We start from the raw sequence: 254,973 nt of genomic DNA on the forward strand, positions 1-254,973 counted from the left end.
GACTCCTGAGAAGAAACAAGAAAATAACAACAACAAAAATCAAAGCCCCAGCCTATCCTTTAAATTGCAGCACTAGCACAGAGTTTACTGAAAATTTCAAATGTGTGGTCTTCATGTTTAAGAAGAGGTCTTTTGCTGAGTGAAAAACACAGGAGATGTTTTTCACATTTTGTAACGTACTCTTGACAGGAACAGAGATAGGATTATAAAACAGGAATCCAACACAAACCGTGGTCTCCAAAAAATCGAATCCCCATATATTGCACCATAGGCCTTTCCATTTTCCTGGCCAACAATCCGTTTAGATGGATTAGCTTCTGAATGCCCTTCATCTGGTAACAGAGATTCTGTCGGGTAAATCTCACTGAATAGCACAGACAGAGGTGCTTTTGACAGTTAAAAAAAGTGGGGTGTGGGGAAAATGGAGAAAAACGGTTTTTTGAAGGTTGGTAGAGGCAATCTGCTCCCTTCTGTAGACTACCGCTTTTCACCTCTGAGTCAGTACTGCTGCACAAGCAAGAAAGGTCAGGTTGGCAGAGCCTTAATTTTGTGATAAAGTGAGACACTGGTGTTTTTTTGCTGTTTTCTTTGGTTTCTTTGTTGAGAGGATGGGGATTTTTTTTGTTGCTCCTAGTCTGAGCTCCAGTGATCCATCCATCCCTAAATGTTGACATTTTAACCCTATACAAATCCCCCTACCTAGCTTTCTGTCTTTTCCATTTTCAATTCAGATTTCCCTTGTGGACTTGCTATTCACTCTCAGATCATTAATAACCTTTACTGGCAAATCCCTCTCAATGTATGGAGCAAGAGCGCATGCCGCCAACTGATCTTCCTTCACCTCTTGCTTCCAATGAGGAATGCAACCTCAGCTGCCTTTTGACATTTCTGGCTCCTATTTTTCTACCCATATCATTCATAGTTGCATAATGGCCACTTTACCTCAGTTATCAAGGCTCTTTCTTTGCTGATGTTTGCCTGTAACCTCACTTTTCTAAGAGGGTTGGCAGACAGGAGGCAAGACGGACTCAGGCAGCTGAGCACGGGCTTTTTCTGACTATCCAGGGTGTGGCATAAGCCAAGTTCCCCCTCCTGAAGAAATAAGGACGGGGGGAAAGGAGGAAAAAAAAGCAGCAGCAATCAAGCCTCAAGACCAATTTATGCAGAATGAATGGGTCTTTGTTCTTCAGGGCAGGGTTTGCATTTATATTTGCTGTGTTAGCCACGGTTGTGATTTAATTGCACATCTTAATGACTTTTGGTGTTTCCCTTAAAGACCCAGAAGCTGGAATCAAGGGAGTCAATAAGGCTCCGTGCATTCATTCAGAGTAAAAGGTAAACCTTTACTTTTGCAACAGAGGAAGTAAATTCTCCCCAAAAGGCTCCAAACCCCAAAGGAAAATAAAAGGAAATTGACACTTGTTGTTTTTAAGAAGTCTCGGGATCTTTAAGCCACTCTCAGTATTTTGGAAGGAGTGATGCTTTGACGCTCAAAATTGACAATGCCGCCTTTATGTTGAGTGTGCTACCATGCATGAGTTTGCTCAAAAACCTGAGAGTGAGGACTCCCTCCATCTGCTTGGTCAGCGCTCTCAGCTTCTTTTTCTCTTGGTTCAAGTGGAGTCAAAGAGAGAAGACACAGCTTGTCTCACCTTCGCTGCCTTTTGAGATTGCTCATCCTGCATGCCTTGGCCAGTTAGATACTCATCACATCTCAGCAGTTACAAGAAACCTGGTGTAAGTGCACGCTGTACAATGTGGAACATTTTTTGTTATTTAGATGGGAACACATGAGCACAGGGTTGGGATTCACAGGAGAAGGAGGCCAGTGGCTGATGTCTCATAGTCCTGGGGTGGGATCCTTCCCCACAAAAGAGCACAAGCAAAGGCCCTGCCCGTCTAGCAAAATCACCAGTAACATTGCCATAACTTCAGTGATGGTCACCGTGGCAGGAAGCAGTGTGAATAGATGATCTGTGTCTTCCACTTTCTGCTATCTGGTTTTGCACATTTGTAGCAAATTACTTTCTGTAGCCTTTTGTCCTCCTTTACCCATTTTATCCTCTAATAGATTCACCACTGACTGACTGGGTTGCTGGGGCTCCACACTCACTTTTTTCTAGGGAGCAAGCTCCATTCCCTGTCTCTGCCAGGGATTTGTGCAGGCAGCACGAGTTGCAGCTGGGATAAGCACCAGAGACTCAAGTTGAAGCTCTTCCATGGAACGTGTTGACTGGTCCACTGGGCTGCAGCTGAGCTAGCTGCGGACATGAGGAGCTTCACCCCATTCCTGGCTGTTCATTATCTGCCGTCTGCCAGAGCTGCCTCCAGAGTTACTTTTTGAGTGTTTATTAGTCGCTCTCTGTCAGCATGAGTGGGGTTAGCAATGATTGACTGCCTGAGCTCAGTTTTTCTTGGGAAAGGCTAGGGAACACTCACATTAGCAGTGAAGCAGCACACCAGGGTGGCAAGGGTTTGTGGTAGCCAGCAGCTGTGGACGCAGCTTGTTTAGTCAGGACTTGAGAGGAGATTGTGACCAAGCCTGGAATAAGAGTGAACTCCGATAAAGCCACTTAGCACCTCTGCTCTCCTTGCTGCCTTTGGCCTGCTTGTCTGCTTCCATTGTAAACTGTGCAGGCAAGGGACACACTCTTAGCTATGGGCTGGAAGACCAAAATGAATGGTAGCAAATTAATTTTGTCTCTGTTCTTTTAGGCCTTACTTTAAAAGATTCTGCTAAACCGTCAAGAGTATTTTTTTCCTCAGTGGCAAATATGATACTACTGGAGTTCCTCACTCCTACCCCCATGCACCATCATGTACTTACAAAGACCCAGATTTCAGACTTTTCTTAAAATTGGATTATTTCTACATTGCTCCCTTCCTACCTGTGGACACCTTCCTTCCCCTGACCCTCATAAACATGCCCTTCCCTGATTTATACCATATTTCCATAACAAGTCTCCTCTGCTGACCCTACTGGTTTGTTTGGAATTTAAGCTTTGCGTGAACAAATATGTAGCTCCAGCCACTGGTGGCTGGGGTGAAACCTTTGGGCTGACTTGAGACACTGCTGTCACACAGGGTCCTCTGCTAATAGAAAGCGAGAGAAAGCGAAGCCGCTCAGGGCAAACTGACATCATTTCTGGAGTCCAGCAACTGCCACCTGCATTATCAATGCTGTTAACCAGATGCCAAAGGAGCACAGGGCCCGCTTATTGGCTGGGAACTTCTGTCCTGGCCAGCAGTGAAAGCCAGGCACTGGGAACCTGCAGGTCATAGCTGAAATTCAGTGACCAGTGGGGCTAAAAGGGATCAAGAGCATGGAAAGAGGCAACTGGGAAATTAACAGGAAGGACCCTATGTTCCTGTTACACTTGACAGCTACTGTTGTGCTGCGTTGTATTACACTGCCTACAGTAATAAGAATGGCCACAGAAATCCCACATATACATACAAAAGAGACTCGTGGGAATGATTCAGACCTTTTGTGGTGAAAGAAATCAAAGAGCTACCCTGCTTATCATAAAAAGAAGGCAGGGAAGGGGCTTGGACAGACAGTTTAGAAGCACTTCTGTGGACAGATTTTGCTGGTAGAGGTTTGTTGAGCCTGGCAAATGTAAAGAGCCAATGGCTAGAAGGTGAACAACGTCAGACATGAGGTAAGATTATTTATTTTTTTTAATGTGCTATAGTTCAAAACAAAATTAATTGGATGAAGTCTTGTGTCATCTAAAGTACTGCAGACGAGGCAAGGCCATCACAGAGGTCTCCTTTGACCATGTAATTTCTGGTTCTATTTAATGAATAATCATTCAGATCTCATACGAATAGAGAAGATATATAGAACTTCAGACCTCCATTCATGTGCTTTCCCTCAGGACACCAACAGGACTTCTGTGCACAAAGCAAAGACAGAATAGGTATTTTAGTACACAAAGGACCAACCTTAGTAGTCGCTCAATGCTCTCACACCCCATTCAAGAGAGTAGAAGAGTTCTCATGATCTCACTTGATGGGTTTAACTTCTTACAGAATCTTTTTCTCAACACACAAACCATATGGTGTGGAGATTTCTATTTACAACAGAAATGTGCAAGTTTCTTCTATGCATGCCAGCAGATCTACATGCAAATCCCAAATCGCATTTGTTTTCTGTGTTCTGCAGAGGTCCTAAAGTACTGCTATTGCTAAAGTGAGAACGGCATACAGCAGTGAGAAGCACTCCCAGCTCCATTTCCCTGCATTCACCTTGGCCAGTCGCACATTGCACAAGCTCTCTGATCCTTTTCTGATATCATACTACAGGCCTTTCTCTTTGTCCTTCTACTTGGTGTGCTAAGAACAGGCTTGGGATGGGAGAGGTTAAAAGCTGGTTCTAGTGCAGTTTGTGCCTGGAAATTAGCAGTGTTATATTAGCCAGACATATTTTAAAGGCCACTTGTCTCCACATGCATGGGCTGGCAAGGTGGCTCTAACCGGCTTTTGGGAGCGCCACAGCACTACATATCCCAGCTGGCACTGGCAGTTCTGCATGCGCCTTGGCTTTCCGAAGCGGCTCCTCAACAGAGATGGAAGCGATCATCTTGTTAAGAAACAGCAATGCTGGCCTCTCGTGGCCATACTAGCCGTTTGCAGCAAGGTGCCAGAAGAGTCTCTTCGCACGTCAGCTGTACACAGCTGCCAGGCTCCGCCGGGTACCGGCAGAACTGGGGCTCCCCGGCCCTGGAGAGGCGGTGCAAAGGGAGCTGGCACCTGACCCACACACCGTCTCTTGAGATGCTCCTCAGAATGGGGGCGTCACCTTCCCATTGCTGTCAGGTCCGCCCCAGTGGTATTGACTGAATGACTGACTGCAAATTTTGGGCTGAGGAGGGCACCCATCCTGAGGCCAGCACCCAACGTGCTGCTATGGCACATAAGTCAAACTGGCTGCCCACATTTGCTTACCTGCTGAACAGTGACATATCTGGAGGAGAGCAATTAGGGAGCACTGAGCATGGCCAACTGCTGCTGAAGCTGAATGTGCAATTGCACTGCAACATTTGCTTTTAAACTTTGCCTTATTCTCTACATCCTAATGGCTGTGGGACTAAGTCTAACATTTCAGGCCCTCTGAACTCTTAGACAGCACTTCCACCCTCTTCCCTCCAAAAAAAAAAAATCTCCTACAATTAGAAAGCTTCTTCCAGTCACTGAAACATGGACATCTGCAGAGATTAAGAACAGAGTATATGGGAGCTCCTCACAATGAGTATTTGTACAAGTTTGTACTAGTGAACCATAACGAAATTTAAAGCTAAAAGCAAACTGAGGAAACTTAGCAATTGTCAGTGCCAGTTAAATAGCTACTTTCAGCACTCTGGTGGTATGGCTTGCTCAAGTGTTACCCATGAAATGAGCTTTGTCAGTGAGGGATCAGAAACCCATTACTAATCATCTGACAAAGCAGAGGAGTACCAAGTGGCAGGCAACACGTCGCTGCAGCAGGAATGCTCAGTTGCCACATTGAGGCCACCACATTTTAATGAGGCAAGGCTTTGTCACCTAAATCCTTTCTCACCCTGGAGATTGCACAGCCTGATACAGGGTTGATCCATTGAAGGTCCAGAGCAGGGTGTTTTGGTACCCTGTCTGTAAGAGCACTCATGTTTCTGGAGGACTGAGATCACCTTGTCACTTGTTTTCAATTACCTCTTTTCAGTGGTCAGACATCACACCTACATGTGTTATGGAGATAGCCAAGGAGAAGAGTTTATGAAACAGTTACTGGACACCTAAAGCAGAGAGAGGACGTGCGTTTAAATTAGCCAGTGAGGAGTAGGCAGCTCTGGAAAAAGGTGACTTTCTCTTCCTCTTCCTTATGTCTGCCATGGGCACAGACCTGTGTCCACAACAGACAACAGTATGTGGTGCTCTAGAAACAGTTTCACATCTGATTTGCTGGCGGCAGGAGTGAAGCTGTGACTTCACTAGACTGTGAGGGTAGTGAGGCACTGGAACAGGCTGCCCAAAGAAGCTGTGGCTATCCCATCCCTGGCAGTGTTCAAGGCCAAGTTGGACAGGGCTTGGAGCAACCTGGTTTAGTGGAAGGTGTCCCTGCTCATGGCAGGGGTTGGAACTGAGTGAGCTTTAAGATCCCTTCCAACCCAAACTGTTCTGTGATTGATTTTACATTTGTTGTTCATCCACTGCTGATGGGTGCAAGCTGTGAGCCTGAGGGTGGATGCGGCCAGGTCAACGCAGGAGCAGCACTGCTGGGGGTGATGGCCCTGCTCCTGCACCCAGTAGAGCCTGAAAAATGTGACTCATGGAGCAAACCCCCCAGCACTGCTTCCCTCTGCAGCTAGCCCCATCACCAGTGGTGGGGGCAGACCCCCACACGCTGTACTCCCTGCCAAGGCGTTCATTGATTTAGGACGCGGTCCAAAGAGGGTAAAGGTGCTCCTCGCTTTCTGCAAGCTTTATAGCAGGCCTTCAAATGGCATAGCCTGGAGCTGCAAGAGTGTGTTTCTACCTGTGGCCAGACACCCTCCTTCTCCCTGTGTTCAGAGCCAAGGGGGGTCTGGCCCCTCTCCCCGTTATACCACACCAACCAGTACTCTGAGTATAAGATGGCTTAGCTCCCTGGTGAAACACTGCTGTACGCAGGGGATGTGAGTCACCCCTGATGAAGTGATTTTTTGTTTTTCACCCTTTTTTTTGGATGAGGAGGCTTCAAGAAAGGAATTTGGAAATCTCCAGCCCCTTTCCAAAAGCTTTCATTAAAACAGCCCATAAAAGCAGCCTTTGGAAACTTTAGGAGGCCTTTAAGAAAAAAAAAAAGTAAAATTGAAATTCAGTTTTATTGAACAAATGGGCAGCACTGAAAATATTCAGAAAATTAAAATTAATTTGAAAATAATTAAAAATCAGAGAAGCTGAGTTTCCAAGTTTCCAAGTTCTGGGTAATATTAAAGTAACATTAAAAAATCGCAAAGGAAATTTACTGTGAGCAGGTGCTTGAAATAACTGGGGGAGAAAAAGGCTTGACTATTAATTAATGGAGAATTATGAATGTCCCTTGTTGGAATTTTTTCTTGTAGTCAACGTATTTTTAACCACATGAACTTAGCGAACACATTCTAAAAGTGTGGAGTTGCTTTACAGACACATACAGGGAGCTGAGTGTTATTTTATCCCCATTTATTTTTTTTTCACCAGTGGCATGCATTAGGCAGGAGCTGTTGAGAGGACTGAGGTACTATAGCAAAGTCTTCCCCACCAGCTATAAAGCACAAAGGCTAATATTTTCAGGACAAAACCTCTTATGCTAGGATCAGAAGCACTGAAAACTAGAACACAGTGACTGGCTTCAAGAAAGGCAGATGAAGAGCAAATGTGTAAGGCCTGGTTATGCATAGGAATTCACTCTGGGGTTTCAGCCGAACAGATTTTTGAATACCTACAGAACTCATTAGGGCCCTGTACAGACATGTACTGGGTCCTGATTACAAGCTCAAGATGTGGTCACAGTACCACGATGTTCCCAGCAGAGCAGTGTCGCTACCAACACTGATCACATTAGGCACCCCACTAGAAGGCATTTTTCAGAAGAAAGGAGATACAAAGCCTTTGTGTGAAGGCGATACAGCCCTGTAATTTGGAAGGCAAGTCTCTTGCCTACTTGCATAGGAAGGACACCAAGAAAGGGGCTTCGCCTCAGCTAACTGGCACAATGCTGTTGAAATGACTGATGGTCTCCGGGCTGTCTTGAGCGGGTGCAAAGGAGCAGCAGCCGAATGCCCTGTGCTTGGCTGCTGTAAAACTATTCTCTGGCCTCTTAACTTCCTCCCAGCTGGATTGCGATGGCTGTGCTCTATGTTGGCCAGGAGCACAGTGCTGCCTGGGGAGTGAGTGCAACTCTTTGGTCAATACAACTTATGGCTTAATCAAGGGGGTGTCCTGTTGCGTATGTAGATCTTACACCTGCAAAGCTCAGGCTTACCTGCAAAGCTCAGGCTTACCTGCAAAGCTCAGGCTTGTCAAATACAGGCTGATATAAATGGGAGCCTTCCAGTTTAAGAAGCTCCTCAAGCATGGTGAATGTCTCAAGTGCTGCAACCAGAGTTGTGGATAATCACGCAGAAAAAAAGTGCTACTTGCTGAATATAGGCCAGTGCCAGTCAGATTCTTTGCTGCTGTCTCACCCTGTAACTTTTTTCTCAGTTTTTTCCTTTGCTCTTCATTTTTTCACTAGCCAGCCCAGTTTAAGGTTGATTTAAAACTCTGCAAGAAAAAATCCTTCTGATTTCAGGCTGTTTTATTAGCATGAACTCCTAGATAGGGTAAGGTTAAAGCAAATTCCCCAGACAGCAGTATCGAGTAACAAGCCAATGTTCCAAGTGTGACAATTTTGGAAGAAAAGAGTGACACCAGGTTCCTTGAGTGACCGAGCACCAGAAATATCAGTAATCACTTCTTTCCTCCCAAGTGACCTGGCCTAAGGGCTTGCAGCACAATTGCAGCTGAGAGCACCTCAAGTCCTAGTTATTTGCAGAGCAAGCTGCTTTCTTACAGTGGGTGAGCACAAGGTGTGAGTCTGAGCAAACCTTTGGCTTAAGTATATTTGTTTCAGTGGAAATTACTCTTCTTTTATCTTCATGTATCTGGAGACAGCAGTTGGAGAAAAGGCCATGTTTCTTTCTATTACTTACTGAATATGATACTATTTATAATTCATACTATAAATGACAGGCACATTAAATACAGCAAACAAAAACCCTTGAGTAAACAAAATCAGCATTTATTCCTCAGTCATCTTTTTACAAGGTTGCTTCACGTTTTTCACAAAAGAATTCATATCAGAGATACATGAGTTAATCTACAAAACCAGATATGCAAGCCAAAGTGATATGGTACATGAATATTCACATGCTTCATAATTCTGTCTTCACATGCCTGTCACCTAAATTTAAGAGAAGTTGCTGTGGGGTACCCAAACCTTAGTTCTGCCACACCGAAATGTGATTACTAACTCTAAGCACAAAGCTAAACAACGTATTTACAAAGCATTATCTCTACCAGTCTTCCTCTAAGATTTGAAACAGGTAGGTAATTGTTCAGCTACCAAGCCTTCATGGAAGGTGAAATAGTCTAACGTCCCTAAATGGATTCATGCAGCGTTTAGTTTGATTCATGCACGACACAAGGACCAGTATCTATCAGTGATGACATAACTAATATCTGAAAATGAAGCATCCTACTGGAAGGAGTTTAGAGCATTGGCGCTCATTCATTCACCACTACTCTAGGTTTGACACTATGCAAAACTTCAATTGTTAACACATATTCAGAGTTCACAAGCTAGGAATTTCCCCACTCACCAGTGGGGCCAAAGGAAGGGGATGGGATGCTTTCAGGTCACCATCAGCAGAGAAGAGCTGACAAACACATACTTTTCTCACAACTCCAGCTGAACAAGGCTGTCAGTGATTTGTAATATCAGCATTAAATTGAAGATGCTAAAATACCCTGACTCCCACTGTAGCAGATTAACCACTGCAGAAAAACTGTATGTTGATCGAGATTCCTTAGCTGTTAAAAAAATTCAGGTTCTTTCTATTTTTACTGGTCAGGAAAGTAGATTTTTTGACAGGGAGAGTAGATTAAGCTGAGCTTTTGTACTACTCACATCACAAAAGCTAAACCAAGCACTTCAGTTATTTAATTCTGTGGAGCTACACTGTTATTTCTGTTTGGAATCAAGTTATAGCAGAATTTAGCTTAGGCTTTAACTTTATTCAGCTTCTGACATTAGAAGGAATATGAAAAACAAATTAAGAAGCAGCTTCTGTTGTAGTCTGCAGAGTGGATTACCACCGACTGCCAACTGCTTATGCTGTGAGGGTACTCAGGGAAGCAACTGGCTGCAGGTGCTCACAACCATGGACATGATAGTATGGATATCTTTCTGCAGTAAAGGTTTTTACCCATTTCAGAGCATCCGGTATATTCAATAAGTAAAAAGGTTGAAAAGCCACGAGTATCCCACCCTGAGCCAAATAAATTTGCTTCTAATCCAGATGCTAAAGTCAGACTACTGTAGCATACCTTGGGCAAAATTCTCTGAAGTTTCCCCTAGCTGAATCTCTCTGCTGCATCTATAGAAATGGAAATAACAGCATCCTAATCCTTATGAGCACCATGTGACACCTGTCTTTCAGTGACTGACAAGCTTTTCTGAATACAGTTACATCTGTGACTGGGAAAATCTGTCAGTCATACGGTGCCTTCAACTTCCAGTGACTTCCTGCAGGTTTTGCCTGCAGAACATCTTCCTTGTAACATTACTGCTAAAACTGCCTTTTCAAACAGAAAGCCCTCTCCTTTCTGCAGTTCAGCAGGTAGTCTGTATGGAAGCCTGGAGGTCAAATCACCACCTAATATAAATCACTATGTTCCCATGATATGGCTTTTAACTTTTACTTGTCAGGAAAAATACAGTGGTGTACACAGACCCAGTACCGCATCTTGACACTTTATCCCTTCCACAAGTGATATTTCTGTATCACTCTTGTACATGCAGCCATCTCTAACTGCATGCAGGTATACAGGTAAATGGAGTGATGACAGCTAGTGCAGTGCCTTTCACACCCAAATCTGCTCTCAAGCACAGTAATTCACAGTTTCCAAATGCAATTGCCTAAACTGATACACAACAAAATGATAATATGCAAACTCACATAGATGCATAGACTTATTAGAACCTAGGCAATTTATCGTTATTACTTAGTAGAAAATAAATAATTGTCTGTCAAAACAATAATTTAATGTAGCAATCTCTAGCTATTAGTCACTGTAGAACATATTTAAATCACAGAATCACTGACTGGTTTGGGCTGGAAGGGACCTTAAAGATCATTGAGTTCCAAACCCCATGCTACGGACAGGGGCGTCTTCCACTAGATCAGGCTGCTTAGAACCCCATCCAGCCTGGCCTTGAACACTTGAGGGATGGGACAAAGTAAAACAGAATCTAAAGCAAACTTCCACACACCAACAGACACACAAAACAGTATGCTGCTCAAAGTGCAATGAGACAGAATTAGAAGGCTACTAAAAAGAAGCTGTATCAAGTTATTATTTAGCTAAAATTACAACAGCCAGAAAAAATACAAACAAACATCTCTGGAAACATTTTTCTCAGTCACATTGCTATACATAGCAGTGATAATTACACAGCAGTATATTTTTTTTTCCTTACAGTGATAATGATATTGGTAATGCGCCTCCCTTTTGACTCAGTGCCACAAATCTAGTCTATGGGGCAGTAACAAGAAGTATGCTAGGGATTTTTAACTCCTCCAGTGGACACCTGAAGGCCTATGCTTATGCTTAACACTGGGCACCAAATGGCACCTTCAGTCACTGTAGAGACTCGTTCAGTCCAACCTCCTCCTACTGTCCCCACCTCAGCTTCATCCCCCACTCACAGGAGCTGTACCAAGGATGAAACAGTGGGACAACTTACAGATAAGACTCAAGAGTGTGAGCATCATTATCCATGTTAGCATGAAAGTTAAGTCCCTTCAGTACATTAGCACACCGCCCTGTTGCACAAGCAAGAGGCTAGTGAGGTGCCTTCTCCCCAACTCATGCCTTATAAAAGGGACTAACCTCTCAAGGTGTGTGAAGTATGCCAAGCTCTTCCACCATCCCTAGAAATTCACGTGTGTGTATTTCTGACAGAGCATTTTACGGATGAGCTCTGAATGTGCATAACAAGACCACATTCTCCTACAGCTCCTGGAATATTTGTGCTTGACTCAGAACAACACACTCTAGCACAGGGCTGACCTTTATAGCACTAAGCTCTTAATTACTACTCAGATGTATATATCCATAAATTATAAATCCTTTTAATTCAACTGAGCAACAAAGCAGATAAGACTGTAGTCACACTGTTATTTTAGTATAGTTAATAAGATTCAAAATTACATGCAATTTATTCATACCCATGTAAGATCTACCACAGGAAAAACAAAACCCCCAACCCAATCCTGCAATACTGCCATTAAAGTGCATAATGAGATCTTGTCATTCCAGAGTGGTTTGCTTCATTTCAATAGGATCACCAAATTGTTTACTGTTCAAAAAGCTACAGTATCTTGAGGGCAGTTAGAACAGGAGTGGGAACTCCAGCCCTGACAGAAAAGTAGCTTTTCTATTTATTTTGCACAGGCAAACATAAATGGCGACTAACAATAAGCAGCCCTTTTTCTATCTGAAAGTCATATGCTCATTTTCTTCCTTTCAGACTGCTTAGTCTTTTCGCAAAGAAACTTCCTGATAGTCAAAGTTTACTTTATTTAAGACTACAGATAAGCACTTGAAGGTGGCAGTGCTCTACATGGTATCAAAGTTACATGGTCAGTCATTGTGTGATAATAGTAATGGGTCTGATATATTTGCAACCACTAGTACAACACATCAGTATTTCTTAGATTCCACAGCTGTAAGAAGCCCTATTCATTTACAGGAGTAGTCTTAAGAGATCTACTACGATGGCTTGAAAACACTGGATCAAACTGGCTGTAGAGAATGTCATGGCCATGATGTCCCATTAATGGGCCCCTTTTATTTCAACATGAATACTATCCAGAAAGGACAAATCTATGGAAAACAATTCATTGGGTGACTATGAATAATACTGGTTTGTCTTTATGTTGATCCCCTTTAAAAAAAAATAGACATAATTTAAATATAAATACATATGAAATGCATAGATAAATATATAGAGATAGCTATGTTAATATGTAGTCTGATCAGAACTGGATTAATCAAAGAAAATCTAAAGGCACCACAATACATCAGCATCACTGAATAGAATACTCACTATAGTTTGCATTTATGTAGTTCTGAAACCAAGCAGTCAGAAAGCCATATACAGCAGGGAATATGTCTCATTATTTTAATCTCACAGCCTAGGCAACTAAGACTCAGATTCACCTAATGATGAGCCATACGCAGACAATCTCAGGTAAAGAATTCAGCTGTTTTGACTCCCATTTCTTTATCTAGTTAATAATCACAAAGTCTGGGAGCAAAATAAGAAAACTTTAGAAAAACTGAGGATTTTCATTTTGAGTTGTGTCCAGAGGTTATAATGAGCAGAGCACTGAATCTTCTCTTTGCCAATAGTCTTAATCAGTCCTATTAGCATTAAACAAATTAGCTGGTATAAAATCACCTTCTGTTAAAATAACTCTGAATTATACTTGCACATTGGAGAAGACAGTCTGCACAGGTACAAATGAATAGTGCCTTGTTCTCTTTCTTGTTTAATTAATCAAAAGGTATTTAAAGGAACAGTAATTCATCAGGCTAAAAAATCTTGAAGTGTATCATATCACGGCTGCAGCAAACTCGCCTATGTGCAAGGAAAGCCTCATTTCTCACTTCCACTGGTGTTACATTAACACAGCTTTAACTTTGGTTGAGCTAATCCTTAGCTCATTTTAGTGTGACAGGAAAAACAAACTTCAAATCCTCTACATAAGGCAGCTTTAAATTGGCTGCAATTTTTTTTTTTTTTTTTAATTATTTGACTCCAGTGTCAAATCAACCTTGGATACAGATATAACACAGTGACAGACTGCCTTCTGGGCTGACATGAGAAACAGTCAATTTAACCTTATAATTTGAACCGTAAGGAGCCTTCAATAAGTAAATGAGGATGTAAGGTAAGATAAAGAAAGGTTTGGTATGAATTCAAGCTAATGTAGTGCTCACAGACATGAAGAATATGGTGCTCCATAAGAAACACCTTCCTGCAACCTGGAGAAATACCTTCCTTCTTTCAACAGCTGAATAGAGAAGAAGCAGCTCAGCAATGTTCTGCGGCTAAAGTGCTGTTGGTCCATTTAGAAGTCTCGGTCACGGCAGTGGGGTAAAGCACCAAGACTGCTGATATTTTCAAATCTCCTAGCAGCAGTAACCACACAGCAGCTTTTCTGCAAAATAAACAAAACATGAATCCAGTTAATTCAGCAGTATACTTTTTCTATTTGGTTAAGCGTTCTAGGACAACCACATGGTGGTTTCTTTGTGCATAAGAAAAAAAAGCAGCACTGAAGCTTCTTGCTTACAAAGGGTTCTTGCAGCCACCTATTTGTGAGATGTTTTATACAATATTAAAAAAGACAAGGCCTCTTTGTTAAGTGAAGAAATGGTCCTGGAGGTCTCTCTTGAAATGCAGCTACTCTGCTTTTTTGCCTCTCTTGTCACACAGATCACAGCATGAAAAGGCATGCTGCAAACCTCTCCATTTATTTGTGTTACCACTGCAAGCATTTATAATGCCAGGTCTAAATCAACTGGCACTTGAGTGTATTATTTTGGGTTGAATGTGGTAACCATACTACTTGCCTGATAAAAATAGCTAAAGGGATTCTTTAAAAATAAAGCACTGCTATGACTTTAGATCCACTCATTAAGTAAACTCAAATAAACTCCAAAAAGAAAAACACATGCAGAGGAAATAACACTGGAAAAGCCAAAACCAGGTTTTCCTGCAAGTTAGATCATGGGTAGGTTACTATGTTACAAAGCTATAAAAAGTTTATTTAAAAATAATTTTGACTGCTGTTGGACGGTCAATTTATCTCAAAGTTGATTTTGGTTGTAATAGAAAATTGTGTAATACGGTGCTTTCTGCATTAGAGAGGGAGAATTTTCACCATTTGGTTGCTGGGCAGCTCATGGTTGAAATGGGAAATACAGATAAAAGCACTAGTCCTGTAACAGTCAGGAAAACCTGTTTAGAAAACTGCTACACAGAAGCACACAGGTGAGTGGACCAAAGCTTCACCTAACCTATCCCAGCACCAGTGAAGTGGGGATGAATGCTGAGCGTCACAGAGAAGTATTCATTCCCAATGGGTTCCCACTACAGAGGCTGATGCTCAGACAGTACCATATCAGGGATTTATGTGGCTTCAGAGAGCAAGCAGGATATAATAACGGCACCTTAACCCTCACTGAACTCCAGTGTACCACAGAAATGCAGTTTCAGGTCCCTGAGATAGCTCATTGAAAGATCAATAACTTCTGTGTAACTATACTACACTGTATAAAATCTGTTCTAATCTTACTTACTCAAAACAGAACTGAAATTTCATCCTCTCACAATACTTTTTTACGTTTCTGGACAAACCCTGTTGCAAACAAAACCCAGTACATCACTTGCCCTACAGAGCAGATGATGGATGGTGGCAGCATTAAAAACTCGCTTGTGGTGGAAAGTGGACTACTTTTATTTTGGCATCCTGGTTGTTACTCATGACGCACAACAAAAAGGAAATGGTTTTACAGTATGTGTGTTCTCAGCCTAATTCACATCTTGACCCTCCACTGAGTTTTGGCCAGAGATGCCCCCAGAAAGTCTGAGAGGTTCCCATGGTCCTTCAACAGAAGCACCAATTTCTGTGGTAGCTGGTAAAAGTGGCTGTGGGAATTAGTGTACTGGTTTATGGAGATACTGTACCGCCTGAGGCAGCCTGATTTCAAAGCAGCTGAGTGAGTATGCTTTGGTCAGAGACCAGAGTCAGAACATGAGAGCAGACTTGAGTGTCCCTGATCCCCAGGGGAGGCAACCAAGCCAGCCTGAGAACCACTAATGAAGTGTTTGTTAATGAAAGGGCAAAGACAGGGAGCCAGAAAAAAAGGACAGAGTGAGAGATGCTCTATCAAAATTGTTTGGGTTGCTACAGGCTCAAAGGACAGAGAAGTGCCCTGTTAGAACTGGGTCCTCAGAACTGTGGGGCAGCTTCTTTTACAGGACACCTTGCTTTCATTTTGCTATAGTTAGTGGAGCTGCCCTGAGGGTCTGGCTCGTGTCTCTGCTAAAAAGTAATTACTTTTCATATTTCTACCCTTTTTAAACCATACTCCTAACCACAGCATGAAAACTTGAAAGCTTTCAGCACTGAAAAATTATTGGGTGAAATCCTGCCTCATGAAAGCCAGTGGGAGCATAACCATTCCCTCTAAAATGGCCAGGGTTTGCAGCACACATGGCTTCATACATATGAAGTTTTTTGCACATTGCTGTAACTTGGTTTAAATAATAGGGCCAGTTTGTATTTTGAATACTTTCCAGATGACAGCAGGGATGGTGATGGTGAATACAGTTTGGATGGTGACTTTGTTTTCAGGTTTTCAGCTGCACACTGATCCCTTCTGCAGAGGATACAGTATTTACATCTGAAGAAACATCTGAGACCTGAAACAAACCTTCTGTTTGGCAGCTCTTTCAGAAAGGTTATTGAGCCGGAGGTGGTTGGGATGCAGAGTCACCTTTAGCCGCCTTCTAGGAGGCAAAAAAAAAAGAAAGATGCCATTGCTGCAGTATTAATTGAAGACCAATCACATTTAAGGTAATGTTGGAACACTGCAAAATCAGCAAGTTTAGCAAAGCTGTTTTTCAAGATGCACAAGAAATATGAGCAAAATATACCAAGGGAGGAGCTACAAAGAATACATGAGTTGTAAGGCTTCTATTAGGGCAGGGTTTCCCCGAGAAGAAAACTGGCGATTGGAAGAAGCATAGCAGGTAAGCAGCCTGTGTTCTTGCAGCATTTGGAAAAGATAGTTTCTTCTCCAGGTGGCAGGAATTGGCGCTTCACTAGAGTCCAACTAAAGGATTTGAACTGTACCTTATGAAACCCCCTGAAGAGATATGTAACCGTGACAAACTCTCTGATTTTTACTGTGCATGCACACTTATAGATCTTCTAATAATCTCGTGGGGCATAGCTGTTCTGGGAGATTTTAATGAAAACTAAATTTTAGTGAAAACTGTGATAACTTATTTGATTGTTGCTATTTCCCATTTTATGCTACTTTTTGTTATCCTTACTCTGTATAACAGGAACAACTTGCAAGGACAGAGCTGTCAGGGCACTACTCAGTCCATCCTGCCAGAACCCACACCACCTCATCAGTAGAGGTACTACTGCTTTATTGTCATCATAAACTTTGCTCTTATTTTTTTAATTAATAATATGATATCTTAATTCTTAATGATGGCTGCAGCTCAAAAGGCACCTTGATATATATCAGCAGCCTTCCAGTGTCTGAAGGGGGCCTATAAGGATGATGAGGATGGACTCTTCATTAGAGACTGTAATGGTAGGACTGTAATGGTAGGAATGTAATGGATTAAAACTTAAACAGGGGAAGTTTAAATTGGATATAAGGAAGAAGTTCTTTAATGTGAGGGTGGTGAGGCACTGGAATGGGTTGCCCAAGGAAGCTGTGAATGCTCCATCCCTGGCAGTGTTCAAGGCCAGGTTGGACAGAGCCTTGGGTGACATGGTTTAGTGTGAGGCGTCCCTGCCCATGGCAGGGGGGTTGGAACCAGATGATTTTAAGGTCCTTTCCAACCCTAACTATTCTGATTCTATAGATGTCCTAGGCAATACAGCAGGCATTTTATTTAACATAGGTGTGCTTTGTCTGCAACAAAGGAGGAAGTGAATATTGCACTTCAAATGCTGTAAAGATACTGGCACCTCGCTTAAACTGGGCTTACACCACAACACCTGTTTAAAACTATCTATCTCCTCATGAACCACTAAACCAGAGCGGACTCACTTAAAATCAGCCAACAGGAAGCTCATCAACAGTGTGGCTCTCCTGAACTCACTGACTACTTTTACAGAGGAATAATCAAAACAACTTAAAATCTTGTTGATCCTCCAGCTCAGCCCAAATGAATTGTTTGTGTGAACAAACAACTGCTTCTTTTGTGTTGGCCACTAAGCTGGCAACCCTCAAAGGGCAAGATGCTGCTTAGGTACAAAGATACATACGGGGTGAAGTCCCAAGCTCTGTTGGATAGGTATCCCTTGGGAAGAGGTAGGATGAAATCTAACAGCACTCATGGGGGACTTGAGGAGAGTCTGAAAGGATTTTCATAACAGGAACCAGAATCATTCCCAGCTGGAAAACTCTTTTTATATGGTAATGCAGTGCTTATTTTGTAAAAGGTCTAATTTTGCTAAGAAATGGATCCACTTGGTAATTGCATGATCTTATATTTCTTATCAGATGTGCAAGAACTGATGAGCAAGTATGAGCATGCAAATCATGACAAAAAAATAAAGCAAAGGGACACGTGTGGCTCACAGTGGCAAGAAATGCAGCAACAAGTAAGATTCAAAAACAGTTAAGAGAAACGTTAAAGCAAAGAGTGATGTGGCAACACAAGAAGGCAACAGCAGATCTACAATACACAAGGATATATAAATTTAGAGACCTGGAGTCTGCAGTGGAGCTTGTGGTCTGATAACCATGGGTGTTTTAAGGCAGCAGTTGCACTTAATCTCCAGCTAAAGAAAAACCAGAATTCTATTAAGAGTTTTCCCCAGAAACTTACAATTCAATTATCTTCCGCAGGTCATATGTTCTGCCATCATGCAATGCTGTCATTTCAGGATACTGTCAGATGGCAGGTAATCCATAAAGTAAGTAAATTTTGCTTCACAGCAAAAATGCATTCAGATAGCTTCAGAGCATTTTACGGACACAATAAACAACATGAATGAAGTGGCACTGTAATATTCTATGTGGACATAAAATAGTTAGGTCATAATAGTTCTGCAATAGGGCAGCACAAGTGACACAACCATGACATGATGGCATGGAACACACATTTCAAAGATACAGGGATTATATACCATTTATCCTTGATGAGAAGCTTTGAGATGAAATCTTTGGCCTGATCAGAAACACCTCGAAATTCCTCATCTTCAAAATCCCAGCTACAGGACAGGATGTTGTTGAGGGTCTCATTATCATCATCACCCAAAAAAGGAGACAATCCACTGAGGCTAAAGTAAAAAGAAATATGTTCAATCCTCCTATCTTTTCCCCTTCCTGTACATGACCTCCAATGTGACACTTACAACTGTTCTGCCATTCCTGGCCTATCTTGCAACATGTTATTGTCTAAAAAAGTCTCCAGACCATTCCCATTCTCTCTTCTATTTACTTGTTTAAATAACCACCTTTCTTCCCTGATAAACCAAGCATTACTGTCTTTCATGGTGGGTCATATTTTCTGGCCACTCTTGCACGTACCTATTGGGAACTTACCAAGCAGTCAACGTTATTCTGGAAGTGATGCTCAAACAGTCATGAGAGATGTACAATGAAACAAAGAAGAAAACTTAATGGTGATTAAAAAAGAGGAGAGAATACTGAATACAGAATTTGGAAAGAAGCCTGTGTTTTCTATTTTGGGCACAGATTTTGTCCATCTTCCAATATAACAACAAATTTGGACTACTGACTCAGTTCAGACTAGAAACAGCTTACAAAACAAATACTGAATCCTACTCACAGCATATAAGCAATGACTCCTAAACTCCACATGTCTGTAGGAAAGGAGACGCACTCATAATTCACAACTTCAGGAGCAAGAAATTCTGGAGTCCCAAAGTTAACTCGAAGTTTTTCCCTGGGTTGATATCTAGGAAATGGAAACATTAACAGAGGACATCAATTACAGATCTAATTAAAGTTGCATCTAGTAAGTTCTCTAGTACTTGGAGGGATTTCAGAAGCATACAGGAAATTCAGTAGGAAAACAAGGACAGACAGAGGTACACATTAAAAATAAATATACCCCTATATAGAATGAAAAATATTTGCAAGCTTCATAACATACTTTAAGTCAAACCCGAACTACTATAACAAAGGAAGAAATTCAAATTTCAATGATTCCTCAGAACAGCTGTTATCATCATTTTGGGACTTCTCCATATCATAGGCATGGAATTTTTCACCAGTAAATCCTTCACTGAAGTTATGGTTCCTAATTAAACTAGAAAGTGATATAGCATGGGATATGTTGTAACAGTCCTTCATGGTCTCTTACACTCTTTTTTGAAGAATCTCATAATATTGGAGACAGGAAACAAGATAAGATGTACCACTGATTTTGTCCATTTTAGGGGTTCCAAGATACTTATGTGCATGCTTAAAATCAGAATCAGCCCTCTTTCAACCTTCTACCTGAAAAAAAAGGCTTCAAACCAATCTTTTTTACTCCAAACAATCCTTACTAAAAGATAACTCTGGTTAAAAGAGACATGCTAAATCTGTCCTAAGAGCAGTAGGAGATCATTATGTACCAAATTCCATTGCAGAGATGCAAGACTTTTTTCATTATTTCCTAATTCACTCATGATTAGCAAGAACACATGCACATACCTTCTTGCCAATCCAAAATCAATAATTTTTATCTGATTTGCTGCTCTGTTCACACACAGGATATTCTCAGGCTGCAAAGAGAAAGTGAAAAATAATGAGAAACAAGTATCAAAAAATGGACTTAAAGAAAACTGTAGGGAGAAAAATACTACAAACACAGCAAACGTCTTATAAGCATTTTTTGCTTTCCTTCTTGTTCAGATTTTCCTGCATAGGGTACCCCCCCTGCTATCACACAACAGTTGGGGTCGTGTGTTCTGTGCCTGCAACTGCTTTTTCTTCCCCTTGTCTTTTCAATTTGACATAAGGCAGCAGTTCAGATAAAGAACTAAATAGGGGGAGGGAGATGGAGCCTGCAGACTTCCAAAGCGGCGTATCAGGATGCTGGCACTGTGGTTTTACAGACCTTAATAAGCTGACACTGATTAAAAAAAAAAATACAATAATTTCTTGGGCTTTGAAGTTTATCTTACAGCTTTAAGTTTCTGAGTTCACAAATGTTCTGGCAGTAATTGATTGAACACCGATATATTAAGCTAGTCGCGTCAACTTTATGCTTTTCTCAGATATTTTAGCAAAAGGTAGGATTCACAGGTTAAATCCCTCTGGGGATTTGCATAGGGTCAAATGTTGTTCTTCACTTCCCTGGCAGGAATCCATTAACTTCCTAGAATTATGCCAAATTCATAGAGAAGGGACTGAGAACAGAATTTAGCCAATTGTCTTTGAAAAGTAAATACCTAAAATACAGTCTCATATTCACTGCCAGCAGTTTTATAGCTACTCTGTCTTGTTGCTCACTGAATCCTCTTTGAAACAAAACAGGCCTCAACACTTAAAACATTAGTTAACCTTTGTCACCATTGCTAATTCATTTTATATGTAGGACTTTTAAACACTATAGGACTTTTAAACACCAGATGTCCATAGTTTCTGAGGTCTGGATGATTATGGTCAGGGTGATTTTCTTCCAATTTCAAGCTTTCTTTCCCAAACTCATTTGTTACTGACAGCAATCTATGAACAAGCAAAACAGAATGGAGAAGCTATAGCTGGCAAGCACACAAAAGGAGGTCACTGGGAAGAATTTCTTGGACTGTATATGAGTAGTTTGACCCCATATTAAAACTGTGCCATCTCCAAGGTCATACTTAATGTGTCCCAAAGAACCATGCAAACTTCTGCTTGACGGGTTTCTAGGTAACTGGATGTTTATGAAAAAAGAGAAAAGTGAGTCTGGTCATTGAACAGCAACCGAAGCAGGTCCCAGCAAGCATCTGCTCATTTGCTTAACCACTGCAATAATATATACGCTAATAACATTAAAGATGTACTATATTAACCCAGTAACTACAAGCCAAAGCCAGCAGCCGTAATAAAAATCTCACCAAAGAGAAAACCATCTAGTGCACTTTATGTTTCTTTTTGCTTTGTTGCAAAGCTCAGGGATCACTAAGAAGCTTTACAGCCAGTCATAAAACTAAAGACATCATCCCATTTTATTCCTGCACTGAACAGAGGTAAGAAACGAGCCTATTATTTGATATAAACTTGGGTTAAGGAAGAAAGAGACAACTTAAATATACAGCCTAATGAAAAATACCTTTACAACAAATGTTTTCTAAGGGGGGGCAGCTAACCATTAGCAGTCAACCAAAGTAAGAATTTGCAATTGGTGGATTGGTTTTTAAAAATAAATGAGGGGCCTTTTCGTGTATATAGTTGAATAGTTCTGTTAACTAAGCAAGTACATGGCAACCTGCCACCCTTCTCTGGGCTTTCAGCTACAGTAGCAATTATTGCCTAACCCAACATAGATGTTCTGCATTTATTACATCAGCCACTGACTACTGTTATTTATTTCTTTCATTTCAGCAAGTACATTTTAATGCATTTTCTCTTAAGCTGGCTACCTATTGCTGCCTTTTCATGACTACGACAGAATAGTGTAGTCCTCAGATACATGTGAGGACTTCTACTGATCCTGAATAACCCTTGAATTTAGTTCCACTCACTCATGCCTTGGTTTCTGCATGGTAAAAAATTGAAATAATTGCAACCCTATGGCCTACGTGTAAAACAGAGGTCTTGTGCAGTTGAAGTAAGTAAGATTTACATGCTATTTTGAGATCCAAATATCAAAATTGAAAATAGCAAGATACTTGTAGTCAGCTGCTAGCTTTCTGTAAAATCAGTCTGTGGAAAATTCTAGCACTATGAGGCTTGATGACGTATGACCATAATTCTTGTCTAATTTACTTACTCCTGTAGTAATTTAACTGATCTCAATGTGGTTAAAGTAAATACACATTGGTCTAAGGAAAGCAGAATAAGGCCCTTTGTAGTTTCTGCCATGGGAATCTGAGCAGTATGGCTTACCATTAAGAATAAGAATTTCCACAGCTGTCATTGCACAAAACATACATCTCAATTCTCTACCTTGAGATCCAAATGAAGAATGTACATTTGGTGCATGTACTGAATTCCCTCGCAGATGTGTTTTATGAACAAGATAGTATCCATCTCTGTCAAATTGCAGTTTTCATCAATAATTCGGTCAAATAACTCTCCTCCTTCCACACTGATGAGAGAAAGACAGTAAATTGGTAACCTAGTCCAAATCCAATCCCATACAGTTAGAGTAATATAGGGTTTATGCTACTATTTGAATAATTTACAGTCAAATTAAGTAAGGCAGGTATATAATATGAGTTTGTACTCTGACCTGAACTTTTCAAGCACTGGGTTCTACTGCGTACTGGCCTGAACTTCTTAAAGGTCTGAGAGTCCAGTCTCCCATCCACTGATACCCATAAATGTTTGGAAATCTGAACCTTATGCTACCTTGTGTCATCATTTTATACCAGTAAAATTAATGGAGTCACATGGAAAACCAAGATAATATGCTGGAGAATCTGCGTTTAAATAACTGTCAAAAATGTATTTAATTTGGCTTTAAATCCATCAGAGTTTAAGAAGGACATGGTCCAAAATTTCTATTTGAAACTATCTAAAGTCAACAAAAAATTACTTCTAATTTCTCATCACATTTCAGAATGCATCCAGCTTACCCATTCACAGCTACACAGGCATTTGCCTTTTGTGATATGTTAATCATTTAGACCAAATTCAGAGGACTATCTGAATGTCCCAAAGAGCCACATTCACAGAACTTTGAACTTTCTGACATGCTTTTCAATGTTTTAGTTATGACTTTTTTGGATTCCTTATGACAACATCTGCTTAACTTGACTTTAAGGCATCTATTTTGTGCCTAATTAGCTTGATAAGCCAACATGAAAAACAGGTTTATCCATTCTGGCACCCAGTATAAGGATTAAGCACAACTACGGCTGGCTCTTCTACAGTGTAAGACATCTTCTAGTTTGCTCCACAGAGCTGGAGATATTCTGACAAGTCCTTTTCTTAGCTGACTAAAGTTAAAATATGAAACTGAAGAGAAAATATATAACATAGCTCTATCATCAAATGGAGCAGTGGTTTTACAGCACCAGGAATGTAGCACATCACTGGAAAAAATGCATAAATTGCTGCTTTGGAAAAATTTTCCCTTTAATTTTGTTGTTGGTGTTGTTGTTGTTCCTGAGAACATCTTTCATATGTTCTTTCCACCTGTAAGAAGCTCTAATTTCTGGAGAAAGTAAGAAGGAAATTGATAACTCTACTAAAAATTGTTAAGACAGAATGGAAAACAAAAGAACACACTTACTATTCCATGACTAGTACAATATCATTTTTAGATTCAAAGGCATCATATAGCTGGATGAGGTTCACATGATTCAGCTGGTTCATGACATTGATTTCATTCTTTACTTCATCCTGTAAAGAGTCATGAGTATTGTTTCAGAAAGATTTTCTCTAAGAAAGCTGCATGAAACAGGACATAGTTTGAACCAGATATCTACATTATCTTCATGTTTTCACTCATGGCAACCAAACACATGGTTTTGCTTTGATCACTCCTGCAGTGGTAGATGTCAAGGCTATAGGAGCTACTAGGCCGAACTCAGAGCTCAAGTGGGGGACTGCTTCAGTAATAAGTTATCTGGGGGGAAAAGGAAGGGAGAGACCATATGCACAAGTGGTGGGTTCTCAGGGATGTGAAGAAAAGAGAGAAGCAGAATAGGACTTGGTTCAACCAGCTGTAGGAATACAAAATCAAGCTGGGTAGGAAAAGTCCAGAACAGTCCTCAAAACATCCCTTTGCAGTCAGAGGAGAGAGTCTGCTAACTCCATTCAGCCTAACTATTTTAGATGTGCAGCTTAGGATGGGCTGAATCATTCTCTGGTGTGTCAATCTCACTCCGTTGACAAGGGGATTCTTGGTGATCAGCTTTGCCCTAGGCAACCCCAGTTAGCTGAGACAAATCTCACCCTTGAGTGCCATTAGTGTCACTGCTGTCACACAGAGGATGCTATGAATGTTTTTCCTGTGAAAGCAAGCCCCAGATGGCTATGCAGTTTGCAAAACGGGCCAGATGAATTCTTCTCATCTGTATTTGTATTGATGTGAGGAACCCAGATCATGCCTGTTATCAGCATCTCTCTCAGTGACATCAAGTCTTTGCAGCAAAGGCTACAGTCTGCTTGGGAGGGAATAACACTATGTGATGTGACAGAGCTGACAGATGTTTTCATCATTAAGGAAAACTCTAATAGAATTAACAGCAGAAAGTGAAAAACGAAAGCCAAAATGACACAAAATGCTGAAAAGAAAGTTGGAAAATGTAAGACAGAAAATCCAAAAAGATGACTTTGATGAGTTACTAGATGTTCTGGAGAGGGGAAATAGAACTAGAGCCAATGGTAATCTAGCAGCTCCTATGAGTATGATGGCTTGTTAGCCACTTGTCCATGGTCTGTTGTGTAGAACACATGCATTGAAGATGTGGGATCCATTGGGGAACAAAAGACTAAAGTTACATTCTACCAACCTTCTGTTTAGGACCTTTTGCTTTTATAATTTTTGCTGCTAGCTTGAGACCTGTTGCTTTCTCTTCACATTTGTACACTTGACCAAATCGTCCTCTGGAAGCCGGGGGGGGGGGGGGGGGGGGGAGGAAAAAATAAATAAATAAGCCAGTGGTACTGTTGTTATCCCTGAATGTAAACTAGGTTATAAACATCAGAAATAATCCTCTCCCTACTAGGTTCCATTTCAATTGCTCTATTGCTATTTTGTTGTGTAGATTAGATTTGCTACTGCTCAATTACACACACCAAAATCACCCATTGTTCTAGCTGACATTATCCCACTTCTATGATTCACTTTACTCACGTCATAACACGCAATGACTAATCCTGAAGAAGTCAACATAATGCCAGGATAACAGCTCGTTTATGTGCGCAATCTGTGATCTTCTGATGAAACAAAAGCTTTACACAAGACCATACTGCCATCAGAAATGTCAATATTACTCTTTCCTAAACAATGTCAGCATGAGAGATAATGCAACTACATGGCCTGTCAGATTAGCCTGCTGATCTATCTGAAAACATGCATGTGTTTTCAGGGATGGGACACACTGAGAGAAAGAGGACTACAACATGTCTCTACGTCCTTCTGGCTGCAACATGAGGTAAAGCATTACAGCATCCTAGGAGCACTGTCATAAAGCCTGAGGGCAGCTGGCTGACCTAGAACAATACCCAATATAAACCAAGTCTGCTGATGCCAAAGCTTAAGCCAGAATTCACCCACACAGTAAAATCAGCCTCCTATTTTCACCCCTTTCTAAAGCACAGTTAGAGCTTAGACTTTGATTACTTTGGCTCTAGTGAGGCATGTTGTTTCCATTCACCTTCCAGCATGCTTGTCTGTAAATTTGTGCCCTGTTTTCTGTATTGATTGGTTTCACCTGACTTACCCTCCCAGGATTTCATTCTCACTGACGTTATAATAACTGCTGATCCCCACCCTTTTGGCTGAGACAATCCGGTGATCAAATGGTGCTGGTGGAGTAGGACTATTGTCTACAAAAGAAAAAACAGAGAGATGGCATAATAGTGGTCACATGTAGTACTTGTCTGTCTCATATTTTAGTCCCTCTTTTCCCCAGCTAAGCTCATTTAAGAACTGAATATACCTCCTGTAAATTTTACAGACAAGTCTTTTCCTGTTGTTGAAGAAGGGGCTTAATCCAAGAGCTCTGGCTCAGAAGGCAGGGTGTTGGTGTGGAGCTAGACTAAGACAAGGACTTTTTTATTAAGTTGCCATCTTCTGCATAACAGTAGCAAGAGGCAAAATGAAGACTGCTAGACTAAACCAATGTAATTTCATGTCCACAAATGGCCTCAGCAATTTGTTTGGAAGGAATTCAGCTTTTTCCCTGATTACCCCTCCATCCCCCCTCAGGGACTGTTAGTAGTTAACTGTGTACTGTAATTCTCCAGTCAGGTAAGAAGAGACCTGCTCTAGGCTAGCTAAAAGAGGCTACTTTCCAGGTTTTGCTTTTCATAGCGAAGAATCCCCTCCTCTACTGATTGAAACAACTTGTCATTTTCCACAGTATGGTCAAAACCTTTAAAAACACATCTATTGCTTGTGAACAGGAGGGAGTTTCACCCTGCAGGCAGCACCTGGGATGTCCAGTATGGCTCAGCACCCGGTATGGTAGGACACATGGTAACTGTCACATGCTGCTCTGAAGACTTTCTTTTGTTAAAAAAAGATGGCAGGTAAAAAGCTAAAAAGGGGCACAGAGAAGGGACAGGTTCCCAAGAACACATTGCAGCAGCTATGGAGTTTCGGCACAAATGCAGGTTTCTGGTATTATTGTCTGGACCTCCACATGCTGGACCATTCTGACTTCCTGATGTCAAAATCCCTGCTGGAGACCAGCCCTCCACGCCTAATTTCTCTTTGGATTTTTTGCAGGGTGTTGTGACTTCAATTTCATACCCACGTTGTTTTGCATTTGATTGATATCCCCGAGAGTGACCTCTGGCTGACCAAGGTGACAAATACTTCTTCAACTGGTTGGGAAGGCTAGAGCCCCAGTGTTTCAACATGAGCTCTCTGGTTTGGAATGCCGGCTCCCTTTTGTGCGAGGCTTGTTGAGCAATTTTAAAACCATTCATTACTCCAGTGAAAATGATTAAAAACACAAACAAATATAACCCATGACAGCATGTAGCTGGCAGGAACACTTTGGTCATTAATGTAGCAGTAGATTGTCCTTATTCACAGTGAATGACCATTTTTCAGGACACCAGCTGTGTACCTAGAATTTTTTTTGACAGTGTTAATAACTTACATGGTCAGGAAGTTAGTTCATGGTCAAGGAATTGTGAAAAGCTGGGGCTTCTGGAAGTTTGCCACTTACTTGGGATTCTGCACAGTTTGAACTGCACAACCTTAAGTATGGGCCATTGGGTATTACTGAGACCCACAAAATGCCAAGTAAACCTCTACCCTAAAGGCAGAATTTCACTCTAGCAACACAGACTCTAAGGGCCCTTGTAAGGGCATGTAAGTGACAGAAGAAAATGTCTCTCTGAAAGCTCAGCTCCCAAATTTTACCAAAATCTGAACAAGGATGTGCTCTTCTAAAGAGGCCAGAGTGCCTCTTTGAAATTATGTCTAAATTTTAAGCTTCAAGATTTTCTCAGTGACAGACCCGCTACTTTTTTTTCCTGCACACCAGAGAGGATTTCTCTCTATTCACGTATGAATTCCTATTACAGATTAAAGATGCTCCAAGAGAGACACTCTTAAACTTATAATGTGCCGGAGCTCGGGACAGGTTGTGGAGTTTAAATTTTAAGTACGCTATCTACTGTTTCCTGCTACAAGAGAATAGCACAAACATTTAAGAAATGTTTCCATTTCCTACTCTCCCCCCATTTCCAAAGCAAAGCAATTAATTTTCAGTCCTATGTATGCACATGCACACACATACAACTTCAAATCCTTCATGCCATCCTCTCATGTATCATCTCATATACAAATATAGGCAGTGAAATTCTCAAGCTGGAGGTCTAATAATAGGAATCTCTGCCTTATGCTGGTGAGCACTGCTTCAGAGTTTGGTGCACAAGCAACTTTTCTCTGACTGTTCAACAGCTTCAGTCGGGCTTCCACACAAAAGTGCATATTTCTTTATTTTATAGGCTGCAGTTGTTCTCACTTCAGATTGCAATAGAATGAATATGAGCAAGCTGCTTTGCAGGCTACACCCAGAGCATTGCAGATTCTGTGTTAACACATATTCTCAGCATTTTCCTGGGTCAACCAGTTTTGCTACAGATAACAAAATTTCTCCCACCAGTTTAAACTTAGGACTTTTAGCTCTATTGTTAAAAGAAGAGGGAAAGTGGATATATTAGCGGAGTAGTTGTGGCAGAACTGAATCCTCAAAGATGGTAGCAAACAGAACCACGCTATTTCCCATCAGCTTAGGATATGGCCCATGAACAATTGCTTCTACCATGCACACCTTTTCCCCCTACTAATTACAATCATAATATCATTCTCTTCTACAGATGTCTCTCTGATCATTATAGTGGAATCAAATGGCTTGCCTTTAGGAATACTTCCTATTAGAGGGTTGGGTTTTTTTTCATTTTACATGTGCCATCAGCACTTTCTGCATCTACCCTGCTCTTTTCATGGTCATCTTTGATTAGGCCTTCGTCATTCAATCCGATCTGTGCTTACTGCTACCACTATACTCAAATTGGAAGGTCTGATCAGTGACTCAACTATAATTTCCTGTACCTTTTTCGCAGCCTTTACACCTGCAAGGACAAAACACGGCATTAGTGCAGGGTTCATTTAAATCAGAGCAAATTTAGAAACATAGGTAAAAAATGCCTACAGTATACTGCATTCAAATAACATTAGGTTATTTCCCTTCATGGTATAAAATAAATTGTTTTAATACTCACTTTGAGTAATAAAAATTACCCCTAAGTTAACCATGACAGCAAAGTGTTTCTCCAGTACTGAAATCCTCACCTAAGCTCTTCTAAATTTAACATTTCACGATCAATCACATCTTTAAAGCATTGGGAGAGCATTGGAATTTCACTCTGTTCACATAGGTTTGTGAGAGCTTAAACTGGTTTATCAATGAAGGGTTATATATAAATGCAGCAAAGAATTACAGTAAAAAAAATTATCAGTTTAATTGCCTGAGCAAAGTTCCATGGTTTTATCTTATCATTTCAGTAACTGCATTTTGCAGTACCTTAATTCCCAATTGATACACAGCCTGATCTAACCTTGCTTTGCTCATAGGTTATATGATGCTGCAGTATACAAATACAACAATGGAGAATTCTCCTCAGAAATGACTAGTCCAACACAATTCCCATGTTCCTAACCTTTTTCCCAAGCAAACAACCAAAGCACACTGCTAGCACCATGTATGGTAGCTTGTTTTAAGAGTATAATTTCAGATTAGAGCTCAGACCGGAGAGATAAACTCATTTTACTCTTTTGCATTGGGCTGGATTTTCACTGGTATTTATATTAACCAGCCACTTTGACTTGAAACTTGAACTTCACTTTCTAAAGCATGGGTCTCTTAAGAATGTGCAGCCTGAGCTTCAGACCTTACCTTCCCTCTGGTACCTCTTCTTCATCGCTTTGTCCTGCCTCATCTTCATTTTGGGAAGGAGCTGGTGGTTCCTCAGCATCTTCTTCACTCTTGTCAGCATTTTGCTCCCCTTCTTTCTCTTTCTTCTCTTGTTTTTCAGCTCCAGACACCTGATGTCCCTCCTTCCTCTCCCAATCTGCTGGGGGCTCACTCTCTACCTCCTGCCCAGTTTTCCTTTCACAAGCATCAACAACATCTTCTTCTTTCTGCTTTTCTATAGTGAAGGATTGCTGAACAGAGCTTCTCCTACATTTGGAATAGCTTTCAAAGGCCAAACTTTCTCCTTTCTCCTCTGGCCCTTCATTATGACATTTGGAAGGATCCATTCGAAGCAGAACAGAACTTTCCCTCTTGGCATTTTCCTTGTTGAGCTTACAAACTTCTTCCTGAGAGCAGGACTGACTCTTCTGGATAGCTCCCTCTGTAAGTAAACAGATTACAAAGGAATCTGTCAGTAATTCTCTGATAGTCAGTAACAAAGTAGGGTTGCATACTTAGCATAACTTCTGCTGCATTTTGAACCAGGCACACTTGCTTTCCTCTCCCACTTTCAAGGTCAGTGTAAGTTCTCCTAAGCAAGAATAGACTACATCTTTAAAACAGAGATATCATGGATCATAAAGTCTTCCTTTTAGACACAGCATTGGAAAACATTTCTCGCACTCAAATTTATTGTCGGCCAAGTGAAGGTTGATAAACTCCTAAGGCAAAGCATTTTTTGAGCAGTTTACCACTGTGTGCACAGGGATGTGAAAAGTATGTTGATACTGCTTGAACAATTCTCATTCATGCTGATGGGCACACGCATAATCCAAAGAACTTCAGTGGAGTTGTTCAGAAGAGTAATGGCTATTTCTGTGCAGTTGTACCCTTAGGAACTACAAACTGATCAGAAACAAAAAATATTCTAACCTGTTGAATCTGGTGGCTTCTTCTCTTTTGTTCCCGTTTCATTAACATGTGCCTTTTTTTTGGTGACCTGTGGAGAAGGCAATTGATGTTAGTCCAAGTATACAGTGTTCATGTTGCACTGTTCCTCATGAAATTGCAGAATGATTTATTTTTTGTCAAATCCAAGTACTTGTGTTCTAATTCATGTTCTTTTCATAAATTATGCTCTTTATTTTAATCACTACCAAGCTGATCAGATTGGTACCAGTGTAAAGCGAGAGAAATGATCTCAACTGTAATCAACATCAGTGTTGGCATAAACACAGAAAAGATCAGGATTGAGCCTCAGAGACTTACAGCAAAAAACATCCAGAAGTGAGCTTTTGCCCTGCACTAGCTTTTGCTGTTGATAATTAGGTTAGTTAAACCAAAGCTAGGACTATTCAGTGTTCTAGTGAAATGTTCAGTAACAGTCTTACTGACAGATTTCAAAAAGTTTTGCTGTTAATCAGCGTCTGGTTACAGCAATTTTAATGATCCAATAATTTCTTACAGGCTGACGGAAACAATTACCAGTAACTGGAGCATATAAACCAGGATGTCAGTTTTGTAGGATTCTCTCACCGACATTTTACAATGCTACAGTGACATCTAGAGGTGCTTTATACCAAGCCAGCTCCTCATAAAAACTGCTATTACTGTTACCTTTCTGGCTATTTACTCATATTCCTATGCTGTTTGCTCAGTGTGTTTTTACACTGGCTGCTCCTAAACTTGTAGTAGGATGGTGACCACAGTAAACCATGGTGTCTGCTAATCCTCAGTGCTCCTTTTCCACCTGCCTTTTTCCTCTCATAGTACTATGAAACTGGCACTATCATTATTAGTGATAGATCAACATGGTGTGAAAAATGCAGATACCTCTAAATATTTTCCAGAGAGACTACTTTTGGTCTTCGAGCTACCAGCTGAAGCAGTGTAATACGTATTTCAACAAAATATACAGGACCAAGCACTTAATTTTGAGTGCTTTAATCATGCAAGCAGTCCTACAGCTTATTCATATTGTATTCTGAGTATGAAACAGTCCTATTACTAAACATTTGCTCTGGAAAGCTTTCTGCATTTTTTATTATTCTTTTTTTTTTTTTGTTTGTTTGTTTGTTTCAATTTCATCAGGCTATATGAAAAATAAGCATGAAATTAAAGCAATGTGTGTCAGCTACAAATAGCTCCAGGGAAAGAAAGCAAAGAAGGAAAAATAGTTGAGGAAAATTGGATGAAGCAGCATGAAAGGATTTCAGCAGGACTTTTCGGAAAACCTTGATCTTCAAGGGAAAAAGAAACTGTAATGTGAGCATCAGAACTGCGACTGACAACTATTTGGGATGCAGCTGGTCCCAGGAAGTTGCTAGCCACAAAAAGGCCTAAATACAACTTGGTAAGTACCCTTGAAATATAAATCGGAGCCCTGTTCACAAGGAACTTAAATAGAAATGTAACAGCTCCAGATAGATCACAGGGAATCAAATAATGCTCATTTTGGTTTTTTAATAGTGAAAAGCACTAAAAGTAGTAGGAAAAAGCCTCAGACTTATACATTCTTCAGTGTGACCTCAATTAGTAATGCACTCAGATTCCTGTAAGTATTTCAGCCTCACCGTACCACTGAGGACATCAGCTCAGACCAAATACAGTCAGCTGAGCAAATAACCAGAAAGAGAGAAATGGCCTCTAGACTCTTTGATGAACAGGGCCAGATTTCACTTCTGCATTCAGAATTAATTGCAGGCACACAGCACTTCCTACTAAATATTGCTGCATTTTGCAGGTGTGAAATACAGAAGCTGGCTTTTGAAAATCTGTCTATGGGAAGGAACACTGGACGATGCTGAATAACTGAAATTGCCCTAGTGTTACATAAATTACTGCAGTGTTTATTAAAGCATCATTTCTGATCTCTTAACAGCAGCAGGAGCTCATACTAATTTAAAAGAAAAAAAAATAAAAAGAATATAAATAAAACATTTACTGGTATCCTTCAGAATGAATAAATGTAGCTATCTGCAAAAAAGTATAGTGTCAACAGTGCACTAGAATAAAAACTACAGATACAAGGACTAGACATTGGACTATTTGTAGAAACATGTAGTCTACACATGAGCATCCCAGTTTTCCCCATGTTTTGCTATTTGTAGCAACTTGTGACTTCAACTTGTCAAACCTCCACCCAGCAATAAAAAACGTGAAGTGTTGCTCATTATTTCTTCCCTGTGAAGGGTGGCATTGAACCAGGTTGTCTGGAGCAGACAGAAATCAACCTGTCCCTCCCAGCCAGGCCACAGGAGGCACAAAGCCCTCCTGGTGGTCTTCCAGGGTCATGTGTTCCTGTGGCGTCTGACCCTATGCAGTTGGGCCAGCTGCAATTAGATCCCACAGGTTACAAGCACCCAAGGCCATAAGGCTCTTCTGAAAATCTCATCTGAAAGGTGTAGTGGTTTGTTAAGGACATCCATCCCACCTGACTACTCATTATAACACCCCTCTTCTTCAGTTTGATTGCAGTGCCTTCTTAGGGGTATTTCTGATTTAATCCCTATTGGGATTTTATTTATTTATGTATCATTCTCCCTGAATTTTGGTGACGTGACTTTTTCTAGTCTGTAACTTCTAAAATTATGGAAATCAGTATTTCTTAATGGAAATTATCCTCCACCTTATTTTTCCCTTTTCTTGAATGACTTGAATATGTGCAATAAGGTTAATGGCATTGCAGTCATTTTCTCTATTTGTAGAAGCCAAAAGCTTTCAATCAAGTTTTCATCTTAATTCCACAAAAGGTTAAATATGAAAGGTTGCATTGTGATGCAGCAAAATACACCAAAGCAAAAAGCTGTCTGTGCCTACACCAGTTGGTATTGTGTCTTCAAAAATACATTTTCCAGACTTAAACATACTCTTTCATATGGGGCATTGCTAGACCTTAAGTAATAAAGAAAGACTAAAAGCCCACTTGATGGTAACAGAATAATGACAGATTCTCCAGAGATTGAAACTTCAATATAGACAAATTGGAAAAAAAAAAAAAAAAACCTTTCAGAAATTATTTAAATTGAGTTTAGAAACCTGCAGAAATTAAGCAATCAGCAATGATATATAAACATACAATAAATTTTACAGTCATCTCAAATGCAGCACGAAATTAATGTTTTTTTATAGACAACTGACTCCTTTTTAATGACTTGTACTTAGTTAAATTCCTTCTTTATACTGTAGCAGTCCTACCCTTGGAATGTTTTGCTAGCTAACTTTCAAATTTTTTTATTCACCTAATAAAACTCTTTGATTTTTTTTTCCTACTGCAAAAATTTTTGTAATGAATGGCCTCACAAAGCAGTCCCAGCCTTTTAGTTAGAGGTCCTTTATCATCCCATCGCACTTTATTTGATGTCAAGTCATTATTCTCAACTTCAATCAGACAATACCGAGGCACAAAACTTTGCATATGCCTAAATCCCATTTCTTACTTGGTGTTTTTTTCTCATGTTCTTAAGATACTTTGAGGAGCTTTGTTATGGCACGATATCCTTGTTTTGTGTAAGACCTGATCACCATCCATTTATCCAGATGATTAAGTTACCTGTGTTGTGCAATGAATTCATTTCACTAACAGACAGGAATGAGCCATGGGCCTTGCCACCTGAGCATGGCACTGTGATTGCTCCTAGTTATCTCCACATTGGTACACAGGAAAATGCATCACATACAACAGAGACCTGGGGACAACAGCATGCATGGTGGTGCCTACTGTGCTATCCCTCAAAGCTGGAATCCACCCCCTGCCTTCCCTTTCGTGCTCCTCCTCAATATACACCCTTTTTTCCCACTAGCTATGTAAAATATTCACTGATTTCTGATTCAAACCTGTAAATAGTACAGAATGGACACATGGGAATTCTGTTTTTATACTGTCAGGCAGTTCATCTGCTTCTGTATCATTGTTTTTTGCTACATTACACAAACTGGTGACATCTTCAGACAAAGATTTTGACTCTTCCATAATCTTTATAGAGCGTCTTGAACTAGATAAAGAAATTATTCTTCTGCATTAACCAAGTTACTTCTGCAAACTCAAGTCACAAGTATCTTTTGAACACACACAAAAACATCTGAGATGAGAATTGTGATTCCCACAATAGGAAATACATGAAAATTTTTATGTGACCTGCTGTCTTGAAAATACATTTCTAATGAGGTAACAATCTCTGCATGAAGACACGTACTAAATACTGAAAAATCCCTCAGAATAACACCATCCTAGGTAAGAAACTGCAGAACAATGAAGCCAAAAGCCTTGTCCATTCCCCATTTCACTTTGCCAACTTCTCACCTGCTTCACTGGAGAAGCAGTGCCTGTCATGTTTTGAATGGATGCTTCCTCCTGCCAGGCTATTCTTCTCAAAACAGGGAATCTTACAGCGAGGAGTCGAAAAGGCTTTCATGCAACCAGGCTTGTGATGGAGCCCATGGCCCTGAGCATGCCGTCTGCTATGGTGAAGACAGAGCATATTGTGCTAACAGGTTGCTTTTTAACATCTTTACTTTTGCCTTGAGGTCTAGTCAGTGCCTTTTAACAGAATCAGCATCAGGCATAAGAGCTTTGCAGGTAGATAGTTTTTAACTCAAATCAATAGGTATAATTTTAATGTTTCTGGAATACACAGAGGCCTGTAATAATGACCAACAAATCTGAGGCTACCAATCCACCTCCTAAGACCAAAGCATTCAGCATTACCTGGCTTTGATACATGTCCTTTCACTGCATCTGGGAAATCAAATCAACCTGTTACTACCAATTTTGGGTTTCTCACCTGAACAAAGCAGGGGCAATGTCAGGCAAGCACAACCTCTGGAGACTCTGGCTGCTTGTCTTATTGTCAATATTGGATAGCCTCATATCTACCCCTGTACTCACAAGTGTACACACACATGTGTACCCCTGTACACACATGTACTCACATGTGTGATGCCTGCCCATGTGCTTCACAGGTGCACGTGCCTCATATGCACCTGTACCATAACTCTAACATTTTCCATGTGCAATTCTCTACATTTTCCCTATTGCCATTAAATGGCTCATCCTCTAAAGTGGGCTCCACTATTACCACAGTCTGAGAAAGGAAGAAAAAAGTCCAGCTTGAAAGCCAAATCAATGGCAGATCTTTTTAACCATAGGCATGTGGTGGGGCTTCTCCCAGGCTCTGCTGGGGCTGCTGCCCAGCCACCAATCACTGCTCCTCCTCACTGGTGCACATGTGCAGAAAATCCAGAGTGATGCCAGAGGATGGCACCAAATTAATTGTGCTCCAGAGCAGCCACTCTTGCCATCAAAAGTAAGCATGTTGGAGACCCCTCATTTAGTTGTAATGACACTCTCCTACCAGAGGAGGCATTCAAGCATGGTACCCTTAATACTGCCAGACATAGCTGACTTCTGATAGTCGCTGCTTGGAGTTCTCACCTGAAAACTGACTAAATGGCTAGGATATCTGATGTCAAAAGGTGGATTTTAGATGCCTGCAGTGGGCAAAGACCTCTTGGCCGGGCAAATCCTTCCTGCCACTGTCTCACCTCTTCAAGGAACCATCTGCTTTTTACAGGACTGCTCCCTGATGACCTGCCCTGTCTTGCCCTCCTGCACTTGTTAGTTATCATCTTCATCATGAGGTCTCCCTAGTTCTGTAAGGGAATTGTAATGAATTCTTAAACACACAGGGATTAATGTCATACCCATAACCCGTCCAAGGTGGTGTGCAGGTATTTAGAAATCAGATGTGCCTGCTTTGATTCCACATGTTCCTCAGAGCTGTAAAGACAGCAAAACCATAACAACAGTGCCCAGGGTAGGATCCTACCCTGGGAACACTGCAGAGAAGATAGCAAAATTAAACAGCATTATGAATTGGAAGGGCATAAAAAACCTTCTATGGCTGTCAGTTCCCTTACACTGAGAACAGGGCAAAACATGACAAAAATGTCCTCTGGAGAAAACATACTGGTTTTATAGACAGAGAAAGCCAGAGAGAGAATTATAACTCTAACATTATAGCTCACTCAAAACTGGAATAATTCTACCAAGAAAATATTTTGGTAAAGGCATCAGTGCTGAGGGGAAGAAGACGATTCCCAGGAATAACAGCAGCTAAAGATGCTGACTGCATGCTTTGCCCAAGCAGCAGAGAAGCCATCTGCTGAGATTCTGCAGAAAGACCCTACCCTCAAAAACCACCGAGGACAACAGCAACTCTTGCAGACAGATAAAAACAGAAAATGAAAATTACTGACTTATTTGGCTGGAATATGAAAAATACACAGAACACAGCCAACCTAGAGAGAATTTGAAGAATGCATATGGGACCCTTTAGTATTTGTAGGCAAAGTGAAAGAATCGAAAGAACAGTTGTGAACCAATGCTGAATGGATCTTAAAATACGGGTGGCAAACAGCAGTTTCATTCCAGACTCCTACTAAAGCAGACAGTGAGCTGCAATTCAAGTGTGATACCTACACAGGAGGAACAGAGGGTTCAAGCAGAAAACACAGCTCCTACTGCTGGTGTAGTTTTAGTGTGGGAAACAGCCTCAAACCTCTAACAGTTACTAGTCATATGGCAAAGCCTGTAGAAATGGCAGGAGACCAAAGTTACAGCAACAAGCAGGCAATTACAGAAAGTTCAATAGAAATTTATAATGGCAAAAAAAAGGACTTTCTGACCCCCCAGGTGAGTATTTACAGGTTAATAGTGTAGAATCTCTACATTGTTTAATTTGGAGGAAACAAGTGAAGAATTATTATTTTACCCCCTTTCTTTATACGTGGAAGAAATAAGACTGAAAATGGAGTTACAGAGTCATTTTGCAACAGGATTATCACAGACTACTTAAAAAGGAGAATTTGAGGAAAACCTCGAGACTTTTAAAGACCCTTACTGTAGAACTGCTGATTTCCCTGGGTGGTAGTAGTGAGAAAATAACTTAAAATGACAAGTAATTCGTGCTACTTCCCTCAGCCATGTGGTGATAGGGTCACGCTGCACTTAGTGGAAAACGGCTTGGAGACATTTGGCAGCACTGACAAAGCATGAAGTGTCTGCAGGCTACACAATATTATAACTCCAACCCAAGACAGAAATAAACTAACCTCCTGTACGAGGCAGTGGAGGTATTTCAGGATGGCAGTAAAAGGCAGGAAAGCAGAAATTTTGCTGCAGAGGAGAGTGATCCCTCTATGTTACAAGAGCACAAAAAGTGGAGCGTATGATTGGGAAACTGTCCCACTGCTGCTGAAGCCAGAAGAGAGATTACACACCCCAGCTGCTTATCCCCCCTTCTTTACCTCTCTCACATTCCTCCTCTTCCCTTCCCGCTATTCTGCCTTTTCCACTGCTCTCTAATTAATTCAGCTCTGTAAAATGAGTCAGATAGGAAAAATTAAAAAGGAATCCTACAATTAATAAAGCAAAAAGCAGCACCTCTCTAGAGAGGAAAGGATGGGAAGGCAGGTGATTAGGTAGTACGTAAGGACAATCCGCTTCCTTATCCAGATGTACCCATAGCCACCTATTGCGCTATCTACTAGTAATTATGAATTATTGGATTATTTTGCAGAACTGGGCTGGGACAGCCAAGTTTTTGTCAGACATCTTAGTCACTACAACTAAAAGATGCAATTTGCTTGTAGCTGGGGCAGGGTAGATGACAAATAGATATGCCACCTAAAACATCTGACCATCTCCAGCAATGCACTGAAGTGGGTACTGTCCTTCCAAATTAACTGTAGTGAATGGTTCACCTTGTTCAGGGTTGTAAGGAAACAGAATAGGACTGTGTCTGTTTAAAGTCACTGAAGGGTTGCTCAGTGTTGCCATGCGGAGTTCACCTAGGATAAAAGAGACACTGGTCTTACTGCCAGGCAGCCTGCATTTCTGCAGGGTCAAAGTTGTCATCAGGTGGGGACTGGAAACGGTGATAAGAATTATGTTAACAGAAGCAAGGAATGACTTCTTCATAATCAGATAGATTTGTTCATTGCTATGCCACCACGTATCAGTGGCACATTTCAGGTGTTAAACCCTGCAAGGGTGAAATCCTTATTTCTCTATTCCTTTGCATTTCTTTCTGCTTTTCTCACAATTTAACACTTTGTTTGTAAATCCAGTTTTAATATGTGCAGGCAGAGGCACATAAAAGTAACTTCACAGTGTCTCACGGACCAGTTTTTTCACTAACGTGCTCAGAAATGCTGTTACTACTCTGTCACACAAAGGAGACTTTCTTTGCCCTGAACACCAGTAAATATGGGCTCCTACTAAGCTGGCAGCCAAGCTCAGCAGTCTCTGATGAAGAATATCATACCATGCTGCATTATTCTTAATGCAGGGCTGACTTCAAGTCTGTTTTTATTTAAATCCAAGACAACTAAGTGTTTACTAAAGCCAGCTGTTGTTCACAAGATAGCTTGGTAATTTTATGACGGTCCTTTACTAATAAATCAAACTCACAGAGAGGAAGGTAATGACAAGCTAACATATGCATGCTATCTCATAAAACAAACAAAATATTAACAACTTAATAATATCACCAGTGTGATTCCAGACATGCCTGTGCCGCCTTTGCTAAGCCCACATGCTAGACAAGCTTCTATGAAGTCCACTCAACATCACCAAGAGTCTGCCTAAACAAAAATGAATCAGTTAAGGGATTACAAATGGAGCTGCTGTTGGAAAAAGCAGAGACTCTGTTCGTCCCTCTCCTCTTTGGGTCCTTGCAAGTAGGCTGCCTCTGTTTCCATCATGTTCCACTTCCAGGCCCTTTGTACCTCTGAACTCTCCACTTGGCACTGCATCTCTGCCATCCTGGCTCCCCTCTGGCCTGCCAGGAGCACGACCTCCTCCTCTGACCTGCCTCTTCCACTACACCCACAGGCTCACACAAACCCACTGCCAAATCTGCACAGTCCGCTCCTTTGTCTTATGTTGAATTTCTAGCAAGGAGAGCCTTGCACCTACTCAGACCTTCAGGAGCTGCTGTTTCATTAGCATTCCAGGACTGATTCAGTTTATATTTATAAATAGTTTAGATGAACATGAAATTTCACTGAAACAGATAGAGCTCTACCACAAACTGCAGTGATCACAGCACTACAGAGATGACCTGTGGGTCTCATTACAATGGGGATTTTATGCAAGATGTTTTCATTGATGTTTTGAAAAGTAAAAGAAGCCCTAAACTCAGATGCTTACAGTACATAATTTTTCTCATTAAAGTAATGGTACAAACCAAGAAAACTTCTCTTTATTGAAACCAGTCCAATCTGATGTTCAAGAAGTGCCTGTAGAAACCATTTTTGTTGTCAGTCTCCTTTGGCAGAGCAGCAGCTTTCACCTTCAGTTACTGGTGCTCTGGAAATAAGGCTGCACATTTTATATGCTTACATAGTGGTAGATTGGCCAGTTCAGATGCTCCTCTGCTGCTACTCGGCACTGACTTCTGTTTTTATAGTTGCCTACAATGGCTCAAATGATTCTGATCTACTTGTGAAGTGGGCAGACTAAGAGTAACAAAGATGAAAAGCACCTGGCTTGATGACCTGAGCAGTCTAAGTAATATTGGGTGCTTCTTTGTTCAAGAAATGCCATTTCCAATAATACCTTCACATGATGTTTTCCTAATCAAAAACTTTAGAAAAACAAACTCAACAACTATTCTTTAAATTAATCAAAGAGTAAAGCCTGTTTGTGACTTTTTTTGGGGGGGTGGGGTGAAAGGGAGGCAAAGCAAAGCGGAAGAAAATATGAAAGATAACCTTTTTGGCTTGCTGTAAGTTAATTAAATATTAACATACTTTGTCAGAAGAAATGCCTTAAATTTCAAATACTATTTGGCTTCTTTACAAAACAAAGAATAGTCAAACTACCTTATAAGAGCCTGTTATAATCAATGGAGCCTTTCAAGGGATTTTTGTGGACTTTTAATCTGACCTGTAAAGAACACGATGAAATTTCTGTTATGGTGACACAGGCATTTTTTCCCCTGAGGAAGTTTACACAAGCTGCAGCTCCAGTTACCGTAACCCTACCTCAGATCCTAGTTTAGAAGTCCTCCCCTCCCCACTAATGGCCACAGAAATACCAGATGAGAACAGCACACTTAAGATGTTCTTTGAAATAAACAACATTCATATGTGCATGCCCTGACCCAGGAAGGATTTTTAGTAGCTTCATAATGCTCTAGACCCCACTGCAAATAACATGCTGCAACTTGATTCTCCCAGATAATTATAAATCCAGAGAGGATTATAGTAAAATGTATGGCCAGAACCCCAGCCTCCTGAACTGTGTGTCAATCTTTGTTACCCACGTCAGTGACCCATAGTTATGTTTGACAACTCTAAAGAATTAATTAGAAAAAAATTATTTATCACTCAGGAGATTATCTTTTCCAGTGAAACTTCCCCAGTTTTTTCCAATACTTTTCATTTTTAGAGGTTATTGGTTGTTTCCTCTTATGTGTTAGTGAAACAAAAAAAGCTAAGCATATAGCAGAACATATCTGTAGCTTGCAATGATTCCTAACAGGATGAAACAGGATAGGCTCACCTTTTCATTTTTCTTCTTGAGCAGGGCATCAGCTGTTTTCTCTGAGAAAATGTGCATCCTAAAAACATGTCCAGCTCCTTTTGCATAATCGCCTGCCTTGCAAAGTTTACGTTTTTGAACATGGTGTTTTACACTTGAATTACAAATTACTAATGTTTTAACCTTCTCCACCAGAGGCCCTACAAGCTTCTGCAATCCAGAAACACTTTGCTCCAGTCCATCTAGTCGTTTAACCTGCTGCTCTGCATTCCTGTTCATATCAGAAAGAGATTTTTTCATTTTAAGGCAAAGCCTCTTCATGTCATTACTTCTCAGACTTTCGTTTCTTTCCATCCTTGATTCAGGTTGAGTTGTTTCCGCCTTTACAATCTCAATGTCTTTTTCAATGCAATAGATTTCTTGGGAAACACTGTTAAGCTTCTTAAGAACATTGTCTTGCAGAATCAACAGCTTATCTATTTTCTGTTCAAGGGAGGCAAACTTCATATCCATGATGTTAAAACTTTCAGATGTGCTGACGTCACTGCTTTCAACATGCAGAATCTGGGGTGGTTCCATTCCATTATCAGGCCCTTGGTTTTGCAAAGCATTTGGATCGAATATTTTGGCCAAGTTGTTGACCATAGACGTAGAAGAGCTCTGCCTGCTGGATGTGCTCATTTTGCTGGATTGGGTAGGGGAAGGAAATGCTCTGATCATCAGCTGCCTGAGGACAATATCAGTTGCAAAAGCTTCCCATCCAGACTGCTCAGATATACAGCCAAGTTTGGCAACTCCAGCTAAACCAATTTATAAACTACTCTCATATATTTGACTAAAACAGAGGAAAAAGACACCCAAATTATTTAGAAAGAAAAATGCCTTTGATCCTTTTTTTCCCATATATTTATCTATATATAATTTTGAATATATATATGTATGTCAGTTTCCAAATAAAGTGAATATAGAGATGCATATCCTAAATGCACTCAGTTCAGTGACATCAGCCTTAGCAGGGACTGAACTATTTGCACTCTAATGGAATTTGATAGCGAAAAGGCTACATGATACATGAGAAGTCTCTAAGGGTAGATGCTTTGGCAGTGGTGTTGTTGGTTTTCAAAAGTAGTATGAGTATGTAATGTGATCCCTGCTCTGAAGAGAATAAGGGTCCTTACAAGGACCTTAAATGCAACTGCTTGAAATTACTATGTCTTAAGGTGAGCTTTTCAGATGAAGACCTTTGTTGCTGGAAAAGCCTATTATGTCAGGAGAGAAGTCAAAAGAGTTGTTAAAAAATGAATACAGTAAAGAAAGTAAAAGAAGGAGAAACTGGAATGAAGATATTTGAAAAACTCAGAGCCCGTTTCTCTACCCTGTATTCCAGTGACCACACAGCTAGCTTTTCATACACAAGCAATTCTCTTCATAGCATATATCTTAATTTATTTCTGTATTTATTGAGACTGTACTAACTTGCCACAAATGATGAAGCTCTATGTTTTAGTATTATCTGTATGTATCATCTGGTCATACAAATTCACAAAGTTTGATAGAGAGACTTAGTTCTTTGCTTTGTTTGCCTGCCAGTAAACATCTCAAAAACAGTGATTAGTATTCATCACTCAGACAGTTGGTTTAAGCTTTGCTTTGGCAAAAGACCTTCATTTCTCTCAAAACCACAACATTGGACAAAGAAGAAATGTCATGACTCGGAACAGGATTCTCTCAGGCATAAGTCTGAGTTGTTGAACATTTTTCATGTTGGTTAGAAAAATAAAAACAGAATTAAAGAAAGAATAAAACCAGAACTTCTCATCTCAAGTCAACTATACTCTACAAATGAACAAAAAAAGTAAACTGGTATGGATCATCTTGATGGAGAAATACAAAGAAAAGGCTGCCTTAGACAAATGACTGTCATAGATTGACCAACCACACATAGGTCAGCCTGCATTTGCGCTGTACTTCTTACAGAAATCAACATGAAGTCATCCAGCTGGCTGGAAAACAGCCAGACTACTACTCTACTTAAAGGATCAAGAGCTTCTTTTGTGATCCCAGTGTATTACTTCTTTTGCCAACCCCAGTTTCACCATCCTTTAAATGCAGAGCACGAGTGATAATTAAGTAAAGCACATAGTGAGTTCTGAATATCTCACACACAAAATAGACTTTCAAAACTTCATCTGTTCACTAAATGAAGAATATGAAAGGTCTTCTCTTTAGTTTTAGGTGCTGAAGATGTCTTTTGGAGTCAAGCACATCTGAAGTTTTCAAGTTTCCAAAAGCATTCTCCCGCAGTCATTTATGGCTCAGCATGTGGTCAGTGTTGATAAGGTAATTCAGGAGCTTGTTCTCCAGTTACCACAAGTTAATATAGGAAAAAAGTTCCTAGGTACATTTGTCACCTTATGAGAGCAGCATGTTACTCTGAGTGAAAGGTGAACTACGTCCATGCATGACCATAAAACATGGATTGAAATCTCTTCTTTACATAACAGACATTACCAAGAGGTGACCACCATATGTTATTGTGTACAGCATATTCACTGAGTGATTGAAGGTTAAATGTTTTTTAAATAGGAAACAGGATTGGGTGTTGTGGGGGGAAATTAAAAATGGGGATTTTAGGGATCCCTGTTTCATGGGTAGAATAATATGCAAGACAGTAGTTAAAAAAAGAAAAGAATCCCAAAGCAAAGATCATCATGACAGTTCTAGCAGAGAGCAGTTATGTTTGAACCCCTTTGCCTTCTTCTGTTCATCTCTGTTAGAAGCATAAACTAAAAGCTCCTGACAGTTTCACATCTGCAGAAGCCCCTGTTAGACATAAATTTCCAGGAGAGGTGTTTGCATGTCTGTAAAATGGCCAGATTTGAACAACCATTTATTTTTGATGAAACATCACTGTAGAAGTTCACAGTGAGCTTCCCCCCTGTCCCTCACACTCCTGACACAAAAAAAAAGAGGTTAGACCTTGCCACCCATCCAGCTAGGATTCTTGCTCTGGGGGTTTTCACAGGTGAAACCTGTCAGCCACAAGGATTCTTTCCAAAAAGAACACTATTTTGTAAAACTAAGGGGGGGTGGGGGGTGGGGTGGGGGGGGGGATGTGATGGGACATACAGATAGCAATGGTAAAATCATGTGTTATATTAGTGAACAGGCACATATGTTAAACATTTAGATCTCTCCTAACAGTTGTCCAGGGAAACATTATGTGAAATACCTCAAACCAATACTATAAACACTAATAAAAATTTTAAGCTCTGTGAGTTAAGATCCTATTATCAAGTATCATCTGTAAAGTCCTACTGATTTAGTATTATGCCCGACACACAAAAATGCCAGGCACTTTTAAAATTTAGAAAGCAAACTGTAAAAATGCTTCATTAAAAACTCATCAGTATGTATTAGTAGTTCTGTCTGAAGCCAAAGTGAACTGGAAGAAAGAACTGATGGTTAGGGGCTAGAAAAGAGGAATAAATGAAAGAAAGTTAACATCAGCTTTCTGTCTGGGCTCAGAAAGCTCTTGCCAGTAACTTCTTCACAGCTGGGAATCTGTGAATCCTGCCTCTTGCTCTGGAAACTGGAAATAATCTTTCATATTCAGATAATGTTCAAAAATTCAGTAAGAATGAATTAAGGGATAGTATTCTGTAAAAAATAGTATTAAGTATTAAACATTTCTTTCTTTGAGCAGTGGATTATTACCACCGCCACTTTATGAAATTAAATAATATTATATGCAAATAATCTGAAATATTTTTAATAACCAAATACCTGGATGGACTTTTTCTAGTAACTGAATCTCATAGCAACTGTAGCTATCATTAATGAAAAAAATAAGCCCATATAACAACTTTCTTATTTTCATCTCACAGATTCCTACCATGATCACTGGATTTGCCCAGCACCAAAACTGCTAAAAAGTCTGTTGAAAAATAAGGGTAAAGCTGCAGCAGTAGTTAACCTTCATGAATTGAAAACAAAGAAACATAACTGATCAAAATACTGTAGAAATTCCACATATGCCTAGCATTGCTTAATATTACATTTTGTAATATTAACACTAGACCACTCCACCATGGCAGTGACAATATCAGCCCAAAGGCTGACACTGAACCCTGGGAATTTTTGTACAAAGGTGTAACAAACACTTGCACTATACAATATAGTGTTAATCAACTGTGAAATTGGATGGCATTTAATTACCTGCCAAAAGAGTTTTATTTCTTCCATACAATTGCTGCTTTTTTGCTGCTGAATTCTTTCAAGAACTACTGGTTTATATTTTAATGACTTAAGATCACTGTAAGATCATCCTTACATACCATTCACTCATTTTTCTGCTGACTTTTCACTTCTTTTTATTCCTTTCCATGTCTATTTTGTGCCTTATATAGCCCTGCCCCATATACCTGCAACTTCCATGTTCCTCTTCCTTCCTTAAAAAATAATCCTCTCCAGCAATCTTGACAATCTTCTTGTCTTCAGCATTTATCCTATGGGTCATCTGTATTCATCCTCTTAATGAAAACTCCAGCATAAACTAAGAAATGGCAGGGAATATAGCCTACTTTTATGAAGTTCTAGTTCAAATTCATCATTCTAATACTGCATTTTTCACAAATTAGCAAAAATAAACCCCACCTTTTTCTGAAAATCTGATCAAGAGAGATACAGATTTTGTTCTCAGATTAGCCATAGAGATGCACATTTTGTGGCTCGACTGGCCATAAGACCCAGAAGAAAAGTTCCAATAATATCTTTTATATCTGAATGATCAATTGTCCTTTACAGATAAATAATGTCTTTATATATTTCCCCATTGTGATAGCAGTCATAAACTGTAGACATTCCTAGCAAAGGACTGTCCCCTTTAATCATTTACAAGTAAGCTGTTTTTAGGAAGACCTTTATATCTTTTACAGAATATTTCCATAGAAATCTCAGTAAGACGCAACTCTCAATAAGCCTCAAACAAGAAACAGTTTTAGACTTGGAGAACACGAAAGCCACTATCTAAAATATTCGAGGACTGCTATATGCAAGTCACAGAGCAGAGAAATTACTGTACATAGTAGTGCACAAGTGAAAGTTCAAGCATGTCTGCTCTTTCTCTACTACAAAACAACTGCTCCCAAAGAAACAGTATAAGCTTACAGCTGCTTGGTTCTGAAACAGATTAAAAAGCAAGCATGAAAGCTATGAACCAGATTCAGAAAGTCATGCTGTTTATTGAAATGTCACAGATGTCCATGATGGTAAAACAGATAAAACTATTCTCTTCCCTCTCCTCTCATCCCTCCCACCCTTCCCAACCAAAAAGCATCAACATGGATCAGGGAATTTATCCAGAATGATGTATTTCTACAATCAGCAGTCATGTTGGACTGTCACTGTGGGGGCTGAAATAACTGTATGCCTAAGATTAAGTAACATACTGTGTCATAAGTGATACAACTTTATGGTACCCCTGGGGTCTGCCCAAAACAGCAGTCTGGAACTCTGCTTAAGGTCAGAAAAGGAAACAGCTTTATACAGGACAGGAGCATACAGCAAGAAAAGTCTGGCACTGAACTTCATGAGGTAGGGCTAGGGAATTTACTGCTCCACAGGGCTCTCTGCATGCAACTACTCTACGACCTGTTAATTAATTATGAATTCTGACTTCCTTTACTATAATGTCCCTGGTAGCTAAGTATGCTGGAGATACCCTAGTGATAAATGATGAGAGCAAGTCCCTGAAACAAACTGCAGAGAGATTCCAGTTACGGTTCAGCAATCAATCTGCAGATGCTGATACCTGGAAATAAATGGAGTCTATCCATGTATCAGTGCCATGTACTGACCTTTTAGATATATTGTCCCCTTCAAATTTTGAGCCTCTCTGCAAGCATTCATACGACCACTTTTTTCCAGAAAAAAAAGTTAATTTATCTGTATATGTCTCTGTAGAAATTATCTAAATCTTTGAAAATTAAAATCACAGTGGAAAACACTACCCATGTTCTGGGGGCTAATACTCCTCGTACTCTGCAGCTCTGCAGATCTCTTTCATGTGGAAAAGAATTTGCACAGGAGAGGTAATCCACTGCAAGCTGCATGGTGCAGCATTTATCCAGGCCAAGCCCAACTCACTCACACATGGCTTCCCACTATTAATGAGTTTCTTTGAGTGAATAAGAACTGCACAGCCACCATAGTCAGCATCTGTCTGCTTAACAGCTGAAGTTCAAAGCACTTCACCATCAAAGTACACAATGTTCTTTCCCTGTGGGTTGGTCCCCACTATCATAATTTCCTGTGGTCAAGATATCACATCAAGAGTATCACCTCTGCTTAGCTGTCCCAAATTTACTATACGAAAACCAAAAAAACCTCAAAACCCAGAGTTTCTTACGGCTGAAAAATACTGTGTGATAAATTACCCATTAATAGCCTAAAACTCTATTTCCAGGAAGCCTGTTTAAAGGAAAATTCCTGACTTTCTGAGGCTAAAGCAGAGGTGTCATAACTCTGAAACAGAGCAATGAAAGAAGTACTGTCTCCAGGTGCAGCAGGAGCTGTACCTCATTTCATCTGCTGGGTAGACTGGTTAAAATCTTTGGTTGCAATCCAAAACTTTCTGGCAGCTAGCATCCTGTATTAAAATTTATAAACCACGAAAGGCCTTTTCTTATAAAAAAGTTAATTCAGGATGGATAGGCTGAAAAGACTTGAAAGAGGCAGTCATCAGAAGTGGTTATATGGAAAATTGGATGTAAGTAACACCTTTTGCTACATCAGGACATACTAAAAATACAGTAAATGTAATTTCAGTGAGAAAGGGAAACTGTATTGATTAAAAGATCTTTAAAAGAGCTGTGGAGAAGAGCCCCAAAGCTGCCTAGCCTGTTGGGAGGTAGAAGTTTTACAAAGGATGTATTATCTTTTCCAAAAGAAACATACTGATAGCTCAGCTTCCTTCAAGCTGCAAATCTTACCTACCCATAATATCAGAGCCCTGGTCAGATACAGTGGACATCCTCAGGGGTGGCTGCCTACTCGACAGGCAGTACCAATAGAAAGAGTAGTTGAAATCCATGTGTGTGTTGGGCTGTCAGTCTGTGGTCACGAGCTTTATGAAAATAATCTTTAAAAAGAAAAGGCAATTATCTTTGGGTTTATTATGAATTAACCTATTTTCTGTGCTGTAAGAATACTGAAAAGATAACACCGAGGCTAGTGAAGGCCCAGTATGGCACCCAGGGGAATGTAGTGCTCTTCTGCAGAATTACTGCTGATACATTTTCAGTTGTGGTGGGTTTGTTCCTGCTGCCGTCTATGATAATACCAGCTACAGGAGTGCAGAAGTGGGAAGGAAGGTTTCGGGTTTTCTGTTTGTTTGAGGTTTTTTTAAATACCAGTAAACACTCTCTGTGACTACTATTAGCCTATTTCTCTATCATATCCTCATTACAAAATTATTTTATCCTGCTCCATTGCTAAGGCATTGCACCAAAACCAGGAACCCACTCATTCTGTAGGTGAGCCAGGACATTAGTTATTTATCTAGGCAGGCTCTGCTGAAGCAATCTTTTTTTTTTTTTTTACCAGTATGACTGCAACCAGAGTTAGAATTAAGCAGACTAAGTAAACCAGCAGAAAAAGCTAAATGCAGAAAATACCCTGATCCATCTCTTCTTCTTGAAAGTGTAGTGTCAAAAAACTTTAATAATTAGCACATTCATATTCAGCATGAATGTCAGAATCCAGGACTGCTTAAAAGAAGGAAAAGCACCACAAGATGCATATACTGGAGACCAGTGTTTTTAGGGAAGAGGTAATTTGAGCTGGTTTTATTTGTAATGTTGGCTAATTCTGGTGAATACTTGTTGATACTTCAAAAGACTGTATCTTTTGCCTGGCAAATTTCCACAGCATACCTTTATGCTTTAGGGATGAAGAATTCAAAGTAAGCTTGTTACATAAAATTTAACTTCTATATCAAAAAGCCCTAAAATCCAGGAAGTTAAGTATTACATTTTTTTTCCACTTTGATCTGCTTGTGTTATATAAATACAAATACTTCATTCTGCTCAATTTCGTATGACTGAATAAATGGACATGAAGTAAATAAAGGTCACAGAAATCTTCCTCCCTGTTTTGCTGTCCTGCCCAGGATGCACATACTAATAGCATGGCACTGGTGGATATTCTTAGAGCAGAAATGCCTTTTAGCTACGTGTCTTCTTTTGTAGCTGTTTTCTTCCCCCTAGAATGTTCATTCCAAAATGAAACACAGCAAGTTCTCAGTCTTCTAGCTGAACTTTAAAAGCCATCAAAATTGTCACCGTTTTTGTCTCCTTTTACTCCCACACATTTCAACTAAATGATCATTTCAGATGCCCAGCCAGTGGGCTGTAAAGAATAGCTATATTCAGTGCCAAGCCTTTACAATCATCCTCTGTGGCAATTTTTAAATTTTCAGTTACCTGATGAGATGTAAAAAGCGCTACGGTACCTGGCAGGACACCACTATATAAACCAAGCTGAGATTCACCCAGTATCTTCTTTAATAAAGCCTTTTTGTTTTATCAAGCTTTAATAGCTCATCTTGAACATTCCAAAAACATCAGTCTTGACTTTAATGTTGTGAGAAATTTCAAATTAATCTATTTACGGGGGGGGGGGGGGGGGGGAACGGGGACGGGACACGACACCCACAAAACCCCCTTAAAACTACGTTTTGTGTTTGCTAAATATATTCATATCACCACTTACACAAAAGCTGGTGAGAGAACTCTTGCTGACAATTACTTGCCTTTGCTAATTGAATAAAAGTCACTCAGAAGTCATCACCTTCTAAGGAAGGCTCTTATACCAGAGATTTCATAGAGTCTTTCTGTAGCTACATGCAAGCCTTTGAGTCAAGGGAGGACTTCCCTTGCAGATGCAGGGAGTCGGGGCAGAATTTACCTTGCAGATGCTTCTCTCATCTTCAAGAGCCTACCGTGGCACTGGCAGATGCACCCCTGAACACTTATGTCTTTTCTCCTGTGCTTTCACTTCAGTCTATGACACCCTTCAGGCAGTCTAGAATCAGCAAACATTCTTAAATGGAGCTGAGTGAGTAATACAAGGTAGAATGCACTCAATGGGAAGAATCAGAAGTCCTGAGAAACTAAGTTGTTGTGAATGAGCTCCTGTTTAATATCCAGGAGTGTCCCCAAAACAGTAGTATGTGAGCAGATACTGTGGGGGAGAAACTCTGATATTGCACATTTTTCATCTTCTCAGTGCTTTTCTTGGGAAGCAGTGTTACTTAAGGCAGGCCAGGAGTAAAATAACAGCTGCATTGTTCCGTAAAGAAGACGAGCTAACTTTTTATTTCATAGAAATGTTTCAGGGAAACTGCTTTCAGAGATCAGTTTGGGCATCTGATGAGCACAATGACCCAAAAGACACACAGCTGAATTACAGCACTTATAACTGAAACACTATTTCCCTACTTTAATGTGCAAGCTAAGTAAAATCATGTAAGATTTAAAGTTCTCAGCCTTTGGGCCAACTGCCTAAGCAGAAAGAGAGCTTCCTTTGGCCAGCCATAGCTTCTCCCAGACAGAAGTTTCTTTTCATAGAAATTTTATCAACATGTAGCGCTGGATAACGCTGCAGTTTGAATAAACAATAAAGTACACCAGTGTTACAGAAGTTGGCTAAATAAAACAGAGTCTGGCATTACCAACACATTAATATCCCACTGCTGAAACAGTTTGCTTCAGCCTGTGAATGCTGAAGAACCTTTTTTATTACTATTACTTTTTTTTTTGGAAAAAATCTTATTAGTGCTATGCTGCCTGCCAAGAAGCCTCACCTCACTACCACATTGTACCACTTATACAATTGCAGTCCTACCTCTTAAACCCCTGATTTCATGCAACCACCAGAGTTTTCTCTTTTTTTTTAACTTCCAGAAAGTGTGATGCAGTCTTTCATTAGACTTTGAAGAACTCCAGTAGTCAGCCTTTTTAGAGTCCAGAATGAAAGCCTTGTGTTAACAGAATGGCTTGCAAATAGCTTTAACTAGCTCACAAGTGTCGAAAGCCAGGTATTTTTTCCCAGAAGGTACAGAAGAACCAAACCAATGGACTCCATCTGCCTACTCCAGCTCAGCAGTTGTATCACTTCTTTGCTCACATTGTGCTTTCCTGTTGTCAACTGCTCCAAATTAAACTTCAGTTACAGTGCACACCTGCAGGCTACTGAAGTGGAGGCTTTAACTGTTCGCTAAGTCCATGCTGTGGGATTCAGCACTATTTTTATGAGGAGGATTTTAAGCTAAAGACACTAGAACTGAAGTATGATCCACTTAGGAAGGAACTTTCACACAGGCAGCCAGAGCAGGTGCAAGGCAACCTTTCCTGACAGCAGTCATGTTTCGGTATGCTTCAACATCTGATATCATTATGTGCATCCAGAAGTGTTTCTGACCACTCTTTCAAAGGTCTTTGGGGAAAAGTTTTGCCTGCTGTTCATACTTACTTGTGAACTTCTCAACTGCCTGCTTGAACAGTCAGGTGAAAACAACTGCTGCTATGTTGTAGGAGTGGGAACTTTTCAGAAGCTGAAGAGGTCATCCTCTGAAAGACTCATGCAGGACACCAGCTGCATGCACTGGTAAGCAAACCTAGTTTCTTGGACAATCAGGTGGTCAGAGCAAGTACTTCCCCCAGGAGAGCCTCAGTGCTCACCTAGAAACTTATCCAGCAAAAAGGAAGAGAGGCAAGAGTTTGTACCCTTACCCTTTCCACTTGCCCCATGTAGTTGGCCCAATCACTAATTGGATTTCTTATCTTATCTGAGAACAGAAAACGGGGTGACAATATTTAGTCAGCTTGGTCTGCCTGCACCTGTAACTTCCCTCTGCTCCTGCTATAGGTTACTTCTACTTTGCATTGTTAAAATGCAAAGAAAAAGGGAATAGAAATGTTAGGACTCTTGTGGCCTTGTACAGATGACCACAGTGAACATTCTGTGTTAGGCAGTGGTATAACACTTAATAAAACCCCATAAATAGGAAAATGTAAGAAAATTTGCATTCCCTAGGAGCCAGTTCTTTTGCATTTCTGGATGTGTTTTCAGACTAAACTGTTACCTATTTTTTGTATTAAAAAAAAAAAACAAAAACCAAACAAAAAAAAAAACCCAAACCAAAACAACAAACAAAGCAACATAATAATGCTTAGAATAAGTTTGTTGTATTTATGTTAATGAAAGATCAGATCTGGATTCCAGAGTGTCTAGTGACTCTGGTTCTAGGACAGGGAAACACGAGAAGAGCAGTCCTGTTATGAAACAAACTCTCCTCTTACCTCAAAGGCCTTCTCCTCTCTTCCCCTGACCTATCCTCATCTGCTCACTTCTTCTATTTACAGAACTCCATTAATGTTACTCGCTCTAATTTGATCACAAGATTTTGGGCTCCATGCAGAAGCCGCCTGGCCAATGTCCATGGCCTCTGCCTTGTGGAAGGGCAGAGCAGAGGATCAAAATGGTCCCTTCTCACTTCACACAGCTGGAGGAAGCTTATCTTATAGGCACCCTTTTAAATTCTGTCATATCTTTGGGGTTACAGATACAAGTCACACCCTATCACCTATCTGAAGGGAACATATAGGTAGATAAAGCCCTATTTATACTCCTGTCCAGACTTCCTCTCCTCCTCAGCAGGACAGCCAGCTATTAATACTATTACAGTAGTTAAAGCTGAACATAAACACGAGGAAAATGAAGCTACAGAACATCTAAACCGCATAAATCTCAACTCTAGTAATCCAAAAGATGTTTAGTTCAAGGTAAGCATCCTCTATAGTCAAGGGAGAGAAAATGTGAGCAATGTCTACAGAACAGTTCAACCCTGCGTAACAACGGATGACAAATGGGAGGAAGCATCTCTAGTGGTACTTCTCTCCCTCCTGACTAAAGGAGGAGACCAGCTTCAATTAGATACCTAGGTTTACAAGGGCTATGGGCAGAGAAGGCTAATCTCACCTTTTGCCCTCACTTAGAAAATGGTTATAACTATGCATAGACAACATAGACAACATCCATCATCATCACAGAAACCTGAATTACAACTTTCAGCATTGTTAAAATTGTGTCTGCCCTTGTCCTGGGCAAGAGCCAGTCCTGTAACCCTGCTCCTTCTGAACTGTTGGGGTAGGTTCCAATTAAGAGAGAATACATTCTATTCTCATCTCAAAACATCAAGTCTTTGATTTTGTGAGTAGATGCAGTGGGTGGTATTTCTGTCATGACTCCTATCAATGTATCTCTTCTGAATGTTGCTTGGAGAACTGGCATCAGCAGGAATCGTGAATTAGACCTTGCCCTAAGGGTATGAAACGCTTGAGGGCTGATCAGAAATCACACATTATTACCTCTCTCTGCCTACACAACATGAGCATTGCAAAAGGATTATTCCTTTCAAAATATCTGATTTTCACTGTTTGGAAAGGCAATTTTCATGAGCTGGAAAAAATCCATGTTCTTTGGAGAGGTAGGGCAATCTCACACAGCACTCTCACTTTGCAATCAGGCCAGGCTGTTCAGTTTCTTGTTAGTCTGCTCAGCTGGTTTTATGGCCTCATAAACCAGTTAATTCCTTTCTCTCGCACTTGCTCTATTTTTCTTTTTTTATTTTTTAAAGAAATATGCTGTTTCTAACTAATGATTTTGCCTTAATCTCAGTACTCACTGAAAAGTCATACTTACGCCTGAAAGTAGTTTCATGGCTCTGGAAAATTGTGATTGCTGTGACAAAATGAATGGGGAATGACTGCCATTTCTCCTGGTGCAGTAGGATGAAGACACTCAACACAGGTATTGCACACCAGTTTCAAATGAGAAAGAGCAGATTCTCACAATAATTACTTGTTGTGGAGCTTACTGCCAAAGGATATTGTGAGGACAGTGGGGTAAATGAAGAGATAAAAAGGCACTAGAGAAAATTACAAAGGATAGCTACATTGGCAGCAACAGTGAAGATGTAACTACTGGCCATAGGCTACTGTACTACTGTCTGAAGCTAAAAGGGTCTCACAAGGAAAGGATCTCACCTCATGTTCCCCAGTTTTAGATACTGCTGCTAGCCACCTGCAGCTGGGATGCTGTCTGACTTCGAAACACAGAAAATTCATGTAAATGCCCCTGATTAATTGCTCATAACCCTTTCTTTCTGCAATTAGAACACAGTGGTGATATTCATTACTTTTAGGTCTGTCCTACCTCAGAGCATGGAAGATTTCAGGCTCTTTGGCTTCTCTCCCATCCTTGCACCTGGGAACATTTGGAAGTCTTGTCATGACCTCATTCACCTTTCTGCCTGTGAGATTTGATTTCCTGACTGCTGCATTATTTTTTTTACCAAAACTTTTCATGTGATACTATGGAAAATGAACTGTGATTACCAGGAGCACAAGTCTCTAGTCCCTGACCAACCCATGATTCAGTGTGAGAATTAAAAATAGTAGTCACTGGAGCTAACCAGAGAGTTTTGAAACAAAATACCGGAATGTGCTGGAAAATGATGGCTCATGAAAACAGAAGACTTTGATGGACACATGAAGATGTGCTACTTCCAACTAAAATTAACTGGGGAAGAAGGAAAAGCAATGCTTGCAATCCGACTGGAATAAAGCATTTCTATTTTTCATTTCTGTGCAGATTTTTATAGTGCAGCCCTCTCTTCAGGAACACAGAATGATTACAATGAAACTGAAAACCTTAAGAAATTAGGTAGATTATAAATTTCTTTGCAAATTAATTTCAACCAGCTTGCCTAGTCAAAGGCTTTGTTAGCTTCTGGAACCTAGTGGCTGAACTGAATATGTGAAACAGAATCCTCTAAATTTGATATAAAAAGACTATTTTACGTGCAGCTGAAGATTTTTGTTTTAAATGCTAGCCTGTGTTGTACAGAGCATGCTGAATTAAGGCAGACCATGATACTCTGACAACAGATGTAATTGTTGTGATCTGCAGAGCTTTTTTCAATATTTCTTCTTTTTTTTTTTTCTTCTATTACGCCTGTACTACTATTTCTTGCCATTTTCCTTAAAGGATATGTTTTCTTAACATCATGTTTCAGCCACAGTATCTGCAGAGTACAGCCAAATCCTTGAATTCTTTGGTTTTGCTGTACTAGCTGTTTTGAATCTACTCGAGTGGTAAACATGCCACAATAGGGGACATCACCATATATCAAGTAGCTGTGATCAGGCAGATCAGGTACCAGTAATTTTCCTAACAGCGTTCCAGTGTCAGAGATCAAGCACAGGGGATCAGATATCTGCATTACCACCATCCAGAATCAAGTGTCATGGATCAGGACTATAACTGCAAGGAATGAAGTGTCATGTGTGGCAGAGCAGGAAGCAGATACCACCCTGGACCTTAGTGATAGGGACTGTGTCTCTGTAGCTTCACCACTGGACATTGAGGATTAACACAGCAAAAGAAAAGGTGGTTAAATGATTGTTCTCTTGGGGGACCCTAATCCCTCTTTGCCAAATATTGATTTGATCATCTAGGGGTGTCTCTGGGCAAGCAATACCTGCAATACTGTGTTTGCAGTTAATAATTTCAGACACTGCTAGTCATGTGTTTGACTTATTGTTCAATATATAATTACTTATGTATTTTTTAAGGAAAACATTCTTAATGCATGTAGAGACAATGGAAAATCCAGGCATATTCCTTCATCCAAGGTGGGATAGATGACAGTCTCTAAGGTAGGCATCAGAAGTGCCTTGTACAGTATCATTCACTCCTCACCTTGACAATGATCACCTGGAGGCACAAATCTTGTTTCTGCCCTGCTTCATCTTGAGCTGGGAAATAAGGTTGCTGAATGCAAGCAGCTTTAATGTGGTTTTTTTTATGCTGATATACAGTCACAAATTAGTAGATTTTAGGGTAGGATGAGCAGCTTATAATCATGTATCCTAATTAGCTAGCATTAGTTCCTAAAGATTATGTTGTAATTATCCAGAATCCCTCAGAAAACAGCTTGTTGTCAAAATGCTGACCACTGCTCAACCAAGAAAGGAAACACCATTGTCCTCAGGAGGCACTCATGGAAAGACCTGACATGAGTAGGTTCACAGAGAACATCCAAAACTCTGGTTTGAAACTATGACACATTTTGATAGTGTTTGGTATTAAGTCCTTGGTATATGAGCCATCTGTAAATCCCATCTATTATTAGCAGGGATAAGGGAATATGCCTGGAGCCATTTAAGGAGCAGAAACAATTGGAGACGGGTGGACTTGTTATAGTTAGCATTCATATCACTGAACACCACGTTTAGAAGGTTTCCTAAGCTCATAAGACTCATCACCACTTGCAGGTGCTTCAGTTTCCAGCTAGCTTTAATATAAATGGTTTATAAACCAGAACAGAGGAGCCAGCTACAGCCATTGCATCATTACATCTTGTGTCACAGGTCTGAACCTTTGTCATTCCAACAGCTGCTGTGCTGCTGTCAACTAGTCTCCTTTGAAGCTGCTTTGACACCACCAGCATCTCTTCAGAGGTCCACAGCCTCTCAGAAAGGCATGAAACCTGATATTTCATGCACATGTAATCTCTAATGCACAGAGATTACCAGTGAAACCTTACAGGGTAGGCAGCACATGCCTGTCACTGCAAAAGCAACCACGGTTATGTCTATCGCCAGTTCTTCACCTCAAATCCAATGTGAGTCCTGTGCTGGCCTGGAAAATCAAACGAATGGGCTATTCTTATACATGTTTATTCCACAGCTATTAGATATATGCACTCAAGTTCCAGGAATTTGCAGGGTTCACAAGCAGAAGCCTACTGAGAGAGTCCCAGGATGTTAACTAGCTCCTTGCCAGCATGGCACCCAAACTGTCTTTTAGACTTGAATATTCCCATTTACAAGCACAGTTGCCCTCTTGTAGCCCAGAGTAAGGAAAACAGAAACGTGGTCAAGAAGGATGACACCCCCTATTCTTTTACAAGGACATCAGGATCTTTCGCTCCCAGATACTGTGGTTGTGGAAAAGGTATGAAAAGCCTCTTCAAATGAAATGCAACAGTACCCAACTGATCCCTTTGGGAAGGATTAATGACAAAATCAGCCCAAGCACAGTTTGCAGAAGACTGTTTTATGCTTTATCTTTCAGTGGACTGCTCTGCTGTGTTAGCTTGTTTCCAAATTTTAGCCCAAGTTACCCCACTCAGACAATCTCTCAAATACCATCCCAAAGAAAGTCTCTGAGAATTAAAGGCCAATTATAATCAGCAAAACCTGGTTCAGAAAGTCAGCAAACAAGACTTCTTTTTCAAATCCTGCACCTGATCTTCATACCTGTTTTTTCTGTTTCTCTACCTAGATATTCCCAGGAAAAGACAACTCCTATTATATGCTCATTGGCAACTCAGAATACATATACTCAAGTCACGCACATGTGAATTTACATTCACAGCAGCTGTCTGAAGCCTGATGATTTCTGATCCCTTGCGTGTCTACCACAGAGCACATTTACTTGGTATATGAAGTGTAAAAGAATGAAAATCATCTGGGAAAGGCAAGTGATTCCTGTATCATATTAACCCCAAAAAATTTCCTCCCCACCCCTATAAAACCACAGAATCCAGCTCAATTTTCATTCCTGAAGATAGCTTTCTATTTTCTACAGGGAAAGGTCATTAATGCTAAGAAACAGAATTAAAGAATGACAATCACTTGACAGCAATCAGGCTAATCTGTGCTGCCCACAATACAGAAGTCAGCGTAGGCAAAGGTGACTTCTATCAAAATTGCTATGAAGGACTCTAAAGCATGAAGGAATATTCTGCCTTGTAGAACATGGAATATCTTCTCTTCAACCCCAGTGCCATATTCCAGCATCATCAATTCCAAAAATGTACTCTTTCATGCTATTTATGAGTCTGGACTAACCAGATGGCTAATTCATTTCAGAATCAACCCTTAACACAGAACACTGAAGAAGTCAGTTTAAGTGAAATGAAAAAAGTCCTCAATGAACAGCAGATGAAAGACTTTGTAAATATATGGGAAAGCCAGGCAGGCAGATGTGAAAGGAGCTGAAAGAAATTGTGAGCATTGAGGAGACTACAGAAAATAAGATTTCTGAGGGAAGGAAGATTGGAACTGATCTAACACTATTATACCGGTAAACACATAATCAGCTGTCTCATATACATGATGGCTTCAGTATGATTATTGTCAACTACTGTCAATCCAAAAAAAAGCAAGAAGATCCTGAGAGGACAAAGAGCAGAAAGAAGAAAAATCCAAGACTTTCACAAAAATCAACAACAGAAACAAGGTACTAAACATAATAAAGAAATCTGAATGTAATAAGCTTTATAGGACTGGAACCTGCATCACCTAAACCCCCTGAAGAAGGACTTTCAGACAAAAGCGGGAGCTAGGACATTCTTCCAAAAAGGTTTTTCACCACTGGAGGTCACTGTAAACTGTAGCTGCTCTTTATGAGTAGCACAAAAGAAAAAAAATATACTGAACTCAAGTTATCTAAGCATCCACCTTTTGAGGTGAGACAGAACTAAAATATCACTTGCAGGGTATTTGGAAAATACACATTGCTAACCAGTACGGACTTCTCTTTGGTGGAGACATACTTCTTCTTGTTTCAACTTATTCCAAGCAAAGCATTTGCAGACTGCAAAGAGTTTAGACGTGTGCCTGCATATACACAGGGACCAGTTTTGAATCTGTAAGCCTGCCTCTCTCGCTGGCCTTGCAGACAAACAGTCTTCCTGAACACTGGCAGGCTAACAAGAGGTAAGGTGATGGGGACACAATGGGAGACCTACTACTGAAGCTCAAAAAAATCATGGTTTTGGAGGTTTTGGTTTGGCTTTTTTTTTTCCCTTAGAAAATGAACATAGGATTATCTGCATTAGGATCTCTAAAAGAAGACAAATGTTTGGCAATACCTCCTAGTAAAAACATAAGCCTGCTAGGCTTAAGGGTTTACATCCTGCGTAAATCATAGATCACAGTTTGTCTGAATGAGATTTTCTTTTCTCTTTCCATTGAATTCAGATAACTATTATCTTTCAAATAATTTCTAGCCCACCCCACTCAATCAGATAGCATTGCATATACACTATATGCATTACAGGTATTAAACTGGTGCTCAGACAGTAGAGGAATGTTAGTCCAAGTTCCTGCCTCCCGTATTGTAGGAGTCCTACTGATATGAATATCAGAAGGAACAGATGATGTTCACAAAACAGAGGCACTGAGTCACTTACAGGGAAAATAAGCATGAAACCACTGGGAAAGAATAAAGAAATGAGCCCAGCTAGTTCTCAGCAGGTTAAGAAAAAAATAAAAATCCAGCTTCATAAGCCAAAGAATTTACATTTCCGGGATAAAACTGAAACTCCTATTTGACCTCAATTCTGACAACGAATTAGTGGCAGCTGGAGTAGTTTTATCTGAAAAGCACATATTATTTACTGAAATTCCACTTTATGGTGGGGAAAAGGAATCATCCTAATGCAGGATATTTTATGCTCAGTGAAACACCACAGACCAACTCTTGGCTTGTGTCAACCAGAATAACTCCAAAAGAGTTTGAACTGGTTTGATCTAAATGGAGAACTTCTGTAAAAAGAGAAGCAATCTGCATCTGTGACAAATTATAGAAGAAATTAAAATGGGGCCAACCTTTCTTCACTCCTCTGGTTTATCTTTTACCTTTCTCTTTATTCTTTTGCACTCTAACCTATTTCAAGGAATCAGCAACAGAAGCCTTATTGATGGTACAGCAAAACCCTAACAAAAAACAAACCCTGTGCATTAAAGCACTATACTGGTTAAGCAAAAACTAGCTACAATGACAAGTTGACTGAACAGCAACTTCATTGCTTTGTTGTCCCATTCTCCTTTTGGTTTTATTTACACATAGAATATGAGCTTCTAGAAAGAATTTTTTACTGCGTGTATGCTCAGACAACCTCAACACATAATACCTAAGAACCCCGATTTAACAAAGCATTTCAGCACATGCTTAACTCAAAGCACGTGAATAGATTTACTGTAAGTAATGTGTAATCCACATAGTGAAGCATCTCCAGCTCACTGGAAGGTAGGAAATCCCAGCTTTCCACCTGAACAAACAGTACTTGCTTATTTACAATTATAATTGACCAACACATAGCAGTACTTTAAATGTCTTATGCAGTTCAGAAAGGTACACCTTAGTTTCATCTAGTTCTTTCTAACACTGAATGATTCTTGTGGACTACAGTGGAATACCACAAAGAGCAAAGGAAACATGCTTTTAGAGGCTGAGAAGGAAAAAAAACAAAAACCAGATAGTGAAAAGTGGCTAAACAGATACTCCAAAGCAATGTTTCGGGATGTTTTTTCTATAAAATGCTTATTTAGCATAAACCTCAGTGTTTAATTTGACATTCAAATTAATTCCTATTCCAAACTCATGCTGATAAAATTTGTATATAACACTACAGACATGCACTTCTCTTCTTCTTGACCTTCTTTGCATTGATGGAGCCCTATAAATTGTTATGATTTCCAAGCTAAAACACAAAATGCAGTTTCTAAAGTCAAATGTAAGTGAAAGCTTTTTTACTATTTTTAAGAGTCCATTTTTTTCCTTGGTGTCTGCTAAAGATTTTGGAAAACCATTCAAAGTTCCAGACACTGCATATATTAAGAGTATGATTCCAGATGCAGGAGATCCTGGGAACTATGGTAGACTTGCAGATCTGGAAATAGAGATTAAATCATTATTGCCAACTCATATTCTTTCAATTAAGCCTTCCACTGATTTTGGAGCCCCGAGATAGCTAAGAAGCCAATTTTCTCTGCCACAGTCACATGATGCTGAAATGGAGATGACTGAATAATTTCTGGGGAGGAAAAAGATGATCTCCCACATTCTTGGCAAATGTTAGCTAATAACATAAAGGTTTTCATACAACGTATGTCAGAGAACACAATTCCAGATATAAGTAACTGGTCTGATAAGGAAGACATTTCTTTCATTGCATTTCATTTTCACTGCAATTCACAGTATGCCTCAGGCCCTGGCCTGGAAGCTAGAAAGTCTGGCTCACAGCCCTGCTTCTGTCACAGATCCACTGGGTGACCTTGGGTCCTTCTTTCTATCCCTCTGAGACCCTGCTTCTCTACGTAGCTCTGTAACAGCCTGCCTGCTTAGACCATCAGGCCTGACACGACAAATGTCACTCACAGTGTCCATAAATAATCAGTAATGCAGCAAAACTTTGTATTGCCTAAGGGCATAAGGAGCAAATGCTCATTCTGAACTGGCCTCCTGACATATCTAACCATGCATGAAGTTACTACTAATGAAGCAGAGGGACAGCACAGGAATAGTGCAAAGTGGTGTCACATAAGCTTTCTTTACAAGTCGCACACTAGCCCTTTCAAATATTTTGAATCAATCTGCTGGCAATTGAGGGCAGCTAGAAAATATTTCAGAGAGATTCTTTAAGAAGATCATTAAATAAAATCTGCTTGACTTGTTAAGAATTGCGACCATGAATTCCTAGTCAATGAGTTTTATGCTTGTTCTCTGGAGTAGCTGCCTGATAAACATTTTTTAGTAAATGACTTACATTTTAACTTAGAACTTGTATTTGTTGAATAACTTTATTTGAAGATTTCTAATACAGATTGTATTATGTAGCATTATGTGTACAAGGTGTTGCCCTTACAGCAAGGAAAGAGCGAGCTGGAAATACCATGTTTAACAAAACCAGTAATTAACATGACAGAACAGGTAGTAGCTGTATCTGAAACCAGGGCAATGAAGGGAATACGCCTTCAAAAACATGGGAAATTTAAGTATTTGGATAAATCCATACCTCTGCATGTGTCTCTATTTTAACAGACAGTGAGTTATATAAAACTAAAACTGAAGCGTGTACACAACAGAATTTAAAGATACAGATCTTCGATAGAAGAGCCACAACAGGGAGACAGATCTGCCTTTTAATGGCTAGAAAATTGTCTTGAAAGGACAGCTTAGAGGATTAGAAGAAACTAAATAAAAAAAAACTCTTTATAGAAACAGAAGTTAATCGACTTAGTCAATTTGTCTGATTCATTTGTCTTAATCTTCTGAATATCTGAAGGGGGACTATAGGGATGCTGGGGAGGGACCATTCATTATGAACCGTAGTGATAGGACAAGGGGTAACAGGTTAAAACTTAAACAGGGGAAGTTTAGATTGGATATAAGGAGGAAGTTCTTTACTGTTAGGGTGGTGAGGCACTGGAATGAGTTGCCCAGCAAGCTAAATTTCCATACCATACATTTTTATTCTTACAGAATAGGTTTCTTATGTAACCATAATAAAGTCCTGTTATGAGCTGGAAGAAATAAATAGGATAAGTATAAAAAAGAGATCTAGGAAAGTTCTGCGATGGTCTCAAACCAGGGCCAATAGTCTTTGGGCAATTTCTCCAGATTTAGAACTACTAAACATGGGACTACTATGAATTTCAGAAAGACAGTAAAAAGCGTTTGGTTTGGCAAAAGCAACAAATCTCATGGTGAACAAGTCCTTCAAAATGTAATGATGATATTAAGGACTGCGGCATCATCAAAGGTCACCAGAAAATCATCCTGTGCCTTGTTGTCTTACTGACAGTAGTTAAAAGGCTGTCATTTTCTCCTACCATCTTCAACTACAGTCACTGTTGAAGAGACAAGGTCAACTGGACAGGTTTATAACTAGATAGGGTCATAGCTGAAACTAAACCTATCTGCCCACATATCTGCTCCATCACTGCTTAGTCCAGACAGGGAGTGAGGGAGATCTTGTGTTCCAGTATATCTGCTTAGCTAACCTTGAAGACAGGCAAATGTGGAAAAATACTATCTTTTCTCTTTTAAGTATCAATAACAAATTCCTTTAAGTGTATTATAACAACATCCCGTGTCTTTCTTTAGCACAAGGTCATATTATAGAGCCCCATTTTAATTTCTCTGAGGAATTTCATTTGTAAATGTCAATCAAGCACTGAAAGTACATAGTATTAAAAAAAAAAAAAAAAATCTCCACTTACATACTATACAATGCATGCTTAACAAACAGTTATGTTTTCAGTATCAGCAGTTAAGGGATTTGTTTAACTCAGGAGTGAAGAACAATTTCCAGCAAACACAGATGGACCAAACACCAAGAATTACATTGGATTGTCCATGTAAGGGGAGAAATGAAGATCCTCAGCCCCTCAAAACATTCATTATACGTGAGGTTTCCGTTCGAGGTGAGAGAAATGTGACCTCTCCTATGCAATTGCCCTTGTTTGGAATCCTCATGCTGCACTCAGCACTGGAAAGTCACTTTTACTGCACCGTGACTTCTGCTAAACATGTCCACTAGACATTTCACAAGGGTGCCAGAACAGAAAGGTCACAGAGTCAGTCTGGATGTATCTCCCTGCACCTCCGTGTGTATTACAAATTGGCTGGGTAGGTAAGCTGTAACAAGACACCTCTGAATGATCATGACCGAAAGAATTCCTTGTTAAGCCATGAATCTAAGGTCAGAGAGGAGCTTTTAAGGGAAGACAGACAAGGTTCAATATTTTTTTACACCAAAATAAATACCTATGCCTTTGTTGTATCAAAACTGACATGATTATCATGTTTCAACAGTCACATATTCTGAAGGTTATGCTTAACCCCTCACCACAGTATTCATAGGATCTAAATGAAAACCAAAGAGAATGAACTGCAGGAGGAAGGAGTGAATTTATGTAAATGACACCAGAAAAATAAAGAAAACATCAAGAAGCTGCTAGAGATTTTTGAAATTTTAGAACCTGGACCAAATGGTGTGTAGGACCTTTGTAAAGTAATCAGCATTCATGAAATGGCTGAGATCCACCAGTCTGAGGATTTGGAGGCATGCCTTCACTCAGATCTCAGCATATAGGTATGTAAAGAGGATACTAGACAGTCAGCAATTTCATTTCCATATTACAGATGTCTTTGTACAGATGTCACCAACTGAGAGCATGACCTGAGGAGACCCTTCATCCATCTCTATACCCTTTTCTCATTTTACTTCTCCCTTATCACTCCAGCCATGTGTCCAAACCTTCACAGGTATGAGAGGCACAGGACACACACATATCAGCATGCAGAGAAACAAGGGAGCTCTAGGAACAGTTTACCTGCAGTTGACAACAATACTTTTCTAGAAAGAGAGGGGAAAGGATGTGTCTGAAGCAGACATGCCATGGGGTTCTGAGATGACACAGCAGTCTTGGTCTGAGGCATTGGCTCATTTCCTCCCAAAGATAAGGATTCATACCATCCAGGAGTCCCTGCACAAGCACAGCCCTACTGCCAGTCCCTGGCAAGGACACTTGTCCTGCTCTTGAAATATTTCTGAGTACATGACAGCTTTCAATGTATGAGGATTTATGAGCTAGCCTGGGAAACTTGCACTTCATGAGAGACCTTTTAACTCAAAAGAATGAACGTAACTTACACGCAGAGCAATAAAAACCCAAATGTCTGACAGATGTTACCACTTCACATTTCCAAAGTGGGTTCATGATGAGTGCAAGAAAACTGGCAAAGAGCTCTGACTGCCACTGACCTATGAAAAATTCAGGAAAATAAATACTTTAATGCAGATAAGGACTAGAAGGCTATCTCTGGTAGTCTCAGCACAGGGTATTTTAGAATCTGTTTTCTTTGCAATGCAATGGTTATAGTTCTCTTGCTAACAAACAAAATTTGATACACTGGCCTTAGGTCTTAAAAACTGGAAAATAAATTGACAGTAGCAAAATAGTAGAAGTGCAAAATAAAAATAGGATATTGGAATGAAATAAACTCTTTTTGCCTTAAAAACTACAATTCACTCAAGAAAAAAAAAAAGCAAAATCTTAGTGAGCTAGGCATAAATTAAAACTGGACCTTTTTTCCATCTTGTCTGTGAGTGCAGTAACAGCTTCAGACTGCATCAGAGACAAAATGCAAACCACCAAACATAGAGCTGATTTTTTTATTTGTCAGTGAAACTACAGACATCACCTTCTATAAAGAACAGAGTGCTAGCATGTTTTTCTACATATTTATTGCTTATATTCTCTTTACCATTCTTTGACTCTCTTGTGTGAAATGCACACTTCTACACTGTTAGCAGTTTCAGTAATTGAATGTGACTGAAGTTCAGATTCAACACAGCTGCATATCAGGGATAACATTCTCCTTGACAGAATGGTAGTGAACAGTTAGCTCTTCATCTTCAAGCTGGCTGAAGAATGCGCTTAACTGACACTACCGAATGAATTAACAACATGTATAAAGACATTTCTAACATGTTTTTACTTTCTGAGTGTCCCTTTGTTTTTTCCTTTCTTTATAATTATCCATGCATATATGTCATTGAAGAAGAATCAGTATAAATGGAAACAGCATCAAAAATCTTACCAAATCTGGCTGGTATGCTTTTACTAAAAAAAAAAAAAAAAATTAGAACAGATTTCTGAGAGAACAATTTTTCTGATGGATTAGAGGATATTCATATAATGATCTTCTTAGGTCATCATGTAAGAGTATTCAAAGAATTCTATACTGTTTTCTTTTATTTCTTTATGAATCTTATTAATCTTGAGTTCTGCAAGTTCCTCACAATGTGTGAAAAATTCTAATATATATTCGCACACTAGCTCATGGCTCTTTTGGCTAATAGAACTAGAACAATATGCAAGTGTAACGTTGCAGATTTTTCAGATCTCAAACCGTTGACATTAAATCAGTTTTGAGATTCTGTCTGTGGATCTCTTCATAGAAAGAAAGAAAAATCTCATTTTCAGCAAAAAATAAAATCCTAAGCATTCTGGGAATCTACATCCTTGGTGTTACTTTATAATAAGTGTCTTCCTTTCTGCCCTTCTAAACTCACATATTTCTTTTGTTCCCAGTTGAGAACTCTCCTAAAAACTCTTCAGTTAAAACATGATGGGTAATCACTGCACTGTATTACTTTCTGGAAAATTACAGCAAGCATATATAGTATTTTTGGCTGCAACATCCAGTGACATAATAACTAGTGACAGGACTTCTTTGGAGAGATAATGCTACGTTCACTTGATGACAGCAGGAAAATAACGGGCCTTACTGGGGATTTCCTAGTCCCACAACAAGAATGACTGGCAACCTTGTTTCCACTGTGGCCAAAGAGGGTAACCTTGACGGAGTCCCTTGTACATCACCCAGCAGAGGTCACTAGAGGATGCAACATCATGTTTTTAGGCAAGACAAAGCACTCCAACAGCAAGAGGAGATATGCACCATCCTGAAAAGCACATCGGCTGACTCAGATTTACTGCCGGACAGGTTCTTGTAAAAGAGAGGAATACATGCCGCTCCGTGAAAGAACATATACGTTTAACTGGCTACATTCGACCACAAGCAGCATTCATCCAGTTAGACAATATCGATACTGATCTGTGAAATGTATCTATCAAAAGAATATCTACTACCTGTGCATTTCCAGATGCAGGGATCTCTTTCTTTCTTCCACTGCTTAACACAGTCCAAAAGGTGTGCCAGAGATACGAAGCCAAAAAACAGAAACTACCTGCAATCCAGGCAGCATTTCTTTGAAGGGCTAGATCCATCCTTTTATTTTTAATCAACTAGTTAACTTGGTTCTCCTGCTCTAGCAGATACAATTTGGCAGGCACACTCAAAACCCTCCCCAGCTCTGTAAGTACCACCTAACTAGACAAGGCTTGAACACCCAGCGGGATCCCTTCTCACACTCCAACACATTCCCTGAACCTATAAGGAAAAGAAACGATGGCCTTCTGACAAACGTGAAACAGGTGCAGGATCTACAGGAGATATGTACTGCACGGACTTGAAAGGCAATTACTCTGACATCCCAGAACTTCTCAAATGAAAGCAAACTGTTAGCTCAGTCCCTCTGTTACCAGCTGAGGCCACTGGTTGTCTTTTTTCTTCCCATTTAATATGCAAGAAATGGGAAAATAAAAATTACCCCAAAAGCAAAAAAGACAATCACTTAAAATGTGTCATGGTGCACACAGAGAGAAAGGTTGGTTTGAAATGCCATGGCTTTCCTGTCTACAGTCCCTTCTGTTCCTGTGCCTGCACTCTACATTGCTCCCATACCCAAACCACTGCCATGCAGAAAGCAAGTCCTAGCTGTTCCCCCGTCTCATATCCAGTATCTGCTCACCTGCCAGCTATCAAGTCCTTGATTGAAAGGATGGAAGTACCACATAGATGTGAGACTTCCAATATCATCAGTATATTTTTCTTCTCCTAGAATTTCCAGAAACAGATAGATGGCTCCTGCTGTATTTTTCCAAGCAATTCAATGTGATGCAAATTCTGCATGGAAAATTTCAGCTTGAGCAGCCAAAACCTGGAAAATATTTAAATAACTGAAAACAGGGCCTTTAAATTAGAAATGGCAAGCCACTTTAATAAAAAATCCTTCTACAAGCTCCACTATAAGTGAGTTAAAAAACTAAAAATTTGAGGAACAAAGTGTGTCATGGTATATTGTCTAATATACAGAGATGTATGTATGAGGATTGTGAAGGACCACTATGTAAGGTTGTAGGTCTATATATAAAGAAGGAATCCTTATATATAAGGGTTATACATATTCTGTCATTATAAAAGAGGAAGCAGTAAAAAGAAATTGTATCATTTATTCTCCACTTGTGTATTTATCTGATCAGAGGTGAATAAGCAAAGAATTTAAAACACTCCCTCTCACTCTGGAGAAATGTAAGTACCAGAAATCTTAAGAACTAAAAATTCACAAATTAAACTACAAAAATCATTACATCATTTGAAACAAAATCACTCTCAAGTCACGTTTTAAGTATTATGTAGTTGTTAATGTTGGAGAGGGTGGGCTTATTGTGTTTTTTTTTCAGTCAGGAAACTATACTTCTCTTTTTCTTTGTGAGAAAGACATATATATTCCAAGCATGGAAACCTGGGAGAATTAAGTAAAACAGAGCTGCCTGAAATCATGCCACATGACAACAGATTGCCATGAACTTGGAACCTGAAGAATGCAGTGCAGAAGGATATTCTGCAAAGCTACGACAGGCTGAGGCCGGCAACACGATGCCTGATGACAACATTTCAAGAGAGCTGAAAAAGAGGTTGGTTAAAAAAAAAACTGGGCCCAAACCTGGCTGAAGTCAACTCATACTTTTCTGCCCATAACAAGCCAAAATTTAGACACAGTGCTTCGACTTCAAGGCTGAAGAAAGCCTTGAGGGTTTTGATCGTTCATTTTGAAGTCTTCATTAGTTAAGGAGTCTCACTGCAAACGCAGAGAATCCCTTGCAGGATTTTGTTAAACAGCTGCTCTTGATTAAATTTTTAGAACAAGAAATAGGTTTCTGTCAAAATACTTAGATCAATATCTTGAACATTGTTTGGGAGAATAGGAAAGTTATTTTTGGTTAATTATGCAACAGTGATAATGTTTTAACCTGTTGAAAATACTGTCATGACTCTGGCCTCCCCTTGAAAAAGGAACTTGCAAAGGTATTGTTACCACCATGATCATTATCAACACAGGCTGCAGAGAAAGGAATTGCTAGAAGAACTGCGCGCAAAGGAGACAAGGCTGATCACATTCTAACTGGAGACGAGGAAATAGTGAACAATTACCTATCCCCAGGCCGAGCTTAACTGAACATCAAATACCGAGTATATCCAATATCCAATAGTTCCAGATGGGCTATGTATTTTATAATTGATCCTTAAACTGCTTTCAGAATATCACCAAAGGGATACTTTTGCATGGAAAATTGTATTTCCAACTCACGAATCAAAATACCAATAAGAAATATTTTTTCACCTTAAAAAAAAAATAATAAAAAATTAGGGAAACTAATACCTGTCCTGAACTAAATTGTCTCCAGCTGTCTCCAGAACTTAAAAATTAATTGGCATACCAAATATCTATTCAAATAAAACTAGCTAGTGGGAGGTTTAATACTCATTAAAAGAGCAGGACAGAAGCCCTGAAACACAGGTGTAAGGGAAGAGTAGCTCTGCTTCTTGCCACTTCTGTCCTTTCAAGGAGGGCTGCAAGGGCAGTAGAGCTACTGGAGGTTATTGCTTATAAAATAGTAAGCTGCAAATAACAAAGTCACATTTTTAGCAAATATTAGGATTTGCATTTATGTCTAATAATGGGAAAAACTCGATTCTGTACATAAGACTGTGATTTAACTAATTTAATACATCTCAGCTTATGAACTGAACTGCAGTAAATTAGCAGAGTACAACTCTGCAAATGTAAGCTAAAATCATAGTAAAAGAAGCATTTAAAGCAATGAGCTTTACCAGTGGCTTTTCTTTCCATTTTGCAGCAGACTGAATCTGAGCTCCAGCTAAAGGTCATTTGCAATGCTTACTCCTCCAAATGAAAGCTTGCTCATGTACAGGCACAGCGAGCATCTCTACTGTCACAGCATATCGCCCAAAAGAACGTACTGGCACCACATAGCAAATAAGGAAAAAAGATGGGCAGTAAGCCAGGGTAATGGCAATTTGCCTTGTAGATGCAAAATGGTAAGATCTAGAAACCCTATGGTTACACTATCAACTAGTAATAGCTTCAACCACAGGAACTACAGTTGTAGCTGTAGCTCACTAGGTTGTGAGAACTTTAAGAACAGTGGCATTATGTTTACAGGGTGGTCTTCCAGAGTTCAGAAAGCTTTGAAACTTTGCTTAGGACAAGATTTTTCAAATGTTCATTCAATTTTGATCTCCTGAAAAAGTGGTCATATAATTATTATCCAACATGAGTGGGTTACTTTTGTTATTAACTAAGTAAACAGGAGCCTAGGAGCTTCTATAGTTCTGAACATTGCTAACTGAAAAAAATCAAGCTGCACACATCTGAATCATGGAACCAGGGTTTAAAAACAAGTCACTGACTGCGAGGAAGACAACTTTACAGCATTTAAAACTGAACAGTCATTTTGGAGAGGGAGTTTGTGTCCTAATTTCAACAGCAATTCAAAATCAAACAATCTGAATTGCATTCTCACACCCATCATTAACCAGGTAAGAGCCAGAAGGAAAAGACTGCGGGTGTGCTGACCAACAGCATGCAGCTTTAGCTGAGCCACCAGAAGCAGTCGAGGTGGGGAATGTGGAGCTCACTGGGAGGTAATACAGCTGGGCAAATTGTGTGGAGTTTCACTATCAATTTACCTTTGCATAAACTGGTGCTATTGTCAGAAGAGGTAGTTTCACCTTCTCATACCTGCTTGTTCCTACCCTGTGCCATCCCATCCCTTGGACCAGCACAGTGCAACAGGTCAGGACAGAGCTGGATTTTGATTCCTTTTTTAATTTGTTTCTCACACATGAAAACCATTCCTATAAAACAGAACATCTTTCACTTGTTCATGTATAATCTGAAGCAAAATTTCATGTTTGTTCCTGAAGACAGAACTTACCCGAGATACAAAGGCACGTGCTGCCAACTATACAAAAGAGGGGCAAGAGGACATTCTGAACAAAACACATGCAACACAGGGAAAAAGCAGTTTTATCACGAGTTATTTCGACACGCTGTCTCCAAGAGCAAAGTGGTCGTGGTGGAGAGCTGGTGTGGCAAAGAGCGCCATCTAGAGGACAGAGGCACCCCAGCTTCTTGACAGTACCAAGACGTAAATTAATTACACTGTAAAGTCATTATCCGTCATTGATTGTCAGCAATTGCTGGGTTTGCTTTCCATAGTTGTATTTTAATGGCTCTGAAAGACATTTTTCGTTGTCGTTTAGATTAGATTTTTGGTTTTTTTTACAGAATATACTGTGCTGAAAGATGAAAAATCTTTTACTTATTTTATGAAAAAATATATCTAGAAAACTTTTTTGAGGAAGGGGATAATCTTCTTCTTTAATTATAATTAGTTAGTTTCAGACAGCATTATTTCTTCCAACAAGTACACACTTTGACTGCTTTCTCTTAGATAGTCCCTTCAGTTGTAGCCCACTCTCACTGAAGTAAATAGATGTTTTGTCACTGCTTTCAAAGGAAGCAGGACTTCATCCACAGAAATTACATACGTATGCCCACAAGCATACACATGTAAACACTTACAGCTAAGCAAAGTTTACTGCATTTTCTGCCAGCACAATTTCCTTTCCTTCCTTTCCCGATTGTACAATAAAACTGCTTGTCAGGGAAGCAGACCAAGCTGAGGTTTTTCAAAGGAAGGTCTTGGTTTTCCTTTCATAAACATTAACAGCACAGTTAGGGCCCGATTCTGTATCTCACTGAGCAATTCCTAAAAACCTTGTGTGAAAGTTAGGTTCCAAAAAACTTAGTAGAAATATAACTGACTTTTATGCATCTGGAAACTTCATTCCAGCGAGGTATGTTACCAGAGTTCAATGGGACTGGCTTTCACCTCTGAAGTCTTGCCTCCAGGAGACTGATGAGCTAAAATGGGAATACAGAGCTATTTCTCTAGCTTGCAACTAGCCACCAGCTGTGTGTCTTCCAAGTGTATTCCTTTCTCTCCTCCTGTGCCTCCAGATTCTCCCTGGCTTTTCTTACCAGACTCTTTAACAAAGAGCCAATTCCAACCATTAGACTGAAGAAACAAACATCAAGAAAATGGGTTAGAGATTTTGCAGCAAAAGTAGGGGGAATCCCACGACCTCAGCTACTATCTTCAATTCATCACCAAACTGATACACATTAACACAAAAGCAAAGCAGCTCTCATAGCCTTTTCCCTGACCCTAAAGAGACAAAATTCAGAGGAAGAGAGCTACTTGACAGCAACAACAGTTTTTACTTTCTTACCTGTGCAAATTGTGACTTTCGCGCTGGAAGAAAACTATCTTAAAAGAGCTAGTAATGCCCTCCAAACCTCAACCACCCAGATTTATCTATTTTTAATTCTCATTTTCATTGTAACACTAAAGGAAACTCTAAATTTGACATGTCCCACTTAGATGAGACATGTTATGCTCAGTTTGTTTTAATATATAGATTGTTTTATCTACCCTGTAAATGTTGTAGTAGGTTGCTGGAATAATTCTGTACAAAAGTGACCCAGCAGTTTTAAGAAATACCAAAAGTTCAGCTTCCTCAGCTGTGAATAGAAATGAAAACATCATGAAATTTACTTTATACTAATGCTCCATGGTATCATCTGAACACAAAAATTCAGAATACTTGAAGAACTGCTTTACTATATCAGTACAAATAGCCACAGCACCAATTTTTCAAGTCTTTTACTGAATTGCAGTCTAAAGTTAATGTACCATTGCCCTATTGCAACCAGATTTTCTCAGTTCTTATCTAAATGATGTGTCAATAAAAATACTGGATCCTCAAGACTCTCCCATAGAAAAAGCATAATACAAGAAGATGTGTTGCTATTTCTAAACATATTTTGGCTGATGACAGGGTGATTTCCCTGCCAGACACCATACTGTGGTGCCCAGCACTGTTCTCACTGGATACAGGTGTAGCACAGACAACACTTAGCCCTGCAAGCATGGCACACAGCACATAACCATGTACTTCTCCCCAGTTAATGAGGAGCAAAGGACAAAGCTGCCTGACTACCTCTGGGAAATATGCTCTTTCCATGGGATTCATTCAGTCCTCACTAACTCCAGAGCTGTTAGGACTAATGTTTTCAAAACATGAATCCAACAAAATTCGTATTTACCTTCTTATTTTGAAGAGCTGCAGAACCACACAACTCCTTCAAAATGTCTGAATATAAGTCCAGCTATAAATAAACCCCCAGAATAAAAGCACATGTGCTTGGTTTTATGAATCCAAAAGATTAAAAGATGCTGACCAGTCTCTCACAGCTGCAACACATTTTCACAGACGATAATGAAAAATTTAACTCTACTGGGAAACACACATAGTAAGCTCTTTAAGTAGCATAAAGAAGAAAGGGGCAGTGTTTTGGGAAGACAAAACTAATCATGCAAATAGTTACCTTTTCATCTTCTGATCCAGGATCTGATTCAGTGACTTTTTCTTCCTGGAAGCTAGTTCTCTCCATTTTTTCCATGCTCTGAAAAAAGGCTGTTTTTTCCAGTCGGTTTCTGTTGTATCGTGTATTGATCTCTTCCAGCCTGTTGATCTTGAGTAGCTTCATACTGTGCCCAGTTAATGTACTTTCTGTTTTCCTCTCTACCTTAGATGCGTAAACCAGTGAACACTCATAACTTCTGATTTCTCCTCCTTCTTGGCTGTACAAAAGAAAGACAAATATGAGGTAGCAGTGTTATTTATGCAATTTAGCTTAGAAAACCGCTGTGGTTGCTCTAATTTGTATTTCAACCGTCCTTCCTTATACTTTCTGAACAAATACCCAAATACAGAGTTAACAGCACCAGCTGTTCACAGATGCTGTTTTACCTACTCACCTACGTTCAACACTACATAATTCTAGCAGGCTACAAGCCAAATTTAATTTAATTCGTTCACTGAAACCTTTTAGCTCTATCAAATCGATACATATTGCTGTAGCTTGCAGACCTTGCTCATGGATCAAGCCCCACTTTTTAACCACTTCAGTGGTTGTCTGTTGCTCAATGTGTTCTCCTTCCCTCTGATGCAGTTGGAACTGTGAGTTGACACGAGGACCACGTTATTAAGTCCACTAAGACTTTTTATATTAAACAAAGTGGTTTAGGCCTGAACACAAGCCCTTCCCTCTCTTCCCACTATCCTATACCACAGGGATAGGTAATGGCCAAAATGGTGATTATTTTGGGTCCTCTGTTAAAGGCTGCAAAAGACTGAAGCCTCCAGGTGGGTTCCTTCCTACTGTAGGCCTTCACTGTGTGCCTACTACGTTTATGATGTAGAATTGTCAAGGCTTGTCTAATGGTAAGATTGTCTAGAAAATTATTGCAAGTCAAGCTGTTAGTTTGGATTAATTCTCTGTAGAAGGGCTTTTATTCTATAGCAATGTGTATTCCCCTGCCCAAGTAACCACTTGGTTACACTTGGAAAAGTCCTTTTGCACAACTAATTTTAAAAGAGAAACTACTCTAAAATTTCACTTAACAACTCTGTGTAGACCCAGGAAATAGAGGACAAAAATATTTTTATTGTTACTGCAACCCTTCCTTCACAGTACTGGAAACCCTGCTACAAAAGCATGGTGCTAATGCTTCAGCTGCATAAAGCCGAATCTGGTCAATTTCATTACACAGCTCTTGTTTTTCATTTTAACTTGCATAAATACCATAAACTATATGGTTTAATTAAGAATGTATATACAGCCTTACAGTCATTAGCAGCACAGAGAAACAGCTTTCAGTGTACAACCAGAGACCCAATTAAATCAGTTATTTTTACCTGAACACCTTCCAACAGAAAATGCTCCTGTGTTTTGACCCCACATCTGTGTGCACATGTAACAGATTAGACGTATACCTACATCAGCTAACTGCACTGCCCATAGTTAGCCCTCCAAACTCTTCCTACATGCCATCACATGTGATACAGGAGGTGACTTGCTAGTGGTGATGTTTATAGATGATGGACAGCAAAAGACAGTGCAACCCTGCTGCCTGCAAATGAGCCTTCCAGAAGGATTCCTGATACCACGTTAGTTTAGCCCTAGAGCATGCTTTTAATATGAAAGGCAGAGACACCAGCATGGGACAGAAGACATTCATCATGTGGAGAAGTCATGCACCTGGTATGTTAAAATGCCAGGTTTGCTGCTTCCATCCTCAACCACCAGCTTTCATGCTCTGACATCCCTTCCCATTCCCTTCAGGTGAAAAGACACAAGATTTTCTTCCCATTTCTCAAGAGCAGGTTCTTGAGATTTCCTAAATATACTGACAATTGCAGGTGACATACCACAAGAGCTCAGTCTAACCTTTCAACCATTATTCTACAGATCCTTTGACCTACTCCACACCAAGGGGTGACTCCAAAGCTGTCAGAAAAAAACAGGTGATGTTTCCAGATGGCTGCCCGCTGTGTCCATGACTCCAGCTACCCAAATCTCACAGGGTTTTAGAGCAACCTGGCTCTAAAAGCTACTTCTGGCCTGGCATGACTGCAATCAAGGAAAGTTGATTCAGGCTTTCCATAACTCTTCAAAGAGCACTTCATCCTCTAGGTTATGATCACCAAATGCGGTCATCCATCTAAGGAGAATGACATGTCCTACTGAAAGGACACGTTGTTCCTTCAAGCTGACCAACAGGTCAGTTATCTGGGAAAATATTAATGGGATTAAAAGCCTGAAGGTATTACTGGGCTCTGTTACCAAGCACAGACAAGGACTGAGTCCAAACATGACTGCCCTCTCCCCCATCATTACCTTAATATATCCCTGAAACAATAAGCTAAACAACAAGAAACTTTCTGAGGTACACACAGCAAAATCTGTTTGCAAGTGCCTCCTCCACAGTCGCAGAGAAGCAAACCCACCCTGGTCATGTGCCACTGAGTAATGGGAAGCTATGGCCTTCTACCTTATTAAAAGGAAAAAAAAAAAAAAGTTCAAATGGGTGTTGAGCTCTGTTTTCCCCAAAGGTGGGTGAAAACCTTCCCCCAGCATTTAGATTCCCCAGCTCTGGCCTGGGACATGCTTTCTTCTGGGCCGTCTTCAGCAAGCCAATCTCTCTCTTTAAGCAAAATAGCTTGCTTCACGAAGTACATTTGCACTTACATGCTCAGAAACCAGAGACACATCATAAAACACAGGAACTTGCTCAGCTGTATGCACAAGCGATACATACCTACAGTCCTACTGCTTTTGCTACCCAAGAGCAGGAAAAATATATATTTTTGCACAATAAAAATATAAAGTAACAAGATTTGTACAATCATAGAATCATAGAATCATAGAATAGTTAGGGTTGGAAAGGACCTCAAGATCATCTAGTTCCAACCCCCCTGCCATGGCCAGGGACACCTCACATTAAACCATCCCACACAAGGCTTCATCCAACCTGGCCTTGAACACTGCCAGGGATGGAGTACTCACAACCCCCCAAAAAATAAACAATGCAGTAAATATTTATAAAACTGGTCAGAAATGAAAACAGGCAGGCAAATAGTTATCAGCCAAAAAGAAGAACCTATATATAACCCCTTTTTCTTTCATCACCCATTTTTCGACCATAACCCTTCACAGCCAGAACTAGGTTTACATGACAGGCTGTAAAACTCTTCACACAAAGTTTGGTCCTTTGGACTCCATCTTCACTTCAAATAAAAACTTTCTTTCTGACCCGTTGGCCATTCGCAAAACAGCCGTTTTCAAAATTCAAGCCTGGGGACAAGTACCGTTAGCCAGTCGACAGACTTGTTTACCTCCTAATACATCTTGACGTTAGTCTGACCTGAATTTTACAAGCTGGAAACAATGATGTCACAGTACATAATTAAAACTAAATACACAGTTTAAGAAAGAAAACAAGTTGTAATATGGAAAGAATTGCCAGTGGGTCATGTTCAGGTGGTAAGTAAGGATGCAAATGGTACCACTTACTATGCTTTTCTTTCAAATACAACCTGCCCTGCATTCCGTGTAATACAAGAGATGTATTTTCTTTATTAAAACAAAATAATTTATTGGTAGGTCTTCAACTGAGAATGAAGTTTCCACATATTTCAATGAACAAATGACGAGGTGGACCCCTAAATACACAGACCTTAATAATACTGATCAGTGTGACCCTGAAGCAGCTGCACCACACTTCAGGCCATCTGAACCAGGCCAATGTGGCCACACTCTTCTCCCACCCTTTCTCCAGGCTTGCCTGCACAACCACACTGCCTGGAAACCTGCATACCAGAAAGCCACAGTGACAACCTCCACTGCCACAGAATCACAGACACACAGACACTGCACATCCCGAACGGCTTTTTTCACCGTCTTATGCCAAGCTGAAAAACCAGTAGCATGGGCTACATATGGGCTAAAAGACATCTGCCTCTGAGGAACTGGCATTGGAACGCCCTGGGAATACAGCGGGAGAGGGTGGCCTCCCCTCAGAGCCTCTCTTCAGCGGGGACATTGCTCCCTTCCTCCCCTCGAAGCCTGAGGAGCGGGAAAACCGCACCCTCCCCTTCACGCGGTGAGGGGCGGGAGCGGGGCCGGGCGGACTACAGCTCCCGAAGGGCCGCGGGAGCTGAGGGCCGGCGGCCTCGCTTCCTGCTCCGGCCCTGCGGCGCATCGGCTCCCGATGGAGATTGCCGAGGATGAGCAGTTGGTGCGGTGCCCCGTGTGCCTGCGGGAGCTGCCCGGCGCGCACATTAACTCGCACCTGGACTCGTGCTTGCAGGGCGGGGAGGATGAGGTGGAGCCGGGCCCGTCGACAACCTGCAAGCGGCAGCGCTTCACCGCTGCCCCGTCGGGCAGCCAGGTGGAGGGGGAGCTGGAGGAGGCCGGCCAGGCCACCATCTCGTCCTTCTTTCACAAGGGCCGCGGCGGCGGGCAGAGTCCCGGAGCCCCTAGCAGGAAGAGCTGGGCGGGGCGGGAGGAGGCCGCCGCAGTGAAGCCGGAGGATGGAGGCTCGGCGGGTAGCGGGCCGGCGCCGCGCAGAAGCCTGGCGCAGAAGCTGGAGGAGAAACCTCTGGCCGAGCGGCTGCGGCCGAGCGCGCTGGGGGATTACGTGGGGCAGGAGCGGGTGCTGGGAGCGCAGACCCTGCTGCGGAGCCTGCTGGAATCACATGAAATCCCCTCCCTCATTCTCTGGGGACCACCGGGCTGCGGCAAGGTGAGTGATGCCGCCGGGCCCTGCTGCTGCTGCTTCCTCTGCCTGGGCGGGCGGCGACTGGCGACTAGCCACGGGTGCACCCCGTGCGGTGGGGTTGGATGCTCCGGCCCTTCTCTATTCCATGTGGCTCTCGAGGCTGATAGACTTAAAAAGTGGGACCTGTTTATCTTCGAGCTCGCCCTTTTTTTTCCTTTGGCTTCTTGGTTTCTTCTATAATGGCTTAACTGATGCCCACTAGGTTTCACTTAGATTACAAATTACACAACCTACCTCCTGAATGAAATAGAAGTGGCTCTCCCTCACTTCAGCCCCACTCCCTATAGATTGCACTTCGATAGCATAGGCCCCTGTTGGTTTCAGATAACTGAGCTTTTGTAAACTCCAAAACTGTTACCTAAAACGCAGGCGGTGTTTAGGTAATTTAAAAACAGCATCAAACAGGATCTGTAAAACGTCTAGGAAATGGGGTGAGATACCAGCAGATTATTATGGCACAGTTTGCAAGAGCAGGTTTTGGTTTAGCCGCACATTCTGGCCCTTGACAGAAGGCAGTGGCATGGAAGGGAGCTAGCGCTGTGGCCAGGCATGCGGTACCAGGCACGCATTTATCTTCAAACATACGCTCTGAAACTGATGGGTCTTTGTGGGATCTGACTGATGTACTGTCTTGTTCTGCCTCTTTTAAGATGGCAGGAGCAGAATGGTGAACCCCAAAAGGCAGTGTAATTACAGCACATCAATGAAGGGATCCACAGATGTAGTGAAGGAAGGACCAAACAAATGCCTCAGGTGTGGTCAGGAGGGAGCACACAAAGATCTTGCCTTCATATTGTCTTTTTTTCTCTGTATTTGAGATTGGAGATGACGGGGGAAGCTAATCAAGCAAAATACATAGTTATCTCTGCCAGTCTAATATGTGCACAGTGCCAAGTTTTCCATACTGTATATATGCTATATGTGAGAGCATGTGTGGATATCTGGGATGGGGAAGAAAATTAACTGTAGCAGAAAAGTTGAGGACAGCAACACCTTGTAAGTCTCTTTACTTGAAGATGAAAAGAGACTATATATGATATTTAATAATAATGCCAGTTAATCACAGTTGATAAGGACCAGGTATGAGAATAATTGATAGGTTAGTACTGTTAGCAATGATGCAATGGGTTGTTTGGACTAGTAACATAACACCTGAAAAGAAACAGCTGATGAACTTAAATAATTGCCACTTCCTTTAAAATAATAAGGTAATATTAGAAAGATATCAGAGGAGGTAAGGGCTATTCCTAAAAACTCTGTGAAGGGGAGGTGGATTGACAGAAGATAGATGGCCAGAGAGAGAAGTATAATCAAATTCTCTAATAAATTGGAATATACCTTATTGAATGAATAACACATCCAGGGCCTGCTACTATATTTATTCATATTCTTCTGCCTTTGCTTTCTTTTTATCTATGTCAACAGTGCGTGCTTGCTCTCTCTTGAAGACCTTTTTCCTTAGGAAAAAATGCTGTTACAGTGGTAACAAAACTGAATTTGGTGTTCTTTGGGTTATGATCTGATGAACTCATTTTTTGGCTATGGAAATGCTTTTTCATGAGTTTGTGCCAGCTTATGATTGTGGTTTAGGTCTTCTTTAGGTCTTCTCTTGTGACTTTAGATAAGAGGTGGTCTGTTTTATGCCTGTGATAACACAGGTTTCACTCTCTTGTGACCTGTCTTCCTCACCCATATGCCTTATGTAGAGTTGTATTTAGTAAGCTCGCTTCTCACAGAATTTAAATGCTGCTGCTCGTCAGTCATCTGATTTGCATCAAGACTGTGCCTTCTGCCCCATCAGGGAACACTTCCACAATTTATCGGTTACATTTTCTCTCTGCGAGTACTTAAGTGTTGGGTAACTCATACATTCTAGGTTACTCCTTCTCAGTGAAGTCTTGAAGCCACATGCTTTCAGCTAGCTCTTGACAGACTATCCGTTCGTGTCTGAACCGGCAATTCCTGCTGCAAAAGTTGAATTTTCTTTTTCACCTATACTTATAAGCATTTCTAGGATGGTGCTGGAGTATAGTTTCATCTCAGGCCTTCTATCCTGTAAATGATATTGTCTGTCTTGAGTAAATATCTGAAAGTTCTACCTTTTACTTGGGTGTTATTTGTTAAATTTCTGTCCTTACAGATTTAAGATACAAGGCAACACAGTTTCCCTAAAGATGGAAGAAGTCTGTGGTTGTCTGCCTTTCTCATTCACGTACTGTTATGTATATAAGGTGTCTAAGAAAGCATTTCATGAGGAAGTAACCTGTGAGGATGGACAGCTGAAAAACCTACTTCTCTTAGGATGTGAACATTCACAAAACTTAGTGCTTGAAAGTTGGAAGATCTTGTGAAGGAGAAAGAAATATTCTCACTTCCTCAGGACCTATGGCTAGACTGATAATCAAAAACTACTTCTGTTAAGTGCAGTCTTTTTCAGTGGGACAAATATTAAGAAATAATTGCGTTTTATATAGCTTCAAATGTAAAAAGCCACTGTTAAGTTCTGCCCATCAAAGAAAATAGTCTTGTATTACAGGGTAGGTGCTAAAATAGGAATATAAGTATGTTGGTCTAAATTCAGAAGTGCTGTATAAGATAGTCATAGACTCCTTAAGCCTCTTCACACTCTTGCTACCCATGGAATCGTGTTATTACAGCCTATCTATGTCTTCTTCCATTTTTACAGCCAAGTGCCATGCTAACCAATCCTTCTTTTGAGAAAGGTAGAGCAGGGTTAAGTAAAAAAAGATATAATAACTGGAGATAGAATTAATTCTTCAGGCTAAATTTCATATTAATTGATGTATTACTTATCAATCTGAACCTTTATAAGAAATAATAGCTCAGCAGGTCTTTTCTAAAGAAGAGATTAATCTTGGGCATTAAACTGCTATAAATGCAGGATTTCATATTGTAGGTCAAGAGTACTTTTGGAGAATTTTTATCATGAAAGCAATAAAGCAGAAGTACCTGAATAAAAATACATGTGCTCTGCCCAAACTGATTTCAGTCTTAGCTGCACTTGAATATTCAAGAAGCACAATCAAAATTTTAAAGACAAAATCAGGGTACTTCTGTTGTAGGTTTATTTTCTTCTAAGTTTCCATCTGTATTGAGTCTTCTTATTTTAAGGGAGCATGATCTTTACTTTTGTTATTCTGATTTCTTAGGACACCAAAGTGTTCTAGGTGAAAAGGTTTTGACTCTAGTTTTGTTTTTTATTTTTGTCACTATTAAGTGTTGAACACAAGAACATATTTTCTGCTTTTAAGAAGCTGACTAGACACAGGCCAGAAGAAATGCTGCTTCAAAGAGATGCCATGGTTATTAGCTTAGGAACAGTTACCTTGTTCATCTTGACTATGCAGGTTTTTAAAAGACTGTATGAATCCTAATGTAATCTGAGTAAGCCACTGTGATTTATGATGCCTTAATACAGGGATTTAGATTTTTGCTTGTCTGTTGTGGGGCACCAATTTTAGTAAAGAGTTAGCAGAGGGGACACAGTGAAACTTGAGCACTGAATAATTTTGCTGACACAGATATGGTTTAAGACTTATAAACCTGAACATTCTGTATTTAAAGACTGTAAACATTCCCTTTTACGTTTGCTGTTTATCAAGAAAAACAGGTAGGCAGCAACCTACAAAACCCTACAAAAGCTAAGTCGAAGAATATACATGCATACTTTCCTGGGGTCCACTCTGCAGTCTAGTACTAAGGTAAAATATATCATGGTTGATATGAGTGTACAACATTAAAACACCCAGTAGGTGGTCTGCAGTTGCTATGAAGTCTCCACTGAGTTTATATTTTATTTCTAGGACACCCTTGTATTTCTTTTCTTTGTTTTTTATTGAGGACTTGTTATATGACACATTGAAACACAAACAGCAGGTCCAATTTATATGTTTTTTTCTTGCATATTTATCATCTATTCTATTTTGCTGATTCAAGGGATAACCTAAATAGCTATTTGATTACTTGAGTATATTTCATCTGCTCTTACTCATATAGCTTGGGGCCTGATTTGAACTATTTGAAATAATGAGTTCCTCTGATTACCATGAGATTTTTAACTGAGAATGTATAACGTATTTTACAGTAGTATAGAGTGGAAGTCCAGAACAACTCTGAAAAATGGGATTGTCTTTGCAGTTGCCTGGGAGCGGTCTTCAAATACAGTATGCTTGATTTTGTTTATGCCAGTCTAAGTCAAGGATAACTTATGGTAGCTCTGTAGGAGGAGAAAACTGTGAGAGCAACTACAATTGTACTTACAAAGCAGCATAAAAAGAGGCAAATCTAGATGCAGCAGACAGAGGTACTGCTCTCTTTCAGTAAGCGTTATGCAATGACCTTGCATCTGTTTATGCTTGGTCGGACTTGGATTCTGCAAGTGCAGTAAACCACATGCTGTTGCTGTTGTTCAGTGACACCTTATTCCTCTAGTAGTGTCCTAGTGGGCTATTTGGGGTGTGAGGAACCAAACAGGATGGGTAAGAATAGCATCTGCCCTTATATAAATGCCAACTGCTACCACATTTGATTGTGTTTATCTCTATAGACAGTGTCCCTGGGCCTCGTCCATCAGCTATCCTGACAGTTTCCTTTAGACACAGTGTGTCTCATCTCCTGTGATGCAGTGTGGTAGCCTGAAGTCAGCTCAGCAGTTCTGGGTAAGACAGACCCCAGCTTTTTAAGCTGCATCATAGGAACTGCCTCCCTGGCTGGCATCCAAGGATGATGGCGCTGTTGGTGTCTCACTGAAGGCTGTGAGATAGGGAGTGGCCTTTCCTGACTGCTTGTGAGCCACAGTATGGCCCTAATGCCCTCAAAGGGAGAGGACTGAGGCTGAGAAGAATCAACACCATGTAACTAAAGATACAGAAATCCTGGCCAGAATAAAGGAAGAGGGAAAAACACAGGGAAAGTCATGATCAGAGGGCAGCAGAAGAAAGCAGGATGCCAGTTCACAGCTCTGATAATGTAATTTAGATGCTACAAGTCTTTAGGTATAGCTAGCTTATTGGGCTTGTGTTTTGCACTAGGCTGATGGTTTTAATCAGCCCTGCCACAAACATAATTCACACTGTGGCTTTCTCTGGAGCAAACCAGCAAAGTTGCTTTCTGGGGAAGCTTGATGGCAACTATATTATCCTGCTCAGGACTAACCCATGTTGAGCTGCAGTCTATGTGCTAGTGCAGATCTGTGTCAGTTCTGGTTTGGTCACCTAAATGTAGCAGGCCATACAACCTTCCAGACTTGTTGGGAGAAGAATGTATGTTGGAAGGGCCCATCTAGGTGCCAGGTCAGCTTTTACACCACTGTGTTCCTGTGAAGTGTGGTATGAACATCAGCTCCTCATGAAAAGGCTGTGAGAGGTGAAAAGTATTGTGAGGCTGGACCAGAATGACTGTAAGCTGTCCTGTGCACATTGCAGGAGCTCTCTGGCATGACTGCTGAGCGCAATATAGATGTAAGCTAAGAGACCATGCACTTTCTGTGACTGATATCTAGAATGGAAATTTTGCTAAATTTATTTTAAGAATGAATAAGGCAAGTCTCCATGAACAGGCAACCACAGATAGATCCCTAAACCTGGTCTAACTGATCTTCCGCCAGAGTGAGGTAAGAAGGACCTCAGGTTTCACAGTCAGCTTCTTGACTGGAGTCTTCTTTACTGTGATTTGACCATATGCGCTAATGTCTTCCCAATTTTTTCAGTTCCACTTTCTGAAGACAGCTAGGCAATACAGTTCTTTATTCCTGGAAGGGGCTTTGGAGAGCTGATGCAGTTTAATTGCCTGGTAAAGAGGTGCAAAAATGAAAAGACCACCGTACAGTTAATGTTAGTCATTGAACATCAGCATCAGAAGGACAGGCTTAGTTTATACTTGCTTTTTACTGTTTTCTTCCAGCCATTGGTGTGAGGTTGCACTGACTAGTGGTAACAGAGACTAGGGAAATATGTTACACTCAAAGAAAGTTGCTTAATCAGGGGAACTTCTGGATGTACAGAAAATTCTTGTTTCCTAGCACAAACATCCAACTAAACGCAACAACAGATTTATCAGTTTACCCTTCTGACAGCAGGAGGTGTGTGGAGCCAAGCACACTTTGTGAGTTACTGTTATTTCATCCACAACTGGTATCAAAGCCTGGAAGAACTGGGAGCATAGTTGCTGGGAGTGGGCTTGTTTTTTGTTTAGCTGTTTTTCATTTGGCGGGTTTTTGTACATCTTGGACAGTTGCAGCCTTTGGGGAAGAATATTCTTATTCCAGCTGACATGAAGAAGTTTGCAGGATGGTGGAGGAGAGTATTGGTAGTTGCTTGTTTAATGGATCTGAAAATAAGTGACTATAGGCTCAATTCATTGGTGAGTAATGGTTCATGAGTTTCTTGGTGGATATGTTTCCACATTTCAGAACACCCTTATTCCATATCAGATTTTCAGTTTTCTTCTTATCCCTCAAATACAATGCCCCTGAATTTAGGGAGAGAAACTAGGGGTTTAGCATACAGGTTGTGGTTCTTCTGTGCTAGTGCTTTCCTGTTTAGGCTACTATGCTTAAGTCTCCACTGGGTTGTATGTTGGCTAGGTTGTAACCTGATAGTAACAAAAAGGGAGAAAACAGTGTAGCATGTTACTGAATTTTGCTTAAGGCGGTAGGAGAGAAAATGGCATTAAAAATATGGAGCGTATGAAAAATAAAGGGCTTTCAGAGGAATACGGAAAGTTCAGCCCGTATGTGATGGGCAGTTTGACTTGCTAAATGGCTGATTGTGCAGAACAGTAGAGGTCATGAACATGCCTATGTTGAGCACTGCTTTTGAAAGGCAATGTATGTTATTACAACCTTTGTTACCCAGAAGTTGGCAGAGTGGGAGAGGTATATGCTGGCTGGGAGCTATGCAGCATTTTTCAAGCAGGTTTTTGATCTAATAGTAACTTTCAAACAAACCTCTTCACTTTTTCTTTTTTTTCCCTAAATTAAGAGTAGAAATATGGACTTCTGTGCATATGTTTAGAAACAATTCCTGGTTGCCTTTTTGAAACAATAAATCTATCTGTGACCTGGTGAATGAGGGCCAGGATGCAGTATGAGCTACCAGTTTGGGCGGAGCTACAAGAATAATCACTTGATTATTCACCACCACTTTTAGAGAAGTAAGGAGTACATTTTTCCTTTTTCATCCTCATATTTGATGTATTGGGGGTTTCCATGCTTTCAGTGATTTTTTTTATTTTTTGTTTTTTTTTTTAAAGCATGGGTGCATTCTGAATCAAGGCCCTTTTGTAAGGAAACACCAACTTTGGTTTTATTTTGATAGTTTAGTTTCAAGAATAATTTCACTTCTGGTTTTCACTTTCCCAGATCTTCCTGATTTTTGTAGGCTTTGCTGCAAATGCTTTCCAACATGTCTTTCCAGTCGTGTTTTCCTAGCAATACATGGAGGGGAAGGACTGGTGCTTCGAGCTCCAGGGGATGAAAGAGGATCTAACACAGGATGCGAGTCTTGTATTGGGATGTGAAATGGCACCTGTTCTGAACACAATCAGAAAGCCCTTGCTAAAACTAAAGCAAGAATAAATAGTGACACATCCTCCCCCTTAGCCTGCCTTTTCCCATCTTGGGCTGGTTGCCATTCCAGGGATGAGGAGATACATTAAAGAGATACCAGTGCTGCAAACACCACTGGTAGCTATGTAGTAGGTGGTTGCTTCTGCAGCCTCCCTGCAAGAGGATCAGGTTAGCAGCACCTGCTGCTTTAACTGCAGTACATGGAATATCTTCTGAAGTGGTTTGTCAGCACCTGTCCCTCTCCTCATCTTCTGAGGCTCTCCTGTCTTCAGTCTTCCAGGGCGGCTCCTTTAGAGTGAGCTCAGTGGCAAAATGGCCTGTTTTTCTCTAGCAGTACTTTCCAGTGGAGATGTGCTTTGCTTGGGACATGCAGAAATGCCTGCCTTTACTCAGGTTGTGAAGGAAAGTCTAAAAGTTACACCTGTGAAGCATTTGGGTATAGTAAAAAAAAAAAAAAAAAAAAAAGGGTTGCTTCTGTGCTGTGGTGGGCTTAGTGAAATTCTCTACAAATAAATTCTGATTTGCAAAAGTTATCTTTAAGGAAAGAAAACCAACACAGCTGCTCACTAAAACCTGCCAGTGGTTTGTTAAGTCAGCTGCCTTTTACTTCCCTAGGCCAGCATTTGATTGCTGTTGATACTTTATACAGAGTTATGTTTTCTTAAGTATGCATACAATTTTTCAGTACTAACATTCTCATGCTTTTGTAGAGAACTGCTGTTTGATTAATTTCATTTTTATCTGCAGTGGAAATAGGAGAGGCTTTAGTTAACAGCACTGTGGCTTTTTATTTCTTAAATGTGGTTGCACCGTAAACGCTTCTACAGGTGTCTTGGGGTAGTGCAGCTCTTTATCTGTTAACAAATTCTGCAGACAGAATATCTGCACAGTGAATTACTGTCAGCCCGTCTCCTGTGACAGAAATGTATTTGGCAAAGATTTCTTCTTCCATGGTAAAGGAGACAGCTGTCATTGCTGGCCTTTTCAGTATTGAAACTGAATAGGTTTGGTACGTAAAAGTGCAGGCATTAGAAATGCAGCAGTGGAATTGGCAGCTACTTCTAGCAGGAAGTTTTTAAGTCTTCTGTGTTCTGGAATGGTATGAACTAAAATACTTTATAAATTGTCAATGCTATCCCTTTTGTCCAGAATATATAGCTTTGTTCTTCACATACTTCTTTCAGATGAGTACTTTCAATGTCAAGAAAGATTTTTACAGAGCTTTGTCCTGTTGCTGTTTCAGACTACACTGGCACACATCATAGCAAACAGCAGCAGAAAGAACGGCACGTGGTTTGTGACATTGTCGGCCACCAGTGCCAGGACGACTGATATTCGAGATGTCATCAGCCAAGCTCAGAATGAAAAAAAACTCTTCAAAAGAAAAACCATCCTCTTTATTGATGAGATCCATCGTTTCAATAAATCTCAGCAGGTATTGTACTACACTGCTTTTTGAAAAAAGCCTTTGCCAACACTGCTGTAAAATTTTCTCCCTTTACCTTGATATGATACCTTACTTTGGGCTTTTGATTTTAATGTGAAGTATTTTATTAGATGAATTGGGGAGAAACATAAAAATTAAGTCCAATAACTAACTCCCAATCTGTGTTTAATTATTGTGATTCAAAGGTTTACATGAAAGGCTGAGTTATTCTTATAGTTGACTTATGTGCCAGGCTTTACGTGAAGGTTTTCTGAAATTTTATTTCTGCAAAGTCATGTTAGTAATGTTTTCTGCACACCTCTTCATTTCAGCCTCCACTCTGGGGGTAGCACTTTGCATTACTTTAGAAAGGTCTGGAATGTGAATGTGCTGGAGTGGGTATGTGTTTTAATGTTGTCCCCTCTTCTCTGTGAGAAAAATAAGGCATGGCATAGTACTTCAGGATAACCCGTTGCTGCAGCCATCACTTGGGTGTTTGTTATTTTCCTTTTTCCTTTCCCTTTTTCTTTAGTCATACCACAGAAAGCTTGAATTCTGTATTACAAGTTACAGTTATTGAACTATACTGCAATCTTTCTATAGTTTTCTGAGCCATGCTGTAGAATTATGTAGGGAATTGTAGCCCTAAAGGTGAAGTAGCCCTATTATTTGTTATATTCAATAAGACAGTTTCACGATATCTTGTTTGTCAAGCAATAAACCAAAGTCACAAAAATAAACTACAAATTTGCAGATTTTTATGCTGTTTCTGGTAGGGTCATTCTCAGTACAAGTGTGAGTTATTAAGGTGAACAGCCTGTAATGTGCTGTGTGTATGAAATTAAATCATTTAGATAGCTGAGCTGATGAGCTGCCTTGTCAGTGAGGTTATTTGTCATACCAACAGGGAACCCAAAGACTCAAGACACAAAAAATGCAGCCTACTCACACGGTATGTTTCAGATTGTCATTGATGGAGATCAGCTTTTTCTGCTTCCCTCCCATCCTCAGGACACTTTCCTTCCTCACGTTGAGCGTGGGACGTTGACTCTGATAGGAGCGACCACTGAAAACCCTTCTTTCCAAGTCAACGCAGCTCTTCTGAGTCGATGCCGGGTGATTGTCCTGGAGAAGCTCTCAGTTGAAGCGATTGAGGCGATTCTGATGCGGGCTGTCAGGTCCTTAGGGGTCCAGATTTTGGGCCAGGGTGATCAGCACAGCAGCTCTGCGACTGGCAGCAGCAGTGAGAGCTCAGAGTGAGTACTTTATGGGCTGCAGGGTGTTAATGCACACAGCCTGAGGAATTGACTGCCTGCCAGGGAGAGAATGAAGCAGTTGGGGGTGGGAAGAGAAACCCTAGCCACTTCTGATAGTAAAGAAAAAAAGTGGCAGCATATGGCCGGGGCAGGGGATGACAGGAGAGAGAGAATTCAAAGCACTGGCTCTCTCCATCCAAAACATAATCTCACCGTCTGGATTAGGAGAGAGTTGTATACTTGGATCTGTAGCTCCTGACTCACCCTCCTAGGATATTTAAGGCTGTTCTGATGCTGAGGATTTGCTGAGGAAGCCTCTATTTATTTTTCATGTTCTAATGTGTGTTACTTCTTGCTACTGATTGTAAAAGCATCACGTTACTATTAAGTGGTGGATGGGGCAACCCCTTTAAATTTAATTTGGAAGTGCCTGACAAAAGTTTGTTGTTTCCTGAGAATGCTTTTTTTTAATAAGATCAAGAAGGATTCTACTGTTCTTTAGCTGCAGGAGAAGTCCTGTGGTATGTTTCACAGTATGCCATGGGGAGAGGGGGCTGTTGCTGTGAGGTGTTAGTAAACTGTTTTAAGAGAGACTTTCTCAGTTCCTTGTTGCCCAAGCCAGATAAAAGTCATGTTAAACATTTGGGAGAGTTCTAGAAAAAGCAAGGTCCAGATTTGTCTGTAAAGGATGTTATCTTCCTTTTGAAATTGCTAGCTGCCAAATAAGAATAATGCTTGGTACTGTGCTACTTTCATGCAAGTTATTACACTTCCTTGATGTTGTTGCTTGCCTGTACTCCTGGTAATTTAGTGTATTGACATGGTGGTAATTGTGTGGGTGTTTCGTATGAAATGAGCGAGAGGGAATCAACTTTTTCACAGAATGGAAGCCCTAAGAATTGCTAACCTGAACGCTGAGGTCAGGGCAGGGAAGGAAAGCTATTCCGTTTTTATTTTTAGGGTACACTGCCTCATGGTTTACTCATTTGTATCTTTTACATAGTGCATTAATGTGAATTTTGGAAGAGAGGCCAGTACTGCATGTCAGCCTTAATGTAATGGCACAGCTGTGGTTGTGGCTACACCCTAACTGGGATTCGGAGACTTTCCTATCTGTACAGAATTAGAGTACAAGGCATAGTTTCAGCTGCAGTTGTTTGGGTTTGGGTTTCGCTAGACTCTTAGTATCTTTAACCTTCTATTAGCTATGGATGATTTAAACAGCCCAGTGTGGTGCTTCATCAAACTGAAAGAAATAAGGCAGTTACACTGTCAGGCTAGCACAGTTTCAGAAATCTATCCATGGAGAGAGAGGGCCCCACTCCAATGGATAATATGGGAGCCAATCATTTAAAAATAAAAATGTGGTTGTTCAGAATTTGGAGTGTTTGTTGCTGTTGTGTGTTAAGTCTTTCTTGTCTTTCCTGCCTGTGATTCTGGTCTGTAGTTGATCTATATTGTTGCTGGTAAGTTTGTCTTTTTATAAGCCATCCTGTCCCTTGCTGTGGTTCTGGTTTCAAGCTTTTTATTAATTCTTGCTTTGCTGTACATACCATTTCTGTTTCTTCATTTCCCCTCTACCTACTACTCTGCAGGAGCAGCTGTGTCTTGTTTTTTACCTCTTTACCTCTCTGCCTCTGTGAAGTGGTGCTTTCATTACATGCAGACAGGTAACAGTGTTTATGTTGTCCTGAGGAACGAAAGTCACCAATTACAGTTGAACTGGTTGTTCACTGTGTTTACCTCTGTTCCGGAGTTGGAAAGTGGCATGTCCACTTTAAAAATGCTGCATAGATATAACCAAAAGGCACAAGAGATGTGTACATTGAATTTTGTGTTTAATTTCACATATGAGTCTCCCATCCCAAACCATGGAAGTGTCGTATGAAGTTGTGAATGTGCTGTTTGGCTTCAGTTTATCACTGAAGTATCACATCAGTTGTCTGATATGATGGCTGATTAGATGAGATTTTTGAAGAGGATGATTTTTTGTGGTCTCTTCTGTTACTTTGAGGAACAGGTGGGGGTGAATCTTCTGTAGTCTCTACAGGCATCTTCTGTGCTTGAAGATAATGCAGCTATCACTGGGTGACTCAATAGGTTTCATCGTCTCTGCACTCCATGCACACACAGCAGTTATCAAAAGGAAAGTGTACTCTACCCACATCTCTTTCCTTACGTTTTCTTGGTGGCTTTTTCTTACCCTGATTTTCCACCATTGCTGCCGGTCTCTGATAAGATTAGGTCACCTGGCTTCTGTTTCATCCTGCTGTGGCCTTTTCTTGCTGGAAAGCTTAAATAGAACTAGCAGGTGGTATCTACTTTGTATGTTGTGTCTTTGTATGTCATCATGCTCCTAAAGCTTCCTTGACAGTTTTTGTATTAGTTACTTGATTTCATTAGCATAAGATGCATTTTTTGTTGTATTTTCATCAACTTTACTGCCAGCAAATTGTGCTTTTTAAAGCCTGCAGCAAATTACGCTGAAAGATAGGGGAATGTGAAAGGAAGAAACATACTTATGAAGAAGAAAAGTAAGGAAAAGTCAATGTTAAATACGCTTTATATTGCTGAAACTTTGTGCTTTCTGAAGTTTTACATTCAGTAATAGCACAAACTGTACCAGCTGTACACTGATACACTACACTTGTACTGTGGTAGTGATGGAGGAAATGAAATTCTTCTTTTCTTGGTTTTTTATTTTTATCATTCAAGTGAAGCCCTCAAGAGTGGTATCTCTAATTCAAGTTGGACAGTAAACTGGATGGTGGATTAAAGTATTTGAAGTTAGCACAGAAGATGCACAACTGAGGGAAATGAAAGGATCCCTAGTTTCCTGTTGGCAAGCCCAAATATCATGCAGTTCACCTTGTTAGTGGCTGTATTACAAGTACTGACAGGTTTTGAATTCACTATTTTGTAAGTCACAATGTTGAAGGTGGGCTTCCTTTGCGCGTGTTGACTGTTCAATACCTTTCTGAAAATTATTCCGGTTTTGGAACATCCATCCAATTTCCTTGCAGGAAATAAGAGTTGCTGAGATGAGAGGCAACATTCAAAAACAGTGCTGTAAGGTAGTGAGCAATGCATGTCATACTGCAGTATTTCAGGTGTAGAACTGTATTTGCCTGTAGAAGTGTTGCAGTCTGTTGAGTGAATGTGTGAGAATAATTGTACTGAGAAAGTAAGAAAGCACTGATTTATACGTGAAAAAGAAACAATGGGTATTTTATCTCATGTTCTGCTCTTTATTCTTAAATCTTTCATCATACAGGTTCTCCTTGCTTGGACTTCTTTCTATTTACTCTCCAATATTGCTTACACTTTTGTGTCACTTGTTCAAATACTGCAGTGTTATACAGGTTTTCTGGGTATTTCATCATAGGTTTCATGTTGGTTCTCAGCACATAACTCTCTTGAGGGTTTGGAGATAAGAAGGAAATGGAAGAAGGATTTATTATCCTGTAGTGGTTGTTTTCCATTCCTTAAGCTCAAGCGAGTGACAGATCCTATGGCATCCCTTGTGGCTTGTTTATGTTTTTGTCTCCAAGTATCGCCAGTTACAAGCACCAACATTGAACACTGGCATCCAGTGGGTGTTCAGTGTTAATTTTGGAGAATCCTAGATTGAAACCGAAGAAACAGGAATACAACTCAACTTTCTTGCCCAGCTTCCAATTGTCAAATAAATGGTAAAAGTGCTCTGAGGCCTCAACTTTGGGACAGAAGACTGTTCTTAGTTTCTTGGAAGCACAGTACCTTTTAGTGCTCTCAGCTCTTCCCCTCCACTTGCAGTTGCTGAGTGCAGTTGTGGGTGTCAGTGTATGGAAGCCTCAAGCACATGGTGTTCTGGATAAAGCAAGCAAAGAGCGCAGTCCTTGCAGGTGAAGCCTTCACTTCACTCTGTCCTGCTGCTGTATCCAGAGTGTTTGGTCAGTGTGCAGCATTATTTGGTTTTGTTCCCTGCTGATGGAGGTATTAGTAGCAGGATGTCTGTGTGTAGTGTCTGCCAGGTTTTTAAAAATAGCCTTTGCTTTCTTTGTTGTCTTCTTTCGTTGCATATAGAGAAATCTTGTGCCTGTCTGTAGTGCTGAGGTGTGAATGTTGCTCCCTGATTTTCAAGGAATGTAATAACAGTATATGGTTATTTTGTTGCAGACTCCCAGTGTACATAGAGGAGAAAGCTCTAAAAACCCTACCCTACCTGTGCGATGGTGATGCAAGGACTGGACTGAATGGACTCCAGTTAGCAGTTCAGGCCAGATTAGCAATGGGGAAGACTACTCCTTTGAATATTCCCAAAGGTGGTTCTACAGATGGCATTGTGATAACAGAAGAGGATGTAAAGGAAGGGTTACAGCAATCTCACATCCTGTATGACCGAGCAGGTGAGTACCTGATACAGTTTCTGATGTGCAGCGTTCTCAAGAGCTGATAACCTGTATAATTCCTGTTTCTTCTCCCCCTTTTCATACTAGCTCCTCTGGTGAAACAGTGGTTGTACTGAAATTTGGACTAAAAATTACTTTTTCCTTTATGGTGTAGCAGGCTCACACAGAAATTCCTTCTGAACAGGGTTTCCTCTTACTGTTCAGGAAGTATGGGTTGGCTGAAAGACCTTTGCTGCCCAGCAAACGATTGCATGTGAAATTATTTGTTATTAGAATGTTATCTTCAAGGGTTGCAGTGCAAAGAATAAGAAGTAACTGGATGAGGTGATTTGTTCTTGGAGGGTTGGAAATCTTCCATTGCACTTTGAAAGTCTTGGAAGTGCTTACATTTGCAACAATGCTATGTGAAAACCTGAGCAGTTTGCATTGTTTTTAGAGTTGCTTTTTAAGGTAGTGAATTTTATAGCTTGCTTAGGGCAGGCCACATAAATGTAGTTGCATTTAAGGCTTCCTAACATGATAACCACTCTTGCTAAATAGTGACTCAGCAGTATTAGGCATCAGAATAGTTGGCCGCTATGCCATTTTGTGTGAGAGTGTTAAAAATCAGAGAGTGAATTTTAGAGAGTAGGTGAATCTGCTTGAATGCATATGCTAGTTCTTCAGCAGTACATGAATCACTGTGAAGTGTAGTATCAAACGATTATGCGAAGCAGTATTTGGAGAACTGATTGACTTCTGTTCTGCCACTGTATCTGATATGCTTAGTTAACTGTCACTACTCAAAATCTGTGCTGAGACATTTCTCAAGGTTGGTTGTAACACATATGCCTGCTTGCAGCCCTCTTGCTACGAAGAGGAAATGATGGCTCATTGTCAGGAAAGTCAGCTGGGCAGGCACTGGTATGATGGCAGCTGAGAAGCTGAGAGTAGGCAGGGGGAGGGAGAAGAAGAATTTTATGGGGTCTGTGGCAGGAAGAATTCTGATTAGGAGGAAGTGGAAAATCTGACCAGTTTATTGGTGCGAGTCCCATCTGCACAGTGTATGTCCCTTGTGTGCTTGCTGTCGCCTTGTGGCCACTGTTACACAGGATTCTTGGCTGTGTCTGTTGCTTCCAGCCCTCCTGTCACTGTTTGCTCTGCTAGAGATAGAACAGAGTGCCTCTTCCTGAGGCTTATATCAAGTGTAGGTAGTATGTGTCAGTTCTTTCTCCATAACAGAAATCCTTCAAGTTCTGTGTAGCGTGTTTTGGTGTTTTTTGTTAGAAATTTTTAGAGAGGGGTGAGAGCAGTGACAATTCTGTTTTTCTTGATCGTATGAATGCCAGAGAGCCTGCCACAGATATTGGCATAGTAACAGGTTGCCCAAGTACATGCCTTCACAAAATTTCTCTCTTCCCTGGAGTAGTCATGTCTTGGATGACAGATTTTTGTCCATAGCTGAGATAGCTGTTTGTCCTTTTATGTACAGAGGTCTTCTGGATAGAATCTACTATATAAATAAAGATATCTTTGTAGTGTGTTTTAGCTAATACTTTTTGAATCACAGTTGTGGTGGAGTCTACAGTCCTCTAATATAAAGTGTTTCAACCTTAAAAAACAGAAGAACGTGATGCTGTCTAATCGTGGTAGCAGCAGCATACATTTGAGTGTAGTGTGTTTGCGTAAAGCACCAAATAATTGCTTAGTGTTCAGTCAGAGTTATGTAAATATGGAATTTTGATTTTTATATAGTTAATTATTTTTTGTAACATTCTTTAAAAGTTGCCAGGTAAGCGTAGCTGGGCATTCTTTTATGTACTTTCACCAAGTAGTCTGGGAAGGAAATGATTTGTAATCCAGTCAATAGGCTATTGTTCTGATCTGCATGCAAACACCTAAAGACAAGATCTTTCTGCAGATAATCTATGCATTTTAGCTGAAAGGACAGCTCTAGTCAAATTTCACTGCCAGCAACGGCCTGCAGGCCTTGCAGTGTGAGAGGAAACAAACTCTTCATATTTTAGCTTTTATTTGCAGTTTTAAAAAAATTAATTTTTGGAGAAAGTTACGCAGCAACCAAATTAAAGTTTCACTGCAAATGGACAGCAAATAGGTTTTTAAGATAGAGCTGCGTTGTCTCTTTTTCCTCTTATGTATAAAATTAGCTAACACTGATTTTATAGAAAATACCAAAGATAAATATCAAAATAACTGTAGGATTTTGTCTTGCTGTCTGTGCAGTAACACAACTTCAGTTATGGTAAACATATGTTACCACTTATAGTAAAGACTGGGAATATGTTAAGGTGAAGTTAATTTGTTCTGTAATCTGGAACATGGTTGTTGCTTCCACTTCTATGGAGGAGGAAAGGGACATGACATTTTTTGCCAGCTTTATTGTTTTCTGCAAAAGTCTTTTTATCCATGTCATCTCTCTAGTCTTTCTTCCAAGGCTTTCTTCTGTCTTTTATCAATGAGCAGTTGATGCTTACTTTCGGCTAAGACAGAAATAATGAGATAGGGATGTGATTTTACTTTTGCTCACTACCTGATAAATATGGATTGCTTAAGGAGTCCAGATATTAATTATGGTCAGTGAATAAGGCCTTTTCCCCATCTTCTACCAATAAGACTTTAGAGAAATCAGTATCTTAAATTAACTGGAAAACCCTTTGTGAGTGCATAAAGCAATTTAGGAGGATAAATCAACAAGATTTATGTGTTACACACGAGAAAATCCTGTCCTCCACAAAGCCTGTTGTGTACTATCTTGTTTCTTTTCAGAAAGGTATTTGCCATTGTGGAAGCTGCATAGAGTAAATATATTTAGAGTCCAAAAATTCATTAGAGTTTTGATTTCAAGAGGCATCTGGAATGCAGAACAGCAATTATAGATAAGTTTGCATGTGTCTGTCTCTCCACTGAATCAGTAAGGCCAAAATCTGTGTTGGCTAACCAGCCTGAGAGACAGAGCTAGTAAGTAAAGGTCTCTAAAAAGTTCCACTTTTTTTTTTTTTTTTTTTTTTTTACGGCTTCTGGTATCTCACATTGAATATGTGTAAACTGTACTTTTCAAAAAAACATAAAACATATTTTTCCAATGCTTGTAACTATTTTGCCTTTAATTAAATTGCATTTAAGGTAAAATTGCAGTTTTGTTGAAGTCCTACTCTAGTGTGTAAGCATTGTCATCATGTCGATGACTTGGTCACCAACGTTAGGTTTGTGAGAAAAGGAGATAAAGAGAGAAAGCTGCCCCCTTCCTCAGCTTACATATTCTGAAGTCCCTTGCAGGTTTATATCTCTAGACCCAACCTATCTGCTGGATTTCCTCAGCCTCTTCAGCTAGTTTCCCCAAATATGACACTTTACAGTAGCCCAGACAGTGTATAAAAGCACTCCAGAAAAAAAAAAACTCTAGGTGAGTGCAACCTCTGGAGATATTTAAAGGCCATCTTTCTTTTAAGACCAAGAGACGCCTCTTCCAAGAGGACGATGTGAGTTCAGCTGCTTGGGTTTATTGCTACTAACTCAAGTGTTATGGCGGAGCACAGACACGCTGTTTGTGTTGGCATGAGTAATGACTGCATACCACACGGCTCTTTACGTGAAGTCCTAGCAAAAATAGCTGTCTGCCAGCCTGCATACACCAGCAGCGCGTGTGTTGAATTCCCAACAGAACCACACTGCAGCGTGAACAATGATGCAGCAAGATGGACCCAGTTTCTCACCTGGGAAGCGGAGGTCTTGCTGGCTATCAAGGGAGCAGTTGCAGTGGTACCTGGGCTTCGGTTTTCAAACTCATGCATGCAGCCTTTTATTCTGCAGGGTTTACAAGTGACAGTGGTGTGTTCTGTTTCGGCCCTCAGGCTGTAAATCCTTTTAGCCGTAGGAAGAAGAGAAATATTAACAGATGGCTGTGCATGCAGCCAGTTGCCTTTATAAGACATGCTTAGCTGTGAGCCAAGGAATGCCAGGCACTTTAAAAAAATAAAAAAGGGCAGAATATGTGGAAAGTTTAACAATATTGCAGCAGAATACTGTTAAAGTTTGATTAAGAGAAATGCATAAGAATCAAAACCAGCTGAAGAGAGAAAAATTGCAAGCAGGAAGGTCTCATTCAATATTTGTATCGTTGACCTTCTGTTAACTGTAGCCCTAAAAGATCTGTGGAAAGGCTTTGTTTCTCCTTGGAGTCTGTATCAGATTTTACATTACAAGGAATATATGTTGGGTTTTTTTTAATCTGTTCAGTCTTTCCACTCCTTATTAGCAGTCTGGCATTTCAGGTTTTGTTTGTTTCAGCTGCTTACAGTTTCCAGGACCCTTCCAGGGAGAGAGATGCCCAGAATTGAACTCGATGTTTCTTAGGGGTTTGCCAGGGTTATGTGCTGCAAAGCTGTTCCTTCAAATTGTGTAATGTGCCACCATTGTATATCCATCTCAACATTTCATGTTTTCCCTTTATAATACAACAAACTCATGTTTTATTTACTGCACTCCTTATTTTTGAATTTTAGTTGATGTGAAATTAGTTCCTCTGAAATACCACTGGTGTGTAGTACTGGATTTCTGTGATTCTTCTGTTGTCTTCTTAGAGCTGTGTGCCGTGTCCAAAAGCAACAGTCAGTGGTTTGTATGTGCTCGTACTTTACTCTTTGTCAGTTAGGAGATGTTTATACAGTCATCTTCCTAACTGCTAAAAATACCTGTATTTTCTTTTTTTTTTCCTTTTGAAGGAAGGGTATCAGGGTACTAAAACGAAATTATTTTCCTTGCAGTGTTTTAAAAAAACACCCTCCTTTTCATCTGCAGGTGCTTTATTAGGCTTATGCAGTTAGTGGAATGATCCACGTGGCAAAGCTTGAAGGTGTTGAAAACATTAAATGAACTCCATAATCATGTATGCGCAAAAAGAACTTGAAAAAGGAGGTTATGTTTTCCTGTTGTGATCTAGTAAAATATATTCTGTTCCCTTAAATGCATTTCACTTAATTTCCTCCTAATGGTTTTCTGCCTCTCTTCTCTCCCATTCTAAATAGGAGAAGAACAGTACAATTGCATCTCTGCCCTGCATCATTCTCTGAGAGGCTCAGATGAAAATGCTTCCCTTTACTGGCTTGGTCGAATGCTTGAAGGTGGTGAGGATCCACTCTATGTGGCAAGGAGGCTGGTGAGGTTTGCAAGTGAAGATATAGGTCAGTATTCACAGTATTTCGTGTTGGAATATTATGTTGAGTGAAGATCTCTCTGGCTTCTGGTTTTCAGAAACTGGCTTTTGAAAATAATATCTAACAAAAACATTGTATGTACAGAGACCTACGTGTGAAAAAAGTATTTTTGAGGTCAGGTTTTGGCAATGTATTAATATGGATTCTTCTAAGCTCTGGTGTTTGTAACTCTGGTCACCAGTAAACTTGTGTCATAGAGTATGTGTATTTCAGGGATGTCTGGTTTTTTTTAATGACTCTGGAGGGTGAATACCTACCCTGAATTGCAAACAGCTTTGATAACTGGCTCCCTAGTTGTAAAGGCATCTTGACACCAACGTACCCAAAATAACAGATGCAGCAACACTTTTAGCATATATGTCATGGGTGAAGAGTTATGAGGTCTGGGTAAGTTGTGTCTAGTTACGTAATAAAATATAGCGATATTTCCCCATTTCTTCCTCATTTCCAAAAAGTGAATCGCACACAGGCAGCTACTGCTCGGGCTGCCACCATGTGGTGACAGATTCAGTCTGCAAATCATACGCATGACTTAGACCTTTCTTTTTTGGAGGAGGGGGGAGAGGGTGGAAAGAAGAAGGAAGGCTGTGGATGGAGTGAGTATATCTTATGTACTGCAAAGTATTGTAGAGAAGTTCCAGCGTCTGAGAAACAAACTTTGAAATGTGCATGAATAACTTTCCATCTTACAGAAGTTAAAAAAAGGAGAGGCTTTTAAACTGACTTTAAGGCACTTTTGTCTGATCCCTTTTTGTAGGGCTGGCAGATCCTCTGGCTTTAACACAAGCAGTTGCTGCTTATCAAGGTTGTCACTTTATTGGAATGCCAGAATGTGAGGTAAAGGCTTCATTAATTCACTGACTTGAAAGTACTGCAAACTGTAAAACTTACCTGTAATTATAAAAAGAGATTGTAAGGACAAGGTGAATTTAATTACTTGATCATTCAGCATGCCCCTTTTTTGACAAGAACGTTGTAGTTCTTAAAACAGGTGTTGTAGTTTGAAATAAAATTCACTGCATATTTATTGTTAAAATGTTAACTAATGTCATTTTGCTCTGTCCATTTTTTTCTTTGTTATAAATAAAATATTCTGATATTCTAAAGTTGCTGTTATTTTCCAGTAGTGAAAATCATTACAAGCTGTGTTGTTAAATAATAATCAAACTACAGTAGCAGGCAGAGATCGGTTTAAACACATAAACCCTGTCATGCTAGACAAACAACCTAAATAACCAATCTTTTCCCAAGCAGCTTAAAAAAAGACATGTAACAATTTCCCTTTTCTTGTTTCCAGGTGATTCTAGCACAATGTGTAGTGTACTTTGCCAGAGCACCCAAGTCTATAGAGGTATACAGGGCATATAACAAAGTCAAAGAACATCTGAGAATGCACACGGGACCTCTGCCGCCTGTTCCACTGCACCTGAGAAATGCCCCAACAATGCTCATGGAGAACTTGGGCTATGGCAAAGGCTGTAAATATAACCCCGCATACAAGGAACCTGTAGAGCAAGACTATCTACCAGAAGAGTTGAAAGGAACAGACTTCTTCAAGGAATGAAAAACATGACCACCTTGCTCAGAATGGGTTTTGATTTTATGACTCATACCTTTGTATTGGGATGGAAATTCCCCTTACAGTCTCAGCCATCTATTATTGTGGTTGAAAGTATTAAGCCACTAAGCCTTTCAGATACTTTCTGATCCTTCTGTTTTTACTGCTGTTATTCTTTAGGTGTTTTGTAAAGAATTGCAGTTAGGCAACAGAGAGTACAAAAATAAGCTTTATCGGTACAGTGCTGTCACCCTCTGATTCAAAGAAAATGGAGAAAAAGGAAGGCTTGTGGCTTTGGCTCTTGCTGTTAGACGAGGGGTATCATTGTGCTGCTTTTTAAAGTCAGTATCTGCTTCAGATTTTGTGAATGTTTATTTTCTGGAAAAGTAGTGAATTGTATCCCCTCTGCTAAGATACAGCAAACAAAATATAATTACAGTGTAATTCTTGTTCTTGTGATGTTCCAGAGATAAGTTTTGTACAAAATTGATTAAACCAGTAAAGTTGTTAAACATAGTGTCTATGCATTTGTTTAAATATTTGTATGACAGTGTTGTGGTTTTGAAAGGTTAATGTTCCTTTATCATCCCTACCTTTCAGAGCAATTTTAAATTATTTTGGAAGTAGAATAGTCATGAAAGTAGCTGAATTATGTTAGTTTTTGAACTTACACTTTTTATTGCGTGCTGACATTTTAGGAAGTGCTTTTGCAAAGGAAGTTCTTGTTAGTGAAACACACATTTTTCAGTTATGCATTGGGAATTCTATTAACTTTGAATTGGAAGGCTGAGAAACAAATTGATTTGTTGCTATAATGGACAGTTTGGCTTCCTCTTCCTACTGAAAATGTATCCCCATCCAAGATAGCTGCTGACTGAACATTTCACCAAGCAGAATGTACAGTCATGGCAGTGTCCCTGATGTTGACAACATTCCTTCACTTAAGTGGCAGTTATTTTTCTTCACCTCAATCGTCCTTAAGTGTGCTGTGGTCCAGCGTGCTGAAAAGGCAGTAACTGCTAAAACTGCGTGTGACTGTGCTAACTAGCAGTTGGGAAGCAAAAGAGGACTATGTTTGGCTAGAATTACAGCAGATAATTAGTGGAGAAGGTATTTGTTAATGACATGCTGAACAGCCACTGGAGCAACTGTCCACACTTGTCATAGCGGCCACTAGTGATAAGGATGTGTGTCTTGGCTGAAAATTGCTACCTACATAGTAGAGCAGTGCAGTTATGGCAGGACTTGCTTGGTAACTACTCAGGATTTGCTTGCTTTGTGTCTTATACACATTTTTACTGGGTCTATACTGGTTAGCTGATGGACTGCAATGATTCCTGTCCTGATCCTGCTTAGTTTATGAAATGCGATGAGGCCAAAAGTTACAATGCTTTGTGTATAGCATCTGATCTTTTGCTGATCAGCTGAGAATGCCACATACCTGCTAAAAGAAGGAGGTGGCTGTGCTGACTTCCCTGAGAAGTGTTAGAAGGTTACTAACTCTCCTCCAAAAGGACTACATATCACAGGTTTATTTTTTCTTTACAGCATTGAATCATTTCATTTTTTTTTCTCATGTGTTACGTTTGCTGAACTGGTGCTTCATTTCACATTTACAGTATTGCATTTAACAGCTTTTAAAAATTTCAGCTACCTAATTTAATTTGTAAATAAATATTTAATTTTTTGGCAAAAGAAAACTGCTTTGCTTTTGAGCTGTACAGGTCTTTTTGCACCACCCTGGAGCTATACCTGTGATATGATCCAGCCAGCTACCTGGTATGCACAAATTGCAGGCAGGTACTTCTTGACAGCAGAGGTATTTGGTGCTGTGTGGAGCTTAAATCAGAGGGGTTGCCACAGCCCACACATCTGGAGTTCATTCAAAGCAACTTTGGCAGAGCAGGAGGTCTGTGGTCTGAGAATGTGGTTCCAAGTCCAGGAGCCAACTTTAACTTTCCTGCAGCAGGAAATTCAGCTGATGATTTATGTTTCAAGATAGGTTGCTGGACCTTGGCCTTGATCAAAGGTTTTCAATATACAACTTCAAAACATTCTGATTACTGTCTTCTCTTGACCAAAGGGTAATTGTATTAGAGATTCATTTTGTTGTGAGGCTTCCAGCTTTTGGTAGTGATCATATTAAGTTCTTCTGCATGACAAAAATGTAGGACTTAAACCAAAGACTATGGTGTAACTGAAATGTTTCAGAAATTAAACCAATTGCATGGCTGTGTACTGTTAGAGGGTTTGAGTCAGATTCTTTAAACATTTCTATGTGTTCTCCTTCCTCAAATAAGTGCCCCTGTTCTTCACAACAGGATGGTTTTGTAGGCTAGGAACTATTCCTCCGAGTTTGTATCTGCTCTGTCAAGATATGTAGAAAGATGGGAACAGAGATGAAAACGGGTGTTATATTAATCCATTATCTCTTGGCAAAATTACTTGTGCTGCCAATCAATGTTCATTCTAATTCTTAAGACACAGAGAATTAATATAAATGTTTAAGTGGCCCACGATCTGTAAGCTGACCCTAGCTTGAAAAACAAATCAAATCAATGGATTTGTAAATTTAAACATGTTTTTTTGTCTTATGGGTGTACCACAGGTTGTTGTCCTTCCCTTTGATGCAACTGACAGTTAGAAATGTTGGGCCAATGAAGTCTGAGGTATTTTTCCATTCTTATTTTCTTCAATTAGTTAAAAGAATGGGATAACCTCACCAGCTGTTCTTAACTTTGTGAGTACCTACTAATGCCTAAATCCAATTCACTATAAAGTTTTACCCAAGGGAAACCCCAGAGGGTAGTTTCTTGCCTTCAGGTGACAGAAATCTTCACTCAAAGCCTTAAGTTTCTGTTCACAGCTCTTTAATTACCTAAGACATGCTCAAACTTCCCTTGTTGCAACAAATTGTGCCCCAGCTGTTACAGCAAAAGTTGCACAGAAGTTTTACAGAACAGCAATCTTGTGTTTTGCCCCATTCGCTTGTTTAATGCCCCCTGTTCCGGAGCAGCTTGGAGTATTCAAAGTGGACCTGATCAAAATCCTCTGTGGTGGTCTGCACTTAGCAATGAGTTGGTGGAGTTCAGATGGTAGAAGTAAGGCTTTCCAAATCTGCGAGGGCCTAGATCCTACCGTTTGCATTCTGTGGCATGCTTATGAGAAGTCATTGTCTAGAAGAGAGGCCACATAGGTTAGTTATAGACCACTAGTGGGCTGTATTTGTTTTTTCAAGACCAGTTTACCTCAGGATTTATTTACTAACAAGCACTGAAGACAGTCATCAGAAACATGGGTTGATTTTGCTTTGCTGGGCTGGTATTTAGAGGACACAAAATGTTGCTATTTGGGTCAGGTATTGGAGGACATTCTTGGTGCATGTTTATGGAGGATGCTAGGCAGGGGATTTAGTGATGAAGAATAGCCACAAAGTGTGAAGACAGGTTTAGAATTACTAGCAAGACATTTCAGACTCTTATTCTTGGTAATGTTAGCTTTTATATATTGCAAGAAGTTGCAACTACCAAGATAATTCAGCTGTAAAATATGTCACAACTATTCTATTCTGGGGTTGGACACATGTTGTCAAAGGTTTTGGTCAACAGCTGCCCTGTCTTGTCTAAGCAGTGGGTTATAAAACTGGCAGCAGGCTTGGTATTGTCTCTGCAGTATCTGATGGGGCCCAGAAGCTGGTAGTACCGATAGCTTTTGAAAGCTGTGAGCAAAGGGTCTTTCTAAAGTTGAGTACATTTCTTATAAGCTTCATTTATGTATATTTGCATGTTGTTTTTTTTAACCCATAGTTCACTTCTTTTTGCTCTTTGGCTGGAACTTTCTTGTTGTCTGAATTAATGCAGTAACTAATTAATTAGTATTTTTATCCTGGTAGTCTTTTGAAAGGCATATGGAGAAATAAGGCAAGATGTGGTCATGATAGGGTCACCTTGAAAAGTTAATGGGCTTTGACACTATACAAGTCCAGGTTAGGGAAAGTTTTGATAACCTGTAGATTTCTGCTAGGGATCTTGTCTAGTGCTTACCTGAGAGCTTTTGAGCACTGTGTGGAGGAATACATGGGTTGAGGTAGAAGTAGGGATGGACAACTCCTGATTGCTGAGATGTAGCTGAAATTACATGGAGGAGTAATAGTGTGAGGAGGCACCTCTGAAACACTGGTCCAGAATAATCCAAGCAGCCAGGACTGTCATCAGCACTGACCATGACACCGAAATCACAGAATTGGGATGGGAGCTCTTGAGCAGGTCTCCACTAAGCAGCTTGCTCTGGACTGGGGCAGAACAGCAGTGCTGATCCCTGTGCATACTGCTGAGATGAGTTCAGCCTGCAAGAAGGGTGCTGAGTAGGCATAGCACGGGGTGGGGCAGAGTCCTGGGTTTCCATAAACTTGTCTGTTGTGTATCTGATGTAGAAGAGGGGAAGGAGGTTTCATCAAGCTGCTGTTGCGTTGGTCACAATTGCTTTTTCCATGTCTACAGTGTTTCCCATCGTTCTTTGTATGGTTTCCCATTTTTTTCCCCACAGGAAGAAAATAAATTATGAATAGAACTTGGTGGCCTTACTATGGAGACTTCATTAAGAATTTTCCAGTAGCAGAAATAGTCTGGCTAGGAACCTAAGTCTGTTGTATTCACTGTGCCAGTGAACGCCCCAGTGGGCCCTGGTCTCTCCCATCACCAGAAGGTCTTGCAGCATGGCTGGAGCTCGGCAGGTTTTCTGCCATGTTACAAGACAAGAGCCAAAGTGTTAAAGGGATCTCACCAAGGGCTCTGGGGTGGCTAACACACAGGATACAGGAGCCTGCATGTGTCCTAGGCCAGAGGCAATTGCCAACAGGTAAGCCAATAGCTCACCTGTTACATTAGGTGGATGCAGGCTAATACTTGTGACTAAGTTTACTGCATATGCTGGGTAGTTGGCCTTGTACTTACTCATCTCCTTCCCCTACTCCTCCTGTTCGTTGGAAACTATCAGTTGTCTCCTCTCACGCCCCAGTTTCAGAGCAGGATTAGTCAGGATCTCTTTTCCACTGCTGAAGTAAATCAAAGCAGTGTGTGCTCACCTTCAGAGGGCAACACAGCTTGGCAACATGTTCAGAGGTGCTTTTTCATTCCTTGGCCCCTGGTTGTTTTTTGTCAGTCCTGAATGAAAAGAGATTGTGCCCCTCAGGACAGCTCCATCAGACAGTCCAGTCTAATGGGCTACTAAAATGTCGACAAGAAGATGAAGTTTCAAACCCATCATGCTTTATGGCCTCTTTCAAAGCAAAGTACTATTTTCTATTTTCTGCTCTCTCTCTCCCACTGATGTGCATCTCTTTCATACTCCCTCTAAAGAGGGCCACCCCCACTGTTTGAGGAAATTCCATGTCCCATTAAAGTCTATCGGCACCAGATGCACTCACAAATGGACATTTCAACCTGTACCATTTCCAGTCCCTCTGAAACACTCCCAAAGCAAAACTGTCAATTTCTTCTCAGGATGATGTATAAAGTCTCCATGAATAATGAAGTTTATTTGTTTTCTAGCTTTTGAGTCCCTGGCACTTACCTTTTGAAGTTCACTTCAGGGCAAGAACGGTCGCTTCTGAAGAGTCACAATACCAGTGTGTTTATTCAACTTCAGCTTGTAGAGCTTTAAAGAAATAACAAATATTGCAGTGCCACCCAAACCTGGGGATGAGATTTGGATCCCATCAGGTGACAGTTGCTTCCACTGTAAGGAGCACCACCAAAATTTGCCGTACCACGATCTCTTTTTCTCTTATACAAGGCATTCCACCAAGGAATAATGCCGACCATGAGAAAGGCCATGCAATAGTCCACGTTGGGTAATTCAGTACATGCGAGAAACAGCCTGAAATTGTAATGAATATTGCTTCCACTATTTAGCCAGTTTGACTCTCGCAGATATGGCTGGTATGGAGTTGTCCAGGCTTTTATACTAAATATTTATATGAAATCATGACTTCTGTTCTAAGTTTCTTATACTGTTTTCTCGTGTACAAAGAGTTTAAATTCTTGTTAACCTCTGGGTTGCATTTATTTCTGTGAGTGTCTTCTCTCGTGTTGAGAAAGAGTTCTCGGCCAAAATGACTGTCTATCGTCTCCCATGACATGACTTAAAAATAAAAGTGATTGTACAAGCTGGTTGTTTATAGAGTTTCATTTAACCTGAAGGTACAGCACTCTCTGGCTGATGTGATGAATTCATCATCCGAATTGCCAGCAGCCACTGTGCATGTTCAGCATGTTTCCAGACAGGCTGAGCTCTCCAGGATTTGGCTGTGTTTTTTTATTTCTATTGTTATTAAGTAGTCAGGGATTGCATATGCCCCTGAATGAATATGGATAAGAATACGTATTTAATTGGTAGCATCAGGTGACATGACAGAGCTGGACAGATTCACTACAGTAAAAAAAAACAACCAACCAAACAACCCAAAAGCCTGTTTACGATTTCAATGGTACCTTTTTTTCTCAATAGGTTCAAGTGAATTACACTGGTCTTACCCTTTCTAATGAAAACATATTGAAAAATCAAGACAAGATCTCTAAGACACCTGGGCACTTGATCAGGTTTATGTACTCTACCACGATTTTGGTCATATATAAATACATACAAACCATTTAACAGTGAAAGTATTACTAATCATCCCCTGAGTATGTAAATTATCTATGTAAATTTTTTCTCCAGGACAAGGTGACTTAAACCCCAGCAGTATCTGTCCTCCTTATCCACACTACGGTATTTACTATCTAGAAAGAGCAAGTTAAACTGTATGAATCAGACAGAAAGCAACCAAGTGGTGGTGGGTGGCGTGGTTTTTTTTGTTTCAAATTACTGCGATCAAAGGGCTATGGTAGAGAGTCTATGTAAGCAATTGTACAAAGTCTGGCTTACTCATCACACCACAGTGAGCAAATACTGCTCTGAGTTTCAGATTGTTACAAAGCCTGTTGCAAAGTCCTTCACATGAGCTTGTTGAAGCAGCATTTTATTCTTTAGAAATGTGAGTACATTTGACATTCCAGTTTTCCCTGCTGGAGGCAGCCTTTGTCATCACTTGTTCTGACAGAAGTGCAGGAAAAGAAAGAACTATTAAGGAAAACACAACTGTCTTATTGTGGAACATGAATTATGGGAGAGTAATATTCGCCAGTAGGCTTGTTGTTTGGGTTGGTTTTTTTTAACAGCTGAATGTGAAGTTGACTTTATTGAGAGTCTTAATTGCTGATATTTTACTTTGTGCATCCTGTCTGTAGAAAGCCAAATTTGACTCAGTATAATAGTTCAGCTACTGAATACTGAGACCATTGTAATAAAGAAATACACATGAAAAACAACAAGGTGCTTGGTGACAGCCAGCATGGCTTCACGAAGGGGAAATCCTGCCTGAACAATTTGGTGGCCTTCTGTGATGGGGCTACGGAACTGACGGACAGGGGTAGAGCAGCTGACGTCATCTACCTGGACTTGTGCAAAGCGTTCGACACTGTCCCACACGACATCCTTGTCTCTAAATTGGAGAGACATCGATTTGGTAGGCTGAGAAAGTTGGGGCTGTTCAGCCTGGAGAAGAGAAGGCTGCGTGGGGACCTCATAGCAGCCTTCCAGTACCTGAAGGGGGCCTAAAAGGATGCTGGCGATGGACTATTCATTATGGACTGTAGTGATAGGACAAGGGGTAACGGGTTCAAACTTATACGGGGGAAGTTTAGATTGGATATAAGGAGGAAGTTCTTTACTGTAAGGGTGGTGAGGCACTGGAATGGGTTGCCCAGGGAGGCTGTGAGTGCTCCATCCTTGTCAGTGTTCAAGGCCAGGTTGGACGAAGCCTTGGGTGAGATGGTTTAGTGTGAGGTGTCCCTGTCCATGGCAGGCGGGTTGGAACTAGATGATCTTAAGGTCCTTTCCAACCCTAACTATTCTATGATTCTATGATTCTATGAGTATATAAAGCTACTGTGATTTGTACTATTATGCAAGGTTTTATCTTTCTTCTGATCTCCTGGTAATCACAGCCCTAAAAGCTTTCAGACATCATATATCTTGCATGCATTAATTGAGTTTAAGCACATAAAGATAAGGATGTAATTACAATGGAGCTTTTGAGCCTTAAGTAAAAAAATGCATCTATGGCAGCAGAAGCCTTATTTGCTAAAAGGCTGAAGACAAATGCCCAGAAACCCTGTACTAATGCAAATGCCAAAGCATTCCACATTTTTACATGGTTTTTGTGCTAATATTTTTCTGACTTATTTGCAAAGCACTGGGTTTTCAGAGCATTCCACACAAAACCAGTTACATTCACATCTGCACTCTGCAATACACACTCTCCTTTACATCTTCACCAGGACCTTTGCAACTGAGGTATTGCCAACACTTGGGAACATGTTTACTAATGTACAGACCAAGTGCCTGTGTGATTTCATAAACTGTTGCTCTCTTCCTGTTCCCTATAGGTGCTAGCAGCTGTGGTCATTACACTTACTTACAGAGGAAGCTGATGGTTCACGCAATCATCTCTTCTACCAAGTAATTTGTTGTTCAGCATTTTCACCTATTCTGAACAGCCCAAGGACTTCTACAGATGATCTTACCTGCTGCACCAGTGGCTTCCTTTAGCCTTCAGGGGACAGTTACTTTTGTACCCTGAAATGCTAAATGGTATGCAGAAGTTTCCATTTTGAACAGAAGTGTAAGAGGAAGACTTTTATTGGTTCCCTAAAGACAAAATTAATACAGAGTTTGCAATTACAGGAATTACTGTGCCCCACTTAGACCTATGGCTTACAAGTAAACATTACAGTACCCAAAATATACATTATATAAGCAAATACTCTCCACAAATAAATATGGAACAAGGCTGTTGAACAGGGCAGAAGGTTTGTATGTAGAGAGGTAGTGGAAGTCACTGAATAAAAGCTGAATCCTTGTACATACAGAGACACATTAGACCTTTACTGCAGATTATATACAGTCATCCCCTGGGAAGCTAAAGTATTTTTTGAGGATCACATAGGTTCTGGCCAGAAATAAATGTCATATTGAAAGCTTTTGAACTTGCACAAAAGAAAGACACTCATTAGCTTCAAGCACCTAAAACCTCTAAGCCCTGGGACATTTTCACATTTTCAATAACTTAAATGGCACCAGACTATAAATTTTTAAGGTCCTCTTTAAAAATGTCACCTAAAGTTATTATTAATTTCTTCTCCTTGTTCAAAAGCTGTATTGCAAGTTTTCTGGGTAATGACTAGAAAGGGTTACTTTTGTTTAAATAGCTTAATCCTTTCTCTATTAATAGATGTCTCTAAACAAATGTTATCTGACCTTCTATTTCATGACAGAACTGGGTAAACTCAGCTGTTCAGGAACACGCCTTTTGGTGCCTAGAAGTATTTTATTAAACTGCTTTTGAAAAGCAAGACTTTAGAGGAGGAGCAGCTTTGCACAAACATCCTAATATACATGCATAAGGAATGACTGAATTATTGTTACTACAACAGGGGGCTGTCAACACAGACAAACACATGGAAGGATGCATAGAGGGTAATTCTGTGCTTTAAAAGGCACAGGTTTCTTCCAAGAGTATTTCTAGTCCAACTTCAAAAGATTTCTTCTGCCTACAGTTAAGATTTTCCTCATTAATAAAGATGATGTCTTTAAGAAAAATAAACTACTCCTCAGTTCCTTTGGGACTGTTCTTATGGGAAAGGCAGAATCTCAGTCGAAGTTACTAGGAACTCAAGATAGGAGCATTAACTTTCCACATCAAAATCCAACTCATTCAGGAGCTAAGCTTTCACTGACTACAGCAGGAACTGGTCTGCAAATGCCAAGTTCTCTTTTATGGAGAAGCGTATCTGCCAAAGAAAAGTATGCTTTCTGTGGGGTTGTGGCGAATAAAGAAAAGGAAAGGATGGTCTGCATTGAAATCCTCTTCGATAGCCATGCAGAGCATAGCAATGCCAGCAGTAGCAGCTGCAGCTTCCGTGCCTTCCTCATTCACTTCTACAAAAGCTTTGTGGACAATTTTAGAGAGAAAGAGGTCACGTGCCCCTGACATTCCCCACAAGTCAGCCTTACCACTGTCAAATACATCCACCAAGCCCATAGCAGCTAAATCTGATTTAAGGTCATAGCTTTCTTCTAGCCTAAACTTTGGCAAATGCACACGAACATCAGTGGAATACAGATGCTCCAGACATGTCCATTCCTGAAGCTTCTCTAAGGTAAGCTGCTTTTCCAGCTAGAATTAAAAAGACAGAGATCATTATATATCAGCTGTGTAGAAACTTTTAATTTTCAGTAACATTTACAAGGCTTTATAGAGGACTAAATAAGTATAAAGCAACTATACAAAAATGACAATACCCATATCTTTGATGGCTCCATATAGATCCTACAAATGCTATTAAAATTAAATGGAGGCCGTGCAGTTTTTACTTTACAAAGTAATGCAGACATTTTCTTCTTGCTGCAATGTACAGAAAGGAGAAACATGCACTGATAGCAACTAAACCCAGTAATTCTTACTGTTTAACTAAATGGGACTACACAATTAACAAGAAGTAACTAAACTAATCATCAGAGAGCTCAAAGCAGCTGATGAGTTCCTGGTCATTTAATGGAAAACAGTCTCATTACATCAAGACTAAGGAAACAAGGACTTTCAAAAGTAATGAAAGAAAAGTCCTGTCATTAAAAATAAAAAATATGCAAGGCAAGTTAATTCTCATAGTTAAATTTGGTTTTGCAGTCTCCCTCATGGTTCAGTTCAGCAAGCCAAAGGACACAAAGAGAAGCTACAAAACCAGAACACAACTTCTCTTCCTGATGCAGGATGCGCAAGTATTCTTTCTTGCAGCGCTAGCAGAGCATTGTCTAAAGACATGCTTCATAGATATGGGGCTCTGAGAACATGAGTTCATTATAGCTTTAGTTTTGAAGGGCTGAAATTATCTGTTAAATAACTGTATTAGCTTAGATGCCTCACCTTCTGCAGACCAGTGGAGTTATCTTCAATGTCATAAGGTAACAGGATGATCATACTAAGTTCTTCTCCATCATAAGGCAGCTCTAAAACACGGATCTTCTCTTCAGGGATGTACCCAAAATTAAATTTATTTTTCTGATACATCATTTTCACTGTCTTTCTTTCATTCTGGATAGACAAAAGTTATCAAAAGTAACAGTTAAGAATAGGAAACAAGCAAGTTAAGAACTGTATTCTTGCAAAACCTTTCCTGCATTATATCAGTTGACTATAAAACTGTCTTTGTCGGACTCCTGACTGCCCATTTAGTAATAATTTCTTCTCCAGACATGAGTTTTTATTAAATTTGGTTCTCCTTTGGCTTCTGTAGCATAGTCCTCAAAGAAATTATTTCTTTGAGTTGCTGTACATTTATACTACTCTGGCCCCAGAAAGGACATTAAAAGTCAACAAATATCAACTTCGTTCAGAATAAAGCAGATGACTGTACATAGTATCTTGTAAAGCTGTTAACATAAGCAGAATACAGAACAATAAAATGGGGCTTAACCAAAATGAGCTATCATTTTAATACTGCTTACCTAACATCACAAACAGGCATAGTTCATGGCAGCCGAAACTCTGTTAGTCACAGGGTCCTCCTAATCTATACGTGAGAATTGTCTCAAATACTGTTCTGATAAGTGAGGTAACAAATAACTTCCTGAATACAGAAAAATACTAAAATCCATAAAAAACTCTTTGGGGTGAACTGAAAACATTCATTATAGACTTTCTATTTACATTCCCTGGCAGTGTTCAAAGCCGGGTTTGATGGGGCTTTGAGCAATCTGCTCTGATGGAAGGTGTCCCTGCCCATGGCAGGGGGTTGGAACTGGATGATCTTTAAGGTCCCTTCCAACCCAAACCATTCTGTGATTCTATGATTTTTTTATTGTTTTACCTGTAAGCAAAGCTTCACTTTAGCACCTGAATGATTTGACCTTTTTGTTAGATACATTCTACCAAGACATATCTGTATTACCTTATTTAACCTAAATAGCATGTCAGTGGTGTCCGCTTCTTTAAATTTCTCTGCCCAGTTCCCTTTGAAATAAATAGCATTCACCAGTACAAGCCTGGTCAAGTTGTCAACAGAGCCTTCAGATAGCAGATGAAGGATTTTACCTTCAGAGGGGGCAGAAAAAAAAGAGTCACAACAAAATCTTGTGACAAGGTGACGGTACATAAATCATACATGAAGCCATGTAAAACATACATGAATACACTGATACCTGGAAAATACTACAAACATAAAACTCTAGTTCATTCCTGTAATAAGGTGTGTTTCAGTACATGTTTCTTTACTTTTTCACCATACTTTTTAATAGTAAACACTCACTTTTGTTATATAGTAATTAGATGAATATGCAATATTTTTAGCTTGAACTGTCACATATGACTCATCATACAAAAACTAGATGACACCCACAGTTAGGATTACAGGATTCAGAAATACATATATACAATATATACAGTATGTACCAGGACTGTCTAAAACAGTCTCCAATTCAGTGGTATGAATCTATGTGCAGGCATCTCTCCTGCACTCACTGGCCTCAACATAAACAATGGAAAAGTATCACGACTTATGGAACTGTTTAAAAGTCTTGTTTAGATAATTTGGTTCTGTTAATACATCAAGTGACTATCCCAGGGCAAAATTAAACTATTCTCAAGGTTGCAGAGAATAAAGCCTACTACTACTCCAAAAGTATGAAACATTGCTGGTTACTTTATTAACTAAAGTCGTTTACCTTCAGTTTTCTCTTCTACCCACTGGTTAATTTCTTTCCTGGCTTCATCACTAGCCTGAAGAAAATCAACTGCAGCCAAATCAGCTCCATAGAATTTCTGAATATTAGTCAGGAAATCCTAGATTTTGGAACGACAAGAACAGCTTTCACTGCATGCAGATAAGAAAACATCTCTTTATGCTGTAGATAAGGTGTATGTCAAACAGCTTATCACCTGCCCTGAGGTGGGGCGCTAACAGTGTACTGCCTGGGGTGGGTCTGACGTTTGGTTGGCTTTATTCCCCTCTCAGAGTAAGCCTCATAGTACATTTGCCAGATATACAGCTGATGGGGTGCTTACTGCAGGTGTTGCAACATTTACCTGTCATTCTCCTGAAACAGGCTCAAGCACAGCAATGATAAAAAAAACCCCAAAACATTCTGAAAGAGCTAAAGAGGGATAAAAATAGCTACCTGAGTGCACACAAAGGTGAATCCACTGGTGAAGAGGCATGTTGGGCATTCTAGGATTCTATTCTATGATTCTATGATAAATGCAGTGTTTTAAAAACATTTAAGTAATGTTATACTAGACCAATGAAAATCCTAAAAAAATGATTGCAACAGACACAGGGCTGGTTGCATCCTAAAAAGTTGATTGCAACATACACAAGAGGTGGTTGCATCCTAAAAGGCTGGTTGCAAGAGTAGGATGTTGTGATAGTTGCTGTAAACTAAGAACCTAGACAAGTGGTATTTCTCTTGAGCCCAAGAGCAGCTGAACCAAACAAGCAATAAAAAGGGTTTGCTGTGTAACATCCTTTAGGTGAGATGCACAGATGCCTACAGACATGGAAATGCATATGCATGCATGTAACACAATTGTTGACTGCCATATTTGGAAATATGCCTAGAAATATTTGTACTGCATAAACACTCAAATAGCTGTATTTTCCCACCAGGTTCCATCATGCCATCACTATCTGCACCAACATACCGGCAAAAAGGTGTAGGACTTCTCACCAAAAAGCCGACTGGCAAGCCGTAGGAGATAGGGAGCATTGCTTCTGTTTATATCCATAGTCAGAGTCTGAAATCTTGAGTGAGTATCTTCAACTTTGTCAAAATGAAGCGTCTGAAATAAAATAAGTGAACTAGCTGCTGCTAATACTGTCTTAAAAGAACAATACAGTATATTTGTATCTGATCCAGAAGGCAGGTAGGTTGAAGAAAGGCAAAAGGCTGAAAGCTGCTTAGAGAATTCTGTAAACCTTGAAAAAATTAATGAAACAGTTTCTTGGTGCTACTCGCTCATCAGCCACTTGTATTAAGCTCCTGGTTTATACACAGTGACAGCTGAAGCTGTTGATCATAACCCCCAGTCCCATCCATGTAATATCTGCATGCCTCCCCTCCATGGACCATGGGGCACAATGACTCATTCTCAAGTGTGGAACTGAAGAGAGATGATGCCAATAGAGGCACTTTGGTTTTCTTGCTTCCCCCTTTGGCCCAACGGAACCTGAGGTTTTGCTTTACAAAACATACAGTCAAAACCAGCACAGGTGAAGTCTCAAGAAAACTTATAACAACTATCTTTTATGGTTTTATGAAATTATAACTGATATAAATATATGAAACTGTATCATCTTAAAAATAAAATTCATTACTGCCGTTTCTTTTCACCAGTACCTCCTTTCCCAGAGGCAAGCTGGCTGGCCAGGGCTCATAGATATGACAGCAGAAGCTGCCAGACCTCGCTGACAGGGAAGCCTACCCCAAAGCAGGGATGTTCATATTCAAACTTACACCACCTATTTCTCAGTAGGGACCACTACTGTGATACAGCCACTGGACTCAAAGGAAAACCCTTCTTTTATCTCACTGGGTTTTCGGTCAGGCCTTGCTGTCCACCCTTATGCAGGCTGTGTTGTACAATTTAATAACTAAGCAAAAACATAATGGAGTCAAAATAGGATTATGATAATGGAAACAAATTCCTATATGCTTGAGAACAGCTCTTGACAGTTACCAATCACTACCTCCTTAATTAGCTATGTTATCATAAGTAATGCTTTATAGAACCTTAGAATAGTTAAGGTTTGAAAGGACCTAGTTCCAACCCCCCTGCCATGGACAGAGACACCTCACACTAAACCATCCCACCCAAGGCTTCATCCAACCTGGCCTTGAACACCACCAGGAATGGAGCACTCACAACCTCCCTGGGCAACCCATTCCAGTGCCTCACCACCCTCACAGTAAAGAACTTCCTCCTTATATCCAATCTAAACTTCCCCTGTTTAAGTTTTAACCCATTACCCCTTGTCCTGTCACTACAGTCCCTGATGAAGAGTCCCTCCCCAGCATTCTTATAGGCCCCCTTCAGATACTGGAAGGCTGCTATGAGGACTCCATGCAGCCTTCTCTTCTCCAGGCTGAACAGCCCCAACTTTCTCAGCCTGTCTTCATACGGGAGGTGCTCCAGCCCCTGATCATCCTCGTGGCCCTCCTCTGGACTTGTTCCAGCAGTTCCATGTCCTTTTTATGTTGAGGACACCAGAACTGCACACAATACTCCAGGTGAGGTCTCAGGAGAGCAGAGTAGAGGGGCAGGATCACCTCCTTCGACCTGCTGGTCACACTCCTTTTGATGCAGCCCAGGATATGGTTGGCATTCTGGGCTGCAAGCGCATGCATTACTAAAGGTAACTATGTTGAAATACATTTTTCCCCCAAGTTCCTTTTGCATGACTTCTGCTGTCAGTAAGTTTATTGTAGGTGGGGCTGTCAGTTTGATTACATGAAATATGTGTTCAAAGTCTGTTTGTACAAGTAGTGAGAACATAATTTTATTGTCTTATTCAGCAGGCATCAGCTCAACAGTACTAAACAGTTCCTCCTCAAGTCCAGAATACAAAGGTGAAATTATTCATAGGCAAACACATGACGGTGACTGCAATGAGAAGCCTCATACACCCTTCTTTGTGCTAGCAGGCATTAGCCTAATCAGGGGAAATAATAGTGGCTAAGTCCCTTCCATGCAGGAGGGCCCATGGGAAGCTGGTGCACGCCTATGTACACCATTTTTGTAATTTGTAATCATATTTTTTAAACTATACTATCTAACCTAAGACTGGGGTGAAAATAAGCATGTGGGCTCAGCTAACCCAAGATAAGAGTGCTTAACTGTTTACTGAGATACTACTATCATCACAGTGTATCATCATACTTGTAACACTACATACAAAACTATGTATTACTACTGTGCTTCTTACAAAATACACATTTGTATTATTAGCAATAAGCATACTGTTGGTGACCTTGTACTACAAAGCAAGAGTTCTGTGTCAAAATGCCTCATGAAAACTCCAATCAATTTAAATTGAGACTAATTAATTACTGAAATTAGTTTCCTACTTCAAGAATTAACAAGTGAAATTAAATGAGAAACAAGAGTCATAGAAAACATAGAAAGTGGGCTCTGGAGCAGGGCAGGAAGAAGGTAACTGCAGAAAAGAGCCTGAGGAATACTCAGTGAGCATGACAGAAACCTTGTCCTGAGCATATAAAAACACCACAAACCTTTCATCTTCTTTCTGCTAAACCATAACAATCTTTAATGGAAATCAAATATAAAGCCAAAGAGAATTATTTATTTCTTACTAACCTTCAGCAGCTGTGCCTCTGTATTACCTTTGGACCCTAAAAGGACCATGGCCAGAGCAGCAGAGATGCTGAGGGGAGAGAAGAAAACGTTGCCTGTTGGGTTGGTCTCATTAAACCTTCTGAGTAGATCAAGTGCAAATCTGCTGTTGGCATTACACAGAGTCTCCATGGTTACAGCTGAAAAAAAACCATCAGTGAGGACGCTGGGAAACACTCATCAAAAACCTAACCTAACCTTGTGTGATTCACAGAGTAAAGGCTGGATTAATCTGGTTGCAGCTGGGTACAAAACCAGCGAGAATTTCACTGTCAATGCATCTTCTTCTTCAAAAAGAAGCATTATAGATATGTTTATTTTTTCCCACATGTATCACATATCCCAACCTTCCCTATCATGCTAACTTTAAAGACATTATTTAAAAAGATTCCTTGCCTTCTAAATTGAAACCGGAAGTATGTGTGCTGGCAGGACTGCAAGTTAAAGTCCTTCAGCCTCACAGACTCAGCATACCCCGGAGAGCTCACTCATGCTGTTTTCATCCCATTCTTCTACCCAAATCCTGCAGAGAGGACATTCACAGTAACTGCTCAGGGACACTTTTCAGCAAGCTGACCCTCTTCATGCCACAAAAAGGTGTCAATGCTGCCAAAGGCTTAGACACACACTTACCTTTAGCAGTGTAAAGCGCTGCTATCTCCACCAGCCTGCTCTGCCCAGAAAAAGTGAACTACCTGCGTGCCTCAGCCAGGTACAAACCTGAGCCCCAGTAGGGCTGGGCAGCCCCTGACGCACAAGCAGAGCCCCGGGGTGTTGTGAGCTGAAGGTGACATACCGGCTATCAAAGGCAGAAGTTAAGCACAGAAGAAAGCTTCAGGCCTCACAATGCCCAGCCAGAGCAGGGATTAATTTTGGTGAGATGCTCCCTAGGATACCCTTGGAGCAGGATGGATGGTGCGAGGGCTAGGTCAGGAGCAAAAACCTATACACAGGCTAGCAGCAGCACTGCTTGAGGTTGGAAAACGTTCCTGCTTCTCTCTGCTTGCTTGCAGCAGGACTTTTGCATTTGGCGGTTTCTAGCTTGTTTCCTCAAGGGGTTCCATTTGTGCATCTGCCGCAGCAACCAGGGCAGCTGCCCAACGATATTCTCACTGATACTGCCCAACTACATGGAGTCTGCAGAGTCTTTCTACAGGAACTGCAAAGTAACACTATCTGCTTCCACCACCAGGCGGACAAATGCCCTGCATCTTTACAACGTTCTTTTATCTAGCTGTATGATACACAGCCCAACACAAAACAAAAAAAGCCAAACACAAACTCAGAAAGCACACATACTGTTAGCTCCACTTACTGACACCGCCGCACCGTGCGGCTGGTTTCACTGAAGCCACGCGGTTTACAGCCCCCGCCCGTCTCTGGCTGCCCGAGGAGCGCACGCCGCCCCGCGCAGCCCCCGCCGCCGCAGAACGGAGACACGAGGCGTCCCGTTATCTCCCCATTCACGTCAAAGCATCTGGAGGGGGGGCTGAGGAGAAGCCTGCCCTGACCCCCTCTCGCCGCGCAGAGCCCCAGCACAGCCCAAGACCACTCGCCTATCTGACTGCACGGGCCGGCGCGGAAGGAAGCGTGGGGATCCGCCGGGTGCGACGAAGGCAGGCGAGAGGCTGCGGGGGGCAGGAGCACGGCCCCAGAGCAGGGCTGCGTGTCCTCACCCAGGAGGGAGGGAGCCGGGTTGAAAACCGACTCTCCCTAGTCGGTCAGTGCAGGATCGGAGGGCTCTGCCCCATGGGACAAGCGCAGAGATCCAGCCCAGGGTATGTGTCAGAGTCCTAGTATTGCCTGGTAATAACACGAATAAAGCTTTCCGGTGAAGTGCACAGCTGTTCTGAATCCTTAAATTATTTGGTACAAAACGTCTTAATCAGAAATTGCCTCATACATTAAGCTCTGTGCACTAGTCCTCACTGACCCATACCCCTCTTGACGTTCAGTAGTTACTAGAAATGGGTAAGTCAGGGCCATCACTTAATGCCATGCTTTAATTCCACTAGCTGCTGTTTTCAAATCAGTCACACCCTTTGCCTAGAGAACACCTTATCCATGCTTAACATCTCAGTCAGACTTCTCTTTTTTAATGCAAGGAACATAACAGCATGGAGGGGACTCTTGGGCTTAACCTGATTGTTTTCTCCATCAGGCCCCCAGGAACCCACCCCACTCTGGCTTTGGGAGCAAACCACTAGCCCTTTATTAAAAGTTCAGACATATCCCACCCCTCAAATCACAAAGCACTTTCATTTCCCTCACCCCAGACAGCCAAGTTACAGTGCAGTGAAATAAGCAGTGCAATCCAGCACCATTTGGATGACAGTCAAATGCTTTGGAGTTGTGAATGAAAAGGTAGCAATGCAGTCCTGCGCAGAAACAGCCTTTGGTGTTGGCATTGTGAAGATTTTTAGCAAAGAGCCTTCCATCAAATGCCGTGGCAACCTAAATAAGCACCACAGGACTGCAGGACTTGGAGAATATTTGGAATGCGTTGTCAAACCCAGCAAGTATCCAGAAGCTGGTTGTACTCTATCAAGAGGTAACTGGGTTTCTTCATACTACAGATTTAAGAAATAAAGGCATCATTTATGGTTAAAGTCTTGCAGCACTTCAAGTTCTTTTATTATTTCAGGAATAGAAACAGCAAAACAAACCAATAACTGTATCAGGAAAGCTATTTCAGCTATATCTTTGGTATTATACAGTTGCATTAAAATGTTTAAGAAACAATGAACAGGAAAGATCTATCACAACAGCAGAAAGTCTTTGTTATTTAGATATTGCATAGGCACCATATGCTTTTTCATTACACTCTTTGAAGGACTAGAACCAGCTGATAGGTAATAAACTCAGGTGTCCTGTGCTGATAAAGCACTTCTCACTCAACAATTACCCTACAAGGACAAAAGCCTTGTAGGTTTTTTGGGAATAAAAATATGGTGCAAAGCCATATTTTTATTCCCATTCTTGCCTAAGCGCTTGTCCAGTTATTATCAAAAAACCTATTTCATCAGGTTGCTTAGCAACCCTTGGAACAGGCTGCTAAAGGCTCCTTTCATCTCTAGGGAATGTATCAACAGATTAAGTGGATGAGTCTGGAAGGAAAAGAAATACAAAAATGACGGGGTGGGAGGAAAAAAGGGGAGGGGAGCTGAAGACATGCTCCACCCTTGTCAGAACCAAATTAACACTTTCTTTTCCAGTGGGAAGTCACTGCCCAACTCTACCAGGTAGCCACAGAAAGTAAAGCCAAAATGGGAACTGCAAGGAGAGAGGGAGGAAGCACTGGCTGAGCCAGTCAGATGTTTCCTGTGTCAGCAAGAAGTTAAGACATCTCTGCACTGAGGTGCACCGGCTAAGAGTTGATTTAGATGGCCTTGGCTCCATGTATCTAAGCAGCTCTCTTATTCTATCAAGCCTGAGATGAAGACCACAGAATTGGACTCAGGCACAGCTGAAAGAGACAATGAGTGCAAGAAGAGTAGCCCTATTCCAAAGAAACAAAGTTACTGTGTAATGGCAGCCAAGACATCTCCTTTCTAGGGAGAACAAAATCTCCCACAGAACAAAATGGTGGAAGTTTTGTTGTGTCGGATGAAGAAAAGGAAGGGATGATCTGCAACGAAGTCTTCAACAATCATCGCGCAGCGCATCATCATCACTCCTGCTGTGGCAGCTGCTGCTTCAGTGCCTTCTTCGTTGACTTCCACAAAGGACTTGTGAACCACTTCTGAAAGCACCAGCTCATTGCCAGCTGAAATCCCTGAGAAGTCTGCCTTCCCTAAGTCAAACGCATCAGGCATTCCCATGCTGCTCAGGAGGGGTTTCAGATCATAATTTTCTTCCAGTTTAAATCTGGGTAAAGACACCTTCACCTCTATGCATTCCATTGCTTGTGGATTGAGCCAATCTGTCACCTTCTCGTATGTCAGTTCTCTTTCCAGCTAAAGAAAACCCAAATATTTAATTAAAGACAGTTTTACTCAGCCATAAGTAGTAATTACTGTGTTTGTTTATACAGTGCATAACATGCATCTTTTTTCCAGGGTTTAGAGCATCTCAAGCCAGAAACGCAAGTTTGACTTCTCATTAGAGAACTACAGCTTGAGCCAAGATCAATCCCACATGCTTTTTGGTAGATACAATAAGGATCAGTCCCTTCCATGTAAAGTTTACTTTTATAAAACATGTTAGATTGGGGGCTTTTTACATTTTGCATATGGGAAGCAAAGGCAGAGAAGAACTAATGACAAGTTCCCAAAAAAAACAAACCCAGTTCCTCTATTTCTTAACCAGAACATCCTCCTTTGGGTTGACAGGCTAATGAAAAAGTCTACCCACAATGCCCCTTGCAGTCAGCATCAGAAAACCTTAATAATAAATTCTTGTCCAGGGCATGAAATAAAAAAAAAAAAAAGTCGGATCTCCACAACAGAAGAGATCCTACATTTTCCTGTGAGCTTGTTTCTCTGGAAGTGGGCAGGGATAACCTGCCAGCTGTTCAGAACAGAAGATCTATGGGACAAGCTACAGGCCTTCCTAAGAGCTTCCCCAATACCCCTCTCACCACATATGCTCCTAAGCACACCATGCCCTCACCATAACCACAGCTAACATCTGGTGCTGAGGAGGGTCAGGTCTTCAGCTGGTGCTGAGCACCAGTGCCATAACAGCTCTAGAATGGAACTGCAGTTCTATATGCAATATCAAACTTTCTTCCCTGGAAGGACACAGACTTGCATTTATCTCAACAACTTACACTTTCCAAGCCAGTGGATCCATCCTGAATTGCATCAGGGAGCAGGATAATCATGCTGAGTTCATTACCAACATAAGGGAGCTCAAGGATTTTGGTCTGCAAGTCCCAGATATAGGTCATGTTAAACTTATCCTTCCTGCACATCATCTGCACAGGTCTGGTCTCTTCCTAAAAGTAAAGAGATGTTATCAGGTAGTACTGAGTGAGTATGCTGGTCTCAAAATACAAAGCAGGCATCCAGTTACTCAGGGCTTTTAAAAATTTGACTAAAGAGAACCAAACACACCACAGAGCTCAGCCTCACCACTGCCTTTTGCGAAGAAGTAAGGATCCCCGAGACTTAATTTTTAGTTACTGATGTGGAAATTTCTGTCAAGTTTCATTTAAGGCAAAAAGGCAAAGACATGTTTCTTCTCTTAACAACTAGTGACAAGCACTAAACAGAGCTCATAAGAAGCAGAACCCATGTTCCTTGGTTTAAATGAATGTAAGCTGTTTCAATGTAGGTATTTTAATTTTTAGTCTATGTAGCTTCAAGTGCTGTAACAAAGAGAAATTAAAATATTTTAAAATTATATTACAAATACTGAGAAAGGAAGAACATTATTTTGAATTCTTAAGTCACATGGATAGTAAGAAGGTATAAGATTTTTCTCCTAAATTTCATTCTCTGGTATCTCACTCCATTTTCACATGGTACATCAGCTACTATAATTCACATAATTATTTAATCTCTTTTCAGTTAAGAGCTTCCTTACTTTCTCCTTTACCTTCACGAGATAAACATACGTAGTTTTTTTGTTTTTAAAGTAAAGCCCATTGAAACAATGCCCACAGAGAATATGACAGAAATTATCTTGCAGCAGCGACACATGAAAAAGATAGCAGCCTTCTAGTATCTGAAGGGGGCCTATAAGGATGCTGGAGAGGGACTCTTCATTAGGAACTGTACTGGTAGGACAAGGGGTAACAGGTTAAAACTTAAACAGGGGAAGTTTAGATTAGATATAAGGAAGAAGTTCTTTACTATGAGGGTGGTGAGGCACTGGACTAGGTTGCCCAAGGAAGTTGTGAATGCTCCATACCCGGCAGTGCTCAAGGCCAGGCTGGACAGAGCCTTGGGTGACATGCTGTAGTGCGAGGTGTCCATGCCCATGGCAGGGGGTTTGGAACTAGATGATCTTAAGGTCCTTTTCAATCCTAACTATTCTATGATTCAATGATTCTATGAATAAGCAAAGAAAAGGCCCCACAGCACATGAAAATCATTTTGTTGCAAGAGGCGCATCAGAGAAGTAATGTCACAGGATGATGGAAAGGCTCTTGGGATGTTAATGTAACTCTTTCCCACTGGGCACATTGTAAGACAGCTATCTTAAAACATCAGGTTACACCTCAGATTGCCAATTGTTCATTTGAGTCTACTCACACACTTCTGCAGGTCATCAGTGGCTAGTCATTAATAGGATGAAAATACAAACTTAATGGATAAAGTGTTACAAGGAAAGAGACTTGCAGTTCTCTATGTGTCTAAAAGCAAGTTCCTTGGGTAAGCCAAGGCTGCATTCCCAAATCCTACATCTTAACTTTCTCCAATAGTTCTCTGGATCCCTTTCCTAGTTTCAGGACATCGTAAGTCTGTACTAGTCCAAGGAAAAGAAAATGGAATAGCATGCCTGGATACCATGCTAGCTTTTTCAAGATGCTTCAACAGTGAGAGGGCAAGGCAGCAGTAACCAGGTCAGTCCAGTGGTTTCTGAAGTGCTGCAGTAGGGAGTATGAGGTGTGCAGCAACATTCCCTAACTAAAAAGTGGTATTAGCAGTTGAAGCTAATATGTTTCATCACTGGGGGAGGGATGGTTTGAAGTCTAGCAGGAGGGCTTCAGTTTTGAATAGTGTTTATTTTAAGCAGAGGAGTTAAGGAAGTCGTGTTACCAGCTTTTGCTAATGACATCTGGAGGCAGACCCAGAGTTTGAGATGATCTTGAGGGGCAGTCATGGCCTGCTAATGATAGTAGCCAAGGCTTCTTCAATGGCACTGATATATTTCCAAAAGCAAGTATAGCATGGAGGTCTTCAAAGAAGACTTATTTTTAATTTTACATTTGTTTTGGATCAGTTCAGTGGTAGAAATGCGGGGCGGGGGTGGGGGGGAAGCAGTGACTGAAGACTTACAAGTTTTGCACACATGTAACTGCAGCTTTCTGCTTACAACCTAAAGGAAATTTTCTTTTCTTATCCTCACCAGTTTTATCATGAAATAATTAAGTTCACAAACTTCTGTGAAATTGTTCACAACCCACAAACAGCATGGCAGCTTTACTCAACTGTTCTCTTCAGTTCTGAGTTCTGCAATTACGTAGAGAGCTACTTCTCACAAACAAGAAGGGCAAAAGGAAGAAAGAGACAGAATGAAAGAAATACTTAGTTGTATATTTAAGTTTCTAGTAATTACATGAAACCTAACAGAAACAAAACAAAGAGTGCTCATATTAAAGTTAGAGGATATAAGGGATTTCATACACCCTACCCAAAGTAACCCCGTTTGCATGAATTTTTTTCCTGTCTTCAAAATTAAATGTACTCATTTCAGAGTGCTTCAGAGTAACAGTGGATTGCCAGCATTTTAGCACATCATACCTTATTTATTTGAAATGGCACTTCTGCTGTCCTCTCTTTGTCAAACTGCTTTGCCCAGCTGCCTTTGAAATAGATGGCATTCACCAACACAAGTCTGGTCAGTGAATCGAGAACGCCCTCTGCCAACAGGTTCTGAATTTTACCTTTACGGTACATATGGGGAAAAAAAAAAAAGGTTTTTTTTTTTTAAACAGTTTGACATGTATCTAATTATCTAATATAGTACCTACTCTGTAATTAATGTAGATGAGAGAATTATGTACCAAACAGAGCATGGGCTCAATGTTTGTTTGTTTTATTTTTTAATTCACAATACTGTATCTCAAAATAGCTCTTTATCCAACCCAGGGCTGACATTAAATACAACACAGCATCTTGCAAAACACTCACCTTCAGTCCTTTCCTCTACCCAGCCATTTATTTGTTTTCTGGAATCCTCCCACGCACACATGAAGTCAGTCTTTTCTAGTCCAGCATGGTAGGATTTTTGACTCAACTCTACAAATGACTAACATGGACATTCAGAATAGCTTTTCAACAACATTTTACTCTCATTCAGCCACAGATGATTCCTAAATACACCAAGAAAATCTGCCCACCCTTCTCCCCCAGCTTCATATTGAGCCATTGAAGTTTTCCCTTCACATTCCTATTAGGTTTTATACCACCTATTTGAAACAGGAACTGTTCACCATATGTTAAGTCACATGCTAAAGTTCTACATAACTGATGTAGCTAGGTTTTTTGGTTGGTTGGTGTTAGTTTTTTTTCTTCTTTGAGAGAACAAATGATTTTGTAAGCTTCTCTTGAAATAAACTCATTGTTAAACCTCCTAAGCTAATAGAAAACTCTTCAGAAGGTAAACTAATTTTTCTTAGGAAAAAAAAAACATACCTTCTGTCTGATTTAATATACCTAGATCTTTATTACACAGATACAAAATTTTAAAGTACAACCCATGTAAGTTTTATCCATTAGACAGATGAAACACTACCATTCTTCATAAAAAGAATCATCATAAATTACTCCCCGGAGGGGAGGCTAAGGAGGGAAAAGGAAAGAGAGGGGGAAAGTTGAGCCTTTTATCTTCTTCCTCTTAGGCAATCATCTAAAGGAACACATGTAACACAGTACCTACTATCCTTATTTAGATCTTCAGATAAGGAAAACCTTTTAAGTCATTTATTCCTCTCAGTATGGTCTTTGGACGGCTTATGTAACAGAGGAACTACAAAATACTGCCCATACTGAATAGGAATGACAATTCTTTTGTATCATATTTACACACTATCAAGGGAAAAGAGGTACGTCAACTATTTGTCCCACAGCCAAAAATATGAATGATCATGGAATCCTGAAGAATTAGGAGTCTGATGAATTTCATAGTGCTTTGCACCAGTTGTGCACTTGGGTCACAGGTTACGTAAAAGGAGCTTCTCCACCAAGTTCAGATACCAGGCTCTGGCATAACCTACTGCATTAGTAGGTGTCAGCCCAGAAAAACTGGAGAGTAAAATCTAAAGCTTGTCTTAGACCTCTGAAAGAAATAGGAAGCCAATACATTATACAAAAAAAATTACACAAATTTAATGGTTACTTACTGAGAGAAACTCAAATGTCTTTTCCCCATAAAGTCGGTTAGCAGTCCTCAGTATATATTTGGTGTTTGGATCATTAATTTCAGAGAGAAGTGACTGATACCCATTGTGAGCATCCTCAGCTTTTTTCAGAGAAAGCACCTGTAGAAAGACAAACATCCTCAGCAAGAGTCCATGCCCTCCCTATACATGCTTGCTTCAACATTATTTTTTCTTAATGACTTTTGGGGTTAAAAACTGACTTGAAGACAAAAGACTTTTCATCAAGCCTCCCATCTGGAGCTTATCGTGCAAGTCACATATGATGTACTCAGACAGGTGTACAAGTACTGAATTAGGGAGTGAAAGTGTCAGCAGTATTCAGTTTCCTTCACTCAAGCCAAGCATTACAGGGTCGCAAAATCATCAAGGGTGGAAGGGACTTCTGAAGATCACCTAGTATAACCCCCTTCCTCAAGCAGGGCCATCTACAACCAGCAGCCCAGGACCACGTCCAGATGGCTCCAAGAATGGCAACAATACTATTTTAAAGGAATTCCCATACATTTAAAAATCCCTAAAAAACTATGTGTTTACACTCCTTTTCCACTTCCCAAAATAGGCAAACATAGGAACAAAAATGACTGATTATACTTTCAATAGTCAGTTGCATATGTAAAAAACACACCAAGTGTATTTGCCACCTTAGCAAGTTTAAAAAAATGTTAAGCCTGGTGACATTTTCAAAACATGTATAGTCTGATATTAAGCAAAAAGAACATACTGGAAGAAAGTATTTTATGTAGCTTCATTCATCAAACCTACACAAAAAACTAGGTAACTCTTAATGACATACTCAAGGAAGATCAGTCTCAAAAGACCAAACACACAAAAACCACACACAAAACTAAACAGGAACCTCTGAATTTCATACCAAAGGAAGGTTCTCCTATAAAACAAATAAAACCAGGTACTGCTTACATACATACCAAATAAAGACCTCTGCTCTTTGAGACCAGAATGACAATAATAGTCTAGCAGAAGTTCAGGTCACAGTCCGTAATACTGATCTGCTGCTCATATAGTCCCATCAAATTCAATACACTAGGTTTACTGAGACATACCTTTACTATTTGGGCTCCAGTGTTACCTTTTGAACCCAGCAAAACCATAGACAATGCAGAAGAAATACTAAAAGGAGAAAAGAACAGATTCTGCCCACTTCTGTTCTCACACAGCTTTCTTAAGAGGTCGAGAGCAAAAGCGGTATTTGCTGCACAGAGGCTATCCATGGTTCAGAACCTGGGAGATAAAATATAAAACAAGAATGGCTCAAATTTATTCTAATATAAACTGACAACTTATTTCTGTCTTTTACATTGCCCAGAATACGCAGAAAATGTCACAATTAGATTGGAAAATTATCAACTCACTGAAAAACTGATTTGGTGGAACAAGCACCTTAAATGCCATAGTAGGCACTTAAGTTATTTTGGTGATTTATTGTTTACTTTTGCATTTAAATCCTATACCTATAAGAGGGATAGCAACTCCCACCTGTGCCATTAGACTCTTCACTATGTAAATAATACTACATCTTTTGAGACAATCAGATACAACAGTATTTTCTTTAGGATTTATAGAATCAAGTCGCTTTTGACCTCACAAAGACAGTTACCTGCCTTTACAGGAAAGCAGAGCAAAAGATCAGGTATCACAATAGCAGAATTACGAACTCTTACCTTGTCTAAGTCTATGTATCTTCAGTATTACCTTCAGCTTACTGATACATGTGCATGCTGTGTTTTATACCTAACAGCCACTCCGGCAGACGTCTGCAGAATTACTTGACCTACAAGATTAAAAAGAAAAAAAAAAAAGTTACTTGGTCAGCATGTTGATTAATGTATTTCCTCCTATAGTTCAAAGAAAAATCAAAGTCCATTTCAGTTCCATTTTATTGCCTGCAACACGGAAACACACACACACAAAACCCAACCCTGCTTATAGATAACTTTATGGGACATGCACAGTGCAACACACGTAATTTGTATGTACGCAGTGTGTATCAGGCATGTGTATGCCTGATACACATTATGTACATCAGATGTGTAGGCAGCTAACCTAAGATTAAACCACACACCTATTAATGGAGCAATAAATACTAGAATTCTGTCTTAACTGTAGTAAGTATCACCAAACATTTTAAACTACCAGTTGGCAGTAAAGCCATCTGCATTTTTTCCTTCCCTTAAGGCAGTGCCTACTGTTGATACGTTACTACAAAATAAAAAGACAACACAATTACCAATTCATTATCTCAAAAAAATAGATGGAAAGGACAAGTTTCTGCATTCATCATTTTCCACCTAAGAAAATTTTCTGCTAGTAGTTCCACTATAAACAGTAGTAACTTTTCTCCCATTTCTCTTCTCTCATAACTGAAAAGGAGGGCGGAGGTGGGGTGCAAGACTAAGTGGAAACAATCCTCCAGTTCTGTGTGAAATGAGTAATTTAACTACACATACTTTAAAGCAGAACTAAGAGGCACTTTGCATTTTCAGTTTGTGGTGGTTACAGCAAACCCCCAGATTTCCCTACTGTCCTAATATCTGCAGATTACTAGTACTAAGATTTTTTTTTTGACCTGTAGGCCAAAACGCACAGGAACAGTGACACCTACAAGCAGTTATTATATAGAAAGTTTTTGTAGGGCTGTCACACCAAGCAAGATCTAACAAACAAAGGGATATAACGCATACTATTTACCTACCTGAAAATCAGTGCATTTAATCAAATTATAAGTAACATTTCAACAGCTGTTATCAGCTATTGTTCCCAGGCTTAAAGTCAAACACACAGCACTGTGCCAGCTACTACGGAGAAAAATGACTGCTACTGCTGAACCCAGGACATACACAATGGCTGCACTTTAAGGAACAAAAAATGTATGACACAAGCATATATTTGTCACTCAATTGTAAACTGTATGCTGCAAAACCCTCAGTGATCACGGGGTTTGCTGACAGCAACCCATTCCTCACTCTGGTCTCCCTGTGGAACTTCCTGGGTGCCCTGACCCTGTGCATTGAATCTGAAGCATATATTCTCGGCAGTAGACCCCTATGCTTTAGGAAAGTCTTTAGGGACAGACTGTATCTACCTCCAACAGCAGATATACACTACAGTGTCTCTCCCAGCTACTGTTTTTGCCATGGGGGGACCCGGCCGCAGCAGAGTGCAGGGAGCTTCAGCCTGTGGCCCAAGAGACATATGCCACCAAGAGTACAACATGTATTAGTGCCGACTATATTCAGATGCCTCCCTATCCAATGTCAGCTGCCACAGAATCACAAAACAACTGTTTCAAACACAGTCAAAGGAGGAACTCAGGGTGACGAACATCAGGTGGTGTCCACAGAGGGAGCTGCATATGTGGCACGGACATTTCTTTTTCTACCCTCTGAACCAAAGCAACCTTTCTCAAGGAGAAGGTGGCTTCACTTAGGTTTAGGAGAGTCAGGACAGATATTCAGACACCTGAAAGGTAAAACTGCTAACAGCTCCAGATAGCTGCTCTTCGCATCACACCCCTTTGGGGCGAGCAGCAGGATACAGGGAATGACACAGCTCCATGAGCACCCACCACCACCGGCCCCCAGCTCCGGGAGGGCCTCAGCAGGAGCAGACAAGAGCAGGGGGCCACCAAGGTCCGACCCCATCCCAGCAAGCTCAGGCACAAAAAGACAAGGGTTTGGCACTCCCTAGGATAAGAAGACCCTCCTCTGGGCCCCTGCTGGACTCGTCACCAGGAAAGACATCAAAACTCAACATTTCTCCGTGCCCCCATCATTTCTACACATGAAATACGCCCTCTACACGCCACTGCGACTCCAGCTGGCAAGAAGCACAAACCACGAGAGATAAAAAAGGGCACAAAAGCAACGCCGCGCAGCTTCTACAGCACGGGCTCCCCGTAGGAAACGGCATCCCCAAGCCAGCGGCACACTCACCCCACCGGCAGCTGCGCCTCCCTCCTCCCGGAAGCGCAGCGGAGCCGGGGTAAAGGCCGGCAGCTCGGCCCCTCCTCAGCCGCGCCCCGGCATTGAACCGGAGGCTGCGGCACTTCCTTGATCGCAGCGGCCGAAGGGGAAGGGCCACAACCACACCGGCCAAAATGGCGGCCTGACCGCCGCCTACCCCCACCAAGAGCCATTGCCTACCTCACCGTTACCCCCCCCCACACACTTTAGTATCTCCCTGGGCGCAGGTGGTGATTTTCCAGCTCTGCCTCCCTCTCGTGGCAGGGCTGACAGGAAACACCCAGCCCATGACAGGTTATAATTGTTATTGATCGGTTTTGAACCAGGGCTTGTTTTAAACTAAAATGAGATGTTGCTACTCAGGCTTGAGCCCTCCTCGTGTACCCGAGGGTCTGAGTGAGGCAAACTAGCCCCTGTGGAGGTGTATTTTTTATTTTTATTTTTCTAAGGAAATCTGTGGAGTGACATGTGAAGCTAATTTGAGGTTAAATTCGGAGCTGCTGAAGGTTTACACCTGAGATGTGGAAGGAAGACAACGGGATGGCCACAGGCCTTGGGTGTGGAGGGTCTGCCTCTAGCTGCGATGCAAGGACCGAATCGAGGGCTAAGCAGGATGTAACTGCTGCAGGCTGGGAGTAAGTGCTGAGACCATATTTGAGTCAGGGGCTCTAGTCATGGGGGTGAGGAGAGGGACTGTGTTAACATGCGCTTGTATACACTGCTCAGAGGTGAAGGGGTAGAAATGCCACAGCTAATAATGGCTAGGACAGAGCTATCCTTGATGGCCTTGTCTGAATGACAACCATGATTGCTCTATGGATGCAAGCCATTGTACCCTCGTCTTGGCCCTGGCATGGTTGTCCCTTCAGGGTAAGAGGGAGGGCACAGGAGAAGCTGTGCCTCCTGCCCTGGGGTGTGCGGCTTGATGGAGAAAGAGTCAAAGTCCTTCTCTACCTAGTTGCAGCAGGAGTTTCAGGTTTTGGGATTTGCCTCTGTGCTGGCAAGCAAGCAAGCATCTCTGGCTCTGCAGGGCAAGGAGTAGCTGACTAGGGTGAGCAGAGTCTGCCATAGAAGAGAATGGTTTGTGATTTGTTGTGTCTGATGAAGAAGAGAAAAGGGTGGTCAGCTTTAAAAGTCATTGTTGGTGCTTTTGATCTCAGCACCAGAACACCTGTGGCAGCTGCTGCCTCAGTACCTTCTTCATTGACCTCCACAAAAGCGCTGTGAATAACTTTTGAGATGAAAAGATCCTTCTTCACTGACATCCCTGTGAAATCAGCCTGAACGGGGTCAAAAGCATTTTGTATTCCCATGCTGCTCAAAGTGGATTTAAGGTCATAATTCTCTTCCACCTTCAACTTGGGCAGGTACAGATCCACTTCAGCTTTCATCATATTGGCTGATTTGGTCCATTCAGCCAGTTTCTCATAGGTCAGCTCTCTTTCCACCTGCAATGAGTCAAGGAAGAAAACAGTTGGAATATGAAGGTCAGAGACAACACATGCACATACCACTGTCATAACACTCATGATATAAGGAAAGCAAGTGCCTGGAAAACATAGGGTTAAAATACTTTTAACTTAACTTAGGTCTAAGGGAGAGAGCAATGTTTGTGTTGTAAGTCTGTGGTGTGATAACAGAATTTAGTATTCTTACTAACGTGAGTGAATTATTTCTTACCGTCCTTCTAATTATCAGTTAGTTTGGAGACAGTGACTCCTGAACGTCTGCTAGCTTAGGATGCTCCTTGTCTGCCCATCCTGTTTTGCTTGCAATAAATTTCGTGTGAAGGTCACACTGTTCTAACTCTTTGCCAGTTGTCAGAAACTTACAGATATGGCTGGTTTCAGCTAGTTTTGTGATTACTGGGGCATCCAACTGTGCCAAAGGTGAAAAGTACGCTGTGAGGAAGACTTCTTACTTCATCTTGAAGACCCCTGCCCATGACTGTCGGAGGGCAGTGCACAACTGCCAAAAGGGAGGAGACTTATGATAATGAGTTCTTAAACTAATTGTAATAGCCCCCTTGATCTCTCAAGGAACCTAATGAATATGCATGTTTGTGTGTAATAAATATCTGTTCTCTTAACCCCTTGGTGTGCAAGTTAGGAGGAGCGATTACACTTGCACCTGGGTCCGAAATAAACATACCTGCTTTATAACTCTCCTTGAGTTGTAGAGTCTGATTTCATGCTTCACTCATCAAGAACACGTAAAACAAAACCCAGCCACCAGCAATGGCTACAGCTGTAACATGCACCATATTCATAAGGCATGATCCTGCAAAGTTCTGCGTGACTTATACTCCTATTTATTTTCTTAAAGGTGGTGAGGTGTAGGCCTGAAACCTCAGAGGAGTTATATTTTTTTTCCTGGTGTGAAGAATATTGCTTTTTTGCAATGTGTGACTTACTTTAATAAGCTCTTGCTTTGTGTGTATATGGATAACTTTTCTCTTAGTAGTGGGAAATAAGTGGAATGCATGGGACCTGAGGTGCAAATAATAAGATGCTTGTTCTGATCTGTTTAGATTCTGGAACTTATGCTGGCATGAACATGCGTGACTGTTGATACCTTCTGGGTCGGGATAGTCAACGCTTAGTTTGAGAAACCGCCACAAAATACCAGGTGCAACTCTGGACTGCAATGATATAAAAATTAATTAATACAGCTCTTAGGAGAAGATAACTTTAGAGTGCAGTGATTCAGATTTGGTCCTTCCTTTGTTTGTGCTATTCTGGCAGTAGAAAAGAGGATGCAAAACAGTCTAAGCCAGTTGTGCAGACATAGTTTTTAGATGCATCTGTAAGTAAAATACCATGTGTGCAATACTATCAGATGCCCTCAGCTTAAGAGCTGGGAAATTGTGGTGTTAATGAAACAAAGTATGCACACATCAAAACCTATTCTACCATGATTTTGAAGCTCGTTTTTCCTCACTTTTTTAATCTATTTTTGTTATTGTATCATAGTGTATGTGACAAAACAGCAGGTCAGTTTTACCAGCTCCAGACCAGTAGTGTTATCATTGATGTCATCTGGTAGGAGGACAAACATGCTCAGTTCATTTTCCACATACGGCAGCTCAATGATTTTGAATTTCATGGTTGTTTCATGGAGTATCAAAAATGTATCTCTCAGAAACATCATCTGTACCAGTTTAGTCTTGGTCTGTGAAAAAAAAATCAGATGTGAAAAAAAATAAGACATGAAAAAAATAGTTACTTCATTCCTTAAAATGGAAGTTTACTTGCTTAGTTGCACTGAAAGCAAAAATTTGCAAACAAGTACAAGACACAGCAGCATTTGGATACACAGTACCCTTTTCTTCCTACGGTATCCCATACACTCTTCTTTTCAAAGTCATTGGGATCCTTACAAAAAAATTATCATAGGCACATACATACTTGCTAACTGAATCACGTCATGTATTTCTTGTTTTAAAATAAAGGAGTTAGCTTTGATAAGCAAATAACTGCTGTAAGTGTTTCATGTTTTCTTCCAAAAATTACATTTTTGGAGTAAGGGCCTTGATTGGGGGAAAAGATGTTCACTTTCTTCCTGGGGATGCCATCAACCTTTTTTTCTGTTTTATCCTTCCGGGCAATACTGATCATCTCACTTTGCTTCTGAACCATATTTTCTGTGACTTGTGCTGGCTTTTCCTCTTCCCCTTCCCCAGACCACAGAGGACTGGATTACCAAATAGAACTGCATTACCCTGTAGTCTTTTGAACTCCTATTCTGTGCTTTGTTCACAGAGCTTTTACTAATATATCCACTCTCAGCTTCACATTGTTACATTTGAGTGCAAAAGTTTATCTGTTCACAGGCTTTGCTATGATGTATCCTGTGCATTAAACTGTCTCTGTGCACAACGTATTGGGTTTACATAGCAAGGTTTTTGTAGCAAGGGCGTGCAGGGGGGACTTCTGCGTGAAGACTTAAGAAGTTGCCTCCATGTCAGGCAGAGCCAGTTCCAGACGCACCACTGGTCGAAGCTGAGTGAGTCAGTGGTGTTGGTAACATCTTTGTGATAGCATAGTTAAGAAAGGGTAAAAACTGCTGTGCAACAGCAGCTGGGAGAGAGGAGTGAGAATATGTGAGTGAAACAGCTCTGCAGACACCAAGGTCAGTGAGGAAGGAGGGGAGTGAGTGCTCCAGGCATCAGAGCAGAGGCTCCCCTGCAGCCCATGGTAAAGACCACGGTGGTGCAGATAACCACCCTGCAGCCTGTGGAGGACCCCACACTGGAGCAGGGGAATGCCTGAAGGATGCTGTGACCCTGTAGAAAGCCTGCACTGGAGCAGGCTCCTGGCAGGACCTGTGGCCCCATAGAGGAGCCCATGCTGGAGCAGGTTTGCTGGCAGGATTTGTGACCCCACAGGGGACCCATGCTGGAGCAGCCCTTTCCTGAAGGACAGCACCCCGTGGAAGGCACCCACACTGGAGCAGTTCATGAAGAACTGCAGCCTATGGGAGAACTCATGTTGGACATGAATGACTATATCCCATGGGAGGGTCTCCACATGAGCAAAAAAAAATGCGAGGAGAAAGGAGCAGCAGAGACCATGTGTGATGAACTGACTGTAATCTCCATTCCCCATCATTCTGCACTGCCTTTGGGGGATAGATAGAAGAGTTTGGAATGAAGTTTAGCCTGAAAGAAGGAAGGAGCCAGGGAAGGTGTTTTATATTTGGTCTTACTACTTATTAACCTACTCTAATTAATTTACAATAAATTAATTTCCTTAAGCCAAGGCTTTTTTTGGCCAGGATTGTAATTGGTACATTCTCCCTGTCTTTATCCTGTCCCAGGAGCTTTTCATCCTGTTTTTCTTTCTCTGTCCCATTGAGAGGTGGAGTGATAAGAGAGGCTTGGTGGGCAGCTGATGGCCAGCCAAGGTCAACCCACCACAACCATGTATCATGATGGATCCTAAAACCACACATGTAGCATAGTAGGTATATAGTAGGTTTTAGGTACACAGTCACATCATTGACATAATTGCTTCAACTTGCCTGGCACACAAAAGGTGTTTGCACTCATAATCTACGTCAAACAAGATACTTCCCATTGACAAATAATTTTGCTTGCATTTAGCACAGTCCAAAAATCTGCATGTAGTCAGCTACTGTGAATCATCAGTGCACTAAATACTGTCAGCTCAATAACATGCCCTCCATGTATGCTGAATACATCATCCTCATGCACTCAGCTAAAATGACAGCCCCATGAAAATTCCCTCTGAGGTTTTATGCAACACCCAGAGGACAAACAGCTTGTTCAGTTTCCTTGAACTCAGAGTATAGTCTGTGTCTTAAAAACAGAAGAGAGCTGTAGGTGTGTAAACAGTGCTCTCAAAAGCAACTCAGTCTCTTTTGAAAGTGGGACCATGGTACTTATTTCCTCTTTTCCTTCAGCTACTTAACCATGGTGTTCTCAAGTGTCTTGATACGGAAGAGCTATTAATTAAAAATCTTATGAATGTGCACGGATAAGATAATGCTGAGTTATTTTCACAGTTGCTGTTCTCACTGAGTTTATACCATGTGTCCAGCTACAAGGAGCATTTCAGTGGCATATGAAATGTGGGTGAAGTATTTAGAGGTTTCTTGCTGCTCAGCAATAGACATATTAACATATGATAACAGGCATATAGACAAGGAATTTACCTTGCTCACTCTGAAGGGTGTCTCAGAAGTATTTTTCTCCAGAAATTTCTTTTCCCAATTTCCTCTGAAATAAATGGCATTTACTAAGACCAACACAGTGTGAGAATTGAGAGATCCTGCAGGCAGCAAACCCTGTATTTTCCCTTCAAAATCAGATAAATAGACTGTTATTTCAGTGGGACTATATAACTCACCAATTTTAATTGTGCCTTCTCTATGCCTACCTCTCTAGCAAAGATGTTTGCATTTGGGAGGAGTTTTTACTGTACCTTTTTCATGGTGTACATATGGTTAAAATGGCTTTTGAAGTACATCAATACTTACTGCAATTACGACAGTAAATGGAATTGGAAAGTGGATAAAGTGGAATAGCTTGGCTATTCCATGAAGATGGTTGCAGGCAGCTGAAGAAAGCAGAAGTAAAAACCTCACTAATCAGAGTGAAGCCCATCAATATCTACCTGTGCCTTCCTCTGAACAGAAATAATTCAGAAGAGGCTATGGCATAAAGAATCAAGGGAAGGACCTTGTAAGGAGCATCAGTTTGGAGAGAGACATTCTTTATGCTTTTTAACTGTGCTTTGCTCATTACCTCCCCTGAGTTTTCAAGACTACAAGAGCAATAAATGTGCAAATACAAATTATTTGAAAGCTAGACAAGAAAAAAGCCACCAGAGTGGTACTTACTCTCAGTTTCATTTTCAACCCAAGAACTGATTTGTGCTCTGGCTTGTTCTGAAGCTGTCTTAAAGTTTACAGCTTGTGGCTTTGCATTGTAATAGCTTGTAATGAGCTGTAAGAATTTCTGAAAGATAAAATTGAAAAATGTATGCTTATTTAGTTAAGTTTGAATTAGAAAAATGTTAGAAATAATCAACAGATTATACAATCAGCTGATACTGATTGTTTTAAACAGGATGAGACTTAAAAATAAAGTCTAATACATACTATACTACATATTAATTAAGGACTGATCAAACTTCAGTCTCAAGGAATCTGATGCTTCAAATTTTTGTGTTTGAAATCCAAGACGCAATTTGTAATTTTGAAATGCCCCATGAAACATTCTTCTTTTGGGTTTTTGTTGGTTTGATTTTGGTGGTTTGATTTTTTTTGTTATTGTTGTTGTTGGGTTATTTTTTAACTTCTCAAAATGACCTTTTATATAATTTAAATACTTCCTTCCTGCTTTATGAAGTAGAATTCATAAATCATAGGATTCATAATTCATAAATCATTCATCATTTGCCCAGGGAGGTTGTGAATGCTCCATCCCTGGTGATGTTCAAGGCCAGGTTGGACAGAGCCTTATATGGGATGGTTTAGTGTGAGGTGTCCCTGCCCATGGCAGGGGGGTTGGAACTAGATGATCTTAAGGTCCTTTCCAACCCTAACTATTCTATGATTGTAATTCAGTACAAGAGGGAAGAATAGTTTGATATGAAGTTGAAACAAGCCTTTTAGTTTGCTACAGAGGTGAGGAACCTGCCAAGAGTTTGTGAGGACAGTAAAGGATCAGGCATAAAGGGAACATTCTGGTAGAATAAAGTCATGGGGAAAAAGCAGAATTAATATTTGCATTGCTGTCTGCTGTGAAACAGTTCATGGAGATTCCCAGAGGAAAATTCTTCAGATTTCCTGTAAAGCATGAGATTATGGAGAAAATGAGCAATGAACTTCAGAAGGACAAATTACTAATTACTTAGGAGACCAAACAAACTCTAAGATCAAAGAATAGTAATCTCATTTGAAACCACCTTCCAGGAAACTGGAAGATGATTAATACAACATCAGTTTTTAAAAAGATGTCAAAAGTACAGGTGATTACAAACTCATGAGTCTGTAAGGGGCAAATGAGTAGAATAGGTGTAGTGGGTGTAAGAGTAAACATGATGTATTGAAGGAATGTCAACAGCATTTTGTGATAGGAAATCCTAAATCACAAATCTGCTGGCGTTTTTTGAAGGTGTTGGGAAGGGTATGGGTAGCAAGGCTGAGCCATTACAGTCTATCTATTTGGATTCCAAAAGACATTTCAAAGACATTTCCTAAGACTTCTCACCAAAAGCTGAGCATCCATGGAGTACAGAGATAGATCCTGTTTGTTTGAAAGACTGGAAACCGAGAGTAGGAGGAAACTCTTCACAGTGGATGGTTATTACTACTGGAGTACTAAAGGGATATCTGATGAAGTTTGTGCTAAAGTATCTATTCTATAAAACCAAGGTCTAAATGTTTGCATTAACATATAAATATTAAAATATTTATAAATGATACAGTGAAATGTAAGGTACAGAAAATTATTATTACTGTTTAGGAACGAGGTACCGAAGCTACAATGGGCAGTTGATAGGAAAAGAATCTGACCAATAGCCGTCAAAAGGCAAATGCAAATTCAAGGATTACAAAGAAGGGAGTAGGGAACAAAAGATAGAATATCAGAATAGCACTGTATAAAGCTATGGCAAGCCCGTTTTCTGAGTTCTGTATGCAGCCCTGGCCTCCTCTGTCTCAGAAATGCTAGAGTATAAAAGATACAGAGACAGGTGAGGAGGATGACCAGAGATATGGAGAAGCATCCTTTAGAGGAAAAATAAACCAATAATGATGCCAACAGGCAACAGTCGCAAAAGACACAGCCACTGATGAGGGTTCCCTAGATGAGGGTTGCAGTACATTCAAAACGCAAGCCTGCAAATTCATGAAGTCCCTGAGCTGCAGATAACTTGGTGACTGCAGCAGATTCCGGAGAAACATCACTACACAGCATGCCTTGTTCTCATTCATTTCCTAAACTGCTGCCCACTGTTATAGACAGATGGACCTCTTGTCTGTCCAGGGCTGCCCCACATGTCTGTCCTGGTGTGCTCCCTGAAACCACAGCGGCATCATCTGGAGATTTTTTTATAATCCCTATTAACAATCCCTCTTAATGTCAAAATACTCTCAAGTAAAGTTGTAAACTCACGGGCAGTAATGGGTAGGTCTTTTCCTCATACAGTCGGTTGGCACTCTTAAGCAAGTAGGTACTTCTGGGTTTGTTCAAGGCAGACAGAAGCTCTTTGAAGCCAGAGTGGATGTTTTCAGCTTGCTTGTGCTCAGGATCCTTGGGAAGAGACACCAATTAGTATGGATTCTTTTTTAATTAAGACGCAGTTCTGGGGGATGGAGCTGTTTTTTTGATATGTTACACATTTGCAATACTGTGTATAACTGGACAAAATGTTTCCTGTCTGTGGGGCGATGATCTGTTTCTGTTGTGCCATGCAGGCCTTTGGGGACATCAAGACCCAGGAAGTTGACTCTCTTCCATTTCAGTCATGGTCAGGCCTACTTTTCAGTTTCACAAGGCCCCATCAGTGCAGCCCGGCAGCTTCTGAGGAGGTGCTCTGTTCTGACAGGCACTAATGTCAGGGCATGAACTTACCAACTATTCAGATTTTCTCTGTTTCTCATGAATTTTGTTGTTACTATTTGGATTTTGGAGGGAGCTTGTCCTGGATGTCAATGTTGATGGTCTCAGGGAGCATGTGAGCTGTTGCCAGCTGTTGCTTTGCTGATGGAAGGATAAACTGCTACCTGTTAGCTACTCCCCTCCAGCTGCTTGGGTGCAGTCTCCTCCTTCGTGGTGTGTACCGTGCCCTGCACATGAGACACCGAGAGTGTGTGCCACTGACTCATGGTGATTTGTCATAAAGTTGGTCAGGTGGCATTCCCTGCTCTAGTGTTTTCTCACTCATGCTGAGACAGGGGTTGCTAGGAAGGACTCCTAGGAAATAATTTAGTAGCCAGAGGGCATGGAATAGGAGAGGCTGGATTTTGCAATGGGATGGGAACAGACTTGAAGAGGTGACAGAGGGAAATATCTGAAGGACCAGGTTAGGCAGACTTTGCTACAACTCAGAATGTCAGTGAGTTGATAAAACGAGCATGGATGTAATGATTTGTCTTGAAGATCAGTCCTCCTCCATCTAGGAAGAGAATTATGTGATTCCCTTCCCCCTTTTATTTCCAGTTTGTCTAATCTAGTTTCTTTGAGCTTTATTTTAGTTTCTGTGCCAAAGAAACACAGCTTGTTTGAGTTTACAAGCCTTTTTGTGCTTAGGGAGTTAATTTGATGAAGAGCTAGTTCCCCCTTGTGGCAAGTCTCTGGCGAGCTGATGAACATTATGAACGTACATTATTTTAAACAGGAATCTTGTTTGCCTGATGTGTCCATGCATGAGAAAAGTGGAAGGGAGTTTATTGTGAATGCAGTAATTGTTTTTCACTACAGCAAAAAAACACTAAACTGAAGCTGCTAAGAGATAGAATTGTCCTAAGCATATTAGGAGAATTGATTTGTTGATGCTTCCATAGACCCACTAAAACCAAGTAAGATGGTATTAGGGCAAATCAAAGTGCCATTAGTATCTCAGTTCTGCTTTTGAAGGCCCAAGTTCATGAGTTTTATAATAACTTTGCCTGCTTCTTTGCATTTGCTCTTTCTATATATATATTTTTTACTGAAGTGCTATAGTAGATACAGACTGAAGACAAGCAGATGTTGAAAGGCTAACAGTAAACTAAACAGTAAACTAACTAAAGCAGTAGTTGTGTTTAACTATCTCCTTCTCAGAGATTTTATTTCTATGAGTCTTTTTTTATAACAAATACCATCTTTCTTCTCTTTGGACTCCCCAGCGAAGGCCTTGTTGTCTCAGATGAATTTTCTTCTCTTGCAGCCTGGTTAAAGTGAAGAACCTGTGATGATGATAAATATTCATAAAAACAGCTTGTTATTTGAAGATAAATGTGCTCAAGAGTTATATGTTAGTTTTCTATGGTAATTCACCAGTCATGCCCAATGAAGTTTAGTCTTATTCAAGTTATTAAGGACAAGACCTTACTCTCAATTTAGCCTCTATAACTGTATCATTACTGTATAGAATTCAATCACATGTACTGCTTAATAATAGATCAATATTATGGCTGAAACATTAATTTCTTTATGTAAATGTCAATTTATTTGGGTAAATGTTTATTTTGTGCTTAGCTGCATGGAATTTATTTTCAGATCATGACCAAACACAACAAAGAGCATAGTGCACTTCAGAATCTTACTGCTGGGGCACAAATGGAAAACTCTGCATTTAATGTGTTGAAGTAAATGTGTATAACCTAGAAAAGTACAAAGATTGAATAATTCTGCAAAAGTGGGCACAAGTGAAGTTATATTTTCAGTAGTATTATGTCCTCATTATTTGTGGGAAGATTACTTCATTTATGGACTATGTCACAAGCAAAGGTATTTGTACTGCTTCTGTGCAGGAGAGCTTACTAACTTTGTTATGCAGTATGAGAAAGCAGATATACTGTTTCCAGAACCACCTGGGGTCTAAAAGCAGTGATACTATCTCCAGCTTTTCTTTTTTGTAGCATGTCTTAGCTCCATATTATTTTTTTAATAAAGTTGTCTTTTTATTACTATTTGAGCACCATATCAGGTGGATTATTCTGTTCAAAGGACAATTAAAATGGAAGGTAGTGATCCAAGTAAGACCAGCAGCAGCCTTTAATGTCTTTAACTTCTCCCTGGCACACCACTTGCAATGCTCTAGGAGATGTAAGTGTAAGCTGAATGTTGGGGTGTTGCAGAGCAGGGTGATCTTGAAAATAAAGTGGAAGAACAGTGACCTGCAGGATTGCTGGCAGCACGAGCAGGGTTATTTCCTGTACCAACAGTATGTTCTACTGTGTTGTTCCTTTCTGTTTTACATAGGCTGAAGAACAATGCAAGTTATGTGGCAACAACCTGTGAAGTGATATCCTGCTGATTTCAGAGCTTACCTCAGCCATCTGGGTTGCAGTGTCACCTTTTGCACCCAGGTAGACCATGGCGAGAGCAGTTGCAATACTCCAAGGAGAAAAGAAAATGTTTGGGCCTCTGGAAGTTTCATTCAGCTTTTTGTAAAGGTCCAGAGTGAAGCTGTTGGTTGACACCGAGAGAGACTCCATTGATACAGCCTGAGACAAATGAGTGTCAGAGAGAGGTGGTGTCTGCTTCTTTGCTTCTTTTAACAAATACAAAGCTGCTAGTGGGAGATAGCCTGCACCTTCTCAAATACAGTGTGAGGGTGTCCCTGTAATGGGTAAAATACTGCACAGAGACCAAGTACAGTCAGCTAGTAGGTCTCTTTTTAAGACCTGCGTTATTTTCCCCTTCCCCATCACTCCTCCATGTCCTCAGCTTTTTTATTTATGCTTCATCAGATGAGCACAATTTTAGCTAGAAATGTTTTCACAGACCTAACTTGTTTCAAAACCCCATTTGCTTAACTTTCAGAATTCTTCAGTTGTGAGGGAGTGAAACACAATTATTGGTCACTGTGCTGCTTTGAGCTTTTTTCTATTTCTTTAAACTTTGTGTGCTATTATTTTCTGCTGAAGAATCATGGTGAATTCATGTGATTCAGTACATGTATCTTGAAGGCTACTAGAGATCTATAGATTTTTATATGTTCTTGGTGTAGGTAAACCCACATTTAGAAGCTATTTACTGTTTTTCAAATAAACTCTTGTATCTTACATACAACCCCATATAGTTTGTGTTCTAAACAACTATTTTTCCCTTTTTTTTTCCTGCCTTCTGATCAGAACCTTTTCCATCCTTGTTTTACTTCTTTTTCTAAACATGATTTTACAGGACAAAACTAAAGCAAATGAAAGCAAACCAACAGCAGGATTAAACTGATTTTCCACATGTGGATCCAGGTCTTATTAGCACATTTTCTATCAGTCTAATACTGTTGACAAATATTAGGATAAATTCAGACATTTCTGTTATCTTCACCAGTAAAAGGACTACTAAAACATATATTGAAGTCAGTGTAAGATGGCATCAGGTGAAAGGTTAAGCATTATAACAACAACAGCAACTGGACATTTTAATCTATCTTCACCCACAATTTACATGCTTAAATCAAAACCTGCTGTCCTCAAAGCCAGCTACCATGCAGTGTTAGAGATGTCCAAAAACTCTGGGATCCTTAAGTTTTGATTTCAAAGCCTCCCATGGCTCCACAACTGCTCTGAAACATTCTCAGGGGTGCCTGAGGTGCATGCCCTGCAGCCTAGATCACACCTAAGTACTTCTAGGACCTTCAAATCAGATCTCTCTTACTGCTGTGCCCAGAGAAGCTGATACTCCCAGAGCATATCTATGGAACATGGCTGAGCTGAACATTTTTGCCTGAAGAATTTCAAACTGACTTCTCCATCTCCTGTTTCCAGAGAATACCTGAACTGAATCTGCATGGAGCAATCAAGCTTTTCTCAGACTTGAGAGAGAGAGCATGTGTGTGTTTCTTTGAGTTTCACTGGTTCTATTAGCCATTTCAGTCATCTGGAAAAGGAAATGCCTGGATGCCTGTTCCAGTAGTTGTTTGATACAAGTGAAGTAGAGGCTTGAACCAACGCACACAATGCTGAGCATCCAAAACACCATGCTACTGAGTCATGTTGCCTTGTGTGCTCAATTCCAGGATCAGTAGGAAGGTATTCTCTCCTGCAGCTTGTTCTCAGTCCTCTGATCCTAAATTGGCTGGTAACCTTCTGACAGGTGAGGAAACTCTCTGCCCTCTCAGGCTATGTAGGTTTTGTCTAAGCTGAGCTTGTATTCTGCTCACTGTGCCCTGGCAGAGGGTTTTCCTAAGGGCTACAGTTTGCGTTAAAAAATGAGCACTCCCTTCCCCTGACTGTTACACCACTATTTAATCACTCAGATCCAAATAACATGAATTTGCAAGACTTTCAAAGTAAAGCTAGTTATTTTGATATGAATATCTACACTACCTGAAATCTTGAGGGAGAGAAGAATTAGGATCTGTCTTCAGTCAGGATCTGTGGTGGTCTGTGAAGCAATGAATAGTTTTGGAAATGTAGAAGTGTTTGCACCTCCCTTCTCTACATCCTATGCTTGTACTAATGTACGTGTTCCCTCATTTATTCCTTTAAACAAGTTTGATTAGCAATTCTCCAGGTTTACTCTGCTCTTATCTGTGTGACTTCTGTTAAAACGGCATTGATGCATTTCCTTTGCAATCATTGTATGTCTTTTCTGCTACATTTATGATTAGTTAGGAATGGCATCTGCCCACTAGTATGACACATACAAAGTAAACCAATTACCAGCATGCAGTCATGTGTAAAAAGCATTATTATAAAGTGTACAAGTCCATATTTTGAACTAGAATTACAATTTTATGCTTATATTCACTTCAAATCTGACTGGTAAGTATGCCATGCAAGGGTTCAGGAGGCATGATACACATGCCTCCTTTTTCACGCATTTTGTTTTTAACTGTGTGCAGGGTTTGTGCCTGGAATATCCATCTTATTTTCTTGCTTTATGAATGTATTAGACACTATTATGTTCAGTTATGTGTTTAAGAAATGCTTCTGCTATGTATTTGAAACTGCTGTTGTCTATTTTTTAGCTAAATGGGTAAGAGAAGTAAAAAACCTGAACATCAGTTAGTGGTACTACAATCTACAAAGATTGGCCAAAAATACAGGAAAATGAAGAAAGGGTACCCAAACTGTGTAGACACTCTTTGTGGTATATTCCAGCTGCTGCAAGATCCTGTTTAGCAAGAGAGAGAGAAGTTTCAAAGGGGAGCAAACTGGCTGAATAAGAGGTGCTCTTGATTTTGCTATGCCAAATGGAAATAGTGAGAGGAAATAAGTGAATTTCTGCAACCAGAATGGTAGAAACAAAGTTTCAGAGCATCACAACACCTGACCTGTTGACCTCAAGGGATTGCCTTCTGACAAATGGTCATAAAAAGTCTTTTGATAACATTAGCATACTGATGAAGTAATTATTTTGGCCTTTTTCAAAGCCATCGTTTGTCACCATCTTGCACAGCATGGATGTGAGGTCTTTCTGCCTGTTTGATGACACTCCCTGACACTCCCATAACTGTACCCTGTAAATGGTCCACTCTGAGTGAGCCATTTTGGCATTTATTGAAGATCAATTCTTTTCCAGTTACATGCAGTAAAAAGGAGCACAGTTTAAAATCAGTGCTAAACTAAGTCCAGTTATGGACTTTTACTCTGCAGGAAGTCCCATTCAGCTATGTCCTACAGGACTACTGGAAGGTGTGCTCTTTGGCATCATCTTCCAAGCAAAGCTGAAACTGGGAGTAGCTTGGTGCCAAAACCAGCCTGTTTGACCCTTTGCACTTCTCAGCAGCTGGGAGACACTGTTCTGTAGTTCCTCGGAGACACCGTTCTGTAGCTCCTCAGAGACCCTTCAGAGGTATTGCTTTGCAGAGCCTTGCAGTGTGGTATAAGTGAAGGGATGTACAGAAATAAGCATGGAAAGACCTTTCAATCAGTTTGGCATGGAACTCTTCTCATCTCTTTGAGCAACTTTTGCACTTACATGAAGTTTCTCTTCAAACTGGTTATACCCAATTTAGGAGTTCCCCATTATTACTTATTGTTGAATACACACAGCAGACAGATAGGATTAACATGATATAAGGCTAAGAATTAACATGCTTACCACCCTGGTGAGTCTTTGCTGTCCAGGCATTACTCAAGTGGAAGAGGACTGGTCTTTGCTGCTCCCTAGAAGAAGCTATGTTGCTAGTTGTTACCTTTCAATTTTTAATTATTTAAAAAATTTAGATTTTATACCTCCTTATGCAAGTGTTTCATTTCCTGAAGCCTTGCTATGCTGCTGTTCTATCCTGACAGTAACTTCTGTCTGTGTGTTTTTACTTTTCTATTTTACACGGCCTTCACTTGTGTGCTTTTCCATACTTAAACAACAAACTTCTTAGTAAAACTGAGTCAACGACACAAAACTGGGCTGCATCAAATTAGGTCCTTGGTGACAGACAGCTGAACCTTGACCTGAGGGTTGCAGACAAGGGAGGGCACTGATTGTAGAGTCAGCACTTTGTACAGGGAAGAAGATACAGGTATATTTTGTTGGGTGGAGGTGTATTTCAAATAGAATACCTTTTGTGGAGGTGAAGTGAGTTGTAATTACAGGTAGAAATTTGCTGAGTAAATGTTTTCAGAGAAACTCCCTCCTGTATTCACATCTTGCCATAGATAATGTTATCTGAAGTGTGGTTACAGTCCCACAATGGCTATAAAACTTTTTGCTATTCCTTATGGCCACAGGAAAGCACAGCTTCTGCCCTCTTAAGCCAATGGAAGGAACCAGTGTTGCCAGTACAGCATTGCCTGTTCACTGTTCTACATGAATGAAAGGGATGTTTGGAAGGTGCTCTTCTAGGCTACAGGCTCTAGTCAGACTTTTTATTAATAGTGTGTTGTGACAGATATATTTAGTAAATGCCTAGAATAACATGTTGAATAACAGTGCTTTGGGGGCTGTTTGAAGCCTAGTGGAAGTAAGACACTACTGTATCAAAGTACCTCGGTTTTGTCAATTGGGATGATGTGGTGGTTGACTTGGAATGGCAAGAATGGAAACATGCTCTAGCCATGCTCCTTACAGGATGCTTTAAGAGAACCAGATAAGTCAGTGTCCTGAATAACACAAACACAACTCCAGGTTAATTTATTTTATTAAATGCAGGTCATGGTAAAATTATGAAGTAAAGCATCAATCAAAATCTCACTGGTGTTTCTATCAATACTATGACTATCTTTGCTGAGATGCACTCACAAGTTACTAATCATATACTGGTCAAAAATACAGGTAGCAAGGAAACCATGCAGATGTTAGCCAGGAAACAAGTATAATTAGGTAAAATTAAAAAGAGGGAGGAGGTTTGAATTCTGATGTTTCAGATTGCATATCAATAAGAAGTAGCAAAAAAGCATGTTGCTCATAGTTTTCTTAGCATTTTTCTGTTTGGAACTCTCAGCAACCTTAAACTACAAAGTTGAGAAAAATGAGGAAAAATGCAAGGAAATTAGAAGTCAGCAGTTAAATGTTAAGGGCTGGACTGTTTGCCTTCACTGCCTTGTTTTTTAATGAAGCTTCAGGAGCAGGAGAGGAAGAATGTAACTTTTCTATATATGTGTTGTAAGGTAAGACAGAAGAAAGTAAGGGGTATTTTGATATTATTCTGGGTTTGTATTATGTTTTTTTGTTTTTTGGGTTTTTTTTGGTTTTTTTTTTTTTTTTTTTTTTTGATTTCCAACAATCTGGTTTTCCTCTCTGGGAGATTCAAGAGGGTGAACTGCATTTCCCTTGAAGTCATATTTGGCATAAGGCTGGGTGAAAGCCTGTGTGCAGAGAGCTTTTATGGCTCCGCCTTACTCTCAAATAACAAAGCCAGAAGAACAGGTTTGATGCAAGGGAGCAAAACTCTGCACTTTGTTTTCTGTGGAGGGCTGTCTGATTAGAACAATTAGGAGCAGTAGAGGGGCGGTCTTTGAGACAGGGTGGTTTCTGGGTGCTGCCTTACTTCAGAAGGAAGAAAAAGAACATACACTTTCAGTACATATGGCTACATGGCTGAAGGTTGAGCTTTTAACACTGCAGTTCATATTTTTTCATTGAACAGTGAACATAGGGTGCTGTCTAGGAGCAAGTAACAACTTATTCTGGGGGAGAGCAGAATCTGCCAAAGAAGAGGATGCTCTTGGATTTGTTGTGTCTGAGGAAGAAGTGGAAAGGGTGGTCAGCCTTAAATTTCAGAACATGGCCAACCGGTGAACTTGTTAGTGTTACAGTTACAGTAGCAGCAGCTGCCTCAGTGCCTTTCTCATCAACTGCAACAAAAGACTTGTGAAGAACTCTGGAGATGAGCATGCCACCCTTCTCAGCCATTCCACTGAAATCAGCATTGCTGCTGAAGGCACTGCGCATTCCCATGCTGCTCAGATTATCACTGAGGTTGTATTTCTCCTCCAGTGTGAACTTAGGTAGGTACAGATCCACAAGAGTTTCAGTCATCTTCTTGGAATCAGTCCATTCAGACAGCTTCTCATACGTCAGTTCTCTCTCCAGCTATCATTTAAGAAAGAGAAGGAATTTGATGTTTACAAGAGAAAAAACAATTTTCTAACAACGAATTAGTCAATTTCATGACAATTTAATGAATGAAACGCTCTTTAAATGGCAAATCTAGCATTTAGCTGAAAGCATGAAATATAGATTGGTTTATCTGATGATCAGAGGCAAGGTGTGCAACAAATACCTGAGACTTAATGCTGTAAAGTTTTGAGAACCACTTCTCCAAAATTCCTTGCAAAAGAAAAGACAGGGCACTCGACAGCTGCCATCCCCTAAGGCAGTTCTTTCATAGAATCAGCTAGGTTGCAAAAGACCTTTAAGATCATCAAGTCCAACATTTACCACAAGACTGCCAAGTCCACCATTAAACCATGTCACTAGTCTTTAAATTCAGTGCTGATGTGAAGGAAATTGCTAGGATATTGCCAATGGTGTAGCAAATGGTTTGGTCCAGTTCCATAGAAACAAGTGTTAATATTGCACCTATTTCATTGGCAATTTTAAAGCAGACTGATTCCAGCAAAATCTTTCACTGCCACTCTCTGTCCTCAGCCTTACATTACCAGGGTTCAGCTCAGATCAAAAGAAGGAGAGCAATGGCAGGTATTCTTGAAATAATAGAGGCCAAGTATTTTAATGTCTTGCAATTGTAATAACTACAGTGGCAGATCTCGTTATTATAGCATATCATTCACATCAAAATCCTAGTATTTCAGGCAGCAAACAAATGTGTGTGGGGCAAACAGAATGAGAACAAGATGGGTAGTAAACTTCCAGGTCATGGAGAAGAGGTGTCTGTTATTTCAGGAGGAAGCTATGACTACTTCTACAGTACTGTCACTTCTGAATGTGCAATGAAAGATTTAACCCTTATAGATCATGTGGGATTGGGTGTCAGTCATGGGACTGTAAAGAGCTATGCATCTGGTTATGCACATTGTTGACTGTTTTCAGTTATTACCAGACTAAGGGCACTCACTGTGGAGGACCTTCTTGGCATTAGATAAGTATTAAAAGAAATTTATTCAGCTACTGAGGAGATCAAAGAGCATTTCCTCAGAGGGCAAAGTACAGTTGCCAGCCTGTCTTTTTTTTATTTTATGGCTGAGTGGTGATACAAAATGTATGTAGCATACTTTTTTTACCTGTTCAAGACCTGTAGTGGCGTCTTTGATGTCATCAGGGAGGAGGATGAACATACTGAGTTCACGTTTCACGTATGGCAACTCAATCATTTTGAAATTCAGTGTTTCCATGATGAGAACTGGAAATGTATTTCTTACGCACATCATCTTCACAGGCTTGGTCATGCTCTGTGAAGTATTTATTTATAAGTAAGAAATCATTTCTTGAAAAGAATGAGGATGGTGACTCAGTGCAGTGAAGGGAGAGCACATTTCTGTAAGCAGTTTTTGCAACAATGATTTGTTATTCGTTTCCAAAGCCTTTCTCGACTAGACAATATTTCTTATCTTGGTGTTTGGTCTAGAATATTTTGCTGGGGGGCTGAACTGACTGATTTTTCCTTTCCGCCCAAAACATGCACAGCAGCCCACACAAGAGAGTTAGAAATGTCTGTAGGGATTATGAGGACGGAGCAGCTATGGGATATGGTCTTACAACACTGCAACAGAGAAACAGCTGTGATGTAAGAGAATGAGTTTTGTGCACTTCTTCTGTGGACCCCTCTCTGGCAATAAGAAGAGCCATTTGCTCTTTATGTCACAGCCCTTATCAGGAGGTGACACTATTGTCTGAGTAAAGGGGCTCATAGAGAGGGATATTCCTGGAAAGCAGTCACCTTTTCAGGAGTATGTAACCTCTCTTAACATCTGCAGCCCTTCATTCAAGGTAGTAGCCATTGTATACATGCTAATCAGAAAGCAGAAGCTATACACTTGGTGGAAATTGCAGAGAGCTCTTGTCTTTTGATAGGAATTCATTGACACCTGTTCTAGACACATCCACTCACATTTCTTCTAGTCTTGCCCAACTGTGCAGCCCTTCAGAGTACCCTGTGGCAGCTGTATTGAGGCGGGTATGTTTGTGCCTAGCTAGGCTGCTCAGCACAGAGGCTTGGGTACTGCACTACTGCACTCGCCTATGACATGGCATGTAGTTCCTCCCCGTGAAGCGTGGAGTCTCAAAATCATGTTTTTACAACATAGCCCTTTTAGCACTGTTTTTAAAAAAGTCTGAAGTGACTCTAGTGTTTCTGGAAATGGTAGCTGTTACCTGGACCTCATTAACATTTACCTGAGCAGCATCTTAATGTTGCAGTGAGCTGAGCACTGACACATTTTGCTACAACCAGCTTTTTACAGACAGCCTAGTTACTACAGGGATACCTAAAAGACTTATGAAATGGAAAGATTAGAGCAGTAGCTGTTGTCACCAGGCTGTTTACAGTAAGAAGGTTACTGGAGGAGCTTACCTTGCTCAGTCGGAAGGGTTGCAAAACTGTATTCGCTTCCGGAAATTTCACTTCCCATTCTGCCTTGAAGTAAACAGCATTTACTAGGATCAGCTTTGTAGAGGATGCCACATCTCGTGGACCCAGAAAATTCTTGATTTTGCCTTTTGAAATCAGAAGAGTTGGTTTTATTCTAGTGTAACACAATGAGGACATGTTTTACTGGCTTTTCTCTCAGTTCAGCTCCTTAGTGAAAAAGTCCATGCCTCGGTGTTGTACTTCTTAAAATACTCCCCTGACATCAATCAATTAGCTTGTTTAAGTTTCTAAAGCTGTTTGCTGCTTGATTCTCCTGGCTAGCTGACAGCGATTGACTCCTTCCCCAGAAAACATCACAGCTTCATGGCAAGCAGCTAGAAGCAGGAAGCCATATACTGTCTCACCAGCTTGTTACACCAGGTAAAAGAGGGCTAGCACCTCTGGCTGGTGCAGAGTGGTACAGTTGGGTAAGCATTCCTACCTGCCTTGGAGCACAATGGCAGGCAGAGATGTTTCTCTCCTCTGCCTTCTCTGCCTGTGACGCATGGGTGCAGCATCAGGGCAGCAGTTGTGCTTGAGGACCAGCTGATGAAGAGCACAGCAGAGCTCCCCGGGGAGCTCACTGAGATCTGGATCGGGTATCTGAAGCTGCTTAAGTGTGCTGCTCTTTCTCTGTCCTCCCACAGTATCTCTGCTCACTGTCCACATTGCAAGGCATGACTGACCTGGCCGCTGCAGTAGCATGTGGAGAAGCAAGGGCACCTGCCCAAAGCAAAAGGCAGGCTGATTGAGTAAGAGAGGAAAAATGTTGGGTTGAGTTCAGCTTACCCTCAGTTTGTTTTTCAATCCAAGTGTTAATTTCCTTTCTGGATTGTTCCAGTGCTGTCTTAAAGCTAACCTTGTGTGGCTCTGCTTTGTAGTAGTTCTTACTGAGCTGTATGTATACCTGAAAAATAAAATACATACACATGTAAAAAAAAGTAAGTTCTATACTATACTGGGTTTTTCAGTCCCAAAGGGAATTTTTTAGCTCTTGGACTTCTTGATAGATTCTGGGCCTAGAGTACTGCAGGCTTTTATTTGTTACTCTCTGTTAGACTACAAGTTAACAACTAAGAAATAACTAAAGGACAGAATATTCTCTTCTTTTGTTCCCACTTTCATTTGGAAAAAGGAGGAAGACTGTGCACATCCCATGGATGTGCTTATTTTCATGCCTCGCTTATAAATGTATATGTTGAGGGTTCCAGTAATAAAGACATGTTGCATGAAAAGGCATCCCTACCCTATAGCCAAAGGGCAGTGCATCCTTAAATACTATGAACAAACCAACTGGTATTTTCCAGATAAGTGTATCACTGGATTCCGGGGATCTTAGTTACAGTATTCAGGGGCAGCTTCAAACCTGATCTATTAGCGGCAGGCAGTTAAAATGAGAAATATTTTTTGCACTTTTTCTTGCTCCTGTCCGAGACTTAACTTACAGGCAATAATGCAAAAGTTTTGTCCACATAAATGCGGTTGGCAGTTTTCAGTGAGTAAGTGCTTCTGGGTTTGTTGATGGCAGTTAGGAGCTCTTTGAAGCCAGAGTGGATATCTTCAGCTTGCTTGTGCTCAGGATCCTTGGGAAGAGAAACCATACATTCAGAAATTGCATTTTTTAATGAAATTTTCAAAACGCACTAGGTGATGTATGTGTGAGAGGGATTTGGGTTTCACTCTCTTCCTTTTTATTTTTCTAAGTCTACCATCACTGCTATTTGCATGGCTTTCTTTACGGCTGGATTAACTGATTTGTCATATAGCAAACCTTCCAGACTATCCCAATGACTTGCCTTTCCATGCTTCTCAGAATCTGAGTGAGTGAAAGGAAATGAATCTGAATCTGTTGTGAAGTATGTTGGGGTTTGTAATTTAAAGGGGGTGGCAGTCAAGAAATATAAGACTTCTAAAGCTGTGTTTGGATATTTTGATTCTCAAGTTTCTTTATCTTGAGATTTCAGGTCTGATAGATACCATTTTTCTTCTCTTTGGTCTCCCCCGAGAAGGTCTGGCCACAGAAGAAGAGCCTTCAGATCTTGCTGCTTGAGTGAAATGAAGAACCTGCAAGCAGAGTTTCCAAAAGTGAGAAACAGGCAGAAGGAACTGGTGTGACTTAAAGCCAAATGGGGATCAAATGGTTGTCTTCTTTTGCTCCCTATGATGGCTCATTGCGCTACCTGGTGCTTAGGTGACTAATCAAAGGGATGGTGAAGCTGTAGTACACATAAATCCCAGACTAAGAATGGGTAACACAGTCCCCCTCCCACAGCATCGACAGTGCTGTCTGCATGCTGCAAGGCTGAACTCCCTTCCACACCTGTTGCTCTCAGCAATAGCAGTGTGTTTGTGCAAACCCAAAATGGTTCTACCCAAGATAATGGTACTAAGGCATCTGAATGAGAATGTGCTGACACAGAGGAGAGTCCTGGGCAGTGCTGAGCATCCCTTTGAGCCAGCAATATGCCAGGCAGTAAGAAGGATTGGGTCAGAGAATGTGGAGATACCAAAGCCCTTCTTGTTTTCCTGCTGGATTGTCAGGCAGTTGTTTAGGAAAGCATAAATCAAGATAGAAATATGCATCCTGGACAGGGGAGAGAGGGAGGGTGCTGGGATCTGCGACCTCCTGCCAGGTAGGAGCTACAGGAACCAGCTCTTTGCTTCTCAAAGGGAATATCCAATCTGTGACAGAATCATAGAATCACAGGATGAATTAGAAGGTGTAGAATAATTTAGAAGAAGTCAGGTTCAGAGAACCTCTGTGCTCAGTGTGTGATACCCACAAGACACTTTCTCTTAATGGAGAAGTGGGGGATCTGCTATGAAATTAGTAAAATTTACCATTCGCTTGATTTATTCTCTGGTCTGCTTTGGTTCCGTGTCGTTGTGGTGGCAATTTTTTCTATCTAGCACTAAATTTTGCAAGCCATTGTAGGAGCCAGGTATCATGTGGGATGTATGCTTCATAGAGCAACCTACCTCTGCCATCTCTATTGCTGTATTGCCTTTTGCACCCAGGTACACCAGAGCCAGAGCAGATGATATGCTCCAGGGGGAAAAGAAAATGTTTTTGCCCTTGTTGGCCTCATTCAGACTGTTGAAAAGATCAACTGTAAACTTGCCAACTGATGTTGAGGCCAGTTCCATTGCTGCAACCTGGAAAGAGGCAAGAGGCAGAATTGTACTATTTGAATGTTTAAAATTCCATAAAAAGTGCATATTAGTGAGAAATGTTACATGTGCAACACGATGCCTTGACACCCACTAAAACTAATAGCCTAGTTGTATGCTTTGTCTTCCACACAGATGCTGTTTTCCATCTGTTAGAAGCAGCAATTTCTTTTAGGTTTTTGTTATTCAAATAATATTTTCCTATGATTTTACATATGTCCTTTTCTGCAGAGGACATTTTCTTTGTGTTTTCTTCTGCTTTTGGTTTTCAAAAATGTGCAGACTTGTAAGCTGCTCATTTTTCTTCCTTTTTGTCCTTAACTAATGATTTATCAAAGTAATGTTCCAGGGGAATTTAAATGCAATTTTAGTACATAGGCTCACAACACGCCTGATTTTCCCATGATTTCCTGTTTGGTCTGTGTAGAATTGAGAGCTGAAACAGGGAAAGAATGGAAGGAATTTAGTCATAACTCTTAGGCTCATGTGCTTCTCCTGCCCAGCTACCTATTCTGATATTTGCTTTTAGACTGATAAGAGTTTTACTCATGATGTTTACCTACCACCCCTCCTGTGCATTCCAGCAATTTTATACTTCCCAGAAACTGGCAGATTCCTTGAGGTTATGAGTATTTCAGACTTCAAAATATCTGCTCAATAGTGCCTGCCTTATGTTTTCCAGTTAAGAGATCAGAAATGTTGTCATTGCTGTTATTGTCGTTGTTAATATTATTGTTAAGATGTATATCTATGGAATGGAGCAACAGAAATTATGGGACAATCTCTGAAGTCTACAGGTATTTATCAAGTGTTTGGTTGCAGACCATTGCAAATTGGAGATTTTAATTAGTAAGACAGTTACTGCCCTAAGAAAACTTCCCTTCTTGTGATGTTATGCCCCAAATTAGCATTTTTCCTTAGCCCCAGAGACCTATAGCAGTGGTATATTTTAAATTACTTATGCAGCCATACGAGCCGCAAACTGATTTTTAAAAGTATCAGAAAAATTACTTAAATTGGTTTAAATGTTTACCTCTGATCCTGTAAGAGAGAAGTCTTATGTCTTGTCCTCAGTCAGGTTCTGTGTTTGTGTGTTAAGCAAGGAATGCATTTATATAGTAGTCCTTGCGCCTCCCTTTCCTTCTTCCCTCCATCCATGTTGTTTCTGCCTACGCAAAGCTCCTTTTTACCACATCCTCAAAAGACCTTACGTAACTTTGTCCTCTTTGTTGACCTTGTCACTTTTCATGTTTAGATATTTCAAAAGGACAATGGAATTAAGATCTCAGCTCTGTTGTTACACCATGATAGTCTACTGATGGGATAGCAGAACAGTTCAACTGTTCCAATGGTCTTCTGGTGTTGTGGACATAACTGAAGATAGCTGGTCTGTTGTTTAAAATAAATGACTAGTAGAAAGGTTGCACAACTAGAATGCTTTTTGTAGTAAATATAACCTCAACCCTGCAACAATTTCTCTAGTGCATTAAACTCTAAACACAAATTGAAGTGACTGTTTTCCAAGGTCCAACTCTAAAATGAGTGTGGAGGGTAATGGGGAGGAAAGGCTTGGACCCAAAATAAACAGCAAAAACAAACATAAAACCATTGAAAGGTGATGTTGAACAGAGTCTTGCTTGACATGGCTTAGTGTGAAGTGTCCCTGCCCATGGCAGGGGGGTTGGAACTAGATGATCTTGAGGTCCTTTCCAGCCCTAACTATTCTATGATTCTATAAGCAGGTATTGTAGGCCTGATTCTCCTCTGTAGCTTTGTGCAGCTGTGACTCCTGGGTTTCAGATGTGGTACGTCAGCATAAAATGTCAAGCTTAATGATTGGTTTAGACACAGGGAGTACAAATTCAGACTGAAGATCATTAAGAGCATAGAGGCAAGGCCATGAAGGACCATTCAGGTAAGGGATGGACACTGCACTGGTTATGTGGTGAAGAAATCTCATTGCAGCCATGACTAGGAATCTTTTGAGAGAAACTCTACAAAGCACTGAGTTACTGCACAGTACTTGCAGGTAGTGAAGGAGGGCAAGGACTAAAACAACCTCACTGGGAGGGCTTGAGCAAAGATGGAGTGAAAAAATACAATGGAGGCAAACATGGCACAGTAGTTGTCACTCTGCAGTCCCAGAAAAGAGACAGGGTGCTGTTGGGTGGTGGAAGAAGGAGAAGGTGGTGGCAACAACTGTAAGACCCTGGGTGACAGGGGAAGAGTAATGGAGGAAGGGAAGGAAACTGTACTGTGTGCTAAGCATTTTGCTGCAAGCCTGATTACAGGAACAGAGTGGGTCAAGTCTTGTAAAAAGTAGCAGAAATCAGTGTTATGCAAGGCAGTGAAGAAATGACAGAAATTAAACAAATGTTTAATATGATGAGTAAGTCCTCAAGAAATCAGGATAAGAGAAAGGTCAGCTGAATGGTTAGGTAGTGGGAAAGCCCAAGCCCCAAAGTGAGAGGCTCCAAGTCCCAAAAATGTACGCTGAGGATAAGCAAGCTACCTCTGTTTGCTAGTCAAAGTGCAAGAATGCCAGGCAGGATGAAAAAGGGAGGTGGCAAGGCAGAATTGCTGTTGACAAGATAGAGAAAATTGCACATGTTAATTGAAAGGGACATCCAGAGGCCTACTTCCTGCTTGGAGCCTTTCTGGGCAACCTTCTCTAGTGCTGTGCTGCTCACCTGGGGAAAAAGTTGTTCCCTAACGTGCAGCTCACCCTTCAGGTGTTGTGGTCATTGCCACTTAGTAATGATCTGGCACTGCCAAGAGGACATTAACTGGCATCTTTGCAACCAGGCTTAAAATAGTTGAAGGAGAGAAAAAAGTTGACTCATATTTCCACTGTTTTCAATAGCCTATGATTTGGTTTGGGTGCACATTGTCATGGTTGTGTTCCTCCTTGGCCTCCCAGCTGTGGCTTTCCTGTCTTTATTCCTGAAGCACATCAGGAAGTGCTTAAGAGGCTTGGCCATGGTAACATGAAGCCCTTGCATTAGGTGAAGCATGGCATGGCAGAATAGCATCTGAACTCAAAGGGGTCCTGTATCATGTTTCACAGCTGAGACAGAGGTAGTGCTATCGAGGTGGTATGGGGATAGAATTAAGCACTTGCTTCACAACACTTCTCCTATGCTCTTTCCTATTTGGGAAGCAGAGCTAGAAGGAGCCCTGGAAGCAGCTAGCCAGATGAAGAAAACAAAAAGGACTCATTGGCAGTCAGCAATCTGCTCTCTGTCAGGAAAAGGGAGTCCTGCCATCCCAAGAAGAGATGTTTCTAATAAGATGCTATTTCAGTATGCAAGCCCTGTAAAAGACCCAGTCCGTTGCTCTCTGTTGGGCATTCAGAGTTAGGAGCATCCCCTAGAAACACGCATGACTGATTAAGACACTCTCTTAGGAGAAAGGGCTGTGATGGGAGTAAATATGTTCTGAAATGTGTTGTGGTTTAAGTCCAGTCGGTAACCCAGAACCATGCAGCTGTTTGCTCACCTCCCCCCTTCCTCCCCCCCTGCCCACCCACCCCCACCCCCCCCAGCTCCCGGAAGGATGGGGAGGAGAATTGAAAGAATGTAACTCCCATGGGTTGAGATAAGAACAGTCCAGTAACTAAGGTATAACACAAATCACTGCTGCTACCACCAATAATAATAATGATAATGGAAATAAGATGGTAAGAGAATACAACCGCTCACCACCCACCGACCGATACCCAGCCCGATCCCAGCAGTGATCTAGCCCTTCTGGGTAACTGCCCCCAGTTGTTACACTGGGCATGGCGTGCTGTGGTATGGATACCTCTTTGGTTAGTTTGGGTCAGGTGTCCTGCCTCTGCTTCCTCCCAGCTTCCCGTGCCCCTCCTCACTGGCAGAGCGTGAGTCTTGTCCTTGATCAGGACAAGTGTTAATTAGCAACAACGAAAAACATTGGTGTTATCAGCACTGTTCTCAGACTGAAAAGTAAAAGACACAGCACCGCACCAGCTACTAAGAAGGAGAAAAATACTTGTTATAGCTGAACGCAGGACAGCATGTAATCTTCCAGAAAGCTCTTAGGCAGTCAGTATTAGAGGCTTGATTGTCTAATTTGATCTTGCCTCAAACTGGTGAAATAAGTGGCAAAGCAAAATGAGAGTAAAGCAGTGGGGTGCTGGGCTGGCAACAGTATTAAATGCATAAAAGGTTACAAAGGAGAAGGTTTCAAGACATGTGTTTTATTTTCTTCCAGTTCTACAGTGTTGTTCAATATTTTCCAATTGCTGTGGGGCAGAGATTAGAAAGTACATGTGTTAGCTCCTTTGCATGCAAGAAAGAAGCACCATCAGACCACAGGATTTTGCAGGTTTATTTCATTGTCAACTGTGCAGGCTGCAAAGTGGGTATAAAACTGGCAAGAATGTGGTAAGGTAGCTGTCATGGGATAACCAGCTCAGTGAGCTGAAACTGATGGAGATACAGCAGCTTTTCGCAGTAATGAGTTTTTCCTGGTTCTTTTCTTCTTATGTACCAAAGCAAGTGTGTTTGGAATTACTGGTCTAGATCAGAACTTGGTATGCTCTGCATTGTGGCAGTTCTCGTTCAGAAAGTGCGCTGTTCTGTGCACAGTTTGGTGCTTATAGCGTAGTGCTAGCATTTTGGGGTTCTTTGGCTAGGAAAATGAGCAAAAGGCATGAATTCCAGATTATTTTCCATATGTGCTTTCTTCTAACATTGAGAGATTTGTCAACGGTACAGGAAAATTAAGAAGTGCACAGACTGGAGATGCTCTTCATGGTGTGCAGTTCGTTCATTGTTGCAAGAATATGTTTAACAAATGTTGAGTTTCTATGGGGAAGAGAATCTTCCCAAGAAGAGGATACTTTTGGTCTTGTTGTGCCTAATAAAGAAGAGGAAAGGGTGATCTGCCACAAAAATAACAGTAGCACCAAGACTTCGTGATGCCAGTGTTGCTGAACTGGCTGCTGCTGCCTCTGTGCCTTCTTCATTGACTTCCAGATAACACTTGTGAAAAACTTGTGACAAGAACAGATCGCCATTTTCTGACATTCCTGTAAAATCAGCCTGACCTTCAATGAAGGCGTCTTGTAGCCCCATCCTGCTCAAAGTAGATTTGAGGTCATATTTCTCCTCTAATGTGAACCTGGGCAAATAAACTTCCATTTTCATTTTCTCCATCAGTTCAGGGCTGGTCCATGCAGACAAGTTTTCAAAAGTCAATTCTCTTTCTAGCTGCAGTTAATAAAAAGAGAATCAGACAATTAAAATGTGTTCAAACACTTGTGCCCTAAGGGCTATTTCTTCTCTTAAATGGAGACCTTTACAAGCTGTTGTAAGAGCATAAGAAAAAAAAAGTAGGGGAAGGCCAATCTGGAGATCTTTCTGGCTGAAGGAGTATGTTTTTCTACAGCAGATCAATGCAGTATTTTAGCTGTTTTCAGTAACTGTCAGGGAATATGACAGGGTTAAATAGTTCTAAAACAAAAACATCAGTGTCAAGTGACAGGAGGCTGGTTGATTTGTAGTAGTTTTTCAGTAGTCTGTTCACATTTTTGTATTCCCTACATTTTAGAATTTACTAAAAAGTGCTTCTCATCTACAGAACACACACTAATGTGAATGAGAATTTAGTTAGTTATCCAAAGGCAGCACCTGTCTCCTTACAGAAGGTGGCAGTGTCCATATGTATTAGCTCTGGACACCCTGGAAAGTAATGGAGGCTGCCCAGTTTGTGGTTTGGTTGGGATTTTTTTGGAGTGAAAACATATCTGTTTGAATGGATACAGATAGTGGATCTCAGCAGGGCTGGCTAGACGTCCTCAGTTTTGTTCAGCTGAAAGAGGTGGAGTTTGGGTTGTTTCTAAGACTGATCAACATTAGGAACCACAGAAGTGCCAGCTATCAAGAGTAAGAAATCCAGTCTGAGCTCCAAGATATTCAGGTTCACAGTGCTAGACCACGTCTGGGATTTCCTTGAGCCTGATCAGTTCCCTTCTTCCTAGAAACATGACTGCACCCTGGTCTTTTACCTTGTGCATTCATAAAGTAAATAGTGACACTCTTGATTTTTCAGATTACTTACGTTCTCAGTTGCTTTACCTTTTGTAGGCCGGTGATGTCACTTGGTAGAAGGATAAACATGCTGAGGTCGTTGTTGACATATGGAAGCTCAAGAATATCACTCCGGACTGATTCTACATAGGTCCAGTTAAACTTATCACTCAGGTACATCATGGGCACTGGTTTAGTTGTATGCTGCAATAGATAAAATTAAATGTTTGCCATTTGTACTCTGACTAAACAGTAAAGGACTGAGTTAAAGTAGCACAGTGGAGGTTTGTTGTATTTACTGTACAAGCTGCCAGCGTGCTGAGATATCCTTATGGCTCCAAATGGTAGGACACAGGATCTGCAGAGGACTCCTGGCCATGGAGGCTAGGCAGCCCATCTAAACTCTCTCAGGTCACACCCTTTATAGGAATCTGTATTCCACTCTCATTTTTTGTATGGTTAAAAACGAAAATGTAAAGAACAAACCCATGCAGTTTTGTTCACCTCTTTGTTTTCTCTGCCTTTGAAGAAGGGAAGCTTCTTTCAAGTCAGCATCTGACAATTTTACTTGCGGCTCAGGTGCCAGTATGTGTGTGCAGTATCTGTGCTGATGTGTGGTGAGGAAAATGAGCTGTATGCTTTAGATGAAATAATGCTGCATGGTTAAAGACTGACAGAAATTCTCTCCCCCATCTTCTTGTTTTTTCCACCCGCAATGTAGGATATAGGACAGTATATTCCCATACCGTGTTTATTTTGAAAGGCCTTTGCCTGGTGGCTTCAGCTTCAAACTTTGTTGCCCAGTTTCCCTTGAAGTAGAGTGCATTTATCAGGACTAGCCTGGTGAGTGAATCTACAGATCCAGGAGGCAGCAAATTTTGAATTTTACCTAGAGAAAACAGGACATTTACACATTAATGCAGTTTTACTGTTTCAGTGTGAGTGTTGGCAAAGTTTTTATGGATATAAGCAAGGGAAATTCCAAGTGTTGATATGGCATGCATCCAGCTTGAGATTATTCACAAATATGTGGTTACTGGAATAATCCTGATTTGTAAAGAAGAGTAAGCCACATTGTTCCAATATTCAGATGGAGGACACTAATTTTTGTAAGGGCTTGTCAGTAGATGACTACTTTAGGAAAACTGATCTGATTTACCTTTCTGAGGTGAATTGTTTGCCTGCTTTAGCCCCTTGGATACAGAGAGTTTGTTCAATGCCAAAATAGCATTTTAATTGTGAGGGGAGAGGCTGGAGCTTACCTTCAGTCTGGTGTTCGACTTTGGAATTGATCTCTCTTCTGATTTCATCTGCTGCTCCCACAAAGTCTACGGATTGTGGGTCTGCATTGTAGTATTTCTTGACTAACTGTAAATATTCCTGCAGTGCAAGAGAGAAACCTGTCTTATCTTTGTTGCCTGCTAATATGAATGCTAATAACTAGCTACAACCAAAGAGGGAGAAAACATTTAAAAATTACCTAGATTACAAGCGCAGCATTTTGTCAAAGGGAAAAAATATTTTTTAGTTTAAATACACAATTTATGTTCTAAACCACTCCCACCTAACTACATCTGGAAATTATTCTGAAATCAGATACACGTCCAATAAAACTAAAATTTTAGTGTCCAGTGTCTTGGGAAAAGTCTCATAGAAAACATTTATGTTAAGAACAACAACATGACTTGCAGATGTAATGAAAATATTTTAGATTATATGGTTTATGGTATCTAGTCACAGATAGATTGTAAAGGCTAAATGACACAGCATAATCTGAATAAATGGGCTACCTACTTTACTGAAAGGCAACGATTTTTCTCCATATAGCTGGTTCACACTTTTAAGGAGATAATTTTTAGTGGGTTGGTTGATTTCAAGGTTGAGTGCTTTAAACCCAGTATGGATATTATCTGATTTGCCAATTTCTGTCTTGAAGAAAAGGGAGAGAAAAAAAAAAAAAGACATTATCCATCTATTGCATAAAATAGTTCAAAATTTCTAACTTTTTCCTTCACACAGCTCCAAGTATTTCTATTCAGGTGATCTGTTACCTGTACTGTAACGCAGGACGTGGTCTAAACTATTAAACAGCTATTAAAAGAATCATTTGAAAGTATTAGCAGCTGCAGAGGTGGTACCGACACTGTGAATATCTAGATGCAAGCATTAAGAGCCTGAACTACGTAAAACATTTAAGGGTTTGTAAGTGGAATTGTGAAACTAAGTATATCCAGTGAATGAGAGACAGACTGTAATTGTTAAATGATGCATGAAGATGTGGCTGTGTGACTCCTTTCGTTTATGAAAGTCAAGTGTATTACATGGAAAGTTTGCCCCTAAATTTCTTAATCTTGCTTTTAATGTTACTATTTTGAGGGGTGTTTTTTGTTGTTTTTTTTTTTTTTTTTTTTATGTTGCAGTAAATTCTTTATATTGAAGTAACAGGATTAAATGAATGGGGCACAGACTCTCAAATGATCTCAAGGAAGTTAAGCTGTGAATTAGTAAACTAAAAATCTGTACCTGTGCTGTATTCTTCTTGTCATTACATTAGAATCAGAGGCATTAACAGACACTTGCATTTCTAAACTGTTAGAACAGTTCCTTTGCCCTACTCACAGCACTCTGTAATTCTTACAGTTCGGATGTATTACTCAGGAGGAACAATCCCTCTCTTGTTCATGCAGTGTAAATGGGTTGTTGACATAGCCCCTAAAATAAATCTTCCCACCACAGGGTTTGGCTGTGGGATGTAGATCCCAGTGCCCATTCATCAGAACTTGCCACCGCTGGGGGTTTGTGGGCAGGCTGCAGGGAAATGGCTTACTCCCACAAAGAAGAAGGATGACAGGAAAAAACAGGGAAAAGAGCTTGACACCACCTTGGCTGAATTGTCAATGAGGAAAAACAGCTTTTACTAACTCAGAAGGATTACACTTGCTTTTCCATATTTTTCTGCTATGTTAAATTGTGTATACTTTGATACAAGACACCTGCCAGTATGTCAAAGAAATATCTCAGGAATACGATTTACATTACGCTAAGGCTTATTACAAGCAACTGTTCTATCTTGGGAAGTTACATGTCAATTTGTTAACTATTCAACTGAAATGGCTACTTAATTTCTGAAACATACCAAGCACAGGTAGCCTGGAAAAGTTAATGTTCTGGTTTCTGTTGTCTTGATGCTGCAATCAAATGTGTGTAACGGCAGCTCTGTTCTTGTGATTAGCTCTCTGAGATAGTAACCATGACTGTTCAAAGAACATGTTGTTGCTAAATAGCTAGCTATTGAGCAGTAATAATTTGAGAAAGAAATCTCTTCTCAGAGCTAAAGGAAAAAGATCAGATCTATTGACAGAGAATGGCAACATTAAATTTTAAATTTTGCAAATTTGAGGTTAGTTTTTGCAGTTCCTCCTAAAAAGAGGAAGCATGTAGTAAGTGTTGCATTAGGTGAAGGTATCACAGGATGCTGTACCAATTAATTGTGCACACTATGTCTGAGGAAGACAAACATGCAAATGCAAATGTGGAAGGAAAATACAAGCAAGAGAAGATGTGACCATGCCCATAGTTTGATCACTAGACTTGATGAGATACCTTCTGGAAACAAGTGCATCGGTTTGCTAGACGCTCTTCCGTTCTGGAAAAGACTTGCATTTTTATGGTTGTGGTGACATTCTTGGCTCCTTCAGCTTTGTTAAAGTGAAGTACCTATAGTGGAAAAACACAATAATAAATGCGACAATAGAAAATCTGTGATTGAAGTAAAATCTTTCAGTGATGTCATGGGAGCGGTGATGAAGAAAGCCAAACTCATATTTTATTCGTATTCCTGACTGAATATGGAATCTTTGGTTGGGTCTCAAGGTCCATGTGTACAAAATGGCTTGCGCACACTAAAGCACACTAAGGCTGCAGGGCAAAACTTTCATGTACCTGGCCTATATAGAGGAATCTACCTGCAACTCAAAGCAGGTAGATTCCTCTAGATAGGAACGCCCTGGGCTGACTGATAAATACCTGGGAAGAACCAATTATCTCCCAGTGGAGGCTACCAAAGCACAAATTTAAATGTAGTGCTGCTATGTGTCAGAAGGCATGAAGAACAGTGCTGGCAGTTTCATGCCTTAAATAGTTTGTTCTGAGCATGTACACTTTACCCAGACTACAAAGGGGTGCATCCAGCCTTGGAACAATTTTTTGTAAGAGCTATGCCCCCTTTTTTTGTTTGTTTTCCTTTCTTCTTAACAGAAGATTGCTCCTTTCCCTGTTACCCTATCGGCCATCTTCTGTCCTATAAATCAGAAGTTAGATCTGCCTTAGCAGGTTGGACAACTTCTGCTTTAGCAGACGGCAACTCACAAGCCTCACCTTCTATGATAGGAGCTAGATAACTGTGCACTGAGGTTGTTCCCACAGCCGCCTGCTGAAGCTAGGAACTTTGCACAAATATGACTTACGGATTTCAGCAGATTACAGATTTTGCCTGTAAAATACATACCCCAAAGCAATGTTTGTAGTCTCACCACATTTGTTCTCTGCTCCGGTGGAAGTGGATTTATGTTTAGCAAAGTGCAAAACTTACAATAGCTATAGGAGGGAGTCTTTTTGTGGGGAGTCATTTCCAGAGGTGAGACATGAGATAGAAATTGTCTGTGGCAGAGTAAAAGGAGAGTCCAGGTCTCCTGCTCCCTGCTGAGTGCTCAAGTTATTGATCTTTGGGATAAAAATCCCTTCTTTGTACTGGTGAGATCTGAAAGGAAACAATGTCATCAGTGGCACTTCTTTCATTTGTAGGAGGCCTGTTTCCAGAGGCTAGAGTAGACTATTTTTTTGACCTGCGTAAGTAGAGAACTGATCTATTCATTGCAGTGCACATCGTGGGTGAAATGTGAGCTAGCATATATGTGTGTAGAGCTTTGATTAATTTTTCTGCTTGTGGCTTTCCTCTGTTTCATCACAATAAATTTCTTCCATAAAGTTACTCCAAGAGATAACACCTTCAGACAGCTACCTTTTGAAGCTCAGACTCACCTTTGCCATCTGATCTGCTGTGTTACCTTTGGCTCCCAAATAAACAGTAGCCAGAGCTGATGAAATACTCAAAGGGGAGAACAAAATATTCTTGTCACCATCTTCGTGACACTCATGTTTGAAGAAGTCGAGAGCAAAGCTTGTGTTTGCTTTATTCAAAGCTTCCATTGTTCTGAACCTGCACAGAAAGGGAGAAAAGATGCTATTAGCAAACCACTAATTATGACTGACATGTGTCTGCAAGTTTCTCTTTGTTTTTTGAATGTTCTTTTGTGATTTAAAGGGTTTCTTAAAGTATTTGTCTATATTAAGAATGAGGAGGATTAACCATTATAAAGTCAGACAAGGTTTAGCATGTCCTGTTTCACTGATGACACTCATTAGCTATCATTTAGGTTAGGGGGAAATCAGCCTCCAACCTTGTTTTGTATTTGTTCACCAGGACCGTTATTGCACTGTAGTGAGCAAATGCTCTGTTAACAGTAACAGTCAAACTATTCCTTTAGGATATTCCTTAGGACAAAATATTCCTGCCAATGCTTGGGCAAGCATTGCCCTGACTTTTGCATGATAAGCATTCCCATTTTGACTTTTAAAAATGTCCTGAAACTCTCTCTTACAGTGCTATCCCAGATCTTAGCTTCCCAGTTCTTCTGCAGGACAGTTTCAATATTCGGTGGACCACAAATGTTGCTGTTTGTCATTTGCATTGCTGGCTTAGCTGAGAGCACTAGGCTGGGACTAGATGGCCTTAGATTAAAGACAGTTTGTGTCCTGAGTAACTTGCAAACTAAGAGCTGACCTGATGTTCATAAGAACTACAGAGCACAAGAACAAATTAGCTGACTTAAGCAAACACGGTGGTCCTTACTTTGCTGATATGATAGATATGATATAAGATAGATATCTAGCATGATAGATATGCTAGCCAGTGAGCTCTAGAAATCATAGAACTCTGTACAATAAATTGCTCTTCTTGTATAAGACTTCCACCTTCTAGACAATGCCTGTGCAAGTAAATCACTTTCCCAAGCATTTTCAATCTCCAGTTCACATCTCTGCTTCCTTTCTTTTCTATGCATTTGTCAGCAAAGCAACACTACCATCTAAGAGTATATGAAATAAATAATCTCCAGAAATCATTACGGTACCTTATTTTGTTCAGGGAAGAATGCTGCTCTTCTGGTTGTCTCCAGGATTTCTGCAGTTCACATGAAGGGTAGGGAAAATTTATAGTGGACAGTTCTTATGACTCATGACTGTATGCCCTGTAAGCCACATCCCACATTCAGAAGAACTGAATCATCTCAGAGTAGGATGTGAAGTGATGGTGAGAATGATACCATACAAGAAACTTACAAAACTGACTGCACAAGTGTTTCTATAAACACCTTTCTGGCAACAGGCTAGTAACAACTTGAACCCACACTACTTTAAACAGCTTTTTTTTTTTTTTTTTTTGTGGTTTGGAGGGTTTTAAAATTGCAGTTGCTGACATACTTGTTTTATGATTCGTCTAATTGAAATTAGACACATTAACTGAACAGACAGAGAGAAGACAGTGACTTCTTATATTTGAGTTATTCTATTGTCTGTTTCATATTGAGAAGGTATTTGTCACTTCTGGTGGGTTTCTATTTTAGAAATATGAATTTCGTTCATTTCAGAGGATTCTAAGACTGTACAACCAGGGAAATGTTGTCACTGTGGGATAGTGAAGGTTGAGAAACAGGCACAGGACCTTTGCTTTTTTTAATCACTGGTGACTAGAACCTGGTGTGGGTCTTAGGTTTGACTTCATTTCTCTTCTGCTTCTGTTTCCCCACCCTTATCTGAAAGCTGCTGTTTGACCAGTGTAGCACCCAGAGAGCTATTCCTTGTTTTCCATTCCATAAATGGATATTCTGCAAAATTATTTTTTCCCTTGTCCTGCCTACTAAAACACCTCCTTCCCTGATTCTCCTTGCAGTCATGCTGTCCTTTCCTCTTGTCTTTTTTGTAGCTGTTCATCCCCTCTCTACCCCCTAACTTAGGAAACCCCTGTGTATTCCTACCCTTTCCCTTTATTTCATTCCTTACCTCTCTGCACTGTTGATAATACCACCTTGAAGACATCGTTAGGAGGTACTTGTCTCTCCACAGCTGCTTCTTCTGCACTGAGCAAGACTCACTCACTAATTCTACCTTCTTGGCATAAACTGCTTTCTGAGACCTTTCTTCTGCCTATAAGCATACATTTAACATGAACTAAAACTATAATGTCAGTGGCTAGCACAGAGGATCCTGTAAAAAGGAATGAGTCACAGGAGTACCTGCAAAATTTGGTGTAGGACATAGGAAGGTGCAACTGCAAAGCGTCCTTTGCCAATGGTGACCCTTCTGCATCAAAATAATTTGGGAACCAAAGGCTTTGTTAAAGTTGCTTTTCTACCTGTGAGGAACCGCACGGCTTTAATCAGATGGTGTTTTCCTGCCCCTTGGTTCTTTTGAAATTGTAGATACACAAAACCAGCAGGTTTCGGTGTGAGTTATAATTAGATGCATCTGTTTGTTAGGTTTTTCAGAGAGCAACATAGCGTACGAGAGATGTTCACTGCATAATTAATTGCATCCATTGTGCCTGGGAAAGTTGTAATCTGTTTACATTGGCCTTAAGTGATTCCCAAAGCCTAAATGATTTGAGTAATATTTGCATATTTAGCCACAATGTTGAATGAATAATAGGTAGTATTGTATAGATTTTACCCCTTAGAGCAATTACTGTGGATTTTCTGGTTTTAAAATGGGTGAATTTAATTTGCTAACTTGTAATATCACTTACTGCTTTACAAGAAGTGGCTGAGGTGTTCTGCTTATGCAGAAATGCTGGGTTAGAGGGAATGAGTGGCTTGTGCCTTTGTACAGGATCTTAAAGCTTCCTTTTTAAAACACCTTTTGAATGGCATGGCTGGTTATTAGCAAAAAACAAAAAAGCATACTGTGTAACTAAAATTATACTAGACTCAAAGGACATCATATGCTAAATCAATGTGATGAATTGATAACGTTTTCCAGTGTCCTTTTAAAGTAACACTACCAGAGGACTCAATTCAATGGGTGGTGCTACTTCTGACTCAGGAGCAGCGGTACTCTCACTCCTACTCCATACTAAGTCAACACATCAGCACACTAGAAGACTTATATTTGTATTAATAGTAACTTCCTGAGGGAAGTAAACCTGTGGGCTCTCTTACTGTAGGCATTCACATTTATATTTGGTCAGGACAAATACTGGCAAGACATGAGTGCCGTGGCCAGATTGCAGCTATATAAATGCATTTTGTTTTCCTCCGGTTTCAGTATAACTTAGCACAAGTCATTGTGACTTTCTTGCACAGTGTGTTGTCCTGTACATTAGCACCTAGATTTAGGAGTAAATGAAATGCTTGATGTCTGAACACAATATAATTAAGTGCTCTATAAAGGCTCTTGAGGGTCTTGAGAGAAAGGCTGTCACAGAAAAATGGTAGGTTCTGCTTTCACACACTATTTTAGGATACAGCTTTCCATGGCTGGTTTTCATGTTCATTGGTAGCATATTTTGGCTATCAATTCTGTATAGCTTTTGAAAATCTGATTTAAATCAAAACTAGCATGTTCTGTATTTAGGTGGATCAAAAGAAGAAGTGATGTTTGAAGAAAGAGTTGAATTTTCAGTTTCCCTGACATCCTCAAATATTTTTTTACCATTATAAGCACTGTTTATTTACCCAGGAGGGAAGAATTCCTGGTTCAATCAGCCGAGCACTCTATTCAGGTTTTTGGCTCAGCCAGAACAGGCCAGTAGTTTATAAACATGATAGGGTTTTAAATGTCCCAAAAGCCTTAAAAGGACTTCAGAGATACACCAACAATGGGGAGGAGAAAGGCTTTGAAATCTGAGAATATTTTAGTCCCTGATTAAATTAATCCCTGATGTATTTTTCTCTAAATCTCTGTGTGATTTAGAGTTAAACACTGTAAGGGGGACAGCAACTGAGAAACTAGTGAGGTTATTGAGTGACTAGATACTTTCCTGTGCTGAGGACTCTCTTCTGGGTGATGCCTCTGTCATAATGTAGTTGAGAGCACAGCATGAGCTTTTCCTAACCTTGTCAACTGAAAAAAAAGAGAACATTTGTAAGTTCTATGCATCACTTTGACTGGTTATAACAGATTTTGGTTTGTGCTATAACAGATGTTTATTTAGGATAAGTTTTTACCACCCTGAAATCTCGAATAGTTTTTGAGAGATTAGTTCTTTGGATATCTTTTTTCCTTTTAAGGCTTTGGTTGAGAATACACGTGTCTTTATTTTGAAACAGAGTAGATATCTATCTGTTGTGTACCTCCTACAAGTAAGGTTGCAAGCATTCCCTTGCCAAGCAATCCTTGCTGACATATTCTAACAGTATTTAAACCCATATGAGTTTCCAGAGGGTGTGGTGAGGTTCCTGTATAAATATTATTGAGGCATTTGGCTCCACACCTGCAGAAAGCAAAGGTGTGGTGAAATTTGACAGTACTGGCTCAATTCATCATACTTTACTATTATTTCTACATGCTTTGGCTTAGACACTGTAATTAATAAAGGCAGTGCTTGCTCTGTCTCTGTTAAGAAGCACAACACTTCTAAGAAAGGACTGATCTCTATATCTGAAAAGATAGTTTATCTGTTAATGAATACACACACGGTTTTCACATGCACAAGGGTGCAGCTTTCCTTTGAATGACGCAGGCGGAGAGCATTTATAAAGTATCCCAGGTTAACATCAAAAATATGAAAAGTGGCCAGAATTTCTCAATCATGATACGCAGTACTGCATTGTGAGTAATGACATGGGGCTTGTACGCGCTTTGGCTGAAACTTGTGATTTTTCTAAAGAAATCTCTCAAAGGGTGTAACTGTATGTCAGCTGCGCAACTGCTGAATCAGAAAGCTGAATCCTGCTTTGCATTAATGGGAGTTTCCCAGGCTGAAGTACTATAGTGCAAGATGTGCCATGTTGTGGGATGAAGATGTGAATATCAAGTCAATGTATCTTCAAACTGCACTTCTAAACAAGAGTGCATCTTAAGCAGGAGCCTTGTGCTGATGTGCAAGAGCAGGGTACAGAGGAAGTGCTCTCTTTTAAGAAACCCATTTAAACATTTGCTTTTTTTTTCATACAGCTCTGCTGTTAATATTCTTGCCTGGTGGAATGACCATGGATTTCACAGGGCAGTTGGTATTTTCAGAAGATTCAGGAGAATTTCCCCAGTACTTGCCTGTGGAAGTGTACTGGATATCTTAGCTGTTCAATGAGCTGCTTGGCACCTGCTGGATCTTTGTAATTTTATGCTTTTTAGGCTATCCTTGAGACTGATCTGAACTATCTAGTTAAGTGCACATACAAAGGCAGTAAGCCATTGTCCTGGAAGAGAGTAACTCCCAGACAGGGGCTTGGAATGGAATTTCCCCCTCAGACTGACAAGGACCCTGTGTGAGCTGGGGTGTCATTAACATTATTTGAACATGTCTTATCGATATCTTTGCCACTGCAAGATTCTTACATCTTGCCATTTCTCATGTTCTCTGCCTGTTGCACAAAGGAGCTCAGTCTCTTGACACCTGACATCCTTTTACATGGTTCAAGTTAGCAAGCGAGGTCGTAACGGTGACCAAGTAGAAATTAATGACATGATACATGACAGGTAAGACAAGATGATATCATATTTCTTTCTGCTGTCAGTCAGAATTAGATGAAAATTTTGATTTTGTTCCTCAAGCTTTTGTGAGAGATACAGTAGTGTGAACCTGGATGGTATTGAACTGAGGACTTTCTTTTAAAATACCCTGATGATCATCTGCTTTTCTTTACCACAGCATTTCTGAGCTCTTTGGAACTGCACTTTTCAGTTATGTTTCAGCTGTATGCAGATCTTCATAGCTCCATTATCTTCTGGACTGGTATTTGTGGCTCTTTTAGCTCTTTCAAAGCCAAAAGCAGAACTCTCTTTGTGTAGTTTAAAACTAGCGCAATTGTCCTTTTCAGCTGCTTTAAACTTTTCTTTCTTCTTGATTTGTCTCCCTTCATATTCTGAAGCTTTGGCTTTATCTTCCATGGCTCTCTTTATAACTTTTGCTTCTGTGGTTGCCAATTCCTTGTCCGGGAACATGTACAGACCAAGCCGTAGACCAAGACTAATTTCAATTCAGCAGTACAGAAGCAACATCAGGTTAAAGAAACTTAGCAGAGTATGCGTAAGAAGAGGCAGAGCAGTTGCTCTCTGTGGCTGGAAGAATGGGCTTTCACCCCACCTCCTGCCGGTGCAGCTGAGATTCAGCTTGGACTCTGAAGCTGACATGGCCTTACTGCATGGCAGATGATCCCTCTAGGCAGTAGGAGTGGCAACACTCCTCCCACTTTCTTCCTTAGTCCTAAACCTTCCTCTCCCTGACATTTCTGCTCTTAGAAACAAGGCTTGACTCCAGCTCTGCCCCCTTCCCTCACTGGCCAAAGGAGCAGATAGAGATTGCTGAAGGGCAAGGAAGATACAGGAGGATATGGTGAGGGTGGGGATAGTCAGCGTCTTGGGGGAAGTGAGCTACTGGATAGTAATGAAACTGTCTCAGACAGAATTCTGTTTGACAGCAGAAAGGAACATGATATCATCTTGTCTTACCTGTCATGTATCATGTCATTAATTTCTACTTGGTCACTGTTACGAAAAGCTTGCTAACTTGAACCATGTAAAAGGATGTCAGGTCTCAAGGTGCCCAAAGGAGATGGGGCAGAATGAATGAGAAAAGAAGAAAAGAGGAAAGAGGAACTGCTCTTACACACAGCCTTGTGAAGTTTAATGATTCCTTCTCCTTCCCCGTTATTCACTTTTAGTTCCTATATCTATGCCTTTTTTTACAAGGATGAATCTGACACCTCACCATTCTCCCTTAGGACCTCTTATCAGATCCACAACACTGGAATTTTACTTGTGTGACTAAGAAGTCAGCCTTCCACTGTAAGGAATTCCTTATTTCTAAGGTGCCATAAATAGAAGTTCACTGTTTGCCTGCACTGATTTTAGACTGTGGGTTGCTATTGCTAGCATTTAGAAAAATTAGGAAAATGCTGTCTGAATTGAAAAAATCAAAGCTCATAATTAGTTTGGATTTTTTTTTTTCCAGGAGTAGCCTGCAATTATGAGTACTTAGGTCACAGGATGGTTAAGACTGTATAGTATTAATGTCTTTATCTTGTGATGTTTAAGAGTATAAAGTGAAGAAACAGAGGCCAGGTACAAATGATAGCTCATTGATATCCACATATAATAAAATAGAGACAAAGTATAAATTATGAGACTGGGACTGAAAACATGTAGCATGAAGCTACCTATGTATTATCTCACCATTGCTCCACAGCATTGCCCATCCTAGGAATTTGCTGTTCACAAAGTGACTAAGTACTGCTTGAGATTTACAGAGATAAATCTTTGGCTCCAAAAGCATGAAAAATTATGAAAGACACTGAGAACTCTGTGGGCTAACCATGAGAGAATCAAGGTTGAAAAAACTTGTGGGACTCATTCTCACATATGGCCAACTCTCATTGAGAGAAAAGCTAAGCTGTCTGAATGGCTTATACTACTTCTACATTAACAAGGTTTGGATTCATGTTTAAAATGAAATTAATCAGAACATTGTGGATTCCCTGCCCTTGCAGATATGCAACATCTGACTGGTAAAGGCCCTGAGCAACCTGTTCTATATCAGAAGCTAGGACCCGATGACTGTCAGCTGCCCATTCCAACTGAAGTTACTCTCTAACTCTGTGAACTTCAGGAGTTTCGCAAGTAATTGACTTTTTTGAACTGAAAAATATTACTTATCTTTTTACGTAAGTAATTAGAAGAATTAGGACTGGAATAAATAGTAGGGCCCTAGGGTCAAATTCTGTCATCTCTATGGAAATTCTTTATGTGAATTACCTTCCCATTGTAAGACTGCAGGCAAGCAAACAAGTATGGTCTTGTATCTGCAAATCTTACTGATCCTTTGAATTAGTTGTGTCTCTACACGCGTGCAATTACAGACAAACATGGAGTATGGTGGTAAAGCAATAAAAGCCTCTGTACTTCATGACACATCAGAGAGCCAAAGTCTCTGGAACATGGTTCCAACTACATTGTTTGTTTGGGGATGGAGAGAAAAAGTTGTAGCTTTCTCTGTTGGCACAAACGAGAGGACTTCTTCTGTGTGGGGTGATGGAGGTCTGGTATCTGCCTTCCAACCTGGGGCTACATCCAGACTTGTCCTTAAGAAGCCTGTTCTTTAGGTCAGACCTGCTATTACAGAAGTTACAGTGCCTCAGGTGTGGAAGGCTGTTGAAGTTTTTAGCTGTTAGCCAAATACATATCTGCCTGAGATTTGAGGACTCTAGCATCCATTCATTAGTGAGTTGGTGATTTGCCAAGTCCCAGAACAGTTTCAAAGCTTTCAGTTTCTGAAAACAAAGGACTGAGAAAGCATGGGACTGGTTTGGTTTGGTATTTTTCATTTGTGTACTAGAGATGGATGGACTGCACAGCTGGTTAAGCAGGTGACTGCTGAGGAGAAGATATGACTACTCATTTTGTGCTGATGGGAGAAGTCAGCAGAATTCAGGAAGCAGCACTGAATCTATCTGCCTACATACAGGAGCAGATGTCTTTCTTTCTATCTTCCATTTATGAAGAAGTAGGTTTTAATTGGTAAGAACTACAACAAACAAGAAATAGTACCGTTTTAGAACGAAGCTACTGAAAATTAAGTGTCCTGATAATTTTAAGTGCCCTATTTCCATGACCACATCAACAGAAACTCCAGGACAAAAGTAAACATGTTAGCTCTTGCGATAAATTTCCCCATTTGCCATCTCCTGACCGGCAATAGACAAATATACAGGAAAGTGAAGGAAATTATTTGAACTATTTGTACACCAATGAAGGTAGTATCATGTTATTTTCCTTCTTTTGCAAGCACATATTTGCTACCAGCAAGCTATGCTCCCTAGGTCCTGCCAAAATATGTGTTATCTTGGAACTAAACCAAGTAGAACATTCTACCACAAACCACCTAGCACTGGTGCCATGCTGTGCATACTGGAGTCAGGAAATAACACAGCTTTCTTACAGTAACTTAGTCCCTAAAAACCTTTCACTCTTCTGGTACTTCTCTGTGACAGTTCTCACAGATCTGTTTCCTTTCTTTCTTCAGTGACAAAGGGAAGAATAATTTGTTAGAGAGAAACTACAACTTGCCATAACCACTGCTTCTCTTAGCATGATTATTCTTTTCAGTTACAAAGTAAGAGCCTATAAAGCTTTATAAACACCACAAAGATAGTTAGAAAATTCCTTCCCATTTCCCATTCACATGTGTTCCCTAAGGAAGTGCTGTGTCTCAGAAGGATGTAGATTATGCACGTATGCAGCTGCCTTCCAAAGCGCTTATCAGCTCTTGTTTCGGAGAGACTGAATGAATCATGATTTGTGCTGGAAGTGTTATATCTGACTAGTTTGAATTGCATGCATGAGGTTATATGGGTCCTGATATAGCCCTGTTATATGGATCCCTTCCTGGCAGAAAATTGGTCTCAGCATTGTATCTTCACCAAGATTTAGGACAGATTCTCATTCTTCATCTCTCTGTAAGCAATGAACCAACTCTGACAAAAGTCATAGAATATGTCAAGTTGGAAGGGACCCATATGGATTATCAAGCCCAACTCCCTGATCCTCATAGGACTATCTAAAATTAAACCATATGATTAAGAGCATTGTCCAGACATCCCTTGAACTCTGACAGGCTTGGTTCCATGACCCCTTCCCTGGGGACCCTGTTCCAGTGACTCACCACCGTCTCAGGGAAGAACCTTTTCCTAATGTCCAATCTGAGCTTTCCCTGACTCAGTTTCATTCCAGAACAATCAGCCACTGGAACAACCTCCCCAGAGAAGCGGTGAATTCCCCAGCAATGGACACTTTTAAAGTTCAGCTGGGCAGCGTGCTGGGACATTTTGTCTAGACTTTGCTTTTGCCAAGAAAGGTTGGACCAGATGATCCTTGAGGTCCTTTCCAAACTGCTGTTCTATGATTCTATGATCTCCTTGTGTCCTGTCAGTGGTCACCAGAGAGAGGTGTTCAGCACCTCCCGTTTTACTTCCCCCTTGGAGAAGTTGTAGACTGTGATGTGGTCACCTCTCGGCCTTCTCTTCTCCCACCTGAACAAACCAAGAAACCTCAGATGCTCTTTCTTATATTGAGGCACCCAAAACTACACACAGTACTTTAGGTGGGGGTAACACCAGTGCATGTAGAGTGTGACAGTTGCCTCCCTTGACTGACTGCTTATGTTGTGCTTGATTCACCCCAGGGCATGGTTGGACATTTTGGCTACCAGGGCACACTGTCAGATGATATTCTACCAACCCACTCCCTCAGTTTTCTTTTTGTAGGACTGCTCTCCAGCCTTTTTTCCCTCAGCTTGTATGTTTAAACAGGATTACTCCATCCTGAGTGCATTCGAAATACCCCAAATGAAATGCATGTGCTTAAACGTGTTTATTATGATCAAAGGAACAACAGAGTACATCTGCAAGACCCTTTATGTACGGACACATGGGACACAATTTGAATGCCATATTTGGTCATGACGATTGAGCCAAAAAGATTTAAGGAGAAATACGAATTACAAGATTTATATAATGCATCTTTAGAAAGGGAGGAAGAGCCTTGCAGTATCAGGAGCACGGAGAGAAAGCAATTGCTGTGTCAGAGTAGGAATGGAATAGGAATGGTTGGTGCTAGTTTAGAGTTTAATCTGGGTGCTTTTGAGTGACTAGTTCCAGAGGAGTCACGATGAAGCCTGTCCATAGAGAAACCTGGCTTAGTTAGAATGCTGGATTTTATTTTTTTTTTTTTCCCTGCTGACAAATTGTGGCTGTGTTGTTTCAGTGTGATGATTTGGCACTACTACTGTTAACTTGCACCATAAACATTTCTGTACATGCTCATTCTTTCTTTGGGTCCAAATCTCATTCCCTTAACTCTTCATCTATGGGTAGATAATATTACTTGCAGAAAGGAAATGCAAAGGGCCTCTGTTTTCTTGACATAATTTCTCTGATTTAGCTTTCTTCTTTTTTCTTAATAAAGACAAGCTTCTGGTTTCAGAAAATATGGGTGAAAATACGTATTTCTTTTTACCCTTGATACTGCAGTGCTTTGGGTCTTGCTGTGAAGGACAGAAATTCATTCAGCTTTCTTTGCTTTAAGGGGAAAAGCATCTGCCAAAGAAGAGGATGCTGTTTGTTGGGTTGTGCTTGATCAGGAAGATGAAAGGGTGGTCAGCCCTAAACTCTTCAGAGTCACTTGCCACCTCTATCCCAGCTCCTGATGAGCCTACCACCTCGCTGCCTGCTTCATAGATTTCTACAAATGCCTCATGGACAGCTTCAGACACCTTCAGGTTCTCTGCTGCAGAGATGCCAGAGAGATTGGCTGATGAGCTGAACAGGTCAGTTATACCCAAGGCCACTAAGACAGCTGTGAGGTTATATTTTTCCTCAATCTTGACACGTGGGAGGAACACTTTTATTTTCCTCTCTTCCATTAAATCAGAACTGGTCCACTCCGTCAGTTTTTCAAAGGTGATTGCATTCTCAAGCTGCAAGGAGACAAAGAAATGAAGTCCCTGGGATGAGAGCACAACTTCCTTTGTGACAATGCAGTACCAGCAATGTTTTTTTTCTTTTTAAACTGACTGTTCTTAGCATGGCATTTATCTAGGTATGTACAGATTAATGTATCTAAGAGAGAAAAGCAAACTATGACTTTTTGTTCTCTGTCCTGCTTTCCTGCTTTCTATTTTTAATAGTCTGACTGTCAATTAATTTTATTAGTGAAATGGCTACTCAGCAAATTTCACCTAAAGTTCTTCCATGATTATCTTCTTTTCTTGTGAAACATATTCCAAAGATCATTCTGTGCTTTTGAATTGTAGTCTCTAGCTACATTTAAGGCATTCAAGTAACCAGGTGTTAATAGCAACCAATCACTAATAAGTGAACTATCATTTATTACTGAGGACATGTAGCGTTGCTCAAAGGCCTCTTCATTTTTCTAATTTAACCTCTTTGAATTACTGTACAAACATTTCAATGCACTCTCATTTATTACGTAACTTTTCATATTCAGACTAAGTATGGCCCTGCTAATGACAATATCCTGTGTCCATATTCTGTTCCTATCAACAACAGTATGTCATATACATTTTACTTTCTGAAATTGCTTTAATCATTCCAGTACCTCTCATATTCAGTATTTAGATAGTATAATTTTTGAAGGTATGAAGGAAGCATGTTGAGCACTGCCAAACCAAACAGTAATTGCAACTTTTAAAGCTAACACGAACCTCCCAGGATGCTCCACAGCATGCAGGAATGCAGATATTAAAACCTTTGGAGATCAAACTGCTGGAGTAGCAGCTGCTTAGCTGAGAAGAATCTGTTCTGCAGTGGCCAATAATTAACCCACTAAAGTAATTCCTTAAGCACTCCATGCTCAGCACAAACTATTGCAGGACCGTTGAGACAGCTGCATGTTTCTATGAAACAATCCCATGCTGCTAGTATTCAGAACTGTGCTGGTGAAGTGTTTTAGTATAGGTTTATTGTGAAGAGCCTAAATTTCACTGTGTTTAAGGTTTTATGACACTCAGCTGCCAGGGCCATACCTGCTCCAAGCCAGAGACTTCATCAGGCAACAGAACCAGCATGCTCAGCTGCCCACTGGCATATGGAAGCTCCAGGATCTTAATTTTCTCAGAAGCCACCGCTGCCACTTTAAAAGAACCAAACTGATACATCATCTGCACAGGTCTGTTTTCTTGCTGCAAAACGAAACAAGATAACATAGTTTTCACAAAGATTATTCTTAGAGTGTAGAAATGGCCACTTATGATTAAAGCTACTGATTGCTCTCGTTCAGGAAGATTGTATAACATCTTGTCTACTCTCTTAATAAATTCTAGAAGACACCTCTAAGGTGATATATGTCCATGTACCTCAGTAATTCTGAAAGGCACTGCCTGGGTTTCTTCATCCTTAAATGCTTTCTCCCACAGTCCTTTGAAGTAAATGGCATTGACAAGGACCATTTCAGTCTGGGGATCCACAGAGCTCGGTTGAAGGATATTTTTGATCATTCCTTTAAAGGCATGGGAAAAAGAGACATGTATATGACACATCTGTGTATAATACTTCTTACTTGGCAATCACGATGTTAAATGAAGGGTAAAGAATTTGTAGGGAGGAGGGTATAGGGCCGCTGTAATCTTGTACTTCTGAGGTTGATTTGTTTGCTTCTGTTGGCAATAGCTGTTGTTTCCTCTCTGTGTAAAGAATTATAATGGAAGATAAAATATACCTAAAGATTTTCTTGTTAGAAAATGAGTAAAACTGTATATTTTGTGACAATGGGAAGAACTATTGGAATCGTTTATCCCAGGATGGTCTCCAACCCAAACAGTAAACATAAGTACTTCTTGTTTCCAACCAAAGTTGAAAGGACATGACTATGTAAAGAAGGTAGCAGGAAAGGAAGAAACCAGAATTTCACTCTACTTTCATCTTATACTTGTTCTTTTTTATTCTGCTGTCCTTATGCACACAGCAAGCTCTTCCCTCAGTCTTTTCCCACTACTAGCTTAGTTATGGCCTGGTTTTCTGCTTCCAAGTGTGACACAATACCAGAGGTTCTTTGATTGTGAACATTATCATTTCAGCTAAAATTCATCATCTTATATCTGTGTTTGCTGATATAAAGAGTCCTCTAAAAGAGATGTTTCTGAGGGGAAAAAAAAGCACTAAAACTTTAAATGATAGCTCATTATCTGGGAACTGAGTTATTATCCAGGAGAAGGACAGAGGGAGATGTTTAGAGGGTTTTGTCTCCTGAGAAAGCATTCTCATATGCTGCTCAAACGTGGTGATAGAAGGGAAAATACCTATGCTGATACTTGGCTTGCTCTTACCGTTAGTCTGGCTTTCAACCCAGGAATTGATGAGCTCTCTGGCTTGATCTGCAGCTGTTTGAAAGCTGACAGTTTCCAAACCTCCATTATATAGTTCCTTCACACATTGTAAGTATTCCTTCAGAGGAAGAGTAAGAAGTTTTTAGATCAGAATGTCAAAGCATTTTGCAAAAGTGAAATACAAGACTGAAATTAAGATATATGAATAATGTGCTTATTAAAGGTAATCAGTAAGACATAATTCTAGTTCTAAAGCCTCTTAAGATCTGATATTCATTGCATCAAGCAAGAGTATATGCTCACATGTTTAAAAATGTTCTCCAGAACTGAGCTCTATCAAAAATGGAATTAATTTCAATTGAAATATGGGGGTTTATTCATTTTGCCAGCTTTTAAACTTATTTTGCAATAGTATTTTCCTCTAATTTCAAATTAAATATTCCTTTCAAAGGGAAAACTTGAAATATTTTTGAGAACCTGAAGTTATTTTTCAGGTTTGTTGAGAAAAAGGTTGAAGTTAACTTTATTAATTATAATTTGGCAGGATTGGATCATGATTGTACTTTGCACAAACATCTTTTTAGCTAGGAATGTGTTTTCTTGAGACTGTAGAGGGTCTTTAAGGTTGTGATAGAGAGAAGCCGTGAATCCTGCTTTCCATATGGAAGAAAATTTCTTTAGCAGAACCTAAACTTCCGACAGTGCTTTTGCATTACAGAATGGTACAGCTTTGACATGGAAATAAATACACTCAGATCAGGTTTTAGAGCAACTCACCGGTAGGATTGGGTATGACTCTTCAGCATAAAGTCTACTGGCAAGGTTGAGTGAATAATTGTCTTTTGGTTGGGTGATTTGAGCGAACGTGTTTTTAAGCGAATTGTGGACACTTAGAGCTGAGCCACACTGAAAGGATACATAAATACAAAGATAGATTATGTTATTCTAGTTTTAGTACTTAGAATATCTTTTATACTATATGAGAAAAATAGAGTAGTTCAGACACTTCTGCTTATGAAACTGTTGTTCATCCTGTACATCTTGTTGATATAACTGATGTAGTTTTCTAATGTGTAAAATTCTGTGCTGTTTTTATACTGTAATTTCTTCATACCTCTCTCAGGGGAGCTTTCAATTGCCTGCTACATTATCTAGCTCCAGCAGATCAGATAGGCTTTCCTTCATTCCCAACCAGTCCCATTTAATCAGTAACATCCAGCTACCTTGTCTACACATGCAAATTTTCCTTATATGCTCAATATTATGGTGCTAGGTTTCATCCTATGCCTGTTCTGAATCCTCTCTTACCTCCTTTCTCACTCTATTCATATGAACAAAGTGTTCACCCAAACTGGGGGATGCAGAACACCAGCTGCTCATCAGAGAGGTATTGGAACTGCAAGAGACTGGTTTATCTGCTAGATTTTGCTCACAGGAGAAAGTGACATAGAGAAAGAGATGAAATTATTTCTGTACCTGAGATTCAACAGTGTCTCCAAACCCTGTGATTTTATCAAAGTGAACAACCTGTAATTGAAAATAATAGTAGTTGAAATAACAGGTATGACAAAAATGAAAGTTATGCTACTAGGATTAATACATCATTCTTGAAGGAAACCTCTTAGCTAACTGTGAATCTGGGTGACTCAAAGGGTGCAATCGATCTGCAACCTCTGTGAATAGCTGGGCCTACTGTTCCCTGCTTAGATGATCTCTTTTTCTGTTGAACATCTATAAATCACTTTCAGTGCGTGCCATTAATAATACTAACTTTCTTCTGGGTAACAAGCCAGGCAATATCTGTGAAGAAAGTGAGAGCTATAGGAAACTCATGTGAAATATTTTGTAGTTTGAGCACATGTTCTGGCTCTTCTCTGGAAGTTTTATCTGCTCTCCTGACTCTATACAAAGGACACTAGAACGTGTTGTTGTCTTTGAGAATCCTACAGCTAACAATGATAAAATTTAAATCCAGTTTCAAGATTTCTGGCTAATTCATTTGTTTAACACTATGGGAGTTAGAGGTGGCCACAGCTTTTGATAAATCTGAATAGAGATTTTTTAGCTTCTGGGCTATGCAAGGGACATTGTCATATAATTTATTGCTGTGGCTCTATTGAGCTGCAAGAAGGTTTAAGTCTTTCACTGAGGCCTCACCTGATCTATCTGAGCCCTGGTGGTTTCTCTTGCACCTAGGTAGACCATGGACAGAGCTGAAATGATGCTCAGGGGGGAGTAGTAGATGTTCTTGTTGACATGCTGGACTCTCAGCTCCCTGAATACATCAATACAAAATTCTGTGCTTGCTGCACCGATGGACCCCATTGTGAAACCAGTATTGCCTAAAACAAACAGCAGAAGTACAATGACAATGTAAGGATGGAATACTGTACAAACACAGCACAATACACTTTAAAAATAGCTTTTAGTCAATGAAATATAAACAAGTAGTTTTGAAGTCATTCTTTGGTAACATGCCTATTGCTATGCTCATTTCTCATACATGTTGAAAAATCCATACTCATAAATCTGTTTCTGTCACATTTGTATTCAGTTGCCTTTTTGGCAGTACAGTTCCTCGGCAGTCTAAAATTTGTATGTGGTTTATGTTTATCTTTTTAAAGCAGTCAAACAACAATTGCCTGTTCTTATTTTCATTCAGTGAAGGCTAGAATTCCTTGGTACTCTGTAGTACCTTGATGAAAACAAGAAAATATGATCTGTCTTTGGTAGACTTGCAAAGCTGTGAATTTCAAGTGCAAATTTCAGTAGATTTACTCTAGGTTTGGACAGTTACAAGTAAAAGCAGAGGACAGTTGATGTTTTTATTTTCCAAAAATACACAAGTGCAGTAAAATATCTATTTTTTGCACAGCACTTCCTGTCAGTAGATCTTCAAAGGCTTGTATCTTTACCTTTGTTTTAATAATGGAAGCATGGACAGGCAATATAATTTGTCTAAGGTCACCTAATCTAGGAGAGGGACTGATGCACAGAATTATTATTCCACCATATTGTGCTTTCAGATATAGCTTGCTTTGCCTGAATACATTTATATATACTACAGTATAAAATTTATGAGAAATTTGATTTTGTTAGTGACATTCAAATGGAATAGAAGTGCAGACATGATAAAATAGCAATGCCTACCATAATACAGCACTGTTAAATGAATACTTGTTTGTGCATAGACCAGCAAAAGTTTTGTATTTGTTTCTGTCTAAGGTTTCTGGAAGTGCTAGACAGTGTAAGTTCTCTGTGCAACTGTGCTTATATAAAGGTCTAGGTCAGCATGAATCTAGTTTCCTTCCTGTGATTTATGGAAATTGTGAAAGTGTGATGTCCTTCAAAATTCAGCCCTTTATGCAGGTGCTTAATGCTGGGATCTCAACTTTGCTTTTGGAGCATTAAACTCTACCAAGGTTTTTAGTGACCATGTTCATGGGTATAAACGTACACTCTCACAGATATTTCTCTTATTTTCCTTTCCGGATACAAGTTCACATTTATAGATTATGGTAGAAACATAAGTCTGTACACCCACACAGATTTTATCTTGCGTATTGTTCACCAGCTGTATCTTCCAGAGATGCAATTGTTAGCGAAATTTCACACTAAACTAAACCTAGTATATTTACTAAATGCCACAGTTCTGCTATCAGTGGACTTTGTTGAACCAGAGGTCAACCAAGCAAATTTATTCTTGGTTGTCAAAAATCAAATTTAAAAGATACTGAAAGAGAGGGTAAGCTGCTCTTAAATAAGGTATTTTAAGCATAAAATAATAAGCACAAAGAATAAACTTGTAAAAAGTTGTCTGAAAACAAATACTCAGGTTTTACACATAATAAAAATGCATAAACATAGGTGAGAAGATTTTTAGAGAATATCGTGTAAATATTCAGTCCTTGTAGATACCGAAGATAACACAATAGTTGCTCTCTTCTTAAGTTTAGGCATAAAAAAGGAATAATATAGTGAGAAGGTAAGTTTTCCTAGAGAAATGCTTACCTTTCGAGCTTCAGCACCAAAGGCAATACAGCTTTCTAGCTGTATGTAGAGACTGTCTGAACCCTTGGGAATTTATACAATTCTGAATTGTGACCTACCCGCTGCTGCTCTTCAGAAGTTTGACCTTTGACACCATACAAATAATTTAATGGGATTAGGTCAGAATTGAGTTTCAATGGGCCCTTTTTTGATTGAAGGACTAGCAAATATTAGGTTTTTATTCCATGTAACAATGTGTTCTCCAAGAGTACATCAGGATTTGTGGATTGAAGAGCAGGAAACAGTGCTCATGTTCCTTTAAGCTTCACTTGCAACTAGGTAGTGAGATGTTAGTGAAAACAAAAAATGTGAAAACCTTGGTGCTAGAAAATATAATCAGTAGTTATTAGTCTGTCAGTAACTAGTCAAATTGTTATTATGGTTGTATTAACTGATCAAAACTCTCAACTGATCCTTTTTGAATGTAAAAAGTGCAGCTGAGCTGTTAGACAAAAAGTAAGAGCAGAACTTGGCCTATTATTCTATTGACAAATAAAGAAGGATGCCTGTAAGAAAACCAGTTGAGATGAAATTCAAAAGCATGTAAATTTCTTTGAAAAGTTGGGATATTTAAGAAAGATCTTTTGATGAGTGTGAAGGTTTCATAGCAAACTATTTTGTTCTCAGGGAGTAATAGCAAAACAAAGCCTCAGACAAAGAAAAAAAATAATCACTTCCAAATATGTTTGTGGTATGCACTCGCAATGTACCTCTCTGATCTTCCACGGGTTACTTAATAGCCTGGCAGATGACAGAGGAATTGTGAAATCCAGATAAAAGAGAGTTCATGGTCTGTGGGACAATCATAATATAAAATAGCAAATATATTTGAGTTATAAAAGCATTTGTTCTGTATAAAAGCTATTGTGCTGTGTTGAAATAATAGAATGGACAAACAGTGAAGAAACCATTCTGACCTCTGTAAAGTACTATGTGATTTAAAATAAGGCAGGGGGATTCCAAAGTCAGTACAACATAATTCTTCAGAACATAGGGACATGACTGTGATCTCCGTTAAGGAGAAGAGGTAGGCTCCTGTACTACTGCCAAAAGCTTAAACACTGCAATTTTCTTTGCCACAGTCCGATTCCTTTTGTGAAAATAAATGTACCGTAGAAAACTACATTCTCTTTGATGAGTTGGTGTCTCCAAGGCAGTCTGAGGACTTAAGCAAGACAAGAATGTACTGGAAGTATTATTTTTTTGGAAGGTCTCTGCTCTACAGATGTCAGCCAAGTGTTTTGGTTTGATTTTGTTTGTGGTTTTTTGTTTTCCCACAGGTAGTCTGACAGACATGTATCTATACTTAAGCACAGAATAATACTTCTCTTTTTAAAGTCAGGCCTACTTCTTGTACTTTTTCAGCCTTTAACAAAGCTTAAAAATCTTATCTGCTTTTTCTGATGATAGAATTGCTTCTCAGAAAACATTATCCCTACATATAAAACAAATGTTAGTATGCCGATAGAGAAAGGGAATAGAGAATGAGTCTCCCAGGTATGCTGTTAATCAAAAATCTCCACCATCTGGTCAAACAGTGATAATGAATTTTGTGCATGTATTCTACTCAGCTTTTCATACCTGTTAACATAGAAACCAATGTAGACCAGTTGGTCCTGCCACTTTGAAACATCCTGGTGTTGAGGCAATTAACTGTTTACCAATCAGCCATCCAGGCACTGGAGAAGACATTCAGCCTCAAAGAGATGCTTCCAGACACTTTAAAGCATTAAGACAGTGCTACCATAGCTGAGAATAATGATGTCCTCAAAGATGTCCTTGAGCCTGAGGCAGTAAAGAGGCAGTTTTAGCCTACCCATGTCACATGGATACAACTAGGGGGACTCAGTAGTTCAGCTCAACTCCTGTCAACTCCTCAACTCCTATCACCTCTCGTGCTTTCAAAGGGAGAGTATCTGTAAGGGTGAGCAAGCCTTGTGAAACAAGAATATATGGTGCTTTTCTTAATGAAAATTCTCTGTGAGAAGCTCTGTCCTTGGCTGAATTGCCAGATAGATGATCCTGAATGATTTCTGTCTCCTGAGAGTCTTCACTACAGAGAAAGAGGGAATTATCCAGTATGGCCAAAACTGTCAGCCGTTTCTTCTGAGCAGACACAAGGTCAGGTCAGTAAAGACAAGGTGTTTCCACAGTACCCTTGGCATATATAATCAAGCTTTATTTTATTTTATTTATTTTATTATTTGTTCAGTGTGTTGCCTCCTTTGGGTGTTACGAATAGATGCTTTTTATTAACACATCACATTAATGTATCTTAAGAGTGGTGAATAACAACAGGCTGTTTCTCACCCAATGGTTCATTGTACCAGTTTGCCAAGACACTGAACACTTAAGTAAGTACCCACATTCCTTCTTTTGTATCCACTGGCAGAGTGGGTCCCCATTTCATTTGCGTAGCTCAGGAGGTCTAGTGGTACCACAGATAAAGGGTGAGGCAGAAGTGCTTCCTAGTGCTATGTAGGCAGAAGAATATCTTGCATAAGCTTGCAATACTAAACTAAGGGGAGCTGTGGACTCCCTCCAATATAGAGAGATCTTACAGAGAAATCTGGATAGACTAGATTGCTGTGCTATCACAACTGTAGGAAATTTAACAGAGCAAGTGCTGGATACTCTATGTGGGATAAGAGGTAATCCTGGCAATACATACAAATTAGGAGACAAGGGGCTGGAGAGCAGCCCCACAGAAAAAGATCTGGAAGTCTGGGTTAGTGGCAAGTTAGTGTAGGACACAAAAGTTGGTGTATGGCAACCAAAAACATAGCCAGCTGGTTGAGGGAGGTGACTGCCACACTCTACACTGCACTGGTGTTACCCCCGCCTAAATTACTGTGTGTAGTTTTGAGTGCCTCAATATAAGAAGGACATCAAACTACTGGAGTGTGTTCAGAAGAGTGTGACCAAGATAGAGAAAGGCCTCAGGAACAGGACTTACAAAGAGTGGCTGAGGTCTCTTATTTTGTTCAGGTGGGAGAAGAGAAGGCCGAGGGGTGACCACATCACAGTCTACAACTTCTCCAAGGGGGAAGTAAAACGGGAGGTGCTGAACACCTCTCTCTGGTGACCACTGACAGGACACAAGGAGATCATAGAATCATAGAACAGCAGTTTGGAAGGGACCTCAAGGATCATCTGGTCCAACCTTTCTTGGCAAAAGCAAAGTCTAGACAAAATGTCCCAGCACGCTGCCCAGCTGAACCTTAAAAGTGTCCATTGCTGGGGAACTCACCACTTCTCTGGGGAGGTTGTTCCAGTGGCTGATTGTTCTGGAATGAAACTGAGTCAGGGAAAGCTCAGATTGGACATTAGGAAAAGGTTCTTCCCTGAGACGGTGGTGAGTCACCGGAACAGGGTTCCCAGGGAAGGGGTCATGGAACCAAGCCTGTCAGAGTTCAAGGGATGTCTGGACAATGCTCTTAATCATATGGTTTAATTTTAGATAGTCCTATGAGGATCAGGGAGTTGGGCTTGATAATCCATATGGGTCCCTTCCAACTTGATGTATTCTATGATTCTATGAATCAATGTGTCCACATCTAATGAGCTGTTTCCTCACGCTGTTTATAGTGAACCCCAGATCCATGCCCTAACTTTCACTCTTAATCCCTGTTTTGCTAAGGGTCACTTTGTGTTCACAGGGTTTATTTCAATTTCTACCCCACTGGTCTTCCATATAAGACTTGGCTACTACATTTAACTCAGATCTGCCTTCCAAGTATCCCTCAAACCCTTCTGAGGAGTCGTGATTTTCCTTCCCTTAGTTTAGTTTATTGTACATGAATTATATCAGTGTCCAGACCTGTGTCACAGGCCCTGATCATCACAAGTGGTCTGTATTTTAGGACCTACAAACATACTCAGTTTTGTCAGTGATTATTTTTTTTCATATTGGAAGTATAGAATAAAAATCATCCCAGAGGTGTTTTTTTCTGCATGGTGAATTCGACTTCTGTGTGGAGTCCTCATTCCAGACCTGCACAACAGTTTTGTATGTGTTCGATGCAGAATTTTGTTTCATGTTTTGCCTCAAAGAATTGGATTTTCAGGTTCAGAACACACCCACAATAAGCGGAGACATGGAAGGATAAGAAGCTCTGCTTTGATAGTGCATGAGAAAGATATGCTGCACTCCTTCCCAGAGGATGGAAGTTCTAGTTTTCTGTGCTCAAACTGATAGTTAATGCAAGGCCAGTTGTAAGCAACAGAATCTACCCATGAGCAGATAAAGAACTGGATCAGAACAGGCTGTCAGCATAGAGTCAGCACACAGAAGGTCTTGTATAGTCTGCTTGACATGGGGTCTAGAGAAAGTAAGCAAACCTTCCCTGCAGTTGGGAGGCTATCAGGGACAGCTATCAATTGTTGCTTTCCGGTGCAGCTGTGCAAACCAGTACAAACAGTTCTGTCACACATCCATGTTTGACAATGCTTGTCTCAAGAAAGAGGTCAGCTAAAGCTTACTCTGCTGAACAATTCATTGTAGAGCCGTTCCTAAACTAACAGACTGCTGACTACCTGAACTTTGGGCACCTGAGAGTATAAAAGGCACTTTTTTATCCATCCGGATATGAAGTCCAGGTCAGCTCACTGACCAAAGCCTCTCATCCAATCACAATCCTACACAGAACTTGAGATTTTTGTCCTCCTCCTTGTTCCTGGTCTTTTGCCAGTAGGAATAAGCACATTAATTGTTTTGTGTTGGTCTTCATTCCACATTGCGATTCTAGAAGCTGTCATTCCATGAGGGACAGAAACAACTGTTCAAAGAAAGAGAAATCATTTTAGACTGAATGATTGCAGCTGTCTAACTGGCTGTCACTGCAGACAGTGGTGCTGTAGCTATCAGTGATGGTTTCTCTCTCAGTTATGTGGGACTCTGTTTTTTCCCCAGTACAAAGGAAATTGAGGTGTCTGGTCAAGCTCTTTCAGACAGGAGCTTGTAGCCCACCTGGCACCTTTCTACAGCAGCACTGTGCCATTCTGAAGAGATGGATGTTGTTGCCTGCAGTGCTTGCCTTGATCTCTCACAGGGGCATTTGTCATTGCACTTAATTATCATTGTGATATCCCATATTAGGTCTTAAGCTCATTTAAACTTGACATGGTCTCAGCCTTCATTGTACAGCCAATGACTGCTTAATGATCCCCCATGAATATTTGATCTGACATAGGTTTGTGTGTCTTCCATGGTATATCTTTCAGTGATCACACCCCACAAGTCAGCAGCAGGTTGGATGAGAGTGTTTGACCCTGAACCTGAAGATCATCTTCACTGTAGTTGAAGGAGTTTTAGCCTCACTTACATGCAAAGCCTTTCACGTGCTCCCATATATATCACATATCTTGCTGCTGAAGCAATATAAAGGCTATCTCTAATGATGAAAGTGCCTTTGTTCTGACTGAGCTCAAATACAAAAGAAAGTGTACAGTAGTTAGAAGTAAGAAGAATCTACCAGACAGGAGTATAAAAGTTTTCCCCATGCATGCAGGGATAGAATTTGGAAAGCAAAATTTCTGATGGAGGGAAAACTGACAAGGGATGTGAAGAGCAGTAAGAAAAGCTTCTTTAAGAACACCAAAAAGAAGATCAAGGAAAAATCAGGATGATTAGGCAAGGTTCCTGATGATTTGGAAAAGTGACTAACTTTCAGAAAGGGAAAGGAGGAGAATTCAAAAGACTACAGAGGTTTGCAGTCACTGAAAAGGTGTAGTGCAGTGCTGCAAAGCGCTAGAGCTAGTGTTCATTACAATCTACATTAAGAAAGGCACTATAACTCTATAAGATACTGCTTAATATACCATTTATTGCAGCAAATGTTAAAAAGAAAAAGAGGATAGTATGGATAATCTTACACTCCCTCAGATGCAGTGAACCCCAAGATGTGCCGCATTGGACAGAGCATCAGTGAAGGTGCAGGTACCATTCATGGAGACAGACGTTAACTGAACATTTTGGTCTGTGGAGCTCTTGTAGAATTTTCTAAGGAAGAAAAAAACTGAATTCGTATCTATTGTGAAACAAAAGGATATTCGCAAGAAAACATGCTGCTTCACTTAATGATAAACACAAGGAAACGGGTGGTGCACTCGCACATGCCAGGCAGGGTCTACCTACAGGTTCCTTTCTTCTGACATGCAAAATTTACCCTGCAGCCCAGGGGTATGTTCAGCAGAGCACAGGACAGGAAGCCAACCTATACGCTCGGTACAGCACAGGCCTGTGCCTTCTTGTGTCAACTGTTATGTGGATCACTAAGTCCTTGATGTACAATTGTATTCAAGTTTGAATCACTACAGAAGGCTCCAAAGTAAACCCTTCTGGGAGCAGTTCAAGACACATGAAGGAATAATACATAATGTGAAAAGCCAGCACAGAAGTACTGAGGGCAAATACCTCCTGACCAACCACATTGTTTTGTAGGATGGGATGGCTTGCTCTATAAACAAGGGAAGAGCAGGGGATATTGTACACCCTGGCTTTAGAAAAGTCTTCAGAATGATCTCCCAGAATATCCTTGTGGTCAGATTGGAGAGTTATAAGCTGAGTAAACAGACAATACTGTGGAAAATTAGCTGGACTTTCAAAAGCAGGGCTACTGTGAGGACAGTGAGCCAGGCCAAGGGTCCCCTGATGTGTGGGCAGTGCCCTCACCAGCCAGTGCCACACCACAAGATCTGACCATAGGGAGGCAGAACAGAATGCCAGTAACAGCCATTGAATCATAGAACCACAGAATGGTTACGGTTGGAAAGGACCTTAAAATCATCTAGTTCCAAGCCCCTTGTGATGGGTAGGGACTCCTCACACTAGACGAGGTTTCTTAAAGTCCCATCCAACCTGGTCTTGAACACTGCCAGGATGGAGCATTCACAATTCCCTGGGGATATTGCAAGAGAAGAACCAGGGCCAGGGTCCATCTACAGAGCTCAGGGAACAGAGCGAGCTGGCTGCTCCATGTGGCATGGGAGATGCACTGACCAGGGCCCAGCCCCATGGCAAGAGGAGGACAGATCCTGAAATGGTGACAGGTCCAACCAAGTCTTCAGGTCATAAGGCAATATAGTGACAAGGCAGGTCCACAATCAGTCTGGGAAGTCGATCCACAAGTGAGGGTGGGGATGAGGCCTGGTGACCACCAGATGGGTCCACAGTGACAGAGCAGGGCCAAGATCAAGCCAGAAAATCAGTCCTCAAGCTTCTGGGATCAATGAAATGAAGAGGCCCATGGCTGGGCAGAGCAGATCTGTGGGGAGATAGAGATTGGCCCTGACTCAGTGTCACTGGGGCAGGGGCTGATGGCCTGAGGGGTAACATGGGGGTCTGGGCTGTGAGTAGGTGAGGAAGACCCCATGGGAAGTCAGGGCCAACAAGGGCTTTTTAGCACTCTCAGGGCTCAGACACAGCAGCCTCCTCTCTGAGGCAAGTGTATCCTAGCTCCTTAGGGAGACCTGGGCGCAGGAGGGACTTGCTTTAGAGTCACTCAGTGGCTGTGGGGTGTTAGTGGGCTGTTTCAGAGGACATAGAGCCAGGGCAGGGACAGTAGACTGGAAAGGGACATGGCATGAGCACGTGGGGGCTGAGTGAGGGGGTCAGGCCAACCCAACAGGCACAAGCCAGTGAGGAATGGGGTCTGGCTGGGTGGAAGGAGGCTCACTTAGGAGCCTGGGTCCGAGTAACAGGTGAGTGCTGTGGGGAGATCAGGAACTTATGTAAGGACACAGACCAGGTTCCCTGGTGCTCAGGAGAGGGCTCAAGGGGGCCTGAGCTCACTGCCAGGGAGAAGTAAGGGCCAGCTTCTTCTCCAAAGAAAGACAAAGCAGGAGGCAAGGGGGTCCCACCACCAGCAAGGCAGGACTCTCACCAGCCAGGGCTCAGTCCCACAAGATCTGGGTAGAGCAGACCCAGAGATCACAAGACAGCTCCATCCAAGAGCCCAGGTCATAAGGCAATGTCATGGCTACGAGACAGGTTCAAAGACAAACATCAAAGTCAATTCACATGTCAGAGCTAGCCTCGGGTCCAGTGATCACAAGGCAGGGCCAAGGTCACACTAGGAGTCCTTGGCTAGGCATGGACACAGCTGTGTTTGAGCTGGAGACTGAAACACCTCTGATGCAGCACAGAGAGGGACTGAAAGTCCACGTCAGCTTAGAGCTCCTGCATCCATACGTGTGGGCAGAGGCTCCAGGTGCAGCTGGTCAGGACCACTAAAGGCTTGTAAGCGCACTCAGATCCTTGTACCCACTCACTTATGAGGAAAAGAGATGGACCTGAAGACAAGGCTACCAGGCTTTGGTCTGAGGTCCATCAGGAAGCAGGCCTGGAGACAGGCACCTACCACATACTTCTGGCAGAGACTGAAATGCCAGGTCTCAGCTGACATGGGCTTTTGCTGCTGGCAACAGTCTTGACTTGAGGAGTTTCACAGGATTTCTTGCTGATTAACATAAAATTACTGGTTTTGATTCAGGTATTGAAAAAAACAATGTGACAAACTATGAAACAGACCTTTCATCCCACTTCCCCACACTCAACTTCAATCCAAAACCTCTCTTTCTCTGCTTCCTGCTTTTCAGCTTTCTTGTGACACTCAGTGTTCCCAGTCCCCTTGGTGAAGAAGCAGCAGGCAGGGCAGGAGGTGGAGTTGGTGTATAACTGTGCTTTCTCAGATATCATTTGGGAGCCTCAGCCAACTTCCCCCTCAGCGTCCAGAACATTCTGTGAGTGCTCTTCCTCTGGTGCCCATGATCAGAGCATACTGCCTGCAAACTCGTGCCTTCAGCCGTGGCTTTGATTTGCTTAGGAGAAAGTAGGCCTTTTGTGCAAGTCAAATGTGCAGAGAAGTGTGGCGTAGTCTCAGACAATTATAATCCCCAAACGACTGAGAAGATATGTGAGCTCCGAACCTTCTCCAAATGACATAATAAGGAAAAGCACACTTAGTATACAAAGCACTTCTAATGCTGTCCTACGCAGCATTAAAAGGAGTGTGCTTTGTGGCTGCTTTTTTTCCACAGACCCCTAGCAGAGCTGTGTATCTAAAACAATGCAGCACACCATGGAAGTGGCGTGCAGTGGAGAGACAGATGGCAATTTATTTATGTACCAACTTCACTCATGCTGCCAGGGAACAGAAGGATTACTGGACAATACCTGGACTTTGTGGGAACTGGGATTAATGTTTTTAAATTCCTCATGGACTTCAGAGCTCAGAAGCAGCAGGCAGTGTTTCCCCTCATGGCTGCTATTCCCTCATCATGTGTAACACCCTCCATCCTGTCATTTGCAGAGCTGCTCCCCATGAGGGCTGCAGTAGCCACATTTATCATGGCAGAGCCTTTATAGCAAGTCCTGCTGGCCCAGACAAGCAATGTACAGGCACAATTCTGAGCCCAGCCATTGATGCAGGGGTGTAGATTTTATTCAGCTTTGCTTGTACATCTCAGTTTAGACCCTATGGAGGAAGTTTTCTCTTTAATAAACCAAACAACTCTATCCCTTCTACAGTATTTGACTGTGATATTATTTTTCCATTCAGGACGCAGACATCTTAAAAATTACCCTGGACTTTCACCAAACAACTTTTCTTTTTCTTAAAAATTACTGGGTTCCAAGCATAATGCCACTGCATGACATTTTCAGTATATCAACCAGAATCATCTGCTTGCAGGAGGAATAAAATAAGGACAAAATTAGAACCTACGTTGAGCTTCCAAACCTAGTTTTCAACAGGTGCCTGTCTTTCAGAAGACTGATAGGCATCAATTTGTACCCATAGTGACACCTAATGGCCCAGATTAAAATGAATCAAATAGTTCTGTAGCACAACACGAACATTAGGTGTATCCTGTGCCTTGAAAAACCCTCTCGTGTATAGTTTTAGGAAGCCACCATTTCAGCCTCTATTTTCTCCATATCTTTGCTTTAAAATACTCATTGAGCAGAAGAATGGTTGAACAATAGAATAGCTGGGTTTTTTCTTCATGTTATGTAATAAATACTTCCATAATAAATGTTGATAGTTTTATTGTCATTGTACATAGGAAGTGCAGAGTGACAGGTATGCTGATTTCAGTTTAAGAACAGTTTTATGAGCTTACACAGTCTGCTGCAATACTTTACAAGTCCTGCCATTTCTTTTTTTTAGTTGCTGCAAAATTCTGTTGACTGCTTTTGGCTATGAGGGAAGCAGAACATAGCGTACACAGTAAACCTTGAAATGCTATATCTCTTGAAAACCGTTTTTGCTTCAATATTTGTGCTAACTGTAGCTAACACTTTATGACTGTCTTGGGAAGACCAGTATTTGCAATTGTTCCATAAACTAGACTTCGTAGGAGCTATGACAATGTGTGTCCCTGCTGCCAGCATGATTTCAAGTTATATTTAATGCTGACATTGCAAATGGTTGAGACAGCTCCAAAATCTGCCATGTATGTCTCTCCTTTTGTAAGCACTTTTTAAATACTGATACTGAAAACTGAAGTTCTGTGTGTGTCCCAGCAGAAGGAAGATTGCTTAACTCAGCAATTAACACTAATAATCTTTTCAATTGGATAAACTGTAACCTGCAAAACCGTGACATAGGAAATAACATGTCCTAGAGGAATATTACATCAAAAAGAAATAAGAAATATTTCCTCCCATGATTATTGTGGGTAATAGAGAGCTTAAGCAGTCCACCTTTTAAGACTCTCCCCTCACGTTTTTGAACTTATATCTCTTAGGCATCACCTTGATATATTCACAGAGGAAATCTTTTAAAGCTGTCTGGGAATACAATAGCAAAATTAGTTATTGATGTGCCATACGGACATAAGCTGAAGGTAAGAAAAGGAGCTATAGGGTTTACCTTGCTTGAGCTCAAAAGCTCTTTAGTGGCTATACGGGTACATTCTGGTTTTGAAAATAAGATCCGAATCCTATTCTAACCCACTTCTGTCCCACTACCCACTATGTCATATGTTTCAGGTTGTGTGGTGCAGTAACCCAGAATAGGTAATGACAATGACATGTTTATTTTGCAATGCTTTTATTAGAATAAATAGAAGGACCACCAATTAACATTCGCAAAATCAATGGTATGTCACTGCAATGAAGGTGGAAAATTATATCAGTCAGGAAGATATTGTATTTGGAGATGATAATCTATGAAGAAATGGTGGACTTTCTAGATGTTTCCTCAGAACAAGAGAGACAGACACAGGCACAGAGAGGCACAGCCTTATACTGACATGCAGCACAAAGAAGCCCACATGCATTAGTGGAAGAAGAATGCTTTGCTAAAGCACAGAATTATGTCTGCAAGTTGCCCGGGCATCAATTCAGTGGTGGCTGTCCATAAAGGAATTAGGTTATTCTGAAAGCTGTGTTTCTTTCACTAACATCCTATAGAGAAACCGGATTGTCAATTAAAGTGGGAGTATTTCACACAAAAATCAAAACACTAGCCTGTCTCTCAAGTTATTCAACAGTGATGGGAGATATTCCCAAACTGCCTCCTGAAATTCTCATTCAATCTTGGGTATAAGTCCTGAATACAAGTGGTGTGAGCAGAAATACCTGCACCTAAACATCTGAAAAGTCATACACTTCTTCAAGGACATCTCACTAGATATTGAAGGCTTTCCATTTGGAGAACATATTGAAGGGATGAGATTATACTACAATCCTACAGTAAAGGGGATCTGTTTCTGAGGGGAAGACAAGCTTTATTTCCAGCTCCTTTTCTTCTTAAGGAGAGCAATATTTACCAACAAAAAGGATGATGTTGGTTGGATTATGTTTGATGAAGAAAAGGAAAGGGTGGTCAGCCTTAAACTCTTCAAACTCAGAAGATTGTTTGATGTCTCCAGTCACACCTGCTGAACCAGCCGTCTCAGTGCCCTCTTCATTGACTTCCATGTAAGCCTTATGGATGGCCTCTGATATCTTCAGGCTCTTTGCTGAAGAGATGCCAGACAGATCGGCTGAAGAGCTGAACAGGTCGGTCATACCCAAGGCCTTTAAGACAGTTATGAGGTTGTATTTTTCCTCGATCTTCATGCGCGGGAGGTACACTTTCACTCTCTTCTTTTCCATCACGCTGGGACTGGTCCACTCCGTAAATTTATCAAAGTTGATTTTTTTCTCAAGCTGCAAAGAGAGGCAGGAATGAAATGCCTGAGACGAAAGTGCAAGCGCCTTAACATCTGTGTTTATACCACTTGCTACTATGTTTTTCATTTACTTTGTGTACACAATAGAACTGATACTTATCTTAAATATATTTGCTTATATCGTATGCTTCCTCCTGACTATGGCCTATGTATCATCTGTCTTAATGAAGTTCTCCAAAATGTTGTCATCTGAATATTTCCTCACCAGATCAAAAAGCTGTTCCTCCTGGTATATATTTTATTGATCACTTCCCTCACCTTAGTTCCTTTCTAGTAGTGCTTTTCCCACTTTCCTTTTAGCTAGCTCCTGTACGGTCTTCCTCGCCACTTCGATTTTTTAGTTCCCTTCAGATAAGCTTTTCTTGCTTAGCAAACGCTCGAGTGCCCTTCTGGAAGACTGAAATCACTCAAGATTTTAAAAAAATCTCGCTAGCATGTCTGTTTCTGGTACCTGATGGAGACCGATGCATTTAATAACTGATTCAGGGCTATAATAGCACTACTCTCCTTTACTTTTGTTTTATGAGCACTGAGCCCAGTGCTCTTCTAAGACACCAGTCTCAGCCTGAGCACTTGGTAGCACTTGGGGGCTTTTGTGCTCCCCCACCTGCTCAGCACAGCCATGGGGTAGGCAGCTGGGATGTAAATGGACGGCAAAAGATCTGGTGGCAGCCAGGTCCCACTGAGCTGGTACCTCTTCTGTTTCCCATGACAGGGCCATACCTGCTCCAGACCAGAGACATCATCAGGCAACAACACCAGCATGCTCAGCTTTCCACTGGCATACGGCAGCTCCAGGATCTTAATCTTCTCTGAAGGCACAGCTCCCATTTTGAAAGTACTGTTCTGACACATCATTTGCACAGGTCTGCTTTCTTGCTGCAGAAACACAAACGTGAGACAGTGTGACTGGGGAGTGATTTTTTCTTTAAGCAGGCAAAACTACAAACTCTTAGAAAGGGACGGGAATTGATCTTGAAGCATGCTGCCTTTGAAAAAGAGCTGTGCTTCCATTTTCCTCTCTTATATGCTGGTGTGCCCTGGAAGCCTGGTCATACACAGCTCATGCAAACACCCCATTGTCTTAGGCCCAGGTTCTAGCAGCGAGCGACCTAGCTAAATCACCCAACCTGTGACAGCAACAGGCTGTATGTGTAGCAGGTTGGCTGTGCAAGCCAAAAGCTGTCCTGGCCAGAAGATGGGTCCATGCCCTCCTACCTCTGTCACACTGAAGGGCACTTCCTGAGTGTCTTCTTCTTTAAATGCTGTCTTCCATATCCCTTTGAAGTAAATGGCATTCACAACGACCAGTGCAGTATCTGGGTCGACAGAGCCTGTCACAAGGAAATCTTGAATCTGTCCTTTAAGAAAGAGTCAGGGCAGAGAGTGATAAGTTACACCTGGTGTGCACAAATAACTGCAATGAAGGGCATGGGGATGGAGAGGTGCTACTTTGTGGAATTTTGTTTTCATAACAATAAGCAATAAGCAACCTGCTTTTTTTCCTAGACATTATGAGGAGAGGAAGACAAAGGTATAGATTACAGTAGGTGGGGGAAAATATCTGCTACCCATTTTTCAGTCCTTACCATTTGTCTCTTTCTCCACCCAGGAATTAATGAGCTGTCTTGCTTCCTCTGCAGCTGTTTTGAAGTCAACTTCTTCCATCCCTGCTTTGTAGAATTTCTTAGCACACTTTAAGTATTCCTGTAAGCAGAAGGATTGCTGTTGTCAGACAGATGAGTACTTGAAAATGTGTGAATGTGAAATGCAAGACTGAAATGAAGCAGAATGGTTAAAAGAACAGTGAACCTATGCCTCTATGTTTGAACATCAGTCACTGCTGTCTTCCTGTGACTGAATCTTAAACCTCTATAAGAAAGATTACTTCAAATACTTAGGTCAGCACTTTTTTTTAAGATAAGATTTTAAATATAAATTTTTAAATATTTTCATAATTTTACTAAAACACATTCAGTTTAATAAACATTTTTAAGGACAAACAATGTTCGTTTCCTGTCTTTGTGACTGATTTTTATTTTTAATACTGTGTTTCTTACATTCTTAGATTCCAAAACCAAAGCTTCCTTTCACTGGGAAGATTTGATAATTTGGCCTTGAAAAAAAAATGCAAATATGACAATTTCAGTCTTCATGCTTTCAAGCCATAAAATATTTTTCATTTCCCTTAAAAGTTAAATTTTTCATTAAGAGACATATTCTAGCAAATGAACAGCTATCTTGATTACTCTCTATGACTGCTGCAACATGGGCGTATTTTATGCCATTATACTTTTGCCTGACTTCCATATAACAGCCACAGGAAGGTTCAAACTCATTCTGAGCAAGTTCCCCTCATGGCTCACAACCACTTCTTCATCAACAGCAGCGGGCTGGTGATGGTGGTGCTTCTGTAGGGTGGAGTCACAGGGCCTTTATGGGGAATCCTGCAGAAATCAGGTCCCAGTGCAACTCACCGGAAGAATGGGGTATGTCTTTTCAATATAGAGTTTGTCAGCAATCTTCAGTAAGTAGGTAGCATTCGGCAGGGTGAGGTCTGAGAGAAGATCCTTGAATGCATTGTGGATGTATTCAGAAGTGCCACACTGAGGTGATGACATGAAAATAAGAAGACACATTACATTAGTTTCTTCTTGTAGTATCATAGAATCATAGAATGGTTAGAGTTGGAAAAGACCTTAAGATGCCCCTGCTATAACATAAGACCTTAAAGGGTTGTCCCTATAAGTTAAGAGTCATTCTGCAATGGAATCCTCCCCCACAGATACAGGACTGTCACTTTTGGGACAGCAGGTGCTGTGGTGGTAGTGCATTGTTCATCCTTCTCAAGGTAAGTCCCCTGAAACGTGAGTTTTGTAAGAGTGCAGTTGTGTTCGTGTTACTGACACTCTTGGTTTGAGAATATTACCGTAGTTTTTGACAGGGTCTGAAACTGTTTTGTTCTGAGGAGAAAATCAGACAGAAAGGAGTATCAGGTTATTTCTCTACCTCAGAGTCAATAGCGTCTCCAACTCCTGTAATGTTATCAAAGTGAAGAACCTGCAAGAGAAAACGCCAGTGGTAGAAATAACAAACATGACCAAGAATTATGTGAATTTGAGATTTACACATGATGCTTAACATTGAGTTGTTGGCTCAGAAAAAAAGTATTGTGAACTGAAAACACAGATGAACTAAAAATTCACAAGTGAGCTTGCAATTGGTTTATACCCTCTGTGGCCTTCTTGGGAACTGTAAATACTACTGTTGCCTTAGATGAGTTTTTCTTTGGATGTCTAGAATTAAATGAGTTACATATTCTGCTAATTGTATTCCTTTCTTCCTGGGGTTTGTGGTTTTTATATATTAAAAACAAAACAAAACAAAAAAAGCCCTAATTACAGTATCTGGAAGATATCAGAATTCAGAAAAAAAAAATCATATAATGAAATTTGATGACTGCTAATCTATTTTGTTATTGTTCTTGAGATTTTTTTCCTAAGTCAAAACTAACTGCCCCTTATAGTGACAATATGCAACTTTCCTTAGTATTTTCTCAGAATAACTCTCAATCCAATTCTCCATTTTGTAACTATGGCTTACTCTTGTGTATTAAAACAGGTGAGAAGCTCATCAGTGATTAGTATATTTCAGTGATATTACTTAGGAGGAGCAACAAGCACAAGCAGAGGTCACTTTACACTCATGTCAAGTAACTTACCTTCTCCATCTGAGACTGAGTGTTACCTCTTGCTCCCAGATAGACCATGGCCAGGGCTGAAAAGACGCTCAGTGGGGAGTAGAAGATGTTGTTGTTAACATGGTGGACTTTCAGCTCTTTGAATACATCAAAAGCAAATTCTGCATTTGCTTCACTGATGGAACCCATTGTGAAATCAGTGTTTTCTAAAGAAAACAGAAAGAGTCTGGCTTATTACTTTGAAATACATTAATGGTAATGCGAGAAAGTCAGTACACTTCAACCCCCGAAATTGGTGCACAAGGTTTTTCTTTGCAACAAACAGAATCCAGTGGCGTGGATTTAAAAGGCAGGCGTGCTTTTGGATTCGTGAGCAATGAAAGTGCTGGGTAGGTACCGATTATGCGTAAGCTGGTGATTCTCTTATCTGAAACTTGATTTCTCCCTCTCTGTATACATACACCGTATTGTTGAAAACGTTGCAAAGAATGTTAGTTACCTTGAAAGAAGCATATTAACAGTCTTTTCTTGTCTCTTAAGAAAAAAAAAGATCAACATGGATTTTTTGAGACTCCAAATCAGGCTCTTCACTATCATTCTTAACATCACTTTTAAGATCAGTAAAGAGATGAATAGGTCAGCCCTCTATGATCCAGACTGCTGTTAATGTCAGTATACAATGTACATGTCTGAAACAACAGCATAAGTTTTGCTAGATTTATTCTGATTTTAGCCTAATGTAAACAGAAGCTAGATTCTTACACCACCGACTTTGTCAGAGGCCCCCAAAATTAGCAACATTACTTTTATTTCTTTAAACAGGATTATAAAGGCACACTGTTAATAGCATCTCACTGTTTTAAAAAAGTGTTCTTTAATTTTTTATCACCTTTTCCATAAAATACACCCTTTAATAAGACAGTGCTTGTTCAGCTTTTTGTTTAATTTGCGGAGATCTTCATATCTTCTGTATTTAAGTATTTTTCTGCCCTTTTCCTCACATCCTTGTAAAATTTTCCCTGTAGTTTCAGCACCTCACATTTTGTATAACGCTGGAGGGAATTATTTTTTAATAAAGGAGACAACACAGAATAGAAAATACAATACTCTAAAGTCTAATACAACAGTATAGCATCTATACCTCTTAAAATTTCCCACATGTTGGCACAAACAGAGAGAACCTTGCTAGGGTGGTAGGTTTTCTCTTTCATCTTAGAAAATGTGACTAAAAGATAATACAGAGTTGCAGTATGCTGGGGTCACCTGAGCACACTGCATTCCTTAATTTCATTCAGAGAATATCCATAAAACCTGCAAGTGAGCTTTAGTTGCACCCTCTGGAATTTAAGCAAATTCAATTTTGTCTTTTAATCCTTAATGAAAAAGGAACAGAGGAAAAAGGAAGAAAGGCTGTCACAGCGTATCACCAGCTTTCAACATGAAACAGCTGTTAAACAAAATGTTAGTTCATACAAACAAATACTTTGACTTTTGTGCATGGTAGAATATGAAACAGTAAAGTAATGGAGAACACATGTGAAAGTGAGGTGAGGTTTCAGCAGAAGGCATCCTTTAATCATTTGTTTCTTCAACTAACACTGAAAGTCACAAACAGGAGGTTACATCAACGAAACTTTTTGCAATATTTGCTGCAGACCATTTTTTCTTAAATTGCAGAAGAGAACTTCAATCATCATCAAAAGAAGTGCTTACCTTTTCAGCTTCACCTGCAAAGGTAATAGTACAGCTTCTACGCTGTACTTGGTGCAGACTTGCCGAACTCCTGGGAATATATGTGTAATTTTGTGACACGCCCCACGCTGCCTGTTCTGTGTTTAACAAATAAAATGATGGATGGAGCTCAATGTCAGGTGTGTACTTTTACTTGGAATAAGTCCATTCTTTAGAAAAAAAAAAGACTGAATGCCTGAATGAAAGGTTTTTCCACTAAAATCCGTAACATGTCCAGAATGGGAGATTTATTCATATAGTACATGAAACCTTGCAGAAAATGAAGGATCATATTGAAATAGCTGAAGCAAAAATAGTGTAAAAGCTATTAATTGGAACTTGTTGTTAATGGCAGCAAATAGTGTGGCATAGCTCATGAAAATATAAAATGTGAGAAAAAGTCTCTAAGGAATTTGAGTTTATTTCTTAGTTATTCCTCTGTATTGAGTACTGACAGACCAGTTCCCTTTCAGAGTCTTTGTTCTATTAACTCAAAAAGTTTATTAAGATCAGCATCTGCAGGACTGCTTGCTATGGTATGTCCACACTATAGTTATTGCAGCTTTTCTCTCTCCTGTTGCTGGCTGGACTACCAACATCACTGGTCTTTCTTCCAACCAGAATACAGTGCACTTGCTGAAGAATGGGGAAACTTCTGCTACCAAGGAACTTGAGAAAGAGCACATCCTTCAAATGTTAGTTGCCAAATTCAATAATATTGAAAAAGATTATTCTGCAAAAACATGCATGTAATTGCCCAGTGCCAATGTTTCACAGTTTCACAGACCTCAGTTTCACAGCTTTTTATCCTACAGCAACCTAACTCAAGGAACTCAGACATAGTCACAGTCTGTACAACACATCAGTAGAACAAAACCTTCACTGAGCATATTGTGGGAATAAAAATTAATTTCAAAGGTAATATTCAGAGCATCTGTATAGAGAAGTATTACAGAGCTGAAGAAAGATGTATTGGGGAAACAAGGGTTGAGGTCGCTTTTTAAATTCAGGCATCAGGATATTTAGATCCCAGTCGGGTGGTACCATAGAATCATAGAATGGTTAGGCTTGGAAGGGACCTTAAAGCTCATCCAGTTCCAACCCCCCTGCCATGGGCAGGGACACCTTCCACTCGACCAGGTTGCTCAAAGCCTGTCCAACCTGGCCTTGAACACTGCCAGGGATGGGGCAGCCACAATTGCTCTGTGCAGCCTGTGCCAGTGCCTCACCACCCTCAAAGTAAAGAATGTCTTCTGAAATCCGTCTAATCTAATATCCCCCTTTTCAGCTTAAAGCCATTCCCCTTGTTCTGTCACTACATGTCCTTGTAAAAAGTCCCTCTCCATCATTCTTGCAGAGCCCTTTAGGTACTGGAAGGCTGCTTTAAGGTCTCCCTGGAGCCTTCTCCAGGCTGAACAACCAGAAAAGGATTCAAACTCACTGCTAAAATTTTAAGGAATAGTTTAAGGTGAGTTTGTTCTTTTCCACAGGTCATAGCACCAGATGCTAGGTTCAAAATGTGCCTTTTGTGCATATGAAGACCATTCTTCAGATCTTTCATAAGTAACTTCATGGCACACCAGGTGAACAAAACAGCTGAAAAAACATTCATGGTCTGCAGGACAGTCATAATATACAATAGCAAGCAGAAAAGTCACATAATTCTTTTGAAATGAAAGAATGAACAGACAATAAAAGAAACGGCTTTGACCTCTCTGAGTGCCATGTGATTTTAAAACAGAAATCCAAAGTCAATACACAAAATGCCTCTGAAATTGTTTAAAACAAATCATGCTCCTGGAAAAAAAAAGAGGTGGACTCTTTAACCCTTTTAGTTGTCTATACAAGTGGAAAGCCTCTGAACTGTCCATGCCTTTCTCCCTAAGGCAGTCCTTGTTAGTCCTGTTAAGCTGAAGATGCTAGTGCAGTAACAGTGAAGAGCTCAGTCTGAACTGCCGCATTTACATACTACTAGTATTTTACAAGGTGCAACGACACACACACAGGCTTGTCTGCTACAGCCATAGTTATACGGCAAGCGTGCTTTTGAGGAAAGGTGTTTAGCCCTTGTCTCACATTGCTCACTCATCACTGCAAATCTGTTGTAAAGACAGTAAGCTATTCCCTCACAGGAGTGATACATAAATGGTACACCACCACTGTTTTAAGCCCCGTTTATCTGAAAATGGTATCACCATGATGGTAGGAAGACAGATCGAATAGGTGAATGTGTCTGTACAATGCTGAATACTTTTAATAACACAACCGGGAGAACTCTCTAAAATGCAAGCTATTCCTGTGGCTGCTGCCCCTTCTGCCTTTTCTGCTTAAGACTGCTTTGATTGTGTTCAAACAGGCTTTAACACTCATGGCCATGGTCCATTGTTGTATACTTTACAGCTCAGAAGTCAGAGGATTAGCCAATATGTTCTACCCTGTCAGTTATGACTTTTCAGTATGACTTGAACCTTTTTCCTGACAGCCAAATTGTCTAGCAGTGCAGTCTGTCACTTTGGCATTTATGCACCATCTACCTGAACCCCATTTGGATCATCCTAGTCAGCTTGTAACTTAGAAGCCAGTACAGTTGTTTCACAGCAGCCAATCTGTAGCATTATATTGTCGGCAATGGCATGTTTTTTTAAAAAATAATTCCTAGTTGAATATATTCATTAATGAGAGCTGGAGCACAGGAACATCTTTCTTAAGGGTTAAAGAGGGAGGCAGAGCACCTTAGGAGAAAAGGTGATGCAGGAATCATAGGAAGATTGAAGGAAGAGTGCACATCAGTTATAACCATCCTGGCTTTGATGCTAAAATCTCCATTCCTTCTAGGCCAGGTTGTGGGGCTTTGAGCAATCTGGTCTACTGGAAGGTGTCTTTGACCTGGACAGGGGTTTTGGAACTAGATGATACTCATGGTTCCTTCCAACCCAAACCATTGTATGATTCTATGATTCTGTGAAAGGAATTTTTTTGTTTTGCAGTACAGAAGGGGCAGTACACTCCTCTAGAAGCATGCCAATACACAAGCCAGGTTACAGTTTTTGTTAGCATTTCTATTTTTTATTGGGCAAATCAATGGATTGCTCTTTCTAGCACAGCTGTGTAATGCACACAAAAACAAAAGGATGTGTTTTGCCACATGTCGTTTCAACAATGCTTGTCCCAAGAAAGAGGTCAGCTAAGGCTCTGGTGTCCTTTACGCTGACAGGCATTTCATTGTGATGCTGTCCCTAAACCAACAGACTCGGGCATTTCAGCCTTTCCAAAAGGATATGAAGTGCAGGTCAGCTCACAGACCAAAGCACAATCCAATCACAAGAACCCACACAGAACTCAAGAGTTGATTTCCCCTCCACTCTGTTGCTCTTTTGCCAGTACAAAGGAGTATTTTGGTTGTTTCATGTTTGTCTGGCTCAGAGTGACTGCCAGTGATTGTTTAGTTAGTTGCCACTGCAGACCTTGTTGCTGTACCTATCAGTGGTGGTTTCTCTCTCAATTGTCCTGTAGGACTGTGTTCTTTCCCCAGTCTGAAGAAAATGAGGTGTCTGGTCAAGCTTCTTTAGACAGGAGCTTGTAGCCCACATGGCACTTGTTACCCTGGAGACGAGAAAGTGCAGGGTGGTCTTATCCAGGTGCATAACCTATTCGATGGGAGGGTGAAAAGAAGTTGGAGCTAGACTTTCTCTAATGCTTTAAGCAAGAGAGAATAGACACAACCTGAAGTAGCATAAATTCTATTTAAACATAAGAAAACACATTTGCTTATGGGGAGGGAGATAAAGTCAGGCTGCCCAAAGAGGCTGTGGAGTCTCCGTCCTTGGAAATATTCAAAACCCAGCAGGCTTGCTGTAGCTGACTTTGCTTGAAGAGGGGATCTTGGTGTAGACAATTGGCAGAGGTAACTTCCAGTCTCAGGTGTTCTGTGATTTTGTGTTATACATAGAGGAAGATCTCCAGGGAGGTGGAGACAGGAGGGTTATTTTCCATTACTGTGCAAAGTACGGTGGTACAGATAAGGCACTTACTATGGGAATGTACGGCAAGCCCCAGAGTACTGTTTCCATTTTGTACGGGGAGCAACACCATGTCATACTGGGGAGCCCTGGGCCTCTCTTTGTGCTTTCTAATGGTGTGTTAGTTGTACCAAGAGGTGCAGAAGGTTTCAGACTTTTTCTTGCCCCCATGTGTTACCTGCCAAGCCTTCCCTCTGGTGCTACACAGTAGTCTGTCAGAGTAAAAGGGTCTCAGTTCTTCAGAAAACAAGAAAAAAAAAACCATAAGCCTTTGGAAGGCCAGTAGCAACAAGGAGGTTTTAGAGGTTTATTTATTTTTCTCTGTTTTCAACTAAAACATTTCGGAGCATTTTAATATTGTTAAAATTTTATTAAATTGCTGAAATAAAGTATTGTTAAAATGAGAACCAGAACCATGGCTGGGAAATGAAACCTGCCAGGTGAAAGCACAGAGATTCTCATGCAGAGCATTGGGTCCAGCCATGCTCCTTAAGCATATGAACCTTTCCACTGCATGGTTGGTTGGTGGGTGAGAGCACAGGGTCTGAATCACAAACCCCATCTCTCTGGGGCACAAGAAGGACTGCTTGCCCCTAATATCCCTAGGGTTTTGGAGTGCTCAGAGGCCACACCAGGCATTCATCATCCCGCTGGCCAGGTCTGACACCCCTTTCCTGGGGAATACTTTTCCACTGCCCTTTAAATATTGTGCCTCCTGTCTGGTTTGTGGTGACCAGGTCCAGGTCGTAACCATTGATAGTATTGCTGAATTTGCACTTTTTGCTGCATCCCGTTTCCCCTTTTGAGAAAGGGAAACATTGTACTTGCTTGTAAGCCCTGTGGCTCCTTTGCTTTTTTTCCATTCCTTCATTTTGACATTTGTTGTTCAGGAAACATATTGTTCAGGAAACATATTTGTACTTTAAGCACTTTCCAGTTTAATAATCATAGGAAGGCTAGTTTGCAAATGTAACCCTTTTCAAATCATACTGTTTAAGTGTACAGGCTTTTAAAATTAAGGGACTGGATTAACCACTTTGGCTACAAGAGATGCAAGGGGTGAATAAACTGCTTATGATAAACCTTAAGATGTTGAAAGTTTGCATCTCTTGGAACTGTTCATATCATTGCTTTAGTTTTCAAAGAATAAAAACTAAAGTATGCTTGGTAAAATAGCTGGTTTTACTGCAGAGAAACACCTTATTCTGTATCACAAATATCCTGATGATATTCAAATCATGTGAATGTCTGATCCGTAGCAGCAGCTGCTTCCCTTTACAGATCTGCTTTTGTCACATCACACTGTTAATGTGGAAATAGCAGAGGTTAACAACAGAGTTCCTCCTCTCAAGACTCTCAAGGGCAAAATACTTTGCCTTATAGTTGTCAATCTACTTATTCTTTCTTATACCTTTCAGTTATGTAATTTTCAGATAATTTCATCATCTAAAATGGCAGAGCTGCTGGTATAGTTGTTCCTTGAAGTATTTACCAGTGTGATTGTCAGTGCATTTTTAATACCCATTGGAATTGTATTGAAAAATACATAAAAATAAATTAGTATTCCATTGGGCTATTTCTTGGTAATTTGTAATACAGAGAGGAATCAAACTCCAGATGTGTGAATTTATGCATTTCATAAATGCTTCAGAAGCTTCATATTTACGTGCTTTATTCATTCTAAAAATAGGATTTTGTACTAAAGCCCATTTTACTCCCAGCAGTTACAGATGAAATTATATTTTTAAGGATTTGTGGACCAGAAAATTACTATAATTCTCTTGACAAGCATTTGTGATTTTATTTTATTAAGTTAACAAAAAAAAATCAAAACCAGTAATGTATGATTAGAATGAAAACAGGACACAGCATTGAGCCAATATACCCATATTTGCAGATGGCAATGGACACATAGAAAGAGAAAAACAGAGAATATTAGGATTCTCATGTATTTCTTAAAACAAGAGATGTAGCCTTGAACCATAACAGGAACAAAGAAGCCCAGCTGTATTCATAGAAGAATTATGTACCTGATGTTTGAATTCCACCCGAGGGCTTTCCAGTGACTAATTGAAGTTTACCTGCTAGGCAAGCTCAGAAGAGACAGGGATAATTTTGAAAGCTGTGTTTTCTTCACAGAACTCCCATGGAGAAATCAGATTTTTTAATACCACTTGCAGGATTTTTTACAAAAATCAAAATGGGCTCAAATTTGACATGTCTTCTAATGTTTTCAACAAGAATTCAGGCAGCTCTTTGGTCTGATAGTTCTCACTGAGTTCTGGATCATGCGGATCATCCATATATCCATGTTTCAGGCTCTGAATCTACACTCTGTGAGAAGGCATAATTGAACCAAAGATCTTTTCCCGCTCACTGAAGTTGAAAGGAGACTCTCCGTGACTTTGGAGAACCTCTGAAATTCAGAGTTAGGCGAGTAAGTCATGTGAGAGGACAACTTTGGTGAGTGGACATGTACACCATTTCCCAACAGCTAAGCAAAAAGCAATTGAAATGTACACAGGGACCAGTCAACAACATGCATAGCAGAATCTTAATCACAAACATCTACACCAAACTGGAGATCTCAAAGCCCATGTTTCAGGAACAACATAGGTTTGTCAACAGAATGTACTGGGGAATGGGATGAGCACAACAACTTGTTCCCTTACTGAAAATCACTTGGCCCCTTCTCAGCTGATGGGAGAATCTAGTCTCTGTGGGCTCAGTCTCTGTTCAGCTCAAGCAATCCTGGAACTTGTATGAGAAGGGAAAGGAGTAAACATACTTGCTGTTTCTTCCTCACCTGCAGATATGTCTTTGCTATGGAAGTTTCCCAAATAGGCATTTCTTAGATTAGGCTTTCCATTTGGAGAAAATATTGAAGAGATGAGATTATACTACAATCCTACAGTAAAGGGGATCTGTTTCTGAAGGGAAGACAAGCTTTATTTCCAGCTCTTTCTTTCTTTAGGGGGAACAATATCTACCAACAAAGAGGATGCTGTTGGTTGGATTATGTTTGATCAAGAAAAGGAAAGGGTGGTCAGCTCTAAACTCTTCAGACTCAGGGGACTGTTTGGTGACTCCTATCACACCTGCTGAGCCAGCCATCTCAGTGCCCTCTTCATTGACTTCCATGTATGCCTTATGGAAGGCCTCTGATATTTTCAGGTTCTTTGCTGAAGAGATGCCAGACAGATCTGCTGAAGAGCTGAACAGGTCTGTCATACCCAAGGCCTTTAAGACAGCTGTGAGGTTGTATTTTTCCTCAATCTTCATGCGCGGGAGGTACACTTTCACTCTCTTCTTTTCCATCACACTGGGACTGGTCCACTCCGTAAGTTTTGCAAAGTTGATTTTTTTCTCAAGCTGTGAAAAGAAGTAGGAAATTAAACAACTGGGATGTGACTACAACTTCTTACCATTCATTTTAGTCAAAGCTATCATACAGAAAACAAGCCAGACTGTTTCCTAAAGTGCATCCTATCAACATCCTTCTCATAGTTTATTATTTGCTTCTTCACTACTGCCTGTGTCACTGTCTTTTCATTCAGTTTCTTACTCACTTGACACATCCCCTTTTGTCCAATTTATCTTATGTCTCATGAGGCACAACCTAATTGTTACACGGCCTAACAAATATTTTTTTACTAGTTTTCATGCATAGGGCTCACTCAACCTGACTTAAAGCAGTTTGATGTTTTCTTTTACTAACTGTTTTGTTCTCATTTTCTATTTCTGTATGATCATGAATTCTTTCTGATGTTGACGTTAGATTCAAGTCTCTTCTGTTTGCATAGTAGAATAGAACAGTTAAGGTTAGAAGGAACCTTAGGATCACCAAGTTCCAAACCCCCTGCCATGGGCAGGGACGCCTCTCGCTAGTCCATGTCCCCCAAGGCTCTGTCCAACCTGGCTTTGAACCCTGTCAGGGGTGGAGCAATTACCACTTCTTTGGGCAACCTGTTCCAGTGCCTCACCACCCTCACAGTAAAGTTCTTCCCTATGTCTAGTATATAATATATCTTACATCCTTATATCTATTTTCTTTGTTTGGTGTATAATTTCCAGCTGTACTTTATGTCTTTCCGTCTCCATATTCACAACTCTCTGAAGTCTTAGTTAATGAAGTGTTATTGATCAGTTAGTTTAGCTTGGTTTCACCATTTCATAATCAAGAATATTTTATTTAGATCATGCTTTATCTGCTTTTTCATTCCATGATGGCATAATCATAGCAATTTTTGAAAGGAACCCTATTTATGATGTTTAACGAGCATTTTGCTAAATAATAAATAAAAAAATACGTAAAATTTGGGATTCCTGCAAAGAATGCCTGGTTCTCATAAGTTTTAACAATATTTCCTCAACAGTTTCTTTGGGGGTGGAGGTGAAATTACCCCTCAATGGAAAAAAAATATCTGCCCATACGTGCATCCTATTCTGCAGGGCTACAGCAGCACTACTTTTCTTCACTTTGGTGTTATTAGACTGACTCCAGAGTTCTCCCAGGAGACCGATCACCGCCTGAGCACTTGGTAGCACTTGGGGGGCTTTTGCATACAGCCGTGGGGTAGGCAGCTGGGATGTTAATGGACAGCAAAAGATCTGGTGGCAGCTATGTCATACTGAACTGGTATGTCATCTGCTTCCCGTGCCAGGACCATACCTGCTCCAGACCAGAGACATCATCAGGCAACAGCACCAGCATGCTCAGCTCTCCACTGGCATACGGCAGCTCCAGGATCTTAATCTTCTCTGAAGGCACAGCTCCCATTTTGAAAGTACTGTTCTGACACATCATTTGCACAGGTCTGCTTTCTTGCTGCAGAAACACAAACGTGAGACAGTGTAACTGGGGAGTGATTTTTTCTTTAAGCAGGCAAAACTACAAACTCTTAGAAAGGGACGGGAATTGATCTTGAAGCATGCTGCCTTTGAAAAAGAGCTGTGCCTCCATTTTCCTCTCTTACCTGCTGGTGTGCTCAGGTCAGACACATATCTCTCAAACCTGACAGCAAGGAGACGAGTTAAATCACCTGGGCAATGACCACATCATGTTGTATGCGTAACACCCAGACTATTGCCTGTGCAAGCCCCCGGTCTGGTTTCTTGGCCAGAAAATATGCCCCCTACCTTTGTCATGCTGAAGGGAAATTCCCGAGTGTCTTCTTCTTTAAATGCTATCTTCCATATCCCTTTGAAGTAAATGGCATTCACAATGAACAACAGAGTATCCGAATCAACAGAGTGTGGCTCAAGAAAATCTTGGATCTGTCCTTTAAGGAAGAAGCAAGGCAGAGAGTGGTAAGTTTCACAGCAGTAGTCTTGCATTTTAAAGGTCAATTAACATGCTGCTTCTTGGTTTGACTTCCTTTTCTTAAAAGGTCTGTACGTGGAATTCATTTTCATAAGGATGATTTAGTACAGAATGACTGGCACCTGGCCAGACATTTCTGCAGACGGACAGGTAGGATCAGGAATGGTATACGTCTCCAGTGCTTAGAAAAAGATTTATATATAAAAGAAGGAAAAGGAGAGGGAATCAGCAATACAGATTTTGCTTCTTACAGTGCTTGTTTCTCACATTGTTTTTCCTCCCACCTCAGCCCAATAAATGTACATAGCTCATGAGACATTCCTTTCCCACCATCAGCCTAGTGAGTGCATTACTTCATTTCAGGAAACCCACATGTTACCTACCCATCTAACATATCCTTGTAAAATTATGCCAATGTTGAGACTAACCTTGCATGAGTTAAGCTCTCCAGATACAGAAAGCGTGCATATAAAGTGTGCACATCCTGGCATCTCTGCCTCTGCCAGAGATGTTTAAAACACACTGTTACTGCCACACAGATGCAATAAAGTCATCCCTTTCCACAGGAAATATCTATGAATGGGGATGGGATTGGAGGGTAAATCTCTCCTCTAATGTTTAGTCTTTCCAGAAGTTGTTCAAATACAGTTGTGAGAGGGAAGTATACTTCAAAATCTTGTCTGACCTTACCATTTGTCTGATTTTCCACCCAGGAATTAATGACCTGTCTGGCTCGATCTGATGCTGTTTTGAAGTTAACCATTTCCAGACCTGTTCTGTACAGTTTCTTCACACATTTTAAGTAAATCTGTAAAGACAGCAATTGTAGCCACCAAACTAGTAATTCTTTTAAAAACAGTATGAAAGTGATATAAAACATGGCTAAAAGGATTTTTGTAGTGATGCCATGGTTAGGTTGTTCTCATTGCTTACTTTCTGGAAGAACCTGCTGAAACTGGGCCAGAAAAATTATTCTGATCCATGACATTTTCAGATCTGGCAATTTTACTACTTTACCAGTTAAGAGAATATATATTAAAAATGTTTAAATGTTTTCTTGAAGAAAACCTGATCCAAAACCACGGTTTCAGGTTCGTATCAGAGTGTTTTATTATCATTATGTACACTCCTTTTATTTTTAAATGTTTTTCTTTATTTTTAAAACTAAGAAGTTTCTTTGATCTGGAGTATTTGTATCCTTTGTTTTGAAAATGTCACATGAAAGATTTCGACACTTTCAGAAGTTGGTTTCAAGGTGAGGTTTTCAACTGAAGAAATGTGCTCAAATCAAATATTTGCCTGGGAAAAAAAAATGAACTATTAAAATAGGAGCCAGGAGGGAGATAGGAAATACATTACCAAATACTTTCAGCTTTTACTCCATTCATTTTTACAAGGGTAATCTTTTTGCCTGGAATTGCTATTGTCAGTGCTGTGGCAAAGGGAAAAGCTATGGAGATCCACACCAGTGGATTAACAGATCACTTACTCTGGCCATTCCTCCTGGATTACAGGTTTACACAGAGTTTAGCAAAAAATCACCATGAGGTACAACTTACCGGTAGGATCGAAGATGTCTTTTCAGCATAGAGTCTGTTGGCAATGTGGACTGAATAATTGGCTTTTGGTGCAGTGATATCAGAAAGAAGTTCTTTAAAAAGTATGTGGATATTCACAGACTTGCCACACTGAAAGTTGTTGGTAAGAAAATAAAAAGGTACAGCTGTTGGCTTATTTTACGAGGAAGACAATCATTTATAAGGTACAAGTAACATGGAAAAAGGCATAGTGTTTGAACATCTGCAAATGGACATCTACTACAGTCTAAGATCTCCATGGGAGGGATGTTCAATATAAGCAATTAATGATGTACAATTAATTCACAGTACATGATGACACACATTCTAGGTGATAACAAGCAGAAAACTTCTGTAATGAATGTGAAATTGTAGAAGTGAGGTGAGAAAAACAAAAATTCAGGTGTCAATGACTGCATTTGGCAAGTTGTCATAGATACAGAGCCTCTAGCTCCAAGCTTCTGCTTGCATTTTCACAGTAGCCTTCTGCTGAAGGTGCAGATAGGATAAGAGTGCTAGATGACTAGGAAGTGCTTTACAATATAATGAAAAAATAGATCAACTGTCTAATACTGCAGGAATAGCTTTCCATGTGACAGAGACTGTGTAAGAATGTGCACAATGATAGAAGTGACTGGAACTTCATTTAATGAGGAGAATGGTGTTGAACTGCTCTTTTCCAAATGCTTAACCAGCCACTAAATGCTTTAGCTGGTGTTACCTTTATTTTTCTTTATTATGAAAAAAAAAATAAAGTGTTAACAGTTCTTTGCAAGTCCCACTTTGTGCTTGTGGATCTCAAGTGTATGGGGACAGGCCAGGGAGCATGGCTGGTGTTACCTTTATGGAGGCAGCAGATTGAGGAAAGCACACAGGTGGTATCAAGGTACTGGGCCCTCTCATGGTGCTCTTGGGGTAGCAGTGAGAATTGGAGGCTGGAAAAGTCCCTGCAGCTTTTGAAGAATGGGGTTACCCTCCAGCCATTGAGGCTTCTGGGCTTTTTTCTGACAAAGCATCTTCCTGCCCCATTTTGGAGTCTGACTGCTGTAACCTGGTTCTAGGTACTGAGCCCCTTTCAAATGCTCCTTGGAGGTGTGCATATGCTCGTCTCCACAAGAAAGTAGACTGGTGCCCAAAGCATCATACCCTGTTCTGTCACTTGTACTAGTGCTACATGTGCATCCTGTTTTCTTTTCCTGTTTTTTTTTTTTTGGTTTGTTTGTTGATTGGTTTTGTTTTTAACCTCAGTGATGAATCAGAAACTAGGAGTGAGGTCTCTTAAATTAAGAATGTTAGAAAAAGTTTGGGAAGGTATTGAAGCTACTTGAAGCACCATCAGAACAGTCTGTTCTCAGGAGAAAAATGTGAAAGAGAAATAAATTTACCTTAGATTTCTGTACCTTGGTCTGAACACCTCCTCCAAGTCCTGCAATATTGTCAAAGTGAAGAGCCTGCAATTGGAAGTAGCAACAGAAGAAATTAAGTATGTGAAGTCTACTGAGAGTCACTGGTGTTTGTGTTGAAACAACAGGTTTGGACTAAACAGGTCTGATTAACACATGGATGAATTGAGAAATTTCATGTGAGGTTTAAATATTTCTTTTTTTTCTTTTACTACATGTGCCACACTGAAAATTTGTGACTACAATGATTAGCTTAGATCCCTTCTTTTCCAGTTAATCATGTTCAGTCTATAAACCTTATTGTACTGTATTTATAACTGTGATTTATAACTATTCTATGATTCTATGATTTTGTTCTCTTAATGCTTCCTCTTTTGTCTATTCCAAGTTGTCCTTTCCACCTGGAAGGAATCAGGTCTGTGAAATAATAAAAGCTGAAGTAAGAGATTCTGTCTTAACAGTTCTTCAAGACTGCTCTTTCTTAATGGAAACCAAAGGCCGTTCTTGCTCTTCATTGAGAAGAGCAATGATGGTAAGTGAAAACTCAGCTCAAGATCCAAACCTTGCAGTTTGGAATGCCATGCCATTCTTTTTCTAGGCAGGTTTGAATCCATTTATGTAACTTACCTTCTCCATCTGATACTCAGTGTTACCTCTTGCTCCCAGGTAAACCATGGCCAGGGCTGCAATTATGCTCAGGGGGGAGTAGAAGATGTTGTCACTGGCATGGTAGACTTTAAGTTCTTTGAATACATCAAAAGCAAATTCTGCATTTGCTGCACTGATGGAGCCCATTGCTAAATTTAATGCTGTCTAAAATAAACAGAAATATGATTGTCTAGTGGTCATATGTAGCACTTGCTTTAAAAAGTACTGTCAATAGCCCAGAAACTGCTATTTTTTTGCAGTTTTTTTGGTGCTGAACCAATGAATGGTATGAAGCCTACACATTCTGCGGTCAATAGAAATATTGTAACTCCTGACCCATTTATCTCTGAATGCATGTTTGTTTTCTTTCAGCAAGATACTACCTCATCATCAAGATAATATCTTATACTTGACTTTTAGGAAATAGTCTCATCCCTGCTTCAACATGATAAATATAACACTGAATGGATGAATGTCCCTATGGCCATCTGGAGGACTCTGAATGATGTTTGAGATCTTTAAATCAAAGGTAGTCAATTCACTATACTCTTACTTTTCACTGTTGCTTAGTACAATCAGCCAGAAATTTGGAGGTTGCTTGTCTGTAGTTTATAGGAATAACAGGAATAAGTTTCTCTGTAAACCCAGCCAGTTGCTTAGATGCTTAACTATAGATTTAAGGGGGGGTCCTTTCCTGTAGTTCCATTGTGGATATTTAATCTCTGCTGATGCTTTTTTTGTTGAGAAAAAGCATAAGCATTTACAACATAAATACATGTTTTGGCAATACAGCTTGAAAGAGCATAGAGCTGCATTTGTTCAGTCAGGTGAAAGTCCTGTACATGCAAAGGAATGTGACATGCTAAGGATATTCTTTGAAGCCTGCAGTGATTCTCTCTTTCAAATATGATAAAGTTACATACTGTTCTCATATCTCTAAAACAGTTAAAGTTGGAGGAATAGCAGCATATATCCGTAGTTTGTAGCAGATGTGTTTTATTTATGCAACCTGAGAAGCACCAGGTGCTAATGACTGTGGAACCACAGACTTTGGGAATCATCATACTGTGCCTCACCTGTGTTATCCAGAGAGTGAGACTGAGAAAAGAAAAATGCTTTTATTCCCAAATTAATTATCAAAATTAAAAAATAACAGTTTTAATGTGACCCCAGATTTTCAACGAAAAAGTATTTCTACTCAAAGCTATGATGTACACTCGTATTTTGCGCACCAGAAGTATTTGACAGTCAAACAGTATAATATATATTGATAAGGCAAGGTAAAATTATTGTATATGCTGTCTTTTTACATATCTGTCGTATACTTACCTTAAAGTTCTTAAACATAATATCACCTTTTTCCCGTATTAAAGAATACAAATTAGAAATTATATTTCACTTGGAGAAATACTTACCCACAAACTTCAAAGAGGCACGTAAAAATCCAGCTTGTCAGCTGAACCTAAACAGATTCTTTGAGCTCTTAGTGATATATATTGTACCATTTGAGACACTCCCACTCTTAGCCTTGAAGGAGTCATCTTTTGAGTCACTACCTTTCGTCAGGATCTTTTGATTCATTGCACTTTGAAACACTAAGCAGACCAATGTTAGACTTGTCCTCTATCTACAGCAGGTGAACCTGTACTTATTGAAGTAAGACCCAATTAAAAAAATTACTTATTTAAGATTTTGTTGTAACTTGTAAGTCTGTACAAAAGCAACTGGAATTCAAATTTTCAACTGTCTCATGCAGTTCTTTAGAATTTGCACATTACTGTGATTGCACTGTATTAGGTTTCCAGAGTCAGATGAGAAATATATAAACAAAACTGAGCAAAAACAGTGTTACAAGTATACCCAGCAGACCATAGTACAGTTTTAATACACCTATCTGCAATATCAGATCAGGTGAATCTCATAGTCAAGTGAAGCTAAAGATCTCAAAATATTACATGAAAATAAGACCTAGTCACAGTGCCGTGAGCTGGGAGCAAGGAAGCAGTTCACACCACAGTCCACCATTAGTGATCATCCATGGATACAGCTCAGGAAAGAGACTTGCACTACCAGGGAGTGCAAAAAGCTGCTGAAGCTCTGTATATATACAACAACCCATCACAGATTCTATGCAGTGGAACAGAGGAAAATTCCTCATGGACAGTGACAATCTGATGTCTCAAAAATAATGCAGTTCCAAGCAGAGCCAGCTGTGGGATGGTCCTTCTTTTCAGAGGGTTTCGCAGTGGACTTTTTCCGTGTTAGAACAAACCCAAAACTTTCTGTTTATTTTCCAGACCAGATTAGTACTCAAAGGTGATCTGGTCTGCCAAAATGCAGAAGTACATATCTGGAGTGAAAGAACTGGTGTGGTTTATAGCTTGTACTTCCTGAAAGCACAGCCACATCTCCTTCTATAATTAGGTGAGGCCAAAGTTTCTTACCTGAGGTCAAACTATACGGTCTATGGCATACATGTGGAGGAGGGGAGAAGGGCTCTGAGGAGAAAGCACATCTTCCTAAAACTTCATTTTGACGAAAATATTCAGAACAGCAGTATTGAGATGAGTTAGAGGTCTGAGGGTGGGCATGGCAGAAGAAGAGATTTGAGAAACTGATGAATTATGTATTCTATGGGCTTTAAGTTGGACCCCAGAGTATTCAAATATTCAGAAATGGTTTTAACAAGCCAGTAGGATTTAAGGAATGATTGAGGGTCAGCTGTTAATTTTTCATTCTTAGCAGGTCATGGCAACAAGACCATGGTACCTGCACAGGCCATTCTAATGGATCTTCCATACCTACTTTTTACAATGGCAGGTGAATAAACTACAGAATCTGTTTACAAGGACATTCATGGTCTGTTAGACAATCATAATGCACAATAGTAAATATAATTCAATAGAAAAACACCTATTAATCTTTAATGAAGAGTATAATAAATGAGCAGTAAAGAAACAAATCTCGCATATGTAAAGGTCATATGAGTGGACAATAGACTCGCAGATTTGTATATATTTCACAACTGGGATCGACACACTCAAATGACTGTGCATGGTACAAACACCTTTACTGATACAGTATGAACACAGGGATTAATTTCTAGGGCCACCCAGCAGAGGTGCCAAGTGTGTGGTCGCCATGGGCAGGGACATTCCCCTGGGCGTCCAGGGCACAGTCACTTCCTCAAGGCCAGAGCCCAAAGATGTTTTCCCTCGGGTCCTGAAGGAGCTGGCGAATGAAGTTGCTAAAGCACTGGCCATCATATTTGAAAAATCATGGCAGTCAGGTGAAGTTCCCGATGACTGGAAAAAAGGAAATATAACCCCCATTTTCAAGAAGGGGAAAATGGAAGACCCAGGGAATTACAGACCAGTCAGTCTCACCTCTGTGCCTGGCAAAATCTTGGAGCAGATTCCTGGAAGGCATGCTAAGGCACATGAAAAACAACAAGGTGCTTGGTGACAGCCAGCATGGCTTCACTAAGGGGAAATCCTGCCTGACCAATTTGGTGGCCTTCTATGATGGGGCTACAGAACTGATGGACAAGGGTACAGCAGTTGATGTCATCTACCTGGACTTATGTAAAGCGTTTGACACTGTCCCACACGACATCCTTGTCTCTAAATTGGAGAGACATCAATTTGATGGATGGACCACTCGGTGGATAAAGAACTGGCTGGACGGCCGCACACAAAGAGTTGTGGTCAATGGCTCAATGCCTGGCTGGAGATCAGCAACAAGTGGTGTCCCTCAGGGATCGGTGTTGGGACCGGTCTTGTTTAACATCTTCATCGCTGACATGGACAGTGGGATTGAGTGCGCCCTCAGCAAGTTTGCTGATGACACCAAGCTGTGTGGTCCGGTTGATATGCTGGAGGGAAGGAATGCCATCCAGAGGGACCTTGACACGCTTGTGATGTGGGCTGATGCCAACCTTATGAAGCTCAACCATGACAAGTGCAAGGTCCTACACCTGGGTCGGAGCAATCCCAGGCACAGCTACAGACTGGGCAAAGAAGAGATTACATAAGTCCAGGTAGATGACATCAACTGCTTTACCCTTGTCCATCAGTTCTATAGCCCCATAATAGAAGGCCACCAAATTGGTCAGGCAGGATTTCTCCTTAGTGAAGCCATGCTGGCTGTCACCAAGCACCTTGTTGTTTTCCATGTGCCTTAGCATGCCTTCCAGGAGAATGTGCTCCAAGATTTTGCCAGGCACAGAGGTGAGACTGACTGGTCTGTAATTCCCCGGGTCTTCCATTTTCCCCTTCTTGAAAATGGGGGTTATATTTCCTTTTTTCCAGTCATCGGGAACTTCACCTGACTGCCATGATTTTTCAAATATGATGGACAGTGGCTTAGCAACTTCATTCGCCAGCTCCTTCAGGACCCGAGGATGGATTTCATCAGGTCCCATGGACTTGTGCACGTTCAGATTTTGAAGATGGTCTCGAACCAGATCCTCTCTTACAGTGGGCCCAAGGTCTTCATTCTCACAGTCCCGGAGTCTGCCTTCTGTGAGACTTGTGCTGCTTAGGATAGTATTTTTACAGTACTTGCCTTTATCACATACACCATTAATTTTTTTTTCTTTTATATCTGAAAATATGTTTGTCTGATTATGCAAGCTAATACATTCTAGCACTGTTCAGTGTTCAAGACCAGGTTGGGCAGAGCCTTGGGTGACATGGTCTAGTGTGAGGTGCATTTGCCTATGACAGAGGGCTTGTAACTAGATAATCTTAAGCTCCTTTCTAACCTAAACCAGTCTGTGATTCTACGATTTCACTCTTTTTTCTTTTCTTTTTTTTTTTTTTAATGTAAGTAATTTATATTTGAAACAAACCAGATGTACACGAAATACTAATGGTGGTCTTTGAAAAACAGGTGTGGTTATTTTTTGCATACCCTATTAATCAGAAAAGCCCACAGCCTGTGCTTGGTGTTCTTGTCTTTTAGCAGCTAATTGGTGAGAAAACTGTACCTCTACTGGTAATTTTACTGTTTCAGGTTGTATTTCATGTTGAAATTGCAGCAATCTGAGACAGCTCCACAGACTATCATGAGTCTGCTTTACTTAACAGCTGAATTTGTGTTGAATACTCTAGTTTACTGTGATTTTTCCTGCAGACCTCAGCATTTAAAAGAGCTCTTTGAATCTGCAGCTCTGAAATAGCACTAGTATGCTCACAGTGCTTACTTTCTTTCCATCAGCAAATAACAGGAAAAAGAGAGCATGTCATCAGAGGTGGAACATTTTTTCCTTTAAAAGCAAGTATTTTTCATGTATCTGTGGTTTTGGACACTGCCTACTGCTAAACTGGGCAGGCTGCTCTCTTCTCTGTAACCCCTTGCTATGCCTTCCCACCACCCACTCCGCAACATCCAGGAGGTGGTTTAGGGAACTAGGTCATCAGCAAGGGAATCCACTTTACCAAAAATGTTCCTCTTGGTTTACACCCCAGAGAACTGTTCATCAGCCAGTAAGGCAAGCAATAGTGGTGGCGTAGGGGAGGGAACAGAACCACATAAAAGGAAGAACACAAGGGGAGCAGTGTCTTCTTCCTCAGTGGCATTAGGCTGGCTCAGCCATGTCCTAAAACTACACTCTTAAATCCCTGGTAAAATCAAATGCAAGATAGAAGCAGTAAGTAAGGTTCAGGGTTTACCTATCCTAGTGGGATTGAGGGCGCCCTCAGCAAGTTTGCCGACGACACCAAGCTGTGTGGTCTGGTTGATATGCTGGAGGGAAGGGATGCCATCCAGAGGGACCTTGACACGCTTGTGAGGTGGGCTGATGCAAACCTCATGAAGTTCAACCATGACAAGTGCAAGGTCCTACACCTGGGTTGGAGCAATCTCAGGCACAGCTACAGACTGGGCAAAGAAGAGATTCAGAGCGGCCCTGCGGAGAAGGACTTGGGGGTGCTGGTCGATGAGAAAATGAACATGAGCCGGCTTCAGTGTGTGCTTATAGCCCAGAAAGCCAACCGTATCCTGGGCTGCATCAAAAGGAGCGTGACCAGCAGGTTGAAGGAGGTGATCCTGCCCCTCTACTCTGCTCTCGTGAGACCTCACCTGGAGTATTGTGTGCAGTTCTGGTGTCCTCAACATAAAAAGGACATGGAACTGCTGGAACAAGTCCAGAGGAGGGCCACGAGGATGATCAGGGGACTGGAGCACCTCCTATATGAAGACAGGCTGAGGAAGTTGGGGCTGTTCAGCCTGGAGAAGAGAAGGCTGCATGGGGACCTCATAGCAGCCTTCCAGTACCTGAAGGGGGCCTATAGGGATGCTGGGGAGGGTCTCTTCGTCAGGGACTGTAGTGACAGGACAAGGGGTAACAGGTTAAAACTTAAACAGGGGAAGTTTAGATTGGATATAAGGAGGAAATTCTTTCCTGTGAGGGTGGTGAGGCACTGGAATGGGTTGCCCAGGGAGGTTGTGAGTGCTCCATTCCTGGCAGTGTTCAAGGCCTGGTTGGATGAAGCCTTGGGTGGGATGGTTTAGTGTGAGGTGTCCCTGCCCATGGCAGGGGGGTTGGAACTAGATGATCTTGAGGTCCTTTCCAACCCTAACTATTCTGTGATTCGATGATTCTATGTCGAGTTGTCCAGTGCCTAAACTTAGCATAATAGGTATTTTAAAATAGGAGTTCAACTTCAGTGTCACATTTATTAAAGTATTACCCTTATTTTTACTTGCTGTATTAGACTATTCCTCCACCTACTTAATACTGCACACTACTACATTTACTATTTAGTTTGCAGTGGTTTTAGTGTGATAAATGGAACAAATACAGGCTGCCATATAATACCTCTGCTATAGATATTTTTACTATTTTTGATGAAAAATAGGTGGAACAAGAGTCTCATGGTACCTGAGCACTAAGAGAGCTGGTTCTTAGAAGTGAGAATGGCTGATCACTGCTTAAAGTTTTATGTACGCAAGTGTCCAATTCCCAGCCATTGCAGAGTAGGCCTTGTCACAAAAGGTATTCCATTGTTCTGAAACCCTATTTTTGTTCCATGGAAGTTTATGAAGAAGTTGGTGGATTTCCTAGCACATACAGGGTTTCCAGCAGGAAAAAAATTAGCAATGGGTCTGCCCTGCTTAAGAATGAGCAAAATTACACCAGAAAAATCTTTCCCTTTCTCTGCTTTCTGAATACAAATACTGAGAGTTCCAGCTGGAACCATTACCCCCAATGAATATTTAAAGGAGGTGTCCCACAGGAATACTTTATTACTCTGACACAATATGGCATTTCCCTTGGAACCTATACCAAGCATGGGTGGGTAAACCTGAAAGAGACCAAGGACCCAAGTTTATCATTTTAATGCAGATCCTTACCCTTCTGTCTCCTTCATGTGGGAGAATGTATCACTCATCTTTAGAGCACTAAAATCATGGATTTGTTGGAGACATACTACATTAAGAAACACTCAGAACAAGATTTTATACGCGGATGTCTTCAGAGGTCTACAGCTTTTTGGCAAGTATCACGTAGTGTATTTTAGGGTAGATGTCATTTTAATGAGGCCTCCTAAAAGTAAAACACACCTGAAGATAACACTTTAGGATAAAGCCGAGTGAGAATGCGTTCGTCCTGCCAATGGGGATCTTAGCGGGGAGAAAGATCCAATTTTCAAAATAAATTCCACTTAAGGAGAGGAATACCTTCCAAAGAAGAGAATAGTATTGGTTGGATTGTGTCTGATGAAGAAGAGGAATGGATGGTCAGCTTTGAACTCATGAGAAATTGGGAGACACAGAGGCACTGCAACAAGCCCCATGGCACCAGCTGCTTCAGTGCCCTCTTCGTTGACTTCCACAAATGACTTCTGGATGACCTTGGACACAACCAAACCATCTTTCCTAGAGATTCCTGACAAATCAGCTTTTCCCCAGTCAAAAACATTAATCGCTCCCATCTCCTGGAGAATTTTGTTGAGAACATAACTTTCCTCCATCTTGAACTGAGGCAGGTACACCTTCACTTTCAGCGGCTGCATCCTATCCGGGCTGGTCCATTCTGCTAGTTTTTCATATGTCAGGGTGCATTCAAGCTGTAAGGTGGTATTGACCATAATGAACAGAAAGAAAAGATAATAAGGTTCAGTTTTTCATTCTTATCTTCTGACGACACTGGAACAATGTTAAAGTATTGCTCTGTTTGCAGCCCATTACATATGCTACTAAAGAGAAAAGAAAGTATTACCTGTTCCAGACCAGTAAAATCCTCACAGACAGCTTCAGGAAGAAGAATGAACATGCTCATTTCACTATCAAAATATAGGAGCTCTATCACTTTCATTTTGAGTTCCTCTATGATGGCCATGTTAAAATAACCTTCTTGAAACATCATCTGCACTGTCCTCCTCTCATTCTGGAACATATGAAACATAGTAAGAGAAAATACAGAAATTATCACCCTGGCTTTAATTGGTTTCAGTATTGAGATAAGAGTTTAGTCCAGAAACATTATTTATACTGGTCATGGGTTTCGTGTACTTGTAGCATTGACAAGTTCCACTCTCTTAACTGTAGCTCCAATGAAGTTATTCATTTTAGGAGCATAAAACCTACTATTCCATTTCTACTGGTGCCAGATTACTTTACTCACAACTACTTTCTTATATCCTTCTTTATTCTGGTATGTCAGATGAGGAAGCTGATGCACCTAATGCAATCATTAATTTTAATTCTTCATGAGTAACGTATACATTATCATAGAATCATAGAAAGGTTAGAGTTGGAAAAGAAAATCCTGTGCTGTGGACAGGGACACCTTCCACTAGACCAGGTCACATTATCCTGAGATAATTTGTCTTTAGCTCATTTTTCTTGAAAACAAACACTATTCGGTTGGTAAATAGTAGCAGAGGAACAGAATCCTCAAACTCAGTCACAAAAGCAGACTCTTTTCAGAACAGCATCCTTAGTTGCAAAATCCCCAAGCTAGTGCATGTGCTCAGTGACTTTGACTGGGTTCTCAGCTGCATGAGACCCACTTCTGATGTGAATTGATAGAAAGTTACATCTCTGGTTATAAAACTGGAGAAAAGATGTAGCTTTCTGTTGTTCTAGCTGAAGACCAGGTTTTTGTCTTGGGATAACAGAGAGCAGGACAGCTCCCCTCTGTTGTTGCATTGTCTTGGGATAACAGAGAGCAGGACAGCTCCCCTCTGTTGTTGCAGGAGACAGACATCTGACTTCCATCCCCCAGCTGTCTCAGTTCCTGCACATACTGTACCTTGTTCAGATGGAAATATGTTTCCTTAGTGTCTTCTTTCTTAAATTCTACTGCCCATTTTCCTTTAAAATATATAGCACTGACCAGGACAAGTACAGTAGAGGGATCGATAAACCCAGCAGAAAATAAGTCTTTGATTTTACCTTTAAAAATAATGAATTAAGAAGAATTATTGCTTTGTTCAGGCCATCAGATGTACTAGACTGTTAATAATTATTTCTGTAAATCTGGAAAGTAGTATAATGCTGTCAGACAAATAAGAAAACATTTATGTATAGCTTTTGATGCCAGGAACTCAGGGCATTTTTGTGCTTCTTCCTACTTTAATTTCCTATTAAGCAAAAATCTGCAGTAAGTGTTTAATATATAACAATCTTGCTACTGTTGGAAAAATAGGTGGAAACTGAAATTTAGTCATAATATTGCTACTGGTTCAATTGTAAGCCAAACAACCCGCACATATTCTTCTTCACCTTTTGTCTCATTTTCCACCCAAAAGTTAATTTTATCTGTGGCTTCTTCTTCAGTGTATTTAAAATTGACTGGTTCCAGTTCTGATCGGTAGAATTTCTTTGTGGAATCCAAGTATTGCTGGAAAGTACAAATGATAGAAGTTTATCACAACATGACGACTTTTGTAAGATAGATCATTTCATGGCTTCAGGACAATTCCATGTAGTAGATCAGCAAGAAAGGAACGAGTAAAACAGGCATATATAATAAATTCATTGAAATAACTCAAGCATTCTGTTTATAGAGAGATGTTATTTATTAAAAAAATTCTTGCAGACTTACTTTTCTGTATTTTCAAGCTGTCCTGAGACAGAAAAAAAAAGATATCTATCACAACCTGGTACCTTTCTTTAAGCTTACATATCATTTGTATACTGCCTGTATTCCCCCAACTACCAAATGAAGAAGGTAACCTTATTTCAAACAAATAACTGGCATTGATAATAACACAATGAGATATATGTGTGTTTGTGTATATATATTATTCTGCGCAGATATATGCATAATAAAACATATCACATCTATTAAGTACAAAACTTTTTCAAACTGCTGGTCACCTTTTTCTGTCTCTGAAAATTTCTCTTTACGCAGAGTGCAAAGTTTTGGATGCAAGGTGAAATCTGGACTTGCAAAGAGAAAGGTGGTTACAGGGTTAAAACAGCACTGTTGCTAGCAATACTCTTATAAATACCTTAAGCCTGTTTTCTTAAGAAAATTATCTGTATGCACTTGCACTGCCTGGGTTGTCAGGAATGTTCTGAAATGGTGTTGAGACTAGTTGACAAATATCTCAAAGGCTTTCTTCTAAGCCTTGTTTGGAAAAGCAGCAGGAATCAGAGTCCCATATTCACATAGACTCTGAAGGGAAGGTGGAAGAGTGAATAAAATCATCTTATTAGAAACAGATAAGACACTGAGGGAAGAAAAAGGCCTGCTTTTGGTCACAGAGCTTTGTTCCTTGGATAGAAATGACACAGCAAGTATCAGCTCTGTTAGACACCAGCTGTGCATGTCAATGGTACTTCGTGTTTCATTTCCCTTTGTACTTTATGATGGAAGAAATCCTGCAGAGCTTGTAACTCCCAGGAGCTGTCAAAATGGACACCAGGGCCACTTACCTGAAAGAACGGGTAAGTAATTTCTCCAAAGAGCCTGTTGGCAATGGTGAGAGAGCAGCCTGGTCTGGGTTCACTCACTGCAGCCAACAGAGCCTGGAACTGGGAATGGACTCCTCCATCTTCTTCACACTTCAAACATGAAGACAGAAGTTTCACGGTAGGCTTGAGCTTTCACCATGCAAAACTGGACCTGAGGGTGAATTGCAGCTCTCCCTGTATGAGAAGCCTGACTTCACCCAGATGATACAGGCATTGGATTAAATGCGGCAGGACACAACGTCCAGGTACCCCTGCACCAGATGTACAGAATGACAAAACAATTCCCCTTCAGGCCCACACTAGTCCAGAAGTCTACCGGATTAAAGCCTTGGGGGAGTAAGTTCCTAGGTGCTTTTGGCATGCCCTGTAGACAAACCTTTGCAGGTATCAAAACTTACCACGTTTTAGATTAGTACTGCTGGTTTGGTTAGAAACCTGTAATGAGAAGGCTTAGCTGTTGGAATGTGTGATCTCACCAGGCCCGTAAAGAGGTAATAAGCAGGTCTGCAGTCCTAGACAGAGAGTGTGCTTAGCCCTGCTTTGCTTTCTGATTAAGTGATTGTTTGCAAGGAAAAGGCTGACAAACCTGCACCTATGGCTTCATCTCAGAGCTGCAACTATGTCTCACCTTCTCGGAAGGGTATGTGTTTCCTTGGCTTGTATTGCTCAAAACTTCACTGAAATGAAATACCTGCAATGTAAATATTGGGTGAACACAAATGAGTGACAGTACCTCAAAGCTTAACCAGTGTTGCAGACCTACACCAAAACACAGCCAGGCACAGTCAGTCCCATTTGTCCTTGAGAGTAAACATGAAGGTTTGTAGAGGGTGAGTTCATGAGAAGAAAACTTTCTTCTTAAGAAAGAAGACTTTGGGTATCCAGAGAAGACAGAAGACTGTGTGAAAGGGAGCCACCACTTTTGAGCTCTGGAGAGTGGAGAGATACTTCCAAAACACTTTCTTTAGCACTGATAAATTCATTGCATGATTAATTACTGTAATAGTGTTTAGCTGAAAAAGTTTGGTGTTAGAAATAGCGTAAGAAGGGGTATTTTTAGAGGGCCCACTGTGTGCATCACTCCTTTGGATGCTCAGGAACTGTATCAGATGTACCATTGGCCTCTTGGCTGATATCTTGCCAGCATCCCCTTTTCAGAGCAAAGGAAACCCACCTTCTCAATCTGTTCGAGTGTGTTGCCCCTGGCTCCAAGGACAACCATCCCAAAGGCAGCTGAAAGACTTAGTGGGGAGAAAAAGATGTTTTTGTTTCTTTTTCCTTTGCTCAGCTCTCTGAAAAAGTACAGACAAAACTTGGCATTGGCTGCGCTGAGAGAGCACATTGTGGCGTTGTGCTTGCCTGCAACAAGGGAAACAAAGATTTAGGCTCCTTGTCTTTACACCTGCAAAGCTTAGATGCCTTGGTAGAACACAGAAAAGTTTTCTGCAGTAAATTGTTCAGCACTTTATGGAATATTCCTGATTCACCATGTCTGGGATTTCACAGTGAGCCTGAAAACCAGCACCCTGAATGGCAGGAGAAACAGATTTTCAGAAACTGTTCTGAGCTCAGCTGTTTCTCCAGCTCAAGCAATAGCTATGACTTTGTCACTTAGCCCTAACTTTGCTGTAACCACAGTTCCAGCTCACTTTATCTTTCTTGCTTCGAGTCCTTGATAAGGCACAGTACTTATTAATTACAACCCTTGATCATACCTCACTCTCTGTCTCTCTCTCTAAAACCTTTGTGTGTATTAACCAGCTCAGTGTGTATTAATAAGTCTCACGTTTTGTGTCCTTCTAAGGCTGGATCTTTAACAAATGTTTGACAGAAAATTGATATACAGATAGGTTCACTTAGTAAGATTTTCAGCAAAGGCACATTGTGTATTAGTGGAAAGCTACAGTTACCTTTTTTATTTTATCTGCAGCTTTAATACTTTTCCCAGATATACTTCAGTTACAATCAAAAGTACTAGCAGATGATCTTGAATGTTCTGCAAAACTCCTCACATCTTGCACCTAGCACAGAGTTCCTTTCTTATGAAAGCCTTTTCCCAGTCTCTTCATCCAGTAATGTTGTAGAATCATCTGATTCATTAGAAAGTCAATTCAGTGTTTTAGAGTTTCCGCTATTCTAAGTCACTCTTGTTTTGATTCTTACTGCGCATGAATAGCTTTCTACACAGGTAGGGAAGATACCTTTCCCCCATTACACAAGACAAATTAAATTATCTGCACAAATATTTAAGAGAAGAAATGGTGTAGAAAGACTGTGCTCTCACAAATTACCACTCTGGGTCATGCAGAAGAAGTGGGAAAATGTTTGGGTTTAATCTTTAGAAACACACCTGGTAAAGCCATTGTACAAATTAAGCTCAGCTCATTCACATAGCCCATACATTTCAGTGTAATCTAAAACATTGAACAGCATCTTGACAACATTCTCACGTCCTCAGAAAGTTATGTACCATGCACATGTGCTAAGCAGATGTGTACATCACTAATGCACATACCGATCTTTAGACATTTCATACTTATGCCATTTGTAACATAAAGGTTAGAATTAAAGGTCAGGGAGATATTTACCTTCTCCTCAGGACTGACGGTGTCGACTGTTGAGATTGATGAGAGGGCTTCTGGAGCAATGAGATATAAACCCATTGCCACTCCCAGTGGAAGCATAATTTTTGCTTATGATGAATCACATACTTGTCTGTTGCAACCAGTTATTACAATTATGGGACCTTTTGTGGAATTTTGAGTTTTTCCTTATCACTAGGAGATCAGGAAGAAGACACAATTTTAAAAGCATATCAAGAGGAAAAAAAAAAATCATCTACCTAATCATAAGAAAGAATGCAAACTCCTACAAATAAAGGAGATTTCAGGGGGGTTACATGTACAAAAATGAAGTCTACAAAATTAGATGCATGTTACTGTCTGAAGTGTCACCATTGAATGCAAACATATGTTTTTGCAATAGAAATTAATTATTAACACCTCTGCAGATGGCACAGTAGCAAGGGAAAGAAAAATATATAAGTATCTATTTGGCCAATTGTGACATAAGGCAGCAGTCCCAGAATTAAAGGTAGGGCAATTTTTTCTGCCTACTCCAGCTCTCTGCTTCTGAAGACTTCTCTCTTAACGATCCCTTTTGGAGAGCTTTCCCTACCTGTTTTCTTCCCCAATTGAAAATGTTGTCCTTAATGGAGAAGAGAAATTCAGCCATTTGTTGCAGAGTTTGTTGTATATCCAACAGCTTGCGCAAATAGCAGCTTGCTTTCCTTTGTGTGACATCCACTCTTCTAGTGGGCACATTGCATACAGCGCACATCTGCGCCAAGTGTGTACGTGCAGTATGCTGCAGCTGAGAACTCTGCAGCTGTTGCAGTGATGTGGCACAGACTGTGTGCATTCGCCTCAACTGCAGTTCATAGGTGAACTAACTCTGGCAGACCTGGGATGCTATGCTTCCTGCAGAGACACTGCAGTTCAGGGCTCCCCATGCATCATCTGCCTTTCCTTACATTTTCCTGATGGAAATATGAGGGCCTTGGTCCTCTCCTGGGGATTCCTGATATTTCTACTGTAAGTGGGAAGACACATGTGGCACAAGGGGTGAAACAGAGAGAAATTATCCCTGTCCGCATAGCCTTCTTTCAAAACCAAAATCTATTCCCACTAACAGATCTCTTCATAACTTTGAACAGATACATTCAGCAAATCTTTGTTCTTTTGTAATTCCGTGTAGCCGTTAATTAGTTCTGTTTGGAAATGACAGAAACGTGTGGCTGGAAGGAGCCTTGAGACTGTCTATGGCACCTGCTGCCCTAAGGCAGGATCAAAGATGTCTCCATTACAGTTGATAGGTGTTTGTTGAGCCTGATTTTAGAAGCTTCTAGACAAGGAGTTTCCAAATCTCTGTTAAGTTTGGTTGCTTCCTTATCCCTGGAGTTTTAACTCATCTCTGTCCTAAATATTTCTACTGTAAGTAGGAAGACATGTGTGGCACAAGAGGAAAAATGTAGAGAAATTATCCCTGCCCGCATAGCCTTCTTTCGAAACCTTGCGTTCTGCAGGTGTGTTTACAGGAAAGCTTTGTCCACACTGGCTTTCCACAAGACACTCATGTGTCAGCTAAGTTTAGCCCAAAACTTCTCATTACTTTTTATTTTTATCAGTGACCCTGAGGAAACCTGGTCCTTGCCTTATATTGCTTCAGCAAAGCAGGGGCAGCAAAGACAGAGAAACCTAGTTATAAGAGGTACAATGTTTCTTGGGTTATTTTCCTTAAAAAGAAAATCTTCCTTCACATTTAGGTTGATATGGTGTGTGGGTGGCAAGTATTTGCATGAGTGTATGCAAGCATAAACACTTAGAACACTGTTTTGTAAGTACTCTAGTTATTACAACTAATATATACTTAGGTATCAGCCCTGCCAGATACAAGGCTTCTCTGTCATTTAGGAAGCTCTGAAGGCAGTTTCATATCAGTCATAAGATATTCATGACTTTATTTCTTTTCCAGTTTGAATTTTCTCCTATCTTATTTTTGGAGCTCTTCTTCTTGCTCTTGGAATAACCTGGTTCATTGCTGAGCAGGGGATAATGAAAAGGATTGAAGACGGTCATGGTAGTCTCAGAATCAGGAGAATGTCTTTAATCCTCTCCAAAAGTAAGCTTCCTAACAGGAAAAGATCAATAACAGGAGGACTTTTTTTTTTTTTTTTTCTGAAAGGTTACAGAGAAATTGATGGAAAGGAAGATGAAGATGTAAAAGCACTGCAAGCAGAAAAGAAGTGACTGATTTTGTTTTACATAGGCTGCTCAGGAGAGAGCACAGATTTCAAAGACAGACCTTTTAGGTGGTGGCCTGGTGCTTGTCATGGTAAAGTTGTTTTCAGGCACAGAAGAGTGGATCCAAACTGAACTGCTTCCTACCCCTAAAATTCCACACAGTTATCTACGACTGTAAATAGTGTCACATCCTTAAAGACAAGTTTCATGCAGCACTGTTTACTTGCACTGTTCACCTGTTTGCAGTCATAGCAAAACACAATTTTACAGCAAAAAGCAATGACACTCTGTACAGAACAGACCATCAGCACATCCTTTGTAATTACTCTTTGCTGCAAGTGGAATAACCTGCAGTAAGCCTGGATGGCTATAGATCTCCCTTGGCTTTGTTTTCACTATTTGCAGTCATATGCTTCCCTTGCTGTCAGTGTCTGCAGGACACAGCCAGGGAATCAGGTTCTTGTTGAGGAACCAGAGGCTGATTTCAAGCTTGACACCAAAGGCTCTTCCTAGCCCTTTCATCTGACAAAATGCATACTCTGCTACCACTCTGAGGCTGCTCAGGTGGTAATTACAGAGTACCTGATGTGTCTGAGGTTGCCTGTGGGTAAAGGTATGATTGGATAAGTAGGGTTATTGAATAGCAAGAACGAAACAAGGACTCCTGTGATATTCCTTGGGCCAAGGACCAAGAAGGCCCACCCTGTTTGCCTATTTACATCTGCTGTGTAAGCATCACAAAAAAATAGCAAGCCTTATATATCATATCAGAGCAATTAGAGTGATCAAGCATCTGTGGTGATCCACAGCAACTTTAGCATGACAGAAAAATACGTCTTGAAGCTGATGAAGGTGCAGGAGAGACTTCAGATGTTCCTGATGGTCTCAGCTCATTTGAGAAGCCTCCCGTGAGCAAAGTCTGTCATTACTTCTGGTGATTTTCAGGCTGTCTGAGTGAAAAACCTCGTGAAAAGCACATACCACCTTCTAAATTGCACTGCTGACTCTCCAGTACTGAAGTGACTGTCAACAGAGTGTAGGAATTGATGAGTGTCAATTTTGCAGAGACTTGGGCCACCTCATCCTGGTCTTTCATCTTGCTGGGGAAACAGTGGGCACTGTTTTCTTCTACCTGAACATCTCTCTGCACCAGAACTCTTTCCATGATTTCAACGGACCACTTTACTCTCCAGAGACATTTAGACACGACACAAAACAGCATCCCAAAATTCTTCACTTTTGATTCGCTTATCTTATTGGCATCCAAAACAAAAGCTCTAGCAATGCAATCAGTTCTTCCTGCTGTCCCTTCTCTGCTCACACCCTTTCTCACCTGCTCACAAGCCACAACTAATAGGAAATTACATTTGTAAGCAAGGATGTCTACATTTGTCTTCTCATCTAGTTTCCACAGAGTAAGGGGTTATGGCTAGACAGATAGACATTTCTGCATTATGTTATTTTATAACGCCACCTAATCCAGGCTGTGTGACTGATCTCATCTGTGGTATGGCTGGATATCATTCCTTTGCGGCAGTTTAAAACATTTTATAAGCCGAGTCTTTTCACTTAAATAACAAATACAGCATTTTGTAAAGCTGTGAAATACAGATTATCTATAAATATTCCTCTCCTAGAGGCACTTCAGGTAGTTTAAATTCTGTTGATCTCAATGCATAGCTTTTCTTGTCAGCCAGCATTGTGCAGTGCAGTGATGAAGGCAGTAGAAAATCTTGTTTGCCTCTTACAATGGGGACTGTTTTTCTATAGTGATTAACCACTGAAAAAGGTAATAGATATTTTTAAGCAATAAAACTATTATCTGGGGTTTTTGAAAGTGCAAAAGACATTGATTTGCATTTTGAAATTCATTCCTACAAAGATAGCAACTGGCTTTGGGGATTTTTTATTTTTTAGCATTAAAATATATGCATGAATGACAATTCTGCTGACATGAAACATCAGAATTTCAATCCAGACAACGGTCAATAGATGATATGGCAATGGTCTGTCAAGACATCGCTTCTTCTTATTTAATTGCTGAGCCCCTGATAATCCTCCAAACCAGTCATTTTGCAGGCCAGAAAATGAAAAAAACCCAGGGCACAAATTCAAAGAGAAAATTACCTATCATAATTCTGGTGGACTTTGGGGGCTTTAAGCGACAGAAATGGGAGTTAGGCGTGTTTATGCACTTGTGAAAAGGAAATCCCTTGGGTTTTATCGCTTAGGTATTTCTCCTCAGAATACTCAAGATTTTTTCAGTGTTACTGAGGATATTCAAGAGAGAGAAACTATCATCACAGACATTTGTTGTTTCATCTCTAACAGAGGTAATATATAATTAAGCAGGTTGATAAATCATAGAACACAGTGTATCTTTAGAGAATTGGGGATTACCACAGGAATTTATACAGAGCTAATTTAAATTAAATTTGGTGAGAGATTCCCAAACACTTCGGAGAACAAACACATCCAACACCGATTGGGTTTAATTTTTACATTGTTCTTGGAGCTGAGTTGTAAAGAACAAAGGGCTGCTTGGAAGCATTTCATACCTGAAGAAATGGTAGAGATTTACTGCAGAATATGCATTCAGTCATTAGCCACAATCTACATGGTGGGCAGGCTACTTCTTCTGTGGCTCTGGTACCCAGCTGTGGAAAATACAACAGCTGGGCAGTGGTTTTAGTGTAGAAAAAGCCAACAATAAAATCTGTTTTCCATATGGCAAAGAAGTTTCCAGGAGTCATGTGTATGAAAAAGGAATGAAAAATCTATTCCCACTAACAGATCTCTTATTAACTTTGAACAGATACATTCAGCAAATCTTTGTTCTTTTGTAATTCCGTGTAGCCATTAATTACTTCTGTTTGGAAATGACAGAAACGTGTGGCTGGAAGGAGCCTTGAGACTGTCTATGGCACCTGCTGTCCTAAGGCAGGATCAAAGATGTCTCCATTACAGTCGATAGGTGCTTGTTGAGCCTGATTTTAGAAGCTTCTAGACAAGGAGTTTCCAAATCTCTGTTAAGTTTGGTTGCTTCCTTATCCCTGGAGTTTTAACTCATCTCTGTCCTAAATCATCCTGACTGTAAATTAGAACAGTTACATCTAGACATTTTAAAACTTTGATATACATTAACTGGCCAAGTCATGCAAATACTTATTAGACAATTTATTCTTTGCACAAGATATAGTGTCTGGGAGTGTTTCTCAGGTTGTAAAATGTAATTATTGTAGATGTACTCATGGCCACGAACTTATTGCTACACTAATCACACTACCCAAAACACTGTGGGTATTGTTAGTTACTGAGCTACTTCAACAAGTTATGGACTTGGAAACCTGAAACGCCCTTTGGAGCTGCTCAGCCCTGTAGAACATTGCATAATTTTCACAATTCTGAGCAGAAAGATATTGCTTTTGACCATCAGACTGGATGTTATAAGTAATTGTTCTTCTTGACAATCCTTGTGGTCTGATTTCCACAGCTAGTCACATTATGCAGCTGCTTCATAGTCTGACATATTATTAGCAGAAAAGTTTGGGGATGTCCTTGCCAGTCCTTACAGCTAGTGAAATCAGATGTGTTGTGGTCCACAAGTGGAGCGTGATAACCAATATTGTTCACGTATGGTCAGTGACTAATTTTTTAAAACAAAATAAAATTGGGAAATACCCTTGCCAAGCAGCCAAGCCCTGTGAAGAACTGGCAGGTGTATAATTTGAAAACACAGGGTCAAATTCTCAGCTGGTGTAAACCGGTTCATCTCCAGAGAAGGCGTGAAAAGAGAATTTGTTCCCATGGAAAAAGGCTCTTCTTCAGGCCATGCAATAATGTGGATGTGCAAATGATATGTTTTCCCCATCCTGACATGGAATTTGTATAATATATCATTTCATCATTCTACAATTCAAATTCCCTACCTACATTCCTGGGGTGACCAAGGACTACTGAACTGTCCTGAAAATAAAGTTCTCTACGTCTCTCCCCATTTCTGCTTTCTCTCAGTTGCACTGACTTCTACCGTTGATAAAGCTGTTGCTCTCACATTACCCCAGATAAAATTTGACAGCCTCTTCATTTCTGGCTGGCCTGTAAACCAGATACATCACCTTGTGAATACCACATACTTGTACCCCAGCTGGTTGTAAACATTTATGTGTAATCTAATGTAGAACCTGTGACCAGTAATACTTACTAACAACCTTCATCAAACAAGATACTTTTACTACACAGAATAAAACATTAGAAAAAAGAGGACTTTAAAGCAATATGCTTCCATGAACCATTATTTTATGCAGAATATGCAAAGTAGTCCCTGCTATTTTCGTCTTGCATGCTTGTTGGATGTGAACGAGAATGTCTTGGCAGAACATGATGTCCAGTAGTATTTGACCTGGGACACCCATATGAAATCTATTCACTCAGAGAAGCATCTCACACTGTTCCAGATGAAGGCAGGTATCTAGCAACATAATGCTGATGAAAGGACATTGAGGATGTTTGGGAAATCATGATGCAATGCTTCCTGTGCAGCTATCTATTTGTGGGCCAGTGGAACAGTGTCCCTGTGTTATAGCAGCAGAGACAACCGCTGCTACTGCTGGTGGAAAGTACCATTTGACTGTTTTCCTAAACCTCCGTCCTGTGCAAAGTAAGCTTTACCTCAAGCCGCAGGAGGTGAACAGGAGCTGGAACAGTATCAAATGTTTGTGGGGTGACTTCAAAGCTCTGATCCTGACAACAAGCTTTCTCATTTGAGAGTGGGGAAAACCTGTAACTACATCTCTTCATTTGCAGAGCTGCAGTTTACTATATATTTGAGATGTGGCTTTTTTTTTTTTTTCCTGTATTTGGAAACTAGCTACAGGATGTATTCATAAATACATTCTCCTTTTGTCTGCCTAGGTGCTACGTAGAGAGATACAACAGCATGAGTTCATTTCATGAGACTTCATGATGGCTCTTATTTCTTTCTGGTATGCCCAGGTGTCTGACAGACTCAGCTGGAGACTCGGAGCTGAATTCTGTTCTCAGGCGTGAGTGTAAAACTGTCATAACTCCCCCAGTATCAGATGACCAATATTTAATAGCTTATAAATGGATAGTGTATAAGTGCGGAAAATTGTATAGGCAGAAGAGACCAGAATTAGACCCAGTTTAACTTCGTGATATAGCTCCATTCCCTCTGTCCTGCCTCTGAATCTCAACCATCAGGACTGAAGGCTTCAAAACCCTGGAGTTATTAACATTCACTGAAACCTACGTGTACTGCAGTACTTCACTCACTCTTGCATAGACAGAAAATGAGCTTTGTTATGCAGAAGCAAACTGCACAAATACCCTTAGAAAACAAGTGTTAGATTACCACTGAAAATCAGTAAAGACAAATTTAATGATTCAAAGCCTTACCTGAAGGGGGTTTTGGCACAGAAAAACACTCAGCTCACTCTTTCATGTTATATTGTAAAGTGTTACCTGTTCAGTAGGCTCATCACAGATGTCTTCCGGCAGAAGAATGAACATGTTCAGCTCTTTCACAGTGTACGGGAGCTCCAGCACTGTCACTTGCTCTTCTTGCCTCGTGGCTAGCTGTTGTTCTCCTGTGCGACACATCATTGGTGTATTCTTGTGCTCTCTGTAAAACAGATTAAGTCAGTAAATAGTCAGAAAAAAACAGGCAAAATAAAGCAGGTAATAAACCCTATGGGATCAACCTGCTTGAAATGTCCACATCGCACACAGTGTGGAGACAGTTGGAAACACAGAGCCTTTCTCAGGAAACTCAGCACTCCAAGCACTGAATTGCTCCCAGGAGCAGGTTTCAGACCATGCTTAGCACTTCATAGCAAAGTGCACCCCACACTCTGACCTGAACAACCACCTCTGGGCAAATCGCCCCTTTACTCGTACTCCTGCTCTTCCCCTCTCTGCTCCAGTGAGCTCCATGCTTACTTTCACGCCCTCAGTTTATTCTCTAAAGACTGTTCACTCTCTAAACACAGTCACATAATCACAACATCCTGTTTCTCTTGCAAGAGCTGCTACATGATTTAGAAGTATTGGTTAACCTTCAGACACTGTGCTTCACTGAAGTACATTGTATAAAACCCTTTCTCGTTGTTTGGGTATTGTGTAAAACATGAAGCATATTGTATAACAACAGAGACCAGTGAATTGGACTGCCAAGACACAGCCAAACAGCAATCTGGAAAGGCCTTCCTCTACCTCCTGAATTAAAGGTAGCAAGTTCATAGAACCATAGAATCACAGAATCATACAATGGTTAGGGCAGGAAAGGACCTTAAGATCATCTAGTTCCAGCCCCCCTGCCATGGACAGGGATGCCTCACACTAGGCCATGCTGCCCAAAGCTATGTTCAGCCTGGCCTTGAACACCGCCAGGTATGGAGCATGTCCCAGCACTTCTAAGATAACTGCCTTGCCATTCATCTCCTCTTGCATTTTTCAGGAACTACCAAATTCCATCCTGCTGTTGAGCAAGCTTGTTGACTTGAGCAAAGAATTTGGCTACATCCTACATCCTGGGTGTCACACCCATGACATGTGGAAGTCAGCCCTGCAGGCAGAAACACTGCTGCCTGCAACACTCTTTGCTCCCCTCCAGCTTCTGTTTCCAGTACTACTGCTGCCCTGGGGAAAGCTAAAGCTGAGAAAGTTACCTTCTAGGAAAAGCTGACTCCAACAGCTTCTTCGTTAAAAGAGGTGGTGTCCTGCCCTGTATTAAACCAAAATTTACTACTGTGCAGTCTTGCTCCCTTCCCAATTCATTTCTGAAGAAGGAGCATGGCGGGGAAATCAAGGGCAACAGAGTACCAGGAGAACGGCTTTCTACATCCTGCAGCAAAGTGGGAGACATAATCCAGTCTCTTCCAGTTTTCTCTCTCTGAAACAAGTAGTGAAAGAAGGAAATACATCTTTTTCCCTCCCAGAGAGGAGGGAGGCACCCTGCTGATGCTGCTGCTTCTCATTATCTTGACCTGCTGCATAATCTCAAAGATGTGGCAAGCATCTGCAGAAAGCATACAACAACAGCAAGAGGGAAACAGGAAGCAAATCAGAAGAGTCTGATACACAGTGTTCAGAGAAGCACCTCTCCCTGAAGGACCTACGTGCATCTGATAACCTATCTCTCAAGGGGAGCCCTAACAACCTTGCAGCAGATGACAAGAGCTGGGCCCATAACCACAGCATGTTATTTCTTCTTCAACCCAGGCCTTTCTGCAGAGGTGCAATCATCCAGCCTGTGCCCCAGCAGCTTCTCTGCCTGAGGGCTGCACTTAGCTGGGGCTGCCTCAGCATGGGCACTTTATCTCAGGGGTCTCAGCATGTTTTTCTTCCTGTGTTAGCAAGAGCCAGGGAGTGGAGGGAGAATATAGTGGTCTTCAGCATCGCATCATGAGTTTTGAGCATCTACCAGACTACAGGTCAGGAGGTGGGAGGCCTAACCAGATGGTATGAGACCCGGTCCAGGAGGCACAAAGAATCCCAGTTACACAGCTTTGGGAACAGATCCTGGCAGCAGGATGCTCCTGTATAGTAAGAATTTTAGGGCTTTTTCCATTGGCCTCATGCAGAAAATGGTCAAGAGGAGGTGAAGTGAAGGCACCACCAGCCCAGCTCAGTGTGGTCAGCACTGCTGGTCATGTGCAGGGAAAAGCACTGAGCCAGAGCAGCTCCTTTGTCCAGGCTGGTGCTCCTTTTCCCCATCCACAAGGCTGGATGTGGAATTTACCCATGACACCACAGAGAGTTAGACACTGCTATGGTAGCACTTTCAGCTGAAGTCCTCAGCTCTGAATACTTGCTACTGTACTCCAGCTGTGGATCTGGTTTCTTAACCCTTAGGTCTAGCCAATATATTTCACCAGAACTATGTGGGGAGCTTGAAGCATCGATTGTTTTGGCTTGAAATGAATGTGGGGCTCATAAGGCTTTTGTTGAGCTCCACAGCCATGGTCAGCCAGCACTTCTGGATGGCTTGCTCAAAACAAGCAAAAAAGGCAATACGGTGGAGTAGCTCGTGTCTGGGGGCATGGGAAATACACCAAATGCCCCTGGGTATGTCTGCCAGGATCCTTCCTATTCATCAGCATTCACGAACAAGGAAATGGGCACCACTCTGCCAAAGCATTTCTTTTTTGACTCTGGAGGCTGTTCTGCTTCACAAGCAGCAGACAGGTTTTTCACTGTTTCCCCTATGGAACACAGGGGCAATCATTATCTTGTGGCAGGTTGTGGACTAAGCACTGCGTTTATTACAGGCCAACAGGCAGCTGGCTCCATTTATCAAAATGCAGCCAAACCCCATATAGATATCATATAGATATTGATTGCATTAATATAATCTGATAATATGGGTTGGTGAACTTTTCCCTATTATGAAACTCTGGATTGAGAAAGCCTTCCCCATCAGTGGTCACCCCTCTACTGTTCAGTAAGATAATTTCTCAGTCAGCAGACTGACAGCTGTGGAAAAGGCAGGACTCGTCATTGCTGGCCTGTGTTTGGGACTGCTTTGTGATGACAGATTGCAGGGGAGAGAACAGATAGGCAGCACAGTGTGTTGCGGTGGGGGCCTCTTGGAAAAGGAGCTGACAGGGGTGTGAGTGGAGGCAGAGCTGTCTGCTGTGAGGTTGCAGGCTACACTGAGTGCTTTGCCAAAAGCTAGATGCCTCAGGAGGCGTTGCACAAGGAAGGAAGACATCCGTCAGGATATGCAGTAGAGCTCCTTCAGCAGTGCCCTTTCAGTGTTTTTAAAATCAACGGTACAAGTATGGAAAAGCTGGACCCTGTTTCCAAACTGCAGCAGTCAAATGAGGGAATAATGTGAAACAATCTTGGAGCTGTGTAGGTGGTAGTGCTCTTATACAAAAGCTGTGACACACCATCTCATAATTAAGAATACATAATTTCATGCCTGGGGGTTCAGATGAAAAAGGTGCATAGTCACACCCTCTAAAGAGCTGAAAAGAAGCTCACAATTGAAGTACTTTATTCACTGTTTTTTTTTTAAGGCAGATATTAAGAAAGTGGGGAAAAATTCACACTATCAGAAAGCTACAGACAAAAATAGTTCAATATCATTGTTAGAATACCTGCCCACTTCATTTGAGTTTTTTCTGTGTTACTAGATTAAAACAAGAATAGTCCCAGGAGCAGAGACTGGAAACCAGAACTTATCTACAATAGTTGTTGAACTGCGAAGTTATCAGTCCTTGAGTTCTCTTCTTGTGCCATTAGGCTGTATTCATTTGTGTAAGGAATTCAAGAGGAAGGTGGGTAGTTCTCCCACCCATCCTGTGCTAAAACCTAGTGCCTGATAGTGCTTGGTGCATTCTCCTATGAGACATAGGCTTGAATTCCAGTAAGTGAATAGGATACACTGAAGACTGGCCCTTCACATCCCTAGCCACATGAATTTCCCCACGACAGAAGTTTTGTACTATTTTCACTTTAAAAAATTTAAGTCACTTTAATGGCAGTTTCAGGGAGCTCTATTTGAATACCTGCACAAGGTCTGCTTTGAATGCACTCAATGGATGTTCTCTAAGGACTTGCATCTCAATGCACCTCATTCCTGAATTTCAACATGGGCAAAGCACCTCCTTGCTAATGTCGAGGCAGTTCCGAGTAAGCAAACAAAAATAGTAGCTGCTCAGAATTTACAGAAGGTGAAAATGAAAAGTCTACAAATTTTGGATACTTCCACATGCATAAAAAGATAAAATTTTTCTTTCAGGTGGCATGTACAGGTGGTGCATGTACATGCTTAAAGCCAGTCTATGTTCTCTTTAGGAGAGCCACAGTGTTATTCTAGTGTTGCTTCTCCTTTCTTCAGCCACCTATAATTCTGTGCATTTAACATGCTATTCAGTGATTCTCCATTACAGACACAAGAAAAACACAGTTAGGAAGTGTAACTTCTGAATCTGGTTTTCATAAAGCCTGTGAATACTGTCATGTAGAAGTGCTTATAAATACATTTAGAAAATGAGCATACTCCACCAAAAAAATAAAATCAAGGATCTACTAAAAGACAATTTTTTAATAAATATGGAAATGAGAAGTCTAGATTACCCTGCTGCCATTGCTGTGTGACTGACTGTACTGCTGGAGTAGATTAGCATGCTGCACAATACAGAAGGCATGAAGCTACTTACATTACCATCAGTCAAGGCCAGGGTACTGACTGATTTTGTGATTTAAGGGCCAAACTGTGGCCCTTCCCTCAGATGATACCAGGGAAGGAGCGAATACCGAAGTCATTGAGATGGTGAGCACCACTTGACCGAACATCCGCAGCTGCTAATGAATCCTTAAGAAAGGCTGTGGCCATGCAACTTGGAGAAGCTGAGACACTGCAACCCAAATGCATCATGCCAAATTTCAAGGAGTGGTGGAGACTTGCTGTGTAAATTTCTACCACCACCGCTTGAGAGGAAACCACACGCAAAGTTAGCTCAGACTGAACACAAACATAAAGAATGGTACTGTAAAAGTGAAACAAAACACTGATCATGTCTGTAAATTCAGTCTCAGGCCACGAGCACTGGAAAACAGTATTTCTTCACCTTATAGGTCAAAAGATCTACATTTTGCCAATAACCATTACTCCAATCACAGCTGAGTTTTTCCCAGTTACTTCCAGTTCCAGATAGGAGTAGGAAAAAAAAGCAGATCCTACACAGTTCAGTAAATATAACACAGGATATTAAAGTCAGGAGAACCTGAGATTTTTGCAATGTGCATGTACGTTCGGGTCTAAGACACAATACCTAGTAACTCTACTGGGTTTATACCAGCTCATATATTTTGTGATACAATGTGGTTACCATAAACTAGTTTGACCAGCTGTAAATCAGTAACCGATCAAAGTTTGGTCGAGCTAGCCAAATCCAGCTAACTGATGTGCAAGATGCAGAACCATAGAATGGGGTTTGTGTAAGAAGGGACCTTTAATGATCACCTAGTTCAACCCTGGGGGCTCAAGGCAGAGCAGCAAGCACATCTGAACCTTGATATTTGCAAAGACGATGTGTGTTCCCTTGGCGAGCTGTAAACTGCAGGGAGAGAAGAGGCATTGGACATAGTTTGCACAGATGGGGATTGGCAGAGGGAGGCACTGCCTTTGGCAGAGTTTGCACCAGGGGGGAAAAAAAAAGAAAAAGAAATATGTCACACAGACATTTGTTTTTTCCCCTTCACAATGTTAATCTTTGCATAGTGCATGAGATTGCGGCAGTCATAAAACCGCTGCTATTGCATGTACCAGAAATGTCTCAGGTGCATCCCTTACACCAAACAGGGCTCACCACGTCTTCATGTACCCATGCTCTGGCAGCACAGAAATGGCCCTGCTTAGCCAGCGTTAAATGGAAATTTTTACTGCAAACATTCCCCTCTATTTCTTTCACTTCCAGGATTAACCTCCCTCATTCTGCACTGATAGCAAGTGCAGATCCATCCCCCTGCTAATCCACAGTGTCGTCAGACACTCAAGAGTGCCAAAACAGAATATACTGAGGGTTGGGGTGTGTATACTCATTTCTGAGAAAAGACAGGAATAAAGGGAGTTTTTTCCCTTGTGGCATTTGCCACTTCATCAGTGGAATACCCATCCCTGCATTTTCAGAAGCAGTGTTGATTTTTGAGATTGCAGCGTCCAAAACTTCCCCAGAGAATGTAAACACTGTATGATGATAACTTTAGTTAACAAAAGCATCATCTAATAGGTTAATTGGGCTGCCTGCAACTCCAAATTAGACAGTCAAGAGTAGGTCATTTATTTGACTCTTTTATTGTCCTGCCCCTGTCCTTGCTCAATCAGGTCACCTAGAGCACATTACTCAGGATTGCCCAGATGGCTCTTGAATACATCCAGGGAAGGAGACTCCATAACCTCTATAGGCAACCTATTTCAAACCCTTTCTTCCTTTCTCAGAGCATGGAGAGAGCCCTGTCTTTCATGTCTGCATCTCAGATTGTTAAAATTCACCAACAGCAGCATGTAAAGAAGAAAAAACATTTATTGGAAGTTCATGGCTACAGTTCACACATCAGTAACTTCAATGGGGTGCTTTAGAACATTTTCCTCCTATTCTTTGAGACTGAAAACACTTGGTTTATCCCCATATAAAGACAGCCTTCTTTACTATGTAAATAATTAACCATCGTTAGAAATGTGTGGGTTTGTATCCTGTTAGGGCAGACAGCATGCATACAAATTTCTCTTTGGAGTCATTTGAGACCTTAGGGAGCGCACAGGAGGGATAGTCCAGAGAGGTGGTGGAGTCTCAATCCTTAGAGATATCCAAAAGCCATGTGGACATGGTCCTGGGCAACCAGCTGTACATGGCCCTGCTTGAGCAGGGGAGGTGGACCAGATGACCTCCAGAGGTCCCTTCTACCCTCAACCCTTTTGTCATCATCATTAATATGCAGGAATGCATATGAACGCAGGAATACAGGAGCATATGTGGTCACTGAGGAAACAAAATGTTATTCATATCCAACAAGGTTAAGGCAAAATTTATTCTGGATTAGGATCAATATTTGCAATTCAAGGAGCCTAGTGGCAGAGCATTCAATTGATTGGTTCTAAGCTAAACTGTAGAGATCACTTTGAAATACAAACTAGCTGTCAAAGGATTAAGAACGGATTGGGGAAAAAATCCATTTTCTCATTTTGTTCCAGCTGTTTCTCACAATGTTAGAAAATGGAGCTGATTTTAAGGTGAGCAGAGTTTGCCAAAGAAAAGAATGGTATTAGTAGGATTGTGTCTAATAAAGAACAAGAAAGGGTGGTCAGCCATAAAAACCTCCTTGAGAGGAAGAGATCGCCTCACAATGGCAGCTGCTGTACCGGCTGCTGCTACAGTGCCTTCCTCATTGACTTCCATGTATGTCTTATGGACAACATTTGACAGTACCAGAGACTTTGCAAATGACATTGCAGAAAGGTCAGCTTTTGATTCATTGAAGACGTCGGTCATCCCCATCTCTTGTAATACCTCATTGAGGCTAAAGGTGCCTTCAAGCTTGAATCGGGGGAGGTATACCTCTACTGTTGTCTCAAACATGTGCTCTGAAGAGGCCCACAGCGTTAAATTTTCATAAGTCATTGTGCTTTCAATCTAGAAGATGGGAGGAAAAAGAGCTTAAAATAGTGAGCAGCTTTGAAAAATTTAGATCTTTATCCAGACATAATTCAGACAAAGAACTTCCAGCCACAGTACATGATGTATACTGCCTTACCTGCTCCAGCCCACTGGTAGATCCATCAGCCATATCACCTGGCAGCAGGACGATCATGCTCAGTGTCTTCTGAGCATAAGGGAGTTCAAGGACCTGAGCACCCATCTCCTCAATGTAGCCTAATTTAAATGTTCCTTTCTGATACATCATCTGCACAGGTTTTTTCTCATTCTATTTAAAAGAATTATATAGTCAGTACTGCTCTTAACATTTAAACTTCTTATAGGTGTAATATCAGCAGTCAGGGTTTCAGCAGTAATTGCTGTTAGGCTAGATATTTTTCTTCATTTTGTTGCATCTCCACTGACGCACAAACCATCAGCTTTGCCATGTGTAAATAAAGGGGATAATTCTTTAGGGAAAACAAACATGTAAACAAACCAACCAACCATTTCCCTGCAACTGATCAGATAATGAAGTCACTTAATAGTGTTACACTTCCAAACAGGCTGATGCTGGTTGGATTTGCAAGTCCTAACTTGGACTGGGATAAAGAAGAAATAGCACTGAAAGAATCAGTCTGTCATTTATCAGACTGATTGTTTAGACAGGAAGCAACAAATAGGTAAAAAGCAAAACCATAGCTTTTCTCAGGTATCCTCTTCTAAGTTTTATTATCTTGCCTTTCTTTGTGACGGGGTTGTTTGAAAGCTTTATAAAGGCTCAAATTGCCTTTTTCAGTTAGCACACATAGATAACTTCTCGAGTAGTGAAAGAAGACTTTTTCTAAGAACGTTTTCAGCAAAAATCCTGCTAGTATTGATTAGCATGTGAAGAAAAATACGCTTTTCTATGAAAAAACCTCCTGCCACCTCTACCCAACAGGAGGGGCAGGTTAAACTCCCAGCTCACCCACACCTTGCTCACAGGCAGCTGAGCCCTGGGCATTGTGCTTCGTTGTTATGCTTGCTGCAGTGCTTACAGCATCTAGGGTAAATAATGTTAAGGTTTATAGAATGCAGATCTACCTGATTCAGTTTAAAGTCTCTTTGTACTGTTTTTTGTTCCTCAAACTTGTGCTCCCAGGATGCTTTGAAGTAGATTACATTCACCAGCACCAGCAATGCATGTACATCAATCACACCAGGAGCAAAGAGTTCCTTGATTTTACCTAAAGGAAATTTCAGAATACACAGTATTTGTCGGTTGCCATTAAGACTCTGGACTGAGATAATTGTCTGTGAACTTAGTTTTGGAGAAACTTAGAAATCCAGTTCTTGGTTTATTCAAAGGGGCAACATAGGAAAACAAGTGGTAGATTCCTCTGCACTGTTACCAGTCAGGGAGGACAGGGAGGGCCGTCAAATTAGTCAGCTGTCAGTGTCAGTGACCATATATATGTGCCAGATGACGTTAACCATAAGGATGGAGGCAGCACCATTAGTCACCTATTTTGGGATACATGAGGGAATCTTTCCCTTTGTGCCAAGCGCAGCAGTTAACCAGCTGTGGAGCTTCCAACTTTATACACAGAAGCTGAAGTAGGAGTTAGGAGGTTCACAGGCTTCATATGAGCACCCAGAGCAATGATGGCTCCTAACCCTGGGCATAGTGACCGGTGAACCTTCAGCCCTCTTACTGGGAGCCAACTGGAGTGAACAGCTCTTTCCTACATCAATCACAGGCCGCTCTGCCAGTGCAAGGACAGGGTTGGTCAGGAGATAGGCAACTGATAAATTACAGAAGCCTTCAAATCTATCTGCCCAGTAAGTTCTGGTTTATGTTCAGCCACAAGATTCAGAAAACTTTCATCCTGCTGCTACTGCAGCTCTGGCAAAACTAAAGGAAAATGCCACCTATCATGTTTAGTCTAATCAACAAGAGCAAATGGCCTCTGTTAACCTGTCAAGGGCAAGAGCTGGTTGACTGTCACTTGTGATAGTGAGTCTTGCTTGTGGTAACACCTCTGATCTTTGCAGGGATTGCTCTACATATAATCAGGTCTCCTCCTTTCCCCCACCCACCCCAGGCTGTTCCCCGTCTCACCATGAAGCTCATAGCTTCCATCCCCTGCTGTCCTGTCTCTGCATTTGTGGCTGTGCACAGGAGCAATTTCTGTGGTTGAGCCTTACAGGTTCTATTGCAATTATCATGCCAGGCATAAGAGCAGGAGTACAAAAGTATCTGGCAACAAACACACATTTAATTCAGAAATAATTTAGCTGATAACTTACTCTAATATTTCAAGAGTGGATGGGAAGAGATAATGTCTTTAAACAGCACGAGGTTGAGCACCCAGAAACATGAGCAAGTCTGCTTTTCATACTCTGGAATTTCTTTTGTTGAAGCAGTGTAAGAAGACAGTGATAGTATGGCTAGAGATTTACTTTGGTTTACCTTGTGTCTCACTTTCAACCCAAGTGTTGATTTTTATTCTGGCAGCTTCAACAGCACCATGAAAGTCTACTGTTTGTAGCATTGCTCCATATAGCTCCTCAGAGCACGTTAGAAATTGCTGTAAAGCAAAATAAAGATTATGAATTGATCAAATCTGTTAAGCACTTATTCCTTTTTGAAAGAAATCAATGGTTCAGAACTATTTTAGAAATGGTGAGGGACCTGTTGACTACATAAGGCAAAATTTCATTCTGGAAACATCAACCATCTGAAGTTTATTCAGAGAATCTTTGAAAGAGATACTTAATCTATTGAACAGGCAAAAGAAGTAAATAAGTAGGAAGAAAGCCAGAAGAAAGAGTCTTCCCATAGAGAATTGCATAGCTGAGGTACAGATAAAACAAAAAACTAGAGCAGATGCAAGGTGTGTTGTTTAATGCTAAAGTATCCAAATCATTCCACAGAAATAACTGACAGAAAAGCAAAGATGTGACTAGCAAGTTATCCATACTAGGTAGTTGGAGACTGCTCTGTCATTCAGTAAGAAAGAAGTAAGAAGCTCAGCACAGCAGCCCTCCACATGGAAGTGTATAACATCTCAGGTGATAAACCCTCTCCAAGCTTCCTGCTGCCCCAGCATCCAACTCGCAAGCACAGAAGTAGCTTATGGACAGCCTGAATAGGCATATTTGGCTGTAGTCATACTCTGACTGAGTGTAGACTTATGCCAAAATGAACATACTCCTGCTTTATTTTCTCTCTCTACCTGTTGATATCAACAGGATGGGTTTTTTAAACAAAATAACTAAAAGCTGTCACTCTTATCTCCTTCCTATCAGCCCCAAAAGATACACAAAGTGCTCCATTTGACGCGTGAGGGGGACATCAGCGAGGCTCACAGTTACAGAGAAGCTTGTGGTTAGGGACATAGCAGTTAGCAGATACAGGTAACTTACCTGCTGGAGTTCAAATCCTTGTTGTATAAAGAGATTGTTGGCAAGAGTTAAAACATATCTTTCGCCAAGGTTTTGTAGTTGTAAAAGCAGTGCCTGGAACTCTTTATGGTTGAGGTCTCCATCCTTATTACACTGGGAATATTACAAACACAGCAACTATAACAATTCCTCCATATAGCTTTGGTTGTTAATTTACATCCTAGTTAGATTACACTATAGGGCTAACTCCTGCTGTACGGATTTTTAAATCCAGTTAGTCTAAACTCTGTAGCCTGTTCTTCCTTCAGCTGAGAAGACTCAAGGCTTTGGTATTCACTTCATGGAAGACTTGGCCCTTAATAGTATCACCCTGTAACAGGCATTTCCTACTGGATTAGGCAGTCTGTGAGAGTGATCTTGACCCCCTCCAGTGGCAGACTCTAGCGCTTTATATCTAGAAACCTACCGTGCAGTGAAGACAAGGCTCCAGTGCTCTCCACCCAAGGACGTACCTGTGAGGGGGAAAGCTGTTTCTCCTGGCTTCCTTCTGGCTCTGTTTCTGCGCTCTCAGGATCAGATCCAAGGCTCGTTCTTCCTGTAGCTTTCCTGGCATGGAGCACCTGCAGTTGAAGATGCCAAATTATGGCAACTGTAACTGGGATAAAAGCATTTTCCTTGGTTAAAAGGTTTGCTATGCTGCCCTGCATAAATGGTGTAGGTTTATGAAAGATGTTCTCTCAGCTTCTGCCAGGCTAAAGTGACAGACTTGAAATTGTTCATATATTAATGTTCAAATTCACATTTCTATTTCAGCTAACCAGGAAGAACTTGCACTTAATCCCTCAAATTGTTACTCTCCACTACCTCAAAATGTTTGCATGTGATTTGTATTGTTATTGTTACAGTTACCTTAAATTTCAAAACAAAAAGTTGCCTCAGGCAAAGAGATGAAAATAGTTTTCTTTGAAAACATTAAAACTGGCTTTTTGCAATCATTCTTAATCTTTGCATCAGTTTAGGAGATATACCAAAACCACACTGCTCTTAGTGGAAACTACTCCTTGTTTCTAATGTGAAGTATCTCACTGAAAAACATCCAGCAGCTTCTCCGTCATAATACGACATCACACATAGACAATCTTTATATTGAAGATACAGGACTTTTCCTAAAATAAGCATGTGTATTTGGTTTATGAGGCAAGGTTATGGCAGCCATGGGCCTGCAGGGGTGGCCTCTGTAGGAAGAGACTGGGGATTGACCCTGTGTTAGAGCTGGTTCCAGCTGGCTCAAAAATGAGTCAAGTCTGTTTTGACATGCCAGTAATTGGAGAGTGATGTCCCTGTCCTTATCTCGACCTACAAGCTCATTCATCTTACTTTATCTCCTGTTTCTTGTTGAAGAAAGGGAGTGAAAGTATTGCCATGTGGACATGCAGAAGCCACCAGCTAGGTCAACCACCCACACCCTTGAAACCTCATGAGAAGGGCACATCTGCCTTAGCTGTAGGTGACCCAGCAGACTGTGCACATGGCAGCACTGGGGCATGATGGATGAAGATCTACCAGTACAGAGCCAGCTACTGGCAAGAACCTGTGCCTTAGGATTATTGTTCTCTTACCACTCATGAGCACAAAGGAGAGAAGAGGATTGCAGAAAGCAGAACTCGTGCTGCAGGGAGTAAAGGCACAGCAGCTGGAGAGGCGGCCTTTACATCCTCCCTGACCACATGGGTCCCTATGAGCTCTCATAAGTGAGACATTTTGACTCTTGAATGTTGCGGTAAGTGAGCCGATGCTTCCAGCCACCCAGGTGCTATCACTTCAGGTTTCTGCAACTCTCCCCACTACCCACAGGGATCCACATTTTCAGTATTCTCATAGCAACCACGAGAGGAAGCACCTGCCTGTAATTCTGAAACAAAGCCTCACATTCTGGCTGCAGGAAAAGCAAGAGTGCCCCACTGTGGCGTATCACCTCCTCCCTTTTAGCTCTTGCTCCCTGCTCCTGAATCTGCATGGGGGCATGGTGCGACTCACATATGCAGAGGGCAACGATCATAGTGCACCAAGCACGACTGTGAAGGCAGCCCCTGTGTTTGTATTCGTTGCTTGCTTCCTATGAGACCCTCACACACATGTCATGCTAGGGTGCCCAACATTTCCGTTAGAGGAAGAGCAAGCAATGTGGAAGCATCTCGGCATGTTTCATTAATACTTACTTCTTCTATCTGAGCAGCAGTGTTGTTTCTTGCACCTAGATGGACCAGAGCCAGGGCAACAGAGATGCTCATTGGAGAAAAGACGATATTTGTGTTCTCTGCATTTCTGTTGAGCTTATTGTAGAGATCAAGGCAAAACTCAGTAACTGGTCTAGAAATGGAGCCCATCGTGAAGCGGTTTTTGGCTGGGAGCACAAAAGAAGAAATTTAATGCATTTGTTGCCTAGTTAAACCACACTGTGAAGCATCTGCCTGCCCTGAGATTGTCCCATAGCTGCTAAATAAAAGAAGATTTCTAAACTCTGCCAGTTTGAAACAACCATCCTCGCACACATTTGGTGGTCCATGCTACACAGCAGGAGCAAGAGCACAGAAGGTTTGGAAAAGGGATACTTGCTCACAACATACGTGAATTCCTGAGAAAGGACCATTTTTCTGTCTTATCCCATGGGGCATCTTCTTTCAGGTCATAGTGTTGAAATTAGTCAACTGTGGATTAACATTTTACTTCTCCAAACCGGTTTCATGTATACAGTTACAGCAAGTCTTTCTTCTTCTAACAACTTAAGATTAGTGACAGAAACTTGATGACAGAAACTACTCCTGCATATAACCATGTCTGGTAACCAGATGTATGAGGGTTTCAAACAACAGGTTTATGAAAATAAAATCACTATTAATTAAATGTCTTCTTATATGAAAAAGGGTCATAAACAGCTATGGAAGCTGAACTACATATGGAAACATGAACAATTTGTAATACACTTTTTCACTCCTCTTGAGATTAGACTCGGTGATTTTAAAGGTCTTTTCTAATTTAAAATATTCTATGAGTTGCCTAAGAAACACAGATTCAGGCAGGATACACAATTAAAATTTCCAAACAAAGCAATAGCTCAACAGCCCTGAAAAGAAGTCTGTAAGTTCCTGCTCGAGGATATGACAAGACCTCTGTCACTCTTTTCTTTTGTACCAGAAACCTTACAGTCTGATACCTTTTCTGTAGTTATTTACATTAAATCCACTCTGCTAAGAACAAGTTCCAAGCAGGAGGCCATCTGAAAAAAAGGGGGCTTGAAACTCCATTCCTGTCCTGTAGGAGAGAATTGTAAAGCTGTTGTGTGGGTAGCAGTAGGATTACATGAGCTTTTCTGGAATCATTATACCCCGAAAAACCCACACCACTTTCAGTGTCAAACAAATGATATTTTGGACAGTGCACCAGAAAAAACGTGTGAAAAAGCAAAGCAATACACTCCTGCCTGCTTGCAGACATAGAGTAGCTATGGCCTGTGTTCCAGAAAGATATTTTATTTAGGGAAAATACTCAGCCACAGTATGGAGAGAAGGCTCTCGTGTCTCCAGTGGCACAGATCTGGCTGGCTTTAGCTTTCAGCCTTCACTGGGACAAGCACAGGCTGGGTCCATAACAAACTGCCAGAGCTCCTCTCCATTGACAAGATGGGCGAGTGCACAGCTGGGTGGTTATTCCCCCTGCCCACAGAAGACAAAGCAGACACTCAAGCCTGTGCTGCCCAGCTGCTGCTGCCTGCAAGGCCAATTTATGTGAGGAGCACAAGCCTGTGTCACCAGAAGGCTAAGTAAGGGTGAGGAGAGGCTGGTGCAAAGCTGAACTTCAGGATCTTTCATCAGCAGAGCCCTTGTAAAACCTGTCCTGGGCTGCTGGTGTCCTGACTCCCATTGCGAGGGGCCTACAGCCTTCTTGGGAAAGGGCTGTCTCGTACTGGGGACCTCCATTTCCTTCCAACCAATGCTCTTCTGCTACCCTGCTCTCCCACTAAGGCCCCAGCATTTCTACCACAGCCACAGTACCCCTCCTCACAGATAGCCTCCCCTTCAAAGTTTTCTTTACTCAAAGAGCTATACAAAACTTCTTGTGTTGTCCTCAAGATGCAGAATGCTCACTACCGCTCACTCAGCCATGGCCCAGGCACAGACTTTCCCTGAGAAGCTGGGGCGCAGGTGCCAGAAGAGTTACCAGGGCGCTGAGAGTTGATGTGGCTCAGCTGAGATGCACATCTGTCTGCACAAACCATCTTAGTCCACAGCAAGTGCCATACAATGGGAGTGAACTCAGCCCAGAGAAAAACAGACTTAGCCTAAGAGGACTGCTGCAGTGGATTGGAAGAGCTGAAAAGTCAAGTTGCTGAATATATGAAAGTGCCACATGTAGCAAATGTAGACGTTTCTTGCCTTTTGACCAGCCTGAAAAGCACACCAATAGTCAGTGCTTCATTGTGTTACTGACTGATGCTCTGGGGAAAGAACTTGCAATGCTGAAAGAAAAAGTTTATATATGTTTCATACGGAGACATTTATCATCCCCTGAAGTCCAGAAGTGCTTCACATACAGACCATACTAATGGGCAAAACAGAGGAGCTATACCCCAAAGGATCACTGAACAAACAAATTAAAGGTGAGTTGTATCTCATTAATTCTGAAAACAGCTGTTCTAGCTCTGGTATTTCTGTCTTTATATGAAACATCGTTTTCCTTTTCCTTTTAATAACACAGTCACCTTACCACAAGAAAAAGACATTGCACTGCATAGTCATTTCTCTTTTCTGCCACATTCATTACCTACTATCCAGAACCTTCTGAAAACAAAACTCGGTGCTTCTTCAGTGCTGAAGTTTGTATTGCTCCACTTCCACACCTCTTGGAAGATCTGACATGGAGCTGCGAGATTGTTCACGTCAAATGTAGGTCATGAGGCATATTGCAGGTGTGCCCAAACCTCAGGACAAGTCAAGGAGAAGAAAAGAGTTAATAAACTTCCTTGTCAGGAAGGAGGCACCTCCGCCCCACCTTGCAGGGAGAGGACCGACTGCTAAGCAGAGAGGGAAAGCTCAGGAGCTGGGAACAGGTTTTGAAAGCAAGCGTCTGGTACACCAAGGTGGCCACTCCTTTAGAAAAAGGAGCAGGCCCCTCAGGGAGATGTCCAGGTGCAAGCACTGCGGCCAGCTCCATGCTTTTGTGAGTGGGAACCACGTAGGGAACTGCCCTGGGAACCGAAAGCAAGGGAGGAAAGGTGTGGGCTGGAGGAGGAACTTGGTTACTGCAGAATGAAAGAATTTAATGAACTTCCTGAATCCAAATTTGGGCAGGCACAAGTGTGTGAATGATTCCATGCTATAAAGCCCTGTGTGTCATCTGTGTGATCACTCAGTCAGTGAGAGTTTTGGAGTTACTGCAAGGACAGTGGAGTTTGGAGAACACCTACATGGTGGACAATAAATGGTAACGTTACCTTTAAAGGATTTTGGAATGGTAAAGAGGGAAGATGTAAGATCAAAAGAAGTGTTCCAGGAAGATCCTAGCTGCCGTTCTGCACTAGCCAAAGTATCTGCACTGAATGTCAGCAATAGCGCAAGCAGGGCTGGGGCTTTACAGCTGATAAAGGGAGATGCTTTGCATGATGGTTCAGTAGCTTTTAATGTAGTACAGGAGATGGAAATCACTGGTGCTCTTACAAATGAGCAAGCAGCTACCCAGAAAAAGAACCTTGTTCACAGAAAAACACTGTGTGCCAGAGACCTTGTAAAGATTGTATTCTTCCATGGCTGTGTGAAATTATAAACACTCCTTTTCTATAACTATTAATGTTCTGTTCCTTATTTGCCATTTGCTTTTGGCTAAAGGTAGATGAAATCAAGACAAAAACTCTCAAATAAAAAGCTGTGCTCACAGCTGTCATAATTAATAAGTGTATTAGATCATATTAAGCAGTTAAGAGGAGAAGGCAGTAAATAAAGTGTGGAGGGTAAGGGAGCTGTAGCCTTGTTTCTGAAGTAATTCTGTATTTAATATAAGGTAAGTAGGAACCTGTTTTCCCTGATGTCACGTGATAATTCCCATTACATGTTTTACTTATTCAATCTGCATCCCATTAAGGTGCTTTAATGCACATTCATTTCTCATACACAAAGGCAGAAATGATGTGTGTCTACCCTAGAAAAGGAGCACATGCCAGATAGGACTGTCTCTCCACAAGAAAAATCTATGATTGGTATAAGTGACTTTCTTCTTTTTCATGACTGTTCACACAAAAAGACATTTCCAAGTGTTTCTGTGTTGATTTGGAGTGAGAGGAACAGCATATAAGAAAAATGATATCTCCTACAACACAGAAATTCTAAACACCCCTAAGCAACACAAAGCATTTCCAAAGTAACATAATTTAAATTAAAAACCAATACATTTCAATACAAAATAACTTTTCAAGGGTAATGTTATCAAGTTCATTTTCCAAACAACTTAGCCTTTCAGGCTGTTACTTCTATGCCAGAAAGGCATTTTTGTGACTACTTCTACTATTTTGCATCAGTAACTTCAGCGTATTTTGTACCTCCTTCTAGGTCAGTTATTCCTGCATAAACAGACATGGATATACATTGCCCTGTTATGGGCTGCACAGTGGCAAGTTATTTGCTATGTCTATGTGCATAGGTTTCTTAGCAAGCTCCTAAACATCACTGCCAAGCCCAAGAGCTAATATGTTGATAGAAAAGACTAGCATCCCCACTGACAACAACAAAAATCTGAATACCACTCCACATTTCCTATTTTATATAGTCATTGTTTAGGAACATAAACAATCCCCAGCAGGGAGGATCAGGGTACAGGGGAAACTGTAAGCACCCAGACAAAGAATTGCATGCTCTCTTCCTCATCTAGTGAACTTTTCAAGACTTTTGCTTGTACCATGGAAAGCTGGGTAAAGAAGGGAAGTTAACTGGTATCTCCCACTTTGTGGGTCTGTTTCCCCAGGTCATCAGTACCATTACTTTAGGTAAAGCCCATTTCTGCCCGTGAGTGTAGAGTGGACCTGAAAAAGCCTACCCTTCAACCCTTCTTGACATACAGGTGAAAAAGCTTCTACTTTCTTTCTCAGTAGATCAGCTACTGACCCGATCAGTCCTGTAGCAATTATAGCTTTCCGGATGGGCAGAGAGGTCCTAGTGAAATTTCAGATTCAAAAGCCTCTGAAATTTCAGCAAGAATCTTTATATTCACAGCTTTGGCCATGTGTTCCTAAATTCCCCATCTACATCCCACTGAAGATCAGCTCCCTTTGTGTGAACTCTTGAGCTACCTGGATTTTAGCAGTGGTTTTTGCTGCCTGCAGCCTGTTAAAGGCATCCTCACTCTGTCCCACCTGTAAACATGATGTTTACTTTACCAACCCGCAGACTACTTCAGATCTGCCAAAAAAGAAAAACAAGAAAAGTTATTAAAAAATAAAATAAAGAAAGAATTGTTAGAATCGTTTACCTTCTTGCCCGAAGAGGTTAAATGAAGAGCACAACAGCTGAGCTCTGGAGCACGTTCCTGTGAACACTGTATTACAAAAATCTCCCACTCTCATGTGGGAAAGCTCAGCCTCTAACCAATTGCTGATGATAGCAGCATGTTGCAATTGAATGCAAATGCCATCAACGCAAAGTTCCCTGCAGAAGACTGGGAAACCTGTATCTAGCAATATGCTAATAGTATTTTTTTCAAGCTGCACAACAAGTTTGTCAGGCAATATCTGCTGGCAACATCTCCTGATTGCAATGCCAAGTCACCCTCAGCCGGAAAACTGGCATTAACCCTGACGATCCATGGCTGTACTGCTGTGCAGGGTCTGGCCTGGATACAGATATGCAGGGCTCATCCCAGGATTCAGAGAAGTCTTGCTTGCAGCTGAGCTTGCTTGCAGAGATAGAGCAAATGAATTGGAAATGCATGAGCTTCATGTTGCCTACAGCCATCTCTCTCCGGTAAGCAGTTAGCATTATGTGTATGGAGGAAGCTCAATTAGAGAGGGGAAGAAGTATTTACTTGAACTGTAGCAGGAATCCCCAGCCAGGGGATATTCTTTTAAATCATTGGGCTTAAGAATAAAAGGCTAGGAGTGCTTTATCACATAAGTCATGTCTCCAGCATAAATCGAGATGGAAATAAAGAGATGGGAAGCATGAAGCTGCATCAGCACAGGTTGCTCAGGTGTAACACTGGTTTATGGCAGCTGGACTCAGGGGTCTGTCTTAAGTCATCTAGGGTTGTATGTGGCTTTGCAACCTGGCAAATTTTCAGTCTTTCCATTGTCACCTCTTCTGTCTTCCTACAAAGCATAAAACTGACTTTGGATTCATATGATATTTGAGGCATCAGATATAGCAAGGGGAGAAAGCACGAAAGAGGAAGAAGGTCTCCCAGCACCACCTTCACCTTCCCAAACTTCCCTTCTAGTGTGAAGCTGGGTGACCCTCTTCCTCAGGCTCAGCTACCACCAGCTTTGCTCTTTCCTGCTCCACTGCCATGGTCTCAGCCCAGCTGGCCTGGCTCCAGTGCTCCAGGGCCCATCTGAAAAGATGGGTTTGTAAACAATGCAAGACACAATGATGAAATAAGTGCTCTTGTTACCCCTGTTCTTTTCCTCGCTTTTGTGCTTCCATTTGCAATTCACTTCTATGTTTCTGGTTTTCCTTCCTGCGTGTTTCTGTAGCGTTCCTTAGTCCTCCTCCTCAGTTCTTTCTGTCTCTTTACCTGTTGGGTTCTCTTTTGAATTTATTTCTGCACATTGCCTTACCAAATATCTTTTCTTCTGCTGCTTCCATGAGTCCTAGCCTCTTTTCAGTCTAATATTTTTTAGTATCTTCCAAGACTTTCCTTCTTCCAAATCACAGAATCACAGAATCACAGAATCCCAAGGGTTGGAAGGGACCTCAAAAGATCATCTAGTCCAACCCCCCTGCAAGAGCATTTCATGCTTTTTCTGCCTCCTTCCTGTATTAACATCATTCCTCTAATGATTTATTTCCTCTGTACATATATTCCCTCAGAACTTCCTTGACATCAGTTTAACTGCTTTGCCTCAGGAAATGTCAATGTATGTGTAAATTCTGTCTTTTCTAGGCCCTTAGGACAGCATATTCAGGGTTCAAATCCATACTGCTTTTCCAGTGGGGCAAATTTGCTCTATGTAGCACTTTTCAAGTTTCAAAACCAAACTGCTCCTCCCCACAAATAACTTCTGTAGCCAGAAGACATTAAGATGTATCCCTTGTCTTCTAAAAAGTGCTGGGAGCAGGAAGCGGGCAATGACTGTGCAGCTGAGCAAGTGATGAGATGACTCGGCACATAACACTGCAGTTTGCAACTGCCTGCAAAAGCCAGCCACAGCTTGCTTTTTTTCCATTGGCACCATCACCCATCACTGGATAGTAATGCTCTGTTGAAAGGTGAGGTGGAGCAGCTTGGCAATCTGGGCAAGTCCTCAGCTATGTTCACTTTCTCCATTGAAACCAACACCTCTCAGCACGTCACTGTTCTATACACAAGCTCCCACACACGTTTTCCCATGTCCTCCCATGCCATTCCTTGCCCAAGGCCTAGGGGCCAGCAAGGGTGGGACTGAACAATAGACTGTAACAGCACTTCTCTCACCAGCAGGAGCCTTACTGATGCTTCTCCCTCACATGCTGCGAGATGAATGGGTGTCATACCTGGACTGGTAGAGCCAAGAGGCAGAAACAGAAAATGAACCTGAGCTTTCATGGGCAAGATACCCTGTTTATAAATGACCAATAAATGGTTTTGCCTTCTGCTGACTAAAACAGCTTTGTATCTCTGACATCTGCTTGCTTGCATAGGCTGGGATACCTTGGCATTAGTCAGGAGGTGAAGAAAGATGGGCCCCACCCTGAGGCAGTGTTTGTCTCTGCTTTCATGGGATAACCCTTCCTAGCAAAGCCATCACAAGGAACTCTCTGAGAAGACATGCTTACATAAATTTGTGTGCATGTGCTAAATGCTCTCATCAGCATTTTAACAGAGTATGATCTTCATTGAATGAAGACTGGCTCCTGCACTGGAATGTTTTTAGACAGTGAAAATAGAGGCTGACAGAGTGGTGTCTGAGCTTTTCTCCTTCAGGAAATCTTATCCAGGCAGAAAAAGAGGGATGGGGCAATCTGCCAGAGGTTTTCATCAGTCTAGCAGGCTTATGAAAGACGTAGCAATAAGTGTAATGTGTTCTGCTGAACAACTAGAACTACCT

At 40.8% G+C, this 254,973-nt stretch overlaps 12 protein-coding genes across 21 annotated transcripts; 1 reads left to right on the forward strand and 11 right to left on the reverse strand.

Annotated features, from left to right (window-relative positions):
• Positions 1–8,769: 8,769 nt before the first annotated feature.
• On the reverse strand, positions 8,770–88,556 carry MYLK4 (myosin light chain kinase family member 4). Of its 4 annotated transcripts, none has more exons than XM_065667474.1 (16): positions 88,266–88,556; positions 73,505–73,760; positions 30,795–30,861; positions 29,844–30,303; positions 29,000–29,019; positions 26,148–26,253; positions 25,215–25,308; positions 23,990–24,099; positions 22,699–22,840; positions 20,260–20,330; positions 19,388–19,516; positions 18,723–18,875; positions 18,302–18,374; positions 16,276–16,348; positions 13,831–13,994; positions 8,770–12,715 (listed from the first exon to the last, which is right to left on the reverse strand). In XM_065667474.1, the coding sequence occupies exons 1-14, from the start codon at positions 88,319–88,321 to the stop codon at positions 16,304–16,306; spliced, it is 1,782 nt and encodes a 593-aa protein (XP_065523546.1). In that variant the 5' UTR covers positions 88,322–88,556; the 3' UTR covers positions 8,770–12,715; positions 13,831–13,994; positions 16,276–16,303. The 4 variants fall into 4 exon arrangements, with proteins under 4 accessions (XP_065523546.1, XP_065523544.1, XP_065523547.1 ...); XM_065667472.1 differs by having other exon boundaries at positions 16,276–16,351; XM_065667475.1 differs by lacking the exons at positions 73,505–73,760; positions 88,266–88,556 and adding an exon at positions 41,431–41,497 and having other exon boundaries at positions 16,276–16,351.
• On the forward strand, positions 77,675–100,246 carry WRNIP1 (WRN helicase interacting protein 1). Its single transcript, XM_065667477.1, has 7 exons — positions 77,675–78,266; positions 87,134–87,325; positions 88,328–88,572; positions 92,731–92,960; positions 97,988–98,143; positions 98,934–99,013; positions 99,474–100,246. The coding sequence occupies exons 1-7, from the start codon at positions 77,733–77,735 to the stop codon at positions 99,738–99,740; spliced, it is 1,704 nt and encodes a 567-aa protein (XP_065523549.1). The 5' UTR covers positions 77,675–77,732; the 3' UTR covers positions 99,741–100,246.
• Positions 100,247–108,483: 8,237 nt separating this feature from the next.
• On the reverse strand, positions 108,484–117,973 carry LOC136008367 (leukocyte elastase inhibitor-like). 2 transcript variants are annotated; one of them, XM_065667484.1, is made up of 7 exons: positions 117,554–117,973; positions 116,203–116,378; positions 113,530–113,667; positions 112,554–112,671; positions 111,782–111,924; positions 110,758–110,925; positions 108,484–110,010 (listed from the first exon to the last, which is right to left on the reverse strand). In XM_065667484.1, exons 2-7 carry the CDS (start codon positions 116,368–116,370, stop codon positions 109,609–109,611), a joined length of 1,137 nt encoding a protein of 378 aa, XP_065523556.1. In that variant the 5' UTR covers positions 116,371–116,378; positions 117,554–117,973; the 3' UTR covers positions 108,484–109,608. The 2 variants fall into 2 exon arrangements, with proteins under 2 accessions (XP_065523556.1, XP_065523557.1); XM_065667485.1 differs by lacking the exon at positions 116,203–116,378 and having other exon boundaries at positions 117,538–117,577.
• Positions 117,974–118,835: 862 nt separating this feature from the next.
• On the reverse strand, positions 118,836–129,518 carry LOC136008365 (serpin B6-like). 3 transcript variants are annotated; one of them, XM_065667482.1, is made up of 8 exons: positions 129,451–129,518; positions 126,970–127,079; positions 126,352–126,529; positions 125,252–125,389; positions 124,041–124,158; positions 123,651–123,793; positions 121,010–121,177; positions 118,836–120,194 (listed from the first exon to the last, which is right to left on the reverse strand). In XM_065667482.1, exons 3-8 carry the CDS (start codon positions 126,517–126,519, stop codon positions 119,790–119,792), a joined length of 1,140 nt encoding a protein of 379 aa, XP_065523554.1. In that variant the 5' UTR covers positions 126,520–126,529; positions 126,970–127,079; positions 129,451–129,518; the 3' UTR covers positions 118,836–119,789. The 3 variants fall into 3 exon arrangements, with proteins under 3 accessions (XP_065523554.1, XP_065523555.1, XP_065523553.1); XM_065667483.1 differs by lacking the exon at positions 129,451–129,518 and adding an exon at positions 129,241–129,405 and having other exon boundaries at positions 121,010–121,105; XM_065667481.1 differs by lacking the exon at positions 129,451–129,518 and adding an exon at positions 129,241–129,403.
• A 174-nt stretch (positions 129,519–129,692) lies between these two features.
• On the reverse strand, positions 129,693–142,832 carry LOC136008364 (heterochromatin-associated protein MENT-like). The gene is made up of 8 exons (XM_065667480.1): positions 142,780–142,832; positions 140,776–140,952; positions 139,603–139,689; positions 137,915–138,052; positions 135,634–135,751; positions 134,947–135,089; positions 132,274–132,441; positions 129,693–130,718 (listed from the first exon to the last, which is right to left on the reverse strand). The coding sequence occupies exons 2-8, from the start codon at positions 140,941–140,943 to the stop codon at positions 130,317–130,319; spliced, it is 1,224 nt and encodes a 407-aa protein (XP_065523552.1). The 5' UTR covers positions 140,944–140,952; positions 142,780–142,832; the 3' UTR covers positions 129,693–130,316.
• Positions 142,833–145,520: 2,688 nt separating this feature from the next.
• Positions 145,521–153,738, reverse strand: LOC136008363 (heterochromatin-associated protein MENT-like). Its single transcript, XM_065667479.1, has 8 exons — positions 153,634–153,738; positions 152,409–152,585; positions 151,407–151,493; positions 150,875–151,012; positions 150,219–150,336; positions 149,373–149,515; positions 148,084–148,251; positions 145,521–146,932 (listed from the first exon to the last, which is right to left on the reverse strand). Exons 2-8 carry the CDS (start codon positions 152,574–152,576, stop codon positions 146,522–146,524), a joined length of 1,233 nt encoding a protein of 410 aa, XP_065523551.1. The 5' UTR covers positions 152,577–152,585; positions 153,634–153,738; the 3' UTR covers positions 145,521–146,521.
• Positions 153,739–156,936: 3,198 nt separating this feature from the next.
• On the reverse strand, positions 156,937–164,903 carry LOC136008362 (serpin B10-like). The gene is made up of 8 exons (XM_065667478.1): positions 164,845–164,903; positions 163,694–163,871; positions 162,257–162,370; positions 160,448–160,582; positions 159,916–160,033; positions 159,400–159,542; positions 158,702–158,857; positions 156,937–157,834 (listed from the first exon to the last, which is right to left on the reverse strand). The coding sequence occupies exons 2-8, from the start codon at positions 163,859–163,861 to the stop codon at positions 157,430–157,432; spliced, it is 1,239 nt and encodes a 412-aa protein (XP_065523550.1). The 5' UTR covers positions 163,862–163,871; positions 164,845–164,903; the 3' UTR covers positions 156,937–157,429.
• Positions 164,904–174,301: 9,398 nt separating this feature from the next.
• LOC136008369 (ovalbumin-like) lies at positions 174,302–181,832 on the reverse strand. Its single transcript, XM_065667490.1, has 8 exons — positions 181,776–181,832; positions 179,922–180,106; positions 179,241–179,291; positions 178,542–178,670; positions 177,765–177,882; positions 176,796–176,938; positions 176,466–176,621; positions 174,302–175,397 (listed from the first exon to the last, which is right to left on the reverse strand). Exons 2-8 carry the CDS (start codon positions 180,087–180,089, stop codon positions 175,002–175,004), a joined length of 1,161 nt encoding a protein of 386 aa, XP_065523562.1. The 5' UTR covers positions 180,090–180,106; positions 181,776–181,832; the 3' UTR covers positions 174,302–175,001.
• An 11,737-nt stretch (positions 181,833–193,569) lies between these two features.
• Positions 193,570–197,883, reverse strand: LOC136008371 (ovalbumin-related protein Y-like). Of its 2 annotated transcripts, none has more exons than XM_065667494.1 (7): positions 197,716–197,883; positions 197,004–197,054; positions 196,472–196,600; positions 195,584–195,701; positions 195,213–195,355; positions 194,718–194,873; positions 193,570–193,971 (listed from the first exon to the last, which is right to left on the reverse strand). In XM_065667494.1, exons 1-7 carry the CDS (start codon positions 197,881–197,883, stop codon positions 193,570–193,572), a joined length of 1,167 nt encoding a protein of 388 aa, XP_065523566.1. The 2 variants fall into 2 exon arrangements, with proteins under 2 accessions (XP_065523566.1, XP_065523565.1); XM_065667493.1 differs by having other exon boundaries at positions 196,472–196,605; positions 196,994–197,054.
• Positions 197,884–206,414: 8,531 nt separating this feature from the next.
• Positions 206,415–212,542, reverse strand: LOC136008372 (ovalbumin-related protein X-like). The gene is made up of 7 exons (XM_065667496.1): positions 212,375–212,542; positions 211,745–211,795; positions 210,327–210,455; positions 209,458–209,575; positions 208,584–208,726; positions 208,117–208,272; positions 206,415–206,816 (listed from the first exon to the last, which is right to left on the reverse strand). The coding sequence occupies exons 1-7, from the start codon at positions 212,540–212,542 to the stop codon at positions 206,415–206,417; spliced, it is 1,167 nt and encodes a 388-aa protein (XP_065523568.1).
• Positions 212,543–219,724: 7,182 nt separating this feature from the next.
• On the reverse strand, positions 219,725–233,941 carry LOC136008373 (serpin B4-like). Its single transcript, XM_065667497.1, is given in 10 exon segments — positions 219,725–220,470; positions 220,623–220,790; positions 221,658–221,800; positions 222,131–222,248; positions 223,289–223,495; positions 223,956–224,018; positions 224,502–224,686; positions 225,916–226,104; positions 233,614–233,773; positions 233,853–233,941. Coding segments are annotated over 7 exon segments (1,272 nt in total). The 5' UTR covers positions 224,670–224,686; positions 225,916–226,104; positions 233,614–233,773; positions 233,853–233,941; the 3' UTR covers positions 219,725–220,065.
• Positions 233,942–240,167: 6,226 nt separating this feature from the next.
• Positions 240,168–252,326, reverse strand: LOC136008368 (serpin B12-like). Of its 3 annotated transcripts, XM_065667487.1 has the most exons (9): positions 252,201–252,326; positions 249,507–249,663; positions 246,905–247,089; positions 245,198–245,305; positions 244,707–244,838; positions 243,751–243,868; positions 242,382–242,524; positions 241,414–241,584; positions 240,168–241,292 (listed from the first exon to the last, which is right to left on the reverse strand). In XM_065667487.1, exons 3-9 carry the CDS (start codon positions 247,070–247,072, stop codon positions 240,888–240,890), a joined length of 1,245 nt encoding a protein of 414 aa, XP_065523559.1. In that variant the 5' UTR covers positions 247,073–247,089; positions 249,507–249,663; positions 252,201–252,326; the 3' UTR covers positions 240,168–240,887. The 3 variants fall into 3 exon arrangements, with proteins under 3 accessions (XP_065523559.1, XP_065523560.1, XP_065523561.1); XM_065667488.1 differs by lacking the exon at positions 252,201–252,326 and having other exon boundaries at positions 249,507–250,497; XM_065667489.1 differs by lacking the exons at positions 243,751–243,868; positions 244,707–244,838; positions 245,198–245,305; ... (1 more) ...; positions 249,507–249,663; positions 252,201–252,326 and adding an exon at positions 243,400–243,481.
• Between the last annotated feature and the right edge of the window lie 2,647 nt (positions 252,327–254,973).

This window comes from Lathamus discolor, chromosome 2 (assembly GCF_037157495.1).
Source record: "Lathamus discolor isolate bLatDis1 chromosome 2, bLatDis1.hap1, whole genome shotgun sequence".
In the NCBI taxonomy this organism is placed as follows: domain Eukaryota; kingdom Metazoa; phylum Chordata; class Aves; order Psittaciformes; family Psittacidae; genus Lathamus; species Lathamus discolor.

Bases quoted from the DNA above. Each gene is read 5' to 3' on its own strand.
- LOC136008367 (XM_065667484.1), bottom strand. From the start codon at position 116,370: ATGGAGACTCTGTGTAATGCCAACAGCAGATTTGCACTTGATCTACTC. The intron at 111,925-112,553 runs GTAAACGACTTT...CCCCCTCTGAAG, and splicing joins GGTAGAAGAGAAAACTGAAG to GTAAAATCCTTCATCTGCTA. The intron at 110,926-111,781 runs GTAATACAGATA...TTGTCTATCCAG, and splicing joins TGCTATTTAGGTTAAATAAG to AATGAAAGAAAGACAGTGAA.
- LOC136008368 (XM_065667487.1), bottom strand. From the start codon at position 247,072: ATGGGCTCCATTTCTAGACCAGTTACTGAGTTTTGCCTTGATCTCTAC. The intron at 243,869-244,706 runs GTAAGTTACCTG...TTTGCTTTACAG, and splicing joins AAGGATTTGAACTCCAGCAG to CAATTTCTAACGTGCTCTGA. The intron at 242,525-243,750 runs GTAAACCAAAGT...AATTTCCTTTAG, and splicing joins GGTTGAAAGTGAGACACAAG to GTAAAATCAAGGAACTCTTT.
- MYLK4 (XM_065667472.1), bottom strand. From the start codon at position 88,321: ATGGGAGGGAAGCAGAAAAAGCTGATCTCCATCAATGACAATCTGAAA. The intron at 29,020-29,843 runs GTAAGGTCTGAA...TTGTCCTTGCAG, and splicing joins GAAGAGGTACCAGAGGGAAG to GTGTAAAGGCTGCGAAAAAG. The intron at 24,100-25,214 runs GTTGGTAGAATG...GACTCTTTACAG, and splicing joins CAAAAGGTCCTAAACAGAAG to GATGAAGTAAAGAATGAAAT.
- LOC136008365 (XM_065667482.1), bottom strand. From the start codon at position 126,519: ATGGATAGCCTCTGTGCAGCAAATACCGCTTTTGCTCTCGACCTCTTA. The intron at 125,390-126,351 runs GTATGTCTCAGT...GTCTTTCTACAG, and splicing joins CTGGAGCCCAAATAGTAAAG to GTGCTTTCTCTGAAAAAAGC. The intron at 124,159-125,251 runs GTAAGTAACCAT...TGTCCATGTTAG, and splicing joins AGACATTTGAGTTTCTCTCA to TCATTTGTAGAGTTGAGTCA.
- LOC136008362 (XM_065667478.1), bottom strand. From the start codon at position 163,861: ATGGAAGCTTTGAATAAAGCAAACACAAGCTTTGCTCTCGACTTCTTC. The intron at 160,034-160,447 runs GTAGGTAGCCCA...CTTGCACTGCAG, and splicing joins AATCGTTGCCTTTCAGTAAA to GAATATTTACAGTTAGTCAA. The intron at 157,835-158,701 runs GTAAAGCAACTG...TATTAACTGCAG, and splicing joins ACATCACCGGCCTACAAAAG to CTAGAAAGAGAATTGACTTT.
- LOC136008371 (XM_065667493.1), bottom strand. From the start codon at position 197,883: ATGGGTTCCATCAGTGAAGCAAATGCAGAATTTGCTTTTGATGTATTC. The intron at 195,702-196,471 runs GTGAGTTGCACT...TTCTGCTTACAG, and splicing joins AGACATACCCCATTCTTCCG to GAATACTTAAAGTGTGCTAA. The intron at 193,972-194,717 runs GTATGGCCCTGT...CTCTCTTTGCAG, and splicing joins ATGTCTCTGGTCTGGAGCAG to CTTGAGAAAAAAATCAACTT.
- LOC136008369 (XM_065667490.1), bottom strand. From the start codon at position 180,089: ATGGGGTCCATCGGTGCAGCAAGCACAGAATTTTGTATTGATGTATTC. The intron at 178,671-179,240 runs GTACAGAAATAA...GTATCCTTTCAG, and splicing joins GAGACACTGTTGAATCTCAG to TGTGGCTCAGCTCTAAGTGT. The intron at 176,939-177,764 runs GTAAGAGCAAGC...ATGCCTTTAAAG, and splicing joins GGTTGAAAGCCAGACTAACG to GAATGATCAAAAATATCCTT.
- LOC136008364 (XM_065667480.1), bottom strand. From the start codon at position 140,943: ATGGAGTCTCTCTCGGTGTCAACCAACAGCTTCACTCTGGACCTTTAC. The intron at 139,690-140,775 runs GTAAGCTCTGAA...TCATCATCACAG, and splicing joins CTGCAACCCAGATGGCTGAG to GTTCTTCACTTTAACCAGGC. The intron at 130,719-132,273 runs GTAAAACTGACC...GACTCATTGCAG, and splicing joins ACACTACTGGTCTGGAGCTG to GTGGAAAGAGAGCTGACCTA.
- LOC136008363 (XM_065667479.1), bottom strand. From the start codon at position 152,576: ATGGAACTGGCCTCAACATCAGTTGGCAAGTTTACAGTTGATCTTTTC. The intron at 151,494-152,408 runs GTAGGTTGCTCT...CTCTGCTTGCAG, and splicing joins CAGCAATAGAGATGGCAGAG to GTTCTTCATTTCACTCAAGC. The intron at 151,013-151,406 runs GTATCTATCAGA...TCTCTTCCCAAG, and splicing joins GACCAAAGAGAAGAAAAATG to GATCCTGAGCACAAGCAAGC.
- LOC136008372 (XM_065667496.1), bottom strand. From the start codon at position 212,542: ATGGGCTCCATCAGTGCAGCAAATGCAGAATTTGCTTTTGATGTATTC. The intron at 208,727-209,457 runs GTAAGGTCAGAC...TCTTCCTTAAAG, and splicing joins GGTGGAAAATCAGACAAATG to GACAGATCCAAGATTTTCTT. The intron at 208,273-208,583 runs GTAGGGGGCATA...GTGTTTCTGCAG, and splicing joins TTCCCTTCAGCATGACAAAG to CAAGAAAGCAGACCTGTGCA.
- WRNIP1 (XM_065667477.1), top strand. From the start codon at position 77,733: ATGGAGATTGCCGAGGATGAGCAGTTGGTGCGGTGCCCCGTGTGCCTG. The intron at 78,267-87,133 runs GTGAGTGATGCC...TTGCTGTTTCAG, and splicing joins GACCACCGGGCTGCGGCAAG to ACTACACTGGCACACATCAT. The intron at 99,014-99,473 runs GTAAAGGCTTCA...TCTTGTTTCCAG, and splicing joins TTGGAATGCCAGAATGTGAG to GTGATTCTAGCACAATGTGT.